The sequence below is a fragment of the Myxocyprinus asiaticus genome, chromosome 49 (genome assembly GCF_019703515.2).
Source record: "Myxocyprinus asiaticus isolate MX2 ecotype Aquarium Trade chromosome 49, UBuf_Myxa_2, whole genome shotgun sequence".
Taxonomy (NCBI): Eukaryota; Metazoa; Chordata; class Actinopteri; order Cypriniformes; family Catostomidae; genus Myxocyprinus; species Myxocyprinus asiaticus.
In genome coordinates, this window is record NC_059392.1 from 1,284,881 (window position 1) to 1,542,500 (window position 257,620).

A 257,620-nucleotide genomic window follows, 5' to 3' on the forward strand; every position below is an offset into this window, starting at 1 on the left:
AATCCAAAATCATGTTTTCATGATTATTTAATTGCAGAAGCTGAAATTGAAAACGTGATTATTTTTTTGATTAATTGTGTAGTCCTAATAGCAGGGTCAGCTTGAGAAGAATAAAGCTGCAGGCAGTGCCCCAACTAGGGGCTTGAGCTCCAAACTGCCCTTAAAGATACAGGGAACCCCTTACCTAACCCTTTCCTTAACCTTAACCGAGTGGAAGTGACGCCCCCTTTTGGGGTAACTCTCCAAAAGAGGAAAAAGTTAGAGAGCGGTAAATTCTAACAGTCAAAAGAAAGGAAGATATCAAATAGTGATGTTTTGTTCTTAAACGATTCAGTATTTTTGAACAGATCATTTAAGTGAACAAATTGTTGTCGTTCACTTCCATCCCCTGACTCATATTTCTAGTTCACTGACATCTCTCCCATTTGAAGTCAATGAGCTCTAGTTTGAAGCGTGAGAATACTTTGGTGGATTTTCTTGCCTGTAAAGACTGACGATAGCACGAGCCAATAGTATTCTTGTGCGGACTGTAAAGGAGTATGTCATTGGTTTGACCAAGGGATGTTAATGATGAATCGATGATGATTATTCATCATAAATTGATTACGCTTGTTGATCATCGATTAATAAATTAAGCACAAATGCGTTCGGTAATCATGCCAGCATATGGAGAAAAGACTGTTTATAGTCATCCACCACTAGAGGGCGCACTACACTTCCGCTTGCGCACTGCATGTCACGTTCTGTCTAAAACACAAAAGTGTATCCGTAACTTTCTTACTTGTAAAGATGAAGCGGGCTCAATGTAATGACAGAATGTTTCTCTATAAATGAACATTATGTTTACAGCATACACCATGATAGTGTTTTAAAGTACATCATGACAACAAGCAATGTTGATCCGCCGGGGGGACGCAAGCAAGCATCGACATCATGCTGACAGATGAGGTAACATAATTAAAATTACACAGTTATGATTGTTTTACTACAAACTTTGAGACTGTATATTATATTTGACTCTCCAATGCTGGAACAGGGCTAAAATAAAGTGTGGATATAGGTCTGACTATGCGAGACTGTAGTTTGAAGTAATCACTTTTCTTTGCATGATACATTGACTACATTTATATGATAGTCTATGTCAGCGTTAGCTAGCTAGCCAGCTTTATCAATAGCTGTTAGCTAAATTTGGTGGATGATGACAGTAGCTGTTTATAAAATAGACTGTACATTATAAATATGTTGACACAATTCAGTATTGATGTGATCACAACTGTCATGTTGATATATGGATGCGCTATTGTTTTATAATAATAGATTGTATATATTTTCTGTATAATCAAGTTACGTTACACTAATGAATGGAGCTTTTTGCATTATCTTGAACATTGTCTAGCATTCATTTCATGTGTTATTGTAGTTTAGCTGAAATGACACAGATCAATCCTTATGGCACTATATTTCACATGCTTTGCAGTTATGTAAGCTTACCTGTCCAATAAGAAAACGCCAATTCGGGGTCGGTTTTGATCCCCAAAACCGAACAAAGGTCCCTGCAGGAATCAAATGCCCTGCCGATGTTCACTCTAGTTTTCGCTCGACCACGATTACGTTCCCGCTTAGCCAGACGGGATTCAGTAGATAAATGTTTTTTTGTTTACTCAGAGTTTGTGTAGGAGTCGGTGTCGTGCTGGGAGCCGGAAGTTTGCTGGATTCCATCTCTAAGATAACGATACCTAGTATTGCAGACTGTTGTCACTGTTGAATAGCGGAAGAGACGCTATTACTGAGGCAAGGCTCTCGAGAGCGCGCATAAACGTCACATCCTTTGGATTTTCCCGGCAAAAGCGACCCGCTCCCGTCGCATGAAAATCAGTCTACAGGCTTTAATAGGCAACTTAGGAAGTCCAGGAAGAGCTCATTTTTTTAAGTTGCATTACAAGCCAATATAGGCCAATATTACATGAAAAATTATTACATACTGCACCTTTAACAATAAATAAAAAACAAAAATCACTTATTCATACTAAACATAGCCTGAATGTATAGTATTAAAATACTATGAACTGAAAATATATTCAGAGGAAATAATACTCAGATTTTTTAAGTGTATGTATATAAATGATAGTTAAACAGTGGGCTACATGCACATACTTTGGTGGTTGTTTCATGTTTTCACGTTTCCTTCTATAGAAAGGAATTTTTCTCTTATGTTGAGAAAATCAGAGAGGTTTTCGTTAGAACGGTTGGACAATCGAACATCAAACTTTGTATAAATAATCTTTGACTGAAGAAAAATATGCATCTTGTATTTTTTTTTAGTTTCAAGCTGTACACCACTAACAGTTTATAATTTATATTGTTAATGATTAATCAGTTGTTTTTCATTAATGTTAACGATTGTCAGTTAAGGACTTTTTTTTAAATTTGCAATCCTAGTTTGACCCACTGAACGAATACGTTCTTCACTGAAGCAGTCAGTCGTTCATTTGATTCAGAACGAGTTCTCGAACAAATTAAATATACTGATACACTCGATCACAAACTAAATGAATCGGTCATTAAACAGGAAGCTCTGCTGCAACTGCATGGATGATTTTTCTGATTGGTTATAAAGAGCATTTTATACAGTATATTTTTATTATATTAAGTATATGCGCTAAAACAATCATACTCTAATCCACCAATAAATGCTGTGAATTTTCCCATCAGTCTACAAGAAAAGATCTGCATCCAAACAAACCGAACAACTAAAATCAGTAATGATGGAGTTTGTGAAAGAGGAGAGTGAGATCATGAGTGATCCAGAAGCCTGCAGAATTAAACATGAAGATACTGAGGAACTAATAGGTTGGTGTTCATTCTTGATTCTTCATTAATGATTCTGAGATACATTAAGGTCTCATATTTGGTGGTTGTTATCTGAGCTGTCAAATTACAAATAACCAGATTTGATATTAAAATAACAGGATTAACTTTTAGCACATCAACAATAGTATGAAAGTAGATACTTGAATCTGTTGCTTCACTTTTCTGTATTTGCACATTTGTTTCCATTTAAATGTAATTACTGATGATTTCATATGTTCATTGTAGATCTGATGGAAGTGAAGGAGGAAAGTCAAGAGCTGGAAATACTTTCACAGACTGAAAACAAGTTCAAACAGAAAAATACTGACAGAGCAGAAGCCAAAAACTCTTTCACCTGCAGTCAGTGTGGAAAGAGTTTCATATGTACAGGACACCTTGAGATTCACATGAGAGTTCATACTGGAGAGAAGCCGTACACATGTAATCAGTGTGGAAAGAGTTTTGCACAAAACGGAAACCTTACATATCACATGAGAATCCACACTGGAGAGAAACCTTTCACATGTGATCAGTGTGGAAAGAGTTTCACACATCAACAATACCTTAAGAGTCACATGAGGGTTCACACTGGAGAGAAACCTTTCACATGTTATCAATGTGGAAAGAGTTTCAAACAAAAAGGAAACCTTAAGAGTCACATGAGAATCCACACTGAAGAGAAACCACACTCGTGTGAACAGTGTGGAAAGAGTTTTACACAAAAAGGAAATCTTATGAAGCATATGAGAATCCACACTGGAGAGAAACCTTTCACATGTCATCAGTGCGGAGAGAGTTTCACATGTGGAGCAAGCCTCAAGAGGCACATGATAATTCATACTGGAGAGAAACCTTTCACATGCCAGCTGTGCAGAGAGAGTTTTACACGTCAACAATACCTTAAGAGTCACATGATAATTCATACTGGAGAGAAACCTTTCACATGTCATCAGTGTGGAAAGAGTTTCAGACAAAAAGGAAACTTTAACAGTCATGTGAGAATCCACACTGGAGAGAAGCCGTACACATGTGATCAATGTGGAAGGAGTTTCAAACAAAAATCACACTTTAACAACCACGTGAAAATCCACGCTGGAGAGAAGCCGTACACGTGCCATCATTGTGGGAAGAGATTCAGATGTCAAGTAAGTCTTACAAATCACATGAGAATTCACACTGGAGAGAAACCGTACACATGTGATCAGTGTGGAAAGAGTTTTGCTCTGTCAAAATATCTTTACAATCATCTGCTCTCTCACACTGGAGAAAGACAATTTAACTGTGATCAGTGTGGTAAACATTTTAGAGTGGAATCAGCCCTGAAGAAACACTTGAAAGTGAAGCATCACATCTGTAGTATTTGTGGAAAGGGTTTTTCACAGCTGGACAGTTTGATAATGCACCAGAAAATGCACACTGATGTAAAGGATCATATGTGCTTTGAGTCTGGGAAGACTTTTACTAGAGCCGGTGAATTGAAAATGCTCCAGAGAATTCACACTGGAGAAAAACCCACACTGTGACAAGAGAATCACTTGTTCATCAAACCTGAAAACACATGAGAGGATCCACAGCGGAGAGAAGCCGGACCACTGCACTTCATGTGGGAAGAGTTTCACCCAAGCAAGTCATCTAATGAGACATTAATTGCATCATCCAAAGTTGTCAAAGTGAGCTAAAATCATCTTCTGGTCAGGTTCAAGTAGGGATGCACCAATCCAATACCTGGATCGGTATCGGCTCCGATACTGGAGCTTTTAGATGGATCGGGTATCGGTCCGACGAGCCCGATCCAAATCCGATACTGTGTGGTAGTCATGTTACTGTCAAGCTCCAAAAATGACATAAAAGAACCATAAAAACAAAAACAAAAAAGGCAAAAATAAAACACTGGTTTCTGTTCTACTGAAGACTTATACTGGAATTACTGTTAATTTTGCTGCTACATTATCCAGTATACTAGTTAATAATAAAGTGTTTATTAATAAGCTATACATTTATATTGAAATAATGTGTAGTTAGAGGTTTGTGTTTCTTTACATATTAAAGAGTACTCACAATTAGTTCCACACAATAATGTAAAGATATTCTAAACTGATTATGCAAAAAACAACAACACTGGTATCGGCTTGGGATCGGTATCGGCCGATACTGAGATTTCTGATATCGGATCGGAAGAGAAAAAGTGGTATCGGTGCATCCCTAGGTTCAAGTAAGATGTTAATTTGCTTAAATTACCTATAGTGAAGTTTGTCCTGGTTCCTTTGAAGCAAATTCAGAGGTCACAATATTAGTAATCTTGTATAGTCTGATCTTTGACTTAAACAGCAAAGGTCTGGATCATTTAGCAGCTAAAATTGGCCAAGAACCACCCACTTAGACTTGAAGAGCCACCTAAATGACACGTAGGGTCCTTTCTTAAGAGTGCAACGTATAAGTGCACACGCAAGGTCAGTAGGCATGGCCATAAAGTTTTGGTATTTTCGTGCAAGCATACGCAAAATCTAAGCGTAAGTGGGTTGGTGAAATCGTTCACATAAAGCACTAATGTGTTGGGTCAAGTGAAATTTAATTCAGAGGTTCTTCTCTGGTTAATGCACCATCTGCGTCCTATTATATAGTCCATTCCTTGTCAAGCAGCAGTGATAGAAACAAGGAAGGCACATTCATAAGAAGTTGGTAGTGTAAATAGACTGTATGCAATACAGTACTTTTGCACATTAACTACGTCCTTGTTTAATGTCAGGCATATTTCTATGACAGTGACACGCTCCTTATATAAGTATGGAAAATGTGGTGCTCGTCAGGACTAATTGGATGTAGGCTCTGCTAAATTTATAGAGAATGCAAGTATAATAATCGTATTCATGTATTGAAACATAAATCAAGACTAGTGTCAACAGTGATTGTCAGGGACATAATTTAATGTTCCACTGTACTCTCAGAGATTGGACATTAACTTTTATTACCACCTACTAGTAGAATCTCCAAACTGCAAATGCAGGAACTGAGTTTAGACTTTGCGCCAAGAATAGACACGGTTTTCAGATGTCTTAGCGCAATGACGAGTTCTCAGGAAAATAGCAAATTGCACTTTGCACCACTTCATTAACAAATTTGTGTCAAAAACAAAATTATAAAGACCACATTCCATATTGGTGCAACAATCAACCCCCGAACTTTCCCCAGAACAAAAAACAAAAAAAACAGAAAAAAGAAAAACCTGCGCATTAACCCCGCACACGACAGCGCCAACCGGCGTCCATCCTTCTAAACTCACACAGTCCATGTACGCCTATGAGAGCCCCCATGACAACTTTGCCGTCGGATTGCTCAAGTCCAGTGTTTCTATACAAAAATGTGTAAAAGAGAATTACACAACAGAAGATAATCTATCAAACAAACTCCAGCCATTAGGTGGGATAAACACAAGGAACGTGTAGATTCATCCACATAACTGTCCCGAAGGTGTGTTCCTCCGAGTTATATATATATATATATATATATATATATATATATATATATATATATATATATAATTGAAAAAAATACAAAAAAAGGGCCGTTCATTGAGCCGGCCCATTCGGCCATTACATGAGTGGAACAGATGCTTTAATCACTCTAATGATTTGCAAGAAATATTCCACAAAAGAAACTCCATCCAATAGGAGGCATAAGTACAAAGAACGTACAGATACCTCCACAAACTTTCCCGAAGGAGCGTTATTCCACAAAACAAACTCCAGCCACTAGGCGGAACCAACACAAAAAGAAACAAAGAAGGCGCTCAGCTTCCTCGGATGGTCAAGTGAATGTTCAGTGAGTCAGGTCCACTCGGCTGTATCAAGAGCATCACACAATAACTTACTCATTCCATTGACTTTATGAAGGACAATGCTTGTTGTGGGCATGTAAATGTTTTGCGGCCATCATTAGTATCTATTCTCAATTTGGCTGGGAACATAAGTGCAAAAGTGACCTTCTGTTGATGTAAGAGTTTCTTGCATTCCTTGAATCAGTCACGTTTCTCTCTTGTCGAATTAGCAAGTCTGGGAACAAGAAAATTTTGGGGTTCTTCCAAGAAAGCCTTCCTTTACTCCTCGCCTCGCGTAACACAAGATCTTTATCGGATGATCTCAGAAATTTGGCCAGAATTGATTGGGGCCTGTCTTGCTCAGCAGATGTCTGAGCCAGGACCCTGTGAGCTCGCTCGATTTCCAACGTATGGCCTGTTATGTTGAGCAGACTCGGAAAGAGCTCGTCTAGGAATTTCACCATATCTCGGCCTTCTTCGTTCTCAGGAATTCCAACAATTCGTATGTTATTTTCGCTGATTACAATTCTCAAGGTCTTCCAATTTTTCCCAATTGTGTTGCAAGTCTATCTTGGTCGCTAGCAGATTAGCAGCTAATTCCCTCTCCGATGACTCCAGATAATCAATCCGTTTCTCGACGTCCCCCATTCTTGTAACCAACTCGGTGAATTTCGTCTCCATGGCAGTGATCGATCGACATATTACCGCAAGATCCTCCAATTCCGCAATGACCTTCGCCAGCATTGCTGACTTGCTCGACTGTTGACGCTGAATCCCTTCCGCTGCACCGTCCAAATTGAGTCCCTGGCCTGCGGCCTAGTCAGGGGTGTCAGCTTGAGCACGTAAGTGTCTTTTAATGTCTCCAGAGCCTGAGGATTTTGAATTCTTTGAGATATTGTCTTCATAGAACAGTTATGGAACAGGGTGTATCGAATCTCGATACACCCTATGATACAAAAAGTATTAAAAACTAGCAAAGTATGCAGAGCTCGCCATTCACATGTCTGACCCTCGCATGGCGCCACGCGGCTCCCCAAAAAGTGTGTTTTTAATTCAATTCAAAATGGCGGACAGGAAGTATGGACGACCATTGCAAATTTGGTATCATCATACTCTGCATGACCCAAAAAAAGCCATTGACACAAGTCTAATGACAATAGGCCAAATTAATCAAAAGTTAAAAGCGTTTCATAATATCTTTTGACCACTAGGTGGCACTGGTCCCAAAGTTTGAGTACCTTCAGGACATGGCCCTAATGACATACACAAATTTTCATAACTTTATGGCAATGCATTTGTAAAATACAGCATTTTACAACAAAATTCCAAATGGCTGACACCCAATATGGCCAACCTATCATTTTACTCTGTATCATTTTAGGCCAAACTATTCAGAAGTTATAAGCAAAAGGACATTTTTATATTTCTTGGCCAGTAGGTGGCGCTGTTCTGAAACTGCTCAGATACCCTCGGGGCATGATGGCTATGACATATACCAAGGTTTGCTTCAATATGCCAAAGCAGGGGTTGCTAACGTTTTTGAAATGTAGTGCCATTTTTTTTAATTTCAATGGCTGTGCAAGAGCTGCAGGCTCGTGACACGCAAATGGCTTGCATACGCTGCACGAGTCTGTTGGGAATCCTCCAGTTTCGTAACTTTTTTTTTTAAATTTTTCACCCAATTTGGAATGCCCAATTCCCAATGCCAATTTAAGTCCTCATGGTCATGTAGTGATTCGCCTCAATCCAGGTGGCAGAGGACGAATCCCAGCTGCCTCCGTGTCTGAGACCGTCAACCCGCACATCTTATCAAGTGGCTTGTTGAGCACTTTGCCACGGAGACATAGCACATGTGGAGGCTTCACGCCACCCACCGCGGCATCCACGCTCAACTCTCCACGCGCCCCACCGAGAACGAACCACATTGTGGGGACCACGAGGAGGTTATCCCATGTGACTCTACCCTCCCTAGCAACTGGGCCAATTTGGTTGCTTAGGAGACCTGGCTGGAGTCACTCAGCACACCCTGGGATTCGAACTAGCGACTCCAGGTGTGGTAGCCAGCATCTTTTACCGCTGATCTACCCAGGCCCCCTCAGTCTCATCACATTTAAACTTTTTGTTTAGCCTCCCATTCAGCTCATGAAAACACGCTGCATGATTATGAGGAAGGATTACATCAAGATGTAGATTGGAATGCATGTGTGGAATTTCATATAAATAAAATAGTCTACTCTTCTCTCACCATTGCTGGCATGCCAGTGATTACCCCTTCGTGTGCCATAGGTTGCCGACCCCTGTGCCAAAGTATTTCGAAAAAATGGCCTCACTTCCATTTTGCCGTGCTCACTGTCGATTTTCGTTGATGTTTCGTTGGTCTATCATCATGAATTCCATAACTTTGTTAAATTTTGAGCAAATCAGACATGCGGAGAGGTTTGAATAAGTAGGTTTTACAGAAAATTAAAAATAGCGGAAAATGTAGAGGGCGGAGCTAACAAAATGGGACTCGCCATGACCCAAGCAATCACAAGAAAAACATTTTGTTTCTAGGCTAATGGTTCAAATGTTATAGGCCAAAACGTGTGTGCAAATTTGAATTGTTGGTGGCGTTTAAGTAAGTTTGAGTAAGAGACACCAAATGTGCCATGAGAAATGTTGAGAATGGCCTGTATCTGTGTGCCAAATTTCATAACTTTAAAATAGATGGTTCAATGGGCTGCCACAGACTAGCGGAAGAAGTGGAATTTCGTTAATTTTCGTTAAGCAGGGTTACGGTTAAGCCTACACAATTAAGTTTCAAACTTTGAACTTTATTTTTTATTTATTTTAACTAAAAATTCAAATGAAACTGAAAAAAAAATAAAATATATATATATATATATATATATATATATATATATATATAAGTACCCACCTTTCCATTTACCGTTAGGCAAGTATCCGTCTAAACATGCAAGCGGAAAATTACTTGCACAAATGAAGACATAATAACAATTATAAATGTCAAATATAACTTAACATATCACTGAAATATAAGTCATGGTTTGAGGTGAATGTGTTTTTGTATTATTTTATGTTTTAATCACAGATGTATATGCTGCAGAGTTGTGGTCACAATGAACGGTCCTGTGGAAATAAAGCAAACTGAGCTCAAAGCACCTCCTGATCTGAGATGTCTGAGGTCATTTGTGGCACTCATAGACGATACTGTTCTTGCAAAAAAAATTCAGAAGACATAAATGAAGAAAGAGGCATACTGCACGCCTCCGTACAAACAACGTGTCATACATGCGCATAGACGACTTTTCTGTCATCTGTTCTTAATAATATAATAAAGTGTGTTTCTTCAAGCCCGTGTCTGTGTGCCGTGGGGAAAATTATTTGTAATATTTATTTGATAATAATAATAGCCTAATAATTTAATACATTAATGGGAAGACGAGCCAAATATCATCATGACATCATCAAAGGCATCAGCTATTGGCGATCACTCTTTCCATCGTCGATCCCCGAGATCATCGTCTATTGGCACAACCCTAGTTTATTCACAATGCATTCTGACTAGCAGGTAACTTAGTTCAAGTTCACATGTTCATTTGCTGCATTAGCTGTGCAGATGTTATATTACATGGAACATATAATATGGAAAGTAATCCACAAATAAATGCTGTGAATTTTACCATCAGCCTACAAGAATAGATCTACATCCAAACAGAAAAACTGAAATATGCAACTATGGTTTGTTAAAGAGGAGAGTGAGACCATGAGTGATCTAGAAGCCTGCAGAATAAAACATGAAGATACTGAGGAACAAAGAGGTTGGTGTCCACTCTTGATTCTTCATTAATGATGCTGAGAACTTTAAAATCACAAAGCTTCAAGCAGTTCTACAGAATTGGTGGTTTTTATCTGAGCTATGAAGTAACAATTAACTAGATTTGATATGAAAATAAGAGAATTAACTTTTAGCACATCAACAATAAAATGAAAATAGATACTTGAGTCTGGTGCTTCCTGCTATTCCCTCTATTTATTTCACATTTGTCTTCATTGAATTTAATTTCTGATGATTTCATATGTTGGAACCAGACCTGATGGAAGTGAAGGAGGAAAGTCAAGAGCTGAAAATTCTTACACAGACTGAAAACAATTTCACATAGAAAAATACTGAGACAGCAAATGCTAAAAAGTTTTTCACCTGCACTCAGTGTGGAAAGAAGTTCACAAAGGACACCTTAAGATTCACATAAGAATTCATACAGGAGAAAAACCTTACACGTGATCAATGTTGAAAGAGTTTTGCATGTAAAGCACACCTTCAGAACCACATGAGAATCCACACTGGAGAGAAGCCGTACCACTGTCCTCCATGTGGGAAGAGTTTCAACCAAAGTAGTAATCTGTGGAGTCATATAAAAAAAGCCATCATCCAAAGTAAGCATCAAAGTAAGCCAAGTACATCCTCGGGTCAGGTAAACTCTAGTATGTAAGATGTTAATTTGCTTAAATGATCTGTAGTGAATTTTGTCCGTGTTCATCAAAGCAAATTTAGAGATTACATTATTAGTAGTATTGCATAGCTAGGCCTCAAACAGCAAAGGCTTGGACTGTATAGCAGCTTAAATAAGCCAAGAACCACCCACTTAGACCAAAGAGCCATCTAAATGACACGTAGGACCCTATCTTAAGAGTGTTACGTCTTAAGTGCAGTTCTATGTGATTTGTCATACGCGCAAAGCCATGAAGTTGTGGTATTTTCGTGCAAGCACGCGCTAAGTCTGTGCGCAAGTGGGTTGGCAAAATCGAATACACAAAGTGCTAATGTGCTGGGTCAAGTGCAGTTTAATTCTGAGGTTTTCTCCGGTTATTGCACCATTTACGTCCTATTATATAGTCCACTCCATGTCAAGCATCAGCGACATGAACAAAGACAGCACATTCATAAGAATGTAGTCATGTAAATGAGCTGTTTAACTTAGTTTAAGTTCACTTGTTCATTCACTGCATTGTCTGTGCAAGTTGTAATATCACATGAAACATAATATATATTGAAAAAGTAATGCACCAGTAAATACTGTGAATTTTCCATCAGCCTACAAGAAAAGATCTGCATCCAAACAGAACAACCGAAATCTGCCACGAGGGAGTTTGTTAAAGAGGAGAGTGAGAACATGAGTGATCCAGGAGCCGGTTTAATGAACAGACAGGCTGGTATCCATTCTTGATTCGTCATTAATGGTGCTGAGGAACACGAAGGTCTCGAAGTTTCAAGCAGTTCACCAGATTTGGTGGATTTTATATGAGCTGTGAAACAACATGGATAAACCAACAAATAATACATGAACTGATAAATGACACCAAAATGATCATTGCTTTGTACAGCAGCTGTCTGTCAGATTTGATATTAAAATAACATAATTAACCTTTAGTACATCAACAATCACATAAGACAATGCATTCTTACTCCCAAGGCATCAAAGTGCCCTCTAGTACCAGTTTACTGAAGCACATGGAAAATGCATTTTTTAATGAGAAACATTTGGCATCAGTAGACTGATGCGAAGGGTATCATAACTGTTTATTTGTGAAATTACACCAATGAGCCAAAACATTAAGACCACCTACCTAATTTGCTGTTGGTCCTCCATGTGTTGCCAAAACAGCACTGACCCGCCGAGGCATGGACTCTACAAGACCCCTGAAAGTGTCCTGTTGTATCTGGCACCAAGACATTAGAAGCAGTTCTTTCAAGTCCTGTAAGTTGCAAGGTGGAGACGCCGTGGATTGGACTTGTTGGTTCAGCACATCCCACAGATGCTCAATCGGATTGAGCTCTGAGGAATTTGGAGGCCAGGGCAACCCCTTGAACTCTTCATCATATTCCGCAAACCATTCCTGAACAATGTGTGCAGTGTGGCAGGGTGCATTATCCTGCTGAAAGGGGCCACTGACATCAGGGAATACCAAAGCCATAAAGAGGAGTGTACCTGGTCTGCATGATGTTTAGGTAGGTGGCACGTGTCAAATTGACGTCCACATGAATAGCCGGACCCAGGGTTTCCTTGCCCAAGATTGCCCAGAGCATCACACGCCCTCCACAGGCTTGTCGTCTTTCCACAGTGGATCCTGGTGCCATCACTTCCCCAGGGAAACGGTGCACACGTACACAGTTTCCATGTGATGTAAAAGAAAACGGGACTTATCTGACTACTTCCACTGCTCCAAGGTCAAGTTCTGACACTCATTTACCCATTGTAGGTGCTTTTGATGGTGGACAGGGGTCATCATGGGCACTCTGACTGGTCTGCAGCTACGCAGTCCCATACGCAGCAGGGAGTGATACACTGTGTGTTGTGGCACATTCCTCCCATAACCATCATTGAAATCTTCTGTGACTTGTGCCACAGTAGACCTTATTTCGGTTCGGACCAGATAGGATAGCCTTCATTGCCCTCGCACATCGATGAGCCTTGGGTGCTCAACACCCTGTTGCCAGTTCGTGGTTTGTCCCTCCTGGGACCACTGTCAGTAGGTACTCACCACTGCTGACCGGGACCACCTCACAAGCCTTGCCGTTTCAGAGATACTCGGACCCTGTCTGGTCCTTTTCAAAGTCGCTCAGGTCTTTACTCCTGCCCATTTCTGTCGTATTCAACACGTTGACTATGAGAACTGATTATTCACTTACCACCTAATCTACCCAGACCTTGACATGTGGCTTTGTTTGGAGGTGATTGATGTTATTCATTTCACTTGTGAGTGGTCAGAAAGTTTTGGCTCATCAGTGTATATGTTGGTGTAATGTTTTCATTTAATTTGAACTCTGCAACATTTATTCACCATGGTTAATGTTTAGTCAGCAAAATGTATTCGTTTGAAACTTTTAATAGTTAATGTTTAATCCGTTGTTTTCTGTTCATGTTCCACTCTTCTTAAGTTTCTTATGTTTCGTTCCAGATGTATTCCAAGTGTTCCGATCGCATTGTGTGAAGAGCAGACCCAAATTGCCAGCCGTAATAAACCCAGCACTCGTTTTAACATTCAAAAAGTGCTGCCTCAAGAAGTGCTACAACACAGGTCTGACGTCATTGATGTCAAATGCAATTGGCTCTCGCTTGTCTCGTGTCTGATTGTGATAAGCTCAAGTTTTAAATGAGATGTGACAGGTATTATAGAGCAAATTGAATGTCACTGTCTTCACAGACATGGAAGATTTTCAGCGAGTAAAACCTTCAGTTTTAATATGTTCCTCACACAAAGCTATCGTATGGTTTGGATTACTGTTATAATGCTTTTATGTCAATTCTTTTCATAAACATTAAGTTCATATACTTGATGTTATTTAGAATAGTTGTTTACTGTGTTTATGCCATTTTCTACCTGGATTACCAAGTTATTAATACCCAGAGAGTTCTTAGTATGCATGCTGCAATAATTGCCATGATTCATAGATATTGTTGAAATGTAGTTATTTAATCAACTTTATTATTTACTTGTTTTAACATTTAAATTGATATACATTCTGTCATATTCTTCGTAATCCATTTATATAACGATGATTGAGCACTTTTCTAAGAGACATAGAGAATTCGCTAATAACATGTGCATCTAGCTGTCAACTCTAGTAATACAACAAACATGCTGCAGCTAAACACATGCAGTTATATCCAAAAATTGACAAGTATTACAGAGTGCAGTCTGGACGATGGGGTGTGGAAACACTTTGGGTCAGGGCGATACGTGTAGCTCCATCCACATCTGATTACATTGGTTTACAGCAGAGCTTATTGGTGTATTGTGTTGAGAAGTATGATGCTTCAAGCTAAGCATACACCAGTGGAGACTAGTCTCTAGTTTTATGAGGACATACATAAATCATTACGTCTGTGTATTACTGAATGATAATAAAGCTCAAAAAGTAATCGAAGAGGAAGAAAGCACAAAAAAAAAAACGGCACAGATTTTCTTTTAATTATAAGCAATGGATTATAAGCAAATGTGCATGCATGCCTCTCATATCGGTCCCTCATGTTTATATCAGCACACTGAATAATTTTGTGCATGTTCATGCATTTGCTTTTAAAATGTTCAGATTGTGTGGTTATTTCCCTTTTAAATCCTCACGTAACCTTCAAATGTAAACTTTTGTTTTATTATGCAGCGCTCCGCTGCTGTGGTACAACAAGCTCAATGTCTGAATGTGTGTGAAGCAGTGGCGAAGCCAAGGGTGGGCTCACCCAGAATATTTGAGAGAATTCCTTGACTTCAAATATATATTTATAAAATAGTTTTTAAAAAATGCATACATGCATACATTCTCTGATGTTAAGGAAAGTTTGGTTAAAAAAAAAATTATGGCCCATCCATTTTTATTGAGGCCCACCCAAAAGTAATTTCCTGGCTACGCCCTTGGTTTGAAGTGCACAGCACAGAATTGTCAGCTCCAGCTGACTGTTATTATGCAGCTAAAATACTTTAACTAATTGGATTTTTAATGCTTAAGATATGCATAGCAAATAAGTGTCATAAGGTTATTTAACATCAAAATCTTAAGAATGAAATTTCAGCTTAAACACATTAAAAGAACCAACATACTGGCCCACATACATATTTGATTAAAAGGTAAATGAGGGACACGTGATGAGTTTGTCATACATTTTTATTAGCACTTATTCTGCAATGCAAATTAACTTTATCATTTTATTTGGCTTGCATTGTAGTGGACATCTTCTAATATGCCTCATGCTGCTGCTGTAGAGAGGAAAAAAGTATCCGTCTCTCTCCTTCTGCCCCGTGAGCGAGTTTTATCAATTTAATACAGCTGCCAATGTATTGAAAACCACATTACAATATGCCTCCCGCTGCTTACGTTCTGTCTCTGATAAGACAGTATGGTGCATCATATTTGCTGAGCTATGCTGAAGCTATTAAGCCACATTCGATTCTTGAACATTGAGTTAATTTAAAAAAAATATTAATTATCTTTACACCGACCAGTTTCTCTCACCTCACGCAACGACAACGTCCTCATGTTCCCCCTCCTCCTAAAGCTGCGTTCACACTGCCAGCGACTTTGTCGCTACATGTCGCCAGTGGCTGGCGGTTAGGTCGCTAGTGGTGTGTATGGAGAGTCCTTTCCTCCATCTTTCCGTCACTGCAGGAGCTGAGAGAGAGAAGGACCACATAAGCTCTACCGTCTTCTGTTGTTCCCGAAAGTCGCTCTTCATTTGCATAAAGTTAAACATTTCTCAAATTTGTCACGTCGCTGGACACGCCCACGTCCGGTCGCCAACAGTCGCCGGAAGTCGCCAGCTCTCATTGAAAATGAATGAGATGAGGTCGTTTTGTCGCTGCGTGTCGCTGGCAGTGTGAACGCAGCTTTAATCGTTCCACTGTTTTAAATTTGATCTGCCCCTTGTGTCGGAGCTATTCTTTATGTAGGGAAAGGGTAACACGTCTATCCGCCCCAACTTGTCGCCCTGCCCCATCGTCCAGACTGCAATCTGGGGCTACTCAAATTTGACAGTGATACCTCCTTTATGAGACTGCCCTGGGCTTACAACCAACTGTGTTGGTAAAAAGACGCTAGAGGGCACTTTTGACGTCAGTAGATTGACGTGCTGGGCTCTTGCGCAAGCGTCAGTACCCTGGTAGCGCACATACATCATCCTATTTAATTTGTGTTTACATCTGAAAGATGTCATTTTTAGGTCATTTGCTCCTCTGCAATACATCTATAAAACGTTTCCTAGACAGTCAGCAGATGTCTTTGAGATGTTTATGATTTAGAATATTTGTAAATCTGCTCTTTTTAATCAGTTAATTAGATTGCAATGCTTTCCAGATGAAGCACTCTTAAACAGACATCGCAGAGATGTACGCATGTTCCATCTGGGTATTTGAAGCCTTAGTAGTGTGAATGGGTTGCATAAAAGTAGACACTGAAGTCTTGCTTTCTGCTATTCACTTTTCTTTCATTTCACATTTGTCTCCATTTAATACATTTTTTTATGATATCTTATGTTTATATAAGACCTGATGGAAGTGAAGGAGAGTTCCACACTGGAGAGAAGCCATACCACTGCTGTCCATGTGGGAGGAGTTTTACTTAAGCAAATCATGCGACACAGACCCAGTTTCTGATCAAAATCTCTAAGGGAGCTTCTGATAATAGTAGGGGTGCTTTGTCTAAAGTGGGGATGTTATATAAATATAAAGTTTTTTTATTTACTATAATTCCATGCTACATTTTCACTGCATTTGAATGCAGCAAGCGATGTTGGAAGATGTTATCCGCAACCACTAATCTAGAGTCAGTTTTTGCGTTTCGCTAATACTTAAGGTTTGGATTTGGTTTTGGGATAGGCCCGGACTGGCTGTTGGGAGCGGCGGGGGGAATCCCGGTGGCCTGGCGATTGATTTGGCCCGCTGCCCCGCTTGTTTTCAGTTATTTATATATATGCTTTGATGTGAAATTTTGGCAATACTACTTTTGTCACATGTTATGGAACCCCTGTGACACTACAGTCATGATATAAAATAGTTCAGATAAGTACATGCTGTCACTTTATTTTAAGAGGTAAATATTCATGATTTAAAAGTTTTGTAGTTTAGTTATTAACAGTATGGGGAACATCGTTTGATATAAAGGCCTGTTAAATTTGTTTCATGTGGGATAAATAAAAGTCTTGATGATGTTTCAGTCACTGTCTGTTCATCACCAGCAAGTGTCGCTGTTCACACACTTTTTAATTTATCATTCACGACAATGAATGAATACAAACGTCCTGCTGACTGTATACCGCCTATTTGTTTCTATTTGACTTGTTTCATAAACTCTTTCTTAGAAAAAAAATGGGTTATTTTGCATAAAAAATAAAACATTTAGTTTAATTTAATTTCCACAGAATAAAGTCATGTCTCTTCTAATTATTCTGAAAGACGTGTTTCATTAGTGTCAATAGCCCAACAGAAATAAAAGGCCCATCAGGCTGAAAAGCCTCTTTATTTCATGCCAATAGTTCACTGTTTTCACCTAATTCATCATGGTAATCTATTGAGATCATCTGTAAATTGCCACAGAAACACATTTCATTTGTGCGAATAGACTGAGGTAAAATACAGCGTCACCAATTTTGATATTTATATAGTTTGGATGAGTTATAGATTGTTTTGGATGAGTTATGGATGGTTGATTAATACGGTGTACTGCCCCTTTAAGAGGCGTGTTCTCTCCTCTCGCATTTCGCGGGAAGCAAAACAAAGGAAAAGGAGGGATTGAGTCATGACTCTCTGAGTCAATGTTCGAGTGGATCATGCTTTCCTTTTGCCAACCGTGCTCCGTTTGTTTTTACACGGATTACCGAGCAATTTGGATTTAATCCGATTCTGGACTGTGACGTTCTTCGAAGAACATCTCGTAGTTACTTTCAAAACAGGTCCGTAAATGTGTTTACTGTACGTAATCGGGATTAGATTGCGTCTTTACAAGCAGATAGACATGTCTGTCCGAGTCTCTGCTTAATTCTTACGAGAGCACCATTTTGAAGCAGATGCAATTATTATTGTTACTCATTTATTTCAGTCATTTATTTACAACAAACAGTGTGGATTGGAATTCGTTTATAGCGCCCTCTACAGCTCAAGAAATGCAAAGAACAATCTGCCGTGCCTTTATAAACCGTCATAGCGTTTAGCACGTGCTTTACAATTATTTGGGGTAACCTTCCCTCGCAATAAACTAACCATGTATTTACTATAGTAATACTGTAGTAGCAATGCTTTTTGTTGTTGTTTTTTGGCCGAAACCATTACACTTTATTGTGAGGAAACCCAAAATAATTGCGAGGTGATGCAAAACCATTAAACAAATTTAAGTAGCTCTGTAGAATTCACATATGATTTTGAAATGCAAAAAATAAATGTTGAAAATCAAAATTCAGGCGATAATGCAATTGAAAATAATTTATATAATAAATTTATTTAAAATGCATCAGCCTGAATATCTACATAAACTATTTTATACAGAATTGTCTATTAAATATCAATTTAATTAATGTAGTAGTACCAGTTGCACTGAGACCTTTTGAATATAAAACATGCAGTCACATTATTTGTATGCATTGCATATGGTATTTCTGTACTAGTGTTGTCACAGTACCACAATTTCAGTAGTCGGTACCGATACCAGTGAAATCACGGTTCTCGATACCAAAGAAAACAAATTTGTTAATATGATAATGTACTATTGAACACACTCCTTTGGCCTATTTAAAGTTAAATTGCAATGTAAATAATAAATTAGAAGATATGCATCTTCACGTTTTTCTAACACCCTAACCCTACTGAAATCTGTTTTATTTTTCATTTTCTATTTATTTTTCCTGAATTCCATGTTTTAAAGTTTCATTTAATTTCATTATCAAAATAGTGTATAATCAAAAAAATTGCCTTAAACTTAAAAAAAAAAAAACTTTTAATAAGTAAAAATTAGAACAATATCTTAATAACATACCATTGCATTTTTTTTAACAAACTTCTGTTCAGTACAAATGCACTCTTGCTAGTGATATATTGCTTAATTTTTATTATTTATTATTATAATTATTATTTCTACAGTGAGGATTACATTCTGCTATATAGTTATAATATATTTCTGTTGTAATTTCTTCAATTTCAGTCATTTAGCTTTTATTATGAATCGTGCTTTTTTTTTTAACGTGTATTTTTGTCGTAAGTTTAATTTCTCCGGATAAACAGTTCGCTACATGGTCCAGTGTGATCAGTAAAGTGCAAATGCTGTGATTTAATTATATAAATTCTGCAAAAATAATGCTTCAGAGTGGATTAGTGCTCTGCTCTGTCATCTCTCATACAACGCGATTGATTCTCATAGTCTGAGTTTCCAGTGTATGAGCGGTGTGCTTCACACATTCATTTAAAACTCATGTAGCTCATACAGACTAAGATTGCAGCATTTCGTGGTTTAATAATCACACTAGGACACATCACATTTTTTTCACAATTGATTAGTTGTTCATTTCAGTGTGAAAGGAGTAACAGAGCACTGTAGAATCACTACCGGTACTGTAGAATCACTGGAATCGTTGCATATTTTTTATTTTATTACCGACTTGGTACCGAAGTACAGGTACTTTTGACAACACTATTCTGTACATACAGATGTTAGGTGAGTTTGAGGTGATTGAGATGAAAGGTAGAGATGAAAGGCCAATAGCTCGGACCTAAGAGGCGTGAGACCAAAATCGATCTACATTCCAACCATAAGGCCAATAGTCCCACAACATTTCCCTAAAACCCGCCTGTAATACGCCAGCCCTGGTGCTAACTTCACGCACCTCGCCCATTTCACAAGCATGTTATCTAGAATATCGAGTTTATATCGTAAACATTAGATAGCTAGCAAGATAAGTTGGCGTTGACAACTATTATTTTCTACCTATGGTGTCCCAAGTGGTCTCTCCACTAACAGTGGGATGATGTCCTAGCACACTGTATATGATCTCGACCCATGGAAATTTCTTCCTTTGGGCACCGCTTTGTCCATTGTGCGTCTTAACGGATTGGTACTGTACCCCCAATTTAATTTTTACCCGAACCTGTACAGTTGTGCGCTGGATACACAATTGGCAAGTTTGGCGACAATATACTTGATCACGTCTTCATTTATTATCTTGTTGCTGACCCTTTGACAGCTAAACTCCACCTTTGATATTGACCCCACCTCAATCCTCAGTTGGCCTTGTTTGGCTTAAGGGTAATCGACGGGCCAAAGGCCATTGGCCCAGAGGAAGCTCCAGAGAGGCACGTTATCTTAAGTTCATGTAAATGGGGTCAAAATTCTTGACAGAATAAAAGATATAGAAGAGAAATTACGTTGACACGGCAAACTAAAAGAAACTGCTTCTAACCACAAGTGGCGAGCTGTAATTCCAACCCAACAAATTTACAATGATGTTTGTAAATGTTTGTTGGAACAATGGTTTCAGGATACACATAATCATTGAACTATGATGGTAACGATGGAACCTGCGACCAGACTTGGATAACAATGCTTTTGGGAAACGCACTCCAGAATAAAAGCTCTTATGTCTCTTGGTAAATGCAGTCATGCGGTAGCGCATATGAATGGTCAAAATGTCCATCAGATGTGGTATTAATGTAAACACAGACGATGGTATATTGGCTATTTACCAAACTGGTTATTGAGAATTCTGACATTTTACTGGTATTTGTAGTGATTACTGAAATGTTGGTACTGTGACAAACCTATATGGACAGATAAAAAAACATGAAAACGATCAGAACATTTTATAGCAGTTGTCTGCTAGATATGATATTAATATGACAGCACATCAGTAATCACATAAGGGGGGCCTGGGTAGCTCAGCAAGTAAAGACGCTGACTACCACACCTAGAGTCACAAGTTAGAATCCAGGGTGTGCTGAGTGACTCCAGCCAAGTCTCCTAAGCAACCAAATTGGCCCAGTTGCTAGGGAGGGTAGAGTCACATGGGGTAACCTCCTCGTGGTCGCTATAATGTGGTTTTCTCGCTCGGTGGGGCACGTGGTGAGTTGTGCGTGTATGCCGGGGAGAATAGCGTGAAGCCTCCACACGCGTTAGGTCTCCGTAGTAACATGCTCAACAAGCCACGTGATAAGATGCGTGGATTGGTGGTCTCGGACACGGAGGCAACTGAGATTCGTCCTCCACCACCCAGATTGAGGCGAGTCACTACGCCACCACGAGGACTTAGAGCGCATTGGGAATTGGGCATCCCAAATTGGAGAGAAATGCCAAATAAAAAAACAAAACAAATCACATAAGTTATACTTGAGTCTGTTGCTTTCTGCTATTTATTATTCTTTCACTTGACATTGTATTTAGTTTTTGATGATTTCATATGTTCATTGTAGACCTGATGGAGGAAAGTCAAGAGCTGGAAATACTTTCACAGAAAAAGAGAGCAGAAGCCAAAACGTCTTTCACCTGCAGTCAGTGTGGAAAGAGTTTCATACATAAAAGAAACCTTCAGGAACACATCAGAATCCACACTGGAAAGAAACCTTTCAAATGTGATCAGTGTGGAAAGAGTTTCACACAAAAAGGAAACTTTAAGAGTCACATGAGAATCCACACTGGAGAGAAGCCACACACATGTGATCAGTGTGACAAGAGTTTCAGACAAAAAGTAGCCCTTAAGAACCACATAAGAATCCACACTGGAGAGAAGCCGTACACGTGCCATCAGTGTGGAAAGAGATTCAGATGTCAAGTAAGTCTTACAAATCACATGAGAATTCACACTGGAGAGAAACCTTACACATGCTATCACTGTGGAAAGAGTTTCAAATGGTCACCAAGTCTCCACGATCATCTGCTCTCTCACACTGGAGAAAGACCATTTCACTGTGATCAGTGTGGTAAAAATTTTATTGTGAAATCAGCCCTGAAGGTCCACCTGAAAATTCATGCAAAGGAGAAGCATCATGTCTGTTCTGATTGTGGAAAGGGTTTTTCACGGCTGAACAATTTGAAAATGCACCAGAAAATACACACCGGTGTGAAGGATCATGTGTGCTTTGAGTGTGGGAAGGCTTTTATTCGAGTCTGCCGATTGAAAGAGCACCAGAGAATTCACACTGGAGAAAAACCGTACAAGTGTTCACACTGTGACAAGAGATTCACTCAGTCAAAACAACTGAAAACACATGAGAAGATTCACGCTGGAGAGACGCCGTATCACTTGAACTACTGAAACATGAAAAAGCATCATCTATTCTAGAGTTGTCAAAATGAGTTCTTCTTCAGGTCAGGTTCACCCTGTACCGTTGTCTAGTGCATACGCCGTATGCCCACCTATCTTTCTAAGGATTTTGCGTATGCTCACCTAAAATGAGTAATGATATGTATCAAAGGCCACCAGAACAATGATTATGCTTTTGACCCATAACTTTTCAATTTACTGATACGATGCAGCAGCACCGTTGAGTAAATTGATTTGTTTTTTGTAAATAAGTGTACAGAGATCCCCTCTAGACGTGCACGGAGCGATGGGAGGCGGGAGCGCTGAACTGAAGGCATGGGCAAGATAGACAGTCCTACTGAGCTGAGCAACCAATCAGAACTTGTGTTTCAGCTGAGATGGGATATTTACTAACCAATCATACTTTCTGTTTGAGTAAGGGGTGTGACTTTTCTAGCATCTGCAGCGAAATGCTGATGCGTCATCAGCGATAGTCATCATTTGCGCTGTAAATTTACTTTGCATGAAAATATGTATACATTTAAATACAACTTTGTGAAAGTACTGACTGCACCCAAGCTAGATTTGATGATCCTCGCAGTCAGATGCTGGCCAAGTTATCTGAGGGTGTACTCACTAGGCCTGGTTGCCTTGTACCGTGCCCAAGCACGATTGTCCCCACTCCCCCGCAGGACTACACTCACATAGCACTTAACGTTCCGGGCCTGGGCATGCTTGCGTCGTTACGATGCGAGTTTTTGTTTTGAAGAAAATAGGATGAAAAGTGCTCTCGCACAGCACAATGGAGTCCATCATTGTAACATTACTTTGTGGCTTATTTTGAGTCGTTTGGGGCGCGGTGACACGCGGCCCTCTCCCATGCCTAATTGTCGACAGCATCGTACCACTGGAATTTATCCTTTTCGTCCGACGAGCTGACAGATTTACGGAGTGCATTCCGTACCTTCAGATACTGAACCCGCAGTTTTTTTTTCAGCTTGTCACGTCATTGCTCAATGGTTCTTTGGTATCCATGAGCACGAAGATAGTTGTGAATTTTACCAAATATCTCGTAGTTCTTGTGTGTTGTATCCAGTTGGTCCTGTATACTCTCGTCTGCCCAAATTTCCAGGAAACACTGCACCTATGCCGCACACCAAAGTGATCCCTTTGCCCAGTCTCATCATTGACGTCATGTTTCGAGTTCCGCGCTCGGTCACGGTTAGCAATCACACTAGATGTGTACCGTCCCTGAGCCAACTGAACCGTGCCAGAGCCCACCTCTTCAAGCGGGCCAAGGCACGGTACGGAGCGAACACATTAGTCAAACGAACTGGACTTTTGGGGGTAAAACGTGCTTGGGCACGGTACAGATTGCCTACTGTGAGTACACTCTGAGTTTTCCAGTAATTGTATAAAATGCCATTTTTATGTGACTTTTACTTCTGTCAGTGGAGCCTTTTTTCTCGTGAGATCAAATAACTTCAATTTATATTTCTTAGTAAGAAAGCCATTTAACAGAGATAATCACATTATATCACACAAAAGATCCCATATAAAAATACCTTTTTTGGCCCCACCCCTTTTCAGCGCTCCGCGCTTCCGTGTATTGTCTCTTAACTTCCGGTTTGCATTGAAGCTACTCAGAAGGGTCAAAGAAAGTATTTTTCAACATGAGATGATGGTGTGAGTCTACTCCACCCCTTTACTACGTGAAAATGTTTACAAGCGATATTGTTATACGTGTAATTCTGCTTTACTTTTAGGTTTCAACTTGTTAATCATTAGTTAATGTGTAGATGTTAATGTGTAGTGTTAAAGCGTACACTTTCGGGGGGGGGGTATAGTTTCACGAGCACAGATGCACATCAGTACGTCCACAGCGTGAAGGATCTTGTTTATGAAGTATTCTTGTTTTAAAATCTCCCCGCTCAGCTTCCAGTTAATATGACATCCCCTGAACACTTTCAAATGTTCATGATAACTTTTGGCAACTCTAAAATCTGTAAATCCACTTCGCTAGCTAATTACACTATGACATCAACATCATAGACTTTATAGAAAGTGCTAAACCGGAAGTTCAAAGACAAAAACATTTTGTTATGAGATACGGAACGAGTGTTTGGGTGCTGGAAACTTTTACAGTGTGTTCACGCCAGTATATCTACTGTATGTTCACAAAAAAACCTATCAAGTTGGGTTTCCTGATTAAAAATGGAGCATTAATGTCATTTATTTGTCATATAACAAAGGCCACTAATGGGTTACATTTGTTCATTGAATGTGTTGTTTCATTCATTTAATATGTTGTAATGTGTTGCAAAATCTAGCATTAACTTTAGATATTTTTCAATGTAGTTAATTTGTTAAAACATATATATTGAATGTTTAAATTTAGGCGTAGACTCAAAGGTACACTAATTAAAATGTTCTACATTAAAAACAGTTTTGGTACTTTTTGATGTTGCATTTGCATGTGTGGGGTTAAAGACAATACGAGAAGAAATACAATTCCAAATGTTTCATTAGTGTCAATAGCCCAACAGAAATAAAAGGCCCATCAGGCTGAAAAGCCTCTTTATTTCATGCCAATAGTTCACTGTTTTCACCTAATTCATCATGGTAATGTATTGAGATCATCTGTAAATTGCCACAGAAACACATTTCATTTGTGCAAATAGACTGAGGTAAAATACAGCGTCACCAATTTTGATATCTAGGAGGTATAAATCTCCTCACAGTATTTATTTGTACATTTGATTTGTCTGCACATATTTATTCTTCTATTTATTCCCTTAAAAAAAACCTACAGAAAATATAGTTATAACAGTTTAATCAGCCCTAAAAGTTTACTATTTATTTATAAAGTAATTATAATACAGTGTTTTTCCAAACAGCATCATTTACAGTAAAATCAGAGGAACCCCATACAGACTGATAAATCATCTACACTGTCTCTCTGGAGAAAAGTCAATAAAACTGAGACATTTTAATGTGATATGAGACTTGAGGAAACATCTGAAAGGAGAAGCCCTTTGTGTGTTCTGTGGAAAGTGTTTTACACGGCTGGACAGTTTGAAAGTGCACCAGAAAATACACACTGATGAGAAGGATCATGTGTGCTTTGAGTGTGGGAATAACTTTTTTTATTAAAGTTATCATTTGGATCCATGGAGTTAATATTGTGGATGGTTTGTTTAATATGTGTACTGTCACTTTAAGAGGCAGTGTCTGTCTCTCTCTCTCTCTCTCTCTCTCTCTCTCTCTCTCATTTCATAGGAGGCAAAACAAAGGAAAGGGGGGATTCAAGACTCTGAGAAGCTCATGCTTTCCCTTTGCCAACAGAGCTCCATTTTTCTTACATGGATTACTGAGTTATCTGGACTGTGACGTTCTTCGAAGAACATCTCTGAGTTGGTGTTCAGGTCTGTAAACACGTTTATTTATCACACACATACTCGGATGTGTCAGGCTACAGGAAGTCTGTCCCAATCTCCCTGTTATAAAGCCAAGACAATTACTATTTAGTATTTCACAATCATTTAAAATAAAATAATAATATAGGTACAAGCACTTTGGTTCATTAATTTCAGCTCTGTAGGTCCATACAATGCAAGTGAATGGTGACCAGAATTTTGAAGCTCTAAAAAGCATATAAAGGAAACATAAAAGTAATCCATATGACTCCAGTGGTTTAATTTATATCTTCAGAAGTGATATGATAGGTGTGGTGAGTGTAACAGGTAAAGGATGGGCAAGGAGGCGGGAACTGACTGAGCAGTCAACGTAAACTTTAATGACAGAAATTAACTTAAAACAACATAAATTAAAGACGCACACACACAGCAGCCGCATGTGTCTTTCTCTTGAATTGGCGTCTGGCTTCCATTAATCTCTTTCTCCTGCTGATTAAGTGACTCAGTGCCAGCCACGCCCTCCTCCTTGTCACACTCCTCCCCTGCCCGATTCAGGCTGGGGCGCCATCCAGACTGGCTTAATTCCTCCCCCCATCTCTGGAGGGGAGACGCTGCCCTTCTGGCCGTTCTGCCAGCAGATGGTCCACCCCGCCTCCTGGGAACCTGGGGAGAGATGAGGGGAGGGAGAGGGAAAGGGCGAGCAGGAGGGACATACAGAGAGAGAGAGAGAGAGAGGAAAAACTTGCTCGCCGGTCCCCGGACACGCCGTCACCTGGTCCTCAGCCCCTCCTTCGCCCTCTTGTGGATGATGGCCGCTCCTCCCCGGGTGGATGGCAGCGAATCCTCTGACCCCTGGCAGACAGAACGGCTCCTCCCCTTCCTGGCGGATAGCAGCGGTTCTTCCGACTCCCGGTGGCCGGCTGCGACTCCTCCGTCCGCCAGGACTCCATGACAGTGCATCCCTCCTCCTTCCCGGGCCTCGGCACCAATGTAACGGGTAAAGGACTGGCAAGGAGGAGGCAGGAACTGGCTGAACAGTCAACATAAGCTTTAATGACCAACTCAACTTAAAACAACATAAAACAACGACACACTCGCAGCTGCCACGTGTGTCTCTCGCTCTCTCGAACTGGCATCTCCGGCTACCCTTTATCTCTCTCTCCCACTGATTACGTGACTCAGTGCCGGCCATGCACCCTCACGGCCATGCCCTCCTCCTCGTCACAGTGAGAAACAGAGATATTTAAGTATTTTTTTACTCTCAATCTCCACTTTCACTTTCAGATGTGAAAGAGAAGATTTAGAGTATAAAAAAGGACTTAAATATTGTTCTAAAAATCTTCATTTGTGTTCAGTAGAAGAAAGAAAGTCATACACATCTGGGATGGCATGAGGGTGAGTAAATGATGAGAGAATTTTTATTTTTGGGTGAACTATCCCTTTAAATACAACATGGACAGTGTAGATAGGCATTGTTTCCTATAGCTCCCTTTACAGCTCAAGAGATGCAAATAACTTTATTAAAAGAGCACTGCCATGCTGTTCCCTGTTTCATAATTATAAACCTGTCATTTTTAGTTGTTTTCCCAACCACGTCAGAACTTCTTTTTAAAGAGAATATTTATGCCATTGTGGAACCCGCATCCCTATACAGTGAATTTATATGAGAAGCTCTTATAAGGATTCTACGGAACACCTTAGAGGACAAGGAGGGAATTAATTTTCTGAAATAGTTTTTGTTTCCTTCACAATTGTTTTGTTTTCAAATTTATTTATTTTTTTCGATTAACAATTTTTTATTGATTCACATAATAAACACAGAAAAACCAAACATATATACACAGAATCAACAATTGACCCCCACTATTACCCCTCCCAATCCCCAACCCCACCCTGGCCCCCAACAACATCCCAGTGGTCATACATTATTATAGACACACACACACACAAAAAAATTATATATATATATATAATCATCACACATATTGACAACTACACCTCTCTCTCCACCGCCCCTCCCCGAGAGCCCTCCAGAAACGGCAGATATTCTCCCCATTTCCCCACAAACAAGTCCAATTTCCCCAGTTTTCTAGATGACCCTTCTTCAAAGGCCGCCACCCTCCCCACCTCCGAGCACCACTCCTGGAATGAGGGCGCTCCAGCCGACTTCCATCCCCTTAAAACTATCTGTCTGGCGATCATGACACTGTTAGGACCCAACTCTTTATGCGTCTGTTCTCTACATCGATGACCGCCCCATCACCCAAAATACAGAGTCTGGGGCAAAATGAAACCCGACTGCCCAATACATCACACACAAAACTCTGAACCTTCAACCAAAATTCTTGGATCTTAACACACCACCAAAAGACAAGGGTTATGTCTCCATCCTCTGACTAGCATCGCCAAGAGGTGGGTGTGTCTTTAAGACAAAGCCTATACAATCTATAGGGGGTCCAATAGAATCTATGTAAAATCTTAAATTGCATCAGGCACACCCTTGCATCTCTGGATGTAGACTTGACATTTTTTAGAATCCTAGCCCACACTCCCTCCTCCAATACCAAGTTTAAATCTTTCTCCCATAATCTCTTGAGAAGTTAAAGCTCCATCCCCCAGACTCTGAATTAGCAGGGAGTAATACACTGATGCCTCATGACCTTTTCCAAAAGCAGTAATCACCCCTCCCAGAGTGTCTGCCACTTTAGGGGAGGTGTATGCTACTTCCAAAAACAATACAGAGCAGATGGCGCAGCTGTAAATACCTAAAGAACTGAGATCTGGGAATCCCAAAATGTTGAACCAAATTTTCAAAGGATCTCAACACTCCGCTCTCATATAGGTCACCGAGTGTATTAACCCCCCTCACAATCCACTCTGACCAGCAGAAAGGGGACTTATTAATACATAATTTTGGGTTCAGCCATATGCTCGAGGCAACATTTAAATAAATGTCCGAATTAAATACTCTGGACACTTTTGTCCATACCACGTGCAAATGCGAGATAGCGGGGTGTTACTTAACCGCTCCGGTTAGTTTAATAGAAAGGCTTTGCAATAGCAAAATAGGGGCAAGAACTTCCTGTTCGATACAAAACCAGGGAGGGGCTCTCTCAGGTGGAAGCGACCAATGACCCAGATGTCCGAGACTGAATGCATAATAATAAAACAAAATCTTGGTCCTGGTCAACGTTTTCTCTTTATTATGACTGTTTTGGTGGTGTTCCTTTTTAAAATTACTTTCTGGTTGGACGGTGTTAATGTTAATGTTGATGTCTCTCACTGAATATCTAAACTAAATTCATACACAATTATCTATTCATTTACATTTAATTAATGTTTTAAACATGCATATGTTTATTTTTAAATCTCAGTGTTATATAAAATATTTATGAAATTTATGTAAAATAACATTATAAAAGTGTAGATATAAATAAATACAATAAAAAATAATTTGCTAGATTTATATTGTTAAATAAGGCGTGTTGTGTAAAAAGCGGCAGAATGGCAGTTAACATGAAACTGGGGGATCTACTGCAACAGCCTGAATGATTTTTCTGGTTGGTCAGTTTGCTTTCCTGTGATGTCATTGGATGTAAAGAGCATATTACATTATCTTGTTTTATTCTATTATTAACTATAATAATTATATATATATATATATATATATATATATATATATATATATATATATATATATATATATATATATATAATAATAATGCTGTGAATTTTCCCATCAGTCTACAAGAAAAGATCTGCATCCAAACAAACCGAACAACTAAAATCAGTAACGATGGAGTTTGTGAAAGAGGAGAGTGAGATCATGAGTGATCCAGAAGCCTGCAGAATTAAACATGAAGATACTGAGGAACTAACAGGTTGGTGTCCATTCTTGATTCTTCATTAATGATTCTGAGGAACATTAAAGGTGCTGTAAGTGATTTTAGCTGTTCTACTTCCACAAGACTGAGCTGTTAGATTAACCACGCCCCCTCTTTCCAAAACCCTGCCCTCCAAAAATACCAATTGAGCTTTATTGAGACCAACATCGTGCAGAAACGGTTGTTAAAAACAACAGCAGCAAAATAGCGCCCTCAACTGACAACTGTTATGAACAACATGGCATAAAAATGGCATTAAGACTCAATTCGCTGCAACTACAATACTATGAGAACACACAAAATGATTGACAGGCCAAAAGCCTTGTTGTCCGCGGACACATTTTTGTTTGCTGTTTACAGAGTCCAGAGCTGTTACAGAGACCGGTGAGATATTGTACAACACTTATTTCATTAATATCTCTCAGGGAGTAAATAAAAATCAAATCACTTTTATTGTCACACAGCCATATACACAAGTGCAATGGTGTGTGAAATTCTTGGGTGCAGTTCTGATCAACATAGCAGTCGTGACAGTGATGAGACAGTGCCAGTTTACCATAACATCAAATTAACACAACACAATTTAAACATCTGTTATACACATAATTACACACAACACAATATACAAATAATAACATACACTGTACAGTACAATACACACAATATAGATACACATTATTCAATAAAAAAAGTATATATAGAATGTACAGTAGGTTGTATTGTACTGTATTGACATTCAGGCTGTCGGTTGATAGTCAGTTGTTAAGAGAGAATATAATATAATAATAATAATATAATTTATGACAGTCCGGTGTGAGATATAAGAGTAAGGGTAATAAAGTGCAGTGCTGATGTATTTGATCGTGGGAGATCAAGAGTTCAGAAGTCTGATTGCTTGGGGGAAGAAGCTGTCATGAAGTCGGCTGGTGCTGGTCCTGATGCTGCGATACCGCCTGCCTGATGGTAACAGTGAGAACAGCCCATGGCTTGGGTGGCTGGAGTCTCTGATGATCCTCCGAGCTTTTTTCACACACCGCCTGGTATATATGTCCTGGAGGGAGGGAAGCTCACCTCCGATGATGTGTCTGGCAGTTCGCACCACCCTTTGCAGTGCTTTGCGGTTGTGGGCGGTGCTATTGCCGTACCAGGCGGAGATGCAGCCAGTCAGGATGCTCTCTACAGTGCAGGTGTAGAACCGTGTGCAGGTGGAGTAGGAACATTTTAAGAGTACCTTTCAATGAAAAAAATCACTTACAGCAGCTTTAAGGTCTTAGAGCTTCTAGAAGTTCAGCAGATTTGTTGGTTGTTATTGGAGCTCTCAAGTAACAAATAACCAGATTTGATATTAAAATAATAGAAATAACCTTTAGCACATCAACAATCACATAAAAATAGATACTTGAGTCTGTTGCTTTCCACTTTTCAATTTTCTTTAATTTCACATTTCTCCATTTAATTATTGATGATTTCATATGTTCATTGTAGACCTGATGGAATTGAAGGAGGAAAGTCAAGAGCTGGAAATACTTTCACAGACTGAAAACAATTTCACACAGAAAAATACTGACAGAGCAGAAGCCAAAAACTCTTTCACCTGCAGTCAGTGTGGAAAGAGTGTGACACGTAAAGGACACCTTAAAGAACACATGAGAATCCACACTGGAGAGAAACCGTACTCATGTAATCAATGTGGAAAGACTTTCAAATATGCAAGCTGTCTCAGTGATCATCTACAACGCTATCACCCTGGAGAAAGGCCATTTAACTGTGATGAATGTGGTAAAAAGTTTATTGTGTGAAAAGACCTGAGGCAGCACCTGAAAGGTCATGCAAAGGAGAAGCCATGTGTGTGTTCTGATTGTGGAAAGAGTTTTGCACGAGTGGACACTTAAAAACAGCACCAGAAAACACACACCGGTGAGAAGAATTATATGTGTTTTGAGTGTATTAAGCCTTTTACTAGAGTCAGCCATTTGATAGAGCACCAGAGAATTCACACTGGAGAAAAACCTTACAAGTGTTCACACTGTGACAAGAGATTCACTCTGTCGTCTCACCTGAAAAGACATGAGAAGATCCACACTAGAGAGAAACCGTACCACTGCCCTCCATGTGGGAAGAGTTTCAACCACTCAAGTCATCTAACTAGTGTTTTGCTGTAAAATAGCCCAAGTTTTGTAGAGATAATTGAATTTGATTTATTTAGGCTCATGACAAATAGTCACTACACCCTAACATTCTGGTTTTGCCCACAAACTTTAAGCCATGTTGCCATGCTGTTCTTTAGAATGACTAATGCAGTCAAATTCTTGGGTAAAATGAACAACAAAAATCAAGATTTTAGGTTAGAATTCAATCAGTAGGGTCTTGTAAATGGTCACCATTTCCTTTCATATTCTTTTATAGAATTAAATTCATTAGTTCATTTTAAATGGTCCAGTGTAACAAGCAGGGGTGTAAAAAGTACTCAGAAATTATACTTAAGTGAAAGTATGGATACTGGAAGTGAAAATTTTACTCAATTAAAAGTCCAAGTATCTATATTGCAGCAATGGCATCTTCCACTCCAGTTATGACTTGACTAACCAATACTGGTATTCTTCCACCCCCGATATGTCTTGAAAATAGATTTGAACCATTAATGAATGTGGAGGAAGAAACCCCAAACGTGATCAGGCTTAGATCACAACAGCCAGCAGTTAACACTACAGCTGGCAGGCGCTCAAGGTCGAGCAGGCAGGGGCATTCGGCTGAGACCACAGCTGAGCCCAGCACTCTGATAGTGGGGGACTCCATTATCAGAAACATTGGTAGCGGGGCTACTACCTTTTGCTGCATTCCTCAAGCAACGGTTTCTGAGGTAAATAAGGAACTTATGAACATTCTGATGAACTATAAGACTGTGAATCAAGTTATTATACATGTGGGGAAAAATGATATTCAGAAAGAGCAATCAGAACTCCTTAAGAGGGATTTCAGTGAACATTTTGAAACGCTTGGGAGATTGAAAGTTCAGTCGTTCATCAGTGGACCACTCCCAGCCCGAGAAACAAATATATGTTTTCTCGGTTGCTAAGTCTAAACACTTGGCTGCACAAAATCTGCAACATGGGAGGACTGAACTACATTGATAATTTCAGTCTTTTCTGGAGTCAAAGAGAACTGTTTAAATCATATGGCCTTCACCCAAACAAACTTGGTGTAAAAGTGCTAAAGGACAATATCTACTTCTCCCTCCTTCATCCATCTGCAACATGCACAAATCCACTCAACCTGGATGGCACACAAACACCACCGTAGTGTCTGGATGACCACAGGATCGCACTTCAGCACCTGGATGGACATTTGAACGACGAATCCCTCAATAACACAGCGAAGACACAACAACATGGGGCTGAGCGCCACACACAGAGCATACTACAGTCAGACTGTGACGACTAAACACTGCTCCAAGATACAGGACCCAAGGATGATTTCCGGGAAAAATCTAAGGGAGCCAAGATGACAACAACAAACATACATCAGCCTCCAGAAACACCAGAGCCTCAGTCTCTGTCACCACACACCTTCTCCCTCTTGTCAACATCCCCACTCCTGAGATTCTCTGAGAAAATGGAGGAACTAGTGTATGCTGGTAGAAAGCTCTCCCACTCCATTGCTGGGAGCCCCCAGATACCAACCAAAAAACAGCAGGCCCCTCTACCACCAAAGCCTTCAAGCCTAGCTCAGCCTCCCTCTGAGAGAGCCATAACGCAAGGGTATATCTCATCCTTCTTCTGCTCTCGATGAACAACAAACAACTGATAAACACTCTAATTGATGTGTATCGGATCCCTGCTATGGAAGCGGCAACACTCAAAAATTGTTACAGAACAAGCGGGAACCCCCTGTGCCAGTAGCTTTTTCAATATCGGTTATGGTAAGTAATAGGAAGTCTAAGGCTTTCTTGACACGTATGGCAAACGAATCTAATCTGTTGCATATTAGACGTAAATCCAACATTACTGTGAGGCCAGAAACAGATACTGTCAAGTTAGCACTTATAAACATCCGCTCACTAAAGAACAAATCGTTTCTAGTCAGTGACCTCATCACCACAAACAACCAGGACTTTGTTTCTAAATGAGACTTGGTTAGATACCAGCAGCAGTGCAACAGTCCTCAATGAATCAGCCCCTCCAAACATAACTTTTATGAGTGTCTGCAGAGCTTGTTAGGAGAGGTGGAGGATTAGCAGCAATGTTTAAAGATGACTTTCAATGCAAACAAGTGTCACTTGGTGATTACTTGACCTTTGACTATCTAAGTCTTGTACTAAAAGGTGCTCCATGCATTCTGTTTATAATTATTTATAGGCCTCCAAAATACTCTCCTGGCTTTGTTGATGATTTTACAGAACATATTGTTGGAGATTTCAACATTCATATAGATAATCCTGAACACAACACTGCAAAAAAACTCAAAACAGTTTTAAACACTTTTGATCTGACTCAACATGTAGATGGACCCACACACAATCGCAGACACACTCTTGATCTGCTCATTAGCAAGGGTCTGTACATTTCATCCACTATTATGAAGGACGTTGTGCTATCTGACCATTTCTGTATTTTCTTTGAAATATTGATTTCTCCTGCCACTGAAGTTAGATCTGTCTCTGTCAAAAAGGGGAACATAAATGAGAACACTAGTGTGCAATTTATCAAGGTTATATCATTGAAACAGAGTAAATCCACAGACTGTGTTGATGATCTCCTCGATAACTTTAACTCAAAAGGTAAAAATGCTATTGATGGCATTGCTCCTGTAAAGGTCCGGACGATCACTAGCAGGCGTAAAGCACCTTGGAGAAACACAACAGCAGTGAAAACATGAAAAGAAAATGCAGAATAGCAGAAGGAATGTGGTGGAAAACACAACTTGAAGTCCATTAAAATATCTATAATGAGCCTTCATGCTTTCAATGTGGAACTAGGCACAGCAAGGCAGACCTTCTTCTCAAACATTATTAACTGCAATATAAACAACACCCGCACTCTTTTTGCTACTGTGGAGAGACTAACAAACCCCCCAACACAGGTTGCCTGTGAAATGCTCTCTGACAGAAAGAAGATAAATTATATTATAATGGTGATCATCTCATCCTCATGCTGTACTGAGGTCAAACAGCTCCCACCACAAAAACTTCAGAAATTAGTCACTATGTCTGATTTTGAGGAAATTGATGGCAAAACCCTGGAAGAAAATAGTACAGCATCTTAAAACATCAACCTGCTGTCCACAACATTTTTCAAAAATGTGTTTAACTGTCTGGAAAAAGATCTGTTAGAAATAGTAAATGCGTCACTCCTTTCAGGCACATTTCCAAAGTCCCTGAAAACTGCAGTTGTCAAGCCCCTTCTTAAAAAGAACAAATCTAGATAACTCAATACTGAACAACTACAGACCAATCTCAAATCTTCCTTTAATAGGCAAAATCATTGAAACGTTTGTTTTCAATCAGTTGAACAAATTCTTAAACTTGAATGGCTAATTGGACAATTTCCAGTCTGGATTCTGACCGCATCACAGCACAGAGATGGCACTCATAAAGATCCTTAATGATATTCGGCTAAACACTGATTCAGGCAAAATATCAGTGCTGGTATTATTAGATCTCAGTGCTGCTTTTGACACTGTTGACCACAACATTCTCCTAGACAGATTGGAAAACTGGGTAGGGCTCTCTGGGACAGTCCTCAGCTGGTTCAGGTCTTATCTAGAAGGGAGGGGTTACTATGTGAACATAGGCAACTATGAGTCTGAGTGGACATCCATGACGTGGGGAGTCCCAGAAGGCTCAGTTCTTGCACCGCTCCTGTTCAACCTATATATGCTTCCACTAGGCCAAATTATGAAAAAGAAGCAAATTGCATATCATAGCTATCCAGACGATACCCAGATCTATCTAGCCCCTTCACCAAATGACTACATCATTTTGGATGTAGTCACATTAAAAACAATAACTAAATCACCCTACTATCATCTAAAACATATAACCAGAAAGAGATGTTTTGTATCCAGTCAAGACTTAGAGAAACTTGTTCATGCATTCATCACCAGTAGGGTGGACTACTGCAATGGGCTCCTCACTGGCCTTCCCAAAAAGACCATTAGACACCTGCAGCTCATTCAGAATGCCGCTGCGAGGATTCTCACCCGAACCTAAAAATCAGAGCATATTACTCCAGTCCTCAGGTCTTTACACTGGCTTCCAGTCACATTTAGAATTTAAGTATTATTACTCATTAATAAATTGCTTAATAGCCTAGGACTTAAATACATTGCAGATATGCTTGTTGAATATAAACCTAACAGACCCCACAGATCATTAGGATCAAGTCAGTTAGACATACAGAGGGTTCACTCAAAACAAGGTGAGACAGCATTTAGCTATTATGCCACCTGCAGCTGGAACCAGCTTCCAGAAGAGGTTAGATGTGCCCCAACAGTAGCCACATTTAAATCCAGACTGAAAACATCTGTTTAGCTGTGCATTTATTCACTGAACACTGTGCTGCACTTAGTGTTATCACTGAATCATTTTGCTTTTGTCTAACTTTCATTTAAATTATTCTATTTTATTTTTATATAACTTTTTCCTCAATGTTTGTGTTAACAATTTTTGGTTATCCTCTGTTTAATCAGGGAAGGTTAACAACAGTTATGGATGGTGTTAACAATTTAAAATTATTTTTATTCATTTTAATCATTTAAATGTTTTTCTTTTATTACCTTTTATTCTTATTTCATGTTCTTAATTGTTTTTTGTCATGTATCCTGTATATTCTTTAAAATGTATATGTAAAGCACTTTTTGAATTGACACTGTGTATGAAATGTGCTATATAAATAAACTTGCCTTGCCTTATTTTCCCTGTAAACTAACATATGGTAAACTGAGTCTCCTGGTTTGACACTAGAGAAAATATATGGTGAGGCCCCTTCACGAAGTTTCCTTTCCACTTCTTAAAAACAACAGACTGGAGTCACAGAACATAATAAAGGGATAGTCCACCCAAAAATGCAAATTCTCTCATCATTTACTCACGCTCATGCCATCCCACGTGTGTATGACTTACTTTCTTCTGTTGAACACAAATTAAGTAAAATAGTAAAATATTTTAGCTCAGTAGGTTCTTATAATGCAAGTGGATGTTGATCAGACCTTTGTAGCTCCAAAAATCATAACCAGTCACCATAAACTTCATCCGTATGACTCCAGTTGTTAAATTAATGTCTTCTAGAATATCTCAGCTCTGTAGGTCCATACAATGCAAGTGAATGGTGACCAAATTTTTGAATCTCCAAAAAGCAATCCAATCAGTTTGTAACATACAGTACTGTAATATAACAGCACACGCCTCCACCTGAACTCTTGCGCGCATCATCTGAACTGAGATGCGTCTTACAGGACCGTTTGTGTTTCTGTGGTAAGACACTTTTCATTTCACAACACAATATAAAAATGTCTTAAGTTATGAACATGACCCTAGAATAGTTCCATATTTAAATAAAGCCTGACACAATCCAGGGGCAGTGCCAGAAGGGGGCAATGAGCTTAATGAGCTTTGCCACTCTGACCTCGCTCGCGTCCTGGTGATGGTTCTCAACGGCTTAACCTATCCGTGTCGTGCATGGTCCATGACAACGTTCCACCCGGGTCTGGGAGGACACAGTGTTCCACCTCATTTGACATCCAGGAATCCTGGGCACGTCCCTGCAGAAAGTTTTTTTTATTTGTGTTCAGCAGAAGAGAGGTAGCATGAGGGTGAGTAAATTATGAGAGAATCTTCATTTTTGGATGAACTATCCCTTTAAATCTGCAACTGGATCCGTTTCATTGCTCTTACAGTTCAAGTCATATTTGCATACATCTAATTTTGAAGAGAATTTGCAAGTAGACAGTCATCCATATAAAAGCAGAATAAAGTCTTGTGTGGTGCAGGTATGACTGGAATAGACATCTGTCCAGGTTGACACATACCTAAAAGTTTAATCTTTATTTATAAGTAAGAATAATGTGTTTTTCCAAACAGCACGAACATACTAAGGCCAAAAAAAACAATGAATTTGAGAAAATCAGAGGAACCCCATACAGTCTGATAAATCATCTACACTGTCTCTCTGGAAAAAAGTCAATAAAACTGAGACATTTTAATGTGATATGAGACATGAGGAAACATCTGAAAGGAGAAGCCCTTTGTGTGTTCTGTGGAAAGTGTTTTGCACTTTTTTGAAAGTGCACCAGAAAATACACACTGATGAGAAGGATCATGTGTGCTTTGAGTGTGGAAATAACTTTATTACAGCAGCTATCAGTTTTTATTTTCACACAAAACCTGTTTTAATTCATTTTCATTCCTTTATCATGGATGTATGGATTATTTTGTTTAATTTGTGTCTTGCATGTTCTTTTTAACTATACTTGTATATCATTTGGATCCATGGAGTTAATATTGTGCATGGTTTGATTAATATGTGTACTGTCGCTTTAAGAGGCGGTCTCTCTCTCTCTCTCTCTCTCTCTCTCTCTCTCTCTCTCTCTCTCTCTCTCTCTCTCTCTCTCTCTCTCTCTCATTTCATAGGAGGCAAAACAAAGGAAAGGGGGGATTCAAGATTCTCTGAGAAGCGCATGCTTTCCCTTTGCCAACAGAGCTCCATTTGTCTTACATGGATTACTGAGTTATCTGGACTGTGACGTTCTTTGAAGAACATCTCTGAGTTGGTGTTCAGGTCTGTAAACACGTTTATTTATCACACACATACTCAGATGTGTCAGGCTACAGGAAGTCTGTCCCAGTCGCTGCATTATAAAGCCGAGACAATTACTGTTTAGTATTTCACAATCATTTAAAATAAAATAGGTAATATTTATGTAGTACAAGCACTTTGGCTCATTTAGAGGAAATTATTATTATTTTTATAATGGAGTCTAATTCGTTACAATTCATCTGTGCATTAAAGGGACAGTTCACCCAAAAAATAAAATTATCATTTACTCACCCTCATGCCATCCCAGATGTTTATGACTTTCTTTATTCTGCTGAACACAAATGAAGATTTTTAGAAGAAAATTTCAGCTCTGTAGGTCCATACAATGCAAGTGAATGCTGACCAGAACTTTGAAGCTCCAAAAAGCACATAAAGGAAACATAAAAGTAATCCATATGACTCCAGTGGTTTAATCCATGTCTTCATATAAATGCTTTACCTTCAGTCAGAAAGGATCTTATACACTAAGATCACCACATCAATGCACTTCAACCTAATAACATATACAGATTAATATTAATACCGTTGGGTACAGGCGCAAGAATAAAAAGCAAATGCGCAACTAACCGGGAGAGAGAGAACAAAGCTTCAGTGTTGATCCTGCTGCTTCTCTTGTAAACGAAATGCAAGAGAAGCACAAAATAGTTTACAAGGAAGATAACAAACACAAAGTCCTCTTTATGAACACATTAAAAAAACACATTAAAGCATCTTATTTTTCACTTATAAATACGATGCATGCCACTTTTTAAACTCATAGTAATTGAGATACATGCATTTAAAAATGAACTTGTTACACTGGACCATTTAAAATGAACTATTGTATAATTCTTAAAAGAATCTTAAATGAAATGGTGACCATTTACGAGACCTGTACATGCTGATTATAGCCTACTGATTAAATTCTAACCTAAAATCTTGATGTAGCCTATCGTTCATTTTACCCGAGAATTTGACTGAATGTCAGGGTTTAGTGACCAGTGGTGTAAAGAGTACTGATTTTTTTTACTTAAGTAAAAGTACTGCTACTAAAGAAAAATTCACTTGAGTACAAGTAGAAGTACTTAAAAAATATTATGACTCAAGTAAGAGTAAATAAGTAGTTTGCCAAAAAACTACTCAAGTAATTGTTACAAGTTACTATGAAAATTATGTTATATATTGTATATACGCTTCCATTTTTAGAACACAAAGACATTTTCGATCTTGAAAGAAATTAATGCTTCCTTTCACCAAGGATGCATTAAATTGATCAAAAATACTGGCAAAATCATTAATTGCAAATATTATAGTATTACGGTTTGAAATAATTGTTTTAAGTGATATTTATTAAATTTTTTTCTTTACCCGTGATGGCAAACTCTGACGAGGAGGAAGGCGTGGCCGGGCCGTGATGGGAGTGGGAGAGCGAGATAAAGGGCAGCTGGAGACGCAGGTTCGGGAGAGAGAGAGAGAGAGATTCACGTGGCCGCGTTGTATGTGTGTCTGTTTATGTTTGTTTAAGTTCATTTATGCATTAAAAGTTTGTTGATTGTTCAGCTGGTTCCCGCCTCCTCCTTGCCCATCCTTTACCTGTTACAGTGGTGTCAACCTGGGAAGGAGGAGGGATGCGCTGTTGCGGAGTCCTCGCAGCTGCCGTCTGCCTGGGGACGGAGGGGTCGCTGCCGGCCGCCGAGAGCCGGAGGAATCGCGGCCATCTGCCGAGAAGGGGAGGAGCAGTTCTGTCTGCCTGGGGCCAGAGGACTTGCTGCCGTCTTCCGTGGGAGGAGCAAGCTGGTGTCTGCCAGAGGGCGGAGTAGTGGTTGAGGACTGGGCGACAGCGCGTCCGGGAGCCGGCGAGCAAGTTCTTCTCTCTCTCTCTCCTTTCTCTCTCTCTCTCTGTATGTCTCCGCTCACCCTTTCCCTTTCCCCACGCCTCCCCTCGTCTCTCCCCCAGGTTCGAAGAAGGCGGGGTGGACTACCAGCTGACAGAACGGCCGGAGGGGCAGTGTCCCCCCTCCAGAGATGGGGGGGTTGGTCAGACCGGTGGTGCCCCGGGCTGGATCGGGCGGGGGAGGAGTGTGATGATGAGGAGGGTGTGGCCGGGCCATGATGGAGCACGGCCGGCACTGAATCATCTGATCAGCGGGAGAGTGAGATAAAGGGCAGCCGGAGACGCAGGTTCGGGGGAGAGAGTGACGCACATGGGCACATTGCATGTGTGTCTGTTTATGTTTGTTTAAGTTCATTTATGTATTAAAAGTTTACGTTGATTGTTCAGCCAGTTCCCGCTGCCTCCTTGCCCATCCTTTACCTGTTACAGTGGTGTTGAAACCCGGGAGGGTGGAGGGATGCACTGTCGCAAAGTCCTCGCCACTGCCATTCGCCAGGGGAGCAGCCGTGGCCATCTGCCTGGGGTTGGAGGGGTCGCTACCAGCCACAGAGAGCAGGAGGAACCGCAGCCGTCTGCCAAGAAGGGGAGGAGCGGTTCCATCTGCCAGGGGCCGGAGAACTCACTGTCGTCCACCAGGGGAGGAGCGAGCTGGCATCCGCCAGAGGGTGGAGGAGCGGTTGAGGACCAGGCGACAGCGCGTCCAGGAGCTGGCGAGCAAGTTCTTCTCTATCTCTCCTCTCTCTCTATCTCTGTATGTCTCTACTCGCCCTTTCCCTCTCCCCACACCTCCCCTCGTCTCTCCCCCTGGTTCGCAGGAGGCGGGGTGGACCACCGGCTGACAGAACGGCCGGAAGGGCAGCGTCTGATTCAGCCGGTGCTGAATCAGATGATCAGCGGGAGAGCGAGTTAAAGGGCAGCCGGAGATGCAGGTTCGGGAGAGAGAGAGACACACGCGGCCGCATTGCATGTGTGTCTGTTTATGTTTGATTAAGTTCATTGTTTAAGATCATTTATGCATTAAAAGTTTATGTTGATTGTTCAGCCAGTTCCTGCCTCCTCCTTGCCCATCCTTTATCTGTTACACAAACATATACCATGTAACCTATTCCTTACAAAAGCATTCTAAAGTGCTAATTTGGTACTCAAGAAAATGTTCTTATTATTAGAACAATTGAAAATGGTTGCGCTACCATGCATACATTACAATACAGTGGGGTTTTTTTTTGTCCATTTTCTGAGGTATTAAGTTCTTACAAGTTGCTTTACACTTGCAAGTCAAATTTTGGTTTTAAAAATAGGCAAAAAGAAACGCATTTCTCCTGAAATTCTATTTTCTCCTAAAGTCTATTGTTTTAGAGAGATGAAGGCTATTCCATGCATTACTGTTTTGAAAAAATAATCTCTAACTGATAGAGAGGGAAGTGGACACCAAGATGCACAACAAAAGGACAAAATCACAGTCTCTAGTTTGAGAAACAGACTCCTCACAGGTCCTAAACTAGCAGCTTCTAACTGACAAAGACCTGCATTGCTGCAAGAGGATTCTTGGACAAACAGAAAATTAAGAATACAACATTTATTTAAATAGAAATAGCCATTTGTAACATTCTAAATGTCTCTAAATCATCTCTAAACTACATAATGTGCATTGTAGATTTACACTGTTAAATAAGGCATATTGTGAAAAGGGTCCAAAGACCACTGAAATAAAAAGCGGCAGAATGGCAGTTAGCATGAAACTGGGGGATCTACTGCAACAGCGTGAATGATTTTTCTGATTGGTCAGTTTGCTTTCCTGTGACGTTATTGGGTGTAAAGAGCATATTACATTATCTTGTTTTATTCTATTATTAACTATAATAATCATATATATCTGTAATAATAATGCTGTGAATCTTCCCATCAGTCTACAAGAAAAGATCTGCATCCAAACAAACCGAACAACTAAAATCAGTAACGATGGAGTTTGTGAAAGAGGAGAGTGAGATCATGAGTGATCCAGAAGCCTCCAGAATTAAACATGAAGATACTGAGGAACTAATAGGTTAGTGTCCATTCTTGATTCTTCATTAATGATTTTGAGGAACATTAAAGGTGCTGTAAGCGATTTTAGCTGTTCTACTTCGTCGAAACTGAGCCGTTGGATTAGCCACGCCCCCTCTTTCCAAAACCCCACCTTCCAAAGATACAAAATGAGCTTTATTAAGACCGACATTGTGCAGAAATGGTTGTCAAAAACAACAGCAGCAAAATAGCGCCCTCAGCTGACAACTGTTATGAACAACATGGCATAAAATTGGCATTAAGGCTCAATAATTCGCTGCAACTACAATACTATGAGAACACACAAAATGATTGACAGGTCGAAAGCCTTGTTGTCCGCGGACTTATTTTTGTTTTCTGTTTAGAGTCTAGAGCTGTTACAGAGACCGGTGAGATATCTTACAACACTTAATTCATTAATATCTTTCAGGGAGTAGGAACATTTTAAGAGTACCTTTCAATGAAAAAAAATCACTTACAGCAGCTTTAAGGTCTTAGAGCTTCTAGAAGTTCAACAGATTTGTTGGTTATTATCGGAGCTCTCAAGTAACAAATAACCAGATTTGATATTAAAATAATAGAAATAACCTTTAGCACATCAACAATCACATAAAAATAGATACTTGAGTCTGTTGCTTTCCGCTTTCCACTTATCTTTCATTTCACATTTGCCTCCATTTATTTATTGATGTTTTCATATGTTCATTGTAGACCTGATGGAATTGAAGGAAGAAAGTCAAGAGCTGGAAATACTTTCACAGACTGAAAACAGTTTCACACAGAAAAATACTGACAGAACAGAAGCCAAAAAATCTTACACCTGCAGTCAGTGTGGAAAGAGTTTGACACGTAAAGGACACCTTAAAGAACACATGAGAATCCACACTGGAGAGAAACCGCACTCATGTAATCAGTGTGGAAAGAGTTTTACATATGCAAGCAGTCTCCGTGATCATATACGACGCTATCACTCTGGAGAAAGGCCATTTAACTGTGATGAATGTGGTAAAAAGTTTATTGTGCAAAAAGACCTGAGGAAGCACCTGAAAGGTCATGCAAAGGAGAAGCCATATGTGTGTTCTGATTGTGGAAAGAGTTTTGCACGAGTGGACACTTTAAAACAGCACCAGAAAACACACACCGGTGAGAAGAATTATATGTGTTTTGAGTGTGTTAAGACTTTTACTAGAGTCAGCCATTTGATAGAGCACCAGAGGACTCACACTGGAGAAAAACCTTACAAGTGTTCACACTGTGACAAGAGATTCACTCTGTCATCTCACCTGAAAAGACATGAGAAGATCCACACTAGAGAGAAACCGTACCACTGCCCTCCATGTGGGAAGAGTTTCAACCACTCAAGTCATCTAACTAGTGTGTTGCTGTGAAATGGCCCAAGTTTTGTAGAGATAATTGAATTTTATTTATTGTCGCTGTAGAATTTAAACCTATGAGATCATCAAGAGACTGAATGAATTTTGTTGTTAGAAGCTTTTACAGTGTGGATGAACATATGTCAGTGAAAATCAGGTTTTTGTTCATGCCAGTTTTTCTACTGTTTGAAATGTTCACAAAAATCTGTCAAGCCGGGACATGTGCTGGTTCTTGCTTGAATAGGGAGCTTTAATGCCATTTATTTGTAGGGGCAGTTCTAGACCATTTTCAGCTGTGGGACTGTGTGTGCTTGTAGGGGGACAACTGTATTATACCTTAAATGTACCCTGTACACATATAAAACATCAATTGCTGTTTTAATATTTGCGCACATGCAATGTTTAAAGGCATCCTAAGGCAACCAAAAAATAATACTTACTGTAAGTATAATACTTAAGTATTTTTACTCAATTACTTTACACCCCTGGTAACAAATGAATTTTTAAATGCATGTATCTATCTCAATTATTATGAGTTTAAAAAGTGGCATGCTTCGTAATTATAAGTGAAAAATAAGATGTTTTAATGTGTTTTTTTTTAATCATAATTATGTCTGTCAGTGTGCATTCCTTATTGAGCGCTCTTGGTGTGCACCTCTTATTAGAGAATGCTGTTGCTAATATTAAGCTCAATTCTCCGTTATTGAGCACATGTGTGCCTCTCCCTTGTGATTGGTGCATGTTAAGTATTTGATTAATAAATGGTGTTTATAAAGAGGACATTGTGTTTGTTATCTACTCTGTAAACTATTTAGTGCTTCTCTTGCATTTCGTTTACAAGAGAAGCAGCAGGATCAACACTGAAGCTTCGTTCTCTCTCTCCCGGTTAGTTGCGCATTTGCTTTTTATTCTTGCGCCTGTACCCAATGGTATTAATATTAATATTAATCTGTATATGTTATTAGGTTGAAGTGCCTTGATGTGGTGATCTTAGTGTTTAAGATCCTTTCTCACTGAAAGTAAAGCATTTATTTGAGGTGTTTTGAGGTGGTTTATAAGGGTTTCAATTTTATGTTTATAAGTGTATTCATAATAAATTTGCCATTTCAGGTGCGGTGTGGACCTGTATAACGCTAGCTGCTGTTTCTTCATACCTGTTTCTTTACATCTGTTCCTGCATGCCGTTTCATCATACTTCATTGTTTATTTTGCCAAACTTGTTGCACTTCATTTCTTGTTTCTGCATTGTACAGTGCAAAACATTAAGTTAAAGACAGTGGGGAAAATACCTCATGTTATTTCTGTTATCTCTGTAGAAATGAACATAGTTTGGATGACACTACCTTTTCTAGTATTTTTGACATAAATGGTAGATTTGAAATCGGTCTATAATTAGCCAATTCTCTAAGATCAGCTGTGGCTTCTTAAGTGGTTTGGTAACTGCCATTTTAAAGTTTCTTGGGACATGTCCTAAGGTTAGCGAGGAGTTAATAATATTAAGAAGAGGTTCTGAGATTACTGGGAATACCTCTTTTAAGAGCTTAGTTGGTAATTGATATAACATACATGTTGTGGCTTTTGATAAATTGTGTTAGCTCTTCATGACCTATGACAGCGAAGGATTGAAGTTGCTCATGAGGAAAATTATGAGACCCAGTTTTCTGAGGTGCTGTGACAGTTGATTGCATAGTTCCAAATTTATTTCTGATTATTTCAATTTTATCAGTAAAGAAATTCATGAAGTCATTACTGCTGTGCTGCAATGGAATATCTGGTTCAGTCGATGCTTTATTCCTAACCAATTCAGCCACAGTACTGAATAAACACCTAGGATTGTTGTGGTTATTTTCTATGAGTTTGCTAAAATATGCTGACCTGGCAGCTTTTAGTTCCTGTCTGTAGCTACAGACACTATCCTTCCATGCACTCTTCCAATTGTCTATAGATCCTTTGCTATTCTCCAGACACCACTCAGACATCCAGCCGTTCAGTGACATTAATCTACCATAAACCTTGTCACCACGACAAGCAGGGAGGGAGCCAGAGCATATTACAGTGACTGACATAATTTTTGCAAGTTCACACACCTCTTTAAAATTATCTTTAGTGATCATCACTAAACATCATTAGTGCAGACATGAATAACAATTTTAGAAAATCTACGTTTAGCATTAGCCAGCACTTGTAAATTTGATCTGATGTCAGATACCCAATCCCCCGAAATGCAGTTAACAATAGTGGCTAGAGTCTCCATTTCCAAGTTCCATACAATAGAATCACCAATTATTAGGGCTCTTTCAACATGATTCTCAGAGGGTGCATCATTGAGTGGGGAGAATTAATTGGAAACCCTAACAGGAATGTGTCGCTTTGCTGAGCGAGTATGCCGCAGAGACTTCACCAAAACGCCCTGCTGTGGGGGCTCTTTAGCCAGAACCAAAGTGTTTGTGTTGGTCGCTGTACTACCCACATCTGAAACAGCATCTACCGGCTTCTCTTTCTCACTGACCTCCACTAGCATTCGGATGCGTGTCTCTAACTCTAACCTTCTCCGTCAGCCTGACTAATTCCTTACATTTATCACATGTTATTCCCTCACTGCTGATGGAAGAAGCTATAGTAAACATGTGGCATGCAATGCAGGAAGCAATAACATGAGCAGATGCCATGACTTACCACAATTGTTTGTTGTTGTTGTTGTTATGGTTGTTATTGAGCAGCAAGGATTTGAGATCGATGTGGTTCCTAATCAGCAGATGTTTGAGATTTATGCAATAATCCATGTAAAACACAGAGAAAACGAATGCACACAGTTGAGACATGCAAAACGAGAGAAATGTGCATGTGGTAAAATACACACAGTTGAAACAGTAGAAAAGCTGAAAAACCCGAAGCACGCGGTAAAATGGCAAGAAGTTGTTTGCTGATTATTCGTTTGACATTGGGTTTGCCACGATGGCCGTTCCCCTGCTGCTTCTAGCGCCCACGGTCACTGAGGCCGATCCCCTGCTGCTGTCAGCGCCCACGGCCACGGAAGCTATTTCCCTGCTGCTGCCAGCGCCCACAGCCATGAAGGCCGTTCCCCTGCTGCTGTCAGCGCCCAAGGTCACTGGGGCCCATCCCCTGTTGCTGTCAGCACCCACAGCCACGGAAGCCATTCCCCTGCCGCTGCTAATGTCCACGGCCATGAGGGCTGTTTCCCTGCCGCTGACAATGACCACGGAGGCCATTTCTTTGCCACTGCCAGTGCCCACGGCCGAGGAAGCTGTTCCCCAGCCACTGCCAAGGAGGCTGTTCCCCAGTACATGTTGGTCTTCACAGCCTCGGAGGCTGTTCCCCTGTCACTGCCAGTGCTCACAGCCGATGAGGACAATGAGTTCACCTCCCAGGCCACCAGACCCTGCCTCTGCCCTGAAGCCTCCTCCCAGGCCTCCGGACCACACCCCTTTACTTAAACTCCCTCCCTGGTTTCCCTCCCTTTCTGTTGTGTTTCCTGTGCTTTAAGTGTTTGTTTTGATTGTCTTGTTTTTTTGTTTGATGTTGCCGTTGGGCCCAGTGACTGCTCATTATTGCTGTTAATAAATCCTTTATACTGTTCCTCTGCTCTTGGTTCTGTTTGTCTCACTATCGCTCGTTACACCTTTTTCATTATAAATCATGACATCCTTGGCGATCATGATTTCAAGTTCGATTACACTTCCTAGTGCCATCTAGCACTCTGTGCATGCGTGAAGCACTAGGAAGTGTAATCGAGCTAGAAATCATTATCATGCCTAGAGACTGCAATGACAAGGTGTACAGTGAAAAAGGAGTTACATTTTGGTCTGTTCTCACCCAAAACCGACTGGATCACTTCTGAAGACATTGATTAAACTACTGGAGTTGAATGGATTACTTTTATGCTGCCTTTATCTGCTTTTTGGAGCTTCAAATGTCTGGCCACCATTCACTTGCATTGTATGGACCTAAAGAGCTGAAATATTCTTCTGAATTTTTTTTTTTTTTTCGTTTGTGTTCTGCAAAAGAAAGAAAATCATACACATCTGGGATGGCATGATGGTGAGAAAAGTGTTGATAGAAGAGAAATATGGTGTGGAGACTTTAATGCCCACAATAATCTATGGGGAAGTGATCACACAGATACAAATGTAGAAGTAGTTGAAGAACTGATGGAGGAGAGGTCACATGCTTGTCTAAATGATGGAAGAGGTACCAGGGTGGATGCTACAAGAAATTCAGTTTCATGCCTAGATCTTGCTTTAGTCTCCGGAAATATGAATAATTTATTTGAATGGAAAGTAATGAATGATACTAATATAGGGAGTGATCACTTTATGATATTATGTTTTATACATTTTGATTTACATGTGCAGGAAGGTTACATAATAGAGAGATGGTGTTTTCCTAAAGCTGACTGGGAAAAATTTAGAGGATGTTGTATTGAGTCCATTGAAAGAATATCGATGGAGTGTTATGTAGATAGCTGTGCAGAAGCAGTGACGAACATGATTATTAGTGCTGCATCAGCATGTGTTCCTAAGAGCACAGTGAATGGGAAAAGGAAAATGGTTCCATGGTGGAACAATGAATGTAAACAATGCTATAAAAAGATATCGTGCATTTAGAACTCTAAGAAATCATTTGAGTCAAGATAATTTGATTAATTATCAAAGAAGAGAGCTATGGCATGGAAAATAATTAAGTAATCTAAGAGGAATGCATGGAGAAAATTTTGCTTCTCCATTGGCAGAGAAATAGAATTGGATGGCATTTGGGGGGGTGGGGGGGTTCCAATCTGAGTTCCAATCCAGGGCATGCTGAGTGACTCCAGCCAGGTCTCCTAAGCAACCAAATTGGCCCGGTTGTAAGGGAGGGTAGAGTCACATGGGGTAACCTCCTCATGGTCGCTATAATGTATAATGCAACTCTTAATAGTTTGAATTCAAAAGAAACAATAAGAGATCATTTATTGATGGAAATATTTATGATAATGCTGAGAATACAAAGAGTTGGAATTAATGTCTAATCTTGCTGGGTTCCTGCTCATGTTGGTGTGGAGGGCAGTAAGATAGCAGATGGGATTGCAAAGAAAGCGTTGAAATTAAAGGACTGTCCTTTTTGTGGATTGGAAGAAACTGTTGAACATTTGTTTATTCAGTGTGGGTGGTTAAGAGGTCTTTTTAATTTTTAAGGGCCTGTTTTGAAAGCATGGGCGAGGAATTTTCTTATCAGTGGTTTATCAGTGGTCCAAAGTATAAACTCCATGAAAGGAGAAAAGTGTGTTTATTAAATTTCCTGTTGGGATCAGCCAAGATGGCAATTTGGATGACTCAGAAAAATAAGATATTAAGTACTGGTTCAGTTGATACAGAAAGAGCTCTGAAAGGGATGGTGGCTGCTCGTATTAAAATTTAGATTGCTTATTTTAAATTAGTCAATAATATGTTAGATTATTTCTACAATATGTTCTGTGGGAGGAGTTTTGTGTGAGGTTGGGGAGGATGAAATGTTGGTTTTAAAAAATTGAATGTAAAGGGTTGTTTTGTACCTGTCTGTCTGTCTGTCTGTCTGTTCTAACTTACCACAAATTCACATCATAGCCTATCTGCATGAATCTGTCCTGTCGGAGCCTTTTCCTGTCCGTGTACTGTTAGCTAGCAGTTTCAAGCCACAGAAATAGCTAACGTTAACCAAAATGTTAGCTTCAAGTAGGCCTAAAGGCCATTTCACATGGGACACAGCAAGCGCAAGTGTCTAGTTCATTTTCAATGAGAGGCACGCGATGCTCATACACCCAAAATCCTGCCGCTTTCATGTGCAAGGCTCCTCGCGGCAGGCATATTTGATATTTTTCTGGTGAATGTGAATAAAAAGTGAATGCTTTATTCACAGCAGATCAAACAAACTTTTAACTGAACAACTAATGATTTGATATAACTACTATATGAATTATATACACAGTTAAAGAAACAATGTGAGCCCAGTTTAACATTTGTTTGGTCCAACTGCATCTACATTTTACCGGATGAGGTAGAAGGGCAATTGTTCAGAGTGGTTACCGGAGATGAAGGTGTCTGGCTTAGTGGAATGGGTGATGATTGACAGGGTCGTGCCACTAAGTGTGTAAGCAGTGACGGGCTTGGCCAATCAGACCCTGGGAAGTCACCATTTGGAAGCCAAGTCGATGTCAATAAAGTTCCCTTCGGCACCGGAATCCACCAAAGCCGAAACAGTATGACTGTCAGTACCATTCTGCAGCCAGGCCAGGAGAAATGTGCGAAGTTTCGAAGGTTTCGCTTGCCAGAAGCCCCCATGCTACTGACGAGCGTTGTCTTTTAATAGGCATGTCGCAGAGAGCCCAATAAAGCTCAAGAGAAGCATAACCCTTTAAGAAGTCTTCACTGCCTTTCCTTATGTGACATCGGAACTCTACAAACTTGCATGGGCTTAGTGTCGAGGCAAGAGTCAGGTGACCTGGTAGAAGGAGTGGGTTGTGGGTGATGATCAGCTGCCCAATAAGGCGAAGAGCTGTGTCGATGATCGATTTCCAGGTCCACCAAATTGTCAAATCGAGGGTGAAGGTTCAACGGATAAATCTCATCCTGAATACTGTCAGAAAGTCTCCGCAAGAACAGGTCCCACATAGTGTGATCATTCCAGTCGCTGGAAGCGGCCAGGGTATGAAACTCTATTGCATAGTCGGCAACTCGTTGATTACCCTGGGACAGTCCGGATAAAATCCTTCCAACCTCCCGACCTTGAGCCGCACGGTCAAACACTCGGTGAAGTTCAAAAGAGAAAGATTCACAGGTGGTGCAGCATGGATGTTGGTTATCCCCCATTGCCATTCCCCATTTCCAGCCCTTCCGGAAAGGATTGTGATTGCACACGTAATCTTCATCGTGTCTGAGGCAAATGTAGAGGGCTGCAAGGAATAGAACAGTGAGCATTGTGAGAGAAAGCACTAACAGATCCCTCACCTGAGAACGGAGCTGGAGGGAGGATGCGCGCCTGGGGTGTGGGAAGCTATCGAAGAAGATGGGGTGTATCCTGAGAGGGACTGGGATCATGAGGTGGACGGAGCTGCTGGACCACCGCGGTGAGTTCCGCAAGCTGCGATGCCATCACCTCCAGCGCGCGGTTAGAGGCGGAGATTTGATCTTGGTGTCATACAAGCGGGGTTCCTTGTTGCGAGAGGGCGGAGCGGAGAGTAGACTCCTCCACTGGGTCCATGACAGCAAGTTTATTCTGACAAGAAGGTGAGGGGAGACAAAGGGACCTAAATGCAGAGGAGAACAGTCAAAGAGTCTATTAACAACAGAAAAGTGCTTTTAGCAAGCAATGACTTGCGAACCCGGCAACGGCTGCAGTGGTGAGATTAGTAGAAGCAGTAGCCGCTCAGTGGGTTAAGGGAGGAGTGTGTTTGTAGGATGAGTGAGTGCATTGTGGAACTCAGGAGCAATCCGAAGGATGTCCGTAGAAGCTGGTGTGGTGCGAAGCAAAGCCCAGGCTAAGGTTTCTCCCCAGACATGCAGGCAAAGAATGAGGAATCCTTCTCCAAGTGTACTGGGCGGCAAAGACAGGCAAAGGCGAACTAGAAGATAACCACACTTCCCGACACGCAGGCAGAGACAGGCAACCAACAGACACACGAGAGATCTCCAACTAAACAAGAGAGCACAGTTAACACTTGACAGTGCAACCAATAAACTGGCAAAGAAAGAGAGGAAACACAAGGAATAAGTAGGGAGTGCAATCAGAGTGAAGCAGGTGTAGCAAGCGAGTAAATCACTGGCATGATCAGCACCTCCCAATGGAAACACTGATCATGCGTGCTGGCTCCACATATGAAACACGAGGGAGGGAGAAAAACAAACAACAGAATGAGCCAGTACACATGCTGGAACCGTGACAAATGCACACTGTGAAAACTGTCCAAAGACCACTGAAATAAAAAGCGGCAGAATGGCAGTTAGCATGAAACTGGGGGATCTACTGCAACAGCCTGAATGATTTTTCTGATTGGTCAGTTTACTTTCCTGTGACATCATCGGCTGTAAAGAGCATATTATATTAACTTGTTTTATTATATTATTAAAAATAATAATCATATATAACTATAATAATAATGCTGTGAATTTTCCCATCAGTCTACTAGAAAAGATCTGCATCCAAACAAACCGAACAACTAAAATCAGTAACGATGGAGTTTGTGAAAGAGGAGAGTGAGATCATGAGTGATCCAGAAGTCTGCAGAATTAAACATGAAGATACTGAGGAACTAATAGGTTAGTGTCCATTCTTGATTCTTCATTAATGATTCTGAGGAACATTAAAGGTGCTGTAAGCGATTTTAGCTGTTCTACTTCCACGAGTCTGAGCCGTTGGATTAGCCATGCCCCCACTTTCCAAAATCTGCCCTCCAAAGTTACAAAATGAGCTTTACTGAGACCGACATCGTGCAGAAACGGTTGTCAAAAAGCAGCAGCAGCAAAATAGCGCCCTCAACTGACAACTCTTATGAACAACATGGCATAAAATTGGCATTAAGTCTCAATAATTCACTGCAACTACAGTTCTACGAGAATGCGCAAAATGATTGACAGGTCGAAAGCCTTGTTGTCTACGGACATATTTTTGTTTGCTGTTTACAGAGTCTAGAGCTGTCACAGAGACCGGTGAGATATCTTACAACACTTATTTCATTAATATGTTTCAGGGAGTAGGAACATTTTAAGAGTACCTTTCAATGAAAAAATCGCTTACAGCAGCTTTAAGGTCTTAGAGCTTCTAGAAGTTCAACAGATTTGGTGGTTGTTATCGGAGCTCTCAAGTAACAAATAACCAGATTTGATATTAAAATAATAGAAATAACCTTTAGCACATCAACAATCACATAAAAATAGATACTTGAGTCTGTTGCTTTGCGCTTTTCACTTTTCTTTAATTTCACATTTCTCCATTTAATTATTGATGATTTCATATGTTCATTGTAGACCTGATGGAATTGAAGGAGGAAAGTCAAGAACTGGAAATACTTTCACAGACTGAAAAAAATTTCACACAGAAAAATACTGACAGAGCAGAAGCCAAAAAGTCTTTCACCTGCAGTCAGTGTGGAAAGAGTTTGACACGTAAAGGACACCTTGAGGAACACATGAGAATCCACACTGGAGAGAAACCGCACTCATGTAATCAGTGTGGAAAGACTTTCACATATGCAAGCGGTCTCAGTGATCATCTACGACGCTATCACACTAGAGGAAGGCCATTTAACTGTGATGAATGCGGTAAAAAGTTTATTGTGCAAAAAGACCTGAGGCAGCACCTGAAAGTTCATGCACAGGAGAAGCCATATGTGTGTTCTGATTGTGGAAAGAGTTTTGTACGAGTGGACAGTTTGAAACAGCACCAGAAAGCACACACCGGTGTGAAAGATCATGTGTGCTTTCAGTGTGAAAAGACTTTTACCAGAGCCGGTAATTTGAAAGAGCACCAGAGGACTCACACTGGAGAAAAACCTTACAAGTGTTCACACTGTGACAAGAGATTCGTTCTGTCATCTAACCTGAAAAGACATGAGAAGATCCACACTAGAGAGAAACCGTACCACTGCCCTCCATGTGGGAAGAGTTTCAACCAATCAAGTCATCTAACTAGTGTGTTGCTGTGAAATAGCCGAAGTTTTGTAGAGATAATTGAATTTTATTTATTGTCGCTGTTGAAAGTGAAACCTGTGAGATCATCAAGAGACTGAATGAGTTTTGTTGTTAGAAGCTTTTACAGTGTGGATGAATATATGTCAATGAATATCAGGTTTTTGTTCATGCCAGTTTTTCTACTGTTGAAATGTTCAAGAAATCTGTCAAGCCGGGACGTGTGCTGGTTCTTGCTTGAATAGGGAGCTTTAATGCCATTTATTTGTAGGGGTAGTTCTAGACCATTTTCAGCTGTGGAGTCCAGAGTGGGGCCATGTGTGCTTTAGGGGGGCAACTGTATTATACATTAAATGTCCCCTGTACACATATAAAACATAATTTGCTGTTTTAAAATTCGCTGACATGCAATTTTCTTAAGGCAACCAAAGATTCACCAAATGTAAGTTAAAATGTTTACATTTTTAATTTTAATATATAAACAAACAGGTTCATGACATATGTTTCAGTTAGTCACTATACCCTAACATTCTGGTTTTGCCCACAAACTTTAAGCCATGTTGCCATGCTGTTCTTTAGAATGACTAATGCAGTAAAATTCTTGGGTAAAATGAACAATAGGCTACATCAAGATTTTAGGTTTGAATTTAATCAGTAGGCTATAATCAACACGTACAGGTCTCGTAAATGGTCATCATTTCCTTTAAGAATGTTTAAGCACATTTTTAAATTCACTAGTTCATTTTAATTGACACGGTCTAATTGGTTTGCAGTTGGAGTTAAAAAGTTCTTAAATATTGATCTTTTTCGCACCAAAAGTGATTGTTTCGCTTTAGAAGACATTAATTTAACAGTTGGAGTCGTATGGATGACGTTTATGCTGACTGTCTGTGATTTTTGGAGCTACAAAAGTCTGATCACCATCCACTTGCATTATAAGGACCTACTGAGCTGATATATTTTTCTTCAAATCTGTTCTGCATAAGAAAGAAAGTCATTCACATCTGGGATATCATGAGAGTGAGTAAATGATGAGAGAATTTTCATTTTTGGGTGAACTTTCACTTGAAGTTAAGCAAACCCTTAGTGACAATATGCTTACAATTATGTCTAAAGGTTTTCTTGAAGGGTTAGTTAACCCAAAAAATTTAAATTCTCTCATAATTTACTCATCCCAGATGTGTATGACTTTCATCTATCTGCATAACACAAATGAAGATTTTTAGAAGAATATCTCAGCTCTGTAGGTCCATACAATGCAAGTGATTTCTCACCCAAAATCAATTTTCAGTGAGAACAGACCAAAATAGAACTACTTTTTCATTATAAATCATGACATAATTTCAAGTTCGATTATACTTCCTAGTGCCATTTAGCACTCTATGCATACGTGAAGCACTAGGAAGTGTAATCGAGCTAGAACTCATTATGGTGCCTAGAGACTGCAATGACAGTGAAAAAGTAGTTACATTTTGGTCTGTTCTCACCCAAAACCGACTGAATCACTTCAGAAGACATAGATTACACAACTGGAGTCGAATTGATTACTTTTATGCTGACTTTATCTGCTTTTTGGAACTTCAAAGGTCTGGCCACTATTCACTTGCGTTGTATGGACCTACAAAGCTGAGTGTAACGGAGTTCATTAGTGGAGACAAGGAGGAAACTGGAAACGTGACTTCAACGCAAACCTGTAATCTTTTATTTCCTTAACTCAAACACATTCACTTAAATGGAACACAGTCAAGGCATATGTGTGCTAGCTTTCTCTCCCCGAGTCTCTGGCATGGTTCCTCCTTATATTGCTGTCCCCATTGCTCACTGCAATCAGAAACAGGTGTTAGACATATTGTGCTCAGGTGTGTGCACCCTTACCTCTCTCTCCGGACAAAGGCTCCACCACGCCCCTACCTCCACATACCTCCCACCGCCCGACTTAGGCCAGGGAGCCATTGCAGTGACTTCGGAACAGCCCTCAGATGCTGCATATGCCGCTGCCAATCGTGACTGTATATGATGATGTCATCCAGATAGGCAGTGGTGTAAGCTGAATGTGGTCTGAGAACTCGGTCCATAAGGCGCTGAAATGTAGCCAGAACCCCGAATAAACCAAACGGAAGTGTCATGAATTGGTGTATGCTAAACGGTGTGGAGAAGGCCGTTTTTACATGGGACATCTGTGTTTTTTTTGTTTTGTTTTTTTGTGTGGATTTTTTCCCCTTTTTCACCCAATTTGGAATGCCCAATCCCCAGTGGGCTTTTAAGTCCTCATGGTTGCCTCCGCGTCTGAGACCATCAACCTGCGCATCTTATCACGTGGCTTGTTGAGCGCTTTGCCACGGAGACATAGCACGTGTGGAGGCTTCACACCATCCACCGCGGCATCTGCACTCAACTCACCACGCGCCCCAGTGAGAATGAACCACATTATAGCGACCACGAGGAGGTTACCCCATGTAACTGTACCCTCCCAGCAACCTGGCCAATTTGGTTGCTTAGGAGACCTGGCTGGAGTCACTCAGCACACCCTGGGATTCGAACTAGCAAACTAGCGAACTCCAGGGGTGGTAGCCAGCATAACCCTTTGTTAAATCCAGCATTGAATAAAAGTGAGCTGTGCCTAACCGATCGAGCAGTTCATCAATACAAGGCATTGGGTATGCATCAGATTTAGACACCACATTGACTTTTCTGTAATCCATGCAGAACCGAACCGACCCATCTCTCTTGGAGACTAGAATGACCAATTCTGGACCAATCACTGTGGGATTCTTCCATTACCCCCATATCGAGCATTGCATCTAATTCTTCCTGCACTACTTTTTTCTTGTGCTTGGGAAGCCGGTAGGGATGAATATGTACCACTACCCTGAGCATAGTTTAGATGTGGTGCTGTATGAGGGTTGTACGACCAGGCAGATGTGTGAACACATCTGCAAATTCATCCTGCAACTTGGAAATCTCTGTGACTTGAGACGGTGAGAGGTGGTCTCAACAAGTGACCAGGGTGACATGATTGGCTTTTACGTTCACCTCTGGCCCGAGCTCTGCCCTCTTCGGAGCTACCATTGCCAACATCACAGGGACTGCCTCCCTCTATATTTTCAGGAGGTTGAGATGGTATATTTGACATGCGTCACCTCTATCTGTTCATTTTACCACATAATCGAGATGTCCCACTCGTCGTGTGACCTCAAATGGCCCTTGCCTCTTTGTGAGTAATTTAGAGCTCGAGGTTGTGAATAATACAAGCACTTTGTCTCCCAGTGTGAATTCCCATTTGAAGGTCCCTCCTGCCAAGCTTCCCACATAATGTCAAGCATGCAGCACGGTCACCGCCCATACAGCAGCTCGAATGGGGAAAACCCTGTGGAGGCTCATGGGACCTCTTGCATTGCAAATAATAAGGGTTTGAACCACTTATCCCAATTTCTAGTGTCCTCGTGTACAAACTGACGAATCATATTCTTCAGGGTTTTATTAAACTGTTCAACCATCCCATCTGTTTGTGAGTGGTAAACACTGGTGCGAATTGATTTAATACCCAATAATTCGTACAGTTCGCGTAGTGTTCGTGACATAAATTTCTTTTGGAATCCCCACTCAGGAGATGATTCTGAAGAGGGCCTCTGCAACACTACGTGCTGAAATGTTGCGCAGGGGCACTGCTTCTAGATATCGCGTTGCATAGTCCACCAGAACTAATACAAAGTGATGCCCATGTGCCATCCATTCTAATGGGTTGATGAGGTCCATACCAGTTCTTTAAAAAGGGACCTCGACCAAAGGAATCGTGCGCAAAGGCGCTCTTGGGGTGGTTGGTGGATTCACCAGCTGACATTCACGGCATGCCGGACACCACCTGCGAACATCCCCATGAATGCCCAGCCAATAGAAACAATTAGACTGTTTAGTGTTTTTTCTCACCCTAAGTGACCCGCCATCTGATTATGATGAGCCGTCTGGAAAAGCATTTCCTAATATTAACAACTAGGTTGTATCTTCTTTTGTCTGAGCGTCCTATGTCACTCGATACAACCGATCATTTATAATAGGAAAATACGGGTATGAGAGTTAATGTCTGGCTGAAGGCGTTGACCATCAATTACTCTCACTTGGTCGAAGGCGTGTCTCAGGGTTTCGTCTCACGTCTGCTCTAAAGGGAAATCCCCTGCAGGGAATCCTCTAAGGGCTGGCGAAGCAGAGACTTCCCCCTCCCTTACGTCATACTGACGTGGAGCTGGCATAGACGGCCCTGGCTCTGCCTTCCCAGCCAGCGCATCGCACATCCCACATCTAATAACTTTACGCAGGACCCATTCACATATATTCCTTTTAATAGAGTCTCAAATTTTGTGGCACTGGACTTACTCCGCCGTTCCTTCTGGCAGCTGTTCCAGCACCACGAGATCAATGACTCCCTTGGTGTCGCGGTCCTCAGCCAGCAGCCACTTCCGGCAGGTGTCACAGAGCTGATGCATGAAGGCAAACGGGTGGCCGCATGCATCCATTTTCATCGAACGGAAGTGCTGTCGGTGCTATTCGGGGCTGTGAATGACCCGCTGCAAGATAGACTTCTTCAGGTCATCGTATACCAGAATATTTGCCGCCGGTAGTTGTTGCGCTGTGAGCTGGGCTTCGTCCGGCACGTCCTGCTGGATTTTTTCCTCATAACAGCGGAAACAACTTAAAATACTCCGTCATTTTTGGGCATACAGATAAGTGTAAGACATCATTAGAGACTATAAAGGGTCTACTTTTATTTGTATACACTCACAATAACAACAAAACCTTGTGCTTTTGTAAAATAAAGAAAATAAACAGGGTGCGCTTTCAGCTGTCTCTGTCTCCGTGAGCATCTTTCTGAAACACATCACAAAAATGAACTGACACTCCACAAATACTTATCACACAAACATGAAACATTTGTCTAAAGAAAGCTTAAATTGTCTACTTTTAAATAAAACAATTCAAATTTAAAACAAATATTCTCCTGCAATGTAATCTGTATGAAACAAAGAGATGTACAGTTTTTCCTGGCTCAGCTAATTATCGCTAATGTGATCCCACCCACCAGCAGAGCGCGCTATTCATACGGTAATGTGCTGAGGCAATTAATGCAAATGGTAAACGCCCCCAACAATGCCTTAAAAAGCATCAAGTTTATCATCAGATTCATTCACTTTCCTGCGTGTTTGGAAGATGGCACGCTACACAGGTGAGGAAGCTCCTGGATAGTGATGAAGAGTTCACATTTTCCTCAGAAGATGAGCGGGACTCCGACGATAAACATTTGAAGAGCGACTTGATCCAGCCGAGGATACAATTTCAGATGATTAAGTCTTTACTTTAGTTGACATGCTATTTTATATAAACATGTACATATTTTACTAGTTGGACTATTTCCAGACTTGCCAGCCAGTATTCAGAGTATTGAAATTTGAAATATGTCCTAATAGGCAAGATTTAGTTACATTTAAATGTTGTTTTGGCTAAAGCAGGTATTTAAATTGTATGCTGTATGATATAAATATGATATGTAATATGATATAAAAATAATGTGAATGTTTAGATTATATTTTAACTAGTGTTTATGCTGCCTCATTATCATCAACGTAGCTTGTGCTTGCAAATATCTGTTTTGGTGTAAATGTGTAAAATGTGCTGTAAATATGCCCATATTAGTAAATCAGCATATTAGAATGATTTCTGAAGGATCATGTGACACTGAAGACTGCAGTAATGATGCTGGAAATTCAGCTTTGATCACAAGAATAAATTGCATTTTACAATATATTCAAATAGAAAACATATTATTTCACAATATCACAGTTTTTGCTTTATTTTGGATCAAATAAATGCAGCCTTGGTGAGCAGAAGAGACTTCTTTTAAAAACATTTAAAAATCTTACCGATCTAAAACTTTTAAACGGTAGTGTAGGTCTAAAGTTTTTAAGTAAAGTCTTTATGTAAAGAAAATGTATAGTTAGATTACTTCTTTTAACTTAAACTTGATTTTGTGAATAAGCTACAAACAATACATTCAATCATTAAGTCTCCTCACATTCATTCTCTCTCAGGGGAGGGGTCTTTGTCTCCTCAGGTGTGAATTACATCAATATTCATGATCATCCACGCCTCCTTGCATATGGCCTTTCTAACACTAAAAGTGTCTTATAAATGTTAAATGACTATATTGTTTTGTATGAATGAGTGATTAGGATGGTTTTCACATCATTTTGTAGCAAAAACACTAGGCTACAAGATCCAGTTCTCAAAAGTCTTGTGAGCAGATGTTTAGTATGTTTTATATGGCCTTATGTCAGTGAAAGTTTTTGAAAATTTTAGTTTTTTCAAAAACCATGCATAAATGTTATTTTACAAACATGTACATACATGTTGCTCGCATATTATTGTAGCCCAGTTTGTGCTGAATACAGTATTGTTTGTGTTCTGCAGAAGAAGGAATATCATACACATCTGAGGTTGGCATGAGGGTGAGAAAATTATGTGAAATATCCCTTTAAATCTGCAACTGGATCCGTTTCTTTGCTCTTACAGTTCAAGTTATATTTGCATACATCTAATTTTGAAGAGAACTTTCAAGTAGACAGTCATCCATATAAAAGCAGAATAAAGTCTTGTGTGGTGCAGGTATGACTGGAATAGACGTCTGTCCAGGTTGACAAATACCTACAAGTTTAATCTTTATTTATAAGTAATAATAATACAGTGTCTTTCCAAACAGCATGAACATACTAAAGTAAAAAAAAAAAAACCAATGAATTTGAGAAAATCAGAGGAACCCCATACAGTCTGATAAATCATCTACACTGTCTCTCTGGAGAAAAGTCAATAAAACTGAGACATTTTAATGTGATATGAGACATGAGGAAACATCTGAAAGGAGAAGTCCTTTGTGTGTTCTGTGGAAAGTGTTTTGCACTTTTTTGAAAGTGCACCAGAAAATACACACTGATGAGAAGGATCATGTGTGCTTTGAGTGTGGAAATAACTTTATTACAGCAGCTATCAGTTTTTATTTTCACACAAAACCTGTTTTAATGCATTTTCATTCCTTTATCATGGATGTATGGATTATTTTGTTTATTTTATGTCTTGCATGTTCTTTTTACTATACTTGTATATCATTTGGATCCATGGAGTTAATATTGTGCATGGTTTGATTAATATGTGTACTGTCGCTTTAAGAGGCAGTCTCTCTCTCTCTCTCTCTCTCTCTCTCTCTCTCTCTCTCTCGCTCTCTCTCTCTCTCTCTCTCGGATTTCATAGGAGGCAAAACAAAGGAAAGGGGGGATTCAAGACTCTCTGAGAAGCGCATGCTTTCCCTTTGCCAACAGAGCTCCATTTTTCTTACATGGATTACTGAGTTATCTGGACTGTGACGTTCTTCGAAGAACATCTCTGAGTTGGTGTTCAGGTCTGTAAACACGTTTATTTATCACACACATACTCAGATGTGTCAGGCTACAGGAAGTCTGTCCCAGTCGCTGCATTCTTATGAGAGCACCATTATAAATGAAAATCCATCCCAGCTGTCTCTGACTTTCTTTCTTCTGCTGAACACAAATTAAGATTTTTAGAAGAATATCTGAGCTCTGTAGGTCCATACAATGCAAGTGGATGGTGACTAGAACTTTGAAGCTCCAAAAAGCACATAAAGGAAACAAAAAGTAATCCATATGACTCCAGTGGTTTAATCTATATCTTCTGAAGTGAAATGATAGGTGTGGGTGAGAAACTGAAATATTTAAGTCTTTTTTTTTTTTTTTTTACTCTGAATCTCCTCTTTCACTTTCAGATGTGAAAGAGGAGATTTAGAGTAAAAAAAAAATATTGATCTATAAATCTTCAGTTGTGTTCTGCAGAAGAAAGTAAGTCATACAGTTCAAGTTATATTTGCATACATCTGATTTTGAAGAGAATTTTCAAGTAGACAGTCATCCATATAAAAGCAGAATAAAGTCTTGTGTGGTGCAGGTATGACTGGAATAGACATCTGTTTCATCTTTATTTATAAGTAATAATAATACAGTGTCTTTCCAAACAGCATGAACATACTAAGGGTAAAAAAAAAAAAAAATGAATTTGAGAAAATCAGAGGAACCCCATACAGTCTGATAAATCATCTACACTGTCTCTCTGGAGAAAAGTCAATAAAACTGAGACATTTTAAAGTGATATGAGACTTGAGGAAACATCTGAAAGGAGAAGCCCTTTGTGTGTTCTGTGGAAAGTGTTTTACATGGCTGGACAGTTTGAAAGTGCACCAGAAAATACACACTGATGAGAAGGATCATGTGTGCTTTGAGTGTGGGAATAACTTTATCACAGCAGCATCAGTTTTTATTTTATTTTCACACAAAACCTTTGATTTTATATTGAGTTTTATATTATTAACTATAATAATCATATATATCTGTAATAATAATTCTGTGAACATTCCCATCAGTCTACAAGAAAAGATCTGCATCCAAACAAACCGAACAACTAAAATCAGTAACGATGGAGTTTGTGAAAGAGGAGAGTGAGATCATGAGTGATCCAGAAGTCTCCAGAATTAAACATGAAGATACTGAGGAACTAATAGGTTAGTGTCCATTCTTGATTCTTCATTAATGATTCTGAGGAACATTAAAGGTGCTGTAAGTGATTTTAGCTGTTCTACTTCGTCGAAACTGAGCCGTTGGGTTAGCCACGCCCCCTCTTTCCAAAACCCCACCTTCCAAAGATATAAAATGAGCTTTATTGAGACCAACATCATGCAGAAACGGTTGTTAAAAACAATAGCAGCAAAATAGCGCCCTCAACTGACAACTTTTATGAACAACATGGCATAAAAATGGCAATAAGACTCAATAATTCACTGCAACTACAATACTATGAGAACACACAAAATGATTGACAGGTCGAAAGACTCATTGTCTGCAGACACATTTTTGTTTGCTGTTTACAGAGTCTAGAGCTGTCACAGAGACCGGTGAGATATCGTACAACACTTATTTCATTAACATCTTTCAGGGAGTATGAACATTTTAAGAGTACCTTTCAATGAAAAAAAATCGCTTACAGCAGCTTTAAGGTCTTAGAGCTTCTAGAAGTTCAACATATTTGGTGGTTGTTATCGGAGCTCTCAAGTAACAAATAACCAGATTTGATATTAAAATAATAGAAATAACCTTTAGCACATCAACAATCACATAAAAATAGATACTTGAGTTTGTTGCTTTCCACTTTTCTTTCATTTCACATTTGCCTCCATTTAATTATTGATGATTTCATATGTTCATTGTAGACCTGATGGAATTGAAGGAGGAAAGTCAAGAGCTGGAAATACTTTCACAGACTGAAAACAATTTCACACAGAAAAATACTGACAGAGCAGAAGCCAAAAACTCTTTCACCTGCAGTCAGTGTGGAAAGAGTGTGACACGTAAAGGACACCTTAAAGAACACATGAGAATCCACACTGGAGAGAAACCGTACACATGTAATCAATGTGGAAAGACTTTCAAATATGCAAGCTGTCTCAGTGATCATCTACGACGCTATCACCCTGGAGAAAGGCCATTTAACTGTGATGAATGCGGTAAAATGTTTATTGTGCAAAAAGACCTGAGGAAGCACCTGAAAGGTCATGCTAAGGAGAAGCCATATGTGTGTTCTGATTGTGGAAAGAGTTTTACACGAGTGGACCATTTGAAACAGCACCAGAAAACACACACCGGTGAGAAGAATTATATGTGTTTTGAGTGTGTTAAGACTTTTACTAGAGTCAGCCGATTGATAGAGCACCAGAGGATTCACACTGGAGAAAAACCTTACAAGTGTTCACACTGTGACAAGAGATTCACTCTGTCGTCTTACCTGAGAAGACATGAGAAGATCCACACTAGAGAGAAACCGTACCACTGCCCTCCATGTGGGAAGAGTTTCAACCACTCAAGTCATCTAACTAGTGTGTTGCTGTGAAATGGCCCAAGTTTTGTGGAGATAATTTAATTTTATTTATTGTCGCTGTTGGAAGTTAAAACTATGAGATCATCAAGAGACTGAATGAGTTTTGTTGTTAGAAGCTTTTACAGTGTGGATGAATATATGTCAATGAAAATCAGGTTTTTGTTCATGCCAGTTTTTCTACTGTTGAAATGTTCAAGAAATCTGTCATGCTGGTTCTTGCTTGAATAGGGAGCTTTAATGTAATTTATTTGCAGGGGCAGTTCTAGACCATTTTAACTTGGGGGGCCAGGGTGGGACTGTGTGTGCTTGTAGGGGGGCAACTGTATTATACATTAAATGTACCCTGTACACATATAAAACATCATTTGCTGTTTTAATATTTGCTGACATGCAATTTTTTTTAAAGGCAACCAAAGATTCACCAAATTTGAGTAAACATTTTTTTTTAAAATTATTTTAAAATAAATAAACAAACAGGCTCATGACAAATGTTTCAGTTAGTCACTACACCCTAACGTTCTGGTTTTGCCCATAAATTTTAAGCCATGTTGCCATGCTATTCTTTAGAATGACTAATGCAGTCAAATTCTTGGGTAAAATGAACAATATAATACATTCATATTTTAGGTTTGAATTTAATCAGTAGGCTATAATCAGCATGTACAGATCTCGTAAATGGTCACCATTTCCTTTAAGATTCTTTTAAGAATTTTAAGGTCATTTTTAAATTGACTAGTTCATTTTAAATGGTCCAGTATAAGAAGCAGGGGTGTAAAAATATTCAGAAATTATACTTAAGTGAAAGTATGGATAATGAGTGAAAATTTTACTCAGTTAAAAGTCCAAGTATCTAGCTAAAAACATACTTGAGTGAAAGTAAAAAAGTATTCACATTCAATTGTACTTAAGTTTTAAAAAAGTAACTAACGGTTAAAGGACAGGCAACGAGGAGGCAGGAACCGGCAGAACAGTCAACGTAAACTTTAATGACCAACTCAACTTAAAACAATATAAAACAATGACACACACACAGTGGCTGTGTGCGTCAATCTCTCGAACCGGTGTCTCCGGCTCCCTTTTATCTTGCACTCCTGCTGATCAACTGACTCAGCACTGGCCATGCACCCTCACGGCCTCCTCCTCGTCACACTCCTCCCCTGCCCGATTCAGGCCGGGGCACCATCCGGACTGACCTACTAAATATAAGTAAATATAATACTTAAGTATTTTTACTCAATTACTTTACACCCCTCATAACAAGTAAATTTTTAAATGCATGTATCTCAATTACTATGAGTTTAAAAGTGGCATGGATCGTAATTATAAGTGAAAAATAAGATGTTTTAATGTGTATTTTTAATCATAATTATGTCTGTCAGTGTGCATTCCTTATTGAGCGCTCTTGGTGTGCGGCTCTTATTAGAGAATGCTGTTGCTAATATTAAGCTCAATTCTCCGTTATTGAGCACATGTGTGCCTCTCCCTTGTGATTGGTGCATGTTAAGTATTTGATTAATAAATGGTTTATAAAGAGGACTTTGTGTTTGTTATCTACCCTGTAAACTATTTAGTGCTTCTCTTGCATTTCGTTTACAAGAGAAGCAGCAAGATCAACACTGATTCTTTGTTCTCTCTCTCCTGGTTAGTTGCGCATTTGCTTTTTATTCTTGCGCCTGTACCCAATGGTATTAATATTAATCTGTATATGTTATTAGGTTGAAGTGCATTGATGTGGTGATCTTAGTGTATAAGATCCTTTCTCACTGAAGGTAAAACATTTATTTGGGGTGTTTTGAGGTGGTTTATAAGGGTTAAAATGTATGCTTTTAAGTGTATTCATAATAAATTTGCCATTGCAGGTGCGGTGTGGACCTGTATAACGCTAGCTGCTGTTTCTTCATACCTGTTTCTTTACATCTGTTCCTGCATGCCGTTTCATCAGAGTCGCTTCATTGTTTGTTTTGCCAAACTTGTTGCACTACATTTGTCTTGTTTCTGCATTGTACAGTGCAAAACATTAAATTAAAGACCACTGGAAAATAACCTCATGTTATTTATAATAACTGTGTACTGTATGTTGTTCCAGAAATGAAAACGTAACAGATACACATACAAAAAAATATTTCATAATGAATGATTGCTAAATAAAAGCGATCTCTAACCAGTTGGGCTCAGGTGCATTCAATTATCATGGGTTTCGTGATAATAATGTGGGAAATTGCACTATAAAAGTAACTCACACTTACACCAGCACATATAATCCACATTAAGTACAACTGAAACCGGAGCTGACAGCTCCAAACTAACGCTGAACTTCTACCTTATCTCCAGAAGTTGTTGACTCATTATTCGTTTGACACGGTCTAATTGGTTTGCATACCTGAAGGTGAAATGATGTTATACAATCAACATATTTTCTACTTTTGTTTTTAAAATCCCAAATATTTAAAAATGAATAAATCAGCCTATAAATGTACTCTTTATTAAACACAGCACATTCAGATCCTCATTGTTTTATTTATACAAAATATAAATTTACAAATACAGAATTCTTTGGAGTGAACTTTTTCTACAGTATATAAATCTTAAGACTTAACAGCCAATTATAAAAAAATGCCTTCACACTGTTGCATTCACAAATGGATGTATAATAACAAATTACAGGCTAATTTAAAGGTAGTGTCAATTTTACAGATTTTTAAAGTTAGTTCATCCATAAAATTAAATTGCTGTCATAAAATCCACACCCTAATGTTGTTCTGAACCTTAGACATTTTGTGTTCCAAAGAATAAAAAGGAGATTATTATTAGGGACTGACATTCTTAATCACCATTTTCTTTCATTGCATCTTTTTTTATATAAAAGTGAGTGGTTGACTGAAATTCAATACTGCAATATCTTCTTTTCCCCATTCCCTTGCAATAGTTTTGCATTTCCTTGAAAAAACAAAACAAAAAACAAAACGTGGTTTTAGTACAGTAACCATAGTTGAACAATGGTATTCATAGTAAAACCATAACCACAAAACTTACCGTGGTTTTAGTAGTAACCATATTTTAACCATGATACTTGTGGCGAAACCATTGTAATAACGCAGGACAATGAATGCGTATAGGGCTGCTGACCAAAAGCGATGGTTTAGAGTTAAAAAGTTCATAAATATTGATCTTTTTTGCACCGAAAGCGATTGTTTCACTTTAGAAGACATTTATTTAATGTCCGGTCACCTTGTCAGGTTGGAGTTCTGCCTGACGGGACCGTGGCAGTATCGGCCCACTTCAGTGTTTTGTGTACCTCCTTTGTGTGAGCTGGTCCGGTTGTTTGGGACCACTGTGTGCGTGTTACCGCCGTGCGCTCTCCGGTGGTGTCACGGCCCTGTCACCTTGCCAGGTTGATTTTTTGTCTGACGAGGGCTGTGGTCTCATCGTTCTCTGTCTGTTTTATGTCAAAGCGTGTTTACACTTCGCCCTTATTTGTTTCAGGTGACACTGGCATGCGGAATCAGCATTTCCATTGTAACGCTGTTTGTTTCCATGGGAACGCTGATCATAACAACCATCAGCTGTGAGCGGCACCTGTCCCTTGTTTGTTCCTTGCTTATTTAAATCCCCTCGTGTGTCATGTCCGAGGCCGAATCATTGTTTGTTACTGTCACTGTGCAACGTGAAGATATTGTTTGCTGTCAATGTTAACTGCTCTGTCTTGTGTGTTTGGAGCTTGCTCATGTGTCTGTAGAGGTGCGGTTACCTTCTGCAGCCGGCGCTGGGTACACCTAGTCAAGCTCTGCGTTTGGGTCCCTTGTCTCCCCTCACCCCCCCGACAGAATGATCCGACTGAACACGGACCCAGCAGAGGATTCATCTCTTCACTCCGCCCTCTTTCAGCGAGAAGCTCTGCTTGGACGACACCAACATCAAATATCTGCTTCCCATCAGCTTCGCCGGCTCCCAGCTCCGTTCTCAGGTGAGAGATCCTGTTTCGCCTTTTTGTCCCAATGTGCTCTGTTCTTCACTTCGCTGCCCTCTGCCTTCCCGACTGAGAAAATTAAGGTGGCTTACATCACCGGAGAGGCTGCTGAGTGGGTGTGGTGAACCGTTCACCACCCGGGGGAGGTGTAAGAGGAGCAAGACGCCTACTCCTCTGCCACTGCCAGCTTCCACAGCCATGGAGGCCATTTCCCTGCTGCTGTCAGTGCTGGCTCATTGGACGTGGCAGGCTGCCATGGCCAATGAGCCGTCGTACACGCCTGCCACAGCCAATGGCCTCAATGACCGTGGGCAGGGAAATGGCCTCAGTGATCGTGGCAGGCTTGGGCATTGACTGCAGCAGTGAAACAGCCCTCGTGGCCGAGGACAAAGGCAGTGGCAGGGAAATGGCCTCAGTGACCGTGGGTGCAGACAGCAGCAGGGAAACGGCCCTCATTGTTGTGGACATTGGCTGTGGCAGGGAAATGCTGAGCCGTCAGTCCATGCCTGCCACGGCCAACGGGCCGTCGTCCATGCCTGCCACGGCCAACGAGCCAGCGCCAGCACCTGGCACAGCCAACAAGCTAGCACCCATGCCTGCCATGATGGTTTCCCCCTTCCCTCCCTTCCCTCCCTTCCTTGTGTTTCTTGTTCTTTGTTAAGTGTTTGTGTTGTTTGTCTTTTTTCTTTTGTTTGATGTTCCCGTTGGGATGCCAGGAGGTGTCCCTTCGAGGGGGGGTATCAGCCAGCCTCAGTGTTTTGTGTACCCCCTTTGTGTGAGTGCACCGGTCTGGTTGTTTGGGACCACGCTCTCCAGTGATGTCATGGTCCTGTCAACCTGTCAGGTTGAGTTTTTGTCTGATGAGGACCATGACATCATCACCCCCTGTCTGTCTTGTGTTTCATGTACATGCTTTGTGTGGGTGCAGGGGTCCAGTGGTGGGTTACTGCAGTGTGCGAGTTGCCGCCGTGCGCCCTCTGGTGATGTCACGGCCCTGTCACCTTGCCAGGTTGAGTTTTTGTCTGACAAGGGCCATGCCTTCATTGTTCCCTGTCTGTTTTTTGTCAAAGCATGTTTACGTTTCACCCTTGTGTGTTTCAGGTGCTGCTGACATGCGGAATCAGCGTTTCCATGGTAACCTTTTTTCCATGGGAACACTGATCATGACAACCTACACCTGTCCCTTGTTTTTTTCCCTGCTTATTTAAATTCCCTTGTGTGTCATGTCCGAGGTTGGATCATTGTTTGTTACTGTGACTGTCCAACGTGAATGTATTGTTTGTATTGTCAGTGTTAACTGTGCTCTCTTGTGTAGTTGGAGCTTGCTCGTGTGTCTGTTGGTTGCCTGTCTGTAGAGGTGCGGTTACCTTCCAGTTTGTCATCGCCCTCAACAGTTCCATGCCCTGTTCCTGTGGAGGAAGATTCCTCTGTCTCTGCCCATGTCTTGGTGGAATGTATCTTCTGGGCTTTGCTTCACACCACACCAGCTTCAACAGACTCTCTTCAGATTGTTCCTGACTTCCACAATGCACACACCCCACATACGAACACGCTCATCCATTAGCCCATAGTGGCTCGGCTTACTTTGCCTTCTGCAGTAGGCGCCGGGCGTGCCTTATCATTGTCTTGAGAACTTTGTGTTAATAAATCCTTTTGAACTGTCATTTCTGCATTTGGGTCCCTTGTCCACCCCCCCCACCCGACATTTAACTGCTGGAGTCGTATGGATGACGTTTATGCTGACTGTCTGTGATTTTTGGAGCTACAAATGTCTGATCACCATCCACTTGCATTTTAAGGACCTACTGAGTTCAAATATTTACTATTTTTCTTCATATGTGTTCTGCTGAAGAAAGAAAGTCATACAAACCTGGGATATCAAGAGGGTGAGTAAATGATGAGAGAATTTTCATTTTTGGGTGAACTTTCCCTTGAAGTTAAGCAAACCCTTAGTGACAATATGCTTACAAATATATCTAAAGGTTTTCTTAAAGGGTTAGTTCACCCAAAAAATGTAAATTCTCTCATCATTTACTCAGCCTCATGCCATCCCAGATGTGTATGACTTTCCTTTATCTGCAGAACACAAATTAAGATTTTTAGAAGAATATCTCAGCTCTGTAGGTCCATACAATGCAAGTGAATGGTGACCAAAACTTTGAATCTCCAAAAAGCAATCAGTTTTGGGTGTGAACAGACCAAAATATATCTCCTTTTTCATTATAAATCATGACATCAGCATTCTCCTTGGCGATCATGATTTCAAGTTCAATTACACTTCCTAGTGCCATCTAGCACTCTGTGCATGCATGAAGCACTAGGAAGTGTAATCGAGCTAGAAATCATTATCGTGCCTAGAGACTGCAATGACAAGATAAACAGTGAAAAAGGAGTTACATTTTGGTCTGTTCTCACCCAAAACCAACTGGATCACTTCAGAAGACATTGATTAAATTACTGGAGTCGAATGGATTACTTTTATGCTGCCTTTATCTGCTTTTTGGAGCTTCAAATGTCTGGCCACCATTCACTTGCATTGTATGGACCTACAGACCTGATAAGTTCTTATTGAATTTTTGTGTGTGTGTGTGTGTGTGTGTGTGTGTGTGTGTGTGTGTGTGTGTGTTCTGCAGAAGACATTAAATCATACACATCTGAGGTTGGCATGAGGGTGAGAAAACTATGAGAGAATTTTCATTTTTGGATGAAATATCCCTTTAAATCTGCAATTAGATCCAGTTCTTTTCTCTTACAGTTCAAGTTATATTTGCATACACTCATCCATATAAAAGCAGAATAAAGTCTTGTGTGGTGCAGGTATGACTAGAATAGACGTCTGTCCAGGTTGACAAATACCTACAAGTTTAATCTTTATTTATAAGTAATAATAATACAGTGTCTTTCCAAACAGCATGAACATACTAAGAGTAAAAAAAAAAACCAATGAATTTGAGAAAATCAGAGGAACCCCATACAGTCTGATAAATCATCTACACTGTCTCTCTGGAGAAAAGTCAATAAAACTGAGACATTTTAATGTGATATGAGACTTGAGGAAACTTCTGAAAGGAGAAGTCCTTTGTGTGTTCTGTGGAAAGTGTTTTACACTTTTTTGAAAGTGCACCAGAAAATACAGACTGATGAGAAGGATCATGTGTGCTTTGAGTGTGGGAATAACTTTATCACAGCAGCTATCAGTTTTTATGCATTTTCATTCCTTTATCATGGATGTATGGATTATTTGTACTTGCATGTTCTTTTTACTATACTTGTATATCGGTTGGATCCATGGAGTTAATATTGTGGATTGTTTGATTAATATGTGTACTGTCGCTTTAAGAGGCGGTCTCTCTCTCTCTCTCTCTCTCTCTCTCTCTCTCTCTCTCTCTCTCTCTCTCTCTCTCTCTCTCTCACGGATTTCATAGGAGGCAAAACAAAGGAAAGGGGGGATTCAAGATTCTCTGAGAAGCTCATGCTTTCCCTTTGCCAACAGAGCTCCATTTGTCTTACATGGATTACTGAGTTATCTGGACTGTGACGTTCTTCGAAGAACATCTCTGAGTTGGTGTTCAGGTCTGTAAACACGTTTATTTATCACACACATACTCAGATGTGTCAGGCTACAGGAAGTCTGTCCCAGTCGCTGCATTCTTATGAGAGCACCATTATAAATGAAAATCCATCCCAGCTGTCTCTGACTTTCTTTCTTCTGCTGAACACAAATGAAGATTTTTAGAAGAATATTTGAGCTCTGTAGGTCCATACAATGCAAGTGGATGGTGACTAGAACTTTAAAGCTCCAAAAAGCACATAAAGGAAACAAAAGTAATCCATATGACTCCATATGACTGGTTAAATCTATATCTTCTGAAGTGATATGATAAACTGAAATATTTAAGTCTTTTTGTTTACTCTAAATCTTCATTTTCACTTTCAGATATGAAAGAGGAGATTTAGAGTAAAAACAAAAAAGGACTTAAATATTGATCTACAAATCTTCATTTGTGTTCTGCTGAAGAAAGTAAGTCATACACATCTGGGATGGCATGAGGGTGAGTAAATGATGAGATAATATTTATTTTTGAGTGAACTGTCCTTTTAACTACAACATGGACAGTGTGGATTGGCATTGTTTCCTATAGCGCCCTCTACAGCTCAAGAGATGCAAATAACTTTATTAAAAGAGCACTGTCTGCCATGCTGTTCCCTGTTTCATAATTATAAACCTGTAATTTAATATTGTAGTAACCATGGTTTTTGACATTTCTTTTAAAAGTATAGATATAAATAAATACATGTAATGATTTACTTAATTCATATTTTTTACAACAGATTGTGATGTCATTACATTGGTTTGTCTTGTCACCAAACAATTGCTGCATTACTGATTATGGTTGGTACTTCATTATGATTAGCAGTGGTGACTAAAAAAATACTATAAAATTTGATAGTATAAAAATTATTTGCTAGATTTATATTGTTAAATAAGGCGTGTTGTGCAAAGGGTCCAAAGACCACTGAAATAAAAAGTGGCAGAATAGCAGTTAGCATGAAACTGGGGGATCTACTGCAACAGCCTGAATGATTTTTCTGATTGGTCAGTTTGCTTTCCTGTGATGTCATTGGCTGTAAAGAGCATATTATAGTATCTTGTTTTATTCTATTATTTACTATAATAATCATATATATCTGTAATAATAATGCTGTGAATCTTCCCATCAGTCTACAAGAAAAGATCTGCATCCAAACAAACCGAACAACTAAAATCAGTAACGATGGAGTTTGTGAAAGAGGAGAGTGAGATCATGAGTGATCCAGAAGTCTCCAGAATTAAACATGAAGATACTGAGGAACTAATAGGTTAGTGTCCATTCTTGATTCTTCATTAATGATTCTGAGGAACATTAAAGGTGCTGTAAGCGATTTTAGCTGTTCTACTTCCACAAGTCTGAGCCGTTGGATTAGCCACACCCCCTCTTTCCAAAGATATAAAATGAGCTTTATTGAGACCAACATCATGCAGAAACGGTTGTTAAAAACAATAGCAGCAAAATAGCGCCCACAACGGACAGCTGTTATGAACAACATGGCATAAAAATGGCATTATGCCTCAATAATTTGCTGCAACTACAATACTATGAGAACGCGCAAAATGATTGACAGGTCGAAAGTCTCATTGTCCGCAGACACATTTTTGTTTGCTGTTTACAGAGTCCAGAGCCGTTACAGAGACCGGTGAGATATCGTACAACACTTATTTCATTAATATCTCTCAGGGAGTAGGAACATTTTAAGAGTACCTTTCAATGAAAAAAAATCACTTACAGCAGCTTTAAGGTCTTAGAGCTTCTAGAAGTTCAACAGATTTGTTGGTTGTTATCGGAGCTCTCAAGTAACAAATAACCAGATTTGATATTAAAATAATAGAAATAACCTTTAGCACATCAACAATCACATAAAAATAGATACTTGAGTCTGTTGCTTTCCACTTTTCAATTTTCTTTCATTTCACATTTGCCTCCATTTAATTATTGATGATTTCATATGTTCATTGTAGACCTGATGGAATTGAAGGAGGAAAGTCAAGAGCTGGAAATACTTTCACAGACTGAAAACAATTTCACACAGAAAAATACTGACAGAGCAGAAGCCAAAAAGTCTTTCACCTGCAGTCAGTGTGGAAAGAGTTTGACACGTAAAGGACACCTTAAAGAACACATGAGAATCCACACTGGAGAGAAACCGCACTCATGTAATCAGTGTGGAAAGACTTTCAAATATGCAAGCTGTCTCAGTGATCATCTACGACGCTATCACACTAGAGGAAGGCCATTTAACTGTGATGAATGCGGTAAAATGTTTACCGTGCGAAAAGACCTGAGGCAGCACCTGAAAGTTCATGCAAAGGAGAAGCCATATGTGTGTTCTGATTGTGGAAAGAGTTTTGCACGAGTGGACACTTTAAAACAGCACCAGAAAACACACACCGGTGAGAAGAATTATATGTGTTTTGAGTGTGTTAAGACTTTTACTAGAGTCAGCCATTTGATAGAGCACCAGAGGACTCACACTGGAGAAAAACCTTACAAGTGTTCACACTGTGACAAGAGATTCACTCTGTCGTCTCACCTGAAAAGACATGAGAAGATTCACACTAGAGAGAAACCGTACCACTGCCCTCCATGTGGGAAGAGTTTCGACCAATCAAGTCATCTAACTAGTGTGTTGCTGTGAAATGGCCCAAGTTTTGTAGAGATAATTGAATTTAATTTATTGTCGCTGTTGGAAGTTAAACCTGTGAGATCATCAAGAGACTGAATGAGTTTTGTTGTTAGAAGCTTTTACAGTGTGGGTGAAAATATGTCAGGTTTTTTCATGCCAGTTTTTCTACTGTTGAAATGTTCACAGAAATCTGTCAAACCGGGACGTGTGCTGGTTCTTGCTTGAATAGGAAGCTTTAATGTTATTAATTTGCAGAGGCAGTTCTAAACCATTTTAACTTGGTGGGGGCCAGGGTGGGGCCATGTGTGTTTGTAGGGGGGCAACTGTATTATACTTTAAATGTCCCCTGTACACATATAAAACATAATTTGCTGTTTTAATATTTGCGGACATGCAGTTTTTTAAAGGCAACCAAAGTGTAACAAAGTTCATGATAGGGTGCAAGGAAGAAGTGGGAGATGGCGAAATTCAACTCAAAAAGGTAATTTATTTTACACTCAACAAAACTCGCTTTCAGCAGACTGTCAGCACTTTCTGTGTATGTGTGTGTATGTGTGTGTGTGTGTGTGTGTGTGTGTGTGTGCGCGTGGGTAGCTCTCTCTCCCTTCACTGGCATCTGGCTCGCTCTTAAAACCCGTCTCCACTCTCACTGCAATGACAAACAGCTGTTAGAGACTATCATTGCCAGGTGATGATCCTTAATGTTCTCATCTCCTGATCTCGCTCTCCATTCACAAGTTGGCACTCAACCACACCCCCACTGCCCGACTCAGGCCAGTGAGCCATCCGGCCTGCCCAGTTCCCCCCCACACACACACACATTTCTGGAGAGGAAGTCCGCAACAGCCATCTGCGCCCCCGGCCTGTGGACTGTCAGCACACGTTCTCTGTGTGTGTGTGTGTGTGTGTGTGTGTGTGTGTGGGTAGCTCTTTCTTCCTTCACTGGCATCTGGCTCGCTCTTAAAACCTGTCTCCACTCTCACTGCAATGACCAACAGCTGTTAGAGACAACCATTGCCAGGTGTTGATCGTTACTGTTCTCATCTCCTGAGCTCGCTCTCCATTCACAAGCCGGCACTCAACCACACCCCCACCACCACATACCCCCACTGCCCGACCCAGGTCAGTGAGCCATCCGGCCTGCCCAGTCCCCCCCTCCCCACACACATTTCTGGAGAGGAAGTCCGCAACAGCCATCTGCGCCCCTGGCCTGTGGACTGTCAGCACACGTTCTCTGTGTGTGTTTGTGCGTGGGTAGCTCTCTCTCCCTTCACTGGCATCTGGCTCGCTCTTAAAACCCATCTCCATACTCCCACTGCCCAACTCAGGCCAGTGAGCCATCCGGCCTGTGGACCACCTCAAACTTAAAAGGCTGAAGAGCCAGATACCAACGGATGATCCGCTCATTGGTATCCTTTATGCGATGGAGCCTCTGTAGTGGGGCGTGGTCCAAACAGAGTGTGAAAGCCCATCCCAGGAGGTAGTACCGAAGGGTGAGGACCGCCCACTTGATGGCCAGACACTTCTTCTCAACAGTGCTATACCTTGTCTCTCTCGTCGAAAGCTTCAGGCTGATGTACAGCACCGGGCGCTCCTCCCCCTCAACCACCTGGGACAACACGACTCCCAACCCTCTGTCCAACGCGTCGGTCTGTACAACAAAAGGGAGCGAAAAATCAGGAGCATGTAACAACGGCCCGCCACAAACCGCAGCTTTCACCTGCATAAAGCCTGTTGGTATGGCTCCATCCACTGGACCGGGTCTGGGGCTCCTTTTTTAGTGAGATCAGTCAGTGGACTGGTGACTTTCGAATAATTAGGCACAAATCTTCTATTATAGCCAGCCAGCCCCAGGAACTGTCTCTCCTCCTTTTTGGTTTTGGGTCTCGGGCAGGCCGCAACCACTGCGGTCTTATCAATTTGGGGACACACCTGCCCGTGACCCAAGTGGAACCCCAGATACCATACTTCCACCTGTCCAGTTGCGCACTTCATGGGGAACCAGCACCACCAGGCTGGCCCAGTCACTGTGGCATTCTTCTATTATCCCCATATCGAGCATGGCCTTTAATTCTTCCCGAACCACTTTTTTTTGTGCTCGGGTAATCTTGGGATGACTGCATACCACTACCTCTGGGGTTGTTTCAATATGGTGTTTTATGAGGTTCATATGACCGGAAAGGGGCGAGAACACGTCCGAGAGTTCTCTTTGCAAATTGTGATTTGCAGCAGTGAGAGTTGGTCTGTGTGTGGGCCTCCACACGCGCTCAACAAGCCATGTGATAAGATGCGCGGATTGACTGTCTCAGACGCAGAGGCAACTGAGATTCGTCCTCCACCACCCAGATTGAGGAGAGTCACTACGCCACCACGAGAACCTAAAGCGCATTGGGAATTGGGGATTCCAAATTGGGGAGAAAATGGGAGGAAAAAGAGGTTGAGGTGGTAAATTTGCTGTGCTCCACCCCTATCCATTCGTTTAACCTCATAATTGACTTCCCAGAATTGCCGTGTGACCTCAAAGGGCCCTTGCCACTTTGCGAGTAATTTAGAGCTTGATATGGGTAGTAATACAAGGACTTTATCTCCCTTTGTAAATTCCCGTAGCCAAGCTCCCCTGTTATACAGCCAGGACTGACATTCTTGAGCCTGTAGAAAATTCTCCTGTGATTGTTGCCCCAATGTGTGGAGTTTTGCTCTCAGGTCAAGAATGTATTGAATATAGTTTTTGCTATTTGAAGGTCCCTCCTCCCAGTTTTCCCTCAGGACATCTAAGACACCACAAGGCTTACGCCAGTACAATAATTCAAACAGGAGAACCCTGTGGAGGCTTGCGGGACCTCTCAAACTATGAATAACAGGGGTTCAAGCCACTTATCCCAATTAACTTACGAATCATGTTTTTCAGAGTTTTATTAAACCATTCGACCAAGACGTCCATTGGCAGGTGGTACACGCTTGTCCAAATCTATTTAATACCCAATAATTCGTAAAGCTCACGTAGTGTACATGACATGAAAGTAGTGCCTTGATCAGTGAGGATTTCTTTCGGAATCCCCACTCGGGAGATAATTCTGAAGAGTGCCTCCGCAACACTACATGCTGAAATGTTGCATAGAGGCACTGCTTCCGGATATTGCGTTGCATAGTCCACCAGAACCAACACAAAGCGATGCCCATGTGCCATCTGCTCTATTGGCCCAACGAGGTCCATACCAATTCTTTCGAAGGGGACCTCGATCAAAGGAAGCGGACGCAAAGGCTCTCTTGGTGTGGCCGGCAGATTCACCAGCTGACATTCACGGCATGCCGCACACCATCTCTGAACATCCCCATGAATGCTCGGCCAATAGAAGTGGGCCATTAGGCTGCTCAGTGTCTTTTCCTGCCCTAAGTGACCTGCCATCAGATTATAAAGGGCCGTCTGGAATAACATTTCCTGATGGCTCTTTGGTATCAATAACTGGGTTGTATCTTCCTTTGTCTGAGCATCCTGCATCACACGATACAACCTGCCATTCATAATAGAAAGGTACGGATATGTGAGTGCAATGTCTGGCTGAAGACACTGACCATAAATCACTCTCACTTGGTCGAAGGTGTGCCTAAGAGTTTCGTCTCAAGTCTGCTCCAGAGGGAAATCCCCAGCAGGGAATCCTCTAAGAGCTGGGGAAGCTGAGACTTCCCCCTCCCTTATGTCATCCTGACGCAGAGCTGACATAGATGGCCCTGGCTCCGCCTCTCCAGCCAGCGCATCACAAATCCCACAACGAGACGCTATGTTACAGGACCCATCCGCACAAATTTCCCTTAATAAAGTGGAAAACGCTAGCCAATTCATGCCCAAAATTAGCGGATGGGTGAGGCAGGAAATAACCGGCACCTCCACACTAAGCTTTTGTCCCTTAAATTGAATCGTCACAGTCACTACAGGATAATTGTGGATATCCTCATGCACACACCTTGTGACTAGCACCCAAAGCCTCGTCTTGAACCAGGCATTGATGGATGGAGATTTGGCTGTAACTTGAATCCACCAAGGCCTGGTATGTAACCCCCTTAATACTCACAGGTATGTGGTACATCCCAGCTCAATCAGGGGTGTCCTGCGGTGCGTCAGGGACCTGGACCAATATCCCCACCTCCATCATTGGGCATTGGTCCCGGAAATGCCCAGGTTCACTGCAGCTCCAACAGACCGGCCCAGGCTCCACGCCCGCTCCTGTGGGAGCGGGTCCACCAACCTGGGAGTCAGAGCGGAGAGGGGCAGGGGAAACCGGCGGGTAGTGCAGTCACCGGAGCCGGTTTGGTAGGGGTTACTCCCCTTTCTGGAGAGGAGGAATAGGATGAGAGGAAGGGGAGGAGAGAGAGTGAGGGAAGACAGGAGAGAGAGAAGAAAAAAAGGATCTAGGGGCTCACTGGATCCCGAATACGCCGCCATATGGTCCTCTGCCAGCTGGATGGCCATTTGGAGTGACGCTGGGTGGTGGCACTGGGCCCATTCCGCCGTCCCTCCAGGTCGATCACAGCCCTGACGTAGCGTCATTCGGCCAGCAACCACTGCTGGCAGGCATCTTGGAGCTGTTGAGCGAAGGTGAATGGCCGGCCGTGCTCGGCCAGTGAGCGCAAGCGTTGGTGCTGTTGTTCTGGTGTCCGGCCGACACATTGCTGACAATCTTGAGATTAACATACACCAGGAGCTTTCTGCTGGCAACTGCTGCGCTGTGAGTTGGGCCTCCCTGGACAACAGCGGTAACAAGAAGACCACCCACTGACTGCTTGGCCAACTGCATGCCCCCGCCGTCCACTCAAAGAGTTCCAGGAAAGTGTCTGGATCATCCTGGGGGCCCATCTTGACCAGAGGAACATGGGCCGGGGTGATCGCGGGGTCCGGGGTCGCAGCGGCAGTCCCCTCCTTCGGTTGCAAGCTCAGGAGCACCTGCCGGTCCTCTGCTTGGACCTGGAGGAGCGCAATGAACTCGAGGAGGGCCTGATGCTGCGACTGGTGGATGCTGGCGAGGGTCTTAAACATTTCCTCCAGAGGTGAGGCCTTCATGGCGGCGTTCTTCCTCCTTCAATTCCCGGGTTTCGGCACCAGTGTAACAAAGTTTGTGATGGGGTGCAAGGAGCAAGCGGGAGACGCGAAATTCAACACAAAAAGGTCATTTATTTTACACTCAACAAAACTTGCTTTCAGCAGACTGTCAGCACAAGCTCTGTGTGTGTGTGTGGGTGTGTGTGCATGGGTAGCTCTCTCTCCCTTCACTGGCGTCTGGCTCGCTCTTAAAACCCGTCTCCAATCTCACTGCAATCACAAACAGCTGTTAGAGACTATCATTGCCAGGTGATGATCCTTACCATTCTCATCTCCTGATCTCACTCTCCATTCACAAGCCGGCGCTCAACCACACACCCATCACCACACAAAGATTCATAAAATTTGAGTACAAATTTTACAATTTTAAGTTTTAAAATATATAAACAAACTCATGACAAATGTTTCAAATAGTCACTACACCCTAACATTCTGGTTTTGCCCACAAACTTTAAGCCATGTTGCCATGCTGTTCTTTAGAGTGACTAACGCAGTCAAATTCTTGGGTAAAATGAACAATATAATACATTAAGATTTTAGGTTAGAATTTAATCAGTAGGCTATAATCAACACGTACAGGTCTCGTAAATGGTCACCATTTCTTTTAAGAATTTTTTAAGCACACTTTTAAATTCACTAGTTCATTTTAAATGGTCCAGTGTAACAAGTTAATTTTGAAATGCATATATCTATCTCAATTACTATGAGTTTATAAAGTGGCATGCATCGTAATTATATGTGAAAAATAAGATGTTTTAATGTTTTTTTTTAATCATAATTATGTCTGTCAGTGTGCATTCCTTATTGAGCGCTCTTGGTGTGAGCCTCTTATTAGAGAATGCTGTTGCTAATATTAAGCTCAATTCTCCGTTATTGAGCACATGTGTGCCTCTCCCTTGTGATTGGTGCATGTTAAGTATTTGATTGATAAATGGTGTTCATAAAGAGGACGTTGTGTTTGTTATCTACCCTGTAAACTATTTAGTGCTTCTCTTGCATTTTGTTTACAAGAGAAGCAGCAGGATCAACACTGATTCTTTGTTCTCTTTCTCCCGGTTAGTTGCACGTTTGCTTTTTATTCTTGCGCCTGTACCCAATAGTACTAATATTAATCTGTGTATATTATTAGGTTGATGTGCGTTGATGTGATGATCTTAGTGTATAAGATCCTCTCTCACTGAAGGTAAAGCATTTATAAGTGTATTCATAATAAATTTGCAATTGCAGGTGCAGTGTATCCCTGTATAACACTAGCTGCTGTTTCTTCATACCTGTTTCTTTACATCTGTTCCTGCGTGCCGTTTCGTCAGAGTTGCTTCATTGTTTGTTTTGCCAAACTTGTTGCACCACATTTGTCTTGTTTCTGCATTGTACAGTGCAAAACATAAAAATATGTAAATGTTATTTATAATAATTGTGTACTGTATGTTGTTCCAGAAATGAAAATGTAACAGATGCACATACAAAAAATATTTCATAATGAATGCTTGCCAAATAAGATCGATCTCTAACCAGTTGGGCTCCGGTGCATTCAATAAGGCAGAAAATCAGATCCAGATGGCGTTTCGTGATAACATAGGAAACGCCTTCACAAAAAATGCCTTCACACGATTGCATTCACAAATGGATGTATAATAACAAATTACAGGCTAATTTGAAGGTAGTGTCAATTTTACAGATTTTTAAAGTTAGTTCATCCATAAAATGTAAATGCTGTCATAACATCCACACCCTAATGTTGCTCTGAGCCTTAGACATTTTTATTCTTTGGAACACAAAAGGAGATTATTATTAGAGACTGATATTCTCAGTCACCATTTTCTTTCATTGCATCTTTTTTTTTCTATGAAAGTGAGTACTTGACTGAAATTCAATATTGCATTATCTTCTTTCATGTTTATATCATACAGGTTTGGAATATACAGAGCCCCTTGTGAGGACAGAGAGGGAGGATCCAGCATTTCCTCGCAAAAAAAGCAAAAAACTTGGTTTTAGTACAGTAACCATAGTTGAACAATGGTATTCATAGTAAAACCATAACCACAAAACTTACTGTGGTTTTAGTAGTAACCATATTTAACCATGATACTTGCAGTGAAACCATTGTAATAACACAGGACAATGAAAAGTGTGGTAATAAAATTTGAATTTTGTGGTTCTGGTTTTACTCCCATAATTAAACTATTGTTACTGCTGAAAAAAAAGAACCTTTATGAAAATAAAATCATTTTACTACAGAAACCATTCATTAACCATGGTATCTGAAAACATTAGTACAAGATTTAACATGGTTACTAAAGTCATGTTTACTGCACTATTACTACAGTAAAACCATGGTTAATTTATTGTGAGTGAGCAATAATAAAGGGTTAGTATACCCAAAAAAGAAATTCTCTCATCATATACTCATACCATCCCAGGTGTGTATAACTTACTTTCTTCTGTTGAACACAAATGAAGAAAAATAGTAAAATATTTGAGCTCAGTAGGTCCTTATAATGCAAGTGGATGGTGATCAGACTTTTGTAGTTCCAAAAATCAAAGTCAGCTGGCATAAACGTCATCCATACATCTCCAGTTTTTTAATGTCTTCTAAAACGGCACGTTCACTTTTGGTGCAAAAAAGATTCATATTTAAATACTTTTTAACACTAAATCATTGCTTCCAGTCAGCAGCAGTATGTGCATGTGACATAATCGCGTTGGCACATTCACGCGAAGAGCAGCGCTGTACAGCTGAGTAGGAGGAACGCTGTACAGAAGCTTCGTTGGTTTTGGTTTAGATCTGTATTTATATCTGTTTCTTTACTCACAATGGTGTGTTTATGTGCTTATCCTCAAAAAATTCTCTCATCATTTACTCAGCCTCATGCCATCCCAGATGTGAATGACTTTCCTTTATCTGCAGAACACAAATGAAGATTTTTAGAAGAATATCTCAGCTCTGTAGGTCCATACAATGCAAATGAATGGTGACCAAAACTTTGAATCTCCAAAAAGCAATCAGTTTTGGGTGAGAACAGACCAAAATATATCTCCTTTTTCATTATAAATCATGACATCAGCATTCTCCTTGGCGATCATGATTTCAAGTTCAATTACGCTTCCTAGTGCCATCTAGCACTCTGTGCATGCATGAAGCACTAGGAAGTGTAATCGAGCTAGAAATCATTATCGTGCCTAGAGACTGCAATGACAAGATAAACAGTGAAAAAGGAGTTACATTTTGGTCTGTTCTCACCCAAAACCGACTGGATCACTTCAGAAGACATTGATTAAATTACTGGAGTTGAATGGATTACTTTTATGCTGCCTTTATCTGCTTTTTGGAGCGTCAAATGTCTGGCCACCATTCACTTGCATTGTATGGACCTACAGAACTGAAATATTCTTCTGAAATTTTTTGTTTGTGTTCTGCAGAAGAAAGATAATCATACATATCTGAGGTTGGCATGCGGGTGAGAAAATGATGAGAGAATTTTTGGATGAAATATCCCTTTAAATCTGCAATTAGATCCAGTTCTTTGCTCTTACAGTTCAAGTTATATTTGCATACATCTAATTTTGAAGAGAATTTTCAAGTAGACAGTCATCCATATAAAAGCAGAATAAAGTCTTGTGTGGTGCAGGTATGACTGGAATAGACATCTGTTTCATCTTTATTTATAAGTAATAATAATACTACAGTGTCTTTCCAAACAGCATGAACATACTAAGGGTTAAAAAAAAAAAACAATGAATTTGAGAAAATCAGAGGAACCCCATACAGTCTGATAAATCATCTACACTGTCTCTCTGGAGAAAAGTCAATAAAACTGAGACATTTTAATGTGATATGAGACTTGAGGAAACATCTGAAAGGAGAAGCCCTTTGTGTGTTCTGTGGAAAGTGTTTTACATGGCTGGACAGTTTGAAAGTGCACCAGAAAATACACACTGATGAGAAGGATCATGTGTGCTTTGAGTGTGGAAATAACTTTATCACAGCAGCTATCAGTTTTTATTTTCACACAAAACCTGTTTTAATGCATTTTCATTCCTTTATCATGGATGTATGGATTATTTTGTTTATTTTATGTATTGCATGTTCTTTTTACTGTACTTATATATCATTTGGATCCATGGAGTTAATATTGTGCATGGTTTGATTAATATGTGTACTGTCGCTTTAAGAGGCGGTCTCTCTCTCTCTCTCTCTCTCTCTCTCTCTCTCTCTCTCTCTCTCTCTCTCTCTCTCTCTCTCTCTCGGATTTCATAGGAGGCAAAACAAAGGAAAGGGGGGATTCAAGATTCTCTGAGAAGCTCATGCTTTCCCTTTGCCAACAGAGCTCCATTTGTCTTACATGGATTACTGAGTTATCTGGACTGTGACGTTCTTCGAAGAACATCTCTGAGTTGGTGTTCAGGTCTGTAAACACGTTTATTTATCACACACATACTCAGATGTGTCAGGCTACAGGAAGTCTGTCCCAGTCGCTGCATTCTTATGAGAGCACCATTATAAATGAAAATCCATCCCAGATGTCTCTGACTTTCTTTCTTCTGCTGAACACAAATGAAGATTTTTAGAAGAATATTTGAGCTCTGTAGGTCCATACAATGCAAGTGGATGGTGACTAGAACTTTAAAGCTCCAAAAAGCACATAAAGGAAACAAAAGTAATTCATAAGGCTCCAGTGGTTAAATCTATATCTTCTGAATTGATATGATAGGTGTGGAAGAGAAACTGAAATATTTAAGTCTTTTTTACTCTAAATCTTCACTTTCACTTTCAGATATGAAAGAGGAGATTTAGAGTAAAAAAGGACTTAAATATTGATCTACAAATCTTCATTTGTGTTCTGCAGAAGAAAGAAAGTCATACACATCTGGGATGGCATGAGGGTGAGTAAATGATGAGAGAATTTTCATTTTTGGGTGAACTGTCCCTTTAACTACAACACAGACAGTGTGGATTGGCATTGTTTCCTATAGCGCCCTCTACAGCTCAAGAGATGCAAATAACTTTATTAAAAGAGTACTGTCTGCCATGCTGGTCCCTGTTTCATAATTATAATCCTGTCATTTTTTGTTGTTTTCCAACCACGTCAGAAAAAGATTTTAAAGAGAATATTTATGCCGTCGCAGAACCCGCATCCATATACAGTGAATTTATACGAGAAGCTCTTATTAGAAGGATTCTACGGAACACTTTAGAGGACAGGGAGGGAATTAATTTTTTGAGATAGTTTTTGTTTCCTTCACAATTATTTTGTTTTCACTAATAATTTTTGGTGCAGTATGTAACAATTTTCATGTAATATTCACCTTTTTTTTTTTTTGCCAATGTGTGAACGGCTTATAATGCAACTTAAAAAATGAGCCCTTCCCGGACTTCCTAGGTTGCCTATTAATCAAATCAAATCAAATCACTTTATTGTCACACAGCCATATACACAAGTGCAATGGTGTGTGAAATTCTTGGGTGCAGTTCCGATCAACATAGCAGTCGTGACAGTGATGAGACATATACCAATTTACAATAACATCAAATTAACACAACACAATTTAAACATCTGTTATACACATAATTACACACAACAATATACAAATAATAACATACACTGTACAGTATACAATACGCACTATATAGATACACATTAATCAATAAAAATAAAAATAAAAAAAGTGTATATATATACTATATATATATATATATATATATATATATATAGAATGTACAGTATTGTACTGTATTGACATTCAGGCTGTCGGTTGATAGTCAGTTGTTAAGAGAGAATATAATATAATATAATATAATTTATGACAGTCCGGTGTGAGATATAAGAGTAAGGGTAATAAAGTGCAGTGCTGATGTATTTGATTGTGGGAGATCAAGAGTTCAGAAGTCTGATTGCTTGGGGGAAGAAGCTATCGTGGAGTCGGCTGGTGCTGGTCCTGATGATGCGATACCGCCTACCTGATGGTAGCAGTGAGAACAGCCCATGGCTCGGGTGGCTGGAGTCTCTGATGATCCTCCGAGCTTTTTTCACACACCGCCTTGTATATATTTCCTGGAGGGAGGGAAGCTCACCTCCGATGATGTGTCTGGCAGTTCGCACCACCCTTTGCAGTGCTTTGCGGTTGTGGGCAGTGCTATTGCCGTACCAGGCGGAGATGCAGCCAGTCAGGATGCTCTCCACAGTGCAGGTGTAGAACCGTGTGAGGATGTGGCGGTTCATTCCAAACTTCCTCAGCCGTCTCAGGAAGAAGAGGCGCTGATGAGCCTTCTTCACAACGACTTCAGTGTGGATGGACCATGTGAGTTCCTCAGTGATGTGGACACCCAGGAACTTGAAGCTGCTGACTCTCTCCACTGGTGCTCCATTGATGGTGATGGGACTGTGTTCTCTGTCTTTTCTTCTGAAGTCCACCACAAGCTCCTTTGTCTTACTGACATTGAGGGAGAGGTTGTGCTCCTGACACCAGTGTGTCAGAGTGTGCACCTCCTCTCTGTAGGCTGTTTCATCATTGTCAGTGATCAGACCTACCACCGTCGTGTCATCAGCAAACTTAATGATGGCATTGGAGCTATGTGTTGCCACACAGTCATGTGTGTACAGGGAATACAGGAGTGGGCTGAGAACACAGCCCTGTGGGGCTCCAGTGTTGAGGGTCAGTGATGAGGAGATGTTGCTGCCCATTCTAACCACCTGGCATCTGCTTGACAGGAAGTCCAGGATCCAGCTGCACAGTGAGCTGTTTAAGCCCAGAGCCCGGAGTTTCTCATCTAGCTTGGAGGGCACTATGGTGTTGAATGCTGAGCTGTAGCCTACAAACAGCATTCTCACATAAGTGTTCCTTTTTTCCAGGTGGGAGAGAGCAGTGTGTATTGTAGATGCAATGGCATCATCAGTGGAGCGGTTGTTGCGGTAAGCAAACTGCAGCGGGTCAAGAGAGAGAGGCAATACAGAGCAGATGTAATCTCTGATTAGTCTCTCAAAGCATTTGCTGATGATGGGGGTCAGAGCAACAGGACGCCAGTCATTTAAGCACATTATTTTTTATTGTTTTGGAACAGGCACAATGGTGGATGTTTTAAAGCATGTGGGGACTAGAGACAAAGAGAGGGAAAGGTTGAAAATGTCCGTAAAAACACCAGCCAGCTGGTTCGCGCACGCTCTGATGACACGGCCCGGAATGTCGTCTGGGCCCGCGGCTTTGCGGATATTCACCCGTCGGAAGGATCGGGTTACATCCGCTACAGAGACAGAGAGTGAACTAACCTCTGTAGCTTCAGCTGCGAGAGCTCTCTCCGCGAGGGTGGTGTTATTTCCCTCGAAACAAGCATAAAAAGTATTTAGCTCATCCGGTAGAGAGGCAGCGGTGTTCACGGCGGAGTTTTTATTCCCTTTAAAGTCCGTGATGATGTTAATTCCCTGCCACATGCTTCTAGAGTTGGTGGTGTTAAACTGTCCTTCAATCTTGCTCCTGTACTCGCGTTTTGCAGTTCTGATTTCGGAGGGCATAACTGGCTTGTTTATGCTCCTCCGCATTCCCGGAATTAAAAGCGGAGGTCCGCACATTAAGTGCCGCGCGAACATCGCTATTAATCCATGGTTTCTGATTCGGATAGATCCGTATTGTTCTGGTCGGAACGACGTCCTCTACGCACGTTCTGATGAAACACATTACGCTATCAGCGTAAAGCTCGATGTCATCATCAGAGGCGGACTGGAACACCTCCCAGTCCGTGTGATCAAAACAGTCTTGTAGCGTAGAATCTGATTGGTCCGACCAGCACTGGATCGTTCTGAGGGTGGGTGCTTCCTGTTTCAATTTCTGCCTATAAGCGGGCAGAAGCAGAATGGAAGAGTGGTCCGATTTGCCAAATGGTGGGCGGGGGAGGGATTTGTAGCCATCCCAGAACGGAGAGTAGCAATGGTCCAAAAACCGGTCCCCTCATGTGTTGAAACTAATGTGCTGGTGATATTTTGGTGCGACTGATTTTAAACTGGCTTTGTTAAAGTCCCCGGTCACAATGAACGCGGCCTCAGGGTGCGCGGTTTCCTGCTCACTTATAATCCCATACAGTTCCTTGAGTGCCCGGTCTGTTACGGCTTGTGGGGGAATGTACACAGCTGTGATAATGACCGCTGTGAATTCCCTCGGTAGCCAGAATGGTCGACACAGAAGCATGAGAAATTCCAGATCAGGAGAGCAGAAAGACTTGATAGAATGAACGTTCCTCTGATCACACCAGGATTTGTTGATCATAAAACATACACCACCACCTCTACTTTTACCTGAGAGGTCTTTTGCTCTGTCCGCTCAGTGCACGGAGAACCCCACGGGTTCAATGGCTGAGTCTGGAATCTCCGCAGACATCCAAGTTTCCGTAAGGCAGATAATGCAGCAGTCCCTTGTATCTCGTTGGAAAGAGATCCACGCTTTCAGCTCGCAGAGCTTGTTATCCAGAGACTGAACATTTGCCAGTAGAATAGTGGGTAGTGGGGGTCGATTTGTGCGGTGTCTTACTCTGATGAGAACGCCGGCTCTGTTTCCCCTTTTCCTTTTGCGTTTCCGCGCCGTGCTGCCCAGACAAAGGGCTCCACTTGCGTGTTTGTAAAGAGCGGGTCGGCATTGAGGAATGTGAAGTCCGGTTTATGGTGTGAGATTGCTGAACCAATGTCCAAAAGTGTTTGTCTGTCGTAGACAATAAGGCAGACAACATCCAAGACAAAAAACATAAGAATTGTGAACAAAACAAACAAAACACTGCTATGTTGTGTCGGAGCTCGCAACGCATCAGCCATACTCGGCGCCATCTTGAGTCCGGGAGTGACTCAAGAAATATTAAAGCCTGTAGACCGATTTTCATGCGAAGGGAGCGGGTCGGTTTTGCTGGGAATATCCAAAGATTGTGATGTTTATGCGCGCTCTCGAGAGCCTTGCCTTAGTAATAGCATCTCTTCCGCTATTCAACAGTGGCAACAGTCTGCAACACTAGGTATCGTTATCTTAGAGTTGGAATCCAGCAAACGTCTGGCTCCCAGCACAACACCGACTCCTACACAAACTCCGAGTAAGCCAAAAAAAAAAAAAAAAAACATTTATCTACTGAATCCCATCTGGCTAAGCGGGAACGTGATTGTGGTCGAGCAAAAACTAGAGCGAACATCGGCAGGGCATTTGATTCCTGGAGGGACTTTCGTTCGGTTTTGGGGATCAAAACCGACCCTGAATTGGCATTTTTCTTATTGGACAGGTAAGCTTACATAACTGCACAGCATGTGAAATATGTGCAGTTGTGCAGGGATGTGCAAAATATGTGCAGAATATGAACCATAGAATGTGCAAATGTTCACTGTTCACAGTTGTTCACAGTTCACAGAAAAGTTCACAGTTTGAGTATAATAAAAAGTGCAATAGACCAGATAAATGTTCTTTACGTTGACGCAAGACAGATGTGGAAACTATGTTAATGTAACGTGTAGTGTCTATGGAGTTGGGATAAGAGACAGCATCAGGGGGGTCCTAGGCCTTGTATATGAGGCCAGCTGCAGACGGGAAGAAACTGTTCCTGTGGTGTGAGGTTTTGTTCCTGAGGGACCGTAGCCTCCTGCCAGAGGGGAGTGGCTCAAAGAGATTGTGTTCTGGGTGGGAGGGGTCAGCCACAATCTTTTCTGCCCCTCTCAGTGTCCTGGAGGCATACAGGTCCTGGAGAGATGGCAGATTGCAGACAATCACCTTCTCAGCAGAATGAATGACATGCTGTGGTCTGCTTTTGTCCTTGGCAGTGGCAGCAGCATACCAGATGAACTCAATGATGGAGGTGTAGAAGTGCACCATCATTGTCTTCGGCAGATTGAACTTCTTCAGCTGCTGCAGGAAGTACATCCTCTGCTGTACTTTTTTAATTAGAGAGCTGATGTTCAGCTCCCACTTGAGTTCCTTGGTGATGATGGTTCCCAGGAAGCGGAAGGACTCCATAGTGTCAACTGGAGAGTCACACAGGATAATGGGGGTGGGTGGGCCTGGGTTCTTCCTGAAATCTATGACCATCTCCACTGTCTTCACAGCATTGAGCTCCAGGTTGTTCTGACTTCACCAGGTCACCAGATGATCAATCTTCCACCTCTAGGCGGACTCATCCCCACCAGAGATGAGCCCAATGAGGGTGGTGTCATCCGCGAACTTCAGGAGCTTGACAGACTGGTGACTGGAGGTGCAGCTGTTATAGTACAAGGAGAAAAGTAGAGGGGAAATAACACAGCCTTGAGGGGAACCAGTGCTGATGGTCCGGGAGTCATGTTTTCCTAGCCTCACGTGCTGCCTCCTATCAGTCAGGAAGTCTGTGATCCACCTGCATGTGGAGTCAGGCACACTCAGCTGGGAGAGCTTGTCCTGCAGCAGAGCCGGGATGTTGGTGTTGAAGGCGGAGCTAAAATCCACAAACATGTTCCTGGCATAAGTTCCTGAGGAGTCCAGATGCTGGAGGATGAAGTGAAGGGTCATGTTAACTGCATCATCTACTGACCTGTTAGCTCTGTAGGCGAACTGCAGGGGGTCCAGGAGAGGATCAGTGATGGCTTTGAGGTGGGACAGCACAAGGCGCTCAAATGACTTCATTTCACAGAGGTCAGGGTGACAGGTCTAATGTCATTAAGTCCTGTGGTCCTTGTTTTTTTTTTAGGGACGGGGATGATGGTGGAGGTCTTGAAGCAGGCTGGCACATTGCATGTCTCCAGTGAGGTGTTAAAGATATCTGTGAACACCGGAGACAGCTGATCAGCACAGTGCTTCAAGGTGGATGGAGAGACAGAGTCTGGCCCGGCTGCTTTGCGGGGGTTCTGTCTCTTGAATTGTCTGGTTACATCTCCCTCCATGATGAAGAGAGTCATCATTGTGGTGGTGGAGGAGGGGGCCTCTGAGGTAAGGAGCTGTGGAGAGGACCAGGCCCCTGCTTTGATGGGGGAAGTGGAGCAGGGCTGGAGCTGGGTGGGCTGGAGCTGATCGATGGTGTCATGGGGGATGTTGTCAGGAATGTCCCATTGTTTTTCAAAGCGACAGTAAAACTCATTCAGGCTATTGGCCATGCGCAAGTCGTCAGTGGATTGGGGGGCTTTAGGCTTGCAGTTTGTGATCTGTCTGAGCCCTATCCAGACAGAAGTAGAGTCGTTGGCTGAGAACTGCTGTTGCATCTCTCACTGCCTTACTAAACCTGTACTTTGACTTTCTGAACCTGTCTCTGTCCCCACATCTAAACGCTCCTTCTTTCTCTCAACTTAGCTGTCTGAGTTTGGCTGTGAACCAGGTTTTGTCATTGTTTTAACTCACCCTGGTGCATGATGGTACACAGCAGTCCTCACAGAAGCTGATGCTATGAAGCTATGAAGCCTCTGTGTACTCATCCAGACTGTTGGTAGCAGTCCTGAATACATCCCAATCAGTACAGCCAAAGCATGTCTGCAGATCCTCCACAGCCCCACTGGTCCAATGCGTTGATGTCCTCACAACAGGTTTAGATAGTTTTAATTTCTGCCTGTATGCAGGAATCAGGTGGACCATGAGGTGGTCAGAGTGACCCAGTGCAGCGCGGGGGACAGCATGATAGGCACTGCTTACTGTAGTGAAACAGTGATCCAGAATGTTCTCCTCTCTGGTCGGGCATTTAATAAACTGTCTGTATTTGGGGGAGTTCACTTAACGGCCACATGTGTCATTAATAACAAGGGTTTCTGAATCTTACATACTGCACCATTAACCATGATTTTAAAATAGTAATATTGTAGTAACCATGATTTTTGGTGGATACATCACAATTTATTGCTAGGGAACCCATAATAATTGTGAGGGGATGCAAAACTATTTCAGAAATATATATATATATATTTTATTAAATTAAATGATTAAAAAAAGAGACCCATGAGATAATTAAATTGAAAATACTTGAGCAGTTACAGATATTGTTTTTTACAACTTGAAAAGTTGTGGCTTTTCTCTTTATTTTGACTGTTTTCTCAGTTTTCCTTTTTAAAATTACTTATTGGGTGGACGGTGTTAATGTTAATTCAAAACTAATTCATACACATTTATCTGTTCATTTACATTTAATTAATGTTATATACCTGCATATGTTTATTTCTACATCTAAAATGTTATATAAAATATTTATGAAATTTATGTAAAATAACACATTTATTATAAAAGTGTAGATATAAATAAATACATGTAATGATTTACATAATTCATATTTTTTACAACAGATTGTGATGTCATTACATTGGTTTGTCTTGTCACCAAACAATTGCTGCATTACTGATTATGGTTGGTACGTTATTATGATTAGCAGTGGTGACTAAAAACATACTATAAAAATTAATAGTATAAAAAATTATTTGCTAGATTTATATTGTTAAATAAGGCGTGTTGTGCAAAGGGTCCAAAGACCACTGAAATAAAAAGTGGCAGAATGGCAGTTAGCATGAAACTGGGGGATCTACTGCAACAGCCTGAATGATTTTTCTGATTGGTCAGTTTGCTTTCCTGTGATGTCATTGGCTGTAAAGAGCATATCATAGTATCTTGTTTTAATATATTATTAACTATAATAATCATATATATCTGTAATAATAATGCTGTGAATTTTCCCATCAGTCTACTAGAAAAGATCTGCATCCAAACAAACCGAACAACTAAAATCAGTAACGATGGAGTTTGTGAAAGAGGAAAGTGAGATCATGAGTGATCCAGAAGTCTCCAGAATTAAACGTGAAGATACTGAGGAACTAATAGGTTAGTGTCCATTCTTGATTCTTCAATAATGATTTTGAGGAACATTAAAGGTGCTGTAAGTGATTTTAGCTGTTCTACTTCCACAAGACTGAGTCGTTAGATTAGCCACGCCCCCTCTTTCCAAAACTCTGCCCTCCAAAAATACCAAATGAGCTTTATTGAGACCGACATCATGCAGAAATGGTTGTCAAAAACAACAGCAGCAAAATAGCGCCCTCAACTGACAACTGTTATGAACAACATGGCATAAAAATGGCATTAAGACTCAATAATTCGCTGCAACTACAATGCTATGAGAACGTGCAAAATGATTGACAGGTTGAAAGACTCATTGTCCGCAGACACATTTTTGTTTGCTGTTTACAGAGTCCAGAGCTGTTACAGAGACCGGTGAGATATCTTATAACACTTATTTCATTAATATCTTTCAGGGAGTAGGAACATTTTAAGAGTACCTTTCAATGAAAAAAAATCACTTACAGCAGCTTTAAGGTCTTAGAGCTTCTAGAAGTTCAACATATTTGTTGGTTGTTATCGGAGCTCTCAAGTAACAAATAACCAGATTTGATATTAAAATAATAGAAATAACCTTTAGCACATCAACAATCACATAAAAATAGATACTTGAGTCTGTTGCTTTGCGCTTTTCACTTTTCTTTTGTTTCACATTTGTCTTTCTTCAAATAAACTTTTGTTGATTTAATTTTAGACTTGATAGATGTGAAGGAGGAAAGTCAAGAGCTGGAAATACTTTCACAGACTGAAAAAAATTTCACACAGAAAAATACTGACAGAGCAGAAGCCAAAAAGTCTTTCACCTGCAGTCAGTGTGGAAAGAAGTTCAGATGTACAGGACACCTTAAGATTCACATGAGAGTTCATACTGGAGAGAAACCTTTCGCATGTTATGAGTGTGGAAAGAGTTTGACACGTAAAGGACATCTTGAAGAACACATGAGAATCCACACTGGAGAGAAACCGTACACATGTGAACAGTGTGGAAAGAGTTACACACGTAAAGGACACCTTGAGGAACACATGAGAATCCACACTGGAGCGAAACCGTACACATGTGATCAGTGTGGAAAGAGTTTTACATTAAAAAGACTTCGCGACAGGCACATAAGAATTCATACAGGAGAGAAACCTTACACATGCCATCTGTGTGGAAATAGTTTCTCACGTCATGAAAACCTTAAGCTTCATATGAAATTGCACACTGGAGAGAAGCTGCCCACATGTGATCTGTGTGGAAATTGTTTCACAAGTAAAAGAGATGTTGAGGTCCACATGAGGATCCACACTGGAGAGAAGCCGCACATTTGTTATCAGTGTGGAAAGAGTTTTACATATGCAAACAGTCTCAGTGATCATCTACGCTATCACTCTGGAGAAAGACCATTTAGCTGCGATCAGTGTGGTAAAAAGTTTATTGTGCGAAAAGACCTGAGCAAGCACCTGAAAGTTCATGCAAAGGAGAAGCCATATGCGTGTTCTGATTGTGGAAAGAGTTTTGCACGAGTGGACACTTTAAAACAGCACCAGAAAACACACACCGGTGAGAAGAATTATATGTGTTTTGAGTGTGTTAAGACTTTTAATAGAATCAGCCATTTGATAGAGCACCAGAGGACTCACACTGGAGAAAAACCTTACAAGTGTTCACACTGTGACAAGAGATTCACTCTGTCGTCTCACCTGAAAAGACATGAGAAGATCCACACTAGAGAGAAACCAATCAAGTCATCTAACTAGTGTGTTGCTGTTGTGAAATGGCCCAAGTTTTGTAGAGATAATTGAATTTTATTTATTGTCGCTGTTGGAAGTTAAACCTGTGAGATCATCAAGAGACTGAATGAGTTTTGTTGTTAGAAGCTTTTACAGTGTGGATGAAAATATGTCAGGTTTTTGTTCATGCCAGTTTTTCTACTGTTTGAAATTTTCACAAAAATCTGTCAAGCCGGGACGTGTGCTGGTTCTTGCTTGAATAGGGAGCTTTAATGTCATTTATTTGTCTCCTTTATTTATTTATTCATGTAATGTAATGTGTTGTGTAGAGTGTGCTGCTGATTCTACATGAAATTACGAGAAATAAATATTGCAGCAAAATCTAGTATTTCTTCTTCAGTTGATTGCAGCATTGACTCCTGGTCTTCATTTCACTCCCTGGTTCTAAGGGCCTTTACTATATTTCCCCTACAACTTATATCCAACCCAAGAATTCTTAAGAGTAAGATTTAATATTGGTACCTCAAACATGTGTCAGTTTTGTAATTCTGATGTTGAAACAATGGAACATTTATTTTTTCATTGTAATTTGGTGCAGGTTTTTGGTATGATGTTTATAATTGGGTAATTAAGAATAAAAAGATCTAATTTGTTCTAAATAATTTGTTGCATTTGATACATTTTTTTTTTTTATATACATAAATGTAAATTTATTAAAATACCAGCCCATCTGCAGTCTATTAAAATGGAACTGTAGGGGTATCTAGAAGCCCACAAGCCAAAAACATTTGTATGTTAGACAAACATGGATTTATATAACAAACCCCTACAAATTTGTATTGTATTTTCTGTTGCTTTTGTTGTAATTTTGATGCTTTTGTTTGCTATTTAAGTTATATGTGTACAGGTTTATCTGTGTTCTCAGTCTGTATTGACTCTTATTATTAGAAGTAATTTGCCTTTTTGTTGTTCTAAGATTAAATACATCTCAATAAAAAAAGACAAATTTTTAAATTTACAGTTGAAGTCAGAAGTTTACATACACCTTAGCCAAATGCATTTAAACTCAGTTTTTCACAATTCCTGACACTTAATCGTAGAAAACATTCCCTGTCTTAGGTCAGTTAGGATCACTACTTTATTTTAAGAATGTGAAATGTCAGAATAATAGAAGAGAGAATGATTTATTTCAGCTTTTATGTCTATCATCACAATCTCAGTGGGTCAGAAGTTTACATACACTGTTAGTATTTGGTAGCATTGCCTTTAAATTGTTTAACTTGGGTCAAACATTATGGGGAGCCTTCCACAAGCTTCTCACAATAAGCTGCTGGAATTTTGTCCCATTCCTCCAGACAGAACTGGTGTAACCGAGTCAGGTTTGTAGGCCTCCTTGCTCGCACACGCTTTTTCAGTTCTGCCCCAAACATTTTCAATCAGATTGAGGTCAGGGCTTTGTGATGGCCAATCCAGCACCTTGACTTTGTTGTCCTTAAGCCATTTTGCCACAACTTTGAAGGTATGCTTGGGGTCATTGTCCATTTGGAAGACTCATTTGCGACCGAGCTTTAATTTCATGATGGATGTCTTGAGATGTTGCTTCAATATATCCACATAATTTTCCTTCCTCATGATGTCATCTATTTTGTGAAGTACACCAGTCCCTCCTGCAGCAAAGCACCCCCACAACATGATGCTGCCACCCCCATGCTTCACGGTTGGGATGGTGTTCTTCAGCTTGCAAGCCTCACCCTTTTTCCTCCAAACATAATGATGGTCTTTATGGCCAAAGAGACCAGAGGTTTCATCAGACCAGAGGACATTTCTCCAAAAAGTAAGATCTTTGTCCCCATGTGCACTTGCAAACTGTAGTCTGGCTTTTTTATGGCAGTTTTGGAGCAGTGGCTTCTTCCTTAATGAGCAGCCTTTCAGGTTATGTCGATATAGGACTCGTTTTTACTGTGGATATAGATACTTGTCTACCTGTTTCCTCCAGCATCTTCACAAGGTCCTTTGCTGTTGTTCTGGGATTGAGTTGCACTTTTTGCACCAAACTATGTTCATCTTTAGGAGACAGAATGCGTCTCCTTCCCAAGTGGTATGATGGCTGCGTGGTCCCATGGTCCCAACAAAGATTTTAAAAATGAAAAGTTTGAAAAATCATTAAATATACTGCAAATTGAAAGTTATTTTGAATTCAATCATACTGCTGTATCACTAGGTGGCGACAGTGAGGAGAAATTTAATGAAAGTGAAGAGGAAAAGAAGCTAGCGGTATGCTAAGCTAATAGGCTAACCGATTAGCTTGTAAGCTAACTGGAGAATACAGAACCGATAAATGATTATCTTATCATTTATATGTTTTTTACTATTGAACAAGCAGAAATTGTACAAACACCTTTAGGAATAAAGAGTACTTTCACAAAATGTTACATTAAACAAGTTCAGTTTACCATTTATATTTTCTGTTTAATAATATAATATGTGACATAGAATTTAAAGGTTATTCTTTGTCATATTTAAAGAGTTAAGAGAAAATTAATCATACAGCAATTGAATGAGGAAAGCTGTAAACTGAGACCTACTTGTCGCAAAATTGTCTGTGTCTTCTCTTATAAAACAGCAATTTTATAATTGTAAACTCCACACATAGTTTATTCCACATTGATTGTTTAGTGTAAAACATGTTATAGATTAGTGGACAGGTGGTAAATTCATTAAACGATGAGCTGTTTCCTCACAAAAGCAGTTTATTCAGCATAATGAAGCATCGCATCCATAGACATCCATTCAAAATACGGTCTGTTGTCTCCTCACCAGTGTACCGCCCATAGAATGTCTATGGGCAGGGGTGGACTGGCCATCGGGAGCACCGGGTGTTTTCCCAGAGGGCCGCTGGGTAATTTGGGCTGGCCCATTGATGTGCAAGTACTGGCCCACTGGCCCATCCTACAGGCGATATAAGCAGCCGCTCTGGGCTCCGACATGTCCGCGCAGACCTCGTTGTAGAGTGAACATTCAAACACATCTGTAAGGTAAAGCCAATACTTTTATTTTAAAAACTAAAATAACTTTTATTTTGAAATTACTAACACATAATTGTGCATTTCTGTATGAGCACATTAATGCTGTACCTTGCGTGGACGTCATTATTTGACAGTCAAATCACAATAATGGTGACAACCTAGACAGCATATTAAGTATAAGATGAGCTCTGAATAATCACAAAATGACAAATAACTGCAAGTTACAACAAATACAATAACAGCAGCATATATCAAATCTGCAAACAGCAAAGCTATGAGCAGTACATAGTCATTTGCATAATTTATTCAGAATGCAGGGAGCTGAAGTGCAGCTTGCTGAATAATGGTCACGCCTGATAAAAATGCAGAAAATAAGTCAGGAAAAATATTACTTTGTGGCATTACATTTGAGTCTTTGAGGCTTAATTTGTTTAAAGGATAGATGAAACAATGCTTGTCAAAGAATTGGGCTTTTCACTTTTTCTCAAGAATAACCTCTAGCGGTTAAAAAATTTAACTACGTGTCTTGCGGAAGAACATTGTTTTGGTAATGATGTAAGTTGTGCTTCGGCTCTGCTCTTCTGCGCGGATGAATGTGGTTCGAGGCACCGGTGTACACATGGATACAGTACATCTTATCAGAGCGAATGGACAAGTAAATAACGAAAGCAAGGAAAAGACGGACATCTGAAAACATGTCATCTGAGCAGGTAAGTGCCTTATCTTTTGCTGTTGTTTTGACTTATTGGAAACATTGATGTTTTGAAATAAATTACGTTACAAAGTTTACAATGTTCTTTAACATTAGATATAATGATTGCTATTCTGATAAGGTCAAACTATGTAAAGTTTTATAACTGCAGGATATTCTGGCCAAATAGACCATGGTAGTAACTAATTTATAGATTGTCATTGTTACCAACCAGTGGTCAACATCATTTCAAGACTCACATGCCCTTGGCAAGATTCAGACTAAAGGATTTATTTATATAAATTATTGCCGTTATAAAGAAAATACACACGTGTGCTAGTAAGTGAAAATTTCTGCACCGATTACAGTTGAATTTTTGTATTTCACTACACACAGACGTGTGTGTGTGTGTGTGTGATTACACAACTATACATAAACCATATCAATAAAATATCTTACCTGTTGAGTAAGAAAAAGGCCATCTCTGGGTCGCTTTTATATCCTTTCAGATCTCTGAGTTGTCGCCACCTCTGAAAAGCCAAGCCGATGTTGATTCAGATTTTATTACGAACTCTGCCACTTTCCCTTTTTGCTTGTAGACTCATTTCGGGGTATCTTTGTTTTTACAACCTGTGATTCCCCGGAGGTTTGCCGTTTTGAATGATCCATGGTCAATTGTTCTCGTTCGTTGCGACAACAAACTTTCAGCTTCAGATACTTCCTCACCATATACGCGCTACAGTAGCCGGAGCTTATTTTCTCTGTGTATGGATATGAGGTCAACACGCATGTATGCAATTTCCCAGGAAATCCGTCCCGACAGCTCTAAAATTTAAATCATTATTATAGGTTTATCAAAGTGTATTTGGGAAAAATAAAGACATGGTTTGGAAGATGGATTTTTGTTGCACTCTCTTATTAATAATATATTGTTACTTTTTAACCAAAAACAAAAAAGTTACATAGTGTAGTTTTAAACAACATTTTATGATTTTGAATAGCTATATATACACATATAATATATGATTATTATACTTGTTGTTTCCACAACCTCATATTAACTAAGACAATAGTTTATTTGCACTTATAGAAAAAAGTTGAAAGGTGATTAAGATCTTTAAAAACTTTTGAAGAAATGCTGACTTGTAATAGCACCTAAAATACACACTTTCCCTTGTACTTTCATGTACATTTTAACCAGACATCTGTATGTTGGGGAAAAGAGTTTTCGGACATGTTATCACATTTACTCATCACATTTACAGTGATATTATATGTTTTAAAGTTATGACCATTTTTGCACAGTGGGGCCCATTGTCATGACTAGGAGTCAGTAGAAATGTCTATTTATTTTTTAACACAAACATATGAAATTGAGCCAGAAAATGAAATCAATGAGCCGGTGTGTTGTGGTGTGGACCGAGTTTGGTGGGGCGCTCTGTCCAGGGCCACTTTTTAGTCCCAGTCCACCCCTGTCTATGGGACTGCAGCGTTATGCTATTTTAGGCTAAGCTTGAAGGTTCCCCTTTAAAGAAGGGTTCTATGTTACTTGTAGTCTTGGGACGCAGACAGATACACTTTGATTTTTCCGACTGAGAAAAACGCGGTAATAGCGCCCACGTGTGTACGGAACAAGTTCTGCATGATAATAAAAATGTGTGTTTTCTCTAGCAGTGGTTTTGTATGTTTGTTTCAAACTAATTTAAAACTCGCTTACATTAGAATTTTTTTTTATTTTTTTGTAATTCTATGGCCCAAACTGAAATGTCAAAATCATATTTTTGGTTAAACAAGTGAACAGGAAGATTTGAGTTGTAAGTTATGTTCAGGGGGCAAAAATATTTTACATAAATGTGAGGTTGGTGCAGGTTGTCACGTGTGTTTTAGATGTTATAAATGCATATAATTTATGAACTTATTAAAAATCGTTACCCTTTACATTTTTGTTGTTTCACGAATTATTGTGAGCTTGATGTTTAAATGTTTCAGACATTATGGCTGTTTAAGCTTGAACATGTGTTCAGTGAACTGGGCATGGAAATATTTTAGCAAACATTTTAAGGTATGTTCCTGAAACTGACTTTAAAAAATAAACGGAAGTACAAAGTGTCAACTAGCCCCGTTGTCCTCTTTTATGTACACTAGATGTCAGTAATGCTCACAAGATGTAGGCGGTCATTAAAACCAGAAGAAGAAGAGCGACTTTGCAGGCTGGTAAGATTTGTTTTTTATATTATCATCATGAACGCATTAGTTTGGAGCGCATGTGATTTGTACTCAGTGCTTGAGTTGAGGGGGGATGTGAGGGGATGGTGTCCCCCTATTTGCAAAAAATACCAAAAAGCATCTCTGTTGTAAAACCACCATCCCCTTTAGATTAATTGTGTCATGTATTACTTATAATGAGAAGTAACCATGCAAACTCTCTCTCCACTGCGAAAACACGCCGCTTTTCTGAATTAAACACTGGTAAACATCAGAATCAGCTTTAATGCCAAGTATGCTTACACATACAAGGAATATGTCTTGGTGACAGGAGCTTCCAGTGCACAACAATACAATACAGCAACAAGACAGAGATAATAATAAGAAAAAAATTATTAACAAAATAAATAGAAATAGAATAAAAATTGGATAGAAAATAAAGTATATATAGAATACACAATAAGATTATATATATATATATATATATGTAGTGCAAATACAAATTGTTATATACAGTGCAAGGGAATGTAATGCAGAAGAGGTTGGATGTGTTGGATTTAAAACTGACAACCTTGGGGCCTGGGTAGCTCAGTGGTAAAATACGCTGGCTACCACCCCTGGAGTTCACTAGCTCGAATCCCAGGGTGTGCTGAGTGACTCCAGCCAGGTCTCGTAAGCAACCAAATTGGCCCGGTTGCTAGGGAGGGTAGAGTCACATGGGTTAACCTCCTCGTGGTCGCTATAATGTGGTTTGTTCTTGGTGGGGTGCATGGTGAATTGAGCGTGGATGGCGTGAAACCTCCATGCGCACTATGTCTCCGTGGCAACACGCTCAACAAGCCACCTGATAAGATGTGCGGGTTGACTGTCTCAGACACAGAGGCAACTGGGATTCATCCTCCACCACCCGGACTGAGGCAAATCACTATGCGACCATGAGGACTTAGAGTGCATTGGGAATTGGGCATTCCATATTGGGAGAAAAAGGGGACATGCACATGTTGAGTTAGAATTTTGACTGGCTAATCGCCCTTAATTAAAGTCTGTTATTTATCAAACATAGAAAATTAAATATTTTACTTGCATGATTAGTTCTAAGTAATACATGATGCAATCTAAAGGGGATGGTGGTTTTACAACGGGGATGCTTTTTGGTGTTTCTTGCAACAAGGGGGACACCATCCCCTCGCATCCCCCCCTCAACTCGAGCACTGCATAAAACCACTACTGTTTAAGCATCCTTCATAGAAACAGCCCAAACCTCCTTTAAAGTTCAGTTTTTGGAGTAGAAAAAATGTATGTCTGCAGTGAGCAAGCAATCTAGAACAGAAACTTTTTTTTATGATCATAACGTGGATTCTTTTCCTAAAATTCATCATAAGATACAACAACAGAGGGCAACAGAAGCATATGTGTCATAAGGGTCAATGAAGTGACGCTCATTTTTGTCCAGATCTATTAAATTAAAAATACATTTAAAAAAAAATTGCAATTCACACAAACCGTTTACTTGAATACATCTCTTCTAAGATGAGCATAGTTTCAGTTTCTGAATTTAAAGTCATATTGATGTTTTTTCTGTGGCTTAAAGTAAAAAATGTCATGTGGTGTCCAGAGACAGTACAAAAAAAGTCTCATTAAAAGCTGAAATTCCTGAATAAAGAAATGTTGGCATGACTTGAGCAGAGTAATCTTTTATTGTTATTTCTTAAAATATTAAGCAGTGAAACAGTTGTGTTTTAAAATATGATTCATATTTAAAAATGCTTTTGTCCACCAAATCCAGAAGTTATGGTGTAACCAACATGTAGGTAGTTATTTTGATGTTTATGCTGACCATAAAAACCATAAAACAGAGCGGAAACCTTTAGACCCTCAAGACTGAGTGTGAAGTTTTAAAAAAACATCTATTTATTTTGACATTTTTATGAAAAGGCACATTTGTTCAAGTCATGTGGTGTAACCTTGAGAAAACTTGATATTTTGGACACACAAAAAAAACATTATATTTATATATATAATTACTTTAAAAATGTATTTAAAAACTTTTTGGAAATTAATGATGAAGTTGTTTATTCTCTCATGTATTCAAGGTGCAAAGATAGTATTATAAACCCGTCTTTTTGCAAGAATTATATTACATTGATCTGTTTGATTTGTTCCGTTGAAATCTAAAATGATCGCATAATTTGGCAACATTATACTGAGGGCAGTGAATGTAATAAAAATAGATATGATTAAATAAAAAAGATAGCTAGATAGATTAGCGTGAAACAACCATTAACTGATTTATTTTAGTTTTTGGCAGCCCACAGAGAAGAACATCTGCATCCAAACAAACCGAACAACTAAAATCAGTAACGATGGAGTTTGTGAAAGAGGAGAGTGAGATCATGAGTGATCCAGAAGTCTCCAGAATTAAACATGAAGATACTGAGGAACTAACAGGTTGGTGTCCATTCTTGATTCTTCATTAATGATGCTGAGGAACATTAGAATAATAGTTAGAAAAGCTGTGAAAACTCTAGTCATGTGTTTTTGGGACTTGTTAGAAAAATCTGATTTCGCTCGTTGATGAAACCGATGTTCATTTTAGACCTGATTGAAGTGACAGAAGAAAGCAAAGAACTGAATGAAGTGGAGGAGACACCAAAAAGAAGAAAACGAGCCAAAAGTTCTTTCACCTGCCATCAGTGTGGAAAGAGTTTCACAAGTAAAAGAGATGTTAAGATCCACATGAGAATCCACACTGGAGAGAAGCCGTACACGTGTCATCAGTGCGGAAAGAGTTTCACACGTGCAAGCGGTCTCAAAGATCATCTACTACGCTATTACTCTAGAGAACAGCCATTTCACTGTGAGCAGTGTGGTAAAAAGTTTAAAGTTCAAAAAGACCTGAGGAAACACCTGAAATTTCATGCAAAGGAGAAGCCATTTGTGTGTACTGATTGTGGAAAGAGTTTTGCATATAAAAGAGATTTTGAGGAACACGTGAGAATCCACACTGGAGAGAAACCATACACGTGTTATCAGTGTGGAAAGTGTTTTTCAAAAGCATACAGTCTCAAAGATCATCTACTTCGCTTTCACTCTAAAGAAAGACCATTTAACTGTGAACAGTGCGGTAGAAATTTTAATGTGCCAGGAGACCTGAGAAGACACTTGAAAGTTCATGCAAAGGAGAAGCCATATGTGTGCTCTGATTGTGGAAAGAGTTTTGCACGAGTGGACAGTTTGAAATTGCACCAGAACATACATACAGGTGTGAAGAATTATATGTGTTTTGTGTGTGGGAACAGCTTTATCTCGGCAAGCAAATTGAAAGAGCACCAGAGAATTCACACTGGAGAAAAACCTTTCAAGTGTTCACACTGTGACAAGAGATTCACTCAGTCGGGACAACTGAAAACACATGAAAAGGTCCACATTGCAGAGAAGCCGTACCACTGTCTTCCATGTGGGAAGAGTTTCACCCTATCATGTCATATAAGGAGACATATGAACAAGTATCATCCAAAGTTGTCTGAGAATGAGCTGAGTTCATCCTCGGGTCAGGTCCAAGTAAACTCGAGTCTGTAATGTTACAAAGTTAATGTATTTAAATGACTTGTAGTGAAGTTTGTCCATGTTCATCGAAGCAAATTTAGAGTTCACAGTATTAGTTCAGAAAACTAGTTTGTTGCTGTGAAATCAGACGGATCTCACTGTGAATTTGGCAATTCTAGAGCAAAACTCGAAATTCAAACTACTGATTCATTCCTTTGTAAACAAAGAAGTACAAAAACAAAGTGCTTTCTGAATAAAACAACTACTGGTGTAAGTTAATATATTTCTTCAATGTAACATATATGCTAGTTGCAAAGCTTAAGCATTAAACACCTTTTTGATATTATAAAGGAAAGGATGTTTTCCCTAGTGAGTTTGTCAACTATGTTACGGTCAAACTGCATGGCATTACAGACACTGATTAAATGCTACACTTAGAGTAACACACATAAATAAGGGTTCTTTTGTCTATTCTGCCATATGTGCAGTCATTTCTTTAAAATAATTTTAAGAATTTTATGTTTTTGCAGATATTGCTGTGATATTTTCAGCACGGTCACTAGTGAGAGTAAAAATGTTTGTTTTTTTTAGCATAAATCTGCCTTAAGTATAATTTTGGTAGTTTTAATAGATGTTATGCAAATCTCCAAACTTTGTGGATGTGAAACATACCTTGAAGGATATCAGGAGCAGCATTCTTGTTATTTGAAATGTAAAAAAATAAAAAATAAAATCATCGATAACACAGTTGACAGTGAAAGTAACATAGTTGAAAAAGCAATATCCTGCTGATTTCACAAAATACAATGATACCATTTACATGAGAAGATCTCTGTTTTAACTTGCAAAGGAACAATATCTAGTTCATTTTGTAAAATCAATTAAATGTCCCTTAATCTCTAATCATCATGATTCACACTCATGAACGCACACACATGCATGAGGGCACACACCCTCTCAGTGTCCTCTGACACATACTGGCATAAATTATCACAAAAAACTGATATATGGAAAATAATTCATTAACATCAGTGGACACTGTAGGGTCATGTCAACTATGTTACCCAAGAGTTGGCCCTCGAGGTAACTTAGTTGACCGGTAACATAGTTGACAACTTCTCCATTTTGACTCATAATTTCAATGGTAGGCCGTGCCTGGCCAACCACAAGTCAATTTCTTGATCAGGTTAACCTCAAATTTGAATATTAATTTGAGTTAAAATCATAAACATATTGCCAACCATAACAATGTACCCAACATAGTTGACAGTCAATTAATATACTCATTGACAATATGCTATTGTAGTTAAAATACTGAAATTAATGAAAGGACACTCGCCATTATGTGTTAAAAATGTCCCCCACAGAGGAAAATGATGCTGGTCACATGGTTTTGGGATACACCATTTTTTTAGTTGCAGGGGGGGGTGTTTGTTTAGTAACATAGTTGACAGAACTTTTGTGAACATGAGAAAAATAAGATATTTTCTTTATTAAAATGTCATAATCTAAAAAATACTATTTTTCTGTAGTGGCCATTATTTTGAACTTAAGTCCCACTCACTTCAGAAACAGACAATGCAAAAACTGTCAGTTAAGAAACATCATGGCCATTTCAAGCAAAATGAAACATGGGGTGCACAAAATATGTGTGTGATATTATAATATGCTTTCCCTTAATGGATAAAATGGGATATTTCTGAAGAGAATGGTTAGAAAATATATAATGATCATAAATGGACATTGAATGTACCCTAAATTATAGAATGAGCCTACTGCCCTTAGTGGCTGAAACTGTAAGCAGTGTTGTAGTACTCGAGACTGAACTGGGTCAACGTGCTAGTTGGCCATGTTACGCTGTGTATCACTGTCAACATCGCATCTGAAAGTTCATATGTCAAGTTAAAATGAATTACAGCTGTTAACAATGTGTCTCGAGACACCTGTGTTCTGCTCTGTTCGTTGCGCTGCTTCATGCTTTTTTAGCGCAAGAACGTGTTCGGTCTGAATGGCCTCTTTTAGAAAAGTCTTTTAGAAAATTTTTAGCCAACATGTTAAAATAAATCTCTCAATGTCATCAGAATTGAACAGTCTGGTGTTGTTTTTGCTACATAAATTGTGCTTTCTGTGCATTCTTCGAGTTGAAATCCTGCAGGTGGCGGTAAGCAGAAATGTTTACTTGACTTACAATGAATGGAATAGAATTGTGCAATTGAGGAAATTGTAAACAAATTGAAAGTAAAGGTTTAGATTTAGGTTTAGCGTAGTATGCATATACAGTATGTCATATTTAATACATTGTTGTTAGTTTTTTATGTCCATTTTAGTATTAGTACACTATACTGTTTGAAATAACAGAAAGTTTACTTGACATACAATGAATTAAATATATTAATTCACAAAAGTTGATAGTTTGTATTGCCATGCTGAGACTTGATTTTGTTATAACTGTTCAAATTTTGCTGGTTTGCGTTACATAACCAACTACATTTACAAGCTTGTTTAAGTGTGATCAAATTGCACGGTAGCTCAACTGATAGAGAGTTGCATATGCAACCGAGGTACGAGTCCTGAAGAGCACGCGAGTCGAAATGTGAGCCGAAAGTGTCATAGAAGCACCACAAAATGACGTGGTTGCTTCAGAAATTGTGTTTTTCATCTCACATTTGCGTTTTCTGACACTATCGGTTAGGTTTAGGTTTAAGGTTTAGGGTAGGGAGGTCAGTTTTGTTGATTTAAATCTCGATAGAACATTAACCTTAAAAACCTCATCTGTTCGAGAGAATGTTTCACTCGCTTTTAGCGCCACACAGTGGACATTTCAATTCGGAACTGCCCTGAGATGTTTAATTAAGCACATGGTTTTATTTTCGAAAATGTTGCCATAGTAACGCAATGTTCTTGCATGGGAGAAGGCACTCACGAATTGTGATGTCAGAGCACCCAGTTTAAAGTTTAGAACAAACACCATCAGTGTTTCTCTCTTCGTGCTCATAGTTTTGAATGAATACATCACATTCAGTCAAGCGGTCACATACGGTCTAGTCACACAAATGTGTCCGAAGCTCAAATCAGATCTGAAATTCTGCCTCTGCAGATGGTCAGAACTCCACACAACCACCATGAGACACTCCATTTGAAATGTCTGTCATCTGTCGTTTGGATGCAGTGAAAAGGCGCTTCAGTCCAGTTAGATGAAAGAAAATCATCTTCAAAAATGTACTTTTCAAGTTTAAATAAAATTGCAAGGAGTGCTATTTCTTCATTGGAAATTATGTAAAAGCAGGGCCGGCCCGTCCTGCAGGTGATACAGGTGGCCGCCAATACGGCCCGCGAACACATGCAAAGTAAATGAACAAGTCATAAGGTTAAGAAACATTGATGACTTTTATTTAGAAATTCTCCGCAGTCCATTGATTTCTATTGCACACACTCAAAAAGACCTTACATGGTGCAAACCTGTTCATTTAACTTACACAATGACACAAATTACACAATCATGGTGAAAACTAAAAACAACATATTACGTATAAAATGAGCTCTGAATAATCACAAAAAGACAAATAACTGAAAGTTACAACAAATAAAATAACAGCAGTAACAGCAGCAAAAAGTAAAGCTAAGCAGTACACACTAATCTGCATAATTATTCATAACACAAAGCATTACTGCGAACTGGAGCGCGGCTTCTTATAACAGTATTATAATAATGTGCATGCCTGATAGAAACACGGGAAGTAAGTGATGAAAAATATTGCTTTGTGGCTATTTGAGTCTTTGATGCTTATTTACTATAAATGATACCAGAAACAGCACTTGACAAATCATTAGGGCTTTTCATGTTTTCTCAAGAATAATCTGCTGGGAAGGAATTAAAACACTGCTGATAAAGCCGCAAAAAAACTCACATAGAGTGAAAATATGAGCAATTAATCTGGAAAATAACCAAACCATCCTATCTGCAAAGATCTCTGCTCTCTAAGAGGTATGTGTTTATTCTTTACATTTGTTTACAAATACAGGTATATATTTTGATGTGTTGTGTTTATAGACCCTATTAACACAAATATATTATATTTATTTATACATAATTAACCCCCCACCCCCATTGGAGTACCTTATTTTCCCCGATGCTTTAACTTTTATTCACTGTTGCACACATTCTGGCCAACTTATTGTTTTCATTGATTTTGTTTCTCTTAATCAAGATTAATTGATGCTGGAAAATTTAATTATACATTGCTAATGGTGCCTAATGCAAACCTTGTTGTACAATGTTACCCAGTAATTATCTTACTTGCAGTTCACATGACCTCGTATTAACTGAGACACTGGTTTATTTGTACTCCATGTAAAAATTTGAAAGGCGTTCAAAATAAGGCCAGCACCTAAAATACACATATTCCCTTATGCATGCATGTACATTTTAACCTAACACCACCATGTTGGGGAAAAAAGCTATTGGACACATTATTTGTCATCTACTGAGCTATATACAGTATAGTCCTTCTTTTTAAATGCTTTCTATTAAAATATCTGCTCACCATGTTTGCAGTCGTTTTATAGATGTTATAAAGTTATGACAATTTTCACACCGGGAGGCCGATTTTCATGACTTTTTCATGGGGCCCCACAAACCCACGGGCCGGCCCTGTGCTAAAGTACAAGTATTCTTATTTTCTCCCCAATTTGTTATGCCCAATTCCCAATGCGCTCTAAGTCCTCGTGGTGGCGTAGTGACTTGCCACAATCCGGGTGGTGGAGGAAGAATCTCAGTTGCCTCCGCGTCTGAGACCGTCAGTCTGCGCATCTTATCATGTGGCTTGTTGAGCGCGTTACCGCGGAGACATAGCGCGTGTGGAGGCTTCACGCTATTCTCTGAGGCATCCACGCACAACTCACCACGTGTCCCACCGAGAACGAACCACATTATAGCGACCACGAGGAGGTTACCCCATGTGACTCTACCCTCCCTAGCAACCGGGCCAATTTGGTTGCTCAGGAGACCTGACTGGAGTTACTCAGCACGCCCTGGATTCGAACTCGCGACTCCAGGTGTGATAGCCAGCGTCAATACTCGCTGAGCTACCCAGCCCCCCAAAGTACAAGTATTCTGTTTAAATTGCACTCAAAATACAAATCCCAAAAATAAATACTTAATAAATTTATACTTTTTTCGCCATCAACCTGGAAAGAAGGAAAGTGAAGTCACCTAATACAGTCAAATAACACATTTCACTCCCCTGCTAACGTGTTAGTGCCCAGCCCACAGTTACTTTCCAATCTTCACATTAATAATCATTTGTTGATTTACAGTCTTCATATATATATTTTACATAACACCATAACAACTCATATATTGTAAGGAGTCCTTGATTCTTGAGCCTTTACTTAACAAAACACAACAATGAAATAAAAGCTTTGATGATAAATTGTTTTGCTTTAAAACTTTATGAGCCACAGAGGCCTACTTGGGCCTACCACAATATGAGAAGGATCATGTGTGCTTTGAGTGTGGAAATAACTTTTATCACAGCAGCTATCAGTTTTTATTTTCACACAAAACCGGTTTTAATGCATTTTCATTCCTTTATCATGGATGTATGGATTATTTTGTTTATGTTATGTCTTGCATGTTCTTTTTACTATACTTGTATATCATTTGGATCCATGGAGTTAATATTGTGGATGGTTTGATTAATGTGTGTACTGTCGCTTTAAGAGGCGGTCTCTCTCTCTCTCTCTCTCTCTCTCTCTCTCTCTCTCTCTCTCTCTCTCTCCTCGCGGATTTGGCGGGAAGATAAAATTAAAGTAGAGTTTGTCTCAAATCTCTCAGAGTGGATTAACAGGCTCCGTTCTTCTTACATGGATTACTGATTTATCTGGATTTCATCTTCAACATTTGACCCGATCCTGGACTGTGACGTTTTTCGAAGAACAGGTCTGTAAATGTGTTTATTGTACGTAATCGGGATTAGATTGCGTCTTTACAAGCAGATAGATATGTCTGTCCGAGTCTCTGCATAATTCTTACTAGAGCACCATTTTGAAGCAGAGGCAATTATTATTTAGCATTGTAGTAATAATCGTTTTTATAATGATTTAAATAATAAAAAAAAATTATCTTGTCACCAACCAACATTGCTGATTATGGATATGGTACATCAATGTGATTAGCAGTGGTCAAAAGTTGTTCTTTTTTATTAATGCCAGATAAATATGATATTAAGAATTTATACTAAATAATTATAAAATGTATCATATTAAAAAGTTTGCTAGATTTATGCTGTTAGATAAGGCATACTTTGAAAAGGTCTATAGATTATAGAAGTCAAATGCGGAAAAATGGCAGTTAGAATGAAATGAATTAATCCGTTGACTTTAATGTGACGTCATTGATTTGAAAGCGCATATTATATGATATTGTTTTATTATATTATTAATTATGTTCTAAAATGAATGAATGCTGTGAATATTCCCATCAGCCTACAAGAGAAGATCTGCTTCCAAGCAAATCTGCAAAGTTAGAGTTTGTTAAAGTTAGATTATGAGTGATCAAGAAGCCTTCAGAATAAAACATGAAGATACTGAGGAACTAATAGGTTGGTGTCCATTCTTGATTCTTTATCAATGATGCCGAGCACCTGCTTTTAAATGCTCTCATGTAGGCGTGTCACGATAACTACTTTTGTTGGACGATATAGTGTCCCAGAAATAATTGCGATAAACGGTATCATAGTAATTTTAAGACCATTTTATGCCACTGATATAATGATAATATAATAGCATAATAATGCAAGTACACCCTTTCAAAGAGCAATGAACTTTTAATTCTTAGGAATATTCAGACAATGATATTGGAATGTAAAAAAAAAATTAATGTCGGGAAGGCCCAGGTGGGCCTGGGTATCTCAGCGAGTATTGACGCTGACTGTCACCCCTGGAGTCGCGAGTTCGAATCCAGAGCATGCTTAGTGACTCCAGCCAGGTCTCCTAAGCAACCAAATTGGCCCGGTTGCTAGGGAGTGTAGAATCACATGGGGTAATCTCCTCGTGGTCGTGATTAGTGGTTCTCGCTCTCAGTGGGGCATGTGGTAAGTTGTGTGTGGATCGCGGAGAGTAGCATGAGCCTCCACATGCTGTGAGTCTCCACGGTGTCATGCACAACGAGTCACGTGATAAGATGCGCGGATTGACGGTCTCAGAAGCGGAGGCAACTGAGACTTGTCCTCCGCCACCCGGATTGAAATGAGTAACCGCACCACCACAAGGACCTAGTAAGCAGTGGGAATTGGGCATTCCAAATTGGGAGAAAAGGGGATTTAAAAAAAAAAAAACAAAGTTGGGCAGGCCCCTCTCCATCTCCAACTGTGGTTTTTGATCCCAGCTCAGAAAACTGGATGGGATGGTTATGTTTTAGATGAGCTTTGAGGGTAGTTGTATTGCCACTTTTCATTGCCACTGTTTTTAAACAAAGTCAACATACCAGCTCGTTCAAGTTAATGGGCTCTCCTCTCTCATTCGTCTAAAAGCCAAAATGTTCCCACACCGGAGCTGTGGAATGCGGCTTTTAAACCAAGTCCATTTCGACTTATTCTTCAAAACTTTCTGGCTGGAATTATGCAGTCATCGGGAAAAATACCTATTAAAACACCTATTAGCATCGAGTAACACGTCACCTTCACCTGTCACCGTCCGCTCTGTGTGTGTGTGTGTGTGTGTGTGTGTGTGTGTGTGTGTGTGTGTGTGTGTGTGTGTGTGTGTGTGTGTGTGTGTGTGGAGGAGCTGCCTGAGCCCCGCCTCCGACACAGAGAGCAGACGAGAGGACAGAAGCAGCACGACTGGCTAAAATGTTGGTGACATTCATTCTTATGTAATCAAACACATATGGAAACACAATGGGCCATGAGTTGCATCCCATGGATTTCTTGTAGGAGAATGGATTTCAAGTGGAGAAATGTAGCTCCAACTGCAAAACTTTGCGATGCTTTTTGCGAATGTTTGATGGAACTATGGTTTCATGAAACGCCAAATAGTTGAGCTATGTCGGTAATGATGGAACTTGCGAATTGGCTCTTTCATCTCGCATTGAAAGCAGTCATGCAGTTGTGTACATGAACAGTCAAATGTGCTTCGTGGTTAAAATGGGGGGAGTGGTGGCTTAGTGGTTAAGGCTCTGGGTTACTGACCAGAAGGTTGAGGGCTCAAGCCCCAGCACCACCAAGATGCCACTGTTGGGCCCTTGAGCATGGCCCTTGACCCTATCTTCTCCAGGGGCACCTGACCCTGAAAAGAATTTCACTGTATATATGCAAATGTATAATGTGTGACAGAATAATAAAGGCTTGAAATGGCATCAGTATTCACAAACACATTCAAGTAATGGCAAACTGGTTGAACCAAACAATCAGACGTGTCAAAATATCAGATCTGGTGTGTGTTTCCAAACATTGTTTGCCAACTATGGTTGTAAAGTCCATTGTTACCAACTTAGTTCAACAATTTGGTTGGAACTACAGCTCTGCACTTGTGGTTAGAAGCATAGCTTGTTTGTTGTGTGGATGTCTTTTGACTTCACTGAGGCTTCGATTTCTTTCATTCCATATATATCTTTCATTCTGTAAGACTTAAGACCCCCTTTAAAATGCACTGAAATGCCATGTAAACATGGCCATTTTCCGGACACCATTTAAAGGATTAAGAGAATGTGATTTAACACACCTAGGTTTCTGTTGGAGAATGCGGCTTATGTGGCCATGTAAACGTACACTCACGGAGCACTTTATTAGGAACTCCTGTACACCACTTATTCATGCGATTATCTAATCAGCCAATTGTGTGGCAGCAGTACAGTGCATAAAATCATGCACATACAGGTCAGGAGCTTCAGTTAATGTTCACATCAACCATCAGATGCCAGATGGGCTGGTTTGAGTATTTCTGTAACTGCTGATCTCCTGGGATTTTCACACACAACAGTCTCTAGAGGTTACTCAGAGTGGTGCCAAAAACAAAAAACATCCAATGAGCGGCAGTTAGCAGCTTTCTTGCAGTAAACGGCTTGGTGTCCATGTAATCGAGCTATTATAATTCGATCTCCGCAGGAACTATTACCCCACCCCCTGCGTAACGTCATTAAAGATAGCTCGATATTGTTGAACCAACGTGGTTCGAACTATAGATGTGCGACATCGTTACTATGGTTTCAGGACACAGTCGTGACCAGCTAGTGAACTAGAGCTACGTTGTTGTACAGGAAATGCACCAGTGAGCATTAGGCCCGTCTATTTTGTTATTAATATTAATCAAATACATATTAAATATGAATATTAATCATGTTCTTAATTTAAATTAAACAGAACTAACCTTTAACACTGCAATAATCACATGAAACAACACGTTCTCACTCTTAAGGTGTTGAATTCTGGCGCTTGAAAGCCCCGCATGTCAATCTACAGACGCCAAAAGTGCCCTCTAATGTCAGTTTACTGATGCAAGCAGCAAATGCATTGCTTTCAGTGAGAAACCTTTGCCGTCAATAGACTTGCGCGAAGGGCATTAGAATTGTATTTTTTCTTGAAATTAATGTATCTGATGGGGTACAGTTTTGTCATTGTGACATGATATATTGGGGTACGATTTTTATTTTATTTGTGATCAGCAATTACATAAAATAGATACTCGAGTCTGTTGCTCTCTGCTGTTCACTATTGTTTCATTTCACATTTGTCTCCACTGAATTACATTTTTTGATGATTTCATATGTTCATTTTAGACCTGATGGAAGTGAAGGAGGAAAGTCAAGAGCTGGAAATACTTTCACAGACTGAAAACAAGTTCATGCAGAAACATTTTCAGAGAGCAAAAGCCGAAATGTCTTTCACTTGCAGTCAGTGTGGAAAAAGTTTTGCATCAAAAGAAGTGCTCGAGATGCATATAAGAGTTCATACAGAAGAGAAAACATACCAAGGCCATCAGTGTGGAAAAAGTTTCACATGTAAAACAAACCTTAAGATTCCCATGAGAGTTCATACAGGAGAGAAATCGCACACATGTGACCAGTGTGGAAAGAGTTTTACATTTAAAAGGAGTCTTAATGAACACATGAGAATCCACACTGGAGAGAAACTGCACACTTGCCATCAGTGTGGAAAGACTTTCACACACAAAGAAAACCTTGCAAGGCACATGAGAATCCACACTGGAGAGAAACCTTACACATGTGACCAGTGTGGAAAGAGTTTCAGACAAAAAGGAAAACTTAAGTATCACATGAGAATCCACACTGGAGAGAAGCCTTTTGCATGTGTTCAGTGTGGAAAGAGTTTTGCATCTGAATGTAATCTTAAGTTTCACATGACAATCCACACTGGAGAGAAGCCGTACACATGTGATCAGTGTGGAAATAGTTTCACAAATAAAGTCTACCTTACAAAACACATGAGAATCCACACTGGAGAGAAACCTTACACTTGCCATCAGTGTGGAAAGAGTTTCAGACAGTCTCAACGTCTCCGTGATCATCTGCTCTCGCACACTGGAGAAAGACCATTTTACTGTGATCAGTGTGGTAAAAATTTTATTACCGAATCAGCCCTGAAGCAACACCTGAAAGTTCATACAAAGGAGAAGTGTCACGTCTGTTCTATTTGTGGAAAAAGTTTTTCAAAGCTGGCATATGTGAAATTGCACCAGAAAATACATGACAGTGTGAAAAATCATGCATGCTGTGAGTGTGGACTGACCTTTACTGCAGCCTGTGATTTGAAATGGCACCAGAGAATTCACAGTGGAGAAAAAACAAACATTAGTGACCCAGAAGCCTGCAGAATGGTTCAATAGGTTCAAGTTAGTCTTGCATAGCCAACCAACCATTTGGCTTGCAAGTTCATTCAAAGATCGTCATTCAAAAACACTTATTTCATTGAAAAATTGTAAAAGGCATGCAGTTTGATTCATTGAGCTATTTAAGATGTAAACAACATGTACCCATTTAGTTTAAGTGGGATTAAATGGGTTAATACAAAGATTTAAAGACAATCACCCCAGAAATTGAGATATGGAAACGATATCTTACCATTGCACAATGGTATAGACTTTACCCTCTGTCATTCCAATACGATCGCTCACGGTACAATTGTGTTTGAGGCATGTCTCTCCACTTTTTGGTGCCCACGAGTAATTCGGGTGATCCAAATTCAAGGCTGAATAGGGCAGCTGTGATGTCAGTGTCAGTACTGTCATCTTTACCTGCATATGCCGCAGATGTTCTGTCGTCTGTAAGGTACTTCATCTGATCTTCCATTACTGATATAAGAGGACACACAACTAACAAAATTGGATCACTTGGGAACCCACTTATTTGCTGGCAAATGGTCAGCCAAGCTTGGAAAAATAATAAATCTCCCATCTGTAAACCTGTGAAAATATCCCATTTTTTCATTTCACTTAGTGTCTCAAGCAAAACTCCTGTCCTTTAAAGTTTTGATGCTGTGAACTTCGCAAACTTGGGAAAATCCAGTGACTAGATGCTCCTCTGAAGTGCTCATTGTTGCAGTGTTGGAACTTGTAAAAGACCAGTGTACATAGGCTCCCGGAAATCCTGCTGAAAACAATCAGATTTGGGTTGATCGAGAAAGCGTTTTCCAATTTGTGCATCAGACAGTTAGTACACGGACTGTGGGCAGTCCACGGGACTGCCCGTCTGATTCTGAGACTAGGTTCAAGTAAACTATAGTGTGTAATGTTACAATGTTAATTTCCTAAAATAACGTGTGAAGTCACAGTATTAATCTCTCCTTACGCCGAGTTGAGTGAAACTGGTATTTTCAATGTACGTCGTATTGAACGGGCTATGTCGTAAAGTCCTACTCCTACAAATCTTGTCCAGTTTTTCCAAAATTTGTCTCAGAAGATCTTCAGATTGAGTCGCATAAAAGTTTTTGGATGGATTTTGGATTTTCACAATCTTTACCAAATTATGTAATAACGAATTTGGCGAAGTCGACCAAAACCAGGAAGTCAGGCCGGATCTCAGCAACTCTTTGTGCTATTGAAATGAAACTTGGTATGGATAATTGCAACCTTGAGCTCAGCACACTTGCCAAATTTAGCGACAGTGCCACCTACTTGTCAAGAAATTCTCAAAATTAACTTTTTTGCTCATAACTTTTGTATAATTTGTGCTAAAACCATGATTGATTCTTAAGGTCATAAGGATTTCATTGATACCATTTTTCATGACCAAACATAATGTCCTTCCAGCATTGTGATTTAAAAAAAAACATTTTTATTTAAACTTTTAAATGCTTTGTCATACCGAAACACAACGTGGTGCACAGTATTGTCACCCTGTTATGAGGATATGAGCGTTTTTATTTATTTATTTATTTTTCTCCCCAATTTGGAATGCCCAATTCCCAATGCTCTCTAAGTCCTTGTGGTGGTGTAGTGACTCACCTCAATCCGGGTGGCGAAGGATGAATCTCAGTTGCCTCCGCATCTGAGACCGTCAACCCGCACATCTTATTACATGGCTTGTTGAGAGCGCGTGTGGAGGCTTCACGCTATTCTCCGCAGCATCCACGCACCACTCACCACACGCCCCACCGAGAATGAACCACATTATAGCGACCACGAGGAGGTTACCCCATGTGCTTCTACGCTCCCTAGCAACCGGGCCAATTTGGTTGCTTGGGAGACCTGGCTGGAGTCACTCAGCACACCCTGGGTTCGAACTCGCGACTCCAGGGGTGATAGTCAGCGTCAATACTCGCTGAGCTACCCAGGCCCCTATCTGAGCATTTTTGAAACCACGTAACCTAGTGATAAACTAAGGCACTGTTGTTTTTTTCAGCTTCTACAGATTTGTCCAATTCTCAACACATTTTGGCTTACATGACCATTTGTTTGTTTTTTTGTTTTTTCTGTATTTAAAACTTGTTGACTGCAACAACAACAGCATTTTCTCAGCTATACATTGGTGTGCTGACTCTCAACTTGGTATGTCTGTTTTGCATCATCTAACACCACCAGCAGAGTGGTGTAGTGTAGGGTTTCGAACTTTTCGATGCCAGGGAGGGCCCCAAGTTGATGATATGCTTGTGAGGTACCCCCTTTCAAAAAATATAAAGTCAGCTTTATTTTTTCATGTATAATGACCCAATTTTACTGTGTGAGAAAAATAGTAAATTTTATGTTACAACAATAACATGTTAGCAAAATTAAATGATTGGCTTTTATACTGACCTTGTACTAAAGCCCAAACTTTGTAAGAAATATTTTAATTCTCCATTGCGTTGCTTTATTTCCAGATATTCCAGAGCTGTTGCTGTGTTTGTTTAATGAACTTTCTTTCATGACCTGCTTCAAAACTGCGCTGCAATAGTGGAGTTTCCTTACATAAATCTTTGCGATTCCAATGGTAGTTTACCAAGGTGTTTATTCTGACACCTCCAGTTGGGCGAAAACTCTCACAAATCTGTGTTTTTTTATAACAGTACATCATGTTTATATCATGTTTTATTATGTTTGTCATAATATCATGTTTATTGATAAAAATAAAATCTAAATGATTAAAAATACTGACTCCTTTATTGGTATTAAAATAATACAGGCTTTTATTTGACTTTCTTCTTGTACACACATAAACCTTTCAAATGAACAATGTTTCTGATTTTTTTTGTGAAAAATTATAACAAAAACAGAAACCAAAAAAAAAAAAAAAAAGAGGGGAAGAGGAGAGAGTGAAGACTGGGAAGAAGCCGCTTAAATGCCAGTGTGAAAAGAGTTTTGAGCTTAAAACCCACCTTCGAAGGCACAAATTATTTCACACAGGAGAGAGACCTTTCACCTGCAGTCAGTGTGGAAAGGATTTGCCACGCAAAGAAAACTTTGAGACACATGAGCATTCATGCTGGTGAGAAACGGTTTGCATGTGATCAGTGTGGTAAAAGTTTTATTGTGGAATCAGCCCTGAAAAGACACCTGAAAGTTCAGACAAAGGAGAAACATCACTTCTGTTCTATTTGTGGAAAGGGTTTTGCACATCTGGTGGATGTAAAAGCACACCAGACTTGCCCAATTGAAAGAGCACCAGCGAATCCAGACTGGAGAAAAACCTTACAAGTGTTCACACTGTGACAAGAGATTCACTCAGTCATCTCACCTAAAACCACATGAAAGAATCCACACCGGAGAGAAACCGTAATCAGGCAGATTCATCTTTGAGAAGGACGCATGAATCAAGCCACGTACAAGGTTATCCTGGAAGAAAACGTGCTTCCTTCTGCTCTAACAATGTTCCCCAACTCTGAGGATTGGTTTTTCTAGCAGGACAATGCTCGATGCCACACAGCCAGGTCAATCAAGGTGTGAATGGAGGACCACCGGATCAAGACCCTGTCATGGCCAGCCCAATCTCCAGACCTGAACCCCACTGAAAACCTCTGTGATCAAGAGGAAAATGGATGGCAACAAGCCATCAAACAAAGCCGAGATGCTTGAATTTTTGCGCCAGGAGTGGCATAAAGTCACTCAACAGCAATGTGAAAGACTGGTAGAGAGCACGCCAAGATGCACGAAAGCTGTGATTGAAAATCAGGGTTATTCCACCAAATATTGATTTCTGAACTCTTCCTAAAATATTAGTATTGTGTTGTTTAAAAATGAATTTGAACTTGTTTTCTTTGCGCTTTTTTTTGTTATTTTCACCAGTTGTCATTTTATGCAAATAAATGCTCTAAATGACAACATTTTTATGTGGAATTTGGGAGAAATGTTGTCAGTACTTTATAGAATAAAACAAAAATAATAATTTTACTCAAACACATATCTATAAATAGTAAATCCAGAGAAACTGATTATTTTGCAGTGGTCTCAATTTTTTCCAGAGCTGTTTATATATATGCAAGACTATATGTGATATATGTAGTGTTCCACTAGCCCTGTCTCTCCCCTGTATTGTTCAGTAGGTGGCGGTGAAAGTCTCAAGGATTGAGCGGCTATTAAACCTAAAGAAGAAGAGTGACGTTTCAGACTGACGATTCATGTTTTCTTGTTGTTACAGACTGAATCCGATAACTGGATAATGTTGCCTTCAGATGCTGTAAACGGAGGTAGGATGAAAATAAGGTGCTTTTCAAACTGTTCTGAGACCAGCTTCCGTTAAGAGCTCATTCATTGAAAAACGCTGTCGGTAGAGCCATTAACAAAGGTTTTCGGATGCACTCATCCTATAGTAGAATCATTTGAAACACGTTTGAATAACTGGTTCATAAAGACACTGACCGACCTCTTCAAAGTCCCGTTAAGTGTCAGACAAAAATATAGACTTCTCTCTATTTCTCTCTTTATCTCACGGGATTTATAGCACCATCAGAAAGAGAAAAAGGAAACAGAATAAAGACAAAGACAGACTGAGACTGAGTCCCAAGTTCTTTTGAACTCAATTCTTTTAAATGATTCGACTGAACTGTTTCGAGGAGCGTCTGTAATTATGTCCAATACGCCAATGAATCATTCTTTTGAATTGATTCTTTTTTAAAGAGTTTAATCAAGTTGGATCATTCTGTAGTGAATAAGCTTATTAATGATGCTGAAGAACATTATGGTCACAAAGCATGCAGTTAACAAGATATGTGATAGTAGTAAGACAGCATAGGAGCTGTGAAATTACATAATATACTTAAACCAACAAATAATAAAGGGACAGATACAATAATCTTAAATTAAACTGTACTTTGTACAGAAATTGCCTGCCAGATTTTATAATATTATAATTTGGATGTTAATCATAAACCTCTTTTTTCCCCTGCCCACCGTAATTTTGGCCTTGCAGAATTACTCCACCACAAAAGGCTGTTTTAAAGTCGCCATGAAAAGTTTTGCTACTTTGTCTATATTTATTATTAGTTTTTTCTGCAGATGGAGATTTCTTGGATATACCTCTTGAGTAGGTGTTCTTTATTCTTTATGCTTAGTGTATTGTGATTCAAAACATGGACAAATTAGCTTCTACTTGCTTGTTTCACATTCATCTGTATTTGCACAAGGGCTCCAGCCTTGTCCTAACGTAAACAAAGTCCCCGCCGTACATTTTTTTCTCATTCGAAAAGCCGTTTCACTCGGAAATACGTCACAATACAGTAAAAGTCGGTCATAGCTTCCGTTTCATGGCGACTTTAACATTGACCGTTTCAATCGGAGTGAGTGAGCAGCGCCCTCTAGCGGCCGTGTGTGACAAGCTGAGCAGCGATATATGATATGATTCAGCGTTTAGCAAAAATACTATTCAAATCGCAAAGCTTTTCAAAATAATCTCTTCCCAAATGTTGGCTGTAGAATTAGTAAGCTTGAAATATGTCACAGATCAAAGTAATAATGAATCATCACGGTAAAAGAATGAGCGGTGGATGTTTGTGATTTTCCCGATATGAAATGCCTGTAACGCCTGTAAGTGTCACGTCTGTAATGTGTTGTTATGGGTGTTTAAATTAAAGAAGGGAGACCATTTGTTCATCATACTTTACATCAACATAAGTAAGCATTGTACAGAGAGTATCAGCTTATTTAAATAAATATTGTTTGAGTTAGACCTGTCACGATTATTAAATAAACGTCTGATCGCGGTTATTTGATCGAACAGCGGTTATTTGAGATAACCGCGATTATTGGGCATTCTAATTCCATTAACATTGTAATGCCCAAAGAAGGGGATTTTAAGGGAATATACTGTATAAATGCCATGAACGGCATGTTTGTGTGTTATTCAGTTGAACTTTGAGTCTGAGCGTCACTGAGCCGCACGCAGACATCAACCAGGTCTTGTCCTGAAAAGCACGTGAAGTGCTCTGATGCACGCACTGTCAGCCAAACTCAAGTGAATATAAAAACAAACAAGTATAAACTCACTGTGACAATGAACACAACAGTGGCATCTTGGTAGTGCTGGGGCTTGAACCCCCAACCTTCTGGTCAGTGACCTAGAGCCTTAACCACTGAGCTACTACTGCCACAAGGTTTGAGTGATAAAAACCTGCACTCTAAAACATTGTGGACGTGACCCAGCGTTGAAACAAAGCACCGTTAGGACAAAGTGTGTACGTTTCTCAGATAATTCCATGTCTTTCTGAAATATTATCAGAATGAGAATCAGCTTCATTGCCAAGTATGCTTACACACACAAGGAATTTGACTTCATGCCAGAAGCTTCCAGTACACAAACAATACAACAACAAGACAGAAATAATAAAATTTTTTATAAAGAATAATAATAAGTGAATAAAATACAAAAATACACAATAAGACACAAAAATATACATATATACAAATACAATCTGTTATATATAGATAGTGCAAGGAAATGTAATGTGCAGAAGAGGTAGGCTATGTTAAATAAACTGACTAAGAAGATGGCGCTGCAGATGGCTGCCTCGGTGTGGAGCTCTCCAATTCTTTTGTTGTATTTGTTTGTTTGTCCTGTGTGTAGTTAATTTTTTTCCAATCAGTTTTACCAGGGACGAACTGCTGAACATTCGGCAGCACATACCAGACAATCTTTTCCCGGTTTTTGACTATTCAGATGTTTTGCTGGACATATTAGTCAGAGGCGCAGGTGTGTTGTTTAAGCATGCTATGAGAAACAGGTGAGGGTTGCGAGCCGGCATGCTGGTCAAGCTCCGACAACACGGCTTTCGAACAGCGCTGCCGAGTATTCATCTAGCGAATCTCCGCTCTCTCCCTAACAAAACGGATGTACAACATCTCCTCACCCACACAAACAAGGACTTTTCAAACTCTGCTGCCTTGTGCTTCACAGAAACCTGGCTGAGTGAAGCCATTCCGGACAGCGCGTTACATCTGCCGGGCTTTCTGCTGTTCAGAGCGGATCGCATTGAAGTTAATGGGGAAAACGAGAGGCGGTGGAACATGCTTTTACATCAATGAAAGTTGGTGTTCGGATGTAACAGCGTTAAAGAAGATGTTCTGTCCTAATTTGGAAGCACTCTTTATTAACTGTAAGACTTTCTATTCGCCTCGGGAGTTTTCCTCATTTATTCTGGTGAGTGTTTATATTCCTCCACACGCTATAACTGTCTCGAACATTTTTAAACTCAAAATCAGCTATACGATAAAGAAGGTAGGATCTAAAACATTTTATGTTTCATATTAAACAGGTAAGAAACATGAATGCCCAAATTAACGAATAACCAGAGCTAACCAGTGTTAGCTAAGATAACAATAAGTTAATAGAATATAATGGATGCAGTAGCATTCTTGAGTCCGAAGGGAAGATGTAGAAATTCAAATTGCCCAGCAGAAGTTACAAATGCCGTCTTTGGTATACTTTCAGGCTTCATTTCAACTTGCCAGTATCTGCTCTTCAGATATAGGGTACTGAATATCGAAGCTCCATGCAAAGACTCTAATATGTCTTGGATCTGGGGCATGGGGTAGCCATCCAAGTACGTTTATGAATTTAGACCACGATAGTCTACACACAGTCTTGAACCACCTCCTTTTTTAGGCACAATGACAACTGGTGAAGCCCATGGGGAAACTGAAGGACGAATAATGATTTTGTTCAGCAGCCCTTGAATATCTTTGTCAATAAACTGTCTGGTTGTTCTTTGTCAATTTCTTTGTTGTTTGTCTACTGACACTCTGTATGCTCTTTTTCTGACAGGTACTTCATGTGGTGATGTTATGGTGCCTTACTATTTTGGAATGTCCAATTTCGTGAGCACAGACAGTTGGCCAATCTCTCATCAGATTCTCCAGCTGTGGAGATGGTGAACTTTTGAACTGATCTGTGGTGTCTGTTTTTAGGGTTAGTTGGTGGATGGATTGTAAGGTTTCATCTGGTACTTCTGGAATAGGTATGGCAGGGTATAAGTGTAATGAAGAAGATTCGGAAGACAAGAGTGGGAACATCTTATCATGACCATCATTATCCCTGGACTGTAAGCTATATTGTGCATTCTTAAAATCCAAGACAATTCCTAAGAAATCAAGAATTCCATACCCAGAATGATTGGAACAGTCAAATCTGAGTCTCTCATCACATACAACGTCAACTTGAGTTTTTTAGAACCTTGAAGTTCACACTCCCAGTCAGATCTTCCTATTGCAGCTTGTATTTGCTCATTAGCCAACAGAAAAGTTTGTCCATTACTTGATTTCCATTGCTTTCGTTGTTTTATCTGCTTCCAACAGGACTCTTTGATCAAGGAAAGTATGCTTCCTGTATCCACGATGGCTTGGAAATACATGTTACGGAGCAATATGGGCAATGTAATCATTTTAAGATCTTGTCTCATGGGTTGCTGGACAGACTGCATTACTCAGGTGTTAGCATGTGGTTTAGGAACTGTATCTCTGCTTGGTTGTGATTTCTTCTTTTGAGACTTTGTTCCACTTGGCATTGTTCCAGTACCTTTTAGCTTTCCCAAAATCTCTTTTGACTTGTGTGCCAATCCCTACCAACTCACCAACATTTTGCACTGTTCCTCGATGTAGACTGGCTAGTCGAGGGTTACAATTACTCAAAATGGCTTGCAGGGTTTCTTTCTCTGGCATATCCTTTTTTCATCTTAGACAAAGGGTTCTATAGTGGAAAGCAAAGTCTGTAATGCTCTCTTGTGCACCTTGTTTCCTTTCTATCAGTCTTCTCGCAGTTTCATCCTCGTAATCTTCTCAAGAATGAACGTAAGAAAACTTCTTTAAACTGTCTCCATGTTTGGACATTTCTCTTCTCATCTACCCACCAGTCTTTTGCAGTATTCTTCAAAACTGAGGTAACAGAAGCTAGTATTTTATAGTCAGAAAGAGGTTGAATGGCTAGATACTCTTCACATCATTCAGTGAATGCAACCGGATCATCATCTTCACTGCTACTAAAATTTGGGAACTCTACTTTTACAGGTGGTTGGGATGGAATTGCTGTGGCATTTCCAGAGGTAGGCAGATGAGCGTGGCTTTGCTGAATATTTTAAGTTTGGTTTTTGAATTTGTAAACTGATGGAGGAATTAGTGAGCTTTGAGGTGGATGTATTGGGCTTGACATGAGAGGAATGATAGATTTGAACTTGTTGTTAATCTGGATATCTCGTTACTTTAAACAATCTACCACTGACTTGCCCAAGTCTTGAATGCAGACAGCACATTACATGCCCCACCAGGGACAGAAATATACTGGACCACTGCTACACAACATTAAATGATGCATATTGCTCTGTCCCAAGAGCAGCTTTGGGACTCTCTGATCTTTGTCTGGTTCATCTTCTTCCAACCAACAGGCAGAAACTTAAATCAGCTAAACCTGTATAAGGACTGTAAAGAGATGGACCAATTAAGCACAGCTGGAACTACAAGCCTGCTTTGACTGCACTGATTAGAATGTTATTGAAGCTGCAGACACCAATCTGGATGAGCTTACAGATACTGTGACATATCAGTTTATGTGAGGATATGTGCATTCCTACTAGGACTTATTTAACATTCGACAATGACAAACCATGGTTTACAGGAAAACTCAGACAGCTTCATCATGCCAAAGAGGTTGCTTACAGAAGCAGGGATAAAATCTTGGATAATCAGGTCAGAAACACACTAAGGAAATAAAGTGGCTAAAAGAAGCTACTGAAAACAAGTTTTCAGTTAACGACCCTGCATCAGTGTGGAGAGACCTGAAAGACATTACTAACTTCAAGACACCATCCCCCAATGCTGTAGGGTATCAACAACTGGCTGACAACTTTAATGTGTTTTAATTTAGATTTGAAAAGCCCAGTCTCACACCCCACACCCGATCAGACCTTCACTTCACACAAACACCAACACCTCCTGCAACCACCCTCCACCCCCCTGTCCTTTGTAGTCTTCTGGTGTCCAATTTGGCAGCTGAACCAAACATGACAGTTATTTAAGTGCAGAGGACACACTCAATGACTGCTGAGTAGAACTGTATCAGCAGCGCCTGTGGCAGGTTCAACTTCCTCAACTGGCAAAGGAAGTACAACCTCTGCTGGGCCTTTCTCACAATGGAGTCAATGTGGGTCTCCCACTTCAGGTCCTGTGAGATGGTAGAGCCCAGGAACCTGAATGACTCCACTTCTGCCACAGTGCTGTTCAGAATGGTGGGGGGTAATGCTGGGGTGTTTCTCCTGAAGTCCACAATCATCTCCAATGTTTTGAGCGTGTTCAGCTCCAGGTTGTTTTGAATCAACCAGATGGCCAGCTGTTCAACCTCCCTTCGGTATGCAGACTCATTGGCACCTTGGATGAGGCCGATGACAGTAGTGTAGTCTGCAAACTTCAGGAGCTTAATAGAGGGGTCCTTGGCGACGCAGTCGTTGGTGTACAGGGAGAAGAGTAGTGGGGAGAGCACACATACCTGGGGGACACCAGTGCTGAGCGTACAGGTGCTGGAACTGAAATTCCCCAGTCTCACTAGCTGCTGCCTGTCCGTCAGAAAGCTGGTGATCCACTGACAGATAGAGGTGGGAACAGAGAGTTGGTTTAAATTAGTCCAGAGAACAGCTGGGATGATGGTGTTGAAAGCCAAACTGAAGTCCACAAAAAGGATCCTTGCATATGTCCCTGGTCTGTCCAGATGTTGCAGGATATGATGCAATCCCATGTTGAGTGCATCATCCACAGACCTGTTTGCTCGATAAGCAAATTGAAGGGGGTCCAGAAAGGGTCCAGTGATGTCCTTCAGGTGGGCCAACACCAGTCTCTCAAATTATTTAATGACTACAGACGTTTGACGGGCCTGTAGTCATTAAGTCCTTTGATCTTGGGTTTCTTTGGGACGGGGATGATGGTGGAGCATTTGAAGCAGCAGGGAACTTCACACTATTCTAGTGGTCTGTTGAAGATCTGTGTGAAGATGGGGGCCAGCTGGTCAGCACAGGCTTTTAAACAGACGGGTGAAATGCCGTCGTGGCCTGATGCTTTATTTGTCTTTCCGGAAGACACACATCCTCTTCACAGATCCTAAATGCAGGTTGAGTAGCAGGAGGGGGGTGGAGGGAGGGTCGCATGAAGTGTTGATATTTTTGTGAAGAGAAGGTCAGATTGGGTGTGGGCTGTGGGGTTTGAGACTGGGCTTTTCAAATCTACAGTAAAACACATTCAGGTCATCAGCCAGTTGGTGATTCCCTACAGAGTTGATTGTACAAGATTTTGTCCCCACCTCTATAAGCATCCTATTTGGCCTGAAGAAGCTGCCTGAGTTTTGCTGTAAACCATGTTTTGTCATTGTTGAACATTAAATAAGTCCTAGTAGGAATGCACATATCCTCACAGAAACTGATATATGATTTGCCCAGATAGGTGTAACCATGTAAACCATGGTTTGTCATTGTTGAAAGTTAAATAAGTCCTAGTAGGAATGCACATATCCTCACAGAAACTGATATATGATATGTCCAGCCAGGTTTCTGTGAAGCATAAGGCAGCAGAGTTTGAAAAGTCCTAGTTTGAGGAAAAGTAGTTTGTCTGTTTTGTTAGTTAGAGAGTGAAGATTTGCTAGATGAATACTCAGCAGTGCTGTTGAAAGCCAGCGTGCCGGCTCACTTGTGTCTCTTAGCGCGCTTGAGCAACACCGCTTTTCCTCCAACTAAAATGTCCAGCAAAACTTCTGAATAGTCAAAAACTGGGAAAAGATTGTGTGGTATGTGCTGCCGAATGTACAGCAGTTCGTCTATTAAATTTAGCTGGTTTAAAATGTTGTTTTAGAAATGGTGCACACTTCGTGAAGTGGATAAACAATGCAATTTCATTAAAAAAAATCCATTATAGTAATGAAATACAGTATAATATAGATGTAAATGAACAATTTCAATAGGGGGTTTGTTCCTTTGCTTTAAATTTTAATTTTCCATAGTATGGTTGACATTTTCGTGGAATTGGCCTATTCACTTTTATTTATATTCATTGCACATTTGTCTCTTTAAATTAAATTTGTTGATTTCATATGTTCATTCTAGACCTGATGGAAGTGATGGAGAAAAGTGAAGAACTGAGTGAAGTTGAGGAGAAACATCATGATTTCATCACTGGAGAAACATCTTTGAATTGCTTACAGACTGAACATTTCTTACAAAACAGCACTCGAAAAACAAAAGCCATAAACTCTTTCATCTGCCCTCATTGTGGAAAGACTTTCACACATAAAACAAGCATTAAGAGGCACATAAGAATTCATTCTGAAGAGAATCCTTTCACATGCCAACAGTGTGGAAAGGGTTTCAAACATAAAGATAACTTGAAGAGGCACATGATAACCCACACTGGAGAGAAACAGTTTGCATGTGATCAGTGTGGAAAGAGTTTCAGACAAAAAGAAAACCTTAAGAGCCACATGAGATTTCACACTGGAGAAAAACCATTTGCATGTGTTCAGTGTGGAAAGAGTTTCAGCCAAAAAGAAACCCTTCAGAGACACATGAGAGTTCACACTGGAGAGAAACCTTTCACATGTGGTCAGTGTGGAAAGAGTTTTGCATGTAAATTAGGCCTTCGGAGCCACATGAGAGTTCACACTGGAGAGAAACCGCACACGTGTGATCAGTGTGGAAAGAGTTTCACGCAAAAAGGAAACCTTAAGGATCACATGAGAATCCACACTGGAGAGAAACCGTACACGTGTGATCAGTGTGACAAGAGTTTCAGACTCAAAGAAACCCTTCAAAGCCACATGAGAGTTCATACTGGAGAGAAGCCATTCACATGTGATCAGTGTGGGAATAGTTTTGCAAAAAAAGAAACTTTGAAGAGCCACATGAGAATCCACACCGGAGAGAAACCGTTCCCATGTGATCAGTGTGGAAAGAGTTTCACACAAAAAGAAGCCTTGAAGAGCCACAAGAGAATTCACACCGGAGAGAAACCTCACGTATGCTATCAGTGTGGAAAGAGTTTCAGACAAAAAGAATACCTTAAGAGCCACATGAGAGTTCACACTGGGGAGAAACCATACACATGTGATCAGTGTGGAAAGAGTTTTGCGTGTAAAAATGGGCTTTGGAGGCACATGAGTGTTCATACTGGACAGAAGCCGCACACATGTGATCAGTGTGGAAAGAGTTTCACACAAAAAGGAACCTTTAAGAATCACATGAGAATTCATACTGGAGAGAAGCCGCACACATGTGATCAGTGTGGAAAGAGTTTCACATGGTCAAAATGTCTCCGTGATCATCTGCTCTCTCACACTGGAGAAAGACCATTTAACTGTGATCAGTGTAGTAAAAGTTTTATTGTGGAATCAGCCCTGAAAAGACACCTGAAAGTTCATACAAAGGAGAAACATCACTTCTGTTCTATTTGTGGAAAGGGTTTTGCACATCTGGTGGATGTAAAAGCACACCAGAAAATACACACTGGTGTAAAGGAACATATGTGCTTTGAGTGTGAAAAGTCTTTTACTACAGCCGCCCAACTGAAAGAGCACCAACGAATCCACACTGGAGAAAAACCTTACAAGTGTTCACACTGTGACAAGAGATTCACTCAGTCATCTCACCTAAAACCACATGAAAGAATCCACACCGGAGAGAAACCGTACCACTGCACTTTATGTGGGAAAAGTTTCATCCGAGCAAATAGTCTAACGATTCATCTGAAAACAAGTCACAGTGAGCAAAAATCATCTTCAGATCTAATGCTGTCAGTTTAACAGTATTCTATTTAGACTCTTAACTCGATGATGGAATTTCTCCAGAAAGTTCTCTATGATGTTACTTTACTAAAATGTCATATACTGAAGTCTTGTTGGTAGTGTGTTGCTGTGAAATGTTTCATGTTTTGTAGAGATAATTGAATTTAATCGTAGTGGTTAAAAGACAAACTTGCTATGAGATCATTAACACTTGACGCCAGCTTGTACTGTGTAATCCATTTAAAGCTGGGACGTGCTAGTTCTTGCTTGGAAAAAATGCATAGATGTTGATTTGAATTGTTTTTTATAAGGTCAGGAACATCTCCTCACCTGCAAGAATGGAATCCATTAATGTGACGTCAATAGTACACATCAACTTATTCCTAAATAAAGACTGGGACATCTTTTAGTTTTGTTGGGGAGTGAATTGTTGTTTTGGCAAGTGGAGTCTCTGGCATGTTGGTTTCAAACACTTCTTTCAAAAGCCTGTATGGTAATTCTGTGCTTCAAACTAAAATGTCAATATCATTACAATTTGGGGTAAGCATGTGAATGCAATAAAACCACAATGGCATCCAGGCTCAACTATATAATGAAGGTAGATTTAAAGAATGGGGCAGGTTTGTTTTACATGTTATAAATGCAATTTTATAATTTACAATATTTGTTGATAGGCTCCAGCACTACCTGTGACCCTACATAGGACAAGTGGCTTTAGAAGATGGATGGATGTGCAATAACATTGAAAAAAGTCTATATATATATATATATATATATATATATATATATATATGCAAGACTATATGTGATATATGTAGTGTTCCACTAGCCCTGTCTCTCCCCTGTATTGTTCAGTAGGTGGCGGTGAAAGTCTCAAGGATTGAGCGGCTATTAAACCTAAAGAAGAAGAGTGACGTTTCAGACTGACGATTCATGTTTTCTTGTTGTTACAGACTGAATCCGATAACTGGATAATGTTGCCTTCAGATGCTGTAAACGGAGGTAGGATGAAAATAAGGTGCTTTTCAAACTGTTCTGAGACCAGCTTCCGTTAAGTGCTCATTCATTGAAAAACGCTGTCGGTAGAGCCATTAACAAAGGTTTTCGGATGCACTCATCCTATAGTAGAATCATTTGAAACACGTTTGAATAACTGGTTCATAAAGACACTGACCGACCCTCTTCAAAGTCCCGTTAAGTGTCAGACAAAAATATAGACTTCTCTCTATTTCTCTCTTTATCTCACGGGATTTATAGCACCATCAGAAAGAGAAAAAGGAAACAGAATAAAGACAAAGACAGACTGAGACTGAGTCCGAAGTTCTTTTGAACTCAATTCTTTTAAATGATTCGACTGAACTGTTTCGAGGAGCGTCTGTAATTATGTCCAATACGCCAATGAATCATTCTTTTGAATTGATTCTTTTTTAAAGAGTTTAATCAAGTTGGAAAACTCTGTAACGGATAAGCTTATTAATGATGCTGAAGAACATTATGGCCACAAAGTGAGTGAGCGGCGACCTCTAGTGGCCGTGTGTGACATACGAGGAACAGCACAGCATTATATAATGTGATTCAGTGTTTATCAAATTAAAATTAAAATCGCAAAGCTTGTCAAAATAATCTCTTCCCAAATGTTGGCTGTAGAATTAGAAAGCTTGAAATACGTCACAGATCAATCTGAATCATAACGGTAAAAGAACGAGCAGTGGATGATTGTGATTTTCCCGATATGAAACACCTGTAACACATTATTTTGGGTGTTTTATGTTTAGTTTGTATGTTTGTTTGTTTGTTTGTTTTTTCTCCCCTTTTTCCCCCAATATGGAATCCTCGTGGTGGCGTAGTGACTCACCTCAATCCGGGTAGCGGAGGACGAATCTTAGTTGCCTTCTCGTCTGAGACTGTTAATCCGCGCACCTTATCATGTGGCTTGTTGAGCGCATTACCGCAGAGACATAGTGCGTGTGGAGGCTTCACGCTATTCTCCGCGGCATCCACGCACAACTCACCACGCATCCCGCCGAGAGCGAGAACCACATTATAGTGACCACGAGGAGGTTACCCCATGTGTCTCTACCCTCCCTAGCAACCGGGCCAATTTGGTTGCTTAGGAGACCTGGCTGGAGTCACTCAGCATGCCCTGGATTCGATCTCGCGACTCCAGGTGTGGTAGTCAGCGTCAATACACCCAGGCCCCCAATTATGGGTGTTTAAAATAAAGAAGGAGACCATTTGTTCATCATGCTTTACATCAACATAAGTAAGCATTGTATAGAAAGTAGAGCCTGACCGATACAGGATTTTTGAGACGATACAGATTTTATAGGGGGAAAATTCACAGATTACCGATATGGTGGCCGATACAGCAAATTTTTGAGCTGGAATGAAAACAGACCTTTACTATGTGGATTTTGCACTGATTTTGCACCGATATGACTATGCAAAGGTATTCAGAAGGCTGCTTTGTTAAATAAATATTTTTATCAAAGAATACTTGACATTATTATTATACATTGTCAACATTGGAAAAAGTACAATATTTCCCTCTGAAATGTAGTGGAAGTATAAAGTAATAGAAAATGCCATGGTAATACTCAAGTAAAGTACAAGTACCTCTAAATTGTACTAAAGGACAGTTTTCCTGCTTATCAATATGTTCTGAAAAAAAGTTTTCATATTTGCGTATATCGGAAAACATATATGCCGATACCAATATATCTGTGAAAGGCTAATATCGGCCGACAGATAAATCGGTCAGGCACCAATAGAAAGTATCAACTTATATAAATAAATAAATATTGTTTGAGTGATAAAAACCTGCACTATAAAACGGACGTGACACAGCAACATTACAAATGTGGCTTATAATTTCAAAATGAAGCACTGTTAGGACAAAGTGTGTATGTTTCTCAGATCATTCCTTGTCTTTCTGAAAAATTATAATTGTTAATATGAAGTGAAAAAGTGTCATTTGACACCTCTTTTACAACCATGAAATTTGGCTGGTTGAACATTTTGTTTTAGAAATGGTGCACAGCTCGTGAGGTGGATAAACAATGCAATTTCATAAAAAAAAAATCATAATCCATTATAGCAGTATAATACAGACCTAAATGAACAAAAGGGGGTATGTTCCTTTGCTTAAAACTTTATTTTTCCATGGTATGGTTGACATTTCCGTGGAATTGGCCTATTCACTTTTATTTATATTCATTGCACATTTGGCTCTTTAAATTAAATTTGTTGATTTCATATGTTCATTCTAGACCTGATGGAAGTGATGGAGAAAAGTGAAGAACTGAGTGAGGTTGAGGAGAAACATCATGATTTCATCACTGGAGAAACATCTTTGAGTTGCTTACAGACTGAACATTTCTTACAAAACAGCACTCGAAAAACAAAAGCCATAAACTCTTTCATCTGCCCTCATTGTGGAAAGACTTTCACACATAAAACAAGCATTAAGAGGCACATGACAACCCACACTGGAGAGAAACGGTTTGCATGTGTTCAGTGTGGAAAGAGTTTCAGTCAAAAAGAAACCCTTAAGAGCCACATGAGAGTTCACACTGGAGAAAAGCCGCATGCATGTGTTCAGTGTGGAAAGAGTTTCACGAAAAAAGGAAACCTTAAGAGCCACATGAGATTTCACACTGGAGAAAAGCCATTCGCATGTGTTCAGTGTGGAAAGAGTTTCAGTCAAAAAGAAAACCTTAAGAGCCACATGAGAGTTCACACTGGGGAGAAACCTTTCACATGTGTTCAGTGTGGAAAGAGTTTCAGTCAAAAAGAAAATCTTAAGAGCCACATGAGAGTTCACACTGGAGAAAAACTGCACACATGTGATCAGTGTGGAAAGAGTTTCACGAAAAAAGGAAACCTTAAGGATCACATGAGTATCCACACTGGAGAGAAACCGTACACATGTGATCAGTGTGACAAGAGTTTCAGACTCAAAGAAACCCTTCAGAGCCACATGAGAGTTCATACTGGAGAGAAGCCGTTCACATGTGATCAGTGTGGGAATAGTTTCGCAAATAAAGAAACTTTGAAGAGCCACGTGAGAATCCACACCGGAGAGAAACCGTTCACATGTGATCAGTGTGGAAAGAGTTTCACACAAAAAGAAGCCTTGAAGAGCCACAAGAGAATTCACACCGGAGAAAAACTTCACGTATGCTATCAATGTGGGAATAGTTTCGCAAAAAAAGAAACTCTGAAGAACCACGTGAGAATCCACACCGGAGAGAAGCCGTTCACATGTGATCAGTGTGGAAAGAGTTTCACTCAAAAAGAAGCCTTGAAGAAACACAAGAGAATTCACACCGGAGAGAAACCTCACATATGCTATCAGTGTGGAAAGAGTTTCAGACAAAAAGAATACCTTAAGAGCCACATGAGAGTTCACACTGGGGAGAAGCCGCACACATGTGATCAGTGTGGAAAGAGTTTCATGGGTAAAAATGGGCTTTGGAGGCACATGAGTGTTCATACTGGAGAGAAGCCACACACATGTGATCAGTGCGGAAGGAGTTTCACACAAATAGGAACCTTTAAGAATCACATGAGAATTCACACTGGAGAGAAGCCTGTAGGATCGGAGTAGTCCGGCAGAAGGAACATAAAAGGAATCAACACAGAATCACACCAAGATGGCATTCCAGGAAATACCTCCTAACAGTTAAGAAGCCAGGAATGCGGACTGGCTCCAAGGAGTCTGAGCTGACCTGCATCTGGCCAGTAAAACTCTCAACGAAAAAAGGAGACTTGTCCAGAAGAGCACAGACCAGAAAAACCTCATGTTAATAATCATGCATATGACTTAAAGGCCATCTTCTGAAGAAACCCCCATGGAAATCTAAGACACTCCTTTGTCCTTCGATTGAACCAATTTGACACACTTATAAATGAGACATTTCCTGTGTCACATGTGTGCATTTCCTTTACGAGACAAGAGAGAGCTTGAAAACTGTCTTTGGAAGGATTGCTTTGAACTCTTTTTGTAGGACATCTCATCTTAATCCATGAACATTTCACACAGTCACAGTACTTTGCTGATTTAACCCTATAAAATGCACAGAATCTCCCTTTTTATACCAAAAATTGATATATGTCTCATCACTGTCATTTTTTTTAATGCATTTGGCAGACGTTTTTATCCAAAGTGACTTACAGTGCCCTTATTACAGGGACAATCCCCCTGGAGCAACCTGGAGTTAAGTGCCTTGCTCAAGGACATAATGGTGGTGGCTGTGGGGATCGAACCAGCAACCTTCTGCTTACCAGTTAAGTGCTTTAGTCCACTATGCCACCACCACTACCTGTCATGACTGCTATGTTGCTTGGAACTGAAAATTATGTTATGACCTGTAATCACTTTTCTATCTGACAAATTGATGATTGTAATCTTTAATCTTGTCTTATTCATGTCATTTTACTAGAATGGTAACTATTCATGACAAGCACACTATCGTTGAGATTCTTTCTGCATTTCAGGATTATGTTAATTAATTTTTTTTATATATTCAGTTGTATCCGAGATACAAAAGGCCATGATTAAACTAAGCCCTATCTTGAGCAGGAAAAGAGAATTTTCAAAAACAAAACTCATCGATCACCTTCAGAAGGAGGGACAGAGAGATGATCACATGGTATCTGTAAAGGTACTTCTGATTGGCTCAAGACACCTTTGGGGTGCGGCCAACCTCAACAGTACAAAGCCTCCCCGCCTAGGACGAACGTTCCCTCTTATTCGCGTCTCTTCATCCTCTTGCTGTTCTCTTCCCTCGTGGCTCTTAGCCTTCGCTTCGGCACCCCTCTGCCCAAGTTCCGCACAATGTAGAGTCCAGGAAAGCTCAGAACGCAAAGTTCCGAAAAGAGTTCTCTGTGTTACAACTCACACTTGACGGGGAGTCGTGAGTCTTCCTTACGGAATGGCTCGCTTCATCATCCCAGCAACAAACTATCCACGATCTTAACAGAGGTCCAAAACATTGACGGAACAACAAGAACTTTCTACAAAGAACCAAAGCAACCCAAGGAAACACAAGTACATCTCCAAACTTTCGCTGAAAATGCTGAATTGAGTTAGACTCAATTAAGTATCAATGGTTCTCAAGGCATTGTCTATAGACTCCATGAAGTTAAATTTTCTCTGTACTGATAATTTCCATTCACCTTCTGTTACAACTCACTTACCAACCTGTTGTTTATGTTTGTCTATTTGTGTTAGTTAGTTTTATGTTTTAGATTAGCAATAAAGTCTTATTTGTATTCAAAGCTAATTTGACTGCGGTATGGCTTGATAATCTCGTCACTTGATTTTTCAAAGATCTGCGCTCCAAAGCTCGAACCATATCTAAACATATTTGTGAATTATTTTCAATAAGCCATGAGAATAGTATTACTCAAGTAAGTGAAGTAATCATAATTCCCATATTAAAGCTAATTCCTTACATAGAAATTGTGAGGGGATATCACGAGCCGTTGTATTACATTTTCAATGGTGGAGAATTTTATTCAGATTTCTAATTTGATCTTTTGTCATTTAGCCTACATATTAATGGTTGAGTACGTGAACAGTTTAATAAAAATTTGCTACATATTAATGGCTGAGTACTCGGGCACTTTAATCCATACCATGTGCATTTATACTACCAAATTTCCAACATATTGATTGTGGATAAATGCGGGTATATTTCAATCTACCCATTACATTTAATGTTCTATTATACAATTCCTACAAGCCATACACGTGTGCATTGTGGAAAGAGTTTCACATGGTCAAAATGTCTCCGTGATCATCTGCTCTCTCACACTGGAGAAAGACCATTTAACTGTGATCAGTGTAGTAAAAGTTTTATTGTGGAATCAGCCCTGAAAAGACACCTGAAAGTTCATACAAAGGAGAAACATCACTTCTGTTCTATTTGTGGAAAGGGTTTTGCACATCCGGTGGATGTAAAAGCACACCAGACTGGTGTAAAAAACATATGTGCTTTAGAGTGTGAAAAGTCTTTTACTACAGCCGCCCAATTGAAAGAGGACCAGCGAATCCACACTGGAGAGAAACCGTACCACTGCACTTTATGTGGGAAAAGTTTCATCCGAGCAAATAGTCTAACGATTCATCTGAAAACAAGTCACAGTGAGCAAAAATCATCTTCAGATCTAATGCTGTCAGTTTAACAGTATTCTATTTAGACTCTTAACTCGATGATGGAATTTCTCCAGAAAGTTCTCTATGATGTTACTTTACTAAAATGTCATATACTGAAGTCTTGTTGGTAGTGTGTTGCTGTGAAATGTTTCATGTTTTGTAGAGATAATTGAATTTAATCGTAGTGGTTAAAAGACAAACTTGCTATGAGATCATTAACACTTGACGCCAGCTTGTACTGTGTAATCCATTTAAAGCTGGGACGTGCTAGTTCTTGCTTGGAAAAAATGCATAGATGTTGATTTGAATTGTTTTTTATAAGGTCAGGAACATCTCCTCACCTGCAAGAATGGAATCCATTAATGTGACGTCAATAGTACACATCAACTTATTCCTAAATAAAGACTGGGACATCTTTTAGTTTTGTTGGGGAGTGAATTGTTGTTTTGGCAAGTGGAGTCTCTGGCATGTTGGTTTCAAACACTTCTTTCAAAAGCCTGTATGGTAATTCTGTGCTTCAAACTAAAATGTCAATATCATTACAATTTGGGGTAAGCATGTGAATGCAATAAAACCACAATGGCATCCAGGCTCAACTATATAATGAAGGTAGATTTAAAGAATGGGGCAGGTTTGTTTTACATGTTATAAATGCAATTTTATCATTTACAATATTTGTTGATAGGCTCCAGCACTACCTGTGACCCTACATAGGACAAGTGGCTTTAGAAGATGGATGGATGTGCAATAACATTGAAAAAAGTCTATATATATATATATGCAAGACTATATGTGATATATGTAGTGTTCCACTAGCCCTGTCTCTCCCCTGTATTGTTCAGTAGGTGGCGGTGAAAGTCTCAAGGATTTAGTGGCTATTAAACCTAAAGAAGAAGAGTGACGTTTCAGACTGACGATTCATGTTTTCTTGTTGTTACAGACTGAATCCGATAACTGGATAATGTTGCCTTCAGATGCTGTAAACGGAGGTAGGATGAAAATAAGGTGCTTTTCAAACTGTTCTGAGACCAGCTTCCGTTAAGTGCTCATTCGTTGAAAAACGCTGTCGGTAGAGCCATTAACAAAGGTTTTCGGATGCACTCATCCTATAGTAGAATCATTTGAAACACGTTTGAATAACTGGTTCATAAAGACACTGACCGACCCTCTTCAAAGTCCCGTTAAATGTCAGACAAAAATATAGACTTCTCTCTATTTCTCTCTTTATCTCACGGGATTTATAGCACCATCAGAAAGAGAAAAAGGAAACAGAATAAAGACAAAGCAGGCCGATTCAACGCATTGTTGGCTATAGATAAAGAGAGCTTTAAACACATCACTGATCAAAGTAACAATCAGAGATCTGTCTGACCTATCACAGGTGATGTTTGTGATTCTCTCAGACAAATAATTTGATACGAAGTGTTTTTATTAATAATGCACATTATTATGGGTATTTAAAGTAAAGAAGGGAGACCATTTGTTCATCATATTTAACCCTTGTGCGTCAATTTAAAAAAGTTACCCAGAGGTCCTTGGAGGACTGCCATAATAATATTATATATTAATATTATTTTCCACTTTCATTGAGTTAATTGTTTTAACCAACATCAGTCCTGATCATAACTACCAAATATTCATTCCTTTGCAGGATTTTATCCCTTTAAATGCCAGTTTGTTTACATAATGCCACTGATGTTTTTTTACACACGCGCACACACGCTTCTCAATACACACATACAAAACACACTCTGACATCCATACTAAGACACACACACAATTTTAGCTGCATCATTTATTCAGTTGTCCTGCAGTGCTCTATAATACAGCAAACAGAAAATAGGGGAAAAGCTTGTAGTTGCTCCATAGGCTAAACATGAGGAAAATGGCGCCATCTGGTGGAAAATATTACAAATGTAAATTTTGAAGACAGGGCTCAGGAATGAAAGCATAATATCATAGAATTCATGATTTTATGCTTTAATGGCACTGGGATCAAATATTGCCGTTTTAATGGGTTTCAATGGGGACATTTTTGTCCTGAAGGTCCTGAGTGTAACTATTTTGTGTACACAGTGTATTATAGATGTATTACAGGAACTGAGGTTGAAATATAAAAATTCCCCTCAAAATACACACCTTTGGCAACATTTATGCTGTTGGCATTAACACAGCCAAAATGATCGAAAAAACTAAAATAAGTTCGTTTAGTATCAACCAATCTGAATGACTATTGTTTGAATATTGAAACTAAGCAAAGTTATAAATGTGACTCTTATAATAATAAAAAAGTGCTGTTATGACAAAGTGAGTGTTTATATTATTCAGATAGTTTCTGTAAAATTATTATTGTTAAAATAAAGTGAAAAGAAAGAGTCCTTTGATCCCTCTTTTGCAACCATGAAATACAGCTGGTTGAAAAGTTTAACAAATAACGCCTCATGAGGTGGATAAATAAAATCCATTATAGCACTATAATACAGTATAATATAGACCTAAATGAACAATTTAAAAGGGGTTTTGTTCTTTTACCTAAAACTTTATTTTTCCATGGTGTGGTTGACATTTCCGTGGACCTGCTCTATTAACTTTTATTTGTTTTCAGTGCACATTTGTCTCTTTTAATTTTGTCGATTTCATATGTTCATCCTAGACCTGATGGGAGTGATGGAGAAAAGTGAAGAACTGAGTGAAGTTGAGGAGAAACATCATGAACTCTTCTCTGGAGAAACATCTTTGAGTTGCTTACAGACTGAACATTTCTTACAAAACAGCACTCAGCGAACAGAAGCCGTAAATTCTTTCATCTGCCCTCATTGTGGAAATACTTTTAAACGTAAACAGACCCTTAACAGGCACATGAGATCTCATTTTAAAGAGAATCCCTTCACATGCCAACAGTGTGGAAAGGGTTTCAAACGTAAAGAAAACTTTCAGAGGCACATGATAACCCACACTGGAGAGAAACCGCACATGTGCTATCAGTGTGGAAAGACTTTCACACGTATCGAAAACCTTAAGAGGCACCTGACGACCCACAACGGGGAGAAGGCGCATACGTGCCATCAGTGTGGAAAGACCTTCACACGTTTTGAAAACCTAAAGAAACACTTGACGATCCACAATGGCGAGAGGCCACACACATGTCATCAATGTGGAAAGAGTTACATACATAAAGAAAACCTTGATCATCACATGAGAATCCACTCTGGAGAGAGACCTTACATATGTTCTCTGTGTGGAAAGAGTTTCATACATGCAAGCAGTCTTAAAGATCACGAACGCTCGCACTCTGGAATTAAGCCGTTTAATTGCAATCAGTGCGATAAGAATTTTATTTCAGCATCAGCGCTAAAGAGACACCTGAGAGTTCACACAAATGAGAAGCCTCACTTGTGTTCTTTGTGTGGAAAGAGTTTTGCACGGGTGGACTGTTTAAAAAAGCATCAGGAAGTACATTCTGGCGTGAAAGCTCATGTGTGCTTTGAGTGTGGGAAGGCTTTTATTACTCTCTGTCAATTGAAAGAGCACCAGAGAATTCACACTGGAGAAAAACCGTACAAGTGTTCACTCTGTGACAGGAGATTCACTCAGTCGTCTCACATGAAAGCACATGAGAAAACCCACTCTGGAGAGAAACCGTATCACTGCCATCCATGTGGCAGGAGTTTCACACTATCATGTCAACTACTGAGTCATATGAAAAAGTGTTGCCCACAGTTGTCACAGTGAGCAACGTTCACCGTTTAGTCTTTCTGTTGGTGTGCATGAAAACATGTTTATGGAAATCATGTCATTTCCTTCTTTACTCTGTAATTGTTTTGTTGTTATTTTCGTGCTTAAACATAATGTATTTATTTGTCTTATAACCAAGGGCATTGAAATGTATTGTATACTGTGCTAAAAGTATGAGTTTGTGATCAATAAAAAGGCGCAAAATACTATATTGAGTGAGTTGTTTAATTGGTGTTGGAACAACAAAATCTTGCCTTAAAAGAGCGGACTGGTTTTGCTTCATTTGGACTCGATAGGGAAAAACCAATCAGGGTCAAAGAAGAAATTCGCAGTAAAACTCGAGAGCTTGCATATTTGGATTTGAGAACTTGTACAATAAATATTTGTACACGTAAGTTGAAATTAAACGGCACCGATGTGAAAACTTGTAAAATAAAATGTTTTGAATGTGACAGTAATTCAAAGCTTGTGTTCTGAATTCACAGTTGCAGACAAGAAGTCACAAACGTGTAAAATGACATTCACATAAATACAACGACAGACACAAACTTGTACTACACATGAACTTTTGTACTCAGTACAACCACAAATTGGCACTTACAGCCTCTCAAATCTTCACGCCTTGACTTTTGCAGCTACTTTTGTGAAACACCTGTAGCACAACTCACTTGTGCATTTGTAAATCCTGATGTGAGAGAGAAAGACCAGTGTGTGGATTGTGTTAACTGGGAATAATTTCACTTGCATTTTCAGCAGATTCGTTCAATGTGAATTGCCAAGGAGCAAAGAAAAGATGTTTTGCACATTATACATTTTTTTTTGGTAACATTATTAACCTGCTTTGTTTCATTGATGTCTGTTCTAATGAATTTGACACAGTTTAAGAACGATTTTAATGGTTTTACAGGATAACATGGTTACCTATGTTAATGTGGGACACTGGTTTGAATGGGAACTGGTGATTACACTTGTCAGAGCAGTAAATCATCTGTATATTGATTTAGCTATGTTTTAAACTAATCTTTCCTTCTCCTCGCTGCAAAAAATTAGCTTGACATATTACAACCCTAATTCCAAAAAAGTTGGGACAGTATGGAAAATGCTAATAGAAACAAAAAGGAGTGATTTGTTAGTTCTGTTCACCCTGTGCTATATTGAAAGCACTACAACACATTATTTAATGTTTTACCTTGTGAATGAAATGTATTAGGGGACAAGCACTGAAGCTGCGTAGCCCCTTTTTTAATCTATTAGTATTATTTTTGTTCTTCTTCCTCCCAATGGCAGCCCATAGAACCGTTTGTAGGAAAATTATGAAATTTGGCACACTGATAAAGGTGGTCATGAAAAGTCCCCAAAGCAAATTTGGGATCTCTAGGACAAACTCCATAGCGCCACCACCAGTTCAAAAATGCACTTTTCTTTTATGCGTATCTTTTAAACCGTTTGTCCTAGAGACACCATTCTTTTGTCTGATTACTCTTCTCTTGATGATTCAAATGATTTTCTGATTTGTCCAAACAATGGCTCAAAATAATCTCCAGACCGAGCTGCACAGAAATGACTAAAGAATTTAGATTTTCACTTTTGTTTAAAAGTTACGGCAGCACAAATTAAAAAAGATCGATGTAAAACTGGATGTGAGGCTATATCTCGGCAACGGTTTGTCCTATCAAAAGTAAACTTTGTGTGCTTCATCAGGACCATGATCTGAGGGTACATGCAAAGTTTCGAGACAGCGCCACCTATGTGCCCAGTATTAGTATAGTGTTCCTAAAAAAAAGTGCTCAGTGAGTGTATCATGAGGTCAAGGTCTTACCTCAGAATCCCACCTCAAGTCTCGCTGAGCATGCGCCGTTCCAGTTAACGGTTTTTGAACAAGTGAATAAAAAAAAAGTCTAAATTCACAAAACTTAAATAATTTGAGTAATCAAATTTACCGAAGTGAAATGTTAGGCTGTTGTCATAAATCGCCTGTTGGTTGCCACATATTTGCTATTGGACTGTTTGAATAAGTCTGTAAGCTTTGTTAGTAGGAAATGAATAATAGTAAAAGACAACGTTCAACCAAGCCTACAAAGTTTAACAAACTTTGCAGGTTTGGCCTTTGATAATAAAATATTATATTGATGTTACAGGTTAAAGAACAACATTTCTATGTTTTATAACCCTAAGTCTACTAAAATGCAAAGTAAAATGTGTTGTGCTTGCTGTGTAATACCATTTTACATTACTGTTAAAAACTTTTAAAGATGGAGCGAAAACATTTTAACTACGGTAGTACCAGGTTGAATGTGGGTTGATTTTAAGACAGAATTACAGTAGAATATTATGGACTTGGTTATAACACAAACCTTAAAACTACCAACAAAAGGAAGAAATCAAAGACAATCAGGGTCCACAGACAGGATTCATGTATTGTATTTAGTACTTGTACATAAAGCAGTATGCTGAAAAAGACATCAAAACACTCCAGGATAAATAGTCTTTCACAACAACATAAGGTTTAATATTTAGTTACAGATAATCAATTTTTAAAAGCTGCAAAAACATGTCAAATTACCTCAGCACATCTGGCTAACACACTTCCATCTCTAAGAGTAAAAAAATCGTGGTATTACTGCAGATTTGGGATTATATTACACAAGCACACGGAAAATGGTCCCTGTTGTTGGACTCAATGAAGTGTAGTGTCGTTGAAAGAGAATTACTCTAACACTGTGTCCTGCCCAGACACAACGCAATTAAGCGACAAGCTCTTTTCAGAGTTGATCAGAGTTTTCGAACTAGCCGCAACAGGGTAGCTATGCCCACTGTATACTCATTGGTCCAAAATTGTGTTCCTCACAACGGTACATTTAACGTCATATTTTGTCTGATTGGCTGTGATTGTGTCACTTTGGGCAAATACAAATAAATGAATTACTTGTCGCTATAATCTTATCGCATCACATCTGGTTAGGACACAGCATTAAAGTGATTTTCACAACCGCTGTAGTAAAGAGCCGCTGCAGAATTCACTGTAGAAGCTCCTCCCAGGAAATGGGTTTAGAGAAGACCTCGCGCTCCAGCCAGAGGTCATAGTTCATTTGGAAGTCTTCGGGCAGGTCGATGCGCTGACCCAGCACGCTCTGCAGGCAGTTGTCCACTGGGAGGAATTCTGGATTGCTTTGGCTCTTGTCGTAGCGTCGGCTGTTGAAACGCTCAATGTTGGCACGTAACGCGCATTCCTCTGCCTGGAAGTCCCACGGGCGTGCGTCCAGGTCTGCTATCAGAGACACACGGTGGACTCGATTAATTCTGACACAGATAAACACGCTTTCTGTAGTGTAAAATTAATTAGTAATTAATTGGAATAAAACAATCCTTCCGCCAAGTAATGGAGCGCAACAGTGCTCATTTTTCAGTCATCTTGGTTCCGGAAGTATTTTTCCCATTGGGATTTCATAAAATCCTTCATAAAAGAGTTGTAAACCATTAACTAAAAAACCAGCTCCGAGGTGAATCACAATATCATAAACTTTGTTTTGAAGCAAAAAAGCATTTGAAAAAAATCAGCAAAAAGGTACAAGGACTGTGTACTTAATATCTTTAAAGAATGAACTACGATCCCGTGAAGCACAGTAGAGAATCGTACTCAAATTTTAGCATCCAGTTTCTACATTTACCAACCGTTACCATAAGCCCAGCTGTCGTTGAGGCAATAATGAACTTTTTGGTAAATCATTGCGAATGACTAAATCGAATTGAATACAACTTAAAATAATTAATTTGAGAGTTAAGGGAAACCACAACGAATAGTCAGAACAAATCATATCGTTATAATCGATTAAAATAAAAAAACAATGCCCAATGTATTAATCGTGCATTTCTTCAGCATAGTTTGGAAAATTAAGAGTCATACCAAACTAAATGAATCAAAACGAATGGTGATTAAAATTTCTGATTGCATTCTGCATCACATTATTTAGCGTTGGAACTGGACCTTGGAGCAGTGGAAGAAGGCCTGGTCCAATGAGTCCCGTTTTCTATTACATCATGTGGACGGTGGTGTACGTGTGTGCTGTTTATCTAGGGAAGTGATGGCACTAGGATGCACTGTGGGAAGACGACAAGCCGGTGGAGGGAGTGTGATGCTCTGGGCAATGTTCTGCTGGGAAACACTGGGTCCGGCCATTCATGTGGACGTCAATTTGACACGTGCCATCTACCTAAACATCGTTGCAGACCAGGTACACCCCTCAAGGCAATGGTATTCCCTGATGGCAGTGGCCTCTTTCAGTAGGATAATGCACCGTGCCACACTGCACACATTGTTCGGGAATGGTTTGAGGAACATGATGAAGAGTTCAAGGGGTTGCCCTGGCCTCCAAATTACCCAGATCTCAATCCGATTGAGCATCTGTGGGATGTACTGGACCAGCAAGTCCGATCCACAGGGGCTCCACATCGTAACCGTTTTGGCGGCACGCGAAGGAACAACAGCACATTAGGCAGGTGCTCATAATGTTTTGGCTCATCAGTGTATTTTAAGTTAATTGAAAAATATTCAGATTTATAAATATATATATATATGAGTAGTTTGAGAGTGTAGGGAGAGCGACCCGATTGCATCATTCACAGTGCATCATGGGAGTGGGCGGTTGCTGAAGAGCTCTTTGGTACACTTTGTTTGCCACGATTCTCTGATTGGTGTATCTTTTCACAATCATAGGTAGTGTAGTTCAGCACAAATTACACTATTAAATGCAATTTTTTGAAAATGAATTTGAAATAACATGGACTGATGTCTTTGACATAGGCATATACTACCAATGATTGACAACCTCTGAGTCAATCTCGTCTTGGGGTGGGAAAAAGAATGGCTTTTGTGCTCTATATAGATCATTTAACAAACTGTAAGCTCTTAACAGTTGTCAACATAGCAACTTGGTGCATTTAAATACTGTATACTGTGCGGTCACATGTTTATCGACATTTTACAACAAGTTTAAAAAAATAATAACAATGCCCAATGTATTAACTTTTCGGTATAGCTTGTGACTAAAATGTCAGATTTCATTATGCATCATAATCAAATTGTAGGATCGAGTTTCTACATTCACCCACCGTTTCCGTAAGCCCAGTCGTCGTTGAGGCGATGACGAACTTTCTGGTAAATAGCGGACATGGTTTTCATGTTGCTCTTTCTCCACTGTCGCCCCAGATACTTCGTCTGAACTTTGAGAAGTTTGAGCACGTAGAGCTGCATCATGGCCTGCTTGACCTTCAGTGCCCTCTTCAGGATAGGAGCCGATTTGAACACCACCAACATCTAGAAATGAAACAAACGGAAAGCCTGTGAGGATTGCTGCATCATCAGAAAAAGTTGCATAAAGCTTTATAATCATGATGTCAATTTGTAGGCTAAAACGTAAGGCTAATTCACGATGAAATAATTCACCACGGTTTTCAATTTGTGAGTAAACCCACGTCTGAGGTTAACATTAATTAAAGAAACTTTCACGTTTGGTTCCAGCAGGGAAACCATGGCTCAAAAATATTCTTCAAGGTTTTAGGACAACAAATGAAACAACTCTATTAGTTGAGATTGATTGTGGTTTTAGTTCTTACCATCGTCCTGGAATGTTTCCATTTGGTGAGTTTATTGAGGATTCGCAGCAGATTAATACACGAGAACAAGTTCCTCCAGCAGAACTGATTATTATCGCCAGCTTCCTGTTACAAAAACACAACACATCACGTTCAATGTCACGTTTATCAGAACTTTAGATGCATCCGAGTGAGTGTTGTCTCTTACCAGACTCTCTGCGGTAAGCTCTGGAAGCTCATGGACAACGCAGTGTGGAAAATCAAGCACCGAGATACTGTGAAGAGACACTCGACATTATTACCCGTGATACATCACAAAGAAAAACACACATGCTCAGTTACGAGGTGGAGTGAAGATTGACCTGTTTTTAGCTGTGATGTACGACATGATGTTCTGGTTGAAGAACTTCAGGATCAGCGGAATGCAGTTTGCGAAGACCAGATGCTGCGCCATGTACTCAAACTACACCAGAAACATACGTCAACACACTCACAAGGTCCTCATTTAGACTTTGTGTGCATATATAATAAATGTGTGTGTACCTGATATATGTGGTTGAGTTTAAAGTGTTTTAGTAGCAAAAGTAGTATTGCTGAAATGGCTTTGACGATGATTTCTTTATGTCGGTTCACATCTACACCCAACTTCATACTCTGAAGAACCGTTGTGCTAGAGAGACATCAGAAAGTGCAGAAAAGGACAACGTTCAGATGACCAATATATCTGTGTATTTTATTTTTTCAAAAGTTGATTCTTTAGCAAATATTTGGTCCACCCAATCTTCAAAAACGTATTTGGTCAAAACTATACTCGCAAAGTGCCCCAAAAAGTGTGGGTAAAAATTAAAGTCGGTGAGTAAATTAAAGTATGAGTCATTTATCTGGTCAATTTGTATTATACTTATAATATAATCTTTAATATAGATATTTTTAAGCAATCGTTATCATTTTTGAGCCACATAAATTCTGTTCAGAGTCAGAACAATATTGCGTGGGACAAAAACAAAGTATATCTCAATTAGGGCACCAACATTAAATTGAACAAATAAATTCAGACTAAATACAACAAATGAAACTAAAATACCCTTTTTAATTTAACCAAGCCAAAAACAGTGGTAAACAGCAACAATTAACTATATATGTTGCTTAAAAAAAGAGGGTAAGTGTATTCAGCATAGGGGCTCAAGTGAATCAGGGAATCATTTATTTGAACTAGTTAATGTATATGAACCGAACAACATTCACTAAAATGAACTGCCTTCCCAATGTTACATATAAGTGCATCGTTTTTAAACCAATTTAAATATGAACTGTCCAAATGAACCATTTATCTCAAATAATTTGGACTTCCCAAAGATACATATAAAATTGAATCTATGAATCGTTTTTAAACCGATTCAAACATGAACTGTCTGAACGAACCAATTAGCTAAACTGATTTGGACTTCCCAAAGCTACCAATAAAATTGAATCTTTGATTTGTTTTTTTTAACGAATTCAAACATGAACTGTCCGAATGAACCAATTAGCTAAACTGATTTGGACTTCCCAAAGCTACCAATAAAATTGAATCTGTGAATCATTTTTAAACCGATTCAAACATGAACTGTCTGAACGAACCAATTAGCTAAACTGATTTGGACTTCCCAAAGCTACCAATAAAATTGAATCTGTGAATCATTTTTAAACCGATTCAAACATGAACTGTCTGAACGAACCAATTAGCTAAACTGATTTGGACTTCCCAAAGCTACCAATAAAATTGAATCTGTGAATCATTTTTAAACCGATTCAAACATGAACAGTCCAAACAAACCAATTCACTAAACTGATTTGGACTTCCCAAAGCTACCAATAAAATTGAATCTGTGAATCATTTTTAAACCGATTCAAACATGAACGGTCCAAACAAACCAATTCACTAAACTGATTTGGACTTCCCAAAGCTACCAATAAAATTGAATCTGTGAATCATTTTTAAACCGATTCAAACATGAACTGTCCGAACGAACCAATTCACTAAACTGATTTGGACTTCCCAAAGCTACCAATAAAATTGAATCTGTGAATCATTTTTAAACCGATTCAAACATGAACTGTCCGAACGAACCAATTCACTAAACTGATTTGGACTTCCCAAAGCTACCAATAAAATTGAATCTGTGAATCATTTTTAAACCGATTCAAACATGAACTGTCCGAATGAACCAATTAGCCAAACTGATTTAGACTTCCCAAAGCTACCAATAAAATTGAATCTTTGAATCGTTTTTTAATGAATTCAAACATGAACTGTCCGAACGAACCAATTAGATAAACTGATTTGGACTTCCCAAAGCTACCAATAAAATTGAAACTTTGAATAGTTTTTAAACTGATTCAAACATGAACGGTCCAATCGAACCAATTAGCCAAACTGATTTAGACTTCCCAAAGCTACATCTATATTTTTATCTGTGAATCGTTTTTAAACCGATTCAAACATGAATTGTCCGAACAACCAATTAACTAAACTTATTTGGACTTCCCAAAGCTACCAATAAAATTGAATCTGTGAATCATTTTCAAACCAGATATAAATGTGGAAACAGCTCAAAAGGAACAACAAAAATGGAATTCAGTTCAAAAAGATTTTAAGTGAAAGAAGTATTTCTAGCCTGTGGCAAAGAGTAAATTTTGGACTTGGAGTATGTTTGTCTTACGGCATTTCCTCAGGCAACACATCTGCCAGGATGTTGATGGAGTCGGTTTTAGCTTTAGATGTGGGAGCAGCAGCCAATAAGATCTTCAGTAGAGCGATCTGAATGACACACACAGTCAGTATGAGAACAGCTCAGATAAAGTGTGATTGGTGCATATATTGGAGTGGTCTCTCACCATGTACTGTGGTAAATTGGGCAGGATACCCTGATACAAGAGCTCTGTAGCGCACAACTCCAACTCCTCCTCACCCTATTAAAACACATACAGGATGTAGTCAACTAATAAGAGCTCAAAAGTGATGACAGTTCTACCAATGCATGTGGACTCACTCCAGACAGTGGCGTCCTCTGAAACTCCTCCTCTTTAGCGATCTGAACCTCAGCGACGGACACATACTTGTGCTAAAACGACAGAACATTATGTTAAGGAGCTAGACTGTTGGAGGAGATATGGGTGGAGTTATGTTAATGAGTTACCTGTTTGAGAGTTTTGATGCTTTCATGTATAGGTCTGGGCAAACCAACCACTGTATCCGTGTCACTGTAAAACAAACATACGGAGATCATACATCACTGCAGCTCACAGGAGGTTGAAAGATATTTGAATTTGCCAATACAGATAACTAAGCTGGTGGAAAAGGCAGATAATGAATTAATCGGCCAATGGTTTTTAAAATCAATTTATTGAACGTTAACAAGTTTCTGTTTTCCTTACTGTGGAAAAAGCAACTATCTGTGCCGATTAATCTCTAAAACAGTCAATGGTATAAAAACTAACTCACTTTCCCAGCGTGTAACCGATGAATTTACTCCGGCTAGACTCCAGGAAGCTCTCAATATCCTTTTCCCTGTTAATATGTTAAAGGAGAGGTGACAAACAGATGTTCATCGGCATATTTCAGTAAATGATCGCACAAAACATATTCAACCAGTGAAGTTGAAGTTTCTACCTGACTTTAGGTGCCCAGGGCAGTCCTTTGGGGAAACAGACTCTCTCAGAGGGGGGGTGGGGTATGGGCGGGGGCATGACCTCATCACGCTCCAGCGGGAAAGGCTCCGCCTCCAGAGAGTTGTCATTGTCGTCGTTTTCCTCTTCGTCCTCACGAGTGTCATCAGCTTTATATGGATCTTTCTCATTAAATGCATCTAGATTGTCTTGTTTTATCAGAGCCTGCAGAGAGAGTTTGCCATCAGACTTTAAATCATGCTATCTTTTCCTTTCAGCTCTTAAGTTTTCATTAAAAGATGATTTTAACTGCACATAATTAAACAGAAGTTGGCGATGACCTTGTGTTCTCTCCTGGCGCGTCTCTGCTGTTGTTCGATGAGGTCAGATGCGGATGCAGGCGGTGACGCGGCTCTCATGCTCCTCACCACACGGATGCTGTCCTCAGGCAGTGGCGGCAAACCCAACGCCACACGCTTACCGATCTTACTGCTCTGCAGCTGCTCAAACCCTCCTAGAGTCAACTTACAATCACAACAGACATGCACAAGACGACAATAAAACCACCTGCATGACACACTAACGTTACGTGAGATGTTAAAACTGAAACTAAGCATCCCTATAGAGTCCTTGATAAATCTTACGTACCAAAATGGTCTTCCACAGCAGCAGCAGGACTTTCTTCATGGGGAAATGAGGGGCGTGGCCACTGCAGAACTTGGTCACCATCCCGAACAGCATGACGGAGACAGGCTCGTGGTTATAGAGAGGAGAACCTGAGAAAGTTAGGTGCAAGAAAGTGTGAGTTCTCAATCTTTTATGAATCTATACCCTGTCATTGTATGCATTACATCATGTCATGACACTGAACATCAAATATCTCCATTCTGGAACCCTCAACATCACTGTTAGCTGCTGTAAGGATTATTGACTGGAGAACACAATGAAATCAACCTTGGCTCTCACACTATGTCACACACAGACTGACCAAGTTCAGATTTGAAGGTTTCTCTGATGGTTCTCCACTCTGGACTGTCCGTAGGTTCTTCACGCTGGACAGTTTCCACCATCAGATACATGATGTTTAGCAACACCCTAAAAACACACGCACAGGATTTGTTGTACTGATAGAGCGGTATATATTGACTGTGCACAGCTTTTTTTGATTTACAGATGCATTATTTCTACAATCTACTGATCTGTCAATGGAAAATGCAAATTTAAGTAAATACGGAGTAAACTATAAATGTGATTTTTATACATTGGCTCTCTGCTGTCTAAATAGCAACATCAGCCAATGAAAAACCCATATCACACCTTTGTTAGTGTGTATGTTTGTACCTGAGGTCAGTGCTGTCAGCCAATGAGATGGCTGGTTTCCTCACCGCACTGCTACATGCAGCACTGTTCCTGAGAAAGATATTTGGCAGAGTTTTACTTTATACGTTGTCTGTAATAAGGTGTATTGGTCTGTAATGTTAGAGATTGCTTGTTTAGTTTTTCTCACTCAATCTCCATATTGAGCAGCTCGACGAGTGCAGTGAACGCTCCCACATCCAACAGCAGGAAGATGTTATACCTCATCCAGTGCTGCACCTCCAACTCTGAACCACACTCACCAAATGAACCTGAAACAAAATAAACAAAACTTATACCACTCAATCCATTTAACACCTCCACCTCTGAACCTCACTCACCAAACAAACCTGAAACAAAACCGATACCACTCATTCCATTTAACACCTCCACCTCTGTACTACACTCACAAAACAAATTTGAAACAAAACAAACAGATACTACTTATTTCATTTAACACCACTTCTGAACACTCAAACAAATGTGAAACAAAATCAAAACACTGATACCAATTATTAAATTGAACACTTCCAATTCTCTGAACTAAACTCACCAAACAAACCTGAAACAAAACAAACAAACACTTATTTGTAACAACTCCACCTCTGAACTACACTCACCAAAAAATAATAAAACAAAACCGATACTACTCATTCCAATAAACACCACCACCTCTGAACTACACAAACAAACCTAAAACAAAAACATTGATTCTACTCATTCAACACCTCCACCTCTTAACTACACTCACCAAACAAACCTGAAACAAAACAAACACTGATACTACTAATTCAACACCATCCACCTCTGAACTACACTCACCAAACAAACCTGAAACAAACCCGATACCACTCGTTCCATTTAACACCTCCACCTATAAACTACACTTACCAAACAAACCTAAAACAAAACACAGATACTACTCATTCAACACCTCAACTCTGAACTGCACTAACCAAACAAACCTGAAACAAAACCGATACCACTCATTCCATTTAACACCACCACCTCTGTATTACACTCACTAAACAAACCTGGAACAAAACATTGATTCTACTCATTCAACACCTCCACCTCTTAACTACACTCACCAAACAAACCTGAAACAAAACATTGATTCTACTCATTAAACACCTCCCCCTCTTAACTACACTCACCAAACAAACCTGAAACAAAACAAACACTGATACTACTCATTCAACACCTCCACCTCTGAACTACACTCACCAAACAAACCTGAAACAAAACATTGATTCTACTCATTAAACAGCTCCCCCTCTTAACTACACTCACCAAACAAACCTGAAACAAAACAAACACTGATACTACTCATTCAACACCTCCACCTCTGAACTACACTCACCAAACAAACCTAAAACAAAACATTGATTCTACTTATTCAATTTAACACCACCACCTATAAACTACTCGCCAAACAAACCTGAAAGAAACCTGATACCACTCATTCCATTTAACACCTCCACCTATAAACTACACTCACCAAACAAACCTAAAACACTGATACTACTCATTCAACACCTCAACTCTGAACTGCACTAACCAAACAAACCTGAAACAAAACCGATACCACTCATTCCATTTAACACCACCACCTCTGTATTACACTCACTAAACAAACCTAAAACAAAACAAACAAAACTGATACCACTCATTCCAATGACTCCATCTCTGAACTACACTCCAGCTTCAAACTACACATAAACAAAACTGAAACAAAACAATGATACGACTCATTCAACACCACCACCTCTGAACTACACTCACTAAACAAACATAAAACAAAACTGATAACATTCATTACATTTAACACCTCCACCCCAAAACTACAAATAAACAAACCTGAAACAAAACAAACAATGATATGACTCATTCAACACCTCCAACTCTGAACTACACTCACTAAACAAAACTGATATCACTCAATCCATTTAACAATTCTAACTCTGAACTTCACTCACCAAATGAACCTGAAAGAAAAAACATACACTGATACCACTCATTCTGTTCAACATCTTACCTTGTGCCATGTACAGAATAGCTCTGGCAACTTTTAATCGTCGCTCTCGACTGATCACGTCCAGTCCGTCCAGCAGACGCATGGCATGAGCTCGGTGCTGCACTGAGTCCAGCTCCGTCCATTTCTTATCGGGCACTGCACCAACACAGCGAAACAGCAATTACACAATCACAGAGTAAAACGACAAAACACACAAAAACTCACATGTCTCACTAGTCAAACGGAACCAAAATAAACCCCAGGACTATCAGAACAGTACTCACTGTGAGTGTGAAAATCTTCTACAAAGCATTTCCTGTTGAGCAGAAACTCTGGGCCCTCGGTGTAACTGTACAACTCTACAGGAGAGATAAATAAATAAGTGTGTAACACAGTAACAAACAAGTTAATCAGAGTCTCCACATATTATATCATAACTCAGTTTCTACCATGGTAAATTAATTAATCAAATGAATCACTCTCACCAGACAGTTCTGCAGTCCATTTATCAGCATCTGAATATTCAAACTCCAGATCAGTAGCTTCAGAAAAACCCTGAAACACATATTCAGATCATATACATCACACAAAAACTACAACTGATGTGAATATCAATGTATCATCATCATCATCATCATCATCATCAGTGTTTGAAATCAGGGTGTTTTAATGCAGATATCAAAAGTTATTGTGTTGTTTTAATGAACTGCTAACAATAAACATTCTAGAAGAATCACAGCTGTCAATGAAACACGTGATTACTGCAACATATGCATATGTGTTTAATTTGAAATAATGAACGATTTAATCAATGAATGTTTTTCAAGAATAAGAGTTTTGTTGATAGATAACATATTTAATTGAGTTATGTTCATAGTATCGACCGTTCCTTGATTAATCAGTGCTTTTTAATGAATCAGTTCATTATTTTGAATATTTATGTAATGTTGATGTTCATGCTAGCTGCTCAAACACACCTTAAACTACACAAACGGATTATATCACACATATTTGACTCTTACCTCCGAGTCTTTGCGCTGGTTGCGGGTGAATTCTCCCCTCATTTTATTTGGCAGCATCTGATTTGGTTTCTGTTTGTTATTAGCACATAAACCGACACCGTCCATCTTCACACACTTCCGGCTTCCGCTCACATCTCGCGTTACTTACATCTCTCGCGAGATCTCGCTGTGGCGCAAATGTTGTATCTATTGAACAATTTTTGCAAAAGACGTATTTTCAATGTTTGGTCAGCATAACAATAAAAAAACTATGTAAACCAGAGTACAGCCCAAAGAAGAGACTGTAACTCTATCCCTCGCAGTGTTTTAATTCCCGACAAAAATATGGAGGTATATTAGGGTCAAAATGTAATTTTTTTTATTTTTTATTCTGTCATAATTTACTCACCATTATGTTGTTCCAAACCTATTTCTTCCGTGGACATATAATTATATGTTATAGAATGACCATTCACGTTCATTGCATCTTTTATTCCATGCAACGAAAGTCAGTCCCACCAGGATTTCGCAGCACTTCTTCCAATTTTTGCGGCCCAAAACTGAATTAGCTGCAGCGTTTCTCTAATTTTGTGATACAATTTGCGGTATTTTTTGTGTTGTTTTGCAGTGAAAACTCACAAATCATCATTATATACCTCTGTAATTGTGTTAATTGCATCGTAAATGTAATTACATGTAAATATTTTAGTCCACAACAACTTTCTATGCAGTTAGCAAGCAAAAAACAAAAAAACAAAAACAGAATTACACACAAAAATACCATACATTTAGTTGAAACCTGTGGGTGTTGGAAGACCCTTAATTATTTTTGTATTAAAATGTTCTGTCTCAGACAATGCAAGAAAACCTAAGTTTAAAATAGACGTGCAATAACTCTGTCAACTAAAAACACAAATGAGGATTCAATAATTGGGCCTGTTGCAATTATTACATCGTCAAATATTGAAATCTGATATACATACACAAACAAATACAATTAGAGTTTATATATTTGAGCATTTATGTACAAATTTAAATTCCACAAATGTTTCGGGAACATTTTTTTTAATGAAAATGGCAATTTTTGTCATATTTTGAAATATACGTTGCATATATGTATATATGTGACCTTTTTTATTTTAGTAAAAAAACATTTATGAACATTTATTATCAGCCTATAAGAATATTGCAATTTTCAGATTTGTAGTCTACTCTATTAAGCACTTCAAATTCAAATCACATTTTACTACACAACTAATGGGGTTTTTAAGTGAATGTTAGGGATTCTTTGTATAAACGCAGCACTCAGGGTGAAGATTAAATGCTAGTTGTGATGTATGTGTGCTGTCTGCAGTCCCATAAAAGTTTAGACAAGGATTTTGATAGTGAACGTACAATGTGAAGGATGCGAGACGGAGACGCTTACACTGTTACTATGGAGATGATACAATGGCAGCTGTGCATTTGGATATGTTGCAACTGTGTAAAGCTTTTCAAACATGTATTTTGCCACTGTCAAACATGAAGGAAAGCGATGCGATTCCCTCAGATTTATGTTTTTTTGTGGACAATTTTCAGAAATTTAAAAAAATTGCAAGCTGCTGCAAATAATGCTGAGATTGGTTGAATTTGCAAGAATTCTTGTGATCGCAAGATCGCAAAATCCTGGAGGGACTGGAAAGTGAATGGTGACTGGGACTGCTGAACATCTCGTTTTGTGAATTCCAAAAAAAAAGCCACACCAAGTTGACGTAAAATATGAATGTCTTTATCTCACCAATTCTCTTATAAACATTTTCCAGAAGTGAATGACACAGTATGATACAAAGTTAGGCTTTCTTGATAGATCTGTGCCATCTGTACAAAATGGCGTGATATGGAAGACTGTCGAAAGGAGGAAAACCCCTTTCACATTGTTAACAAAACATCCGCAGAACAACAGAATGAAAAACGAAAAATAATTAAAACATTCCTACACATCATTAAAATTCAGTGTAACACAGAGCTGTTTACATACAGACAATAGTATAAATACTCTTAATCGCATAAAATAATACTTTTAAAATGCTCATAGCTCATAATATACAAACATTAAGCCAATATTCAAAGACAAGCTTAAACCAAAGTCATCAAATGAAAGTGGCTCAAATACTGATTTCATGCTCTTTCTTAAGACAATAGCAGGTGTGCTCGTTGAATTTCAATGTAATCGACATAATTAAAAGTATTGCTCAAGCCATTACGATACACAACAAAACACATCACGTGAAACTCTTTTAGTCCAATTCAGAGCTCGATACTAAACGAGAACATTGTTTTAAAAATCTTGGTCCAGTTTGATTTGGAAGCATGGTCAAATTATCAAGCGAAATACCTACAATACATTTTTCGAAAAACCAACACCAACCAAATGCTTTTCGCTAAGTTTAAAAACCCTTAGATCAATTTGTGCTTAAATGCTTGAAATTAGTTTTGTAGACAAATATACATTTTGCCTATGTATGAATTTCTTTACACAAGTAAAATTGTATTTTTCAAAGGATAAATTGAAGAGGAAAATCTTCATTTGGTTAACATTATTTGGTCATAATTCTCAGTGTTTCATTTGTGTTTTTGATGACTTAACTATTAAAATGTGAAAAATATCAATACTAAAAAATGAGTAGTTGTGTCTAAACTTTTAACTGGTAATGTAACTTTTTCCGAATGGACCTTTAAAATGTTTATATCACCAAAAAGCAACAAAACATCTGCGATAAAATCCTAAATATTTCCATCAAACTTAAGCAAGAAAGCTCAAAATCTACATTTGGTACATTTCGCAAGCAATATACATACCATCTTTCAAATCAAATTAAATAATTAAATAAAATTATTTTGATAACATCTATGGACTTAATAAACAGATAAAGTCATTGCATCTTGGTCAAACAGCTATAAACGCTCGTATCTTGTTTCATTTTTCCCAGCATGCAGCAGTACGGCGAATCGTCTTGCAATCCATTTCATTAAAACACACTGAAGTAATTCAACTCCATGTGGAGTAGTCATATTTACATAAAAAGATAAAACAATTAGACAAATAGTGTCTTTGTATAGACAGAATCAGTAGAACATGTATAGTAAAACCAATACTCGACGTCAAAGGACGTGCTTGAGTGAATCTTGCGAAAAAATGTCCAGGTAATATTTCACCTAAAAATCAATACAAATAATATGAAATTAAATTTTTGCGTAAAGAAAATGGAGCGTACATTACAACCATCACTTTTTTTTTTTTTTGCCTTATGATATTTTTTACAAATAAAATTATACTTAAAAAAAAAACACACACACTGTAATATAACGATTTTTTATAAAAAAAATTAATAACAAAAAAGCAAAAGTTGCAGTTACGGTAAGACACTCACAATGGAAGTGATTGGGGCCACTCCATAAACATTAAAATACACATCTTTTCAAAAGTATAGCCACAAGACATAAACATGATATGTGTTAACACAATTTTAGTGTGATAAAATTGCTTACTAACCATACCGGTGTAAAGTTATATCCAATAATACAATTTAGTATTTATGACGACATAGTGTTAGTAAATCCTGTAATCTGGTGTACATTGTTACGCAGGAAAATTACATATTATATCACACTAAATTCATGTTAACATGTATAATGTTTACGTCTTGTGGCTATACTTTTGAAATGATGTGTATTTTAACTAGGGATGGCACGGATCCGATATCTGGATCGGTATCGCCTCCGATACTGACGTTTTTAGATGGATCGGGTATCGCTCCGACGAGCCCGATCCAAATCCGATACTGTGTGTTAGTCATGTTCGTTACTGTTAAGCTCCAAAAATGACATAAAAGAACCATAAAAACACCGTTAAAGTAGTTCATATGACTTGTGCATTTTATTCAAAGCCACTTGAAGATGTGCGATAGTTCTGTGAATCACAAAAGGCTGTTTAATATGTAAATATATAAAATGCACTCGCAGCTCCAGCGCGTTAGTGAATGATGCGGCTCTATTGACACATATGCACACTCGTGGCTATTTTTAGCCTTCACGCAGTGCACAATATTTGAGCGCTACTCACGAACAACATCTCAGATGTAGATGCTCAATAGTTCGGTTCACTTATAATATGCATTTAGAACGGCACTGGAGGAGCATTTTACCAGAATTTTAATAAGGAGTGAATTAAAATACTGTGAACTTGCCAACAAACTGACACATACAGGACTTCCTGGAGAGTTCAGAATTTCTAAATAAAAGCCTGAGGGTTTTAAAGTTAAAGGTGCATGACTGAGAAATATTACGTTTGTATTTAAAATTCTAAAAGTGAACTGATATCTTACAACTGAATTGCTACATTATCCAGTAGACTATTTAACAATAAAGTTTTTCTTCTAAAGTGTAGTTAGAGGTTTGTGTTTCTTTACATATTACAGAGTATTCCCAATTAGTTCCACACAATAATGTAAAGATATAAAGAAACTGATTATGCAAAAAAACAACAACACTGGTATCGGATCTGGATCGGACAATACGGAGATTTCAGATATCGGAATCGGAAGAGAAAAAAGTGGTATTGGTGCATCACTAATTTTAACGTTTATATATTTGCCCCAAATACTTAAGCGAGTAGAAATAATTTTTAGTTGAGCTTAAATTGAATTGAACCTGGAACATTCCTATAATTGTCACATAAATAATGTCACAATGCAAAAAATCTTTATTGTCCTAAAAACAGGCTTCATTTCTGTTTTGCAAAATATGATTTCTTATTTTGTTCTTTGATTTAGGGATGAAATACGAAATATTTCTTGACAGGTTTGGTGTCATTCAGCCTTATACTGTAAACCAAAGACATTTCAAGCGAACATTCATTATCGTATCATTCAGTACCGTGTCTTTTTCAAGCATTCTCTCAGGGTCAGTCACATACACATCCAGTGCTATTGTTGGTCCATTCGGACAAGTGCGCCAAGGCACTGTTGGGTAACAAACCAGGCAGCGATATTTAAACACAATATATGCCCTTGAAACATTCTACAAAATGCTAAAACAAAATAAAATCACTAAACAAAGCAGTCAGCAATGAAACAGCATTCTCTCTTGGCAAGGAAGCTTCAAAAATCGTGTGAAAACAAAAGTTGCACGTCCCCAGTAATTTAGCATCCACGCAATGTCTGGGTTTGGCACGAAATCCAGAGTGAAGCAAGACAAAAATAAACACACGAAGCGAGATTAAGATAATAAGCATCAAATCTTTGCTGTTTTTTACGTGTTTTAAAACAAACCAGGTCCTTTCCTGTTTTAGGATTTGGCAAGCAAACACAATTTACGGCAGCAGAAATGTAGATTTTTTTCGATGAAACGATTGAAGACAGTTTTGGTGTTCTGGAACTGCACAATGTCTGTGTTACTAAGACACGATCTTCCCATCATGCTCTGCTCTGTAATGGCACACAGCTGGAATGCACCTGATGATGAATCGGAGAGCAGGAAAACCAGGAATATATCAGGAGAGAACCGGAGCGTCACACGGATGAGACACACAGAGCCAGTAAGACTGAGATTAAGATCGTAGAATGAGGTAAAACATCGTTAACTGAATCCAGAGAAGGAATCTGATTGGACAGTGCAAAGAGAGAGCGCCACCACACTCTGATGTGTTTTCCTGTGGGAAAAGAGACGGAGAACGAAAACTTTAAACAGGAAATAACAATGTGCACTATTTATTTTCTTAAAAAACATCAGTAACACTAGAAAAATGTTTTCTCTATCAAATTCCATCACAATATACAGATCTGTAATGTAGGTGGCGCTCTAACGCATTTAAACCTCACAGATGTGCTCGTCCATAGACATTCAGTCTAATTTCCAGCACCGTGGTTTCATAGACTATCTCGGACTCTGAGTGGACTACAAGCTCAATCTAGGTGTCATTAGAAAGCTAAGATACAACATTTTATCATCAATAATCAAAAACATATTTTCTGATGATTTGTTTTACATGCTTTTCCTACTGGATGGCATATTTTGTTCCGGACATCTAAGATATAACACTGGATTATTCACACAAGCAAACTCACAGACAATTAAACAATGGCAATTCTTTTTTAGAAAACTCCCTGAGGTAAAAGCAGATATAATGTTTTTGGCTATTTTGGGGCTTACAGCAGCAACGATCGGCGTATAAAAGAGACGCTTGTATTTGATGATTTACAGAAATCATATTTCATTTTGTGATTCTTTTGTAAATCTTTCGAACTGTGGTATTAAGGCAAAAAAATTAACTATACAGTCACATTCCTGAGAATGAGAGCTTTCATTTGATATATGACTTTATGTGCTATGTGAAGGATTTTATTTTTATAGAAATATTTCTACCCCATTACCTCTAGGGGGTGCTAATTTTCAACGCAAATGTTTTGAGGCCTTATTTTGTTATTTTAAGTAACATAAATGCAGACGAGATGGTTATCTCTGAAAAGTTCAGATTCTAAGCTTTCAAATGATACCTCATATGCCTGACTTATTTATACGGATACTTTAACGTTTTTAGCATAAATGTTTTTCCCGATATAGCGCCGGCGGGTCCAAAGAGTTTAAGGGTTTAACCAATAATATCATAGACTAACATTTCACAATCCAATCAAATCCCAATTAGAAAATCAAGCCACACATTATAACATTCCCCCTGAATATTTTGTTTCATTAATGAATAGTAGAGGCATTCATAATTAAATTATAAAGAACTGTAAAAGTCGATTGTCATTCAAATTATCGCTCAATTTATTGTTAATTAATACTGAAAAATACATAATTTAGTACTGAAAAATACATATGGAATACTTCAAATACTACTATTACTATTAATAGTAACTATTTAAATAAATATACTTAAGAAATTAGTATCTGAATTTTCCTCATACATTTTCAGTTCACAAAAAATTAACACATTTGTTTAACATTAAATTATTTTTTTCTTTGATTAATCAACAGTTAACTGTTTTTAAAATATATTAAAAAAATTAAAATACGAATGTATTATATAAAATATAATATTAATATTAAATTAAAATATTACAATTAATCAATTAATTTAAATCAATTAATTATAAACATCCCAAGTAAAGTTAAAGACAGCATATTCTGATTCATGTTGTTTTTTCAAAATAAAAATGTAACTACAAAACGTACATTAATGCCACTCAAAGTGATAAACAGCGTTTTACCTCAGCATTGTAGTCGAAGCATTTGTCAGGTCCTTTCCTGTAGCGAGCAGAATTCAACACCTCACATGGGTTCTCTTCTTGAGCTGAGGAGAAGGCATTAAGGAAACACCACGAGCTGTCAGTCTTGTCAATCAATCAATCAAAAACAGATGAAACCCAAAGGACCTGAAGGAAAGCAGTCTCTGTAGCTCTGTGAGCAGTGATTTTGGGATGTAAGGATACACTTTGTTCTGACAGGAAGTAGTTTCTCAATCTCACAGGAGCTGCAAGGCAGAGTCTCGGCCACCACAAACAAGAGATTTGTGTTCTCAATACGCTTGGCATGAAACAACCTGACAGAGAAAGAAAGATTGAACACATGTGAATATTCACAAATAACACAACACACACTTGTCTAAATAAGGTCATACATGGGGCAGTGGTAGCTCAGCAGTTAAGGCTCTGGGTTACTGATCAGAAGGGCAGGGGTTCAAGCCCCAACACTGCCAAGATACCACTGTTAGGCCCTTGAGCAAGGCCCTTGACCCTATCTGCTCCAGGGGTGCTGTATTATGGCTGACCCTGCACTCTGACCCCAGCCTAGCTGGGATATGTGAAAAAGAAGAATTTCACTGTATATGTGCAAATGTGTGATAAATAAATACATGTTTTACTTTATTCATGGCTATTTTTATGTGTGCATTAAAAACATAACTTTATGTTTACCCTTACTCCCAAAAGAAAATGTTTGCATTGTAACAATAACAATAAAAAAATGATTTACTTTATTTATGGCCATTTTTTTTTTTTTTTTTTTTTTTAGATTCAGCCTTACTCCTAAAATAAGAAGATTTTTTTTTTTGCACTTTTAAAATAAATTTTTTTTAACTTTATTTCTGCCTATTTTTTTTTTATTTTATTTTTTCATTTTTAGAATTAAAAACATTATTTAATGTTTACCCATAAGGCCCAAACATACTCTACGTAAGTACGCAAGCTCGATTTTACTTGTCGAGTTGTTAAATGTGTCACAGCGCAATTCATAACCTAATGCAAGTACGCGTTGTATTCTTAGCGTTGCTACAAGGAGCGCTACAGCGTATTTTTTTTGTTTCAGTCAACAACTGTCATGGCGGAGCAGCAATTTGAGGAGAATCTTGCCAAACAAGTTAAGTTATACCAACATATTTACGACTCCTCGTCCCCTCTCCATTCAAATAAAACAGCGATTGAAAATGCTTGGCAAGAAATAGCAACTTCCCTGTATAACGACTCCACCACATCTGGTTTCGTTGTGCCTAAAAAACTCTTTCGTCCCTTGTGGTCCAAGGTTTGTAACCGCCAGAGTAATGCAAGACCGCACGTATTGTATGTACAATGGGACCATGCGTTGGCCAAGCAATCGCGTCTGCGTTTGCGTACTTGTGCGAAGTATGTTTTGGCCTTTACTCCTAAAAGAAAATGTTTGCATTTTTAGAATAAAAAATTTTTATTTAATTAGAAGAATATTTCTAACCCTTTCTCTTGCATATTTAGAATACAAAAAACTTTATTTACTTTATTTTACCCTACTTTTATTTTATTTAGCATTTTTTGAATGAAAAAAATGATTTTACTTAATTGTATAATAAAGTTGACCCTTATTCCTAAAAATAAAAAATATTTGCACATTTAAAATAAAACACTATCTACTTTATGCCTAATTGTTTTGTTGTCGCATTTTTAGAATTAAAAAAACATAATTTAATAATTTTGACCATTATTTCTAAAAAGAAGCATGTCTGCCATTTTAGAATAAAAAAACAAAAACATTATTTAATTTCTGAATCACTTTTCATTTGAAACTTTTTCAGATTTAGCCCACTTTTGGAGACACTTTTGTCCCTAAACTATAACTGTAAGTAAACACACACACACACACACACACACACACATACCTGGAACAGTTTCCGCAGTCCTGTAGTACGTTGAATGAGTTAGTGGTGTTGGTGAAATAAAACTGACTGTGAACCGTCACACAACTGCTGCTGCTTTCTTTACTGTCAGAAAAACTCTCTGCAAACACATCTACGAAATACACAGACATCAGATCCTGAGCTTTGATGCTTATGGTACTGAATGCACAAACCAATTAATTTCTGACAAGATCATCAAAATAAAAAAATCTTTTTTGGGCATCATAAACATGCTCCCAACACGAAGGCTGTTCTAAAGAGGAGGCAGCCAAAGTATGTACCTCATTTTGATCAAATTCTCAGTCTAATTGATTCTTTATGAAAAAGTGAAGTATTTGCGATCCTTAAGGTGTTTGTAGAAGAGTTTGTATTTATAGAAACACAGACCTTTGGTGAACCAGCTGCTGTAGATGAGTCCATACAAGATCTGCTGCAAAACAGACCTGAAACAGAACAGCTGCATTAACACACGTTCGAATGATAAATATCATTTTCAAGAGAGAACATCTGGCAAATGTTGCATTGAAATAACAAATGTCTCAAATGACAAATGTGTGTTTCGAGAGGAGCCTCACCACGCCGCTGCTGATGTCCACCACGCCAGACTGACAAAATCAGCAATGGAAGGCTGAAATATATAATAGAGAAAGAAAACTACTTTAACCTAAATATTTCTGCATTTTATCCACTACAAATATCACAGTTGGATTGAATGTATCAGTTTTTCTCACCACATAGAATCGTCTGTGTGCGGCTCCTGTGTGGCTGCTGGCCGTCGGTTCACATGTAGTCTGGTACTGAAAAGTCTGATGTCGAGCGTAGATTGAATTGTTATAGAGGGCGAACATCAGATACGGGTCCACCTCACCGAAGAACAGACCCACCTGACACAGACGGATGTGGAGACACTTTCAACACTTGATTCTGGTCTTCTAATCGTTTTATTTTCTCAAAAAGGAACTGAATGTGAATGCTTTAACTACATGATATTGAGATTAATCATGATTTTAATTAGGGCTGTCAATCAATTACAATTTTTAATCAAATGAATTACATGATACGCCATTTAATCAAATGAATTGAATTAATCGCATTTCAATATTTGTCGAGAAAGTTATTTAATATATAATGAATATATAAATAATTATAACCGTAATACAAAAAATCGAATAATTCAGACAATGAATATACATAACATTTTTTGTGGCAGACGAGTAAAGCATCGATTTATTTCAATATTACTGAACACAAGCCGATCATTGACCTACAGTCCAAAACACTACATTTTTCAGTTGATTTCATCAATCTGTCAGGAATAGATTTATTACAAGGGCTTTTTTTAAGAACGCATGTGCACATGAATCCGACAGACGCTTTTGGTGCGTTTCACTTTGGTTGCGTCGAGTTAATTGTGTAATTAATTGTGTTAATTTTTTAAAACACATTATTTTTTAACCCTTTAAGCTCTGAAGGTGTTTTTAAAGATTTGACATTATATATCTCTGGATGTAAATAAGGTGGCTCAGAAAAACTGCTTTTGTTTTGTTCCCAATCATGTCAACTGTATCTGAGAAACATTTAGTGTTGATACAACAAAGCAATCAAAAGTTATAGCATTACAAATAATTTATCATAGTGTCCAAAAGCCTCTCCAAACAAATAAAACATAATAATTGTACATAAGAACTAATTACACATACAAACACAACAATGACTAAAGGTTTGCATAGCATGCAGACATGATTTTAGTAATGAGATTTCACAGAATGAGTTTCATTCTGTGCCATTTGAGTCATCATTGAGTCTGTGTCATGTATTTGGCGCCATCTCCTGGTGGTCATATGTAACATTGTGCTTCATGTGGATTATCTAATGATCTATACATCTGATTACCTTGTGTGTGGACTCGTTTCAAAGATAATCACCTCCTCTAAATAATGATATGCGATATTGTATGTTCAGTTTATTTTCCATGATGGCATATAAGCAACACTAACATTTTTTTTTCCAAAAAAATTCTAAACTAATGTTTACTTTCTTCCAGTGATCTCTCTGATTGGACATCACCAGAAATCCACCATCATCAATCAGATAACAGAGTAAATCCTGAAACAAACACACATCATCATCATCATCAACACTCAACGATGCATTAAATAACATGTTTGTTGTGTGTGTCGAGTTTTATGTGTGCAGGTTTTCTTACGTCACTGTTCACTTCACAGTCCATCTCACAGGATCTGGACGGGCCACACTGCACACAAACAGGAAGTTACAAACATCTAAAAGTCTTAAATATGGTAGATAAAGTTTGTGTTCCGCCTCCTCCGAATCTACCTTATGTGAGGACTGTCTGCTGTCCGAGACGTTACTGGCGAGGATCTTAAACTTGTCGACCCACGCCTCTAAATCCAGTTTAACACCAACAACTGAAAACAGACACAGAAACATAAGATCAACAGCAGGAAATAGAGAGAAGACAGAGACAAAAAGCAGACACCAGAAAGACAGAACGTGTTTAATGTACTCTGTGATTTTGTCAGTTATATAATGTCTGTATAGTCAAAGAAAAAATCAAAACAAAAGATGTATAAAAGAGAGGAAGATTATTTTTATATCTATAGACTTAACACATTATAAAACAAAACAAAAAAATGGAAGGAAAAGTTAAAGAACACACACACACACCTGCAGGTTTCATGGTTTTTCCTCCTATTGTGACCTCCACAGCGGTGGTGACGAGAATTCCCACCGTTCCGTTTTCAGAGATCAACGGATCATCTATCGCTTAATGAGAAAAATAACGTCATTTAAAAAATGGAAGCTGTTCTGATTCATTATTGTTATTGATTTATGAATATGACAAGGGCTCACAAGTTCGTGTCGGCGCTCTGAACATGTAACCCTTATTATCCAGACTGCGACGATAGAAGTTTGAATTCAGAGGCTCAACGTCTTCATCCCATGATTCAGCAGCCCTGAAACACAAACACACACTGATGATTTACTGATCACTGATCTACACACTGATCTACTTTATTACAACACCACAAAACTTCATTACCAAAGCAGTTTTTTTTGTCATAGTTTTTATCTTTTGAAGAAAATGTCCTTTAAATTTGGACAATATTTTGTCATGTAAAAAGAACAAGTGATTGGATATTTGAATTATTATTTCAACATTTTTCTTTGTCTAAAAACATTGACAACAAATTATAACAACACAAGATTTTAACGTTTTCAACCGTATGTTTTAATTGAAATTGTTATGTGTAATTTTTGTCAAGTCAAAAAACTCTCGGTCAATGAACATTAATTTAATTGACAACATCAACACTGCCCAGTAGAGCTGCACTCACATATTGGGGTAAACGCGTGTGACGCCTCCATTGGTGGACGCAAACAGTGCCAGAAATCCATACCTGCAGACATTATATTCATTCATGTATAACGCATCATAATATAATATAATATATAAACTCTTCATCTTCTGTAAACTGTGTTCGGACAGTCTGATCCTACGTATTCAGATCTTTATTCTGCCAGATGCGTGTGGCGAGCTGCCAGAGGATCCCAGAGTCCAGAATCAGATTATGAATCAGACCATGATCACCTGTGTCAAATACAAACATTAAATCACAAGTTTTCACAGTAACAGTTCACTGATGGAAGGTGAGATGTTTCATGTAGACAAAAAAATCCTTACATTTCAGATGGTGAGATGAAATAAAATGCTTATTATGTTCATTATCTGCGCAGTAATATTTAATTATCAAATGTTATTTTATCGCCACTGTAAAATTGAATATGCAATATTTTGTTATCAGTGCTGAAATATTTCATAATAATTTTGCAATATTTTGATATCAGCATTGATTATTAATGAGCAGTTCTGTAATATTTAATGATCGGTGCTATAATATTTAATGATCAGTGCTGTAATATTTCATGTAGACAAAAAAATCCTTACATTTCAGATGGTGAGATGAAATAAAATGCTTATTATGTTCATTATCTGCGCAGTAATATTTAATTATCAAATGTTATTTTATCGCCACTGTAAAATTGAATATGCAATATTTTGTTATCAGTGCTGAAATATTTCATAATAATTTTGCAATATTTTGATATCAGCATTGATTATTAATGAGCAGTTCTGTAATATTTAATGATCGGTGCTATAATATTTAATGATCAGTGCTGTAATATTTCATAATAAATTACATTATTTACTATAAATGCTGCAATATTTTGATATCAGCATTGATATTTATCTGTGCTGTAATATGTAATGATAATTTCTGTGATATTTAATGACCAGAGCTGTAATATGTAATGATCAGTGCTGTAATATGTAATGATCAGTGCTGTAATATTTAATGATCAGTGCTGTAACATTTAATGATCAGTGCTGTAATATTTAATGATCAGTTCTGTAATATGTAATGATCAGTGCTGTAATATGTAATGATCAGTGCTGTAACATTTAATGATCAGTGCTGTAATCAGTGCTGTAATATTTAATGATCATTGCTGTAATATGTAATGATCAGTGCTATAATATTTCATGATCAGTGCTGTAATATGTAATGATCAGTGCTGTAATATTTAATGATCAGTGCTGTAATATGTAATGATCAGTTCTGTAATATGTAATGATCAGTGCTGTAATATTTAATGATCAGTGCTGTAATTTTTAATGATCAGTGCTGTAATATTTAATTATCAGTTCTGTAATATGTAATTATCAGTTCTGTAATATGTAATGATCAGTGCTGTAATCAGTGCTGTAATATTTAATGATCATTGCTGTAATATGTAATGATCAGTGCTATAATATTTCATGATCAGTGCTGTAATATGTAATGATCAGTGCTGTAATATTTAATGATCAGTGCTGTAATATTTAATGATCAGTGCTGTAATTTTTAATGATCAGTGCTGTAATATTTAATTATCAGTTCTGTAATATGTAATGATTAGTGCTGTAATATGTAATGATCAGTGCTATAATATTTCATGATCAGTGCTGTAATATGTAATGATCAGTGCTATAATATTTCATGATCAGTGCTGTAATATGTAATGATCAGTGCTGTAATATTTAATGATCAGTGCTGTAATTTTTAATGATCAGTGCTGTAATATTTAATTATCAGTTCTGTAATATGTAATGATTAGTGCTGTAATATGTAATGATCAGTGCTGTAATATGTAATGATCAGTGCTATAATATTTAATGATCAGTGCTATAATATTTAATGATCAGTGCTATAATATTTCATAATCAATAAAATATTTCACTTTAAATGCTGAAATATTTTATAACCAGCGTTGATATTTAATGGTCAGTGCTGTAATATATAATGATCAGTTCTGTAATATTTAATGATCAGTGCTGTAATATTTAACAGTTAGTGCTGTAATATGTAATTTGTAATGTAATTTAATGTATTGTTTTCCTCTGGTCTGCAGGTGACCGTTACTCACAGTCTTCAGATTCAGGTGTGATCTCCACCATCAGAGACAGAAAATCAGCCAGAAACTGTGTGTTATTCTTCGCCATCTGCAGACGCTTGCAGTATTCTCTACAGACACAGAAAAACAAACCGCACATATATTTACACTAAAACACACACTATAACTCCAACATTTAGAAAATTGTGTTCATATGTGTGTGTACCTGGGAGCTAGAAACACATGACCTGCAGACTCAAAAGAGTTTGGCAGCAGAGACTGTAAATCTGAGATGAGAGAACAGGAAATGAAGGAGAAAATGTGTGTTAAATGTGTTGACCTGTTCTTCTCCTAACAGGGTTCACTTTAGACTCTGACCTGAGATGAAATCATCAGTGTATTTGTAGACACTCACACTGCAGTTGTAGCATGACATCACTGAGATCAGCCTGGATGTAATATTCACTGTACGGTGGCAGTACCAGTCCCAGACTGCAGGTGGCACACATGAGAAAAATGACAAATGTGAGTTAGCATGTTGTACGTCAAACATTATGATCTGACTGGCTAGATCAAGACGTACCTGTAGTCTGTGTCATTAATGGGAGTCCACGCATACATCCGTACAACTTCATCAATGTAGCGCTGCAAGAAGTTGCAAGATTAATTTTCTGCCATTTTTAGAAAGTCACGTCCCACATATCAGACATGTCCCAGTTTCATATGATGCTTTAAAAGCAGTTACCTCGTCCACTGATTTAATTAGAGTTTTGATGGTCATATCACCCGATCTGCCATCGATCATTTGCCGTCGAATCTGTGAGGAAGAAAGCATTAAGATGTTAAAGTATCGTCCCTGGGCTTCTGCTGGATTAGGATAAATTATTTATTTCAGATTAAGACAAATTATATCGTCTGCCCCCCTGGAAAACAGCTGCAAGCTTCATATTTCACAGGATAAACAAATAAAGTCATTGTTCTGATGTCGCCCACATTCAAACAATGATTCATGTATTATGAACAACACAGAAATTCAACAAGAGAGTTCAATCGAGGCGAGACACAACTTTAAATTATGAACTGATTCCCACACTTTTTAAACAAAGAATTTCCAAGCCTTTTCCAGTCATGTGTGACTTCTGATTGTGATTCAACAGATTTGCAAATTAATAATTCATTTAGATCTGTGAAGCGATTTGACTTATTGATGTGTGTGTATTATTACATCTTGTTTGCTGCTGTCTTCAACTTCTGCATCCAGGAAGTCCAGAGTTACTGGTTCAGGCAGATCCTCCTCCTCCAGAGAGAAAAACCATTAACAAAACTCACAATTATCAGTAGACCGGCACAATCATTTAATGAAACCTGCTGTAAACTGCTGTAAAATTAACATGAAACAGTATGGGGTGAATCTCACAGGTCCTATTTCGACTCAAAATCAAAAGAAGAAATATGAACTTATATTTTGCATTTACATATTTCATCCTAAATTGAATGTTAAAATAATAAATGTTATTTTGCATGCATATTTCACCCTGAAATCAAAAGAGAAATTAATAAGTAAGATTTTGCATGTATAATTCACATGACAAAAATATTAAATTATATATTGCATGTATATTCCATCCTAAACTGAAAGAAAAAACAAACATATTTTACACCAAAACATCAAAACAAAAAATATATTATATTTTGCATACAAAAATCTTCCTAAATTGAAAGGGAAAATAAATAAATTATATTTTGCATAAATATTTCAAGCCAAAAATCTAAAGAAAAAAATTATAAATTATATTTTTCATGTATATTCCACATGAAAATGTAAAGAAAAAAATATATATATTATACATTGCATGTATATTCCATCCTAAATAAATAATAAATTACATTTAACACAAATTTTACCCCCAAAAAATCAATAGAAAAAAAACTAATAAATTAGATTCTGCATGTTTATTTCAACCCAAAACTGAAAGAAAAATGAATAAATTACATTTTGCATGTATATTTTACACTACAATTGAAAGAAAAAAAAAATATTATATTTTGCATACATATTTCTTCCTCAGATAAAAGGGAAAAGTAATAAATTATATTTTGCATATATATTTCACCCCAAAACTCTAATGACAATTTGTATAAATTATATACTACATGTATATTTAACATGAAAATTGCAAGAAATATTATATATTATTTTGCATATATATTCCATGAAAAATAATAAATTATATTTTGCATAAATATTACACCTTGAAATTTTAAGAAACAACATGAAATTATATTTTGCATGTTTATTTCATCCCAAAATTGAAAGAAAATATTATTCTTTTAATTAATTATATTTTGCATGTATATTTGACGCACCCCCCCCCCATTATGTATATATATATATATATATATATATATATATATATATATATATATATATATATATATATATATCATGTGCATATTTCATTCAAAATTAAAATAAAAAAAATATGAAGTTATATTTTGCATATAGTATATTATCCCAAAAATGGAAAGAATGCAACATTATAATCAACAACTCCACTGTTAAAGCAGTTTAAATCTGCTGTCTGAATGTGAGTGTATTATTCAGCTGTAACTTGAGACAAACACACACCTGAGGCTGCAGGTTTGGATGCAACAGCACGTATCCATTTGGGTCAATGGCAAAGATGTATCCGTTAGCTCCCAGCTACACAAACACACACAGAGAGAGAGACAGTGATGATGTTTTCTGCTTCTAAGAGTTAAGAGCGAAGAAACTGCTGTAAAAATGAGACTTCACCTTGTATTGTGGTGTGAGTCTCTTCAGCTCGTCCAGATGAACATCAACCCCCATCACACCGAGAATCAGCTGATTCTGAACACACAAAGCTGATGTTATTGATCTGTTACATCAGTAGAGTCTGACGTGATGATTTATCATTGATCATGGGTTACCTGAGAGTTTCCATCGACTGTGAGATTAAACACAGGCATCGTGCCGGTCACCACCAGACCAAGACCCTGAGATTAAAACACAACACATACTCAACTCACAGCTTACACACAGCTTTTATAAAGAACATAGAAACACTTTTAATATTGATTAGTATTTATAGATAGATAAACTGATCTACAGTCTCTCACCAGAGCATCCTGATAGACGTTCGTCCATTGAACCTGTTTAGCACTCCTGCCCGCCAGAACCATCGGTCGACCCAACACGTCCAGATATTCCTGTCATACACACATTTAACATAACCTTAAAGTAGATTTGAGCATTTTACCTTTAATTAGTTACCAATATTTGTGTTTGTATTAGAGCTGAGTGATATACTGTCGCTAAAAATATATTTTCATATTTCACGTTCTGATGATATGCAATATACAGTGTAACTCCATATTTATGTATTTATTTTAATATAAAACTGTCAAAAAATATACATATATATATATATATATCTTTTTTTGGGGGGGGGGGGATTTTTCCCCTTTTTCTCCCAATTTGGAATGCCCAATTCCCAATGCACTCTAAGTCCTCGTGATCGCATAGTGATTCGCTTCAGTCCGGGTGGCGGAGGACGAATCCCAGTTGCCTCCGCGTCTGAGACAGTCAACTCGCGCATCTTATCACGTGGCTTGTTGAGCGCGTTGCCATGGAGACATAGCGCATGTGGAGGCTTCACGCCATCCACCGCGGCAACCACGCTCAATTCACCACGCGCCCCACCGAGAACAAACCACATTATAGCGACCACGAGGAGGTTACCCCATGTGACTCTACCCTCCCTAGCAACCGGGCCAATTTGGTTGCTTAGGAGACCTGGCTGGAGTCACTCAGCACGCCCTGGGATTCGAACTAGCAAACTAGCGAACTCCAGGGGTGGTACATATATATATATATTTATATATATATATAGTCATAAGTTTTACATACACCAGTCAGGTTTGTAGGCCTCCTTGCTCGCACACGTTTTTTCAGTTCCGCCCATAAATTTTCTATCAGATTGAGGTCAGGGCTTTGTGATGGCCACTCCAATACCTTGACTTTGTTTTCCTTAAGCCATTTTACCACAACTTTGAAGGTATGCTTGGGGTCATTGTCCATTTGGAAGTCCCTTTTGCGACCGAGCTTTAACTTCCTGTCTGATGTCTTGAGATGTTGCTTCAATATATCCACATAATTTTCCTTCCTCATGATGCCATCTATTTTGTGAAGTGCACCAGTCCCTCCTGCAGCAAAGCACCCCCACAACATGATGCTGCCACCCCCATGCTTCACGGTTGGGATGGTGTTCTTCAGCTTGCAAGCCTCACTCTTTTTCCTCCAAACATAACGATGGTCATTATGGCCAAACAGTTCAATTTTTGTTTCATCAGACCAGAGGACATTTCTCCAAAAGTAAGATCTTTGTCCCCATGTGCACTTGCAAACTGTAGTCTGGCTTTTTTATGGCAGTTTTGGAGCAGTGGCTTCTTCCTTGCTGAGCAGCCTTTCAGGTTATGTCGATATAGGACTCGTTTTACTGTGGATATAGATACTTGTCTACCTGTTTCCTCCAGCATCTTCACAAGGTCCTTTGCTGTTGTTCTGGGATTGATTTGCACTTTTCACACCAAACTACGTTCATCTCTAGGAGACGGAGTGCGTCTCCTTCCTGAGCGGTATGATGGCTGTGTGGTCCCATGGTGTTTAAACTTGCGTACTATTGTTTGTACAGATGAATGTGGTCTCTTCAGGCGTTTGTAAATTGCTCTCAAGGACGCGTCAGACTTGTGGAGGTCCACAATTTTTTTTCAGAGGTCTTGGCTGATTTCTTTTGATTTTCCCATGATGTCAAGCAAAGAGGCACTGAGTTTGAAGGTAGGCCTTAAAATACATCCACAGGTACACCTCCAATTCAGTACACCTCCTATCAGAAGCTAATTGTCTAAAGACTTGACATCATTTTCTGGAATTTTCCAAGCTGCTTAAAGGCACAGTTAACTTAGTGTATGTAAACTTCTGACCCACTGGAATTGTGATATAGTCAATTAAAAGTGAAACAATCTGTCTGTAATCAATTGTTGGAAAAATTACTCGTGTCATGCACAAAGTAGATGTCCTAAATGACTTGCCAAAACTATAGTTTGCTAATATGAAATCTGTGGAGTGATTAAAAAATGAGTTAAAAAGTGTATGTAAACGTCTGACTTCAACTGTATATATATATTGTAATATTTTTTAGTTTTTTGATGATATTCAATACATAACTTGATATTTATTTATTTACTTTATGATATACTGTGGCTAAAAATATATCTTGATATTTTTCCGCATTTTAATGATATTTAATATATAACTTGATATTTATGTATTTACATTATGATACAATTGTCACAAAAATATATATTTTGATATTTTCAGTTTTTTGATGATATTCAATATAAAATGGTATATTTATGTATTTACTTCATGATATACTGTCACTAATAAAATAAATTGTTATATTTTTCTGCATTTTGCTATTTGATATTTAAAGCAATATTTAGGTATTTTATTTGAAATAAATTAAAATCTGTTTTTTCCTTATAAGAGGAATCCTAATTTTAACCAAATATTTTATGCAAGAAATAAAATACCATAAAAACAAAAAACTAAAGATATATCACACAAATAATTATATTTAATAACTTTCATTTATATGAACCAATATAACAATCTATTATAATAAACAGCAATATTTACCAACATACTGTTGATGTTTACTAAATATAAAATATAAATATTTTAGTGCCAAAAAGCGTCATGAATATATCATGAATATTAAATATATGTATGACACAGCCCTAGTTTGTATGTAAATATTATTATTCTTGTATGGCTACCACACTTGCATACATTGGTGTGTGTGTGCATGTGTGTGCGTGTGTGTGTGCGGGTGTGTGTGCACGTGTGTGTGTGTCTGTGTAACTCACCTGGGTGTTAATTCGTATCGCACAGATGGAGCGGATCTCAAAATAGTATCCTGCCGAGAGAGAGAGACAGTAAGTGAGATGTCACATATAATGACTGTGTTATTTAATCACTGTATAAATTTGCTCGATCATCAGACTCTGGGCTTGTTTATCATTTGCATTTTAAAGATAGTCACATTTTAATAGGAAAAATACCAGAATGTGCTCTAAAGAACCACGTGTCGTACCCTTATTAGCACATGCGATCCACTGCAGCGGAGTGACATCATAATTGTGCTGCCCAACAGAGAACGTGAAGACACGGACCTGCAGAGAGACACATCACACATCCCATAATTACTGCAGAAAATTACAGAGGAAACCAGCTGTTCCACTGGAGACACAGATAATTATGAGGAACAAAGACTTCCAGAGACCGGAGAACACAAGACACTGAATACGCACTTATATATCATATACAGGGTTCACACGCCTTTTGCAGCATTAATGACTTTCCACAACTGTTTGATTACTCAATGTGACCTGTTGCGATTATTAGATAATCACCTGGTCGTGGTTATTTGATCTAACCATGATTGAGATAACTGCACTTATTTATATTCCAATCACAATTTTCAATACATTTAAGAACATTTTAAGCAAATATAGATATAGTCTCATTTTCTGGTGTTATTGGGCTCGTGCAATTAATCAGAGAGTCTTTAAATAATGTGTGAAAGTGAAGAATTTAGGACAGAAATATCTTAATATTGCATAATACAATATAGTAAAATAATAGGGTAATTAAGGTCGTTGAATTAATGTGTTAATTTAGTGGGATTAATTACATCAAAAATGATGCGGCAAAGAAATGTACGCATGTAATAATACTCCTTGACCATATATAAAAATTCCATAATAAGGATATGAAAATAATCTAAAAAATATAATGACATATATAATTTATAATTATTTTAATTATTATATATTGAGTTATCTTTATTCAATATACAGTGGCAAGAAAAAGTATGTGAACCCTTTGGAATTACCTGCATTTATGTATAAATTTGCTTAAAGTCTGGTTTGATCTTCATCTAAGTTACAATAATAAACACAATCTGTTTTAACTAATAAAACACAAATTAGTGTATCGTTCTTGTACATACTGAATGCATCATTCAAACATTCACAGTGTAGGTTGGAAAAAGTATGTGAACCCCTAGGTTAATCAGGTCAACAAAAGCTAATTTGAGTCAGGAGTTGGCAAACCTGGCATCCAGTTAATGAAACGAGATTGTAGGTGTGGGTTAAAGCTACTTTGACTTATAAAAAGCACTCAAACATTTTGAGTTTGCTATTCACAAGAAGCATCTGCTGATGTGGACCATGCCTCGCAAAAAATAGATCTCAGAAGACCTACAATCAAGAATTGTTGCTTTGCATTACCATGGAAAGGCGTTCAAAGTTATCTGGAAGAGCTGAGATATTCATCTGTCCACAGTTATACAAACTGTCTACAAATGGAGATGATTTAGTACTATAGGTACTCTCTCTAGAAGTGGCCGTCCAGCCAAGATGACTCAAAGGGCACACTGCAAAATGACCAATGAGGTAATAAAATAAACCTAGAGTGACAGCTTAAGACTTGAAGGAATCATTGGAACTGGTTAACATCTCTGTTCATGAGTCTACTATACAGAAAGCATTAAACAGGCATGGTGTTCATGGCAGGACATCATGAAGGAAGCTGCTTCTTTCCAACAAAAACATTGCCATTCACACCACACATCCTATGAATATGGCTGAGCTGAAGCAGTTCTGTAAGGAAGAATGGTCCAAAATTCCTTCTTAACGTTGTGCGGGTCTAATCCGCAGCTATCGGAAACGTTTGGTTGAGGTTATTGCTGCCAAAGGAAGACCAACCGGTTATTAAATCCAAGGGTTCACTTACTTTTTCCACAGCACTGTGAATGTTTAATGGGACGTGTTCAATAAAGACATGAAAGAGTATAATTGTTTGTGTATTTTTAGCTTTAGCACATTGTGATTGTCTATACTTGTGACTTTGATGAAGATGAGATCACATTTTATGACCAATTAATGCAGAAAACCAGCTAATTCCGAAGGCTTCACTTACTTTTTCTTGCCACTGTATAATAATCAGACAGACAAACAGTACTGAGTGGTTGCTAGGGTGTTGTAGCTGAATGCAAGATGTTGCTAGGCTGTTTGCTCAATGCTCTTTGCTTGTTGCTAAGTATTTTTCAGGGTTTTTAGGCAGGCTGCTAGGCTATTCTTTCTCCTTCCAAGTTGTTGCGAGGGTTTTCTGGCTGATTTCTAGGCAGTTGCTAGGGTGCTCTGGGTGGCTGCAAGGGCAAAGTGGTATCTATCCATCTAACAAAAGTGTTAGATGACAGAGCAGATGTGTTGTGTATTTATGGGCTGTTGCAGTTCTGACCGTTTTATTGGGCCAGTTGTACTGTTCAAAGATGTCCTGAGCTCGATCTTCTCCTCCGTCAGTAAACAACATGATTATTTTATTACAGTTCGCTCGAGGAACATTCGTCTTCTGTGAGAGAGAGAAACAGACAGTTATAACGGATGAAACACAACTGTGAGAATGAGTGAGATGTGTTTCGACTCACGTTGAGCAGCTGGTTGAAGGCGAAATGAAAGCCTGATTTATAATCTGTGGTTCCTTTGGCTTGCATCTGCTGGACGGCCTCTTTAAAGATCTTCTTATTGCGAACGTTTGCCTGAACCAGGTGCTTAAAACACGGCACCACCGCCTCCGCCTTCTCATTAAACTGACGGAGAAAAAACAGATGATTTCAATTATAAGTTATGACATATGTTGACACATATTGACACTCACTATTTATAATCCAACGACTGCAGTGTAGCGCACTGACCCTGGCGACGTTGACGTAATCATCGTCAGAAAGTGTGTCGAGCATCTCGGTGACTGAAGCTTTGATCAGTTTCAGAGTGAGACCGCTAACACTGCCGCTCCTGTGAGGAGAAACACGTTATTACTGTAATAAAACATACAAACACACATTTACAACACACAACTAACAGATACTCACACGTCTACGAGGATGACCATGTCTTTAGGTGACGACGCTCCTTGAATGTACCTGAGAAAAACAGCGACACAGGCCTCAGTATCAAGATCAAGCCTTTGTTAAGTCCCTCCCCCAAAGCATTGATTGACCAATCACAGCCTGGAAAGTTATTTTCTGTTTCCTGCATGTAGAGAATCAATCAACACTCTAGAACAGTTCAGAGAAAAGAGAGGAAGTTGTTTACCAGGGTCTCCGTCGTACATCGTAAAGGTCAATCTTATCTGGCGCTCTCCATGGAGCCGCTACAAGAAGACAGATTTAAATTTAAATGTTACATAATGTGAAGCTGTTTTTGCATTGATGGCTTAGTGTTTCATTTGTTATGAATAATTGTATCTTTTGGTTTGAGTTTGTGTTTCAAATAATAGAGAAAATAATCAAATGAAATGAATTACCTTCTATTTGTACAGTATTTAATTCACTGGATTATCCAAAAATAACTATAACCACATTTAATATATAATATATATAATTTTTGGTTATGTATATTGGTGATATAAAATTACTCATAAACTTTATTACTGTGAAGCGCTTTGGTCAACTCTGTTGTTTTAAATGCGATATAAATCTGAGATTCAAGCTCAAATGATTTAGTTATATAAATATATAGTTTACATGTGCTGCGTGGTTTACTGTGGATTAGTGCTCTGCTCTGTCATCTGATACAACACGAAAGATTCTGTGAAGTTTCTAGTGGATGGGTTTCTCTCACCCATTCATTTAAAGTACTCATCTCTTACACACTAAGATTGCAGCCTTTAGTGGTTTAGTAAATCACACTAGGACACGTCACGATTTTAATTTGATTAATTGTCCATTTCAGTGTAAAAGGAGTCACAGAGCACGTGCTCAAAATGAGCATTTTAAAGCTGTTGTGTGTCATTAATTCTGCGTGCTGGTACCGGATTGAGTCAGTGCTCGGTACTACCGGTACTGCAGAAACACTGGTATCGTTACATCTTTTTTTATTTTAGTATCGACTTGGTACCGAAGTACCGGTACTTTTGACAACACTATTGTGAACCGCTGTCAAACTCTCCTTTACTGTTCCGTGTTTGTAGATTTGTATAGTAACTTTATAGCGGTTACTAATGTTTAGAATTGCGGGAATGCTTGAACCTGCAGTATTTCACAATGCAGGTGAACTGCGCTAAAAACACGAGCCCCCCCCCCCGCACGTTCATTCTGAAGCACACACAGATGCTTATCTGTCTTTAATCACAGCCTTTATCAGTTAAATAATCACATATGATCATATCTCCATTTTGACGTTATTTTGATGAATTATTCAGCCCTGAAGGATCGTGAAATTAGAATTTTTACATCATTAGCGAAATCATCGTGATCATATCCTGGATATTCGATGTATCATACAGCCCTACGGTAAACTATTGTTAAAATTAATGTAAAAATCAATAATCAGGCGTTCCCAAGAGTCGCTGTGTGACCTATCACATTTGATTATATTTTATTGAAACAGTTATGTTTTTTCTTATTTTTTATATCAGTTACATGCATTGGGGTGTTTTATGTTACATTTTAAGTTGTATACTTTATGTTATTGCATCACATGTGTTACCCTGATGGTGTTTTGTGTTTTGGGCCAATCTTGATGAAATATTGGACTTTTGTTTCACCACCTGTGTAACTATGGTGGTTAACAGTACATTTAAATGTGCATAAAAGCTGATTTTTGTAGTTCCGTTAAGTTGTTGTATTAATATTTTATCATTTAATGATAAATACAGTAGTGAATGTGTGAAATATTATTTAATGTAATTTTTTACAGTGTACTGTAATATATAATATATAACAGGTTTACCTGGGTAATATCTCGTGACTCCTGTGGCACTCCCAAACGCTTGCCAGAGCAGCGACGGGTCGTCTCTACTGTTCTCCATAAAAACTCTCTCTAGCGCTTGAGTCCAGTTCAGCTCGTTCAGAATCACTGGAGCTACACATGAGAGACAGACAGATATTTAATGAATTATCAGATATTGTGCTGTAATAACTGATGTAATAACATTAGTCTGGTGTCTCACCTCCTTTATAGATGTCCGTTGGGATCTGTACTGCCGTATGAGAGTAATTCACATGGTTTTTGAAGTTTGGGTCGTAAACGAAATCCAACTTCAGCGACATCTGAGAATCAATGTCTTCGCCATCCTGTTGAGAGCAAACATTACACAATCACATATATTCATATCCACACATTTAATTTCAATCCATCATTTCAGCTCAAGCCTGATTAACAATATCATTGTCACTTTAATTTGATATCACCTGCATAGAAATAATTACACTAAAATTCAACAAGACTATATGTTCATATTATATGAAATGAGTGAGAAACACAGTATATATGTGGTGAGAAACAAACTTTAAACATTCATGCAGATTCAGACGTTTTTGTAAACAAGGCAGTAAACACACAAGCATAATTTTCCTTCATTTTACAAACATTTTTCTTAGAATAGTTATACTAAAAGAATTAATATTTTAGTTTCATACCATGAAATGGGCCCCATTTTTTATATAAAACCTTTAATAATTATGATATGTTTGGCAGAACAAATCTGATCAAAATCTATATGATTTATAATATTCATCTTTTACGATTCATGCAATAAAGAGAGACATTTACTCACATAGTCCATCTCTGCTTTAGAGTTATAATATTCAATATTCTCCTCCTGAAATAAACACAGACATGAACACACAAATACAAAAATCTGTGCTAGAGCAAGACCGATATATCGGTTTTACAGATTAACAGGTGACAGTAGTTGCTTTTTGGAACTATCAGTTATCTACCAAAATCTATGCTAACAGTTGTGCTAAAAATATATATTTTTATTGCCCTTAAAATTTAGAGCAAGACCAATTTCTCAGTTTTACCATTTAATTGTGCCGATAGTTGGCTTTTGGAGCTATTGGTTATCTGCAAAAATCTGCGCTGACAGCTGCTGCTTAATAAAATATATTTGTATTTTAATTGCACTAAAAAAATAGAGCAAGATCAATATATCAGTTTTACCAATTAATCATGTCGATAGTTGCTTTTTGGATCTATCGGTTATCTGCAAAAATCTGTGCTGACAGCTGCTGCTTAATAAAATATATTTGTATTTCTAATTGCACTAAAAAAATAGAGCAAGATCGATATATCGGTTTTACCGATTAATCGTGTCGATAGTTGCTTTTTGGAACTATCGGTTATCTGCAAAAATCTGTGCTGACAGTTGCTGCTTAAGAAAATATATTTTTATTTTAATTGCCCTAAAAAATAGAGCTAGACCGATATATCGGTTTTACCGATTAATCGTGTCGATAGTTGCTTTTTGGAACTATCGGTTATCTGCAAAAATCTGTGCTGACAGTTGCTGATAGGTTTTTGTTTTTCATTTGCAATATTAAAATTTTTCATCATTGCCAAAATTTATACATATTTTTGGTCTCAGTCATTTAAAGTCAAAATAAGAGAGTGTTTTGGTATTTTTTTATCTTAAAAGTCTGTCAATCCCCTGTTCAATACCTTAATTTTTTCCCCGTTATTTTTGGGATTTTGGTCAAAAAATAAACTGCATTTCATTTTGAACTGTTATATAGCACTATATTTACTCAATTTCACACAAAACAAACAAATAACATTGTATTTTAAATGGTAGATAGCAGTTTTTTTCAAATTTCTGTTTAGTCATCAAATTTTAGTAATTTATTTGCACATGAAGAAACTGTTAATATATTAGGAAGAAGGAAATAACAGTACACACAGTAGTCCAGCAACCAGTAAACAGTAGTGGCATGTGCGCATTAACAATCACATTTACTCAAAAAATACAGAATCAATCCAACTGTACATACAGTGCATAGTAAATAAGACATTTACTCACAGCACACGTGAAGTGCTTTTACCTTGGGCTGCATCTGAAAACATAGGCAGCTGACTTGCTACCTTGCTGCCTAATCAGTTAATGGCTTAACTGACAGCTGTTTTGAATGAATGGAACTCTTAAGGAAACTGGTCTCCAAACAGTTTGAAAAGCACCTTATTTTCATTGTACCTCCGTATACAGCCTCCGGAGGCAGCATTTTCCTGGTTTCGGATGCAGCCTTGAAGTTGCACTCACGTGGTATGTAACAGAAGTTTTAATGATATTTGCGTTTTATCATTATAAAAGTTACAGGGAACTATTGAAGAGAGGCTGTTAGAATATGTGCTTCAGAGGAAGATTTATGATCTGCTGAAGTTTTGTGAGGTTGGTTTATTACATCTGTTTGAACTAGATATGTGTATATTTGCAGACAGTATATATGATATTAGTTTTATTGATATTTGCCTTTTTATTGTTAGACAAGAACTGTTGAGAAGAGAGAGGGAGAATGACACAGATGAGCACTTTAACAGTATGAGCTCAAACGTGTCTGTCTCTGATATGCGCTCTATTATTATAGTAACACGAAGGCACGTAACAAGAAAATGAACCATGACTGATCGTTTACATGTCTCAGTTGCTTCACATGCAAGCAGGTGATTTTCGGCACCCTCAAGAAACAAATCGGCCAAACGGGAAGATTTATAGGCCAATGCCAATAAATAAAAAAGTCAGAATACCGTCCGATTTTTCGGCCTCGCAGATATATCGGTCGACCACTAGTTATCGGTATTGGCAAAATCCACTATCGGTCGACCTCTACCCGAAAAACTAAATTCAGACATCATCCACAGAATAAATACTCTGATTTAACAAGAAATTCCCTCTTACAAATGCACAATGTGTACCCTACATTCAAATAATGAGCTGAAAATAACATTAATATAACATATATAAAACATTATTATTGTAAATATACTGTACAAATATTACAGATCCTTTCATATGATACATAATAATTGTGATTATATTGCAGGTTTCAACAATAAGGATTATGTCTGCCCTCTGGTCAGAGTAAAGATAAAATGAGTGATGTCACAGCTGATAAACTGACCTTGATTCCATCTTGCCAGCGATGATCTTTCTGCAGACGCTCCGCTTCACTCGCCAGTTTCTATCACACACACACAACCATCAACACTCATTGTAAACCAACAGTGTGAGTGTTTATATACGAGTGTGTGTGATTACCTCGAGAGCTTTGCGTTTCTTGGCCAGCAGTCTCTCGATGTCTGTTGCGACTTTCTCTACGATGTCTCGTGGGTTATTTCTGACCACACTGAACTGTCTCCTCTTCTCATTGTAGATCTACAACAACAGTACACACTGACATTTCATTACTGCATAGAGATCGCAAAATACAGTATATTAAACTTAACTGAAGTATAACAGAATATTCAACAGCTGGAGGAAACAGTATGAGATCCAGTGATGAGTGTGTGTTTACATTATTAATGTCCATCACTGGGACAATGATGTAACATCCACTCAAGCATGACACACTAAAAATAACCTGTTTCAGTGTTTCCTTCATGTTTAAATGAGTGTTTCTGCTGTAATCCAGCAGTTTGACAGAAGACAAGCCTCATTAACCTGCTTTAACGGCAGAACAACACAGATCAATACAGCGATATCACAAACTCACACTCACTGACAGCTTCTACTGTATGTGTAACTGTGTGTGTGTTTGCGTCAGTGTGTCAGTGTAACTGTAGTATCATTATAATATCTGTGACAGATTTCACTAGAGTTGTTCATTGTTGTGTGTGTTTGACATGTGATGCAGCACACAGAATAATGAGCACATGTTTGACACACACACAGTCTTACCCCCTTGAGTTGTTGAGCTCCACTGATGTGCTGCAGGACTCTGTCAATCTCCTGTTCAATGCGTCGAGCCCAGTGCATAATCCTACACAACACCCACAACACACATTAAACTCAGTTTGTGCTGTTGACTAATAACACCGTTTAATAACTCACTGTGTGTGTTTTACTGCATCACTGTAACAATTAAACACAATAAACACAAAATCAATCAGTTTTATCATGAAACATCAGCGGATATCAAACCCTGCTTACAGTCTCAAATCATTACCAGTATTAATTATGCTTTCGTTTTTGACAAAAATGTCCTTTAAATTTATTAATTTTATAATTCATTAATTTTAGTTGATTTCACTATGAATAAAATTGCAAATCATTTTAATTGTTGAAAATAACAATTTTGCTGACAATAGTGTGCAAAACGACAAAAACTTGTCAAACTGTAACAGACAAAATATTAAAAATATTCAACACAGCAACGATGTAAATGTTTATGATTTTATGAAATTTTATTGCCAAAAATAACAATGTTTTTGACGATAATTTGCAAAATGGCAAAAATATCTGAAACTATAACAGACAACATTTTAACCAAATATTTATCCCAGTAGCAAATTTAATAAAAACAAAATGGCGAAAATGTCCTTTAAATTGATTAATTTTAGTTGATTTCACTATGAATAAAATGACAAATAATTTTAATTGTCGAAAATAACAATTTTGCTGACAATGTGCAAAATGACAAAAATGTGTCAAACTGTAACAGACAAAAATGTAACCGAATATTCAACCCAGCAACAATGTACATTTTTATGTTTTTTTAATAATTGTTTTTGTCTTGTGAAAAAATGTGCTTGAAATGTATTCATTTTATTATTTATTCATTTTAGTCTATTATACCTATGACAAAAATAACAATTTCATTGACGATAATGTGCAAAATGGTAAACATTTCTGAAACTATAACAGACAAAATGTTAACCAAATATTTATCCAAGTAGCAAAGTTCATTTTTTTTAAAAATTTTTAAGTCACAATTTTTTTGTCTTTTGACAAAAATATATTTTTCATTTATTAATTTTATAATTCATTAATTTTAGTCGATTTCACTATGAATTATTTTAATAGTCGAAAATTAAAATTTTGCTGACAATAGTGTTCAAAATGACAAAAACGTGTCAAACGGTAACAGACAAAACTTTAACAGAATATTCAACACAGCAACAATGTCAACTTATACGTTGTTTTTTGTCTTGTGAAAAAAATGTTCTTGAAATTTATTTATTGTATAACTCATTCATTTTAGTTCATTTTACCTTGACTAAAATAAAAAAAATAAAAACACGTCAACAATAACAATGTTTTTGACGATAATTAGCAAAATGGCAAAAATGTCTGAAACTATAACAGACAACATTTTAACCAAATATTTATCCCAGTAGCAAATTTAATAAAAACAAAATGGCGAAAATGTCCTTTAAATTGATTAACTTTATAGTTTATTAATTTTAGTTGATTTCACTATGACTAAAATTGCAAATGATTTTAATTGATGAAAATAAAAATTTTGCTGACAATAGTGTGCAAAATGACAAAAACGTGTCAAACTGTAACAGAAAAAACTTTAACCAAATATTCAACCCAGCAAAATGTTAATTAAAAAAATTCCATGAAATGTACTCATTTTATAATTCATTCATTTTAGTCCATTTTACATCAACTAAAATGGAAAAAAAAAAAATCGGTGTGAAAAATAACTATATCATTGACGATAATGTGCAAAATGGCACGTCGGTATGCCTTTGCTGTCAAAAGAGTATACTTTAAACGCTCGACAGTGCGCGAGACGGAAGTACACCCAAGCCTTAACAGACAAAATTTTAACCAAATATTCAACCTGTTCTCATAATAGTAAACGATGGCGAAATCATAAGAAGTTGTACGAGTTGGCTCATACAAAACCGTACATCAGAGAGAAAAATAAACAAACCAACAAGTGACATTAAAGTGATTTTTCCTAACTTTAACCCTTAACTCCAAACCTAACCATTATTTTAATCGTACGATATTTTACGATTTCGCCATCTTGTATGAATTATTACGAGTTGTCATGAGACCATGGTTTTTTTTTGTTGGGATTTTTCCCCTTTTTTCTCCCAATTTGGAATGCCCAATTCCCAGTGCGCTCTAAGTCCTCATGGTCACATAGTGATTCGCCTCAGTCCAGGTGGCGGAGGACGAATCCCAGTTGCCTCCGCGTCTGACACAGTCAACCCGTGCATCTTATCACGTGGCTTGTTGAGTGCGTTGCCATGGAGACATAGTGCGTGTGGAGGCTTCACGCCATCCACCGCGGCAACCACGCTCAACTCACCATGCACCCCACTGAGATCAAACCACATTATAGCGACCACGAGGAGGTTACCCCATGTGACTCTACCCTCCCTAGCAACCGGGCCAAATTTGGTTGCTTAGGAGACCTGGCTGGAGTCACTCAGCATGCCCTGGGATTCGAACTAGCGAACTCCAGGGGTGGTAGCCAGCGTATTTTACCACTGAGCTACCCAGGCCCCCCGTCATGAGACCATGTTGAAACATTCAAGTATGTTTTAATTAAAACATTTATCATCATCATTATGCGTGTTTTTCATCTTGTCTTCTTCATCATTCACAAAATTAAAAAGCACGTAGTCAACGAACGTTTTCGTCATTAATTTCATTGACGGGATTAACACTGACTATTGCGTTAAAATTCAGGGTTCACACGCCTTTTGATCAATGAACTAATGTGACTTTTGCAGTTGTTTGTTTAATGGATACTTATACTTTTTTTTTACTAAATATAACAATTTAACTTTTTAGTGTTCGACTTTCTCCAAATGTCTTGAGATTTTAATTCAGTTAAATGGTGAATTGCCGAGAATTGATATATTTTAGGGCATCATTTATCCATGACTTTCGATCAGTACTCTATATTTCTGCCGCTTCTACATAATGAGTTTTAAATCTTTTGAATTACAATGACAAAATCAAAAACAGTGAACATTGTTGATAAATGTATTTTCAGTGACCTCGGCTAAACTGTATTGTGTTCACAACGCACAGCGTAACAGTGACAGAATACGATATAAAATACTCACTGTTGGCTAAACCGATCAATATAATCAATATACGCAAAGTGATATTTATACTGTCCACAAACAGACAGATTTATACACTACAAATCAGACTGTCAGAGAGATAACTGCGGACAAACAATCCATCGAAGACCTCCCAATATACAGATACAATACTAGAAAGCAAACCGATGAAGTATTTAACATCTGTGTGGTCTCATTCATAACACGAGGGTCCGTTCAGCTTCATTAAACCATCAATTCTGTTACAGAAACAGTGTGTGCGGTTAAATCACAACCCTGCAGTCTGATCATAAATATCACCTGTTTCCACGACAACAGATCTGTATGTGATTGCAGCTCGACTGCAGCTACACTATATTATATAATTTCAGGTTGTTTAACAGGCGTAGACTAAAGCTAATTAAACCTTACCAAGTCAATTAACATGAGAGGATCATAATAAATGATCGTTAAGAGAAATCAAATCATTCCCCTGCAGGTCGAGCATTTAATAATACTCTGTTAATTATGCTGTTCACATCTAATGGATGATTTGGGATGCATAAAATATCAGTGACCATATCAGTGTTGTCCATTAGCATTTCTTACATTTTCTTTAACATTTTTTAATGAGACGTAATTGACAAGGGGGTTTAAATTCTTTATCAAATTAAATACTTAGCAAATAAACACCACACAGATTTAATGTGATTGCATGCGAATTCAGTTTTATGCTTTTGGGTGATTCTCATTTAACCTGTAAACAATGGCTATATTACAGTAAAAAAGATGCTGTTGTACAATGATTTTACATTCAAAACAGCGAAAATTAATGGGATTACAAAGGGAGAACTATTGCAGATAAATACGTCACAATTTCAATAAAAATAAAAAATTGTCATATTGCGGTAATGAGACTATCAAAATGACCATCTTTTTAAAATAACAAACAAAAATTATTTTTTTACTTTTTGCATTAGTTTAATGCAAATTTTGGGGCTTAACCTCGTGCGACCCCGCGTCTTCATGTGTGGACGTTGTATTTTGGCTTCGCTATACGCAAGGCTTGATTTAATTTCATCTAAACCGACTGATCTCAGTTCAGGAGACTCTGTGCTGTCAGTAAACGGTTAAAATTTCAACGGACGGAGTCATGTGATCAAACAATATGGCGTCGATCACAGCGGAGTTTGTGTTTGGTTGAAACGCCAACAAAACTACATCTGATAAGAAACCTCATTGAGTTTTTACATTGTAACCTGTTTGATTCAAAAGATTAGAGTCTCTAGTTTCGTCCGATTTGCCATTTTTTGAGCAATTTATCGTGAAACGGCACACTGCTAAACACACTGACCACATTTGTGGACTATAGGCTCATTTTCAGTTAAATATCCTATATTTACTGTACATTATCACATTGAGAATCAATGGATTCATGCAAAAGCTGAAAAATGTGTCTTTCAGAGGCTTTATATGGAGTTAGGATGAAAATAAGGTGCATTTCAAACTGTTCTGAGACCAGTGCAGACAGACAGCACACTGGAGGTTAAGTCATTCACTAAATAGGGAGCAAGGGAGCATCCTATAGCTCTCTATGCAGTTAAGTGCATTCACTCCTAAAATCTGATCAAAAGTTCAGTTTCAGGCTGCAGATGATGTTTGGATCACTCAACATGTTTGACAGACATGTGACAATGATAATCAGTACATAGATTCAGAATTTATAATGTATAATTTTATTTTAACATGATTGACAGTGATTGGATGATGCTGGACATTACTTTAAATCAGAATTAATTATGCTAATTTATGATGTAACGTCTATAACGTCTCAATCAACACTCCTGAAACATAATAAACTATATGATGAAAAAAAAATCTGACTTTCTATAGTTTGGGATTATTTAAAATATCACAACATAGTCCCGCTGTCCACATATGAGGACATCAATTTTTAGGACAAATATTTGGTCTAAAATTAAAATCTTTTTTTTTTTTTGCATGTTTCTTTGGGACTACTAAAGAAACAAATCAAAAAGGGGAATGGAAAATGTGCACAGCAGTCACGTGGGGGTCTCAGGAGGTTAAAGGAATATTCCCGGTTCAACACAAATTAAGCTCAATCGACAGCATTTGTGGAATAATGTTGATTACCACAAACGAATTTTGACTCATCCCTCCCTTAAAATAAAAGCAAAAATGAAGGTTACAGTGAGACACTTACAATGGAAGTGAATGGGGACAATTTTTGGAGGGTTTAAAGGCAAAAATGTGAAGCTTTTAATTTTATAAAAGCACTTACATTAACTTGGCTGTTAAAACTTGTGTATTATTTGAGCTGTAAAGTTAATTCACCCTTTTAGACTTCAAGGACAACTTTCTAAGATTATTCTAGATTTTTCTAGAGGAATACAGTGATGTGTCTGTGTGTCATTTCTACATCTTCATCACTGCTGCTGTAAACACACACACACACACACACACACTGGTTCACAGCACGTTTAGCAGCATGTGTTACACAATATGTGGAGGTGAGAGTGTATCTGTGTGTGTATCAGAGTGATTCAGGCGATCTGATGCATTCTCAACATCTAATCTGAGCATGCCCAGAGTCACACACACACTCTCAACAGAGAAAGAGAGAGATTTACATGGAAATAAGGGGCGGCAGTGACCTATATTCACTTCCACAGAGAGATCAGCATTAAACTACATACAGATACTGTAGATCCTTTACTGTCCCGGTCCCATGAATATTACTGACGGCCCTGATTCTGACACACAACACAAAGTAAACTTCACCCATCATCTCATTACAACGTGTCTTACGTGCAACATTACGAAAATTAGTAAATCTGTGTAATGCTGTAGAAATGTTCATCTTTATTATGTGTAATACTGTAGAAATGAAAGCTTCTTACATGTTACTTTCTCTTGAATAAATTTCACCCATTATCGCTTGTTTTTTACATGTAGTGCGATAGAAATAAGTTGTTTATGTGTAATGTACCAGATATAAGTGTTTCTTAAGTATAATCCTGTGGAAATGTTTCTTAATGGTGTGGAAATGAGTGTTTTCTTACATGTAATGGTGTATAAATGAGCGTTTTTTTTATTAGAGCTGTCAGATTTAATGCGTTATAAGCATGCGATTAATAAAAAAGTTTAATACGTTAATTTTTCTTAATCACGATTACCGTATTTACTGTTAATGCAGCATAAACAGCGCCAGTGACCTTCTATCACGATGAGCCTACACGCTTAGCATAAAATAGCATAACAAAGCGATCCCATAGACATGCTATGGGCGGTACTGTCGTAACACGCTAGTTGACCGTTACACTCTCTCCTATGATAGAGCTGCGGAGGTTGTTATCTCAGTAGATAAAAGAATCTCTGTCAGGGATAAAATGATGGACAAAACAATGCGCTGCATGATGTACAAAACAAGCCCAGCTGGGACTTGTGATAGAAATCAAGTATTTTCAGCCTATGTAAGGTGCATTTTAATGACCACAGAAGCACGTCACCAAAACGCAGAATAAGAGGTTTTTGTCTTCAAGCGCTTTTCATGTGGAGTTCAAAGCAGCGCTTGACACTGGCGTTGACGTCCTGATGTGAATCATGAATGCAGCTTCACGATTGCTATAGCAAAGCAGATAGCCACAGTCTACCGGCAGATTAATATTGTGGAGGATGAGAGTTTAAGGGATTTAATGCCTATTGCAATGAATATGCAACCTATGTGGGGGCTAGTTTTTTCAATTAGTAAAACTCCCACTTAGACTTTGGGAAACGTTTAATGTTACTTGAATTGGTGATATTTTAGTGCATTTCTATCTTTATACTGTGGAAGGCTTTGTTTGTAAAATGTTAATAAAGCATTACATTGTTACATAATGTTTTGTTTTCTTTCCAAGGATGGAAATAAATGCATTTTGACAGGAAAATAAGTATATATGATGTCGATTTTCCGCATTTTCAAAATCTGTGATTAATAGCGATTAACTACAAAAAGTTATGCATTTAATTGTGATTAAAAAATGTTCATCGACAGACAGCACTAGTTTTTATGTGTAATGCTGTTGAAATTAGTGTTTTCTTACATGTAATGCTGTATAAACTAGCATTTTTATGTGTAATACTGTTGAAATTTGTGTTTTCTTACCTGTGATGATGTATAAATGAGGGTTCATTATGTGTAATGTTGTGGAAATGATTCTTACTGGTGTGGAAATGAGTGTTTTCTTACATGTAATGCTGTATAAATGAACGTTTTTACATGTTATACTGTTGAAATGAGTGTTTTCTTACCTGTGATGATGTATAAATGAGGGTTCATTATGTGTAATGTTGTGGAAATGATTCTTACTGGTGTGGAAAAGAGTGTTTTCTTACATGTAATGCTGTATAAATGAACGTTTTTATGTGTAATACTGCTGAAATTTGTGTCTTCTTACCTGTGATGTATAAATGAGGGTTCATTATGTGTAATGTTGTTGAAATGATTCTTACTGGTGTGGAAATTAGTGTTTTCTTACATGCAATGCTGTATAAATGAGCATTTTTAAGTGTAATACTGTTTAAATGAGTGCTTTCTTACCTGTGATGTATAAATGAGGGTTCATTATGTGTAATGCTGTGGAAATTATTCTAACTGGTGTGGAAATGAGTGTTTTCTTACATGTAATGCTGTATAAATGACCGTTTTTACGTGTAATACTGTTGAAATTAGTGTTCATAATGTGTAATGTTGTGGAAATGATTCTTACTGGTGTGGAAATGAGTGTTTTCTTACATGTAATGCTGTATAAATTACCGTTTTTACGTGTAATACTGTTGAAATTAGTGTTTTCTTACCTGTGATAATGTATAAATGAAGGTTCATTATGTGTAATGGTGTGGAAATGAGTGTTTTCTTACATGTAATGCTGTATAAATGACCGTTTTTACGTGTAATACTGTTGAAATGAGTGTTTTCTTACCTGTGATGATGTATAAATTAAGGTTCATTATGTGTAATGTTGTGGAAATGATTCTTACTGGTGTGGAGAAGAGAGTTTTCTTACATGTAATGCTGTATAAATGAACGTTTTTACATGTAATACTGTTTAAATTAGTGTTTTCTTACCTGTGATGTTGTATAAATGAGGGTTCATAATGTGTAATGTTGTGGAAATGATTCTAACTGGTGTGGAAATGAGTGTTTTCTTACATGTAATGCTGTATAAATGACCGTTTTTACGTGTAATACTGTTGAAATGAGTGTTTTCTTACCTGTGATGATGTATAAATGAGGGTTCATTATGTGTAATGTTGTGGAAATGATTCTTACTGGTGTGGAAATGATTCTTACTGGTGTGGAGAAGAGAGTTTTCTTACATGTAATGCTGTATATATGACCGTTTTTACATGTTATACTGTTGAAATTAGTGTTCATTATGTGTAATGCCGTGTAAAAGTTTTTACCTCTGTGGTACTGAGTATTTTATTTTTTTATGTAATGCACCGGAAATTAGTGTTTTATATGTGTATTTCAATGGAATGGTTTTACTTACATGTAATGCTGTGGAAAAGAGAGTTTTTCGCATGTAAAGTTGGTATAATGTTGTGGAAATGTGTGTTTCTAACGTGTAATGCAGTAAAAATGTCTTGGTTGTGCTGGTAATGCTGTGGAAATGATTGTTTTTCCTTACATGAGAAAATGAGTATTTCTTACGTGTAATGCTGAGTAAATGTGTTTGAGTTAAAAACACTATTTTCTTACAAATGCTGTGAACAACGAGGGTTATATACGTGTATTTCTTTATAAACGAGTGTATTATACGTGTATTTCTGTGGAGATGAGTGTTTTTCTTACGTGTAATGCTGAGGGAATGTGAGCGCGTCCACAGCGGTCCACGACCCGCTGAAAATCACCACCATCATCATCAGACGCGCGTGAACACATCTCGCCATTTTCCATGAAAACACCGCAAACCAGCAGCGCAGATATCCTCACGGTAATCCAACAGAGCAGAATATCCTAGTCTGGCGCAGTATTATTCGCTCGTTTCGCGTCAGGAGAAAAAAACAACGTAGAATGAAGTGATGTCGGTGGGCGAAAGATGCTACGCGTGATGATGCTGGCGTGCACGCGCGCGCGCGACACCCGCCCAGAGATCTGCGCGCGACCTCATTCATTTCTCAAACGCAATGAAACAGAGAAAAGAGCTGTACACAGTATTGATAAGAAAAGAAACTTGTTATGAGAGAAAATGTACATTTAGGCTTGCGCTTTAAATGTTCTAAATCAAATAATGAACAAAAACGAATTAACAAATGGACTATCGATTGCCCTTTGTGGGCAACCTGTTAATATTTGAGGATATATTTTAGATCAAGCCTTACTTGATCTCTGGCATTCTGGTTTTATGTATAAATCACATAAGTGTTCATTTATATCAAATTAATTTGCATAATTAGTTATTCCTGCCAAATAATAATAATAACTCATTCATTACATAAGCTGTACACGGTGGTGAGAATCAGGGAATTAGTGGAGAACAGGTTCTGCAGAATGTTTTAGGCTTTACTCACTGTGTCTCAGTATACTGGGTTATATTTATATAATTTCCAAAAGACAGACGGATTGTATTGTTATTTATATTAAATAAAATATACCTAAACACATAGGCAAGATGTCCAATAAACCAACATAAACAATGACAAATCATACAAACACCCAAAATGTACTAAAGTTGCTAACAGGACAAAACTTCACACCGCATAACTGGAAATGCCCTTTCATAAATGAATTAGATTAAAACTAATGGTGAAACACGGTACAGTAAAGTCAAAATACTGTATTTTAGTGGCCTCTAGTGGCGAGCTGAGGAACTGCACATGCGCATGTAAAAGTCTATGCTATGCAGAGAATGCTCATTTTAACACAAAAACAAAATGTAATAGATATCTTAAAGAAATAAAACTAGTAAGTCTGGACTGGCTCTCTGAAACTTTAGACACTAATCCGATGAGGAAATCACAGGTTTCATGGTTGTTTACACTCAGTATTTAGACTCACGGCATGACGTGTTTGTAATTAAGATGTAGTTTTCCCGCTTAAAGATTTTCTTGTTTTTTTTCTCTCAGATCTGTAGATGGGGTTATCAAAGCCTTGACAAGTTTGAGATATGCTGGTCCTGTTGTCTAAGGGTGTGTTCACACTTGTAGTTCGGTTCTCTTGGTTCTCTTGGTCCGCACCAAAAAAGAAAATGATACATTTAGTCCTGGTTCGCTTAGCGTTCACACTGGCATTTTTAACACCGAACCTAAAGATACAAAACAAAAGGCATCAGGAGAAAGTCACAACCTGATTGGACAGATTTTATGACGTATATTTTGCAACGGTACTTGCCGAACATCCAAAACAATGCTGGCTGCTAGGCGAAATGCGCTCGTTAGATTTATATATGTATATATGGTGGTATTTTTACCAGCTGAGAACAAACGAAGAGCTAATAAATTGTGTAAAGGAGTCAAAACAGCGCCAGGAATTCCTCCGTTGCACACACAAATGAAGATATGCTGCAAGGACGGCTGACGGCGGTTCCGATGCATGTACCGAACCGTAATGGACAACATACGGTAGCTCCTATGATGAGAAGAACCAGGTATGCTTGAGGTCAGTATTAGGCAAATTACTTCCTGTTATTGGTCCGTTTAGACGTCTTTGGTCTATGTTGCTTTCATATATCAATCGAGCCGCACCAGAGTTCGTTTGGAAGCAGACCGAGATCCACTATTCAGGTGGTCTCGATCCGCTTGTTTGGTGCGCACCAAGGTTCGGATGGCAGCGTTCACACTTGTTCAAATGAACCGCACTAACAGAGCAAACCCAGACAGCGCTCACCCTTTCAGTCATAGTGTTCGTTCAAAGAGGGAGCAGTGCTTTCCAGAGGTAATGACAGAAAAACAGCATCTGGAGTTCAGGGTCATTTCAGACCATTCTGGCGCCCTAGGCGAGATCCCTGTTGCTGCCCCCTTTGGGGCCTCCTATTTGGTGGCTGTGGCTGATATAAGACCACTAGGGGGCGATGACGTTGAATGTTAAGAAGTGTCACATAAGGTTTTTGAATGAAGAATAAATATTTGTATGTTTACTTATTTTTTGTATGCATTTTTGACATTACTACATAAAACAACAGTCAGTCAGTGCTGTATGGACTCCGTTTGAAATGCTGTTGATTACTGCTTGTATTTAAAAACTAATCATACAAAAATTAAATTAGAATATCATTTTTACATAGCTAATTTATTCACTAATAGATCTATAACAACATACGACGAAAGTGCAGAGAGAGACACACAGATAAGAGTGCATTTTCTCATGACAAGGCCCATGTGTTAACATTTATGAACAGTCAATGAATACACTATCTAAACTTTAAAATCTCTAAACAGATATTTAGAACATTATATGGATGAGGGTGCATTTGCTGAAAAATAAAAAGTGTAAAGCTCTTTAAAGCTCTACAGAAAGTGGGCTACTGGAACTCGAGATCATAAAAATAAAGTTAAGGCAGTGTGAAACAAGAAGTGAGATAAAAAAACAAATATAAAAATGACCATGACCATGCACGAACACCCCTTGGCTGCGTTCCGCATAAAAATGTTATGCCCTTCTCTTGCTAACTTCCTTCCAACTCATGGAATCAGTTGTACATCATTGTTTACGTTGCGCGAGTGCCCACTACAGGTGGAACCCGTGCAATGGGTTTAAGTGGAACACCCTAAGCCCTTGTAATTTCAGAGGCTTATGTATAAATCTTGACTGTTAAGAAAAAAAATTACTTTTTATTAGAATTCATTCATAGAAAGGATTAATCAAGTTTAACAAAAACGAAAATAATAACATTACAATGAACATATATAGGCTATGACTGTGTAACACACAGTCAGTTTAAAGGAATAGTTCACCCAAAAATGTGTGTATGACTGCCTTTCTTCAGCAGAACCCAAATTAAGATTTTTAGAAAATAGAGCTCTGTAGGTCCTTATAATGTAAGTATATGGGTGCCAGCACTTTGACGGTCCAAAAGTCATATTTAGGCAGCAGTAAAGTAATCCACATGACTCCAGTCGATCAAGGAATGTCTTCGGAAGCTAATTGAAGAAACAAGTCAATAATTAAAATGTTTTTAACTTTAAATTGGCGCTTCCATCCAGGGCTCTGATGCTGTTTGAAATGGCCGAACTCTCATGTGGCGTTAGTTCTTCTATTGTAAATAAGCGCCGCTTCCGAATTCTCGCGTGAATTCGCAGACACGCTTACATCACACATCACGTTAGCTGCTTAATAGCATTTTAATTATCTTTTTTTTCATGACTGGAGTCATGTGGATTACTTTTATGCTGCCTAAATGTGACTTTTGGACCATCAAAGTGCTGGCACCCGTTCACTTCCATTATAAAGACCTACAGATCTCTATCTTCTTCTAAAAATCTTCATTTGTGTTCTGCTGAAGAAAAACAGTCATACACAACTGGGATGGCATCAGGGTAAGTGAATAATGAGAGGGCGAGTGATGTCACCGTTGTTTCCAAACTGCGCCATCTCTGCCCACACTCATGCCCGCATTCTCCACCACTGTGGCAGGGTGAGCAAGAGACAGCATCCTACAAGACTTCCTCTCCTCAGGAAGTCAACTTCTATCTCCCTGTGTGCACACAGGTGTCCTTGCAGGTCCAGGAGCAGAGCGGCTCTCCGGTACAAGCTAAATGCGACACCGGGGATTGGAGCACGTGTCGCGGTTAACGGGCCAGGATGGCAGGCTGCCATTTCCCTCAAGTGCTGCGGCCTCAGGAAATTTGAGCCACTAATGGAAGCTGCCAGCCCTTGTGCCCCGGACCCAGCAGGGGAGCACGTTGTGACCACTGGACCCCGCTCATTATACCTGGAATTTACCCCATCTTCACTACCTGCCTCCACTTACTTAGCCCCATTTCACCATGAGGCTGCCAGAATCCCCTTTGTTTTTGTCACTTTCCCCCATGAACCCTTTAATTCCCCATTTTGGACATTTTATGTTTATTATTTCCAATAAACGCCTCTCCGAGGCCTGTCGCCACTCCCACTGTATCGGTCTCTTGATCACCCCTCCACAATACATTAATATGGTACTATACGCATGTTATTTATTATAGTCCAGGCTTAAAATGCAACACTCAATTTTGTGCAATATGTAACGTGGGTCTCTGCTCCGTCTCTATCTCCATCAAGGGGTCCTTAGCCAGAAAAAGGTTAAAGATACCTGTACTGAACTATAGCAGTGACTTCTGCCATTACAGTGGCAACTCCATCTGTGAGTTTTTTTAAAATGTCATATTACTTAGGCAAAGACTTTCGATGATACCTTTTCATATGAACATTTCGATTACTAATACAGGTGAAACTCTTCCCACATGGAGGGCAGTGGTACGGCTTCTCTCCAGTATGGATCCTCTCATGTCTTTTCAGGGATCCTGACATAGTGAATCTCTTGTCACAGTGTGAACACTTATAAGGTTTTTCTCCAGTGTGAATTCTCTCATGTGTTTTCTGGGTAACCAAGAGAGTGAATCTCTTGTCACAGTGTGAACACTTGTAAGGTTTTTCTCCGGTGTGAATTCTTTGGTGCTGTTTCAATAGGCCACTTGTACTAAAAGTCTTTGCACACTCAAAGCACACATAATTTTTCACACCGCTGTGCATATTCTGGTGCTTTTTACAATCGTTTAGATGTGCAAAACGTTTTCCACATTGATCACATGTGTAAGGCTTCTCTCCAGTGTGAACCCTCATGTGACACTTAAAGTTTCCTTTATCATTGAAACTCTTTCCACACTGATCACATGTGTACGGCTTCTCTCCAGTGTGGATTCTCACGTGCCTTGTAAGGGATTCTTTTCGTATGAAACCCTTTCCACACAGATTACATGTGTACGGTTTCTCTCCAGTGTGGATTTTCATGTGATTCTGAAGTCTCGCTTTTCGTATGAAACTCTTTCCACACTGATCACATGTGTGCAGCTTCTCTCCAGTGTGAACTGTCTTGTGATTTTCTTTACGTGTGAAACTCTTTTCATACACAGAGTATGAAGATTTTTCAGCTTCTCTTTGGTTGTCTTCAGTGTCTGAGTGATGATGATGATTCTCCTCCAATTTATTGACTTCCATCAGGTCTAAAATGAACATAATCATGTGCTGTTTAATAAACAAGTGTAAAATAGCAACACAAAAGTTTTCCAGAAACCAGAAATCAAGAACTAGCTAAACTAAAAAAGACATGACTTGACTAGACTAAGACTTTAGTAATAAAGGTCCAATTCATTTCTCTGAACAGTTCTTTCGAATGATGTAATTCTAACATCCTGACACGCTCAAACGCATTCAAATAAAGCCGCATGTAAGCACATATTGTGGATTATTACTTTTTATCCAGTTAAGTTATAATAATTAGAGTGTTTACTGTCATCAGTGTTTCATTCAGAGATTCAGCATGTTGATGTAAAGATTAACTATATAAATGACACCCCGCAAATTTAAACTTTTATTATAAAATGTGTTATATTCCAATATTTCTTCAAAGGATGGCCCCATATGCATCCACAGAGGTCTGGGCTAAACTCTGAATATCTACTGACCCTAGAACCGCCCCTGGTGACAACATCAGCAATTTCAATCAGTTCCTCGCACAAAGCTATCGTTTGACTTTAGAATACAAGGAATGAGTCATATGACTATTTACTGCCCCAGTTATTCACTTTCAATGGGGTTAAGGTCAGGACTCTGTGGTGGCCAATTCATGTGTGAAAATGATTCCTCATGCTCCCTGAACCACTCTTTCACAATTTGAGCCCGCTGAATCTTGGCATTGTTGTCCTGGAATATGCCCGTGCCGTCAGGGAAGAAAAAAATCCATTGATGGGATAACCTGGTCATTCAGTACATTCAGGTAGTCAGCTGACTTAATTTTATTGCCGCATAACGTTGCTGAGCCTCAGCCTGACCAATTGAAGCAACCCCAGATCATAACACTGCCTCCAGAGGCTTGTACAGTGGGCACTATACATGACGGGTGCATCATGTGCTTCCCTTCTTATGGTGTGTTCAGACCAGAGGCGTCGAGAATGTCAAATCGACCGGAAGTCATTCATTTTCTATGGCAGCCATCGTCTCTCAGCGGCGAGTCCATGGCCGGCGCGTCTTGGGCGTTGTGGCCGTCAGAGGAAAGTTCAAGTGTGGGCAACATTATGGTAATGAGCTGTGACGCAACTAATTATTGCCGTGGCGGGTTTTCCCGTAATATACGATCTGTCCCTGTTTGCTTACAGGGATATAAATAAAAAAATTAAAAACGATGCATGGACAAAGGTGTCTGAAATTGTTGGTGTGCCAGGTGAGTTGATGAAGTGGATATTATAGTTTATATAATATTATATATAATATATTGCATGCTAATTTTGGCGCCATAGCATGCAAAACCGTGCTGCCTGATCAACTGGTAACACATTTATACCATCAGCGTTTGTCTTATTATATTTAATTACTTTCTGTCATCGATCGATTTCTTACTTTCACATTTAAAAGATTTCATGAGGATATACACTACTTGTGATAGGTCAGCAAAAAGATAGCGGTCGACTTGTCTGGATGTTTTGCGGCCCCTTTAAATATAGTTTGCAAAGCCAAGCATTCCGAACGAACGTTGCCCGCCTACTTCAACTACGTCAGAGCGTCCACGAATCTTCGATAGCATCGTTGGCATGGCAGCCAGAGCGAATTTTGACGCTCTCGCCTCCTCTGGTCCGAACGCACGGTTACCCTGACGCGCCCATCGCTTTGGAATAGGGTAAATCTGGACTCATCAGACCACATGACCTTTCTCCATCGCTCAACAGTCCAATCTTTATGCTCCCTAGCAAACTGAAGTCATTTTTTTTCTGATTAGTCTCACTAATGTGGCTTTCTTGCGGCCACACAGATGTTTAGTCCCAATCCTGTCAGTTCTCGTCGCATTGCGCGTGTGGAAACGCTCTTACTTTCACTATTAAACATAGCCGTGAGTTCTACTGTCGATGTTTTACGATGTGACTTCACCAAGCATTATAGTGATCTACGATCACGATCATTCAAGATTTTTTTCAAAATTACAAATTAGGTGCATTATACCTCGAGTTGGGATAGGTTCTTACCATGTGCATTCAATGACAGAGCCCACAATGCATTGTAGTGTGATGTTTTTTGGCCTTTTGCTTCGTCTGCATCTTTTTCAAATTACCTACTGCAGGAATGCGCTCGTTTTAGAACAGTGTTTTCCAAACCTGACCTGGAAGCCCTAAATGTTATGGTGTATTAACTCCAACGTTTGTAATGAGCCACTTTGTTTATCGTTTTTATTCAATTTTGGTTGGTAAATATTTGGTTGTCTTCAGAAACTATTAGAATAGTAAATGCTGTTTTATACTTGAATGGAGTACATTTAAGGGATAATGCAGTTGGTCTAGAACCGCCACTGGGGAACTGACCTGAGTCTGAGTCTCCACCATATTTAACTATGGCTCTTTCTTAAAGTCGGCATGAAACGGAAGTTGCAAACGACTTCTGTACTGTGATGTATTTCTGAGTTAAACAGCTTATCGAACAAGAAAAAATGTAGGGCGGGGATTTGAGTCTGAGTTTATCCATTGGTTGTTGATTGGATTGTGAAAATATGGGCGTTACATAGTGGAACTGAGGAACAGATCTGAATGCGAGTTTGTAGTGGACACACCTCAACAACCGTGCTGCTCCGCAGAGAAATTGAGTGAAATTGAGCGGTGATCTCAACACATTTATCAAACTGACAACATATACGGTCTATACTTGCTTAGCCGTTGAAAGACAAGTGAGTAAAAGATAACTATATTTTAACGTTTTGAATCATAAAAAGAATATTCAAAAATATAATAAACTCCAGAGGCATCCGAAGCGTTGTATTCATTAGTGATCACCTCAGCTTCAGCCGTGAAATGTCTCGAACAAAACCTCGAATTCACCATTATTCCTCCTCATTTGAAGCATAAATTCAAGCCAGCTGACCCGTAACCAAGTAAGTTTGGGTTAAGGAATGATAGCTTTGAAGGAAAACAGATGAAAATACACCTTGCCATCTTCACCAACATGCGACTGACGCTTCGTTCAACTCTACGCAAGGGGCGGGGTTTAAGCGGACTAAATGATTGGAGAAGTCCTGCATACCTCACCAGAGAAATTAGATAGGGTGAATCTTCATTTCATGCCTACTTTAATGCTTTTTCCTAGAGAGAGAGATAGATAGATAGAGACACAGACAGACAGAGAGACACACAAAAAGAGAGACAGAGGCAGAAAGAGAGAGACAGAGAAACAGACAGAGACACACAGATAGAGAGACAGACAGAAAGACACAGACAGAGATAGAGAGACTGAGAGAGACACAGACAAACAGACAGACAGAGACACACAGAAAGAGAGACAGACTGAGAGAGAGACACAGACAGACAGACAGACACACAGAAAGATAGACACAGAGAGAGAGACAGAGACAGACAGACAGACATAGACACACAGAAAGAGACAGAGATAGAGAGAGACAGAGAGACACAGACAGACAGAGACACACAGAAAGATAGACAGAGAGACACACAGAGAGAGAGAGAGACAAAGAGACAGACAGACAGAGACAGAGACTGACAGACAGAGAGACAGACACAGAAAGAGAGACACAGACAGACAGACAGACAGACAGACACACACACACACACACAGAGTGACAGAGAGAGAGAGACTGACAGAGACAGACTGACAAATAGACACAGAGAGAGATAGAGAGAGACTGAGACACTGACAGAGAGAGAGAGAGACACTGACAGAGAGAGAGAGAGAGACACTGACAGACAGAGAGAGAGACACTGACAGAGAGAGAGAGAGAGCGAGAGAGAGAGAGAGAGAGACAGAGAGACACTGACAGAGAGAGAGAGAGAGACAGAGAGAGACACTGACAGAGAGTGTGAGAGAGAGAGAGAGAGAGAGAGAGAGAGAGAGAGAGAGAGAGACATTACCTGTGTCTGTCTCGACTCTCAGCTTTGATCTTATCGGCGTCTAATATTGATCTGCAGTAATGATGAAACAAACTGTATTTGATGAGTGACGCAGTTTCCGGTCAGTAAAACAGTACGTTCTGTACGCATGCGAGTAGTGTGAAGAGATTCCGGACATGCGTCTTCTTCTTCTTCTTCTTCTATTTAAAGGAGGATCGAAACTACCGCCACCTACTGTAATTATGGAGAAACACTAAACCTCCTCTACTCAGCGTCTATCAGAGATAATAAAGCTTCAGCACTGCCTGTTCAACTCTTCAATCACAGTCCAGAGGGATGGAGGAGAAATACAAAATAATGAAAGAAAGGAAGAAAAAGAAAGATAACATTTCAATGTATAACTCTTCTACAACTGCATGTTACCACTTTTTACACCCTACATGGATCAGGAGAATTTCACAAGTGTTCAGGAAAGTGCTGTGATGGAGTTTGGTCCGTTTTGGGATGAAAATAAATCAATAGAAAAGGCTGTTAACTGGGGTGCTATAAACACTTTTGTAGCCTAGTATATTATTCTCATAACTACCCATAAAATACTGTTTAAAGATGCCCTTTATTGTCTTTATACATTACAAACTCTCACTCAACACAGCTGACAAATATCTGATTTATTCTTTTATATTTCCAGCTCGTCTGCCGATTCCTGTCACCATCGAAGACTCTTCTCAATGACTTTCTTCTGCAGAACACAAATGAAGATTTTTAGAGGAATATCTCAGCTCTGTAGGTCCATATAATGCAAGTGAATGGTGACCAGAACTTTGAAGCCCCAAAAAGCACATAAAGGAAACAAAAGCAATCCATAAGACTCTTCTGAAGTGATATGATAGGTGTGGATGAGAAACAGACAATATTTAAGTCCTTTTTTTTACTGTAAATCTTGACATCAGCTGTCTTCTTGGCAATCATGATTTCAAGCTCGATATTATTTCCTAGCGCCATCTATCGCTCTGCGAACTCTACTCATAAGTGTAGTTGAGCTTGAAATAATGATCGGTCCTGTAGAATGCAATTACAAGATGTGCAGTGAAAAAAAAAAAAAAAAAAAAAAAAAGAGTTAGATTTTGGACAGTTCTCACCCAAAACAGATTAGATCACTCCAGAAGACATGGATTAAACCATGGATTACTTTTATGCTGCCTTTATGTGATCTTTGGAGCTTCAAATTTCTGGTCACCATTGACTTGCATTATATGGACCTACAGAGCAGAAATGTTCTTCTAAAAATCTTCATTTGTGTTCTGCAGAAGAAAGAAAGTCAGAGACATCTGGGATGTCATGAGGTGAACTATCCCCTTATCTTTTTTGAGGTTTTAAATGGATGATTTTTAATCATTTAATTTAAAAAAAAATTAATAAGTTAATGTTATGACGTGAAAATGAGTATCTGAAACTCTGTCCCACCAGTACTGCTTAAAAAAAATCTGGGATTTGGTCAAAAGAGGGTCTTCAAAGGTTCTACATCCCAGTATTGAATATTTCTTCATTTTTGCTTTTGACTAAAGTAGAAGACATCCTAAGCTTTCTTTAAAGGTATACAGTTAAGTTATGTGTCGTTTGGATCATAATTCAAAGTGTCAAGAAAAGTACAATTTAAAAGAGTGTCCCACTTTGCGCATATTCACCCTAGTATAGCAAAAACTAAAATGAATTCAAGATCATTTTAATTTTATTTTAGTTAGTTTTCATTAACGATAATAACACTAGGTTAAACTAGTCCAAACTGCAATATTTATTATAGAGAAAAGAAAAAGCATTAAACACTGTTTGTCCACTAGAGGGCAGAAATGATCAGACTTCAACACTATTCACTTTGCTTGTATGGAAAGGATGCATTAAAAAGTGAATGGTGACTAACATTATGCATTGCATTTCCTTTTGTGTTCCACAAAAGACAGAAGGTTTGGAAAAACGGGGAGAAAATGACAATTTTCATGTTTGGGTGAAATCTCCAAGATAACAAAAGTTAAATTAAAATATGGCTAAAAGCATCGACACTTCTTAAACACTTCCAGTTGAACTTGCGATTATTTCTGCAATAAAAGTGTCATAAAAGTCATAGTTATTTCGTAGAATCGAGCACTCCACATTACAGAGTCTGTCTGTAATACAGACACAGATTTTAGACAGCTTGTGTTTATATTGGTACAGTTGTCATGTACGATTAACTGTTATGAACCTCCATTCGCAGTCACACCTTTATCTTCATCTCCATCTGTAAGAAAACACAAAGAACTAGTTAATAAGAGAAAAAAAATGATCAGTTTAATATGTGATCGATAATTTAATAGACATTATCATATTAATATACACTGGGAAAAAATGGAGTGGTGTTTACTTTAAATAAAACACGGGGAAGCCATCCACAGGGAAGCTTAATGCATGCTGTATAGTCTATTAGACATAGTCTTGCATTACAAGTGATAGAAACAAGATTCAGAGCTTCGCAAAGAGATCTCAACACTTGGTGCACAAAACACAATGATGGTAGCAATCCACAGATGTTTTCTGATCATGAACGGGTCATTTTGTTGAGTATAAAATAAACGTAAGACTGCACAAAACAAGAAGTTACCAAATGTAACAACAAAATCATCAATAAAAACAATGTAAAATCAACTTGGAAACAATGAAACCATGCAAGCTCATTAATTACTCATGCCCGGTGCATGCTGGGAACAACCAGGTTAAGTAAAATGTACTTTTTTAACCGTGAAATGTACTAAAGTAGGCAAATAAATTAGACATGGTTTTCTGCTTTAGGATTGATACATGATGATGCATTGTAAAGCTAACAATCACAAATAATATTTCAGTCAGGACCACTTTTGTGAAATACTTGAATGAACTCTTAAATGACATAAAGTGTTTGTAAACTTCTGACTGTGTTAGTATTTGGTAGCATTGCCTTTAACTGGTTTAACTTGGGCCAAATGTTTTAGGTAGCCTTCCACAAGCTTCTCACAATAAGTTGCAGGAATTTTGTCCCATTCCTCCAGACAGAACTGGTGTAACTGAGTCAGGTTTGTAGGCCTCCTTGCTCGCACACGCTTTTTCAGTTCTGCCAACAAATCTTCTGTCAGGGCTTTGTGATGGCCAATCCAATACCTTGACTTTGTTGTCCTTAAGACATTTTGCCACAACTTTTGGTATGCTTGGGGTCATTGACCATTTGGAAGACCCATTTGCGACCGAACTTTAACTTCCTGTCTGATGTCTTGAGATGTTGCTTCAATATATCCACATAATATTCCTTCCTCATGATGCCATCTATTTTGTGAAGTGCACCAGTCCCTCCTGCAGCAAAGCACCCCCACAACATAATGCTGCCACCCCCATGCTTCACGGTTGGGATGGTGTTCTTCGGCTTGCAAGCCTCACCCTTTTTCCTCCAAACATAACGATGGTCATTATGGCCAAACAGTTCAATTTTTGTTTCATCAGACCAGAGGAAATTTCTCCACAAAGTAAGATCTTTGTCCCTATGTGTACTTGCAAACTGCAGTCTGGCTTTTTTATGGCAGTTTTAGAGCAGTGGCTTCTTCCTTGCTGAGCAGCCTTTCAGTTTATGTCGATATAGGACTTGTTTTACTGTGGATATAGATACTTATCTACCTGTTTCCTCGAGCATCTTCACAAGGTCCTTTGTTGTTGTTCTGGGACTGATTTGCACTTTTCGCACCAAACTACGTTCATCTCTAGGAGACAGAATGCATCTCCTTCCTGAGTGGTATTATGGCTGCGTGGTCCCATGGTGTTTACACTTGCGTGCTATTGTTTCTACAGATGAACATGGTAACTTCAGGCGTTTGGAAATTGCTCCCAAGGATGAACCAGACTTGTGGAGGTCCACAATTTGTTTTCTGAGATCTTGGCTTAAGGTAGGCCTTAAAATACATCCACAGGTACACCTCCAATTCAGTACACCTCCTATCAGAAGCTAATTGGCTAATTGCCTAAAGGCTTGACATCATTTTCTGGAATTTTCCAAGCTGCTTAAAGGCACAGTTAACTTAGTGTATGTAAACTTCTGACCCACTGGAATTGTGATATAGTCAATTAAAAGTGAAACAATCAGTCTGTAATCAATTGTTGGAAAAATTACTCATGTCATGCACAAAGCGGATGTCCTAAACAACTTGCCAAAACTATAGTTTGCTAATATGAAATCTGTGGAGTGGTTAAAAAATGAGTTCTAATGACTTCAACCTATGTATATGTAAACTGACTTCAACTGTAGGTAGTTAAAGCATCTTTGTGTTTGTGGGACGGTTCTGTTCTCGGCAAACTCCCCACCTATCTATGCAGCCATGCATGGATGGAGCAGGGTTCACAGAGCAGAACCGCAAGAATAGCACTACAATTTGTACCTGGTAGAGCAACATGGTACAATTGATCATTGTAAAATACACATTAGATGGACACTTGAAGAACTCCAAATAGAACAAATTGGTAAACCAAGAATAAGCATATTCAAACATATTCAAGATTATCAGACTGAAATTACAAAGAGCACAGAATAATAGAACAGATGTTGAGATATCTTTATGCAAATCTTTCATACAAGATCTAGGTCTGGGGATTAAGGAGGGTGTTAAGTGCAGCTTGCATCCATGCAATGGAAAGTCAGCTGAGAGAATAAATAAATGGAGGACTTAAATAAGACTGCTTTGATAAGCTTCTGAATTGTATTGTTAGACGTCATGGTCAGCTAAGCATTAGCTGATTGCAAGCTTGACTTATGTGACCTGCCTGAACTAATGCTATGCTTTATTTACTAATAAGCTTGAGCATTCATTTGTACATGTTTGAATAGAATATAAAGGGAGAAGTTACTTAATACTTTCAAGTTTACAATTAAACTAACTTATTCAATGTAGAATGTAAGTACTTGATCTTTTCTACTATATTTACTTCACCACAGAATCTTTTTTTTTTCTGTGTAGTTAAGACAACATACATCATAAAGTGTTTCTGTAGGATTTCTAATCAGACACTGAATAGAATACCATTAAAATTTCACTCAGCGTCACTATGGGGTCCAATTGGGAACATTCGTGACATTCAAACAAGGGGTTCTTAGCCTGAAAAAGGTTTAAGATACCTGTTCTAAACTACAGTGATCTCCATACACTGACAACTCCATCTGTGAGTTTATTTGAATCTCATATTACTTACATGAAGACTTTGGATGATGGCTTTTCATATGCCTCTGTAGATTACCAATTTGGATGAAACTTTTCCCACATGGATGGCAGTTATACGGCTTCTCTCCAGTGTGGATTCTCTCATGTGTTTTCAAGTGTCCTGAATTAGTGAATGTCTTGTCACAGTGTGAACACTTGTAAGGTTTTTCTCCAGTGTGAATTCTTTGGTGCTGTTTCAATTCACTGCCTGTAGTAAAAGACTTTGCACACTCAAAGCACACATAATTTTTCACACCGCTGTGCATATTCTGGTGATTTTTTAAATCGTTCAGCTGTGCAAAACTTTTTCCACATTGATCACATGTGTAAGGCTTCTCTCCAGTGTGAACCTTCATGTGAGTCTTAAAGTTTGCTCTAACAGTGAAACTCTTTCCACACTGATCACATGTGTACGGCTTCTCTCCAGTGTGGATTCTCATGTGATATGTAAGTGATTCCTTTCGTATGAAACTCTTTCCACACAGATTACATGTGTGCGGTTTCTCTCCAGAATGGATTCTCATGTGATTCGGAAGTTTTGCTTTATTTTTAAAACTCTTTCCACACTGATGACATGTGTGCGGTTTCTCCCCAGTGTGAACTGTCATGTGTCTCGTAAGGTAATCTTTATGTGTAAAACTCTTTCCACACTGATCACATGTGTGCGGCTTCTCTCCAGTATGAATTTTCACATGCTTTGTAAGATTTGATTTTTGTGTGAAACTCTTTCCACACTGATCACATGTGTGCGGCTTCACACCAGTATGAATTTTCGCGTGCTTCGTAAGATTTGATTTTTGTGAGAAACTCTTCCCACACTGATCACATGTGTGCAGCTTCTCTACAGTGTGAACAGTATTGTGATTCATTAGATTTTCTTTACATGTGAAACTCTTTTCATACACAGGGTATGAAGATATTTCAGCTCCTCTTCGGTTCTGTTCAGTGTCTGAGTGATGATGATTCTCCTCCACTTTATTGATTTCCATCAGGTCTAAAATGAACATAAAAGTGCTGTTTAATAAACAAGTGTAAAATAGCAACACAAAAGCTTTCCAGCATCCAGATCTAAAGAACTAAACAAAACTCAAAAACACATGACTTGACTAAGATTCTAGTGATGTGTAAGAAATTTATCTCATGAAGGGAACAAGACTGATAAAGTTTGTAGACAAATTTTGAGGTTGGCTTGAAAAAGCCTAGTCTGAAAGTTTAAACTGATGATAGATGCTAGCAAACACTTAGCTAGGCATTGCAAGCATGTGTTAACAAGATGTTAGCATGCTTCAGCACTTAGCAAGTTGCTAGCATGTTGATAGCATGTTTTAGTGGGTTGCTATGGGGTTCTGGCTAGTTGCTAAGGAGTTTAAGGAGAGAGAGAGAGAGAGAGAGAGAGAGAGAGATAAAGATTTAGAGAGAATATTTAGCTGCTAAATAGGTGTCTGCCATTCACACTGATGGACACACTCTGGAAATCTCACAGCATTTTAAGAACTCCACAGACCACACCAGAAACAAAGCATCAGCCAACAGAGAAGCTACATGGACAATCTGATGGTATCAGTGTGCCGTGAGTAACTTTAACTTTAAAATGACTGAAATATTGGAAACTTAAGGGGAAAAAAACAGCTACGTTTAATACATAAAATTAAACCAAACAAAGTGAGAGTTAACCTAGGTCTGCCTGCCTACCTGTTCAACAACAACCCAAGATTTTTCCTGGAGGTGCAAAGTGGAATGTGTGAAAGTGTCTAAGCCAAACAAAGGGCTGAATGGCACACTGAGAGGCCAATAGTCTGAGAACGGCTAATCCAATCACAAATTCTGACGTCTGGATAGCCTCACACCTATCTATATTTCAAAGGCATAAAGCAATCCAGGTGACAATGTATGGATGTGCCTCATCAGAGGGGTGGGACCTCAACACTCTGGCCATCACATATGCTGATGATGTAACCAGCAAGACTGTAAGAAAGAAATGTAAAACTAAATTAATCAGAGAATTCCCAGAAACTCTCAGAGCAGATTTCATGGAAATAAATGACAGAAGAGTAAAAACAGACCTGCTCTTTTATACAGAGTACTCAAATGCCTGACACTCAGCACACTGCTCCAATTTTAAAGACCTAAAAATGGGTGGAAATAGAGCCATGAGACAACTGTATCTGGACACTTCACCAACCTGTATCACAATGGCACTGTAATGGTCCAGGGCTCAGAGGTAAGACTTGAGCAATTTGAGAGAGACTTTGCTGAACTTAAAGTCATAGCTGAGAAGGAAAAGCCTTCTCTCCCCCCAACAACAGCAGCAGAGGAGGTCACAGCTTCACCGCCGTGCACACAAACTGTCCCTCTCTCTCCACACCCACCCAGATCAACAGTTTCTATTCAGTGCATTAAGGAGTGCCTTTCCCAACTGGAAATGGAAATCACTGAATTCAAAAAAGCAAACTCCAAGAAACTGACACTTCTCAACATCTAAGAGAGGAGTTAAAGGCTTTCAAAGAAGAGTACAGCATCACAATAGGACTGCTGGAGATGAAAATAAAAAAAATAAAAAGCCAATAATTTGAATGAAAAAGTGTCTGAACTGAGAAAAGATCTGATGGAAAAAGACACTCCTGTTCATAGCATTAATGAAAAATTGGAAAACGTAAGCAGAACCACCAATAAAGTGCATTTCAGTTGCTCATCCACAGACTCACAGACAGACAATGAGCAACCAGCTACAGAAAACAGTCACACAGCCAGCTCAGCACAGTCTCCTCAAACACAAAACCACCAAACCCCTCACCACACCCCAAAGCACTATCGGAAACCTTATAACAGCAATTCTTATAGACTCAAATGGTAAATTCTTGCACCACCGAAAGCTCTTCCCTAAACACACGGTTGGCAAATTCTGGTGCCCCACAACAAAACAGAGTACTCCAAATCCTGTCAGTCCACTCTGCACAACCCACAGAACATCATCATCCACACAGGAACCAACGACCTCTATACTCAGAGGAAAAGAGTTGCAGACTGTGTCATAAGAGTGGCTAAACAGGCTTGCAGGGATTACCCGCAGGCCAACATCACCATCTCAATCCTGCTACACAGGAAGGACTATCATGCTGACTTGATCAACAGCATCAACCAGAGTATAACAACCACATGTTCCAGACTTACGGCCATCAACGTTGCCCACCATCCAAGTCTAACGACTGAGGATTTATATGACCATGTGCACCTAAGCCAGAAGAGTGTAAGAGTCTCCGCTTAAAACCTAAAAGATTCATCACTTGGCAGAAATTCCCAATCTGCACCCTCACAACATTTGCATACAAGTTCCAACAGTCATCGCAGTAACCAACATTCAACTACATAAAGGGGCCCACAAACCAGACACACTCCAGTAAGAAGAGAGCAACCAACCCGGCCACAACACACTGAAGTCCAACCAAACACCTCTCAGCCCAGCTCCAGTCAACCTACAAACATTGACCCTCACACAAAACAACAGGAGGCACCTGACAGAACAGCATAGCCCTTCCCGTATTCATAGCAGCTCACTTATGCTGATGTAGTGAAGGGCAAAATACACACTGTCTCCTCAGACATTACAGAGGTGAGAAATCTTCTACATCTCATCTATAGAATACTGGAGTAAGACATCTGGACCACCAAAACACCTCACTTTATTTCACAATTACTTCTTTCTCTTGGACTATTCAAGGCCTCTACTCCACAATCTTAGGAGCCAAGACTTTAAAAACAGAGTTTCTGAAAAACATTTATAACCAGGACATCATTATTCTGCAAGAAACATGGTGCAGATCAGACATGGACAGTCACTGTCCTTTAGGATACAGGGAAATTGTATTGCCATCACTTAAAAACTGTAACATGAACACGGAAGAGACTCTGGTGGGGTCATCATTTGGTACAAAGAGACTTTAAAAAACAACCTATCAATCATGAAAAAAGACTCAACACATGTTTGGCTTAAACTCAAAAAAGGCATCATAGACTGTGATAAGGACCTTTACATCTGTGCAGTCTACATACCTCCATCAGAGTCCCCGTAATACAAGGACAATCATTTTGGTCAGCTTCAGACTGAAACCAGCCAATTCCAGGCCCAGGGGAATGTGATGTTATGTGGGGACCTAAATACAAGGATATGTTCAGAATCAGACATTATAGATACCCATGGGAATAACCACATACTGAAAGCCAACACACATCTAACCCCCACCACTACAACACGGAATAATCTGGAGAGTACAGCCAACAAAAACAGTAAGGAGTTAGTGCGTCTCTGTCAAGGCCTGGGTCTGTATATGCTTAATGGTAGGATCCGAGGGGACTCTTTAAGTCCATTCACATACTGCTCAGCTCTTGGGTCTAGTGCAGTCGACTATGACATTACTGACATGGGCCCCTCCTACATACATACATTCACTGTCAGACTACAGTCTTCCTTATCCGACCACTTTCAAATGAATGTGTTCCAAAGAAAACCCAACACCATAGAACAGACCAAGGGCCCAGCAACCTGTTCAAACTAAACCCAACATACAAATGGTCCCCAAAATATAAGTCAGAATTCCTTAGTGCAATTAGCTCCAAAGAAATGTACAACCTAATAAATAGATTTCAAATAACACAGTTTATGGATAACAAGATTAGGGTTGCAAAGGGGTGGAAGATGTCTGGAAACTTTCCAGAAAATTTCCATGGGAAGTTAAGCTGGGGAATTTTGTAAATATTGGAAAAAACTTTGGGCACTTGGCTATATGCTGCTGCATATTTGTGGCATGCTTTACATAGGTCATTGCACAGTATTTGCAAATGAACACAGCCTTTCCTTCTACATTAGCTGAGGTGAAATGTATCCACACATCAGATGGCACACGTGGCATTGTTCTGTAGAATAAGATTAGAAAAAAAACTTGTAAAAAACACTAATGCAATGCCATGCACAGATATATAAATAGTTAGCTAAACAATTGGAATATTCTGGAATAGTAAAAATATTTTACAATTGATGCTGGACAATTGAATAGAAATAGGCTAGATGAATAGATGAACACTCCTCAATCAGCATGCTAAATCAAACTATAACCTACGTTCTTGTATGATAACAGAAAACTGGCTAGCAGAAGGCAGAAGAAACAGCATCACAGTTGAGATAGCTAGCACCATGATAGCTAGGCTCTTAAATTGTCAATGAAACTGTGTTAGCTAGCTTACATTTAGCATGTCTGATTTACTGGCTAGCTAGCTAGCTACTGTATAAACATATTTTGATGTAGTATTTGCTAGTTAAACTTTAATACCATAGATCAAATATATTTACCCTAGTAATATCATCAAAACTTACTTGACTGGATGTAGTCCTTAGGCTCAAATGCAGTAGTGTGGCTTCAATAGTCCTGCTGTAGTAAGTAGCCTGCAGTAAGTAGTGTGCTGTGTGCATGTGATTGAGGAATGCGCAGGGTAGAAATTCAACTGAATTTGCATTAAATCTGGTTGTTTTAATAAAGATTATGCTCCAAGATGTTTTTTTTTTTTCAACTACATTTAAGCTCCCCGTTACAGGCTAACTTGCAATTTTGCAAATTTCCAGTTTATTCCCATCAACTCCCATATATTCCTGTTAATTCCCATGGAAAGTTTCCAACTTTGAAAATTCCCGGCATTTTGCAACCCTAAACAAGATTGATGTAAAATTCCGCAGTACAACAAATAAATTATATTTATCAAAGGTGCTCAAAGCAAACCTACTCCGTACAAACAAGAAAACTAAACTAAAAACTGGGGATGAAATTTGGTCTGATAAAGAATGTAAAATTAAAAGAAAACTACTCAGACAAACGGGGAACTAAACAAGAATTTCAAAATAAAATCCAGACAAGGAAACAGGGAATACGTGACAGAGCCCCCCTTTAAGGAGCGGATTCCAGACACTCTACAAAAAACAAATTGTCCATGGGGTGTGGGGGAAAACAGAAAACAGGCAGTTCAAGAGGGCACAAGGGGCAAGGGGAGCAGAGGAACAAGGCAAAGTCAGGGAGGCTTGAGAACAAGGCGGAGCCGGAGGGATGGAGAGCCAGGGCGACGCTGCAGGCTTGAAGGACCAAGCTCGAGCCAGAGGTTCAGAGGGCTGAGGTGGAGCTGGGGGCTCGGAAGACTGAGGCAGAGCTGGTTGGAGTGATGACCAAGGTGGAGCCGGAGACCAAAGTGGCCAGAGCAGATCAGGCGGACGGCCAGGAGACCAAGGAGACCAAAGCAGATCAGGCGGACAGCCAGGAGACCAAGGAGACCAGAGCAGATCAGGCGGATGGCCAGGAGACCAGGGCAGATCAGGCAGACGGCCGGGAGACCAAGGAGATGACCTCAGGGTGGGGACTGGGTCAGGAATCCTGGACAGCGGCTGCAGGGCCGAGACAGGGTCAGGAGGCGGAGCCACTGTAAGAGTCTCTGGTAAGGCGGATGGAACCACTGGAGGAGGAGTCTCTGGACGAGCGGGCGGAGCTGCTGGACGAATAGTCTCTGGACGAGCGGGCGGAGCCGCTGCAGGAATAGTCTCTGGACGAGCGGGCGGAGCCGCTGCAGGAATAGTCTCTGGACGAGCGGGCGGAGCCGCTGGAAGGCGGAGCCATGGGAGGCTCGAGGGGAGCGGGAGAAGCCGTGGAAGACTCTGTGGGCAGAGCCGTGGAAGACGGAGCCATGGGAGGCTCGAGGGGCGGAGCCATGGAAGGCAGAGCCCTGGGAGGCTCAACGAGAGCTGGCAGTGACTGGGAACAGACCTCCATGATCGGGAGCACTGGCAGTGACTGGGGAATGAACTCTGTGGTTGTGAGCACCGGCAGCGGCTGGAGAGAAGGTGTCCTTTTCCTTCTCCTTTTCCGGACAGCTGGGAGTATAGTCACAGGAGCGGGCAAGGCCACAGGCATTGGCTCTGGGAAGGCTGAGGCCACAGGCGTGGGCTCATTGGCCGTGGAAGGCGTGGGCACTGGCTTGGAGCAAGGAGCCGTGGAAGGCCGAAGATGCAGGTTTTGGCCCGGGGTTCCCGCCATAATCCACTGTGTAAAGGGAACCACAAAGTTCCAGAGCTTTCTCCACATATTCATAGCGTGTCCAGTGAGGATCAGCCGGAGGCATTAGTTCCTTCAGTGCACTATTCAGACTGGGCTGGAAGAAAACCACCAGAGAGTGGTCTGGATAGTGCACTAAAATTACTAGCTCTAAAAACTCACAAATGTGATCCTCAACTGGAGGGTCTCCTTGCTTCAGAAGCAGAATTCTGACAGCCGCTAGATCCATTTTTAGTCAGTCTTTCTGTAATGAGGCAGGTGAGAAATAAGGATCTAAACGCAGCTTTACTAAATAAAGATAAACAAAGTAACTCAAAATATAAAGAAAAGAAAACAAAACACAGGGAATCCAAGTACAGAGCATAAAAAACAAATGCGAAGACTGACAATGAAAACAGGGAAAACAAGGGCTTAAATACACAGGGGTAAACAAGCGAACGAGGAACACCTGGGGAAACAATCAGGGGAAAACCAATCATAAAATTAAACTACAAAGGACTACAAAACTAACAGGAAACAGGAATGGGGAACTAAACAAGAATTTCAAAATAAAAGTCTAGACAAGGAAACAGGGAATACGTGACAAGTGGAGACAAATTCGACCCCAATAACTACCGCGGCATTTATGTGAACAGTATTCTGGGGAAGACTTTCTGTTGTATCCTGAACGCAAGGATACAGGCCTTCCTTACCAAGCACAATGTCTTGAGTAAGAGTCAGATTGGATTCCTACCAAACCACCGCACCACCTACCACATTCACACGCTACACACGATAGGCATGTATTACATATTATAAAATTCTACAATCCGGCAATGGGGTATAATGTACGACACTATCAAATCTATGTATTCGGGCAACAGGTGCGGAGTTAAAATTGGCAATAAAAGAACAGAATTCTTCACTCAAGGGCATGGAGTGAGACAGGGCAGCAGTTTGAGTCCAACTCTGTTAAGCTATTACATTAATGAGTTAGCAGTGCTACTGGAACAATCTGCAACACCCGGTCTTACTCTAAATAATTCTGAAGTTCAATTTCTTCTCTATGCAGATGATCTGGTGCTGCTGTCAGTTACTGCACAAGGGCTACAGCAGCACCTGGACCTGCTGGAGAGCTACTGTCAGAACTGGGCCCTGACAGTCCATTTGAAAAAAACTAAAATGATGATCTTCCAGAAAAAAGCCAGATTACAGGAAACTAGATACACATTCACTCTGGGAAACACCGCAATAGAACACACCCTACACTACGACTACCTCGGTCTTAAAATCAGTGTTTTAGGGGGTTTTGGTCTGGCAGTGAATGCACTAAAAGAGAAAGCTAGAAGAGCATTCTATGCTATTAAGGCCAAATTTACCCAAATGGACATTCCTGTAACAATTTGGCGTAAAATCTTTGATAGTATTATTATGCCTATTGCTCTGTACAGATGTGAGGTTTGGGGTCCACTTTGTCTGGCAGATTACTCTAGATGGGACAAACACCCCATAGAATCCCTGCATGCAGAATTCTGTAGAAACATTCGAAGAGTTCAGAGAAGAACACCTACTAATGCATGCCGGGCCGAACTAGGCAGATACCCCCTAATTATACATATTGAAAAACGATCCCTCAAATTTAGGACACACCTAAATTCAAGTTCCCTTAACACACTGCAACATGAAGCCCTTAAAACCCAAGAGTTGAAGCTTAAAACCAGTCCCCTTTGTCAGCTGTCTCTGAAACTCACAAACCCACTAACAACTAACACACAGCAGTTTCAGACCAGCACTGCTGAACAAAACCAAATCACAATAAACCAAATCATAAAAGAAAGCACAAATTCATATTTGGACCAATGGGAAAATGAAAGTAAAAACCAAAGCAAACTGAAATGTTATCGGACCCTAAACAGAATATCTCCACACTGTAAGAGATCCAAAACAGAGACGGATCCTCACCAAATACAGACTCACTGATCACAGTCTGGCCATAGATAAAGACAGACACAGACAAACATGAATGAGTCTGTGCTCACTGTGACAGAGACACACTTTCTCCTTCACTGGGAGAAATTTAACTGTCAAACCTCATGCCACAGTTTTCCAGTTCAGTAGAAACAGATCAAATGCAATACTGTATGTAAACACAATCATGCTAATAAAGTACTTTAAATTTAAAATTGAGAGATAGAGAGAGAGAGAGAGAGAGAGAGAGAGAGAGAGAGAGAGAGCAGAGAGATAGAGAGATAGACAGAGAGACACAGAGAGACAGAGAGAGAGAGAGAGACATTACCTGTGTCTGTCTCGACTCTCAGCTTTGATCTTATCGGCGTCTAATATTGATCTGCAGTTAAAAACAAACTGTATTTGATGAGTGACGCAGTTTCCGGTCAGTAAAACAGTACGTTGTGTACGCATGCGAGTAAAGAGATTCTTCTTCTTCTTCTTCTATTTAAAGGAGGATCGAAACTACCGCCACCTACTGTAATTATGGAGAAACACTAAACCTCCTCTAGTCAGCGTCTATCAGAGATAATAAAGCTTCAGCACTGCCTGTTCAACTCTGCTGGTATGGAAGTAAATTCATGACTAAAGTCTTTGAAATATAAAAACATGTTGAATGGCTCTGATTTAAACAATAAATGCATTGTATTATCAGCGCTTGCATTTAAATGTGTTGAATTTACAGTGCTTGCATTTTGGAGGGCTGAAATTTAACATTGTTGTATTTTTAAGCATTGAATATTTCATTTGGAAACATTTCACAACTAATTTAATTATTCAAAATTCAACAATAAATATTCACCTTCCAAAGTTCATTTCCAAAATATTCAGTTCCTTTGAAAATACCATCTAGATTTTTCAACAGGTAAAATTCAGCCCGTTCTATTTCGCTTCCTCAAATTCAGTGGTTCAAATTTCTGAGTTAGTACAGTTTAATAACCTCCTGTTTAAATCTGATTATTATATAACTGTTATTTGATCTTGTTCTTCAGCTGTGTTTAGTGTCTGTGATGGAGAGAGATTATGTCACTCTACACACTGATGTTACTAAAATACTGACAGATGATGAGATCGAGTGGAGGTTTGGAGCTGGAAACATTTGCATCACTAATGAGACCGTAAATATTACAACAATACAACTGATAATGAGAGATTCAAAAGCAGACTGCAAGTAGATCAGACTGGATCTCTCACCATCACAAACATCAGAACAACACACGCTGGACTTTATAAACTAAGTATCTTTGCTGGAAAAAGTTAATTTGGCTAAATTTATTTAGTTTAGATAAAGAGACAGTAGTAATAATGTGTCACCATATGCTAATACTGATGATGAAACATTAGCAAATGATGTTGAATGACTGAATCAAGCAGCAATCCCGGGTCCTACGGGACAGTTGGCAACCCAAGGTTAAACTAGTCCATATGGAATATTAGTTTATTATTGACTGATGCTCGGATATAATGAAATTGTTCAGTTCTGTTGTTCTGTTCTTTCCTCAGATTGTGTTTACTGTTGCAGTTTCACTGAAGCTGTGATCTGATTGGTTGTCTCTTGTCTAGTGGGCATGGCAGCTGTTTCTCTACTTTTATTACATAAGATCCAGAAAAGAAGTGACATCACCTGATTCATCAGATATAAGATTTCTTTTAAACAGTTATGAAATACATATTTAAAGACTTGTATACAGAATATTCCAATGTAGATAATGGTGTAATATACAGTATTTCTAATGCTAAATATTCTTTCCCCAATCATGTTAATATGGTGAAATATTGTAAATTCTTCTAATCAGTTCAGATACACTCTTTAAGATTAACACCATTTACGATCCATCACGTGACAGGACAAATTGTATTATACTGTAATGATCATATAATGACCATCATAAAGGTACACCACAATTATTCTGATATGTAGTTTTCATTATTCACAACAATCCTTGATATGAACTGAAATTGAACATTGAAATTGTTTTAAGTTATGGTTTTTCAATTAAATTGCTCTAGGAGAACTTTAAGACATTTAAGACATTACAGCAGAATTTTCTGTAAAGCTGCTTTGAATCTATGTTTATTGTGAAAAGCGCTATAAAAATAAAATTACTTTAATGTGTAGGAACATGTAGTAGAAAGAAAGTGGCAAATGCGTAAAATACTGTTTGTCCACTAGAGGGCAGAAAAGATCAGACTTTACTTCAACACTATTCACTTTGCTTGTATGGAAAAGATGCAATAAAAGTTAATGGTGACTTAGAATAACATTCTGCCTAGCATTTCCTTTTGTGTTCCACAGAAGACATAAAGTTTGGAAAAACAAAAGGGTGAGTAAATGATGACAAAATTTTCATGTTTGGGTGAAATATCCAAGATACCAACTAAAAGAAAATTAAAATAACATTAAAAGCATCAAAACTCACTTCTTAAACACTTCTAGTTTAATTTGGGTTTATTTCTGCAATAAAAGGCAAGGCAAGTTTATTTATATAGCACATTTCATACACAATGGCAATTCAAAGCGCTTTACATAAAAATGATAAAGAAAATACAAGATAAAATACATTTTAAAACCAATTAAGAACAAGAAATAATAATAAATAATAATAATAAATTAAAAAGTAAAAATTATTAAAACGAATAAAAAGAAAAAGAATACAGAAATAAAATTACGCAGTACAATCACTAAGTGCAGCACAGTTACATGTGTTTTCAGTCTGGATTTTAATGTCGCTACTGTTGGGGCACATCTAACCTCTTCTGGAAGCTGGTTCCAGCTGCGGGTGGCATAATAGCTAAATGCTGTCTCACCTTGTTTTGAGTGAACCCTCTGTATGTCTAACTGACTTGATCCTAATGATCTGTGGGGTCTGTTAGGTTTATATTCAACAAGCATATCTGCAATGTATTTAAGTCCTAGGCTTTGAGCGATTTATTAATGAGTAATAATACTTAAATTCTAATGTAACTGGAAGCCAGTGTAAAGACCTGAGGACTGGAGTAATATGCTCTGATTTTTAGGTTCAGGTGAGAATCCTCGCAGCGGCATTCTGAATGAGCTGCAGGTGTCTAATGGTCTTTTTGGGAAGGCCGGTGAGGAGTCCATTGCAGTAGTCCACCCTGCTGGTGATGAATGCATGAACAAGTTTCTCTAAGTCTTGACTGGATACAAAACATCTATTTCTGGCTATATGTTTTAGATGATAGTAGGGTGATTTAGTTATTGTTTTGATGTGACTACTGAAACAGGTCTGACTCCAAAATGACACCAAGATTCCTGACTTGATTTATTTTTGTCTTTAGACCCTTGAAGTCAAGGTATGTGTTCACCTTGGGAATTTTGCCTTTGTTGCCAAATACAATGACCTTTGTCTTGTCGTTTTTTAACTGAATGAAGTTTCGGCACATCCAGCTGTTAATTTCATCAATGCACTTGCACAGAGTGTCTATGGGGTTGTAGTCATTTGGCGAAAGGGCTAGATAAATCTGGGTGTCGACTACATAGCTATGGTACCCAATTTGGTTCTTTTTCATAATTTGGCCTATGTAGTGGAAGCATATATAGGTTGAACAGGAGCGGTGCAAGAATTGAGCCTTGTGGGACTCCACACGTCATGGACATCCACTCAAATTCTTAGCTGCCTATGTTCACATAGTAACCCCTCCCATCTAGGTATGACCTGAATCAGCTGAGGACCGTCCCAGAGAGCCCTACCCAGTTTTCCAATCTGTCTAGGAGAATGTTGTGGTCAACAGTGTCAAAAGCAGCACTGAGATCTAATAATACCAGCAATGATATTTTGCCTGAATCAGTATTTAGCCGAATATCATTAAGGATCTTTATGAGTGCGATCTCTGTGCTGTGATGCGGTCAGAATCCAGACTGGAAATTGTCCAAGTAGCCATTCGAGTTTAAGAATTTGTTCAGCTGATTGAAAACAACCTTTTCAATTTTCTTGCCTATGAAAAAAAGGATTTTTTTTTACCCCCTTTTCTCCCAATTTGGAATGCCCAATTCCCACTACTTAGTAGGTCCTCATGGTGGCACGGTTACTCACCTCAATCCGGGTGGCGGAGGACAAGTCTCAGTTGCCTCCGCTTCTGGGAACGTCAATCCGCGCATCTTATCATGTGGCTCGTTGTGCATGACACCACGGAGACTCCACATGTGGAGGCTCATGCTACTCTCCGCGATCCACGCACAACTTACCATGCGCCCCATTGAGAGCAAGAACCACTAATCACAACCACGAGGAGGTTACCCCACGTGACTCTACCCTCCCTAGCAACCGGGCCAATTTGGTTGCTTAGGAGACCTGGCTGGAGTCACTCAGCACGCCCTGGATTCAAACTCGTGACTCCAGGGGTGGTAGTCAGCGTCAGTACTCGCTGAGCTACCCAGGCCCCGGCATTGACTATTTCTAACAGATCTTTTTCTAAACAGTTAAACACATTTTTGAAAAATGGTGTGGAGTGTGTCAAGACAGCAGGTTGATGTTTTAAGATGCTGAACTATTTCTTCCAGGGTTTTGCCATCAATTGCCTAAAAATCAGACATGGTGACTAATTTCTGAAGTTTTTGTGCTGGGTGCTGTCTGACCTCAGTACAACAACAGGATGAGCTGATCGCCATTCTAGTATCATTGATCTTATAAAAAGATGCAAACTCGTTGCATTTGCTGTCAGAGAGCATATCACAAGGAACCTGTGTTGGGGGGTACAGTTAGTCTCTCTACAGTAGCAAAAAGAGTGCAGGTGTTGTTTATATTGCTGTTAATAATGTTTGAGAAGAAAGTCTGACAGCTGTACCTAGTTCCACATTGAAAGCATGAAGTGGACTTCAAGTTGTGTTGAGGGTCATAAAATTCAAAGTTATTTCATAGAAACGAGCACTTCACATTACACTGAACTTTAATAACTTTTAAACACTGGCGTTTTATGAATGATATCTCTTAAGACAGAAAATAAATTGATCTGTGTGAACTGCAAACAATTACGTTTACTTTATAATAAATTTAAGCATGTTTCTCCATTTCTGCCAATTAAATGAAGTTCTTAACTCTTGTAAAGTTTCTCAGCTCAACATCAATGAAAGGGTTAGTTTTAGACACAGCTTGTGTTTATATTGGTACAGTTGTCATGTACTGTTAACTGTTACGAAACTCCATTCGCAGTCACACCTTTATCTTCATCTCCATCTGTAAGAAAACACAAAGAATTACAGAAGTTAAAGAGAAAAACTCAGTTTGTTATGTGATTATGTGATGATGCATTGTAAAGATAATCATAAATAATATTTACTTGTAAGCTAGAGCATTACTTTTTACATGTTTGAATTGAGTACTAAAGGAGTAGTTACTTAATACTTTTATCCATATTCAATGTAAAAAGTACTTAATCTTTTCTAATATATTTACTTCACCACAAAATCATTTATTTTCAGTGTAGTTAAGACAACATTCATCATCAAGTGTTTTTGTAGGATTTCTAATCAGGCACTGAATAGAGTACCATTAGAATTTAATTCAGCCAATAGAATCGCTATGGGGTCCAAATGGGATTTCCCCAATTATGGGGAAAATTCATGACCGGTATTTTGTAAACACAACTTTGAAAACCATGTGTGCCCTTTCTTATGGAAATTAGAACACCTGAAATCATTGCAACAACCCCATGTTCAAGTTTATGCCTCTGTACATCAATAATGATTATTTTAATGACTTAAAGAATTATGTTAGCATCAGAAAATATGTAAATACATTAATATGGTACTATACACGTTATTTATCATAGTCCAGGCTTTTCATGCAACACTCAGTATTATGCAATATGTAACAGGGGGTCCCTGTTCCATCTCTATATCCAACAAGGGGTCCTTAGCCTGAAAAAGGTTTAAGATACCTGTTCTAAACTACTACAGTTATCCCTCCTTCAGTGACAACTCCTTCTGTGAGTTTATTTGAATCTCATATTACTTACATGAAGACTTTGGATGATGCTTTTTCATATGAACCATTAGATTACCAATTTGGATGAAACTTTTCCCACATGGATGGCAGTGGTACGGTTTCTCTCCAGTGTGGATTCTTTCATGTGTTTTCAGGTTTGATGACATAGTGAATCTCTTGTCACAGTGTGAACACTTGTGAGGTTTTTCTCCAGTGTGAATTCTTTGGTGCTGTTTTAATAGGCCACCTGTAGTAAAAGACTTTGCACACTCAAAGCACACATAATTTTTCACACCGCTGTGCATATTCTGGTGATTTTTTAAATCGTTCAGCTGTGCAAAACTTTTTCCACATTGATCACATGTGTAAGGCTTCTCTCCAGTGTGAACCTTCATGTGAGTCTTAAAGTTTGCTCTAACAGTGAAACTCTTTCCACACTGATCACATGTGTACGGCTTCTCTCCAGTGTGGATTCTCATGTGATATGTAAGTGATTCCTTTCGTATGAAACTCTTTCCACACAGATTACATGTGTGCGGTTTCTCTCCAGAATGGATTCTCATGTGATTCGGAAGTTTTGCTTTATTTTTAAAACTCTTTCCACACTGATGACATGTGTGCGGTTTCTCCCCAGTGTGAACTGTCATGTGTCTTGTAAGGTAATCTTTATGTGTGAAACTCTTTCCACACTGATCACATGTGTGTGGCTTCTCTCCAGTATGAACTCTCATGTGCCTCGTAAGATTTGCTTTTCGTATGAAACTCTTTCCACACTGATCACATGTGTGCAGCTTCTCTCCAGTGTGAACTGTCTTGTGATTTTCGTTATGGGTGAAACTCTTTTCATACACAGCGCAGGTAGCAGATTTTTCAGCTCCTCTTTGGTTCTCTTCAATGTGTGAGTGATGATGATGTTTCTCCTCCACTTTATTGACTTCCATCAGGTCTAAAATGAGCATAAATAAAGTGCAGTTTAATAAACAAGTGCAAAATAGCAACACGAAAGCATGTAGCTAGAAGGAGAGCGTGGGTAGGAGAAACAGAATGTCCAACATATATCAAAACTATAACTAACTTTATTGAGTTCTAGAAGCATTGGTGGCAGATTCAGCGGTAAATAGCTCCTACATCTGTTTTACTTACAGGGTATGTAACTTAAAAGTATGATTTTCCACGTTATCTCCAAATCCTGTCTGTATCGCAAAGGTTTTCTGCCTGATTGAATGCTTCTGAGCCCAACTTGTTTATGGTTGATCTTATATTGGTATTGGCAAGTGTTTATTGTTTTAAAGTAGAGGAAATATTTTTGCCAGGTTTTCTAAGTAAGATACTACATGAAGTACCTTTAAAAATTCATTTGTTACACTGCAGGACCATTTAAAATGAAATCAGTTAAAATGTGCTTGCAATTGGTGACAATCTTAAAAGAAATGGTGACCATTTACAAGACCTGTACATGGTCCTTAAACTGCATGAATTCTAACTTAAAATGTTAGTACTGTATCTGTCATTGATTTTGCTTAAACATGGCTTAACGTTTGGAACGTATAGGAATACTTTGGAAAATAAGACAAATTTGTGAAAAACTGTACTTGTTGAACTTCACACTGGAGTGGACCCTCCCTCCACAGGACACCAGAAAGGAAAAACAAATAAATCTGGAGAATACAGAACTACATTCAAACTTCATTGGAATAACAAGAAGAATTAATATATTTGGAAAAGGATTTGACCAAAAGGAGAATTAAATAAATAACAACAGAGACAAGATAGCAGTGGAAGCCCAGAAGGACTTAAGAAATCAAAAGTAAACCAACAGAGGATTTCAACTGGCTCTTTGATAGAGGTAAGCAATCCACCCAAAAATATCTTCATAAAAACAAGTAGGAAGAGAGATTTAAATTAAAAGGAACTTTTAAAAAAACCTTTTAAACAAACCTGTCCAAAGGTTACCTGCTATGCTAATTCAAAATAACAATAGCACAGGCTAGTTGGCCTTCACACCTTCGGATTGGCTGGTTGAGCTATAGCCCTGAACATCATAGACTTGTGAGTATCCTACAGACATCCAGTCTGAGAAGAGCAGACAACAACACAAACTTAAAATCCAGAAAGAACATCACACAGCAAGTGTAAAATCATCACCACCAACATGCTTTTCTAAACAGAACACCCAGCTGTCTGGCACACAGCATTCTGCACACTTTTTGAACATTTTACAAAACACGGAATTTGTAAAGACGGACAACTGTGTATATATGAGGATTCAGAAAAAGACCTGGAGAACAGGCACCTAACAGTCAGCTTTTATCAAAATGGAACTGTAATGATGCAGGGAAATTATGTTGCCCTCACAAACTTTGAACAGACCTTCCACCCCCTACAAGCAATCCCCCATGTGTTTGCAAAAACACTGAAAGACATAGCATGGGGCAGACAGACCACCTCAACACCCCTCAAAACAAGACACCTGCCAATCCACCAAACACATCACAACAACACACCCAGGAGAAACCCACTGGTTCATCATGGAGAATTTCTGGCTCCAACCGGACATCACTGGGGTGCCCCACCCCATGCAAAACTCTACCTGAGAGCACCTCATGCACCAGGACAACACCACAGACCCCTACCTACATCAGGACACCACCAAAAACCTCAGACTGCCCCAGGATACCATCAAAGACACGCACCTGCAGCAGTTCAGCACCAAAGACCCCCACCATCAAAGAGACATCACCCCAGACAGAGGAGTAAGACTAAGAAGGGTCCACAGCCCCCAGCAACCAACCCAGCTCACCCAACACCTGCTGACAACATACCCTGCCCAGTACCACTTCCACAGCCCCGGAGCTATGCCCAGGCCCATAAAGGACAGGGAAAGACTCTGGAGATGGGTGAGATTAGACAGCTGTTGGACTACATCAGTGCCAAGCTGACATGAACAGATAAAAAAATAAGAGCAGCTAACAAATGTCACATTTGCACAAGAATGTCAAAATATTCATATTCAATAACACTCTATTAATATCTATTACAGACTCTATTACTTTAGTAATATAAAATATTTTATTTAAATTCAACATTTAGTATATAAGAAAAGGTATAACTCTTTTTTTGAAAACAAGAACTCTACACCTGGAATTCTGAGAATGCCACACTTTTGCAAATTATATGCTGCAGTTATATGTTTATGCCCTACACAGTAAAATTACGGTAACACTTTACAAAAAGGTTCCATTTGTTAACATTATTTAACAACATTACTGTAGTTAACACGAACTAATGAACTTAATGTTAGTTACAACATATACTAATACATTTAAATCAAAATTTGTATTAGCTAATGCACATTAATGCACTATGAACTAACATGAACAATGAACAATTGTATTTTTATTAACTAACATTATGATTAATGTTAAATATATAAATGTAAAAATATATTGTTTATTCATGATACCTAACGCATTAACTAATGTTAAAGAAATTAAACCTTTTTATTAAGTGTTACCAAAATTACATTAAAATTACATTAATTGTGAATTGTTACCATTTATTTGTATTAAAAACAGTTATGAATAGTTCTGTTGTCAATATCAAAAGGTCATTGTGACATACTGGCAACCAAAAACCATGAGAGCATCACACACAGCAGAGACACTTTCAAATATAAGAAACATATATCCATTACAAGCTCTAAAAATGCTCCAGTGAGAAATCGTTAATATCTATGATTTGTTTACTTTCTTTGGTGTCTAAAACAAAAATCACTAATTATTAAGTAAATGCGTGAAGACGTGGTGCCATTATTGAAGGTTAAACAGTTATATCTGTTATTAATGGTATTGTGACCAACATTAATCTGATTTCAATTGGGATCCACACAGAATAGCACTGAGATGAGTGACTGATGAGATATTGAGAGCGCACATGTTTGATTGACACAGGGAGTGCTCATGTTAAAGAGAGTGAAGCTGAAAGTGCTCATGATAGCTCAAACAGTCTGTATCGCATAACACATCTGATTGTCACGACTCATATTACATCACGTTACATTGTATTTGCATGTTTATTTGTTGTTTAATTCATTTTTATACCCATTAGCAACCTCTTTACCCTCTTTCTACACACTGTGCAGCGAGTCAGAATAACTAGCGTAATGACTCTAGAAAACGGGCACCTTGATATTCATACAAGTGCAACTCTTACACATTTTTAAAAACAAAACTGCATATTCATGTGAATTACATCATGTCTGAAAGTTTAAATTCGTGAATGCTTAGAATTGCCAACAACTCACCCTCCAAGGGCCACACTGTCATGCTTCAAGGGCTGAGCAAGCAACTCATTCATTAGAGGAGCAGTGTATGTGTGATTCCCTGCATGCAAAAAAGATCTGCCCTGATTCTAGGCATGATCGGCTGATCACGGATTTAAGACGAATATCAGCTGATTTCGATTGGTGGCTGATTGTCAATAAGAATGGGAAAGATCTCCTGCAGCTCTGTTGAAGTCTGGGTCTGTACATTGTCAATGGTAAGGTACAAGGGGACACTTCAGGGAGATTTACATTTGCCTCTTGGGAATAGCACACTAGATTATATGATAACACACTTAGATCCTTCATCTCTCAGAGCATTCACTGTTAAAGAACTAACCCTTCTGTCCGATCACAGCCAAATTACTGTGTATCTCAAAAGGACAAGGACTAACATTAATAACACATAGCCCAGTAAGCTGTACAATATCAGAAATCCATACAGATGGGCTGAAAACAGCACAGAGATGTACCAGAAAGCAATAAGCAGACAAACTCAGAATGCTTCCTAATCAAAAACACAGAGATCCAAATAACACAGAGATTCGCCTTCTCTACTGTGAAACATTAAAACAATACAAACATACACTCAGAACCAAAAAAGCACAATACACCCAAAAGCAACTGACAATAATCAAGAAGTCAGTCAATACAAACCAATTTTGGGACAATTGGAACAACCTAGAAAAAAAAAACTGACCAGGAAGAACTGACAATCCAAAACAGAGAAATATGGGAAACTCACCAAACATTATTTAATAAAGTAGAAACTGGCACAAATTGTAAGCAAAATCAAATAACGAAACAATTGGAAGTACTAGAATTGGCCATCAAAGATAATCAAAACCCACTGGACCTTCGTATTACTGAAAAGGAACTTAAAAACTTTGCATCAAGATGGCGCCGTGGATGGCTGCCTCGGTGTGTAGCTCTTCAGTTCTTTTGTTGTTTTTGTTTGTTTGTCCTGTGTTCAGTAATATTTTTCCAGTCAGTTTTACCAGGGACGAACTGCTGAACATTCGGCAGCATATACCAGATGACCTTTTCCCGGTTTTTGAATATTCTGCCGTTTTGCTGGACATTTTAGTCGGAGGCGCAGCTGTGTTGTTTAAACGCGCTAGGAGATGCAGGTGAGGGAGACGAGCAGGCGCGCTGGTCAGGCTGCGTCGCCACGGATTTCAAACAGTGTGGCCGAGTATTCATCTTGCGAATCTCCGCTCTCTTCCTAACGAAACAGACGAACGACATCTCCTCACCCGTGGAAACAAGGACTTTTCAAACTCTGCTGCCTTGTGCTTCACAGAAACCTGGCTGAGTGAAGCCATTCCGGACAGCGCGTTACATCTGCCGGGCTTTCAGCTGTTCAGAGCGGATCGCATCGCAGAGTTAACGGGGAAAACGAGAGGTGGTGGAACATGCTTTTACAACAATGAAAGTTGGTGTACAGATGTAACAACGTTAAAGAGGATGTGCTGTCCTAATTTTGTAGCGCTCTTTATTAACTGTAAGCTGTTCTACTCACCGTGGGAGTTTTCTTCATTTATTCTGGTGAGTGTGTATATCGCCCCAAGCGGCTGGCTGATCAAATCACAGACATGGAACAACAATACCCGGACTCAGTTATTATTATTCTTGGGGATTGTAACAAAGCAAATTTCACACGTGAACTGCCCAAATACAAACAGCACATTACATGCCCAACCAGAGACAGAAATATACTGGATCACTGCTACAAAACAATAAAGGATGCATATCACTCTGTTCCTAGAGCAGCTTTGGGACTATCTGATCACTGTCTGGGTCATCTTCTTCCAACCTACAGGCAGAAATTAAAATCAACCAAGCCAATAGTAAGGACTGTAAAGAGATGGACCAATGAAGCAGAACGGGAACTACAAGCCTGCTTCGATTGCACGGATTGAAGTGTTTTTGAGGCTGCAGCCACAGACCTGGACGAGCTCACAGATACTGTTACATCATATATCAGTTTCTGTGAGGATATGTGCATTCCTACTAGGACTTATTTAAAGTTCAACAACGTCAAACTGTGGTTTACAGCAGAGCTCAGGCAGCTTCGTCAGGCCAAAAAGGATGCTTACAGGGGTGGGGATAAAGTCTTGTACAATCAGGCCAGGGACACACTGAACAAGGAAGTGTGCTAAAAGAAGATACTCTGAGAAGCTGAAAACAATTTTCAGCTAACGACGCTGCATCAGTGTGGAGTGGCATGAAACAACTCACAAATTACAGGACTCCTACCACCAACCCTGTGGTGGACCAACAACTGGCTGACGACCTGAATATTTTCTACTGCAGATTTGAAAGGCCCAATCTCACACCCCACACCCACTGACCTTCACTTCACACAAACACCAACACCTCCTGCAACCCCCCTCCTGCTACTCAACCTGCACTTAAGATCTGTGAAGATGATGTGAGCCGGGTCTTTCGGAAACAAAAGACGAGGAAAGCTTCAGGCCCAGATGGCGTGTCACCAGCATGTCTTCGATCCTGTGCTAACCAGCTGGCCCCCATCTTCACACAGATCTTTAATAGATCACTGGAGCAGTGTGAAGTCCCATGCCTTCACAGCTGAGGAGATCAGCCAGTCTCAGTATAAACGCACACTCACAAACATTCGGCCTAACCCAATTATACACAAAGAAAAGCAAAAATACATAACGCATTGGACAAACACCATTTAAAATCAATACAAATTGTAATGTTATTTGGCACTAAATCGAGAGTACCCAGTGGCAAACTATCGGACCACGGTGACTGACAAAATTTTAAGAAAAGTCTGGCTATAGAGACGGGCCGCCGCAGACAGAAATGGCTGCCCCGCGAGGACAGACTGTGCTCCCAATGCATCCTGGGAGTGACTGAGACAGAGCTGCACTTCCTCACACAACGCACAAAATACTAATCAATTAGATTAAATATTACCTCAAAATTAACAATATATGCCCAGATTTCAATTAATGTACACAGACACGAAATTGTTTTTTTAATTCTAGGTGAAAAAGTAGAATGTGCAAATATAGCTGCAAGATTTGAAGTATCCTGTAGAAACCTGAGGGACAACCAAAACTAAAAATAAATAAATAAATAATACATGAATGTGTTGATGACCCCTGCCCCAATCCCCTACCCCTGTTACCAACCCTATATAATGTTGTATTAATGCTGGATAGTTATTTCTTTATAGTTATTATTGTTTTCATGTTCTAGTCCTTGTTCAGCTCCTGTTCTGTTTTTCTATGTAATGTTTTTTTCATGCCAATAAAGCTCTTTGAATTGAATTGAGAGAGAGAGAGAGAGAGAGAGAGAGAGAGAGAGAGAGAGAGAGAGACATTACCTGTTTCTGTCTCGACTCTCAGCTTTGATCTTATCGGCGTCTAATATTGATCTGCAGTAATGATGAAACAAGCTGTATTTGATGAGTGACGCAGTTTCCGGTCAGTAAAACAGTACGTTCTGTACGCATGCGAGTAGTGTGAAGAGATTCCGGACATGCGTCTTCTTCTTCTTCTTCTTCTTCTATTTAAAGGAGGATCGAAACTACCGCCACCTACTGTAATTATGGAGAAACACTAAACCGCCTCTACTCAGCGTCTATCAGAGATAATAAAGCTTCAGCACTGCCTGTTCAACTCTTCTGGTATGGAAGTAAATTCATGACTAAATTCTTTGAAGCATAAAAACATGTTGAATGGCTCTAATTTATCAGTATCAATTATCAGTGCTTGCATTTAAATGTGTTGAATTTACAGTGCTTGCATTTTGGAGGGCTGAAATTTAACATTGTTGTATTTTTAAGCATTGAATATTTCATTTGGAAACATTTCAAAACTAATTTAATTATTCAAAATTCAACAATAAATATTCACCTTCCAAAGTTCATTTCCAAAATATTCAGTTCCTTTGAAAATACCATCTAGATTTTTTCGACAGGTAAAATTCAGCCCGTTCTATTTCGCTTCCTCAAATTCAGTGGTTCAAATTTCTGAGTTAGTACAGTTTAATAACCTCCTGTTTAAATCTGATTATTATATAACTGTAATTTGATCTTGTTCTTCAGCTGTGTTTAGTGTCTGTGATGGAGAGAGATTATGTCACTCTACACACTGATGTTACTAAAATACTGACAGATGATGAGATCAAGTGGAGGTTTGGAGCTGGAAATATTCACATCACTAATGAGACCGTAAATATTACAACAATACAACTGATAATGAGAGATTCAAAAGCAGACTGCAAGTAGATCAGACTGGATCTCTCACCATCACAAACATCAGAACAACACACGCTGGACTTTATAAACTAAGTATCTTTGCTGGAAAATAAGGAGAAAACAGGAGCTTCAGTGTTTACTGTTTATATAAAGTATTACAGTATAATTTATTCTCAGTGTAAAAATCTTTCCACACTGATTGTATGCTTGGACTAAAAGATCTAATGGAGGATGATTACTGAAGCCATCAAATGACAACTGGACATTCAATTTTATGCAATATGTAACAGGAGGTCTCTGCTGTCCCCATCTCTATATCCACCAAGGGGTCCTTAGCCTGAAAAAGGTTGAAGATACCTGTTCTAAACTATTACAGGCATGTTTGCCATTACAGTGACAACTCCATCTGTGAGTTTATCTGAGTCTCATATTCAGAAATATTTCTATTTGGACAAATAAATACAAATGCATTTTTAATTTATCATTCATTTATTTAATGTTCTCAACTGATTATGACTTTACTGAACTGATTTATCTATATGACTACTGGTTTGATTTAATTACTATATGAACTATATAAACAGTTAAAGAAACACTGTGAGCCCAACTGCATCTTAATTATACAATAGTGTTGCCAGGAGACTTCTCAATGAGGTGAGGTAAAACAGCACCGACCCGCCGAGGCATGGACTCTATAAGACCTCTGGGGAATTTGGAGGCCAGGGCAACACCTTGAACTCTTCATCATGTTCCTCAAACCATTCCCGAACAATGTGTGCAGTGTGACAGGGCACATTATCCTGCCAAAAGAGACCACTGCCATCAGGGAATACCATTACCTTGAGGGGTGTACCTGGTCTGCAACGATGTTTAGGTAGGTGGCACGTGTCTAAATGATGTCCACATGAATGGCCGGTCCCAGGGTTTCCCAGCAGAACATTACAATCGCATACTTCGCACACTACTTTTACTGCTTCTGCAACATCAGTCTATGTCAGAAATAGTAATAGCAGTAAGTAGTATGCCACTTTGAACTCGCCCTGTGATTGTTTTCAGTTCACAGTCAATATAATCCTCACAAAATATGTGATTACAGTCACAAAGATGCAAACTTTTTCAAAATGCTCACTTAGCTTCGCTCACAAAGTGCCAGTGGAAACGTACGGTTACGGCCTACAGGTGTGAGAAACACCTTTCTGTGTGTGCATGTGTGTGAGTCATGTTGGGGGACGGGGCTCATTTTTTAGTGCAAGCTGAGGCCCCTTATGTCACGAGACCCGTATCAAGTGAAACAGGTGAAACATAGCAAAGCCCGCTTCTGCTCATATTACTTACAAAAAGACTTTGTATGATGCCTTCTCAGATGCCTCTGTAGATTACCAATTTGGTTGAAACTCTTCTCACATGGAGGGCAATGGTACGGTTTCTCTCCAGTGTGGATTCTTTCATGTGTTTTCAGTATTGATGATTGAGTGAATCTCTTGTCACAATGTGAACACTTGTAAGGTTTTTCTCCAGTATGGATTCTGTTGTGCCGTTTCAAATCGTTGCCTGTAGTAAAAGCCTTCTTACACTCGATGCACACATGGTCTTTCACACTGTTGTGTAATTTCTGGTGCCTTTTAAAATTGTTCAGATGTGCAAAACTCTTTCCACACTGGTGGCAATTGTGTGGCTTCTCTCCAGTGTGGATTCTCGTGTGAATCTTAAGGGTTTCTTTATATTTGAAACTTTTTCCACACTGATCACATGTGTACAGTTTCACTCCATTGTGGATTCTCTCATGTCTTTTCAGTGTTGATGACCGAGAGAATTTCTTGTCACAGTGTGAACACTTGTGGTGTTTTTCTCCAGTGTGAATTATCTGGTGCTGTTTCAGTTCACCTGCTGTAATAAAAGTTTTTGCACAATCAAAACACATATAATTTTTCACACCAGTGTGTATTTTCTGGTGCAATTTCAAACTGTGCAGCCGTGCAAAACTCTTTCCACACTGATCACATGTGTATGGTCTCTCTGCAGTGTGCATTCTCATGTGTTTTGTAAGGTATTGTTTTCCTTTGAAACTCTTTCCACACTGATCACATGTGTACGGCTTCTCTACAGTGTGAACTCTCATGTGGCTCTTAAGGTTTTCTTTATTATTGAAACTCTTTCCACACTGGTCACATGTGTGCAGCTTCTCTTCAGTGTGAACACTTATGTGTCTTTTAAGGATTTTTTTTCGTGTGAAACTCTTTCCACACTGATCACATGTGTGTGGTTTCTCTCCAGTGTGAACCATCTTGTGATTAGTTAGATTTGCTTTATGTCTGAAACTCTTTGCATACACAGGAGAGGCAGCAGATATTTTGGACCCTCTTTTTTCTTTTCCTCTTCTCTTCTCTTGAGTGTGTGTGTGATGACGATGTTTCTCCTCCACTTTACTGACTTCCATAAGGTCTAAAATGAACATAATAAAGTGCAGTTTAATAAACAAAAGCATTCCAGATATCAATCCTTTGGGAGTTTCTACTGCAGGGCTAGTCAACTGGCAGCCCATGGGCCAAATCCAGCCCGCCAATCATCTTTGTCTGGCCCTCCGACTAATTTTTGATTAAACTGTCTCGCCATCTGAAATACCAAAGCACACTCTGTGCAAAACTCAGCATTCATAGGCGTGAAACTCAACAATCAGTGGTGGGTTTAACAACGGCAATGGCACATGCAACAGCATTCAGCCATCATCAGTTGTCCGGACTGGGATGCACGCTTAAGCTTTTCTGGCGATAGTTTAGTTACATTGCTTTGCTAAATATGGATTGCACCGTTTAGGTGAGCATTTATGTGAGCATTTGACAGCGTCTTTTTCAATCAAATGTATTTATATAAATTGCGTTCAAATCTACAGATGTAAAAAACGATTACCGCAGTTGACAAAAATGTTGTCAGCACATATACACATCAAAAGAGAAATCGATTTTGAAAACAAACCGTTCAAAGAAAATGTGCATAAAAGTTTGCTTTTATTCACTATTCTTGAAGAGTTTAACAATCGTGTCTCATCTATTCAGGGTCTGTAGGGCTCGTAAAAAAGTGATAATGTGAAACTGAACATGCAAATATCCTGATTATATTTGGTTCTATACAGCTGTGAGTCAGCCCTCTCCATCATGAACAGCATCAACTCAGTTTGTTCTTCTTTTGCCAATGATTACCAACACAAAAATCTGGCTCCAGCGCTGGCTACTGTGTGCAAATTCACAATATTTGCAGGACAATTTTTTTCCCTCACTGAATAGGATGATACTTTATAGAGAAAATGGAAGAATAGACATTTGATATTTTTTTCCAAAAAGAAAATTACATTTAAATGCATTTAAAAAAAATAATAATTTTTTATCCCTTTTCTCCCAATTTTGGAATGCCCAATTCCCACTACTTAGTAGATCCTCATGGTGGTGTGGTTACTCACCTCAATCCGGGTGGTGGAGGTCAAGTCTCAGTTGCCTCCGCTTCTGAGACCGTCAATCCGCACATCTTATCACGTGACTCGTTGTGCATGACACCGCGGAGACTCACAGCATGTGGAGGCTCATGCTACTCTCTGCGATCCACGCACAACTTACCACGCACCCCATTGAGAGCGAGAACCCCTAATCATGACCAGAAGGAGGTTACCCCATGTGACTCTACCCTCCCAAGCAACCGGGCCGATTTGGTTGCTTAGGAGACCTGGCTGGAGTCAGTCAGCACGCTCTGGATTCAAACTCGCGACTATACTCGCTGAGCCACCCAGGCCCAATTAAAATGCACTCTTAAGTAAACATGACATTATTATATGAGCATTGTTTTCATATGTGGGTTGATATCATGAGAGGGCTTTAGCAGATCTAAATGTTCCTCAACAATAGCCCTGAAGTGTTAAAAAAAAGTCTTTTTTTCAGCCAGATCTTATGAAGGAATTTATGGCCAGACCTTAAAAAATTATTATTCAATATACAGTATACCCTGTGACTATTTTAGTATGAATAAATACACAGTATTAAAGTTTTTATTTATTTATTTATTTATTTATTAAATTTTTTTTTTAAGTAAAATGTTACTTGCAATGAAAGTGCTAGCTAAGGTGAAAACTGAAAAAAAAAAAAATAATAATAATAATACATTGGCCCTCGCCAAGTTTTCATCTGGATAATCTGGCCCCTGCAAGAAAGTAGTTGAAGAGACTGTTCTACTGTATGCCCTAAGAAGATATGGAATATGAAGCAAGAATCACATGGATTACTTTTAAGACACTTTTGGGTCCTTTTTCAAGCTTAAAACATTTCCTAATATGTATAGCAGAAGACACAAATGACATGAAGGTGGCTAAATGATGAGAGAATTTTCATTTTTGTGTGAACTATTTCTTTAAAATGATTGAGACTCACCAAATATGACTGGAAAAACATTCAACATAGGACAAACGACGAGTCAAACATGAACAAATGACTTCACAAGGAACACATGCCCTGCAGCCCAATTCGCATGCTGTCATAGTATGCTGAAAAGAGAATGTCAAAGATACCGACCTATACACTGGACTTTCGAAGTTTGCATTTGTGCATGCCTTTTCAGCTATACTGGCAAAAAAGTGAACCAAAAGCATGCACATCCAATGGCAAAAAAGCTCAGTGTAGGTGCTCAACCAAAAGGGTGAATAGTATCAACAGAAAAAAGTCAGCACACCACAGCTCCAACAATATACAATTTATAGGCTGTATTGAAGGTATTGTTTCCACCTCTAATGGGTCTATTTTTGGAGCTGTGGTGTGCCGACTTTCACCTATATTGTCCACAACCCCTTGTTCTAGTGAGGAGGAGTTTGTTATGGTTCACTGGACTACATACATGGCGGCTGTGTGTGAGACCCATATTTTAAACAAGTCTAAAGGTTCATGATGTAAAAAAACAATTAGTTTACATTTACCTGATTAGCAAACAACCAGCTGCAATAATTTCACAGAGAACAGAAATGGTACTACTAAAGAGTGATTGAGTGATTAATAATCACTGTGGTTGTAACCGGATTATTCCTTGTGTATTACGGTCGCTCGTGTGTCCTAAGAACCTTCTTCTTTAAATAATCACTAAATAGATTGTGAACACCATGGATCAAATAACTTACAGTACCACAAAAATAATTTTTAAAAATATGAATATCCTTGAGGCCATAACTTTGAGTAAACAAACATTCCAAAGAAACAATCCAATTTTAGAGAGAGAGGTGAGGCACACAGAGAGAGATGCACTCCTGAGCTCCTGCTATTTTACGAAAAAACAAAAACATTTTGCTGGATCAACCAGGATTTTAGTGCTGGATCAAACTGAATTATATTTACACTGATTTGCATCAGTATCATTTGGGAACTTGGAATTTGAACAAACACTCTGAAAATCTCATTGCATTTTAAGAACTCCACAGACCACACCAGAAACAAAGCATCAGCCAACAGAGAAGCTACATGGACAATCTGATGGTATCAGTGTGCCGTGAGTAACTTTAAAAGACTGAAATATTGGAAACTTAAGGGAAACAAACAGCTAAGTTTAATACATAAAATTAAACCAAACAAAGTGAGAGTTAACCTAGGTCTGCCTGCCTACCTGCTCAACAACAACCCAAGATTTTTTCTGGAGGTGCAAAGTGGAAGATGTGAAAGTGTCTAAGCCAAACAAAGGGCTGAATGGCACACTGAGAGGCCAATAGTCTGAGAACGGCTAATCCAATCACAAATTCTGATGTCTGGATAGCTTCACACCTATCTAAATTTCAAAGGCATAAAGCAATCAAGGTGACAATGGATGGATGTGCCTCATCAGAGGGATGGGACCTCAACACTCTGGCCATCACATATCCTGACGATGTAACCAGCGAGACTGCAAGAAAGAAATGTAAAACTAAATTAATCAGAGAATTCCCAGAAACTCTCAGAGCAGGTTTCATGGAAATAAACAACAGAAGAGTAAAAACAGACCTGCTCTTTTATACAGAGTACTCAAATGCCTGACACTCAGCACACTGCTCCAATTTTAAAGACCTAAAAATGGGTGGAAATAGAGCCATGAGACAACTGTATCTGGACACTACACAAAGTTCAACATCAACCTGTATCACAATGGCACTGTAATGGTCCAGGGCTCAAAGGACAGACTTGAGCAATTTGAGAGAGACTTTGCTGAACTTAAAGTCATAGCTGAGAAGGAAAAGTCTCCTCTCCCCCCAACAACAGCAGCAGAGGAGGTCACAGCTTCACCTCCCCACACACACCCAGATCAACAGTTTCTATTCAGTGCATTCAGGAGTGCCTTTCCCAACTGGAAATGGAAATCAGTGAATTCAAAGAAAGCAAACTCCAAGAAACTGACACTTCTCAACATCTAAGAGAGGAGTTAAAGGCTTTTAAAGAGGAATACAGCATCACAATAGGACTGCTGGAGATGGAAATAAAAAATCTCCTTAAAAGGCAACAATAATTTAAATGAAAAAGTGTCTGAACTTAGAAAAGATCTGATGGAAAAAGACACTCTTATTCATAGCATTAATGAAAAACTGGAAAACGTAAGCAGAACCACCGATAAAGTGCATTTCAGTTGCTCATCCACAGACTCACAGACAGAAAATGAGCAACCTGCTACAGAAAACAGTCAGGAGACCAGCGATAGCACTGTCACACAGCCAGCTCAGCACAGTCTCCTCAAACACAAAACCATCAAACCCCTCACCACACCTCTCGGAAACCTTATAACAGCAATTCTTATAGACTCAAATGGTAAGTTCTTGCACCATCGAAAGCTCTTCGCTAAACACACGGTTGGCAAATTCTGGTGCCCCACAACAAATGGAGCACTCCAAATCCTCTGTCAGTCCACTCTGCACAACCCACAAAACATCATCATCCACAGAGTAACCAACGACCTCTATACCCAGAGGGAAAGAGTTGCAGACTGTGTCATAAGAGTGGCTAAGAAGGCTCACAGGGAATTTCTGCAGGCCAACATCACCATCTCAACCCTGCTACACAGGAAGCATTACCCTGCAGACCTAACAGCGTCAACCAGAGGATAACAACTGCATGTTCCAGCCTTACGGCCATCAACGTTGCCCACCACCCAATTCTAACGACTAGAGCCCGACCGATATGGGATTTTTGAGGCTGATACCAATTTTAGAGGGGGAAAATTCACCAATTACCAGTATGGTGGCCAATATAATACATTTTTAGCTGGAATGAAAACAGACCTTTTCTATGTGGATTGTTCACCGATATGACTATGCAAAGGTACTCAGAAGGCTGCTTTCTTAAACAAATATTTTTATCAAAGAATATTTGACATTATTATTATTATTATACATTATCAACAAATTCTAGAAATGAACACTGAGAAAATAAAGAATAAATAAAAATACAATAAATAGCTTAAAAACATCAGTATGTTCAGTATCAGTCAGTTGCTAACCATTTAAATAAAGAATAAATAAAAATACAATAAATAGCTAAATAAATATCAGTACTGTTTAGTATGTCAATTGCTGACCATTTAAATAAAGAATAAATAAAAATACAATAAATAGCTTTAAAAACATCAGTACTGTATGTTTAGTATCAGTCAGTTGCTGACCATTAAAATAAAGAATAAATTCAAATAAAATAAATAGCTAAATAAAAATCTGTACTGTTTAGTATCAGTCAGTTGCTGACCATTAAAATAAAGAATAAATTCAAATAAAATAAATAGCTAAATAAACATCAGTATTACTGTTTAGTATCAGTCAAATGCTGACCATTAAAATAAAGAATAAATACAAATAAAATAAATAGCTAAATAAACATCAGTATTACTGTTTAATATCAGTCAAATGCTGACTATTTTAATACTGCCAGTCATTTAGAGGCAGGTTGTAAAACAAGAAGCATTTACACCTGCAGAGACAAGAGAAAAACAGTGGCAGTGGTGTTACACTGTATTCTGCTATACAAGTTCAGGGGAAACTTTCAACAGTGGAAAACCAGACTTTTAAATATTACATTTTATAAATGCAACAACTAGAATTGCTCGGTTGAAGGGGGTACCAGACTGTGAATCCTGAACAAAACAGTTTGGTGAATACATGTTTACTCATTAGCTTCCACTCAGCTTACAAGCAATGAAAGTAGCTACATGGTTAGCTAGTTAGCTATAAGCTCGGTGTCGCGGAGAGTAAAAGATGGACCAGCATTGCATCTCACCAACTAGGTAAAAGCGTAGCGTGAAATAGACACAATCCACTACCGTACCATTGTTTGCTGAGCTTCAAAAAGATGCTCTGATGTTTACCTTTCAATCTGCTACATTACTGACTGCACTGATAAACTATAGCTGGCTAACGCGGCAAACACATTAACTCTGCTTAACTCCGCCCTGTCTGCAGAGCCACCATCAGCTCAGAGTCAGCTCTGTAAACAGTGGAGTCGGAGCACGCTCTGCTGAACAAACTACATAATGACACCAATTCTAAAGCATTGTTTTCTGCATTATATGTTCTGAAAAAAGTTTTCATATCTGCACATATCGGTAAACCTTTACGCCGATACCAATATATCGGTGAAAGGCTAAAATCGGCTGATAATATCGATCGGGCACTACTGACGACTGAGGATTTATATGACCATGCTAAAAACCTAAAAGATTCATCACTCGGCAGATATTCCCAATCTGCACCCTCACAACATCGGCATACAAGTACCAACAGCCATCGCAGTAACCAGCATTCACCTACACAAAGGGGCCCACAAACCAGACACACTCCAGTAAGAAGAGAGCAACCAACCAGACCAAAACACACTGAAGTCCAACCAAACACCTCTCAGCCCAGCTCCAGTCAACCTACAAACATTGACCCTTAAACACAACAACAGGAGGCACCTGACAGAACAGCACAGCCCTTCCCGCATTCACAGCAGCTCACTTATGCTGACGTAGTGAAGGGCAAAATACACACTGACTCCTCAGACAATACTGGGGTAAGCCACCTGGACCACCAAAACACCTCACTTTATTTCACAATGACTTCTTTCACTATAAGCTCTTATAATATTCAAGGCCTCTATTCCACAATCTTAGGGGCCAAGACTTTAAAAACAGAGTTTCTGAAAAACACTTACAACCAGGACATCATTATTCTGCAAGAAACATGGGGCAGATCAGACGTGGATAGTCACTGCCCTTTAGGATACAGGGAAATTGTATTGTCATCACTTAAAAACTGTAATGTGAAACGTGGTGGAGTGAAGACACTCTGGTGGGGTCATCATTTGGTACAAAGAGATTTTAAAAAACAACCTATCAATCATGAAAAAAGACTCAACACATGTTTGGCTTAAACTCAAAAAATAAATCATAGACTGTGATAAGGACCTTTATATCTGTGCAGCCTACATACCTCCATCAGAGTCTCCATATTACAAGGACAATCATTTTGATCAGCTTCAGACAGAAACCAGCCAATTCCAGGCCCAGGGGAATGTGATGTTATGTGGGGATCTAAATGCAAGGACAGGTTCAGAACCGCACATTATAGACGCCCATGAGAATAACCACATATTGAAAGCCAACACACATCTAACCCCCACCACTACAACACGGAACAAGCCGGACAGTACAGCCAACAAAAATGGTAAGTGTGTCTCTGTTGAGGTCTGGGTCTGTATATGCTTAGTGGTAGGTTCCGAGGGATCACTTTAGGTCGATTCACATACTGCTCAGCTCTTGGGGCTAGTGCAGTCGACTATGCCATTACAGACATGGGCCCCTCCTACATACATACATTCACTGTCAGACCACAGTCTTCCTTATCAGACCACTGTCAAACGAATGTGTTCCTAAAGAAGATGCAACACCTTAGAACAGACCAAGGGCCCAGCAACCTGTTCAAACTAAACCCAACATACAAATGGTCCCCAAAATATGAGTCAGAATTCCTTAGTGCAATTAGCTCCAAAGAAATGTCCAACCTAATCAACAGATTTCAAATAACACAGTTTATGGCTAACAAGATTGATGTAAATTCCACAGTACAACAAATAAATTATATTTATCAAAGGTGCTCAAAGCAAACCTACTCCATTCAAACAAGAAAACTAAACTAAAAACTGGGGATGAAATTTGGTTTGATAAAAACCTACTCGGACAGCTCTCTAACCAAAAACACAGAGAGTCACACAAAGCTGAAACCAGACAAAATCATTGTGAAGCACTCAGGGATTATACAAATACAATACGCCACAAAAAGCAACAACACCTGAACCACACTCTTAATGAAACTGAAGACTTAATAATAATCAGTTCTGGGAAAAATGAAACAGTCTGAATAAACAACACAGCCAGGACATAGCCATACAAAACAGAGAATTTTGAAAAGGCTATTTTAAAAACTTATTCAAAGAAATTTCTCCAGAAAATCTCACACCTGGCCAGAAAAACATGCAAAATAAGTCAGTTGGAATCTACAGTAAAAAAAACCAAAACCTTTTAGACTATCAGATTAGCAGAGAAGAATTGAAAGATGCACTTAAACTAAAACCCAGAAAGGCATGTGGTTTAGACAACATTAGAACAGAAATGCTGAAGCACAGCCCTAGAGTAATGCAGGAGGCCTTGTTAAAACTGTTCAACCTGGTTCTGCAGTCTGTCTATTTTCCTGATACCTGGAGTATGGGCTTAATACACCCATTATATAAGAGTGGCGTAACGAGGCAGGCGAGAAATGAGGATCTAAACGCAACTTTGCTAAACAAAGCAACACAGAATATAAAGAAAACAAAACACAGGGAATCCAAGTACAGAGCATAACAAACACATGTGAAGACTGAAAGAAAACAGGGAAAACAAGGGCTTAAAATACACAGGGGCAAATGAGGGAATGAGGAACACCTGGGGAAACAATCAGGGGAAAACCAATCATAAAATGAAACATGACTACAAAAATAACAGGAAACAGGAACGGGGAACTAAACAAGAATTTCAAAATAAAATCCAGACAAGGAAACAGGGAATACGTGACAGAGCCCCCCTTTAAGGAGCGGATTCCAGACACTCTACAAAAAACAAATTGTCCATGGGGTGTGGGGGAAAACAGAAAACGGGCAGTTCAAGAGGGCACAAGGTGCAAGGGGAGCAGAGGAACAAGGCAAAGTCAGGGAGGCTTGAGAACAAGGTGGAGCTGGAGGGATGAAGAGCCAGGGCGACACTGCAGGCTTGAAGGACCAAGCTCGAGCCAGAGGTTCAGAGGGCTGAGGTGGAGCTGGGGGCTTGGAAGACCGAGGCAGAGCCGGTTGGAGTGATGACCAAGGTGGAGCCGGAGACCAAAGAGGCCAGAGCAGATCAGGCAGAAGGCCAGGAGACCAGAGCAGATCAGGCAGATGGCCAGGAGACCAAGGAGACCAGAGCAGATCAGGCAGATGGCCAGGAGACCAAGGAGATGACCTCAGGGTGGGGACTGGGTCAGGAGTCCTGAAAGGCGGCCGCAGGGCCGAGACAGGGTCAGGCAGCAGAGCCGCTGTAAGAGTCTCTGGTAAGGCGGACGGAATCACTGGAGGAATTGTCTCTGGACGAGCGGGCGGAGCCGCTGGAGGAATAGTCTCTGGGGGAGCGGGCGGAGCCGCTGGAGCCGCTGGAGGAATAGTCTCTGGCAGATTACTCTAGATGGGACAAACACCCCATAGAGTTGCTGCATGCACAATTCTGTAGAAACATTCTAATGGGGCTTTTCCACTGCACGGTACAGCTCGACTCGACTCTGCTCGTTTTTTGGGGGTTTTCCACTGTGGATAGTACCTGGTACCTGGTACTTTTTTTAGTACCACCTCGGTCGAGGAGCCAGGTGAGCCGAGCCGATACTAAATGTGACGTCAAAAACCTGCAGATCACTGATTGTTCAGAGAGAATCGTTACTACCAGCGTCACTGGATTTGCGACACGGGACATCAACCCGCTAGTTTTAAAGTTAGCAACAGCAATAGCAGTATCATTTGTTCATGCGACTTTCGAATTGTAAAAAGAAATGGCTGTGTGCAAAACCACGCCGTGGTCAATAAACGAGCTGCAGACGTTCCTCTCGTTAGCAATGAACGAAATGACGCAAAACGAAAAAGTCTTTCAGGAAGTGTCTCAGCTGTTGGCCGCACACGGCCTACCAACAGTGTAGGGAAAAGTTAAAAAAAACTTAAAAGTGACCACAGAACCATCAAGGACCACAACAGCCGGAGTGGTTCAAACAGAAGAAAGTGGAAGTGGTTCGACCAAATGGACGCTATCTATGGCAATATACCGGAGAGCAATGGGAGGGAGAGTGCCCTGGACTCGGCACTGTTGGAGTCCATGATGGAGGATGGTATGTTTTGTTACGTTAACTCTATATTCTGTTTGAAAGCTTCACTTTATTTAGTTGACCAGTTACTGGAAAGCTTGCTTCTAAAACAACCAGGCCAATTTAATTGTTATACTTGTGTAAAATCACCATGGAACAACTGCTTTTGCAGCACGAGCTAGTAGCTAACAACTAGCAGTCGTGCTATTGTTTATGATGATGTCACAGCAGTAGAGGCGGTGCAGCTATGACGATCAGCATATAATCCCACCCACGTTAAGGCTGCACTAAACTGCAGTGGAAAAACAAGCTCAAAAAAGTAAAGCGAGTAGAGTCGAGTCGAGTCAAACTGTAATGTGCAGTGGTAACGTGCCATAAGAGTTCAGAGAAGAACACCTACTAATGCATACAGGGCCGAACTGGGCAGATACCCCCTAATTCTTCATATTGAAATTTTGGACACACTTAAATTCAAGTTCTCCTAACACACTGCAACATGAAGCCCTTAAAACCCAAGAGTTGAAGCTTAAAACCAGTCCCCTTTGTCAGCTGGCTCTGAAACTCACAAACCCACTAAAAACTAACAAACACCAGTTTCAGACCAGCACTGCTGAACAAAACCAAATCACAATAAACCAAATCATAAAAGAAAGCACAAATTCATATTTGGACCAATGGGAAAATGAAAGTAAAAACCTAAGCAAACTGGAATGTTATCGGACCCTAAACAGAATATCTCCACACTGTAAGAGATCCAAAACAGAGACGGATCCTCACCAAATACAGACTCACTGATCACAGTCTGGCCATAGAAAAAGACAGACACTGACAAACATGAACGAGTCTGTGCTCACTGTGACAGAGACACACTTTCTCCTTCACTGGGAGAAATGTACCTCTCAAACCTCATGCCACAGTTTTCCAGTTCAGTAGAAACAGATCAAATGCAGGTGTTACTGGAGGAGGACGATCTTCTGCTTCTTCTTCTTCTTCTTTGGGGTTTTATGGCAGTTGGCATCCAGATTGTTGCATTACTGCCACCTTCTGTTCACCGAGTCCAATTATTTAAAGTCGCTTGTCCAGTCCAGTCTTTTTCGGAAAATTAAATAGACACTTCCTCCCTTGTTTACTGTCTGTACATTCTAGAATACTTTTAATATTGTCCTCTATCCATCCTATTTTCCGTAGTCAGATCAACATTACTTGTCTTTCTTGGTTGAATTTCTCATATGACATAAGAATATGCTCAACTGTCTCATATTCCTGGCATTGAGTGCACAAACCTGTTGGATGTTTTCCCATGATGTGAAGTGTACCATTAAGCCTATATGGTACTAAGCCTGCTTATTATTACTTGCTCTCTCCGTTTCTTTTCTGTATTTCTTGCAATACCTACTCTGCTTTGTATTGAGTATAAATGTCTCCCTTTTACTTTTTAAAGATGTCTCCATTTTTTATTTATTTTCCTCCATACAATGCTTTTTCCTCCTGATTTTGATAACTTTATATTACTCTCAACATTTTCTTTTTTGGCTGCTTTTTTTTGTTGCCAATTTGTCTGCTCTTTCATTACCCTGAATACCTGAATGGGCTGGGACCCACATGAATGAGACATTTTTCCCCTGTCTAGTTATTCTTGAATGGGGAGGACAATCATGCATCAGTTGCAGCTAAATTCAGAAACCAATCACTGCCTTAATGTACTTCAGTCACAGTATTTTTATTTTCTTAAGTTCATAATGTCTTGTTAAATGCTTATTTTATTATATATTGTATAGTGTATACTGTTATTTTAGTTTTTATTTAATTTTATTAATTATCTGGCACCTTATTTTAATAATATTTTTATTGTTATTTGTTACTGTTTTATTATTATTATTTGTCTTGTCATTATCTGTTTTGTGTATTAATGCTTTGGCAATACTGTATGTAAACACAATCATGCTAATAAAGTACTTCAAACTGAAATTGAAAATTGAGAGACAGAGAGAGAGAGACAGACAGACAAACAGACAGAGAGACTGACAGAGAGACAGAGAGAGAGAGACTGACAGAGAGACAGAGAGAGAGACTGACAGAGAGAGAGAGAGAGAGAGAGAGAGAGAGAGAGAGAGAGAGAGAGAGAGACATTACCTGTGTCTGTCTCGACTCTCAGCTTTGATCTTATCGGCGTCTAATATTGATCTGCAGTACGAGTGACGCAGTTTCCGGTCAGTAAAACAGTACGTTCTGTACGCATGCGAGTAAAGAGATTCTTCTTCTTCTTCTATTTAAAGGAGGATCGAAACTACCGCCACCTACTGTAATTATGGAGAAACACTAAACCTCCTCTACTCAGCGTCTATCAGAGATAATTAAGCTTCAGCACTGCCTGTTCAACTCGTCAGGTATGGAAGTAAATTCATGACTAAAGTCTCTGAAATATAAAAACATGTTGAATGGCTCTGATTTAAACAATAAATGCATTGTATTATCAGTGCTTGCATTTAAATGTGTTGAATTTACAGTGCTTGCATTTTGGGAGGCTGAAATTTAACATTGTTGTATTTTTAAGCATTGAATATTTCATTTGGAAACATTTCACAACTAATTTAATTATTCAAAATTCAACAATAAATATTCACCTTCCAAAGTTCATTTCCAAAATATTCAGTTCCTTTGAAAATACCATCTAGACTTTTTCGACAGGTAAAATTCAGCCTGTTCTATTTCGCTTCCTCAAATTCAGTGGTTCAAATTTCCGAGTTAGTACAGTTTAATAACCTCCTGTTTAAATCTGATTATTATTTAACTGTTATTTGATCTTGTTCTTCAGCTGTGTTTAGTGTCTGTGATCAGAGAGAATATATCACTCTACACACTGATGTTACTAAAATACTGACAGATGATGAGATCAAGTGGAGGTTTGGAGCTGGAAACATTCACATCACTAATGAGACCGTAAATATTACAACAATACAACTGATAATGAGAGATTCAAAAGCAGTCTGCAAGTAGATCAGACTGGATCTCTCACCATCACAAACATCAGAACAACACACGCTGGACTTTATAAACTAAGTATCTTTGCTGGAAAATAAGGAGAAAACAGGAGCTTCAGTGTTTGCTGTTTATATAAATTATTACAGTATAATTTATTCTCAGTGCAAAACTCTTTCCACACTGATTGTACGTTTGGACTAAAAGATCTAATGGAGGATGATTACTGAAGCCATCAAATGACAACTGGACACTCAATTTTATGCAATATGTAACAGGAGGTCTCTGCTGTCCCCATCTCTATATCCACCAAGGGGTCCTTAGCCTGAAAAAGGTTGAAGATACCTGTTCTAAACTATTACAGGGATGTTTGCCATTACAGTGACAACTCCATCTGTGAGTTTATCTGAGTCTCATATTCAGAGATATTGCTATTTGGACAAATAAATACAAATGCATTTTTAATTTATCATTCATTTATTTAATGTTCTCAACTGATTATGACTTTACTGAACAACTACTGGTTTGATTTAACTACTATATGAACTATATAAACAGTTAAAGAAACACTGTGAGCCCAACTGCATCTTAATTATACAATAGAGTGTTGCCAGGACATTTCTCAATGAGGTGAGGTAAAACAGGACCGACCCGCCGAGGCATGGACTCTACAAGACCCCTTGGGAAATGGAGGCCAGGGCAACACCATGAACTCTTCATCATGTTCCTCAAACCATTCCCGAACAATGTGTGCAGTGTGACAGGGCACATTATCCTGCCGAAAGAGACCACTGCCATCAGGGAATACCATTACCTTGAGGGGTGTACCTGGTCTGCAATGATGTTTAGGTAGGTGGCACATGTCTAAATGATGTCCACATGAATGGCCGGTCCCAGGGTTTCCCAGCAGAACATTACAATCGCATACTTCGCACACTACTTTTACTGCTTCTGCAACATCAGTCTACGTCAAAAATAGTTATAGCAGTAAGTAGTATGCCACTTTGAACTCGCCCTGTGATTGTTTTCAGTTCACAGTCAATATAATTCTCATAAAATATGTGATTACAGTCACAAAGACGCAAACTTTTTCAAAATGCTCACTTAGCTTCGCTCAAAAAGCACCAGTGGAAATGTACGGTTACGGCCTACAGGTGTGAGAAACTCCTTTCTATTTGTGCATGTGTGTGAGTCATGGCGGGGGACAGGGCTAATTTTTGAGCACAAGCTGAGGCCCCTTCTCTGAAACATAGCAAAGCCCGCTTCTGCTCATATTACTTACACAAAGGCTTTATATAATGCCTTTTCATATGCCTTTGTAGATGACTCATTTGGCTGAAACTCTTCTCACATGGAGGGCAGTGGTACGGTTTCTCTCCAGTGTGGATTCTTTCATGTGTTCTCAGTGTTGATGACTGAGTGAATCTCTTGTCACAGTGTGAACACTTGTAAGGTTTTCCATTAGTGTGGATTCTGTTGTGTCGTTTCAAGTCGTTGCCTGTAGTAAAAGCCTTCTTACACTCGATGCACACATGGTCTTTCACACTGTTGTGTAATTTCTGGTGCCTTTTAAAATTGTTCAGATGTGCAAAACTCTTTCCACACTGGTGGCAATTGTGTGGCTTCTCTCCAGTGTGGATTCTCGTGTGAATCTTAAGTGATTCTTTATATTTGAAACTTTTTCCACACTGATCACATGTGTACAGTTTCACTCCATTGTGGATTCTCTCATGTCTTTTCAGTGTTGATGACCGAGAGAATTTCTTGTCACAATGTGAACACTTGTGGTGTTTTTCTCCAGTGTGAATTATCTGGTGCTGTTTCAGTTCACCTGCTGTAATAAAAGTTTTTGCACAATCAAAACACATATAATTTTTCACACCAGTGTGTATTTTCTGGTGCAATTTCAAACTCTCCAGCCGTGCAAAACTCTTTCCACACAGATCACATGTGTATGGTCTCTCTGCAGTGTGCATTCTCATGTGTTTTGTAAGGTATTGTTTTCCTTTGAAACTCTTTCCACACTGATCACATGTGTACGGCTTCTCTACAGTGTGAACTCTCATGTGGCTCTTAAGGTTTTCTTTATTATTGAAACTCTTTCCACACTGATCACATGTGTGCAGCTTCTCTTCAGTGTGAACACTTATGTGTATTTTAAGGGTTTCTTTTCGTGTGAAACTCTTTCCACACTGATCACATGTGTGTGGTTTCTCTCCAGTGTGAACCATCTTGTGATTAGTTAGATTTGCTTTATGTCTGAAACTCTTTGCATACACAGGAGAGGCAGCAGATATTTTGGACCCTCTTTTTTCTTTTCCTCTTCTCTTCTCTTGAGTGTGTGTGTGATGACGATGTTTCTCCTCCACTTTACTGACTTCCATAAAGTCTAAAATGAACATAATAAAGTGCAGTTTAATAAACAAAAGCATTCCAGATATCAATCCTTTGGGAGTTTCTACTGCAGGGCTAGTCAACTGGCAGCCCACGGGCCAAATTCAGCCAGACAATCATCTTTGTCTGGCCCTCCGACTGATTTTTTATCAAATTGTATCGCCATCTGAAATACCAAAGCACACTCAGCAAAACTCAGCATTCATAGGCGCGAACCTCAACAATCAGTGGTGGGTTTAACAACGGCAATGGCACATGCAACAGCATTCAGCCATCATCAGTTGTCCGGACTGGACAACTGATGATGCTTTCCAGAAGCTTTTCTGGCGATAGTTTAGTTACATTGCTTTGCTAAATATGGATTGCACCGTTTAGGTGAGCATTTATGTGAGCATTTGACAGTGTCTTTTTCAATCAAATGTATTTATATAAATTGCGTTCAAATCTACAGATGTAAAAAACGATCACCGCAGTTCTGACTGTCAGCACATAAGCACATCAAAAGAGAAATCAATTTTGAAAACCAACCTTTCAAAGAAAATGTGCATAAATGTTCGCTTTTATTCACTATTCTTGAAGAGTTTAACAATCGTGTCTCATCTATTCATGGTCTGTAGGGCTCGTAAAAAAGTGATAATGTGAAACTGAACATGCAAATATCCTGATTATATTTGGTTCTATACAGCTGTGAGTCAGCCCTCTCCATCATGAACAGCATCAACTCAGTTTGTTCTTCTTTTGCCAATGATTACCGACACAAAAATCTGGCTCCAGCACTGGCTACTGTGTGCAAATTCACAATATTTGCAGGACAATTTTTTTCCTCACTGAATAGGATGATACTTTATAGAGAAAATGGAAGAATAGACATTTGATATTTTTTCCAAAAAGAAAATTTAATTTAAATGCATTTATTTTTAAAAAATGTTTTTCATCCCTTTTCTCCCAATTTGGAATGCTCAATTCCCACCTTGTTGTGGTGCGGTTACTCACCTCAATCCGGGTGGTGGAGGACAAGTCTCAGTTGCCTCCGCTTCTGAGACCGTCAATCTGCGCATCTTATCACGTGACTCGTTGTGCATGACACTGTGAAGACTCACAGCATGTGGAGGCTCATGCTACTCTCTGCGATCCACACACAACTTACCACACGCCCCATTGAGAGCAAGAACCACTAATCGTGACCACAAGGAGGTTACTCCATGTGACTCTACCCTCCCAAGCAACCGGGCCGATTTGGTTGCTTAGGAGACCTGGCTGGAGTCACTCAGCATGCCCTGGATTCGAACTCACAACTATACTCGCTGAGCCACCCAGGCCCAATTTAAATGCATTCTTAAGTAAACATGACATTATTATATGAGCATTGTTTTCATATGTGGGTTGATATCGTGAGAGGGCTTTAGCAGATCTAAATGTTCCTCTTCAGTTTTCATAATTTGTAAACAATAGCCCTAAAGTGTTAAAATTATATCATGTTTTGTTTTGTCTTTTTTTCAGCCAGATCTTATGAAGGAATTTATGGCCAGACCTTAAAAAATTATAATTCAATATACAGTATACCCTGTGACTATTTTAGTATGAATAAATGCACAGTATTAAAGTTTTTTTTAAGTAAAATGTTACTTGCAATGAAAGTGCTAGCTAAGGTGAAAACTGAAAAAACAAATTATAATAATAATAATACATCACCTCGCCAAGTTTTCATCTGGATAATCTGGCCCCTGCAAGAAAGTAATTGAAGAGACTGTTCTACTGTATGCCCTAAGAAGATATGGAATATGAAGCAAGAATCACATGGATTACTTTTAAGACACTTTTGGGTCCTTTTTTAAGCTTAAAACATTTCCTAATATGTACAGCAGAAGACACAAATGACATGAAGGTGGCTAAATGATGAGAGAATTTGGGTTCTAATGATTGGGATAAATTGAGAGTTTCCCTCTCCAAAACTATTTTTTAAATTGACTGAAACTCACCAAATATGACTGGAAAAACATTCAACACAGGACAAACGACAAGTCAAACATGAACAAATGACTTCACAAGGAACACAGTGTTACTATGAATGCAAACTTTAATATATTGCAAAAGACACTCTATTAGCATAACATAATTATATATAAATAAATAACAATTTCCAACATACTTTTGAATGTCCATGTACTAAAATAAAACATTTGATGCCATGAGTGTACTTTCATTTACTATTACTATTATTTTGAATGGCCATGGAAAATGAAGCAATGAGATAACAATTGTACCTGGTCGCAAAAAGTAGTCCGTTAATTTACCTGATGAACTTTCACCTTTTGCTGACCCTTTATGCTTCGCAGAGCTAATGTGTGCTTCTAAATCACTTGCACCTTAATTAGCAACTGACACATAAGTGCCAGCTTTACATGTCATACATTCTGCTTCCCATGGATCTCAACCTGGACGAAAGCATGGGAATTTTTTGTTCAAATCTTCTGTATATTTGCACTTCCGTTTGGGCATTGTTTCCACTCAGCTGTCATTTGCTGCTACTGTCAAGCAACTGTTTGATACCGAACACAACAGCGCTTCGCTCATTCGTGGAGAGATTGACAGGCAGGAATTTTGACCAAATAGCTGCTGCAAGCCTCTTATAATTGACCAATTGGTGTGTGAGAAGGCGGGACTTACAAAGAGGGGTTAAAACAATGCAAATATGCGCGCACACACAATGAAGTATTAGACCAGATGCACACCATAATGCAACTAAAGCCGAATCCCGGACATTTTTGCAAATTTAGAAATCCCGGCTGGACGCTTTTTTAAGGTCCGATAAAGAGGACATGTCCGGGAAAAAGAGGATGTATGGTCACCCTACCCTGATCTATATACTGGACTTTTGAAGTTTGCATTTGTGCATGCCTTTTCAGCTATACTGGCAAAAAAGTGAACCAAAAGCATGCACATCCAATGGCAAAAAAGCTCAGTGTAGGTGCTCAACCAGAAAAAAGTCAGCACACCACAGCTCCAAAAATATACAATTTATAGGTTTTATTGAATGTATTGTTTCCACCTCTAATGGGTCTATTTTTGGAGCTGTGGTGTGCCAACTTTCACCTATATTGTCCACAACCCATTGCTCTAGCGAGGAGGAGTTTGTTATGGTTCGCTGAACTACAAACATGGCGGCTGTGTGTGAGACCCAAATTTTAAACAAGTCTAAAGGTTCATGATGTAAAAAAACAATTAGTTTACATTTACCTGATTAGCAAACAACCAGCTGCAATAATTTCACAGAGAACAGAAATGGTACTACTAAAGAGTGATTGAGTGATTAATAATCACTGTGGTTGTAACCGGATTATTCCTTGTGTATTACGGTCGCTCTCCTAAGAACCTTCTTCTTTAAATAATCACTAAATAGATTGTGAACACCATGGATCAAATAACTTACAGTACCACAAAAATAATTGTTAAAAATTCAAATATCCTTGAGGCCATAACTTTGAGTAAACAAACATTCCAAAGAAACAATCCAATACCTGTATCTGCCGCAACTCTCAGCTGTGATCCTAATTGGCCTCTCATAGTGATCAAAACTTTGAATACAGTGAAACTGTTAGTTTAAAGTCCCCGTGAACTGCCTTGACAAACTCTCAGTGTGTGTTCATTTGTGTCCTACTTAAACAAAAAGTTTGGGCAGGACATCTCGAAAGACACATCCCTTTTTTAAAAATAGCCAATAGGCTTTAGTTTATATTGTAGCCCCGCTTGCTTTTACACTACCTTGAGAACTGAACGATGATGTAACTGACCACGTTTCCACATAACCAACCCACAAACAAACACAGATCATCTTGAATCATGAGTCACACATTTAAATACTAGTTCTGTGGATGATTTGGGGATTTGCTCATTGTGTTATTATTTAATGTCCAGTAGACCAAAGACTTGTAGCCTGTTGTTCTTTCAATTAACAGTCATGATACAGAGCAATAATCACATATCTTGATTTGTTTGTTTTGACAGAATATAAAGAAATAAAAGCAGAATAATATGTTCATATAAGCATATACCTTCAGATCAGTAGAAAGCGTTTTGGAAGTTTGCTAGCAAACAAATCCAACACACAGGCAAGATTTCCAATAAACCATCATAAACAATGAGAAATCATACAAACATTCAGTACTGTACTAAAGTTACTTACAAGCCGAGACTTCACGATGAATACCTGGAAATTCCCTGTCATAAAAGAACTGATTAACGCAAAAGGTAAAACACGTTGCAGTCCAAGTCAAAAAGCTGCATAATGGTGGCTTCTATTCGTAAGCTAGTGAAAGTACAAACATGTAATTTATTTAATGACAAATCGAGACTTTTAAAACTCTTCTGGTACTTTCTGAAGAGACCAATCACAGATGAATGGTCCATTTGCATTAAATGCTAAGTGAATTGTCGCTGTTAGCACATTCACGCCTTTACAATAGGTGGCTCAACACTCCTTTCAGCTAGTCTGCCCTCCGCCCATCACAGAAGAGAGGAAAACTACTTTACAAGTTTGCAATATAACCATGCAATCACAGTATAAAATGTAACGAGCCGATTGAAAAATAAAACAGATTTCTCTACAAGCTACAGCAGCGCTGATGAGTTTCTCGTTGATTTGCCCAGTGAGCAAGAATTCAAGACACTTTCACAAACTATTTTAATTCACCTATGAGTTGACTGGCAGTATGATCATGCATAAATCATAGTCTGAGGGGTGATTAGAAAGAATTGGGTGTGAAAAGCCCCTCATCACAGAATTTCATACACTAATACTCACTGCAGTTTGGCCTCTGAGTGAAACAAATGTGCTCATTGCATTCTACAAATTGAGACCTTTCCAATGATATATAACACATGGCTATCTCATCATGTTTATGGTTTTGAATATAAATGTTGTGATAAATTTGCAAATGATGAGAACGAAACAGAGACCTATTAATTGCAAAGTCAGAGCATTTGGGACTCAAAGTCAACTGGAAGAAAGCGCTATCTGCCAATTAAAATTGGCGAGATTTTAACGAGTTTCAGAGATTGGTTACGCCTGCGGAGGTAATCTCTAGCGTCAGCTAAAGTGACACAGTATTTCAATCCCTCCTTTCAGAGAACCGTAGTTACAGTCATAACCTTGTCATTGTTTAGAGTCTACTAGTGTGTCGCTGGCTTAACCTTAAATAAAAAGAGCATGCAGACGATGTTGTGGCTGGAAAAATATCAAAGAAGCGTGCATCTACATTTAATGAGGATCTTCAAAATAAGTTAACATTTCTAAAAAAAGAAGTCACAGACAGAGCCAAGTAAAGTGAGGTGTGAGATTTGTGGAGCGCGCTTTTCCACAGCCCATGGAGGATGCACCGACATCACGCTGCATGTTCATGCAAAAAAGCAGGTGGATGCTGCTAAAAGTAAGTTGAAAAGATCTAAAACAGACATCTTGGAGATGTACGTGTGCTATCTGGGCTGTAAAAAAACATTTAATTGGTTGCCCATTAAATGTAACTTTAGTGTCTCATTTATCCATGTTATTTTATTGTGTTAAGAATGATGTTTGTTATTTTCATTCTTTTTCTTTATGATGTTATAATTTTCTTTATGTATGTTAAAAAAATCCTTTTTCAGCCAATCCAGACTTTCCAGCTCGCCTTCCCAACTTCACTCTACAAACAGCTATACCTCTCGCCGTTCCCTCCAATGCTGCAGTCTCAGAACCTCCGCCGGTCTCCAACCACCTCCACTCTCAAATCCTTGCAGAGATTCAGGGTTTTGGCCCTAGAAGCAAACCCAACACCAACCCCAGTCCTTCCATGTTCAGAACAGAAATGTCTGTAAACCACCCTCTCAGACTCCTCCACCAAGCTTCCTTAGACTCCATCCTTCGTGCCGTTTCCCCTCGAACTCTTCTACTGGATGGCATGGAAATGCTTAAAACACACCCTCCTTCGCTTCACACAATCAAAAAACCTCCAATCAGGAACCATCAAAGGATACCTAAGTGGCATCCATTTCTTTTACAAATTAATTTTCAGCCAAAACTCCTCCACAATAAACCATCCCCAGATCTCACGTCTCCTTAAAGGTATCTACAAATCCCAACCCACCAGAACCAACATCAGGCTTCTCCTCACCATTGACCTGCTTATCAGATGCTTAAATACACTCCAACAGGGCTTCATTTCCCCAAACACCGCAAAAACACTAGACACAATGTTCATCCTCGCCTTCTTCGGCTTCCTTCACTGTTCAGAACTCACTACCACAATTAAATTCAACCCAAGAATCCACCCTACCATTTTGGACCTTCATATCATAGACAACAAGACAATTAGATATTTTATCAAACAAATCAACAGATCAGACTAAAAAAGGGCATCCAATCTTCATTTTCAATCTGCCAACTTCCATCCAGCCCTTCCAATCGCTAGCACACTATCTCCATTACAGTTAATCCCTTACCAGAACCCCTCTCGATCCACTTTTTTGTGGACAACAAAAACCATGCAGTTTCCCGATTCTGATTCCAAAAACACCTAAAATCCATCCTGATCAAATCCGGCATCTCTGAAAAACTATACTCATGCCATTTCTTCCACATCGGCGCCGCAACCACAGCAGTCCAAAGCAGCTCTCCCATTTGATCAGCAGTGGGATCTCCTGCCCAAACGCAGCGTGAGCTATTCATGTTTATTTGTATCGTGGGCTCGCCCGTTTGCAGGTTGACTCCCCGTCGAATGCTGTGAGCGCCTTTCCCGTTCGAACGCTGAGTCTTCCGTGGGGCTTGCACCATTTGCCACATGAGCCCATCCATCGAACCAAGCCAGGAGGGAGACTTAAGTTCGGCCTGGGCGGTCAGGTTTCACACGTCCATCCAGGGCGACCCTGTCCTTTCATGGGGGTGCCACCCTTGTTAGAGCATATCGATCCCTCCTGCACACAACAGCTCTCCGTGAGCTAATTTCTCTGTGGCCGATACCGCCACTGTCCCTTCAGTGTTTCAACTTGCATTCCCTCTCCAATCTCTCCCTATCTGCTGTGAGCGCTGTTCCCGTTCAAACGCTGGTTGGGCTTGCTTGCTCGAGTGGTCGGCGAGTGATCCCACGGGGCTTGCACCATTTGCCGTTCAAGCCCATCCATCGAACCGAGCCAGGAGGGAGACTTAAGGTCGACCTGGGTGGTCAGGATTCATGCCTCCATCCAGGGCGACCCTGCCCTTTCACAGGGGTGCCCCCTGTTTTAGGGTGTAATGATCCCATCTGCGCACAACAGCTCTTCACGAGCTCATTTCCCTGCAGCCGATATAGTCACTGTCCCTCCAGTGTTTCAACTTGCATGCCCTCTTCTGTCCTACACCTCCCAGTTTCATATCCCCCGACACGGACCCTAGCGCAAGGCTTCCTCTGCTAGCGGCCCAGCTTGATTCTATATTCTTTGGCACACCTGCCCATCACTCACAGGATAGGCAAATGACCCCCACCCCCTTCCGGTTCATTCTTCTTTTGGGGGATAAGAGATTCCGTATAAATCACATCTCCAACATAAATCCAAGGCTCCGTAACCAAAGACTCGCTGTCCTTCTTATAAGCTTCTTTTGGGGGGTATTCGAGCTCGGGTCAAGTCTCGAGCCTCGAGCCCTTCACCCTGGACAGCAAGCCACACATGTTTTCACTATCCTTAATACAGGATTACATTAACTGTGAACTACTGAAATCACAAATAATAGCCAATTCTGTTATTCTGTCTATTTATCATGGTGGACTACATGTCTAAATAATGGTAATACCGTGGTATTTTTCTGAAAGTGATAAGTCTAAAGTCTTATTAGTTTAAAAAAAAAAAACAATTACTTGGGCTGAACCAGACAGCTACTTCAGTTTATGACAGTATTCTATAAAAAGACGAACTGAATTTCTATCATTGAAAGCGACGCGACCGCTCCCATTATAATTAATATATATGTCTACACTGCAGGTGCGTGATGTCGGAAATGCGGTAGCAATCGAGTATTATTCTTTTGATGAACTTACAACACAATGGAGTGGACTGTTTTTATTAACACGCCTGCAATTTACCAAGAAATCTCATAATAACATATTATGTGAGATTATTATGAGATTTTGATTTTGTTTTAACTACTTTAATTTAAGTGTTAAAATTTCTTCCCTTCTCTGGATGACCAAAAGGGCACCTTTAGATTTGTGAACGAAAGGGCTTGCGCCCCTGCTGCCCCCCGTTCTGTGCACGTCACAGCCATTTACTGTGCATGCGCTGACATTTTTGTAAACAATGGGATTGGCCTATAAAACGGATGCTGACTGGTCAACAGCCATGTTAAATCACAGCTCTGACCTCTTCACGAACATCCATAGCTGACATTCATTCTTGTTGCCTAGCAACATGCTGTTTATTGTTAACTCTCAGGGACAATTTCTTCTAGCGAAAGAACGGCATATAATGATTTTACTTACAAAATATACAATTTTAATGAACATTTGTGTCCTGAATATTGTATTATGTGGTGACCGTTTTATAAAAGCTATAAGGCACTCGAGGCTGTGCCATATTGTTATATAGTCACGACTGAAGGCGTTACTCCTCTTTGTGTAAACAATGCCCTTTAGTGGCCTCTCATGCCTTTTTGCTTAAATGTTTAATTCGTAACATGCAAGGTTTTGAACAAATGTCAATAACACAAGTATGTTCATGGCATTCACACATCATCGGTATTATTTCAATGGACAACATGCATATTAACAGTAATATGTGTGTGCATTATGCAGTTATGTTAAACAAATGTACACAACATAAGTATAGATGTATAGATGCACATAGCAAAGACATTATTAGTATTCACTCAAAAATAAAAACGCCGAATGAACTTGAAAAACGTTTCCACGCAATTAAATTACTTTTTTTATTTGTATTTGTTTGTATCGATCTATCTTGTTGTATGAAATTACATTTATATTGTCATATCCAATAGTTAAAAAAGCGTTGAAAGTCTTTATGTTAATTATATTGATGCAATGTAACTTTCACTGTATGTAGCTTTGCAATCTTTTGTTCTTGCAAATGTACAGAGTTGTGAGTTTACATTCCCAAATAAAGGGGACAACATCTTGCACATGAATTTTGGAAAAGCAGTTTTACTGGCATATGGGGTACTTAACATACAACCCATAAACCATAATGATGGTGACACTCAACAACCAAAAGAGATGCACTTTAAGCTAACATCTCATGACACATAACTCAAAGGAGAACCACAGCACCACTAGTGCAAATACTGCAATAAATAGTACATATTTAAACATTTATTCACAATGTTTACTCATGCTGCATTGCATGCAGAGAACCGGACAGCAAATCTACATCTAGTTCTGTCCACAAACATTATTTATGTTGTTCAAACACAGGAATCAGTAAACTTCCATTTTACAAATATAAGTGGATTGCATGCTATGAAATTAAGTTTTTGCAAAATGTTCAATAATTGTGTTGCAGTAGTTCATTATAATTAAAGGGACAGTTCACACAAAAATGAGAATTCTCTCATCACTTAATGTCATCCCAGATGTCTCTGACTTTCTTTCTTCTGCAGAACACAAATGAAGCTTTTTAGAAGAATATTTTAGCTCTGTAGGTCCATACAATGCAAGTGAATGGTGACCAGAACTTTGAAGCACAAAAAGCACATAAAAGCAGCATAAAAGTAATTCATACGAGTCCAGTAGTTTAAGAGGTGTTCCTAAGCAAAAAAAACAAAATTGTTTTCCAAAAATAACAGGAACATATCAAACAGAACATTTACAGTAAGCTGTATTTAAAATGCACGTATATTAAATTCATGCAATAATATAAATTTTTTAAGGTGCATGTAAAAAAATAAAATAAAATAAAAATACATTCAAATTGCACACAGGACTCCTTTTTCACTATTTCACAGCACACAGCATCACTTGACATTTAGCCATAGTACGGGTCATCTAATATTATTAAAGAGATCTGACTGCCTTCTGTTGTTGTGGTGGTGCCGCTAGGGAGTGGTGTGACCTCTTTCTTTTAATGAGGTGTTGATGTGATGGAAGTACCTGCTGTTGCAGTACTGCTGATGACACTGCTGAATGTGTGAATATCCTCTTCATCATGAGTAGAGCAGGAGGCTGCACTGGAAGTCCATGCAACTGCTAAATAATTACAATAAATAATTCTATGCATTCAGACATTCACATATCAGATCAATTTAGCATGAATATTCTCATTGTAACACACAGAATTAGGTAAAATAATTTTTGAGATAAGGCCATATCGATATCAATAATACCACATTGTGATACGTTGAATTCACACTCAATATGTGCTTGTCTGGGGCAAGGGCGGACTGGCCATGGGGAGAACCAGGACTTTTCCCGGTGGGACGGCCGCGAAAATTGTCTCTAAAGGCACACATATTTGGACTACAACTTCAAGTGGACGTTGTTTACTGAAGCCTCACAATGACAAGAAGATGAGAGCTTACTCACTTTAATGGACATGTGTGTTTTTATTACATGTTTATGTCCGTAACTCTCGTTTGATTTTACATGTCAGATGTGTACTCCTTATATAACTTAAGGAATTACTCTTATTGTAAAATGCATATCATAAAACAGTGGTGAAAAATCAAATCTGGAGATTACGCCCTTCCAACAATGTAGATTGTTGCAATTAAATAAGAATTGTATGTAAAATAACGTGAAGTGAATGTAAACAATTCTGATTGCGACTCGCACGGCCGTTGGCAATCTTTTCATGAGAAGGAATAATTCAGTAAACATTACAGATTCTGTACCAGTCAGCACTGTCATGCTTCTTCTCCTTCTCTTTCTTTTTTCTTCAGATTAAAGGAATATCCCCCCAGTTTGGTCATAATTTACTCACCGTCGTTCCAAGCATGTATGACCTACTTTGTTCTGTGGAACACAAAATGAGAACATTATCTTGTATCTTTTTTCTATATAATGAAAGTGAATGGCGACTGAGGATGTCAGTCCCTAACATTTGGCCAAACATCTCCTTTTGTGTTCCAAAGAAGAAAGAAAGTTAGACGGAATCAGAATAACATGACCTTATTTGTTCTGGAGTCAACTATCCCTTTAAAGCTGAAGTATGTCATTTTTTGCACCACTAGCACCACCGAACGGCAAAAAATAAACTTAGTATTAAAACAGCTGAATATGCAGAACATTCAAACAGATAGTTCCGCCCCCAGATCACATCACTGGTTGAGTAATGTTGTTGGATGGGGTAAAAAATAGCAGGGTGGCCAGACATCCTGTTTTTCCTGGGACAGTTCCGTATTTAAGCACTTTGTTTCTAGAAAAAAATAGCGTTTTGTCCCATATTTCCCCTCTCCTAAAACTTCTCTGTCGCCTATGCTGCTTTCTCATTCACGTGAGTATTCTAATCCACGGTAGCCAAGGTTACGGCGTG

At 39.0% G+C, this 257,620-nt stretch overlaps 11 protein-coding genes and 1 pseudogene across 27 annotated transcripts; 8 read left to right on the forward strand and 4 right to left on the reverse strand.

The window, feature by feature from the left end:
* The window catches only part of LOC127438050 (zinc finger protein 234-like), a 173,643-nt pseudogene extending 156,329 nt beyond the window's left edge, over positions 1-17,314 (forward strand).
* Positions 17,315-17,857: 543 nt separating this feature from the next.
* LOC127438608 (gastrula zinc finger protein XlCGF49.1-like) lies at positions 17,858-25,057 on the forward strand. The gene is made up of 2 exons (XM_051694309.1): positions 17,858-18,105; positions 21,605-25,057. The coding sequence occupies exon 2, from the start codon at positions 21,610-21,612 to the stop codon at positions 22,444-22,446; it is 837 nt and encodes a 278-aa protein (XP_051550269.1). The 5' UTR covers positions 17,858-18,105; positions 21,605-21,609; the 3' UTR covers positions 22,447-25,057.
* On the forward strand, positions 21,835-93,289 carry LOC127438052 (gastrula zinc finger protein XlCGF8.2DB-like). The gene is made up of 4 exons (XM_051693337.1): positions 21,835-21,963; positions 25,714-25,859; positions 72,163-72,300; positions 92,244-93,289. Exons 3-4 carry the CDS (start codon positions 72,216-72,218, stop codon positions 93,287-93,289), a joined length of 1,131 nt encoding a protein of 376 aa, XP_051549297.1. The 5' UTR covers positions 21,835-21,963; positions 25,714-25,859; positions 72,163-72,215.
* Positions 40,714-53,792, forward strand: LOC127438051 (zinc finger protein 883-like). The gene is made up of 4 exons (XM_051693336.1): positions 40,714-41,134; positions 42,327-42,464; positions 43,175-43,849; positions 52,833-53,792. The coding sequence occupies exons 1-4, from the start codon at positions 40,744-40,746 to the stop codon at positions 53,507-53,509; spliced, it is 1,881 nt and encodes a 626-aa protein (XP_051549296.1). The 5' UTR covers positions 40,714-40,743; the 3' UTR covers positions 53,510-53,792.
* Positions 93,290-99,157: 5,868 nt separating the features above from the next.
* On the forward strand, positions 99,158-104,818 carry LOC127438606 (gastrula zinc finger protein XlCGF8.2DB-like). 2 transcript variants are annotated; one of them, XM_051694306.1, is made up of 3 exons: positions 99,158-99,193; positions 101,483-101,632; positions 101,781-104,818. In XM_051694306.1, exons 2-3 carry the CDS (start codon positions 101,548-101,550, stop codon positions 102,761-102,763), a joined length of 1,068 nt encoding a protein of 355 aa, XP_051550266.1. In that variant the 5' UTR covers positions 99,158-99,193; positions 101,483-101,547; the 3' UTR covers positions 102,764-104,818. The 2 variants fall into 2 exon arrangements, with proteins under 2 accessions (XP_051550266.1, XP_051550267.1); XM_051694307.1 differs by having other exon boundaries at positions 99,168-99,193; positions 101,493-101,632.
* A 3,717-nt stretch (positions 104,819-108,535) lies between these two features.
* On the forward strand, positions 108,536-116,219 carry LOC127438607 (gastrula zinc finger protein XlCGF8.2DB-like). Its single transcript, XM_051694308.1, has 2 exons — positions 108,536-108,671; positions 112,506-116,219. The coding sequence occupies exon 2, from the start codon at positions 112,511-112,513 to the stop codon at positions 113,570-113,572; it is 1,062 nt and encodes a 353-aa protein (XP_051550268.1). The 5' UTR covers positions 108,536-108,671; positions 112,506-112,510; the 3' UTR covers positions 113,573-116,219.
* A 1,509-nt stretch (positions 116,220-117,728) lies between these two features.
* Positions 117,729-134,979, forward strand: LOC127438611 (oocyte zinc finger protein XlCOF6-like). Its single transcript, XM_051694311.1, has 3 exons — positions 117,729-117,846; positions 125,725-126,916; positions 130,932-134,979. Exons 1-3 carry the CDS (start codon positions 117,819-117,821, stop codon positions 132,004-132,006), a joined length of 2,295 nt encoding a protein of 764 aa, XP_051550271.1. The 5' UTR covers positions 117,729-117,818; the 3' UTR covers positions 132,007-134,979.
* A 420-nt stretch (positions 134,980-135,399) lies between these two features.
* On the forward strand, positions 135,400-138,497 carry LOC127438604 (gastrula zinc finger protein XlCGF8.2DB-like). The gene is made up of 2 exons (XM_051694304.1): positions 135,400-135,548; positions 137,213-138,497. Exons 1-2 carry the CDS (start codon positions 135,521-135,523, stop codon positions 138,289-138,291), a joined length of 1,107 nt encoding a protein of 368 aa, XP_051550264.1. The 5' UTR covers positions 135,400-135,520; the 3' UTR covers positions 138,292-138,497.
* A 2,188-nt stretch (positions 138,498-140,685) lies between these two features.
* On the reverse strand, positions 140,686-152,063 carry LOC127438373 (striatin-interacting protein 1 homolog). Its single transcript, XM_051693915.1, has 21 exons — positions 151,930-152,063; positions 151,393-151,462; positions 151,192-151,266; positions 150,929-151,063; positions 149,042-149,162; positions 148,876-148,944; positions 148,523-148,629; positions 148,183-148,310; positions 147,876-148,058; positions 147,539-147,759; positions 147,371-147,436; positions 147,066-147,129; positions 146,919-146,990; positions 146,764-146,838; positions 146,589-146,686; positions 144,430-144,556; positions 144,249-144,349; positions 144,095-144,161; positions 143,908-144,012; positions 143,404-143,608; positions 140,686-141,559 (listed from the first exon to the last, which is right to left on the reverse strand). The coding sequence occupies exons 1-21, from the start codon at positions 152,032-152,034 to the stop codon at positions 141,312-141,314; spliced, it is 2,442 nt and encodes an 813-aa protein (XP_051549875.1). The 5' UTR covers positions 152,035-152,063; the 3' UTR covers positions 140,686-141,311.
* Positions 152,064-153,660: 1,597 nt separating this feature from the next.
* On the reverse strand, positions 153,661-242,950 carry LOC127438042 (voltage-dependent calcium channel subunit alpha-2/delta-2-like). 16 transcript variants are annotated; one of them, XM_051693319.1, is made up of 44 exons: positions 242,894-242,950; positions 208,870-208,970; positions 206,883-206,945; positions 206,512-206,784; positions 204,812-205,813; positions 201,813-201,848; positions 194,887-195,694; positions 181,374-181,455; positions 180,735-180,851; positions 180,598-180,657; positions 178,257-178,301; positions 177,651-177,774; positions 177,431-177,562; positions 175,793-175,850; positions 175,570-175,620; positions 175,393-175,492; positions 175,126-175,287; positions 174,939-175,049; positions 172,729-172,807; positions 172,502-172,551; positions 169,691-169,780; positions 169,502-169,567; positions 169,347-169,421; positions 169,179-169,253; positions 167,775-167,846; positions 167,295-167,366; positions 167,133-167,194; positions 166,965-167,041; positions 166,776-166,836; positions 166,583-166,680; positions 164,615-164,705; positions 164,452-164,514; positions 163,967-164,070; positions 163,781-163,879; positions 163,430-163,521; positions 163,299-163,346; positions 163,127-163,198; positions 161,824-161,976; positions 161,668-161,720; positions 161,480-161,535; positions 161,075-161,204; positions 159,381-159,490; positions 159,159-159,241; positions 153,661-157,597 (listed from the first exon to the last, which is right to left on the reverse strand). In XM_051693319.1, exons 5-44 carry the CDS (start codon positions 205,806-205,808, stop codon positions 157,496-157,498), a joined length of 5,016 nt encoding a protein of 1,671 aa, XP_051549279.1. In that variant the 5' UTR covers positions 205,809-205,813; positions 206,512-206,784; positions 206,883-206,945; positions 208,870-208,970; positions 242,894-242,950; the 3' UTR covers positions 153,661-157,495. The 16 variants fall into 16 exon arrangements, with proteins under 16 accessions (XP_051549279.1, XP_051549283.1, XP_051549278.1 ...); XM_051693323.1 differs by lacking the exon at positions 242,894-242,950 and adding an exon at positions 214,180-214,415 and having other exon boundaries at positions 205,703-205,813; XM_051693318.1 differs by lacking the exon at positions 242,894-242,950 and adding an exon at positions 214,180-214,373.
* Positions 229,718-230,509, reverse strand: LOC127438053 (oocyte zinc finger protein XlCOF15-like). Its single transcript, XM_051693338.1, has one exon. It carries the CDS (start codon positions 230,507-230,509, stop codon positions 229,718-229,720), a length of 792 nt encoding a protein of 263 aa, XP_051549298.1.
* A 2,063-nt stretch (positions 242,951-245,013) lies between the features above and the next one.
* LOC127438054 (zinc finger protein 239-like) lies at positions 245,014-249,678 on the reverse strand. The gene is made up of 3 exons (XM_051693339.1): positions 249,652-249,678; positions 247,826-247,897; positions 245,014-246,128 (listed from the first exon to the last, which is right to left on the reverse strand). The coding sequence occupies exons 2-3, from the start codon at positions 247,839-247,841 to the stop codon at positions 245,014-245,016; spliced, it is 1,131 nt and encodes a 376-aa protein (XP_051549299.1). The 5' UTR covers positions 247,842-247,897; positions 249,652-249,678.
* Positions 249,679-257,620: the final 7,942 nt, after the last annotated feature.

What these genes read in the sequence shown, in the direction of transcription:
- LOC127438608 (XM_051694309.1), top strand. Translation starts at nt 21,610, where the DNA reads ATGGAGGAAAGTCAAGAGCTGGAAATACTTTCACAGAAAAAGAGAGCA.
- LOC127438051 (XM_051693336.1), top strand. Translation starts at nt 40,744, where the DNA reads ATGTGTGTCTGTTTATGTTTGTTTAAGTTCATTTATGTATTAAAAGTT. An exon ending in GCGCGTCCAGGAGCTGGCGA is followed by an intron (nt 41,135 to 42,326) that starts GCAAGTTCTTCT and finishes TCTTCCCATCAG; the next exon opens with TCTACAAGAAAAGATCTGCA. An exon ending in AGATACTGAGGAACTAATAG is followed by an intron (nt 42,465 to 43,174) that starts GTTAGTGTCCAT and finishes TGTTCATTGTAG; the next exon opens with ACCTGATGGAATTGAAGGAA.
- LOC127438052 (XM_051693337.1), top strand. Translation starts at nt 72,216, where the DNA reads ATGGAGTTTGTGAAAGAGGAGAGTGAGATCATGAGTGATCCAGAAGTC. An exon ending in AGATACTGAGGAACTAATAG is followed by an intron (nt 72,301 to 92,243) that starts GTTAGTGTCCAT and finishes ATTTAATTTTAG; the next exon opens with ACTTGATAGATGTGAAGGAG.
- LOC127438606 (XM_051694306.1), top strand. Translation starts at nt 101,548, where the DNA reads ATGGAGTTTGTGAAAGAGGAGAGTGAGATCATGAGTGATCCAGAAGTC. An exon ending in AGATACTGAGGAACTAACAG is followed by an intron (nt 101,633 to 101,780) that starts GTTGGTGTCCAT and finishes TGTTCATTTTAG; the next exon opens with ACCTGATTGAAGTGACAGAA.
- LOC127438607 (XM_051694308.1), top strand. Translation starts at nt 112,511, where the DNA reads ATGGAAGTGAAGGAGGAAAGTCAAGAGCTGGAAATACTTTCACAGACT.
- LOC127438611 (XM_051694311.1), top strand. Translation starts at nt 117,819, where the DNA reads ATGTTGCCTTCAGATGCTGTAAACGGAG. An exon ending in TTCAGATGCTGTAAACGGAG is followed by an intron (nt 117,847 to 125,724) that starts GTAGGATGAAAA and finishes TGTTCATTCTAG; the next exon opens with ACCTGATGGAAGTGATGGAG. An exon ending in TGTGGAAAGAGTTTCACATG is followed by an intron (nt 126,917 to 130,931) that starts GTCAAAATGTCT and finishes AAAGAGTTTCAG; the next exon opens with TCAAAAAGAAACCCTTAAGA.
- LOC127438604 (XM_051694304.1), top strand. Translation starts at nt 135,521, where the DNA reads ATGTTGCCTTCAGATGCTGTAAACGGAG. An exon ending in TTCAGATGCTGTAAACGGAG is followed by an intron (nt 135,549 to 137,212) that starts GTAGGATGAAAA and finishes TGTTCATCCTAG; the next exon opens with ACCTGATGGGAGTGATGGAG.
- LOC127438373 (XM_051693915.1), bottom strand. Translation starts at nt 152,034, where the DNA reads ATGGACGGTGTCGGTTTATGTGCTAATAACAAACAGAAACCAAATCAG. An exon ending in AGAAGATTTTCACACTCACA is followed by an intron (nt 151,064 to 151,191) that starts GTGAGTACTGTT and finishes GTGTTGGTGCAG; the next exon opens with TGCCCGATAAGAAATGGACG. An exon ending in AACTCAACCACATATATCAG is followed by an intron (nt 144,350 to 144,429) that starts GTACACACACAT and finishes TTTCTGGTGTAG; the next exon opens with TTTGAGTACATGGCGCAGCA.
- LOC127438042 (XM_051693316.1), bottom strand. Translation starts at nt 205,808, where the DNA reads ATGGAAATCAATAAAGTGGAGGAGAATCATCATCACTCAGACACTGAA. An exon ending in ATTAATGACACAGACTACAG is followed by an intron (nt 167,042 to 167,132) that starts GTACGTCTTGAT and finishes TGCCACCTGCAG; the next exon opens with TCTGGGACTGGTACTGCCAC. An exon ending in AGAGAGATCACTGGAAGAAA is followed by an intron (nt 161,977 to 163,126) that starts GTAAACATTAGT and finishes CGTCTGTGTCAG; the next exon opens with GTGGGTCTGTTCTTCGGTGA.
- LOC127438053 (XM_051693338.1), bottom strand. Translation starts at nt 230,509, where the DNA reads ATGAGAGTTCACACTGTAGAGAAGCCGTACACATGTGATCAGTGTGGA.